We start from the raw sequence: 288,358 nt of genomic DNA on the forward strand, positions 1-288,358 counted from the left end.
AGATAAACCAAAATGACGACTATTTACTTAGAGTTAGCAAGAACAAATAGAGTAAGGACTCAAATAAATAAAATTATAGGGGCACCTGGGTGGCTCAGTCAGTTAAGCATCTCCGTTTGGCTCAGGCCATGATTCTGGGATCTTGGGATTGAGCCCTACATTGGGCTCCCTGTTAGTGGGGAGTCTGCTTCTCCCTCTGCCCCTCTCCTTGATCATGCTTGTGTTCTCTCTCCATTCTGAAATAAACAAATTTTAAAAATCTTAAAAAAATAAAATTATAAACGAAAGGGATATTGCAACTATAATACTACAAAACTACAAATGATTTGAAGAGATTACTATGAACAGTTTTATACCAGTAAATTGGACAACCTAGAAGAAATGGAAGAGAATTCCTAGAAACATAGAACCCCCCCCCCCCCCCGCCCCCATGGCTGACCTCAAGATGGAGCCAGAGAGAGGCCAAAGGGCCAGTCAGCCTCCAAAGCAGCAGCCAGAGTGGAGACACCTCTTGCCCTACCTAGGGGCAGTGTTGTTCCCAGCACTTTTCTTGAAGAACTGGCTGGCAGAATGGGAAAGGATATGGCCAGGCCGTTGGAACCCATAGGACAGTGCTTCTCCAGGTGAGGTCACTGGATCCACAGCATCACCTGGAGACTTACTAGGACTGTACATTCTGACACCACCCAGACCAATTGATTTAGACACTGTAAACAGACTCTCCAGATGGCTGTGGTGGCAAATGTCTGAGAGCCAATGAACCAATCCCCCACTTTGTCACAGGAATCCTGAAGATGGCATCTCTGCAGATGGCCCCATCCACACCTGACTGCTGGCCCCATTGGGCCCTCACAGCATGGAGAGCCAGACCTCCCTTCCCAATGCTCAGTGGCCCAACAAGAAGTGGAAGCTGGCAATTCATTATGGATTGTTCTTTCTGTAGTTGGATTGCCTGCAATTGGCTGCAGGAAGTTCCTTTGGAAAATCTTCTTAGGTAGGATTTTCCCCCAGAATCAGAAGTCAAGCTAAGTGTGTTGATACCAGGTAAAAGAGATGAACTTCCCACTCAGGTAGGTGCATTCGATTTACCTTTACCTTTTCTGTTCTTTCTCCTCTGCCTTACCTCTGCAAAAGGAAGGTCAAGAATCAGACTCTGTCCCCAGCTCTTAGGATATTCTTCGCTTCTGAGATGGGAATTTTGCTTGTGCATAATATTGGCGAGGTCAGTCATGGAGATTCAGACACCCTTTAAAAATAAATTAGTTTCATTCATTTGGGGAATATAAAAAATAGTGAAAGGGATTAAAGGGGAAAGGAGAGAAAATGAGTGGGAAATATCAGAGAGGGTGACACAACATGAGAGACTCCTAACTCTGGGAAACGAACAAGGAATGGTGGAAGGGGAGGTGGGTGGGGGGTTGGGGTGACTGGGTGATGGGCACTGAGGGGGGCACTTGATGGGATGAGCACTGGGTGATCTGCTATATGTTGGCAAATTGAACTCCAATAAAAAATATACCAAAAAAAAAGAAAAAATAAATTAGTTTTTAATCCTTTGGGTAAATATCTAGTAGTGCCAATTGCTGCATCTTAGGGTAGCTCTATTTTTAACTTTGAGAAACCTCCATACAGTTATAGCTTACATTCCCACTGGGTGAGCATAAGGAGGGCACGTGATGTAATGAACACTGCGTGTTATATGCAACTGATGAATCACTGAACTCTACCTCTGAAACTAATGATACATGATATGTTAACTAATTGAATTGAAATAAAATAAGATTAAAAAATTAGTTTTTAAGTCTCCCTAATAAAACAACTAGTGAGTCTTTAAATATCATAAACATGATTCACTTTTTTTTTTTTTTTAATCTACGATAGTCACACACAGAGAAAGAGAGGCAGAGACACAGGCAGAGGGAGAAGCAGGCTCCATGCACCGGGAGCCCGACGTGGGATTCGATCCCGGGTCTCCAGGATCGCACCCTGGGCCAATGGCAGGCGCCAAACCATTGCGCCACCCAGGGATCCCACATGATTCACTTTTAACACAAGATAACAATTTTTTATTATGTACCCAAAGTCATAAATCAGAAATGATATAATTCAAATACATTAGTTGTTTGTGTTAAGAAAAACCCTTAACAACAAAAACTAGTATAGATCAAAATAACCTTTACACTTTGTATTTTCTTAATTATGAATTAAGTATCTACATTCATTCAATATGTAGAAGAAGGGGACCATTTATTCAGTCTGGACAATGAGTCTGGAAGTCCCTGCCATAAACTGTGCTTTGTTGGAAGCCAAGGTCCACAGGTCAGATTGCTGCTCTATCCAGTCTTTTCCAGTTATCCATTAAATCATCTCCTGGGTGGCATCTCACTCTCCCAAGGAAAAGCACTATTTATTGGAAAAAGGGGCTTCTCATGGTTTCCATCTGCTAGGGGCTGAATCATGCCCACCTGACCCAATTTGCACATTGAAGCCCTAACCCCAGTACCTCAGAATGTGAGTGTATTTGGAGAGAGGGTCTTTGAAAGGGTGATTAAGTTAAAATGAGGTCATGGAAGGGGCCCTAATCCAATTGGACTGTGTCCTTCTAAGAAGAGGTCAGGACACAGACACATAGAGGGAAGGCCATGTGCAGACACAGGAAGGAGAAGGTGGCCATCTAGAAGCCAGGGAGAGAGGCCTCAGAAGAAACTAAGCCTGTTGACACCTTAATCTTGGACTTTCCAGACTCTGGAATCACGAGAACATAAATATCTGCTGTTTAAGCACCCATCCTGGGGTACTTTGTCATGACAGCCCAAACAGACTTACATCCAATCTGATCCGCCTCCCCAGCCGTCTGTCTCCTCGAGAACCGGGGCTGTTGGCTTCTTGGTTTCCCTTCGTGCTTGCTTATCCCCAGCTCTGATTTATGAGCCCTGTCTTCTTTGGTATTTATAGCAGTTACTCTTTGGCATCCTTTGCTGTTTGAATAAGCATGACCTGCCCCTTCCCCTACATGTGGAATAAAGATGCAGCAGGTTTGACCGGTAGCTCCTGGCATCCCCTTCCTCTCAATCCTTGCTAGAGCCTTCCTTCGGCACCATATGTTGTTAGTTATGACTTATTTTGTGTGTGGTCCTTCAGTCTCCTGTCTTTGAATGTTTCTTATCTGAGCCCACAGGGTGGTATCTCCGTCTCTAGTGGTCTCCCAGCTGTCTTTAATCTTGCGGTATGAAATAAGAACGTCCAGTACCATGAAAATGGAGTGCTGAGAGTCTCTAATTGTGGTTTGTTGTATCCATACGCACACCAGCAGACACGTGCAAAGCCTTTTGGTTGAATTATAATTTGTGGATGTACCTGCCTCCATTCCATGACATGCTAAGTCTTTCTTGGATGGAGATCGAACTGAATTTCTCCCTGTAGCTCCAGGCCTACCAGGAAGCCTGGTATTTTTAGGTGCATAACCATTTCTTTTTTTGAAAGGGTGGATGGGTGTATGCTCATGAGGGAATGCAAGCTTACAGAAGGGAAACTATAATTTCTGAGAATTGAAACATTACCAAACTTTTCTACCCACAGGGCAGGACTTATCTCTTTACACAAAACTTCATAAGTAAACTAGATCATTTAAAGTCATTATTTTAAAAAAGATTATATTTATTTACTTGAGAGAGAGAAAGAGTGTGTGTGAGTAGGGAGTGGAGTGGAGAGGGAGGAAGAGGGAGGGAGAAAGAATATCAAGCGGACTCCAGACTGTGGAGATGGATGAGGGGCTTAATCTGATGACCCTGAGATCATGACCTGAGCGGAAGCCAAAAGTCAAACCCATAACCAGTTGGGTGCCCAGGCGCCCCATAAAGTCATTCTTGGAGCAGGTTGACTCTATACACTTTGATTTTGAATGCAACACTGGTTTTGATTCTTTACCCCGTCCCCTTTCACGGAGCCCAAACACCTGTAAAAATCAGGATCAAACCCTTGGGTCACACAGAAGAACAAGATAATGTGTGACTTCTTTCCTGCTACATGGAGCTGAGGTTTATTCTGTGGCTAGAAGAGAGGAGAAGTCTGGGCATAGCAGCCTGGGTGGAGGGGATGCAAGCAGCAGGAGGAGGGCTCTGCAGGCTGTTCTAGAGAGAGATGTTGCAACTACAGCTGGGGGTTCATGAGGAGCTGCTGGGGTCCTGGTGATGCTGTGTTGGGGGCACAGATGAAAAAATACCCCAGAGACCTAGGGAGGCCACTCTGTTCCCTTCCAGGGAACCCAGAGCACATGATATGGAAGCATGAGGTGGCAGGTGGCCACGGTGAAGATGCCATCCTGTGCTTTACTAGGCAGGACGAACAGGAGGAAGTTCATCCACAGTCCACACAGCTCGAGACATGTAGGGCAAGCCTGCAAGGCAGGGCAGAGGCATGATGGCTTCTGAAGTGCAGGTCCTGATGCTCAGCAGCCTTGGTTCTTCACCCCAGCCCAGGAGCCTCAGGGACCCTTCCCTTCCACTGAGGATTCGGTTTTGCTTTTCAAGAAAGTCAAGTAGTCATAGAGATTTGTCTGATGAGACTGCATTACATCATTACGAGGTGCGTGCATCTCCGATATCATCTCCCCCATTCCCTTTCCCTCCCGTGCCATCCCTAGGTGTCCCCTCACTCAAGATTCACAAGGGGGTCTTCCCTTCATCTCAACCCCTATTTCATTTATTTTCCCCACCACTCAGTTTAGTACTCATTTCTCCCATCCTCACGTATTAGTTTTGCTTACTCGCCTAGGTCAGGGTGAGTTCTTTGAGGATGGGGACCTGGTCTTACTTTTTTTTTTTTTTTTTCAAATTCCAGACACGTCTACCACATGCTGAGTACACAGCTGGTATTCTGGAAGTGTTTGTTAGCTGAATGAATGATTTTCGACAGAGAGGGCCTGTGAAGACGGTACATTTCCTAACAGCCCTGCACAGCTGCCCATGGTGCAGATACCTCTCTCCAAGGGTCCTTTGTCCTCTGACTGCAGAGTCCACATGCTCTGTGAAGATCCCAACAGGTTAATTTTGGAGACAGAACCTCTGAGAACCATCAACTCGGCTCCGGTTAGAAGTCCTTTTAGAATTCTGTGCCCAACCAGCATCCTGGGAGCATATCTTTTTCTTGTACGTGGTGAGAGGACACTCAAAGTTTGTTCAACACATACATATAAATATGTATAAATATGTATAAATAATGTAAAAACTCTCTAATCTGAGTAAAAGAATGGATTTGTATTATTTGCACACTTGCCACGTGCACCGCTGGGTTGCACTGTTTTATGGGTGGGACCCACGGGGAGGGAACAAGCTCTGTTGCCACCAAGCCCAGGGCTCTGGCTGGAGAGGGAGGGGGTCTCCGTGCGCCATGGATCTCCATTTCCCTCTGGTGGCAGGTCTGTGCACTGCACCCGGTATTCCCGAGGCTCACATGCGGTTAGGTTTGAACAGAACGGGCTGCAAAACCTTAAAGGACCGACCCTAGGGGCTTTTGATCCCCTGCATTTCTCCAGTGGAAGTGTCGTGACCTGATTCTGAAAAGCCTCGGAATTCCCTCCAAGACTAGAACTTTGTTGGAGTTTCGGAGATGCTCTAAAACATCAGCATATTCTGGGCCCCAGCGATGACTACTTTCATCCAGTGTCCTGCGGTTTTGTTTTCTCACTTGCATTTGTGTTTATGGTCAGGCTGGTGCCAGGTGCTACCACTTGACCTGGCAGGGGAAGCACAGAGAGGCTCGGGCTCCCTGCTCCCTAGGGCCACACAGGTGCTGCAGCTGAAGGACTGCCCGCAGCACTCCACAGGGTAAGCCAGCCTGGCGCTGAGCCTGCGCTGCAGGCAGCACGCTGGGAGGTGAGGGCCAGTGGGCTTTCAGAAACGTGACTTTTTTCTCTTTGGTTTTGCCAGCCGAGCTCTATGACTTGTGGTGTTGTTATGACTTACTAAAAAAAAAAAAAAAAAAATTTTTTGGAATGTGCTTTGGTGATACTTAAGAGCTGGCTACAAGCCTGAGTGGTTGACAGCTTATTTTATACTTGTGCATATTCATGTTATTACAGCAAAAAGGAAGTAATCCAACCATGGAGGTCAAACTGCCCCTTTAAACGTGATCCAAGTGCTGCACATTTTGAGCCGATGGAATCGAGGCCAAGGTGAGTCTTCCGCAGAGTCCCAGGGGGGAAGGTGGTGGCTGAATCAGAAACGTCCTGCACGCAAGAGATCAGGCTTTCAGATGCTCGGTCCTTGTTGTCTCCCCTGTGCCTCCTGAATCATCTGGATTTAAAAACATTTGTTTTGGGCAGCCCGGGTTGCCCAGTGGTTTAGCGCCCCTTCAGCCCGGGGCGTGATCCTGGAGACTCAGGATCGAGTCCCACATCGGGCTCCCTGCATGGGGCCTGCTTCTCCCTCTGCTGTGTTTCTGCCTCTCTCTCTCTCTCTCTCTCTGTATCTTTCATAAATAAATAAATAAATAAATAAATAAAGTCTTTTAAAAACATCTATTGTGATATGGATACACTCTGTGGTTTGTTTCTGTCAGTGGCGAGCTGATCTATAATCATTGGGGTATGGTATTCCTTTCCCTGGCGATTCAAGTCAAAATGTCTTTAGCACTGTTCATAGCATTTTGCCTGGCACCACAGAACACACAACATGCGATTCTTGCCCAAGAACAGTTTATAATTAAATTTGGAGGAAAGACACAATGCATTCTTTTTTGTTGTTGTTAAAGATTTTATTTATTCATGAGACACAGAGAGAGAGAGGTTGAGAGAGGCAGAGACACAGGCAGAGGGAGAAGCAGGCTTCCTGCAGGGAGCCCGATGTGGGACTTGATCCCGGGACTCCAGGGTCATGCCCTGAACCAAAGGCAGACACCCAACCACTGAGTCACCCAGGCATTCCTCATTCTTTAAATAATTGAAATACTACACATCACCTTTTGTCCTAATTGCCGTGTGTCTCTTAAGACTCTTTGTGTCTTTGCACCCAGCAGTAACCCTTCTGTAAAATCTCCCAGGAAGTGGAGAATGAAACCCAGTCCCCTTGGTGCTTCAAGGGCATCTGTCCACGCCCTGAGGCCTCCACTCCTATCTTCCAGAAGGGGCCCAGAGCATTCCTCAGGTCCACCCTCGGGCTGGCCTCCAGGAGGAGCTCTGCCTCTGATAAACATACTGCTTATGCATTCTTAGCACGTGCAAGGCTCCTCAGGGAGAGCCCAGGTCCCTACGGTGGAGGCCCCCTTCCACGAGCAGCTGCTCTGCCATCGCAAGGTCCACTTTGCCCTCCTAGGAAGGCAGTGGCCTCTTTCTGGGGTTGGCCAGTGACCCTGGTCACCAACAGGGCTGCACATGCCAAGAGCGCTATTGCCACAGACGTGTGTGTTGCGTGTGACTGCAGGTGTGCATGCACATGTGGATATATTCGTTCATGGGAGGTATGGCCAGCTTCCAGAAGATTTGGGGTTTTTCACGCATTGAGTGGTGCATCATCTGGGGACCCCCAGAGTCATGAAGGAGCTGTTCCTGACTCAGTGTAGACTCTCAAAGGTTATGTGACTCCAGTCAAAATCCCCAAACACCAGCATGTGGTATTTCCTAATTTTGGGCTCATCAGCTACAAATCCAGTGAGTGTCTTTTAAAAGTGTGGCCTTATATCTCTAGGGCCTACAGATATAGGGCCTGTGTCTATAACATAAGGAAGCGTGTAAGCAAGGAGACAGAGTTTGTGAAAACTTAGACAATCCTCATCCCTTTCACGTGTAAATTATCCATTTTATCCTAAACAAGTTTATTTTTTCATTTCTCACCACTCTCTGGGTGGGTTAGGCCAGCTGGGCCTGGGTTGACAGTTGGATGACATCATCCTTTGTTCTCCAGCTGCCCTGGGCTCTTTCAAGAAGCCCTGTCACCTTTGCTGGTGTCCCATTGGTCAAGACATGTCACATGACCCCTCTGCTCTGGCAGGATTCAGAGTCTGGATGGGCTGCAGAGGGAAGGATTATGTGGTCCCCATGACCCAATGGCAGAGTTGCACAAGCCCAACAGAGGCCCACAGTGGCCCCGCGTGGTGTGGGTGGGCAGGTGAAGCTGCAAGTCCAACGATCAGAGAGGCAAGGGACGGTCTGGAGCCCAGAGCAAGTGGCACAGAGCACAGGTGGTCTGGGATGGGACAGTGAGCTGGAGTGGGGCTTGGAGGGCCAGACAAGGCCACCAGCTACAGGAATTTGACATTTTTGCAGAAAGGGTGGTTCCACATGATTATTACTTTTAGCCAGGCTCACATTCTTGCTCAGGTGACTAGCCATTTTACTTCTAAAATTTCAAGTTGACTGGAAAGTCATACAATTCTGTTTTTGGCATTTATTGGTGTGAGTGACAGGGCGGAATGGAAAATATGTGGGTGAGTTTATATGACTAGTCTAAGGATGATTTGTTTCATCTTTTTTCAGTTGCAGATGCGTGTTGACATTTCTGTGGGCGTTATCTTTCTCATCCCAATTATATGGTCAAAGGAAAAACACATTTAAACACTTGTAGCTCAGGCGGTTGTAACTTCTTTTTGGATGAATTTGGCACCAGGATTCTGGCAACATCGTGAGCCGAAGTTGCTGGAGATATATTTATTATGGCCTGCAGCCACTGCAGCAGAAGTGGAATTTTGTTTGAGGTTGTAAAGAAAAATGGCTTGAGGATTTATGGAAGGACAAATTGCTCGGGTATTAAGTGTAATCAGTGCTCCAGGTGATGAGGGGTGCGAGGTGGCAGCTTTATTTTGCTCCCTGCTCCTCTGTGAAAGGTTTCTGCCCTCCTTCCCACCCCTTCTTTCTCTGCTCCTTCCACCGTCTTCAGCTCCTCTCTCTGTTCCTCTTTCTTTCTTCTGCCTGGCTTTACCCTTGAAGACAAAGTGGCCATTCTTGTGTCCTTGTAAGTCCCTAACTGCATGAGATACTGACAGGAGCCACCTTGAGGTTCAGTTGGGATGGGAAACCATGTGGGCCAGTTTTCCAGAAGGGCAGGCAGGAGTTTTCTTGGGAGATGAAGAGAAAATACAAGGAATGTTTAACCAGAGTTCCTAATACAATCTTTTTCTTGGGTGCATTCCCCTCCCACTGGAGTCTAGCATCTATTCTAGGGTTGGCACAGAGGTAGGCAGAGCCCAGATAGTTTCCTCCTGCTTGAGGAGAGGCTGAGAGAGGAGAGGAGGGGAGAGAGAGCTCGAGGGAGAGTTCAGAGGGAGAGATTGCGGGGAGGGAAGGAGGGAAACGTCTGTTAGAAGATGCAAGAGAGGGGTAAGGAGGTGATGGCATTGTGTGCTCCAGCATGGTGGCTTACACATGGAAGTAGGGTTATATAATTTGAGAGGGACAGCTGCAAGACATCTCCTCAGCCAAACACACAAAGGCGTTACTACAGGGATGCTCATCACAATATTGTTTATAATAGTAAAATGTTAGAAATAATTTGCATGTTCAATGATAAGGCAGTAGTTAAAAATTGTGGTTTTCCTTCCAATGAAATACTGTGCAGACATTAACATAGCATAGTAGACCTCTACTTATTGACATTAAAGAGATCTATGATTTATGATATATTTTTATTTTATTTTGTTTTTTTAAAAGAGAGAGAGAGCAAGCATGAGTGCAGGAGGGGAGGGGCAGAGAGAGAGAGAGGAGAGAGAGAATCTTAAGCAGGCTCTACACTCAGCATGGAGCTGGATGAGGGGCTTGATCTCAGGACCCTGAGATCATGACCTAAGCCAAAATCAAGAATCGGATGCCTAATGGACTGAGCCACCCAGATGTCCCTCTACGATATAAATTTGAAAGTACTTTGCAAAAATTTTTACTACTGCCTTAAAATTTACAGAACATGTCTAGTTGATCCATTTTTTTTGATCATATATATATATGATCATATATATAGAGAGAGTTTATATATAAACTATCTATAGTTTTATCTATCTATATATAGTTTTATCTATCTATATCTTTATCTATATCTTATCTATATATAGAGTCTCTATATATATAGAGTTTATATATAAAACTCTATGTATCTATGCATGGAAAAAATATGGAATAACAGACACCAAAATGTTTAACTGATTTTTTTCCCTAAGTAGTAGGATTTAAGGGCACACTCCATTCTTCAGATATATGTATGTATATATATATATGAAGAAATACATAATTTCTTTCTGTATTGTCTGACATTTAAAATAATGAACATGAAAATTTTTGGAATCAGAAAATCATTAAAGGGATTGTCATTTTAAAAATAAAATCTATCCTGGGGCACCTGGATGAGTCAGTGGGTTAAGTATCTGCCTTTGATCAGTTCTGGTTCCCAGAATGGAGCCCCACATCGGGCTCCCTACTCAGCAGGGAGTCTGCTTCTCCCTCTTGCTCTGCCCCTGCCCCTGCTCATGCTCTCTCTTTCTCTCAAATAAATTCAAAAAAATTTTAAAAATTAAAATCTATCTTGTGTATTGCTTCAATGAGGTAAAGCTTTCTGAGAAACTTAATGCTAAGTAGACAATTAGAACTCTTTCCTATGTACTTTCCCCCCTTTCTCTGTCATAAGCTTAAATTCATGTAGGTGGTTTTCCTTTTTTTTAAAAAAAGATTTTATTTTTATTTGCTCATGAGAGGCACTGAGAGAGGCAGAAACACAGGCAGAGGGAGAAGCAGGCTCCCTGTTGGAAGCTCGATGCAGGACTCAATCCCAGGACCCTAGGATCACGACCTGAGCCGAAGGCAGATGCTCAAACACTGAGCCACCCAGGTGTCCCCCAAACTTTTTAAAGGACTGACCTTGGGAGTCCTGGGGCCAGGATTTAGACTCAGTACCCAGGGCTCCCTTGGGGACAACCCTGAAGTAGTTTATTAGGATCAGGCTGCAATTGCCCTCCTTGGGGCTTTGGCCTGAGACTGAGCCTGTGCTGCCCATCCCTCGCCCCCTCATCTTGCTTTCCTTGCTTCCCAGTTGGCCCTAGGAGCACTGCTGCCAGAATCAATACATCACTTGCACAGTAATCATCGTAGGGTCCACTTTGGGGGATTTTGACTTGAGACATGAGTCCTATGTATGGTGAAAGCCACCTGACATAGCTAATTGTATGTTGTGCACACAGGGTTATTGTCAACAGTGCACGTGTATCTTTGGGCCCGCTGCTGACCTGTGAGCACATGTAGAGATGTAAGGCCCAGCTGATGTCCTGGTAGGATACACTTCTTGCTCGAGAGATGGAAACGAGTAGAACAAAGGTTAATAATATGCAGGTGCAGGATGTTATCTGAGACCTATTGGCCCACGTTTTCATCTTCAGGGCGTTCTTTGCCAGCCTCTCCCTCCTACCGTGGCGTGCTGGAGCAGCCAGATGGTCCTTTTGTCCTAAATGTGACACAGGCCACAGGGAGACCCACCATTCCGAAGGTTGGTGTGGTCAAGGACAGGAGCTGTCTCAGTGGGGACTTGTGTGAACAAATGAACCAAGGATCTGATGACACCTCCCCAAAGGCTCTTCACCCTCTAAACTTCCTGCACTTACATGCAACTCCAGGGAAAAGGGAGGGAGACCCTGAATGACATTGCATGAGGTTGCATGAGTTTCTCCTCACCGTGGTAGGATGAGGCATGAAATGAGAAATCCAGCTGTGATACAGAAAAAAAGAGCTAAGATCCTCCAAGCACAGATGGGTGGTGCAGATGGCAGCTCCGTGACAGGGAGCATGTGCAGCTTTCCTGGGTCCAGGGAGGCTCTGCAACACAGGTGTTTTCTTGCATAAAGTCTTTTAGTGTCTCAGACCTTCAGGGAAGTGAAAGAGTTGCTTAAATCAATAAATGAGAAAAACCGTAGGCAAAATCACACCCTCATATGCTTTGCTTTGACTTGCTCTACTTTTAAGCTTGCCTGAGGCAAAATGATCCCCAATTCAAGGCTGGTTAGAACTAATCAGAAGAACTTTGTTTAACAAAGCAGAGGGAGGTCAGCCCTTTAAAAACAAAACATTCAAAAGATTGCATTTTTTATGCAGACAAATGCATCAGATTTACTGAATCCCTCATATGTTCCCCCCCACCCCTCCACCTAAGGTGGTCCCTTGACTTCTTCCAGATAAACAAAGGTGGGAGACCTGTTTGCCTGGCTAGTTACTCCTCCCTCTTTCCTTCATGGTAACTTTTGGAATGAAAAATGGGTACGTCAGACACTTGTTCCTTAAGGGACTTCTGTTAATCAATTTATTTTCCTATTTGTAATATAGGGAGAATGAGATTTGCCTTTCTAGTTATTAAGGCAATAGAAAGTAAATGAATCCTTTTAAAGACTTTGGCTCACATAGAATATTACCTGAGAAAACCAATGCTTTTATGATTGATAATACTGAGGATGACATTGACGATGACAATGTTGATAAGCCCGTTGTAAAAATCAGGGTTTGCTCAGAGAAGCAGGACCTCTAGGGAAGAGAACAGAATTCCCTGTCTAGCTATCCAGTTATTCATAGCAACACTCCAATGCTCCTGGGCAATTTGTATTTGGTGAATAAAGTATTTCAACATTTAGTCAAGCCTTCTTTTAAAGTTCTAATTAAAGGTTTACAATTTTCCATATGTAGGCCTCATTAAAGTTATTCTAAGATAATTTATGACTTGATTGCTCTATAAATGGAATCCTTTATATTTTGATCGTTAATAGATTATTGCTGGTATGCATGGGAAAACCATAAATTTTTATTTATCATATATTCTTCTATTCATCACTTCACTTACTTTTTTTGGATTGTTAGGTTGCTGTTCATTTGTTTTTTTCCCTTTGATTTTTCATTTTCAACATGAAAGGAGAGAAGACTTTGGCTTGATCAGTACAGATTTGATGGAGCTTCATAAATTTTGAGATTTTGGTTATATCAAAAAAATTCTATCAAATACCCACAAATTGTGGGAGAACTACGTTACAGACTATAGATTCAAAGATGAAAATGCTCTTCTCATCTTCAGGAATTCATACCAGTAGTCTTTCAGAGGCCCAAAGATACACATGCACTGTTGACAGTAACCCTGTGTGCACCACATACACTTAGGTATGTCAGGTGGCTTTCACCATACATAGGATTATTTGCCTTTAACTGAAATGACGTGTGTCCTGTGTGTATTTGGGACAACATGTCTCTGGGAACCTTTGAAACTGGACTCAGCAGCCCTGGCTGCTTTAATGGTGACACTGGAAGTAGGTAAAAGCAGCTTTTAGAGCACCTGACCATTCTGCTCATTATCGCACTTCCACTTTGCATTTGGAATATTTTCTTTCCTTCCTCCTTTTTTCTTTCTTTTTTTTTTTTTTTTTAAGATTTTATTTATTTATTCATGAGAGACACACAGAGAGAGGCAGAGACACAGGCAGAGGGAGAAGCAGGCTCCCCATGGGGAGCCTGATGCAGGACTCGATCCCAGGACCCTAGGATCACGCCCTGAGCCAAAGGCAGATGCTCAACCACTGAGCCATCTAGGCATCCCCTCTTCCACCCTTTAAAGACCTTGGGATTTCACTGAGCCCAACCAGAAGATCCAGAATAATTTCCCCATCTCAGATTCTTTATTCATATCTGTGAGGCCTCTTTCATGCTAAGGTAACATATTCATGGGTCACAGAGATTAGGAGGCGGACAAGACATTCTTGGAGGCAGTTACTCTGCTCCTGCAAAGGGTGATTTCTAACTATTTCTGTCACACTCCTGTGTGAGAAGTCCCCAATTCCCTGTGCTTGACTCTGGGGATCCCTGGAGTGCACTCAGCTCAAAGCGCTAGTAAGCCTCAACTAAGGGACACAAGCTAGAGGGCATGAGTCATGAGCTAGATCTGAGCTCATTAGCTGGAAACTAATAAACTCACAGAGTAGAATCACTGATACTACACACAGCACCATCTATGATCTAAAATCATAGAGTTGTGACTATAACTACTCCATGTATTTTTTACTTTTTAAAAAAATTACAAAAAGAATACATCAAGATATGGTTGTTACAAAAAATTCAAATGCAGAATACGGAACTAGAAAGACTACAAGGTGAAAGTCAATTTTCACTTCTCTCTCCAGTGAGATAAATACTATTAGCATTCTGGAATGTGTTTCTACGCAGCTTCCATTTGCCCTTCTGCTCTGCTCCCTACCCTTCTCTACCTGGCTTCTGGGTGGCTGACCTCTGCAGACTGCATGAATGATCCTTCGCTCTCTGGCCTCTCGCTGGACTTGGCCAAAGGGAGGCACTTGTAGGAGATGGGAATGTGGGAGGTGAATGACATCGGGGTGTTTATTCCCTCTTGTTCCCTTCCTGTTGGTTTACCATGAGTTGGTTAAGCCAAAGTGATTTTGTCCATAAAGCCACCTTCTCCAGGTTATGTCAGGCTTGGGAATTATAACAGTTCCCTGCTCTTAGTAGTCTTGGGCATTGCGCTAAATCTTATTCTTTCCCAAAATTCCACCTGTACTTTTATCAAATTTTTTTCAAAGTATCCAGTTTTGATGCCGAGATCCTGATAGAGACAGAGTATGTCCTTCCACATTTTGCTATGATTTTATACACACACACCTGCTCACATGCATGAGTAGTAAGATGGTAAACTGGATCAAGGGGTGTGTGGTGAGAAAGAAAGACAAAGAGAGACAGAGACAGAGAAAGACAAGGCAAAGGAGTGGTATTTGATATAAATTACTATGCAGGTATTTTAAAATCGGTGGTCAAGAACTGGTTGAACTGCTCACATGAAGAGCTAGGTCACTGTGGGTGGTAGAGCTAGGTCATTGCAGATTAGAGAGTACTTGTCAGGAGGATTACTTTGAAAAGATGTAACTCAAGTTGCTCTGAGTATCTATCCTATCTCCTAAGGGTGGGAGCTTGGAGATGATTCTCCTTTATCTCAAGCCAATGGGGGAGCTTTAATGGGGCCCTTCTGAGTGAAAGGACCAGCCTCTGACACACAGCTAAAAATGAAGAGGTTCTTTCAGCCAGAGGCAGCGGAGTAGGGTGAACCTGGGTGCACTGTACGCATCTAGAGATGGCAGGTGGGGAGGGTGGGAGGCGGGTATATGAGTGCTCTCAAGGACCAGATGTGGACCATATGGGAGAGAGAACAGGTCATTTTCAATAGTGTCCACGAGGGCCACCTAGAGGGGCAATAGATATCAACCACATGAATCCCTGTGGCTCCAACTCCCAAAGAAACAAGCATGAGGGAATAGCCATCTGGAGAAAAAAAAAATGCAGCCAACATTTGTTGCATGTGCTTTACAGGAGGCCTGTGAGGTACTCCCAAAAGCACCCAGGAGAGAATGATGCCAGCCTACAAGATCTCCAGTTAGGCAAGAATTCTCTACTTCCGAACCTGGAGGGGTCAGAATCCTTTAGCAAGCTGAGGGATGGAAAACCATACGGAAGGAGAACAGAAAAAGGAGCTTCAAGGTCTGCGGGCTTCCAAGTTCACCAGGCTTCAGCATGAACAGGTTGTGAGAAAATCTAATTTAAGTCAAGTTTGGGATTTTTTTAAATATATAGGACCAGACATCTCCAGTTGCTGAGTTGATGCCGTGTTTATGACTTAAAGCAATCACAGGATTTGTTTATTACCTACGAGTTTACAGAGGCCATGACACCACCTGAATTTCTCCCCTACGTAGAGAATGAACTTTTCCCATTGTATCTTTTATTTTTATTTTTATTTATTTTTATTTTTTTTCCATTGTATCTATTTTAAAGGACTGGTGGAAGACAAAAATAGGGATGTTTTCTCATTAGATCTTATGAGTCTTTCCTGTTCCATATACATCTTTTAAAATTTTTACATGATCATTATTATGCTTTACATCCTCTTCTGGAACTCCCTTGATTCACTGAGGGATGTATGTTAGAGATCTTCCTGTGTCCTATAATTTCACTGACCAGTGACAACCCAGAATTCCCATCTGGACGTATGATACTTAATTTAACTACTCCCTTATTGATGAGCATTCCTATTATTTTAATTTTCTTTTTTACCATTAGTCAACATTTTTCACCACCTATGTGATGTAGGCGAATAGATTTTCTGATGTGCAGGGGCTCTTGCAAAGACATTGACCTCATGTTGCCTTTATCTGCCTATCTGTTATTCTGTTTTTTGACAACAGCACTTCATTTTCCTTTGTGGAAAGGGAGATATAATAAGAAAGCATCTCAAATCGTTGTTTTCCACTGTGCTTTTTTTTTTTAAGGATTTTATTTATTTATTTATGAGAGACAGGGAGAGGCACAGAGACATAAGCAGAGGGAAGAAAGCAGGCTCCCTGTGGGGAGCCCAATGAGGGACTCAATCCCAGCACCCTGGGATCACGACTTGAGCTGAAAGCAGATGCTCAACCACTGAGCCACCCAGGTACCCCCTACTGTGCTTTTTTAAAAAGCAAATACAAAGAGGGGCCAATGCTTGCCCTTCCTGGAGAGGAAACTGCATCCTGCCTATTTGTCATGCGATCTAAACCAATCAGATACTCCCTCCTGGGAACTTGATTCTTGAACAGAGTGACACAAATTGGAAAAGGGTTAGGGATGATTTGTCCTAAAAGGGATGTCCTATAGAAGTTGGTCAAATGTTTCTGCCCTTAGATCTCCTGAGTCCTATTTTTCTCGAGACCTTGTTATTCAACCTTTTGTTCAATCCAGTGAACTTTGAACACTGGTTTAAATTATTACCTAATTTAGCCCAAGTGTGTCTCTAATATTTGTAGATGATATAAAGAATATAAGCCATAATATTTTGGCAAATGTCTCTAGTTGCCCTCCAATCCGAGGTAGCTGCTTAAATCTCCACAAATAGTTGGAAACTCCTGAACTTCATTTTATTTCGATTTGCTTTTAGCAGTTCTGTGGTGGTATAGAAGAGGGTTTCCTTTTATTCCATTTTCCTGATAGAATACGACTTAGGTTTCCTGGTGGAGTGATTTTTATCTGTTTCTAAATGAGATAAATGATGTTTGCTACAAAGGCTTGGCCAACAAATAACTCATTTATTATTGCTAGAATGCAACTGGCTTGTATTTAACTTGCCAGAGGTAAAGTTGATGAAATGGCCCAGTGTCAAATTAATTTTATTTATAAGTGGAGTGATTCACAAGGCTATGAGCCACAAACTTGGACTCCAAGTGTTCTAAAACTGAGTATTCTCACATGATCACCTTAGCAACTGTAAATAATGACATAATCGTCAAATACCAGCAAAAAGAACAGTCAAGCATGCTACAAAAAGTTCCTTTAATTAATATCATGTTTGCCAATTACTTTATTCTTACTGAAATATATATTAGAAAAACCAGCTGTAGAAGTAGAATAATTTGTGATTTGAATTGAAGGTATATGAAAAAAAAAATCAGATTCTCCAACTGGGCAATGCCTCTATTAAAAGCAATACAGGTAGAGTTCATTGCTCTGTGTGAAGATAAATGTCCAGGTTATTGAAAGACAGTGGGATCCATACATAAGAATGAATGATAGTGAACAATCACCAAGAACTGTATGTACCAGAAAGAGTATGGAGAAAAGGAATCATGCCAACCACCAACTTCTTGAAATATTTCCTGCATCATGAATAAATGGGCAAAATGTACACATTTGACTTTTGTCCCCTCTTCTCACTGTAACTACCTTTGTTGAAATTTAAAGAATAGAAAATGTCCAGAGGAGAGAGAATTATAATGTGGGAACAGGGGCTTTGCAAGATTATGTATAGGAGCTGGAGATAATTAAATCAATTACCACCATGTGTCTTATAGGATCTTAGAAAGGAAGATTGCTTAAGCAAATAAAGTTGTGTTGTTTTGTTACTAAGATACATGGAAAAGATTGCCTTTCATGTGCCAAGCAGTGCAACTGACAGGCAGAGAAATTGCCAAGTGCTTGAAATAAAGGCTAGTTGCCAAGGCCTCCAGTGTAGTGGGCTGATGAGAGTGGACATTCCATGCTTCTCGTATTTCACAATTAAGAAAGGTGTTGCTGTATGCAGGTTCATGGAATCTCCCTTGTGTTTTGAATTTCTTAAGATTTTTTTTAAACCTAAAGCCATGTATCTAATACTTTTTCTGAGTCAAATGAGAAAGCCATATGGTTTTTCTCCTCTAATTTATTAATGTGGTTAGTTACATATATTCTAATGTTAAACCTCGCCTCAATTCCTGGGATCGAGCAAATCTGGAAAAGAGATATTTTCATTCTTATGCTTGGCTGGATTTGATTTGTTCTGCTATTTAGAGTTTTGTATTGGTGTTTACAAGTTAGATCATCTGCAATTTTCTTTCATCATACCATTGTTGTCTAGTTTTGGCATTGAGGCTCTGTTAACCTCACAGAATGTTACTGAGGCAGTACTCCCTCATTTCCATCTTCTAGAAGACTGGAATGATCTTTCTTCGGATTGACTCTTAAAATTGGATAAAACTGCAATTTTGTTTTTGGGGGAGATATTTAACTACATATTAAACTTCTTTAAAAATTGTAGGACCATTTAGGCCTTCTCTTTCTTCTTGAGTCAAGTTTAGTAAGTTATAATTTTCCAGGAATTTATTTCATGGAAGTTTTCAAATATATTAACATTGTATTTATTGAGCAGATCAAATAATGATGAGCAAACAATTATGATAATCCATAATATTCTCTTTTCCCTTTAATATCTGCTCTTTGTATAGTGTAGTTTCTTTTTTATTCCCATTATTCTTTATTGTGACTTCTTTCCCTTTATCTTGATAAATCTCACTAAAGATTTGGTTATAATAATATAATATAACTCCAAATGTTTTTTGATTATACTCTCTGTTGTACCTTTGTTCTTTTTCCTTAATGTCTGCCCATTTCTTTACTTTCTCCTTTACATAATTTATTCTTGGGGATCCCTGGGTGGCTCAGCAGTTTAGCACCTCCCTTTGGCCCAGGGTGTGATGCCGGAGTCTTGGGATTGAGCCCCACATCAGGCTCCCTGCATGGTGCCTGCTTCTCCCTCTGTGTCTCTGCCTCTCTCTCTCTCTGTCTCTCATTAATAAATAAATTAAATCTTAAAAAAATAATTTATCCTTTTTTTCTCCTAACTTCTTAATTGGACATTCAACTTAAGTTCAATCTTATAATTTTCTTTTCTTTTCTTTCTTTCTTTCTTTCTTTCTTTCTTTCTTTCTTTCTTTCCTTTCTTTCAAGAGCAGGGGGAGGGGCAGAGGAAGAGCAAGAGTGAGGATCTCAAGCAGAGATGAATGCTTGGGCATTCAGTGAAGCATTCACTCAGTGAAGAGCCCAACATAGGACTCAATCCCAGGAACCTGAGATCATGACCTGAACCAAAACCAAGAGTCAGATGCTTAACTGACTGAGTCACCCGGGTGTCCCTTGTTATAATTTTAAATATAGGTGTTTAAAGCTATATATTTTTCAGTTTTGCAACATCCTACAAATTACAGTATGTGTAACATTATTGTGCAAATTCTGAACACTTAAAAATTTCTATTATTCAAATTTTCTACAGATTTACTGCTTTATCAGATTTATACACCCATAGTTGAAAAATCAATGTTGCAATCATTCCTATTGGTTTAGAAGTTACAAACAGAAGAAAAAGGTTACACACTATAATTTTTGCTTGTTACTCTTAAGATTTTGCCATACTTCATTGAAAATCTCAAAATTAATTTCCCAAATCTTTCCCTGAACAATACAAGTTTATTTTAACACTCTGAACAACAATTACCCCAACTTCATTTCATTTTTTTGTGATCCAGTATTTTAGTTGTCTTTTTTAACTCCATGATTAGACATTATTTTGATTATATTATACAGTGGGTGTCTGTTTAGGTTCCCTACATATTTCCAAATGTTTCCTTTGCTCATTATTCCTTCTTGATTCCCAGACCTTCATTCTTTCTTGCTTCCCAGACCTTCATTCTGAGGTCATGCCTTTCTTCCTGATATACTTTTGGAAGTTTCTATAGTGAGGCACCTGGTTTGATTTCGGCTGAGGTCATGATCTTGGGGTTGTGAGATCTGGCCCTGCTTTGGGCTCCATGCTTAGAGAAAAGTGTGCTTGGAACACACTGTCCCTCTCCCTCTGCACCCCACCCCCACTCTTGCTCTTTCTCTTTCTAAAATAATTAAATAAATATTTTTTTTTAAAAAAAGAAGTTTCTGTAGTAAAAGTCTGTAGGTAGTACGTGTTCTCAAGTTCTATTTATCTGAAAATGGCTTTATTTTACCAAATTCTTGAAAGATAATTTCTCTGGGTATGCAATTCTAAATTTATAGTTATTTTTTCTCAAAGTCTGAAGATATTATTCTACCATTTTCAACCTCCTGTTGTTGAGAAATCTGTTGTTAACTTAGCCTTTCATAGGGTCTGTGATCTCCTATCTGATTAACCTTAGACTGTGGAAATTGTGAGAGCCTAAAATGGGGATGCTTTCATTTGAAGAGTGTTTGTGTTTGGTTCTGCAAGGGACAGAAGATGTCTCTGACCTAGGACACTCAGGACTCCAGGCTGATATTGGGCTTGGGAGTGCTCAGATTCAGTCTCTGGCTTGTGGTAAGCCCAAAGATTAATCATGGCGCCCCTTAAAAGCCTCTTTCCATCACACATATACCATGTTCTGTTAATTCTACCTCCCAAGATCCTGTCTGTGAATGTATTTCACACATCCTTTGGTCCAGCCAACCTGAACTTCTCAAAGCTCTCTTTCTCCTTCCTCACATCAGTCTCTCTGGTTAGGTCCTGTGATCACCATTTCCACTTGCAATACCTCTATTTCAAGGTCTGGCTCAAATGCTCACTCTTTTAAGACACCTTTTATTATCTCTTCAGCTTAGCAAGCTTGTGTCTCCTGTGCATTAAGCATCACACACACACACACACACATGCACACATGCATAGATGCACACACAGAGATGTATACATACAAACACACAGATGCACACATACAAACACACAGAGATGCGCACATACAGATGCACACACACACAGGCAGGCACACACACAGTCATATCCTTTCCTCTGGAACTAATTGCTTTGGAGCTGTGTCTCAGAGTTTCTTTCCCTCTCTTTCGTACTACTCTGAAGCTGGCTTTTTTAGGTCAGGTAATATTTCTTTCTTATCATTTTTGTAAAGATTTTATTTATTTATTCATAAGAGACACACAGAGAGAGGCAGAGGGAGAAGCAGGCTCCCTGTGGGGAGCCTGATGCGGAACTCAATCCCAAGACCTCGGGATCACGCCTAGAGCTGAAGGCAGACACTCAACCACTGAGCAACCTAGGCGCCCCTATATTTCATTTGTATACAATCTGCTGTCTTTTCCACTCCAATCCCATCTGTAATAATTCTTCCACATAAAGGTGAAATGTGTTTATAGGCTCCCATGTGTTTTAAAGGGAGCATGGTGGAAACATCCCTGAGAAGACAGTGGTGGCTGTAACTGTATAATCATGCCCAATGGCTCCCTGAAGGCTCTCTAGGTGGAGGGTTGGACTGGAAGTGGGCTGTATTCAGTGGATGCTTTCAGGGAACTTAATTCTGAAGAGCTAAAAGGCTAAGGACTCTCTGCTGATGTGTATTTTATATGGAAAATGGGGAGGGGGGACCTCAGAGATACAATCTTGAATGAATGATTCAATCTTGAATAAGTGAGTGGAACTCAGGGCTGGTAGCAGAAGGACATCAGAGCAAAGCAGGAGAGTGAGGGCAGTGGGCAGAGGATCATGCTTGCCAGAGAGATTCTCCATCCTCCCTTGAGGAACTCTGGCAGTCTCTCTTCTCAAAGAAGCTCTAATTTGGTGGCTCAGCAGTTTCAAGTTTTCCTTGTGATATTTGAAACTTTACATATTTTCTTTCTTGCCGACAGTTATAATAAGACATCTTGCTTTTAAAAAATACATTCCAGTGACATTTTCATGTTAGGCTCTGCAAACCAAGCAAACAAGTGCCTGAAGAGACTATCCAGCTTGATTAATTAGCCTTATTTAGGAGTTTACTAACTATTGCAATATGCAAAGTGACCACATTTGAACTGCTACATTTGAACTTCTATTTGATATAAAGTTTACTAAAGCATTCAGATGAGTCACACGTTACAGTGGATGATACATGATTAAGCCTTGTGCAATTTGCCACCAAAATATCATTCTTCTGAAAGATCATTCCAGACACTGAGTCTTACTCACGCTTGTGCCTCCTATATTTGTTTGTTGAAGGTCAATTAAGATATTTAAAAATGATTTCTGAGGCCCGGTGTGTTCTCTACATCCTTCATGGTTCCATGGGATACCAAAGAGGAATAGGAGTTTGCCATCAAGCCAGGAGCAATAACACATGATTATGAATGATGTGATGCAGGTATGGATGTTAAAGGAATTTTCAGGAAAAAATTCTTTGAGGATCTAGTCAGAGAAGACTTCCAGGAGGAGGTGGCATAAGATTGGAATACACGCTGCAAGAAAACATTTGTTGAAGCAAACTAATTAGGTGAAAAATAAAACAAAAACAAGTGGGAGCCTTCTAGGTTAAGGGAGGTATACAGAGGAGGAGTGGCCAACAGGAGCAGTGAGGAGGGAAATTGCATCATTTCCATTCACAGGGTGCTGTCAGGGGAGCCCTGCTAAATGCAATGAGGCTGCAAGTGGAATCTGTCCTTGATGGGCCTCTGCACAGCATTTATGAGCTACAATATATGTCATATTTTATGAGCACACAAGAAGGATCCTTGCCAGAAAAGCAAACGAGAAAGTCATAACCTAGCAAAAAAACAGCACACAGGTTAGTGGGACACACAGACAGCAGACAGCAGAGACAACGGTATAAATAAGAGAAGGCAATGGAGGGTAGGCCGTCATGTTCTGTGACCCTGTGAAGGAGGCATTCTGGGGCCTGGGCAGGTGGTGTGCCTTTTCCAGCAGCATGGCCTCAGCTGGAAGAAAGGGCAGTGAGCTTAGAGTTAAGATTCAAAGAGAAATAAACCATTGGTCAGTGAACCTGGGATTTGGCAGGAAAATGGGGACATGGCAACCATATCAACCTGTGGTGGCTGGCCCCCAGGTCAGCCCTCTATGGTCTGTGCCTCCTGGTTTTCACACCTTATGTAGTCGCCTCCTGTGCAGAATCACGGTTGGTCTGGGTTACCCATAACATGTAATGTAAGAGGAGGTAGGTGACTTCCAGGGCTTGTCATAAAAGGCTGTGCTGCTTCTTCTTGGGTCTTCTGCTCTGTTTTGTGCAGGGAATGCCAACCGCCATGCTCTGAGGACACTCAGCCCAGCTGGAGAGGAACCGAGGCCATCAGCCAACAGGCAACACCAACTTCCAGCCGTGCAAGTGAATCCTCTTGAAAGTGGGTGCTCCCGCCCCAGCCAACCATCAGATGACAGCGCCCCCGAGCTGACCTTCTGACTGCATCTCAGGAGAGATCTCCAACTAGAAGTGCCTAACCTAACTGCTTGTGAATTCCTGACCCACAGGAGCTGTGAGGGACAACACATGAGTGCTGCTTTGAGTCGCCAGTATTTGGAATAACTGGAATACAAACCTTCTGGAAAAAGAACAAACAAATGAAAAACCCCACACCTGACATATACTTGGTTAATTGTTGAGTCATGGACTAGAAGAGAAGGAGATCATGTGGAGAGTGTCCCTAAATCTGCCTTTCTGACAGGACAGGTTGGTCAAGATGATGATTAAATTATGTGGGCTCATGGACTCCTCTCTGGTAGCAGTGGCTAATATTGTTTATACCAAATCAGCTACATGATCTGATTGGAGAAATTATGGTGTATGCAAACCCCAAAGCCCTCAACACCCACCGGCTGAATGAATTAAAGAAACAACGAACAGGATGTGTGTCATCAATGAAGAAAACTGAATTGGTCACACAATTAATTGTTACCCATTCCTTCATCACCTTGGAAATAATAAATGAGTATCCTCTTGCAATTACTAAACTCATGGCACTGATTGTCCAATGGGAAATCTAGATTTTTTTTTTGAGAGAGAGAGAGAGATAAGGTAGAGAAGAGCAGAGAGAGAGGAGAGAGAAAAATCTTTTTTTTTTTTCTAAAAGATTTTATTTATTCATGAGACACACACACACAGAGGCAGAGACAGAAGCAGGCTCCCTCCAAGGAGCCTGATGTGAGACTTGATCCCCATCCCGGGATCAGGACCCGAGCCCAAGGCAGACGCTCAACCCGCTGAGCCATCCAGGCATCCCAGGAGACAGAAAATCTTGAGCAGGTTCTACACGCAGTGCAGAGCTGGATGCAGGGCTGGGTCTCATGACCCTGAGATCATGACATGAGCTGAGATCGAGTCGGATGCTTCTCACTCACCGCTCGCTCTCTGCAGGCCACAACCCCACCTCTGCCCATCGCCATGGAAGAGGAGATCGCCGCTCTTGACAGTGGCTCCGCATGTGCAGGGCAGGCTTCTCTGGGGATGGCGCCCCCGAGCTGTGTTCCCATCCATCATCGGGCAACCCCAGCCCTAGGGCATGATGGTGGGCATGGGCCAGAAGGACTCTTACATGGGTGATGAGGCCCTGACCAAGCGGGGCATCCTGACCCTCAAGTACCCCATCAAGCACGGCATCGTCACCAACTGGGACGACATGGAAAAGACCTGGCACCACACCTTCTACAATGAGCTGCACGTGGCCCCCGAGGAGCACCCCGTGCTGCTGACCGAACCCCCCCTGAACCCCAAGGCCAACCATGAGAAGATGACTCAGATCATGTTCGAGACGTTCAACACCCCAGCCAGGTACGTGGCCATCTAGGCTGTGCTCTCCCTGTACGCCTCTGGCCGCACCACTGGTATCATCATTGACTCTGGGGATGGCATCACCCACACTGCCCATCGATGAGGGGTACACCTCACCCCATGCTGTCCTGCGTCTGGACCTGGCTGGCCGCAGCCTGGCCCACCACCTCATGACGATCCTCACCGAGCGTGGCTACAGCTTCACCACTGCTGCCGAGCAGGAGATCATGCGTGACATCAAGGAGAAGCTCTGCTACATCGCCCTGGACTGCAAGCAGGAGGTGGCCACGGCTGCGTCCTCGTCCTCCCTGGAGAAGAGCTAGGAGCTGCCCGAGGGGCAGGTGATCACTGTCCAGTGGTTCCGCTGCCCAGAGGTGATCTTCCAGCTTCCTTCCCGGGTGTGGAGTCCTGCGGCATCCACGAGACCACCTTCAACTCCATCGTGAAGTGTGACGTGGCCATCCGGGAGGACCTTTACGCCAACACGGTGCTGTCTGGCGGAACCACGATGTACCCCGGTATCACCGACGGGATGTAGAAGGGGATCACAGCCCTGGCCCCCAGCACTATGAAGATCAAGATTATTGCTCCTCCCGAACGCAAGTACTCCGCGTGGATCGGAGGCTCCAGGCTGGCCTCGCTGTCCACCTTCCAGCAGGTGTGGCTCAGAAGCAGGAGTATGATGAGTCGGGCCCCTCCATCGTCCACTGCAAGTGCTTCTAAATGGACTGGGCACAGATGCGTAGCATTTGCTGCGTAGCATTTGCTGCTGTGTTGTGCCTGGATCAGCAATTCCAACGTATAAGTTTGCCCTGGCAAGTGTATACTCCTCATGCTAGCCTCGTGAAACTGGAAGAAGCCTTTGAAAAGAAATTTGTCCTTGAAGCTTGTATCTGATATCAGCACTGGATTGTAGAACTTGTTGCTGATCCTGACCTTGTATCCAACTTAACTGTTCCCTTGGTATATGTTTAATATCCTGTACATATCTTTGATTTAAACCCTTTAGCCCCTTAGCACATGCGGCTCGGTCACTTCATGGCTGAGGTTGAGAACATGTTTATGGGAGAGAAATCCACTGATTTGGAGAATGTGCAAGACCATCGGGTTCTTGATCTGTGCAGGGTATTCACGTGTAAGAGCCCCCTATTCCAGGATTTCTCCAGAGGCTGGCAAGAGTCTGAGCCAGTTGTCATTTCTGTCTTGCCAGTCTAACAGGGTTGGGAAGGTCCGAGCCTTAGGACCCACTTTCCTGTCTTATCTGATGTTTTCCTGCCAGAACACCGTGGGTGGTTAATTGCCTTGAGTTGGAAAACGGTTTGCATTTACAACTGTAAATTTATCCATCCTTTTAATTTATGTAAGGTTTTTGTATACAATTCTCAATTCTTTAAGAGATGACAACAAATTTTGGTTTCTACTGTCATGTGAGAACATTAGGCTCCAGCAACGCGTCATTGTGTGAGGAAAATAAAGTGCTGCAGGAAAAAAAAAAAAGAGTCGATGCTTAACTGACTGAGCCACCCAGGCACCCCAGGAAACCTAGTTTTTCTAAGTTGTGCTTGCAGGAGTGTCTCTCAGACAGTGAGGACATCTGTCTGCTGATACAATGACTCTCTAGTTAGGCATGGAAGGTGTCCAGTACAGTCAGGATTTGAGCAGGAGTGGAGTGGCAGGGACAGAGGTCCAAGCTTCCACTTCCTTCCTGCAGATGCCCATTCTACCAAGCTGGTGCTACTGAATTCAGAACGTCCCCCAGCTAATGTGCACTCAACTGGTGTTTACTGTGCCCTGTGTGAGTCAGGTCACATGCCAGTGCTGGGCTACAGGGGAGCGAAACCAGGCATGGTCTCTGGCCTACTGGGGCTTCCAGTCAAGCACTATGGATAAACACCCAGAGAAGTGCAAACATGCAGCTGTGAGAAGGGTTCGTAAAGGAAAGTCATATAGTGGTTCGAGTGGGTAGGCAGGAGGCACTTTGCCAGCCTGCAGGGGGGATCTTGATAGGAGCTGAAGGATAAGAAGGAAGGCAGAAAGGAGTGGGGGAAAAGGATCAGCTGGTGCAAAAGCCCTGTGGCGGGCAGCAGCACAGTGACTCGGTAACTAGGGGACCAAGGAGGGTTGGTGGCCTGGGGGCATGGTTATTGCAGCAGAGCCCCTGGGGACGGGGTGGGTGGGTGGGTTCTTCCACTGAGAGAAGAGATGGAGAGCCGGAAAGGCCCTAAAAGCAAAGAAGATGGAGACTTTGTATAGGAGAAGCAGAGAAGCCAGGACAATCCTGAGTGTCGGGGGCCAGGGAAAGGATGCTTCTAGAAGGAGGAAGAGGTTGTGGGGATGCTGCTGCTTGAAGCCAGAGCAGAGGATGGAGGTTCCTTCCTGGGATGGATATAACCCATGAAATAGCTCAACTGCACCTTTTCTTTTCAAGAACATCGTATACATAATTACTGAGTATAGCTCATGAATTATATTAGAGAAGCCTGCTGATTTGAATGGTACAAAATCATGGAAAGTTTCTTTTTGGGTGCCACTTCTGTGCAGATCCTCAAGGATGTAGGAAGAAATGGGCTTCCTTTGCTTCTCAAATGTGGCCTGAAAGAGTTGGTGATAAAGCTGATGCAAATGGCTAATATTCCATTGTATACATAGACCACATCTTCTTTATCCATTCATCTTTCGATGGACACCGAGGCTCCTTCCACAGTTTGGCTATTGTGGTCATTGCTGCTAGAAACATCGGGGTGCAGGTGTCCCGACGTTTCACTGCATCAGTATCTTTGGGGTAAATCCCCAACAGTGCAATTGCTGGGTCGCAGGGCAGATCTATTTTTAACTCTTTGAGGAACCTCCACACAGTTTTCCAGAGTGGCTGCACCAGTTCACATTCCCACCAACAGTGCACGAGGGTTCCCCTTTCTCCGCATCCTCTCCAACATTTGTGGTTTCCTGCCTTGTTAATTTCCCCCCATTCTCACTGGTGTGAGGTGGTATCTCATTGTGGTTTTTATTTGTATTTCTCTGATGGCCAGTGATGCGGAGCATTGTCTCATGTGCTTGTTGGCCATGTCTGTGTCTTCCTCTGTGAAATTTCTCTTCATGTCTTTTGCCCATTTCATGATTGGATTGTTTGTTTCTTTGGTGTTGAGTTTAATAAGTTCTTTATAGATCTTGGATACTAGCCCTTTATCTGATACGTCATTTGCAAATATCTTCTCCCATTCTGTAGGTTGCCTTTTAGTTTTGTTGACTGTTTCTTTTGCTGTGCAGAAGCTTCTTATTTTGACGAAGTCCCAATAATTCATGTTTGCTTTTGTTTCTCTTGCCTTCATGGATGTATCTTGCAAGAAGTTGCTGTGGCCAAGTTCAAAAAGGGTGTTGCCTGTGTTCTCCTCTAGGATTTTGATGGAATCTTGTCTCACATTTAGATCTTTCATCCATTTTGAGTTTATCTTTGTGTCTGGTATAAGAGAAGGGTCTAGTTTCATTCTTCTGCATGTGGATGTCCAATTTTCCCAGCACCATTTATTGACTGTCTTTTTTCTAGTGGATAGTCTTTCCTGCTTTGTCGAATATTAGTTGATCATAAAGTTAAGGGTCCACTTCTGGATTCTCCATTCTGTTCCATCGGAAAAGGACAAACATTATATGGTCTCATTAATTTGGGGAATATAAAAATTAGTGAAAGGGAAAAAGGGAAAGGAGTGAAAATATCAGTGAGGGTGACAAAACATGAGAGACACCTAACTCTGGGCAATGAATAAGGGGTAGTGGAAGGGGAGGTGGGCGGGGGGTTGGGGTGACTGGGTGATGGGCACTGAAGGGGGCACTTGGCGGGATGAGCACTGGGTGTTATGCTATATGTTGGCAATTGAACTCCAATAAAAAAATAATAAGCTCCAAAAAAATAAATAAATAAAAATAAAACCACACACACACACACAAAAAGGCTGATGCAAAAAAATGGTGCCTTTTCTAAAGTGTAAATAAAAGAGGCTCTGGTCTGAAATGCCCCCCTTGATGTTTTATTGCTGGTAACTCACAGAAGTGTTCTTTGGACTGGCCTAAAACACAGAGAGCGCTGAGTTTACAAAGGGAGTATCACGATTTGCCCTTTGGCTCTGCCACTTACTAACAGTATATACATGGGCTGGGGGGATGGCCTCAGTTTATACCTCTGTAAAATGGGCATAATAGTGTGTCTTCTTCCTTCATCGTTTGTGAAGGTGAACGAGATCATGCCTTGTGAGTTGAAAAGCACCACATACTTATAGTTAAGAGTATCTGAAGCCATCTCAGTCACTTACACTTCAGCTAGAAGGAGGTACAAGAACGTCCTTGAAGACAGGTTTGGTGGTGCAGGCATGGGGGGAGTTGGCACAGTGCCCATGGGTACTGTGTGCCGGAGTCAGCGGTATGACAGAGGGTGCCACCCAGGAGGAAAGAGGGTGGGGGTCTGTTCATCACCTTCTCCAGGCCTGTCACGTGGGGTAGTGTAATACTATAAGCCAGAGGTGTGTGTTCCTGGGGACAGACGGGTCTTGCTGAGCATCTGGATTACCCTGGGCCTTTCTGTGCCTCACCCAGGGGTAGCCCGCTGGGCTGCTGATGGCAAAACCCCTGTCAGCTGTCAGCTGGTCCGTGACATTTCAGAGGTGACCTCAGGTCTGTGCCCCTGAATATAGGCCAGGTATGCAGTAGGAGCTCAGTAAAGGCTTACTGCAGAAATAGTTTTAAGCACGAGTACCTACCTACACACATGGGATCTGAGGCATGTGTGGCTGGTGTGACATGCTCCATGCATGGTAGCTCTGCGGCCTGTGCCTCTGTAGTACCCACGGAACTGCAGCCCTGTTCTGCTCTCGACAGGAGGTCGGGCCAGGCCGGGAGTGTTTTGCTGGCCTAGTGCCTGAGCCAGCTTCTCAAACTGCCACCTGTGACTTGAAGACTGGTGCTTGAAGCTCAAGATTTTGAGCTTTTGTTTTACTCTGGTTTACTAAAGCCTTCTCCCCAAACTAGACTTCTTAGTTCTGCTGGATTAGAGTGAGTGTACCCTGAGTGATGTCTGCCTACAGAAGACACAAGGAAGGTTAAAGACCTGCTTGGGGAAAGAAGGAGAATAAAGTCAGAGAAGAGATAGGCGGCATTTAGGACGATGCCTGTAGCCTTACGGCCTAAATAGCACGATGCTCCGGATTGTAATTTTTGTGTGTGTTTCGATCTCACTTTGACTGTAAGCTCTTTGAGGCCAGGGGCGGCCTGAGCCTCGGACACCTTTTATCCCTAGATTCTAACACACTGCTTGATGCAAAAACAGCTGTTCAACGAAAGTCATATAAAAGAATAGATTAATGGATGATTTCTCTTGATCTAGCCCGAGTCCTGTGCCCATTGACAAGTGGTAGGTGATCAACTGGAATGTCTAGCTGCTTCCATTTATAGTATCTTTGTCTAATGGCCTGGACCCTAGACAGAAACTCACCTGTGAGGTCTGTGGGCTTTCCTATCCCAGCAATCAAAACATTCTCAGAATCTTCCACAATTCATAGGCTAGGTCGTGTATCAGACATCTTAATCCTTTTTGTTCTACTAATTCTCAGTATATTTGCACAAAAGAGAACTTGCTTTGGCACCGCTTCGCAGTGGAAACTAATCAGAACTTCTGCAGAGAGGAAGCATGTTTCAGGCAATGATGGATTTATGGACATGTAACCACCCCTTCTCTCTTGCATCTTCCAAACCTCAAGAAGGTGAATGTGACATCATTGTGCAATTGTTTGCTAACAAGAATTACTCACGATTTGGATGATAAAGAGGTTGTCTCTGATAAATCTGTACTGGACCTGGGGCATGTAAAACATACTTTTACTTGTACTGTCTCCTTCGATCCTGATGCTTTTGCTGAAAGTCTCATGGGAGACATCTGGAGGTGCCATGGTGTCATGGAAAAGATGTGCATCTAGAGTCAGATGGAGGGTGGGGCTGTTGCCCTTACCTGGCACTAGCATGGGTTGGACAAGCCACACAAGCTCTCAGAGGCTTGATTTTCTCTTTGTCAGAGCAGAGTACTGCCTCTAAGATTGTTGTGGGAATCAGAACAAAATAGATACTCCTCCAGAAAAGTTTGGTAGAGCATTATTTTATTTTATTGCTGGTTAGAAGCAATCTCCATCTTCCCTCCTCATGTCAAACTGAAGTCTAGTCGCCAACTCCCCCCCTTTTTTTTCTTTGTCCCTTCTCCTCTGTTTATGGCATCCATTCTCCAGCTGTGTTGTGCCTGGATCAGCAATCTCCTCCCAGTCATTGCAAGGGCTGTGGGTACTCCCTCCCTTTCATTCTGTGCTATGGAGAGTCTTTTAAAAGCTGTGTGCCTGGGGCACATGGGTGGCTCAGGTGTTGAGCATCTGCCTTTGGCTCAGGTCGTGATCCGGGGGTCCTGGGATTGAGTCTCACATCAGGGCCCCCGCAGGGAGCCTGCTTCTTCCTCTGCCTATGCCTTTGCCTCTCTCTGTGTCTCTCATGAATAAACAAATAAAATATTAAAAAAAAAGAAGCTGTGTGCCCATCACCATTGTGGAATGGGGATTGTATCATGTTCTACTCCTGTCACACCACATAGGTATATTCAAGTGTGCTGCTTAAAAAAGGAAATTAAAGAGCCATATGAGTCAAACTGAAGCTGGAACCAGATTTGATGTCAAATGGTGGTATGAGACATGCACTTTCAAAACTACACTGGGGTGTAGACTGGATGGGGATTGGAACTTGGTTTCCCCTTACCCACATGAGAAGAGCGTTGTAATCTACCCGCCAGCCACATTGGAATGCCATGACAATGTGTATGGAGAGTGCTGAACTCTTTGAATGTATGGTTATTTTTAAAATAACTAGGACCAGACATAGTGATGTGGAAATGGACAGATTCATACAGCTAGAAATAAGCCAGAGAAATAACTAGGAGGCTGGCTGGGAAAGGGTCACAACCAAATAGTTGATGATCTGTTTGGCCTGAGAGTGATATCCATTCTGTTTTGTTTTGATAAACAACATAGAAGCAACAACCAGGAGTTTAAGAAATTGTGTGGAGAAAGTAGGAAAGTCTACCAGGACAATAGAAAAATAGAGGAGAAGAACACTTCAGAGAGCTTGTATTTTTGAGGTGGTCACACTGAGGATAGAGATTTATGACTCTTAGGTCAGATTTTTTTGAGGTCTTTTTTCCCCCCGTTATTTTTCTTTTTCTTCTTTCTTTTCTTTTCTTTTCTTTTCTTTCTTTCTTTCTTTCTTTTCTTTCTTTCTTTCTTTCTTTCTTTCTTTCTTTCTTTCTTTCTTTCTTTCTTTCTTTCTTTTCTTTCTTTCTTTCTTTAGATTTTTTAAACCTCAAGTATGTAGTTTCCTCTTAGGACTTTAAAATGAAACGCACTCTCAAATTTGCAATCAAATCAGCATCTGGGCTTATAAACGTCAGGGAGTTCATTTAATATCTCAGCCCCTGGCCGAGCGGAGAGGCGGGGGGCATGCACGTGCATTTCACGAGGAGGGATGTACTTGCTGGTCAGGACTCAGTGGTTATATGGGATGGAAATCCTACTCCCATTGAGCACAAGGGAATTCATCTGGTCAAGTTTTGGGGTGTCCCGATGGAGACCTGAGCCAGGGGTAGGCGCTGAGCCTGAGCGGATCGGGTTTGCGCGGGACGCGCGGGCAGCGGGACCCCTGGCGCCCAGCGTGGGCCCCGCGGCGCAGGTGTCCTGGCGGCCTCTGGGGGCGCTCCCGGCAGCCTGGAGCGCGGGGAGGCTTCCGAGGGCGAGGGCGGACCACCTGCAGGGGAGCGGCGTTAGCCCCGCGGATACTGGAGGAAGCAAGGCCAGAGCAGGCCCGGGCTGGAGGCTTCCCGTTCTCCAACACGGATTCCTCTGAGACGAGCTGCTGCGCTCCCTCCGCAGCCAGGGCCCGCGGTGTCCACGGCCGGCAGCGCCCCTCTCCCGGGCGCGCGGGGGTGGGGGCCGGGGCGAGCCGCGGGAGAGGCCGCAGCGCGCAGGGGGACGGGCCTGGCTCGGGTCCCCAGCGTTGGCACCAGGGGTATCTGTTGAAGGGATCCCCGGGCGCCCGGGCTCGCAGGCGGTCCGAGGCGAGGAGCCAATTCCCGGAGGCAGCAAGTGGGACGGGTCAGACGATGCGAGGAACTTCCCAAGCCGCTTCGCCCCCGCTCCGCAAACACCGAATGTTCGGATCCCCCAGGCGGGGTTCCCCAGGGCTCGGGCCCCGCGGAGCCGGGACGCGCCCCCGGTGCCCCGCCCGCCGGGGCCCGCCGCCTCCCGGCGCCGCCGCCGGCAGGGGGCGCCCGCTCGCGGCTAAAAGGCGCGGCGGGCGGCCCGGGGTCTCAGTCCGCAGCGCGGCGGCCGGAGCGCGGGCGGAGAGCTCAGCGCGGGGCCAGGCGCCGCGGGCAGGGCGCAGAGCGCGCACCCGCACTCGGACGGCGGGGCCCGACGGCGGCGCCTCGCGCTCCCCACGCCCGCCCCGCGCGCACCCGCCAGCCCGCCCGCCGCGCACCCCGGGCTCCCGATGGCGCCCGAGGCCGGGGCGGCTCCGCGCGCGCGGTGCCCGCTGCCCTGGGCGGCGCTGCTGCTCCTGGCGGCGCTGCTGCCCGTCGCGTCCCCGGCGGGGGCTCCAGGTAGGCGCAGCCCCGGGCGCCGCTGCCCGGCTCTCCGCGCCTCCCCGCCGCTTCCCTGCGCGCCCTCCGTGCACCGCCGTCCCGCGCTGTGCTGTGCGTGTCGTGTCGTGTCGTGTCGTGTCGTGTCGTGTCGCTAACCTGCGCGTCCTCCTCTCTGGCGGGTCGGGGCGGCGGGGGCCGCGGGTCTGCGCACGGGGGCGGGCGCGGGGCAGCGCTGGTGCCCGGGAGCTCAGCGCCCTGGTTTCGACCTTTTGCCGTCCAACGCCCCGGAATCCGGAATCCGGACACTCGAGTCCAGCTTCCCGGAGAGATTCGGACAAAGGAACAAACATAAAAGAAAAGAAATAGAAATAGAAATAGAAAAGACGGACAGACAGACAAGCCGCCCTTGGGCGTTGCGGCGGAGGTGGGGGTGATGTGTTCCTTTGCCGTCTGCATCCTTCTCCAGCTCACCTGCCCCAGGCAGGGATGCCTGATGGAAAGTGGCAGTCGGGGGACCCGAAGGGAGGCGGGGAGGCGGGGAGGCAGGACTCCTCTAGAAGCCCTCGGGGATGGAAGGCTGCGAGCTGCCCCGGGGAGGGGGGCGGGTGCCCCGGCGCCCAAGCATCCGCGGCGCCCCGACCCAGGCCACTACCTCCCGGTGGCAACTTGGCGGCTTGGAGAGGACGTGGGTCTTGGGGGATGGGGTGCGTTGTGGGAGAACCCATCTGGGGTTCTCTCCCTTTCCCGAGAGACTGACTGGAGGTGGCAGGGACGCTTGCTTTCGGGGCTGAAATGTGAGCAGCGCTTTTCAGAAAATGCCAGCGAGCTGGTGTCCGATTTGGGGAGCGTTTCCCGCAGAGAGTTAAGTTTGCGGTGGGGTTTTTCATCCCTAAGCCTCTGGTGGCGCGGCCCCCTTGCTCCCACCTCCTGTGCGGGCAGTTTTCACACTTGAAACGGTGTGGCTTTTATTTATGCCATCAGTTTGTAGGAATCCAAGAAGTCCACATTTTTGTTGATAGTATTCACTCCCAGCTGGGTTATAAAAATTCAGATGTGATTCCAAGGGAGGCTACTTGCTCTGTGATGCTATTTCGTGTCCTGATTGCCCTGGTATAGGAGGGAAATGAGGGCAAGTTGGAGGGAGGCCACGTTGTCTTGCAGTTCTTTTTGGTGGGTGCATCCTGCATTAACACTCGGGGCAGCTATGTGCCCATGCTGGGGTGCCAAAAGTCACCTCTTCCTAAAAGGTGGTGCCACTGGTAGGTTTTGTGTTCCTCTGTTAGCAGTCTCTAGGAAAGCATTCGCTGAATACTTGGGTGCAGCAGTTAACAAGAATAAAGCTTTTTAAAAGCCTTTCAACTTCCCCATCTACAATCCATGCCTTCCTTCCTCCTCCTCCGCCCCCCCCCCCGAAATTAAAATTTCTGAATGTTGAAAGAGTTTTTGTTTCAGAAAGTGGGCTGGAACTGGAAGTAATGCTAAACTGGCTTCAGGATGATTCCAGCTTCATTCCTGCTAGATTCCACTGCCACCTGCCCAATGGGTTACATCTGAGTGTGCCTGGAGTCAGGGTTCTTTGAGGTAGCTCCCGAAATGTTGCCATGTTCCCTGCTATTCCTTCTCTTGCCTTCTGCTCTGTAAATCCACTGAGCTGTGGAATGTGGGAGCTGGAATGCTTGCTGGCACTTCTCTCTACTGTGTTGACGTGGGATTTGCAGTAAAATGATGATCAGACTAGAAATGGACAAGCACATTTCGAAATGAATATCTACTGCCTTTAAATGAAATAATAGAAGGAAAGAAACAGAATCTGCAGATAGCTCCCCGGTGCTGTGAAAGAAATCATGGGGCACATAATTTATTTCATCTGCTCCCCTGGAAGGCGTCCTGCCTGTCCTGCCGTATATAGCTACAGTCACTGCTCCAGACTTGTACTCTGGGTCTGACAGCAAGGCCATGGGCACAGCGCTCCTTCTCTGGCTGAATGAATGCATGGGCCCAGAAAATTGCTTAAGTCAAGCCCTCCCCTAAACCGCCCCCCCCCAGACCTTTAGGGGGCAGAATCCCTATAATGAAAGCACCCAGAGCCACTTTAAATGGCAGGCCACCACAGCTCAGAGGGACTTGCCTTAAAACAGAGGAGATTTGCAGGGCATATTAAAGATCTAAGTAAACCCTTTACCTTGGTGGTCAATTAAAACAAAACAAAATAACCAAGTGATGCCTCTGCCATCCATCCCTACAATAAACTACTAGGCGACCATTGAAATTATGGTGGCACTTGCCAGTCCGATAGGATGCATGTCTCTAAAAATGGAAGGACACGCACACTCACATACATTTCTAGCAGTTATCTTTGGGTGGTTATGGTGGCCTTAATTTTTTTCTTTGAAACTTAAATATCCTTTCAGGGAATTTGCAAGGCCAAAACTATTTTAAAAGTAATACTAAGATACCATTTGCCTTTTTTTTTTTTTTTGCAGTATTGATGTTTGCAGCAAGGGAGAAAAGTTTGGTGGGTGAAACTACTGGTGCTTAGGGTGAATTGAGGCATTGGCACCATAATGATCTAGTAGTCACTGAAGTGAAGAAAAGATATGGCAGTTTCAATTAAGAATGTCCTGATGCAACAGTAAAAGTTATTAATTGTACCAAATCTCTACCCTTGAATACACGTTGTTTTAATATTCTGTGTGAAGGAATAGGAAAGAGACATAAAATACTTCTATGGGCTGCCCAAGTTCTGTGGCAATCCTAAAGAAAAATCCTGAGGGAAATCCTGATAATCCTGAGGAAAAGCTCTTGTGTGATAGTTTCAGTTGTGAACCGAAGTAGCTTCTTTTCTCATGATGTATTTATCAGAAAGAATGACCATAGACAAACTTGGGTATTTGACAGACTTCTTTTCAAAAATGAACAAGGGGCCTGCCACTTTTAGTAAAACAACTGATAGTATGTCTTGCCAGTGATACAATTTGAGCTTTCAGATGAAAATTAGAATTTTGCCAAATCATCTCCAACATCATTTGAAAGCTGCCCAATGCTTAAAAACTTTTCTAACAAATATCGGTGGTGAGACAAATGAATGCGATGTTTTAAATATTGTCTTGTAAAAGTGTGTCAGCATTTAGATGACCTGCATAACCAAATGAGCCAGTCAGTTCCTTCCAAGTGACCAAGGCATAATGTTATCAAGTCTTGCCTGGCTAAAAGATCCAGCCAAAGTGCAAGATCGCCCAGTGGGTTTTTCATGTAACAAATGTGAAAAATTCTTTATGTAGTTGCAGATTCTACATCACAGCTAACCTTCCAGAAGCTGCTACTTGATGAGTTTTGGTGTAGTAGCAAAGCTTTTCCAAAATTATTCCTAAGGCTGTCAAAACGCTTTTCCAACTACAGACCTGTGTGAGGCTGCATTTTCTTCAGTTATTTCAATCACAGCAACATATTGCAATAGACTGAAGGCATAAGCGAAAGGAGATCCTGCTGTCTCCTATTGAAGAGATGTGCCAAACACTGCCACTTTTCAATATCTTCTTGTTTTAGGAAATGGTGATTTTTCATAAGATACAGTTTTTTTCATGTCAATGTGAAGTGACTTACTGCTGCTATTTTAAAATGGCATAACATACACATAGGAACTTGTGCCTAGTTTACATTTCTGGTCAGTAGATAACAGCAGATAAAACCCACCTAAATGTAACCTCTGTGAGCTCCTCATTCATTTAAGAGTAGGAAGGAATCCAGAGAGTAGGAAGGTATCCAGAGAGCAGGAAGGTTGATAACCACTGGCATAGAGGGGAAGTAGGGCCACCCTCAGGATGCCTGGCTCTGAGTCTCAGGACTGTCATTCACAAGCTGTGGGGCCAGCCTTGGGCCAGCTGGTCAGTCTCCACTAGTCCAAGTGAATGGAAAGATTCCTTCCATCTCTAGAAGTCCTCAGGAGCTTTCCTGTGGCCCAGCCTGCCCCCGAGCTCTGTAGGGTTTCCCTCCTACTTCTGTCCTCTTTGAGAAGAAAGGGTGACTATACCCTTACCTTTTATCTTGTGCACTGGAGCCCACCTAGATGGGAGAACTGTTTAATTCACCAACTGAGCGTATAATTTGTAACCGTGGAATCAGAGGTTGTAATAGAATTACAGAGTGACAATTCCTGTCCTTGGCAAGTTATCACTGGACGGTTCCAGAGCATTATCAATATATCTTACCAGGGCCATTCATATCTCTAGTTAAGTCATAGAGGCCCATTCCCTGGAAAATAGGCAGGGGAGGAGGCGAGGAGTGTGGTGTGGGGCATATTAGTTTCCTATTTACTGTTGTGACAGATTACCACAAAGTTAGTGGCTTAAGACAACACAGATGTATTATCTTGTAGTTCTGAAGTCAGAAGTCTGAAATGGGTCTCACTGGGCTAATATGAAGGACTGTGTTCCTTCTGCAGGGTCTTGGGGAGAATCTGATCCTTACCTTTACCAGCTTCTAGAGGTGCCCACATTCTTCTAGCAGCCCCTGCCAGCAGTCCTTCACTCTGCTCCTACCCACACATTGCCTTCTCTGACTCTGACCTTCCTGTCTCCCTCGTTCACTGACGAGGACCCTTGTGATTATGTTGGACCCATTGGGATAACACAGGATAATCTCCGCATCTCCAGATCCTTCACTCAATCACATCTGCAAACTCCATTTTGCATGTGAGGTCACACATTCACAGGTCCGGGGGTTGGAGTGTGCACCTCATTGAGGGCTGTTATTCTATTACTCCGATGGGTGAGGGTGGTAGTCGGGGAGAGTCTAGAAGCAAACATTTCAGGAAGGACCCCAGCACCCTTTGCTGATTAAGGAGCAATGCTCTCTTCATTGTTCCCTAGGGGACTTGGGGGAATTTCTTAAATTATCATTAAATCTCTTATCAGGAGATCTTCTTTCAGTTTGAAAATAGAGAGGAGAGGGCAGCCTGGGTGGCTCAGCGGTTTAGCGCTGCCTTTGGACCAGACCGTGATCCTGGAGACCCCGGATCGAGTCCCACGTCGGGCTCCCTGCATGGAGCCTGCTTATCCCTCTGCCTGTATCTCTGCCTCTCTCTCTCTCTCTCTCTCATGAATAAAAAAAAAAAAAAAAAAAGAAAATAGAGAGGAGAGTATTTAAAGGTATAAAAATAAAAGAGAGGAGGGATCCTCCATCCTCCACCTGGGTGGTTCAGTGGTTTAGCGCCTGCCTTTGGCCCAGGGTGCGATCCTGGAGTCCCGGGTTCGAGTCCCACGTCGGGCTCCCGGCATGGAGCCTGCTTCTCCCTCCTCCTATGTCTCTGTCTCTCTCTCTCTCTGTCTATCATAAATAAATAAATAAATAAATCTTTTTAAAAAATACATATATTTACTTGTTAATCCATAGAATATTTGTCTTAAAATACATCCAAAACTGAAACTTCAGGTGCCTTTGACGAGAGCTGGGTAGCTGGGGGCAGGGACAAGTATTGCTTATTTCTTGTGCCAGTTTTAGGGAGCACATATGGGGCATTTGGATGAGGGTACTGGTTAAACATAGAAGCCCACGTCTTTTCCTACCTTCTAGAATTTAGCCTTGTCTTGTTGCAAAGAATAGGAATTTAATCCTATCTTTGGGAATTGTGTTATTATTGGTTATTCATTAAGGAAATTTCTCCAGTTGGGCCAGATGGTTAGAATTTAGGAATTTTGAATAGGTGTCTTCCTTCGTGCCACTGAGCTAAGTTAGGTGACCTCATGAGGAAGACATCCGTCCCCCCCTTCCTTCGCCTCCGGGCCCCGCGGGCGGCCGCGCTTGCGCTCCGCGGCCCTTAGAGGGCGCTGCTGGCCTGCTGGCGACGGTTCCAGCGCCTGCTGACCTCCTTGCAAGGCCTCCCGAGCAGCTGCGGCTTCCCGGGAGATAAGAAAATTAGGACAAATGTGCAGTTAGTTAGTTATCTGCTTTGGGTTCCCTTAGTGCCTGCCTCTTGTCAGCTTTGCTCCTCATTGAAGCTGCCTACGGACAGTAAGTCGGGGACAGATCATGCATTCAGGGTGGAACTGAGGCTTGTTAGTAATTTTCAGCTGATCCTTGGTGAGGAGGAGCTTGGAGCCTAAAGCTGAAGCGGGGGCGCTGGGGGACCCCCTGGCATCTCTGCTGGGCCCCCAGAGCTGCAGCAGCTGGAAGACGGGGAAGGACAAGGGAACCTGTGCGTGGGGAAAATGATTAAATTCTAACAGCGTCACAATCTCTATGGTCTAACCTACACAATTCTTTTTTCATTTTTCCATGGAGTTCTCCTGGCGTGCGCTTTAATTTCTTTTTAATACTAACCAGCAGTTAAAAGTGCCACGGAGTTTACCATGTCTCTGTATGTCGTGTCATCCGATTTCCGTCGCCACCTGTGCAGTTGGTAGCATCCTCCCCTCACCAGGAGGGAAGCAGGTTCACAGGACTTGGCTGGTCTTCCCCAAGTCAACCGTGTAGGCCGCAGTATCTCAGGATTTGCCCCCCAGTCTTCTGAATCCGCATCCTCTGTGCTTCCTGCAGCCTCTCCCAGCTCCTGTGTGGGTGCTCGCTTCATTCCCCTTGTTTTCTTCTTTGGGCTGGCGGTGGGAGCTGGCACCAACCTTTCTGATTTGCTCAGAAGGCCCTTCCAGGGTCTATGCTCCGGTAACACTGCCGTTGGCTGTTGAGAAATGATCCCGTCACGCATGGAAGCGTGTTGAACTCCAGTAGGGGCTTAACTTCAGATGAAGTTGCAGTGAACCCATTCCCTGTTACAAAATATATTTGGCAGTTGGGTATAAGCACGATCCTCCCTGGAGGCAACGTCCGTTCCTTAGTGGCTCCTGTTAGAACTTGCCCTTGAGACCGGTGCTCTGTGCTCCTGTTAATTACAGGAGCCCCTCAGTGTCCGGGGCAGTGGTTCTCTGAGGACGTCCGATCCTTGTGATGGAGCCTGTCAGCCTTGTGTTGGAACCAGAGGTTCCCAGAATTCAAGTTTGTTTCGAGGAGACCAAGGAACAGTGGTGACAGCCATCAGTTGTTGATCTATGCAGTTGGCAGATCCTCACCTCTCCTATAGGTGGCAAGACTGTAATAGCATTAGTTAAGGTGTTTGGAACGTCTCAGAAAAAAGTGTTCTCTAAAGGCTGGGATTTGGGACGCCTGGGTGGCTCAGCGGTTGAGCGTCTGCCTTCAGCTGAGGTCGTGATCCCGCGATCCTGGGATCGAGTCCCACATCAGGCTCTCTGCATGGAGCCTGCTTCTCCCTCTGCCTCTGTCTCTGCCTCTCTCTCTTTCATGAACACATAAATAAAGTCTTTTTAAAAAGTAAAGGCTGGGATTGGCTTTTGAGAGATTATTTTATAGTGTCACGTCTCTCCGCCCATGTTCACTTTGCCTGAGCCAGCTGCTAATTTGCACTGTGTGAACTTGGGCGGGTCATAATTCGGCTGGCCTGTTTCTCATCTGCAAAGTGAGAGGATGGGACGGGACTGTGGACACGGCTAAGGGCCCCTCTGGCTCAAACTCTGTGTGAGTCTCCATTTAAAGGCCATCCATCCGTTCATTCATTCAGTTGGCAACATCAGTGTATGTCCGGTGCAGCGATACCAAGTCCAATACACAGTCCCTCTGTCCAGATGCATAGGTGGAGGCAGGTGGAGGGGAGGTGCACACAGGATGGTGCACGTTAGGACAGTCCCTGGGGGGAATGGGACTGGAAATCCAGGACAGCCATGTTGGAGCTGGGCTATGAGGAGGGGACTGGGCATTAGTTAGAGAAGGAGAGCAAGGAAGGACATTTCAGGGGGAGGAACACCGTGTCGTGTGTGAGGGCACAGAGGAGCGAGGAGCCTGGTGACACATTTGAAGAAACATGAGTTCTCTGGTGGCTCTTGTAAAGTGACATCCTGGGAGAATGGTGACATTCAGGACTGGAAGGGTCAGCAGTAGGCAGCTCAGCACGGTCCTGGAGTTGGACCATAGTCCAAAGTAGCCATGGCCATTGAAGGTGTGTCCATGGTGGGAGGTCACACAGCCACTGAGTAGAGGCAGGAGTGGGGAGAGGGTTCTTTGACATCTGCTTACTTATTTGAGGCTTTGGGGGTTTCTTCATTACATTATAGGCCAAGCTGATAGCTCCTAACTACTGTCTTTACCTTCAGTCCTGTCTGAAATGTTCTAGAACAGTGCCATTTTGGAATGGGTTCCAAGTTACTGGGAGACTCATGCCTTCACATGTGGGCAGAGTGGTAGACTTTCTAGTTAAGATGGGAGTACTGAACAGCTGAATACAATGGCTTGGGGGTCGAGGGTGGTTCTGTGGACAGAATTCAGTGCGGTTTCCAAGGGAAAAAAACCATGTGAGTAATTTTAGGAGTTCATGCAGGCGGTGGGTGACTTGGAAATGAGGAAATCAATGTGTATAATTTATGCAGGCTTTTAGTGAAATAGTGTCTAAATAGTGACATTCCACTCTGAGGGCCACCTAAGCATCCACTGGTTCCAGGGTCTGACAGCTGTTATGTCATGGATAGGTAGTTGGTTTAAGCCAGCGGACATGGAGGAGGATGAGCCTGTAGGGTCCTTGGCAGAAGGCTGTGGCTAGACTAGGTTTCATTGCAGTGAGCCAGCCAGGTGGGGAGCCCAGTGATGGCTAATATGGGGTGATGCCACGTTTGTCTGCGAGTGAAATCCCACTGCCAGTCACCGCAGCCAGAACCCACAGTGCGGGGCAGGTGGAGAGGCCAGGGACCCCTAGTGTCAGGGGGAGCAGCAAGCTCAGCCAGGACAGGTGAGGGTGGCCTTCCGAAGACCCCAGCCAGGGGCTGCTGCTGGGGGGCACACTGCCTTCTTAGTGGCACCATCTCAGTGGGGCAGCATTTTATAGAATAAAATCCCCTACACAGGAGGCTCAGTCTCTCCCGACCGTGATGGTGCCACGCAGGTGCTTCCACCTAGAAAGCAGAACACTTTGAGCAGGACACAGAGACCCAGGTGGTCTGTTGTGTTTGTCGTGGCTCAGTTTCCGAGCATACTTTCCGTGATCATTTATCAGGAGTCTACCTTGGCGTGCTCGTTTCCCCAAGCATACGGTCAGGGTTTTGGACTCCACTGTAGGCATAAAAGACTATTTCCTAAAAACAGCATTTTAAAATGTGCTTCTGAGGAAGCTTCCTTGCTGGTTCTCTAATGTGCTAGGGACCTTCCAGCTCCAGTGTCTTTGCACTTACTGGGGTGTTGTTTTTTTTTTTTTTTTTTGCCTGAACAACATTGCATAAGCATCTATAGGTACCTTCCTCACTGTCTTCAGATTCTTTATGCAACATCTCAGAAGGCCTTACATGACCACTTCCTCCCCAATTTAACAGTATAATCCTACCCCTACTCCCCAGCACTTCTTATCCTGGTTTTATTTTCTCCACAACCGTTAGCCCCATCTGATAGTTCATTTATTTTGTTTTCGTATTTGAGAATTGCCTGTTGTCCTCCATTGGACCATAAATCAGCTCCATAAGAGCAGGACATTTTGTTGGTTTTATTCACTGAAGTCTCTTCATTGCCTAGAATGCTGCCTTTGGAACTTAGTAGATGCTTAGTAAATATTTGCTGAATGATTAAATGTGCTTTCTTTGGTGTTGATCACATGTGATATACACTAAATATATTTATGTACATGACCTGACAGCAGCCTGCTGTTGTGCCCTGCCTCTTACCATAACACTGTGAGGCCAGCTAGTGAGTTTTGAAGAGTGTTGGCTTGTATTGAAAGTCCATAAGCAGCTGGAGTGAAGAATTATATTTACATGGGATACTAGTTTCCTAGTACTGCCATATAAAGGGCTGCAAACTGGGTGGGTTTAAACAATATAAATTTATTCTCTCATAGTTTTTGAGGCTGGAAATCTGAAATCTGCAGGGCAGGGTCATACTCTGTCTGAAGGCTCTAGAGAAGAATCCATCCTTGCCTCCTCTTAGCGACTGGTGGTTTCCAGCAATCCTTGATGTTCCCTGGCTTATAGATGTGTCACTCGATTCTCTTGTCTCCCTTGTCATATAGTTTTATCCCTGTGTGTCTTCTTATAAGGATATTGGTCAGACTGGATCATAGCCAACCCTAATCAAGCATAATGTCATCTTAACTTGATTACAACTGCAAAAACCCTACTTCCAAATCACATTCACAGGTATTGGGCATTAGCACTCAACATAGCTTTTGGGGAGACACAGTTCAACCCACAACATATGGTATGCCTACCAACACAATTCCTTTTCAGTAGGTGAAAGAATTCTAGCAGCTTCCAACAGTGGGCCATAGTTGAGCCGTAGGAAGACATGAGTCACTGCATTGTACTCTGTGCTGAACTGTCAACCTGCCAACCCAGATTTCCAAAGACCTATGCACAATCAGTAGGCCTAATTCATAGATCAAGCCTGGCTCTATCCTTCATTCATAAAGTAGATAATTAAGTAATTAACTCAGATCTTCTATGGCCAGTGACTATGCTAGGCTCTGAGGCATAGAATACAAAGACTTAATAATAAAGTGGGGATTGATGTAGCAATAAATAATGGCATTGAATGTGATGTGTAGCAATACAGGATCATCTAGTACTTTCTAATCAACATCTATTTGTCAGGTATAGAGTTAAGTTCTGAATGTTTTTACACTGACATACATAAAATTGTAAGATTAGCAAGAGAAATCAGCAAATTAGTGTGAGGACTTTGCCTGGTGGCTGCACCTTAATATTCACTCAATCTACATTTTCCCTCACACTTTAATGTTCACTCCATCTATATTTGAGACACACCACTGTCTTTCTCTTATCTAAATGTAGTCTCTAGTCGAGACCTCTAGGTGGTGAGGTAAGGCAGCCTTCCCCTTCATAGAATATCTAATTTTTTGACATTCTTTATATTATAAAAAATGTCATGTCCTTTTCTGTTGTAACATGCACTGGCCTTGCTCTATTTCTTTCTCTCTCTTTCTTTCTTTCTTTCTTTCTTTCTTTCTTTCTTTCTTTCTTTCTTTCTTTCTTCTTTCTTTCACATTTTTCACCTTACCTAGTGATTTCCTTCTATTATTTTCTGATAGATGGGGAGAATTGAAACCTTCTTATGATTAATAACTCTCAGAATCCACATAGGTATCTACAGATAGCTGAGCAAACCACAGTCAAGGGAAAGAGAAAAGAAGGGTAGAAAACACTATGCTCCCCAACTTCCCTGAGACCCAGGCTGATTTTATTTTATAGTCATGTAATCACCACATTTTGACCCTAATACCTAGGAAGGAAGAAATCTTGGAGGTGAGACATGGGCTATTGTCTGAGCAGATTAATCACATGTCTCTCTTGGAGAACATGAGGATTTTGACTTAGGGGTCTTTGGGATGAATTCTGTGGGATCCGCTGATGCTCTGAAGTTGTAATGAGTTATCATTATAGGAAGCAATTCAGAGCATTCTCAGGTGTAAAGGGTAAGCTGGGTTAAAGTTACAGAAAGCACTCAATTAAATGTCCTCTTAGAATTCAAGCTGTGAAAAGCACTGGCCTGGTCTCCCATACATGGGGGAAGGTCTCCCACAAATGAGGGAGGTCTCCCACACATGGGGGAAGTCTCCGGCAAAGGCCCTCCCTGAATCCCACCAATGTCATACTTTGTTCTCTGCTCATCCTAACTCGAGAAAGACTTCCTTTCCTTACCCCTCTGAGCCCTGATCACGTTCATTGTTAGAGCACTAAGTTGGTATTAAATGTCGGATATGCTTCCCCTTCTTTTCATGTGCCCATACAGTGCTTCCCTCAAAAGACTGAAGACCACTGCCTTTCTTATTTATACACCCATGAATTTATTCACTTGTATTTCCAGGGCAGCATCTGGCATGCTAACTTTGTGTCACCCAGCTGAGGAACACAGTCACAGAAATTTACCTTTGAAGATGGAGGAATGTGTGGGAAGTGAACTAGGTAGACCTGTCTGATCACCGAAACTACTGCAGACCATTGTGGGCACAGAATCAATAAGTAGATTGAAAAAAAAAAAAAAAGGACGTTGATTAGATTATCTAGATTTCCTTTCAACTCTTTAAGATTTTAAAATTCAACTCAGAGACTATTTCCTAAGGTTGAGGAAAATGAAGACCCCAAGCCCAGTCCTGCCACATGAGGATAGAGAATTGACCAAGAGCTCCCATGCTAGGAGTCATGCTGGGTCATTTTCTATTGGGTTTGAATTGGTGACATCAGCCCCTCTATGGCTCTTCCTTCTCCCACATTAGGTGAGTGCCTTACAATTTTCTTTCACATTTTATTCTCCTATCAGTCCTTTGAGATTAGTTGTAGAAAAGGAAGTAATTAAGTTTGATATTTTCTGAGAGAAACTTTGTTGGCATATTTGCTTTGAGGACTTGAGTAGGGGTGGACCCATCCTAATTACACGTGGTGAAAAACGGACTCTTCTCAGACTTTTTTGGACTAGGCACTAACAGACATTCCCTTATTCCTGTAAATCTCTCCACTTCTGTTCTCCATGATGGAACTTTTTTCCTGGTTCTCTTCTTTATAACTAGTAGTTCAAATTAGATATCATCCTTCCAACATCTATGTTCTTTGGGTCCCACTGGAGATGTCACATACACTGTTGGACACACTGGAGCTTGAAGGAAAAGCCAGGGGCACCTGGGTGGCTCAGTTGGATAAGCATCTGCCTTAGGTTCAAGTTCATGATCTTGGGGTCCTGGAATCGAGGACCCCGCGATGGGCTCCCTGCTTAGTGGGGAGTCTGCTTCTCTCCCTCCCTCTGTCCTTCCCCTTGCTTATGCTGTCTTTGTCTCATTATCTCAAATAAATAAAATCTTAAAAAAAAAGGAAAGGCCAGGGCTAGAGTTATGAATTTGGGGGCCATCACTGCATGGATGGAATTTTCAATCAAAGAACTAGATGTGGTAAGGAGGGAGAGAAGACAGAGGGAGGGTGGTGCATGCAGAGAAGAGGGAGGGCCAGAAGCTGGACTCGGAAGCACTCTAACATTTGAATTCTGGTGGAGGAGATGTGGAAGAGAAACCAGGGAGGATGATATCCTGGAAGGCAGGTAACTGTGGGGACAGGAAAGATAGGAGAAGAGGTACTTCTAGGAGAAAGGCTCAGCTGCTGTTGGATGTAGAATAAGTCAAGGACCAAGAGATGAAGGTTTGGCAACCTGGACTCTTCGTAATATTTATAGGTGTTCACTCAGCACATGACCTCATGTATCTCCATGAATTTTGATGCCACTGATAACTTTCAGTTGTTTTTTTTTAAACTAGGCTCCACGCCCAGCACAGAGTCCAATGCAGGCTCCAACTCACAACTGTGAGATCAAGATCTGAGCTGAGATCAAGAGTCGGACACTCAACCGACTGAGCCACCCAGGCACCTCAATAACTTTCAGTTTTATACCTTTGGTTCTGATTTTTCTCCAGGCCCACATTTATCCCTTTAAGTTATAACTGCAACTGAGAGGCAACAAAGATTAGTACAAAGAGCATGGTCTTTGGTTTTGGATTGGTCTGGGTTTGACCACTGTAACTTAGTAGCTGTGTGCCCCTGGGGAGTCACGTAACTCCATGAGGCTCAGTTTCGTCATTTATAAAAATTTATAAAAATGAGGATACCAAAGTAGAGTTGATACAATTTTTATGGAGATTCAAGATTACCTTATGATAATATAGAATTCTTTTTAATCACCTCTAAATCCCCAATGCCTAGCTCAGAATCTGACACATAGTAGATATTCTATATATGCCTGTTGCAGAAATAAATGAGATGTCTGACTCTTACTAAATGGGTATATAACAAATGTTCATTTCCTTTCTTCTTTGCTTCCCTCTCTGTTTTTTCTTTTTTCTTTTTTTTCCTCTCTGTTTTTTCTTGATCACAAATGGCCACATTCTAAAACCTAAACTCCTTGCTCATGAGGTGTGTTGAGCACTTTTTTTTCTCTTCATTGATAGATTATTTGCCTATGCCCATTCATAACCATTAACGGATTATCTGAAATATTTATTTTTAAAATATTAAAGCATGTCTTAAAAGATGACTATTAGTAGTCTTAGCTGTCATTGGGTCCATGTGGTCATTGGCTTCTGGTCTTGTCTGTTTCATTTTCTCTGTTTCATACCTGCCTCTCCGCAACATTTGCTTGGCTTGTCTTCTAAGGGTATTTTTCAGGGAGCTTTCTGAGTAAGATGAGTGGTGATTTCAGTGACAGTAATGCCCGAGTGTTTAACATAGTTAGACAATGACTTTCACATTTTGGGAAAAGGAATGAATTTTCAGGGAGTTTTTTTTGGCTGGCATGTCAAGCAGTTTATAGTAGGCTGAGTTTAAGCTGGACCAGCAAACAATGGTAATTCTTTGAGAAACTATTTCTCAGTTGCGAACTGAATTTGAAGAATGTGCAAAAGATCCCACAAAAACCTGGAAAGTACTGGTGTCTAGTGGGATCTCCGATACCAGTCAACAGCAGGCATGAGTCCTGTATTCCTTTCCAATCCATAGGCATTTGCCCTTTAGGGTCTCTTGCTTTCTTATTGTTATTATAAATAAATATATCTATGGAATCCCTCCAATTCCATTTTCCTAAGTCATTTTGGAAAGCTGATGGCTTAGATGGGGAAGAATTCTTGTTTTTTCTCTGAAACAGTAGCTTTTGCTTATATTAGTCCCTGAATAAAATGGCCAAGAGCCTTCAAACCCTAAATCCTAATGATCAAATTCTGCCCGCACTGTGGGTTAAGTTTACTCTAATTTTTGGCTGCATCATTTTCTGGACAGATGTACTGACTCAAGTCTGTGGCAGACTGACAAATAAAGCATTGACATTGTCAAAATTAAATTCCCAGAGTGGATCCCTTAACGACAACAACAGAAATAAAGTTAAAGCAAAGCAGCTCTCATTTAGAAAATCAAGGGGAAAAGTGACTTGATTGTATGGGTCCAGAAATGATGATACCAGGTAGCAGTGCACTGGGTTACTGGAAGCACAGTATCTGATGAACAGTGGCTAAACAGGTAGAAGAATTGTTTATCTCACTGCTCAATAAACTCAGGAGCAGAGAGGCTAACCAGGAACTTTCCATTTGTCCAGTCTGCCATCCCAGGCCAGGTCATCATACTCAGGCTTGTCACTTCAGGTTCCCAGATGGCTGCACATCAATCAGTAGGTGTCATGTTGACATCCCAGAGGGGGGAAAGGCAGGAAGGTGCAAAAGGTCAAAAGCGCACCACAGCAGATCCTGACCCCTTTCTAATGCTTTCCCAAAAGTGGTAGTAGTAACTTTCTCATCTGTGTTATTGGCTAGAATTGGTCACATGACCACCCTTAGCTACCTGGAAGGCTGAAGGGTCATGAATATTTAGCATCCCAGTTTCTACTGTGGAAGAAAACAAGGGAGGAAGAAGAAGTCAGGAATGGATCTTGTGTACCCAACCCACAGAGTCTACCATGAACACTTTCTGAATTCAGGGCAAGTTCTAAACTGTTACAAATTAGTTAGGAAACTGGACATTCTTGAATGAGACAATAAAAATTCAACCTATAGCATCTCAGAAGACATCTTGAGAGAGAAGGTGGATTCACTTTAAGAGTATTCTTTGGGCTGGAGAATTTGACTTTAGTTTTGCCACTTCCTGCTTGTCTTGAAAATATGACTTGCTCCTTCATTTTGTTGTCTCCATTTTTGTGATTTTTCACTTTATAGATCTTTCCCAAGGTGACTGACAGAGAGGAAGGAAGATAATGAAAGGGAATACTGTGAGGTAAACTATATTAATAGACATTCTGCTGGTCTCTTTTCACTTTCTTCCCAATAAAAACAAGCTACCTAGAATCTAGAATCTTCTAGGCAGAAATTTCCAATAGGAAGCCATTAACCCTTGAGGGTAACGAGATAGCATTTGAATGGCAGCCTTTGTTGGGTGTAAGTGGCCTTGGGTGGGGGCTTGGAGGCCAACTCCTAAGGAGAAGGGGACACAGTAAAGAATTATAGTATAGCCCATGCAGCATTGCGGCTCTTTCCTTGGGAAGTTCCCATACCCTGACAGGAGTGCTGGGCAGCCTAGGGCATGGCCAGCTTATGTGCAGCTCGGACACTGCCCCCTCCCACCCCCCAGTGACCCAGCAGAGCAATTTTGTGAGACTGCCTCTTTCTTGACCTGTGACCACCTGAAACTCACTCCAGGTGGAGAATGCTTGCACAGAGGCAGAGGCGGGTGATGGCGGGGCTAACTGTCTGGAGAGGATAGAAACAGACCCAGACAACTCTACTTAAGTTTAGCCAGTGGCTTGAATTTTGAGATTTGGATGGCTTCACCATTTGGCTTCTTTGAGCTGATGGAGAAAAAATGTGATTCACAATTGTATTCAGTGACCATCTAGTGCCCTTATAAGCTCATTGGCATGTACGCATGTGAATTTGACCATTTAGTCTGAATGAAATGATGCTTTGTTGTGATCAAAATACTGGAATATGCCTGAGGGTCTGGGGACAGCTGTAGGGAACTCAGGTTTAGCTGAGGCTGGGGAGAGGTGAGCAGAGCACACACTGAGTCGAGTGGCCTCGCTTGTCCCTCTGATCCTTAGGTGACTGCGGGCAGTGAGGGGCAGGATGCTCCAGTCATGCACCAGAGCTGCCCCAGGCAATCTGAGTCTCTACTTGTGTACATCCTCAGTGGGAGTACGTGACAGGACACGTTGGGCATGGGGGTAGAGCCCTGTAATGTGGGGAGCGCGTCATGACAAGGGAAGATGGATTGGGTTTTGAGGAATGTGAGCCAGGGATAGAGTCTGGAGAGCCCTGGCTGCTCTCAATCCCCCAAAGGACCCAGGACATCTGCTTGCCTTGGTGTTTCTCTCTGACGTGAGGACAGTGCTGTGTGGCTTCCCCGTGGTGGGGTCAGAGGTTCTGTTTGCTCCATCAGAGTTCTTTCAGCTCTGTGGAGTGTTTTTTAAGTTTAAAGACTCCAAAGAGGGGCACCTGGGAGGCTCAGTGGTTGATCATCTGCCTTTGGCTCAGGTCATGATCCCGGGGTCCCGGGACTGAGGCCCACATCGGGCTCCCCATGGGGGGCCTGCTTCTCCCTCTGCCTATGTCTCTACCTCTCTCTCTAGGTCTCTCATGAATAAATAAATAAAATCTTAAAAAAAAAAAAAAAAAGACTCCAAAGACCTAGACTCCCAGACCTAGGTTTTATTTTTTTAAGCAGTTATCCACAGAGAGCCATGCCAACTGTGGAAAACACTTTTATTGAACCCCATTCATATTGTGAGATGTCAGAAGAGGAGCCAGGCCATTATTTTAAGACTCAGACTGTGTCAACCCAGCCCCAATCTTCCAGGTGGAAAATGCAGTCAACCAGCCATATGTAGGTTTTACTTGTATCAGTTTTACCTTACACCGTTGCAAAACAACCTGTACTTGCCCTATTTTTGTTGTTGTTGTTGTTATTGTTTGTTTTTGAAGGGAGCGTCATGATTATTTGGCAAATATAATTCCATCCATTTGACAAATTATTAAAAGTTGGCTGGGCGTTCCAGTGTTTTGCCCATGTGTTGCCAACCATCTGGATATTTCTACATTTGTGATTATTCCTCTGCTGTCTGGTATCTTATGGACAATAGCTGGATTTTTCCACCTTTCCTTGGAATTATAGTCTCCACGATGTAGATCACATTGATTCCTACCCTCTCATTTACATCCTTACCTTTTCTGGTTTATCGATTGGATTTTTGGTCAAACACTCATGGTTGCAATGAGATCTGTGTTTTCTTCATTTCAGAGTCTGGGAAGTATTTGGCGGTTTCCAGTGGAAAGTAAAACTTGAATTTCAAACAAAGACAAGTAGGGAGACTTACATAAACATGAAGGTTTTGTTGCATTAAAGAGCAATCCTGAGTATACTTAAGAAATAATTTTAGAATTTTGGGGATTTTAAGGGACTAGTTTATTTCAAAAGCTCTTAACATTCCTTTGGGGGGTTTCCTTCTTAACCAAGGTTGTCCGCTCTTGCTCCTCAGCATTGACTGCCAGACTGGGTGGGCTGCATGGAGCACTCAGCTAGGAATGGCAGTCATCCCTGGCTGGTATTTGCCTTAGTTTCTTTGGGTGTGTCTGCACACTGGCAGCCTGTTGTAACTTAAATGTACTGGTTACTGGGGTAGCTTCAGAAAGTTATTTTTGACTTTCAGAGAAGATCTTAATTAATCAATCAGGGTTTGATGGCAAGGGGCAGAAACCCAACTTTAGCTCATTTAAATCCCAGAATTCATTGCTTTGTGGAGTTGTACATTGGGCAGTGCAGGGGTTAAGCTGGCCTTAAGGGTTAAGCCCTAGAACCAGGGCTCTAACTGCCTGTGGACTTTCTCTCTGTCTCTGGTTTCTTCTCCATATGACATGAGAGCTGTCACCAGCAATTCTAGGATGCTCCCTTCACAGCCTCATGACTGGAAAGCAGAGGCGGTGCCCAAGGTCTAGCTCCAGTTAGAATGATTCCAGTGAAGTCTCCAAGCCATCCAAGCTCACATGAACAGAAGTCTGTTGCCAAAATTGGAGGAGGCTTCATTGGATAGACAAAAATAATGTGTCCTTTATACTGCACATTTTGGATTTGCTGCCTCACAGAGACTTTAAGGTCTTGGGGCTCTTTGAGAATATAGGCAAGTGGAAGACTTTGGATTTTATTATTTTGACTTCAGGGAATTCTGAAGAATTCACACCAACTCCAGTGAAGGATGGTGGGGGCTGCAGTTGCCGAGGGAGTCCTGACTCCATCTGGGTACTTGATGAATCTCCTCTGGCCGGGGCTAGACAAAACAGGAAGCTAGAGTGGAAAGAAACTTAGACTTTAATTTCTTTAGATTGTAAGCTGTAAGACCAGGAAAGTTTCACTCTTGGACTCTGAATTTTCCTTGGGAATTTCGAAATGAGAAGGACTTCAAATTGGAACATTTTTATATTGCTGGTGTTGTATTGTCAGAATATGTGTATGAAATCATTTCATCTCATTGCTTAAACTCTGGTGGGCTATTTTGGACAGCATGGACCAGACAAAATATGGGATTGGGAAAGGACATGTAGGGGTGAATTTTCAGCCTAAAGGGCAGTGTGGCTTTGGAGTTGGCTAAAGAATGAGCCTTCCTCATTTCAGAGCCTTTTGGGGGCTAGAGTGGTCCCCATCTGTAACCCCAGGAGGATAATAGTGGGACAGTGATTAGTACTGGGGAGACCCATGAAGGTGGGCAAGTGGTCATGATCCTCACTCTGAAGAGGCAGCCACAACTTGACCTTAGGTTAATGGTCATGCCCACTGGGGCCAGGGAATAGCCTTCCAGAGATGTTAAGGGGATTTCCATTTTCTTCTTCTCATGTTTGGCTTCTGGTATCTGTCCTTATCCTGTCCTCCTTGAGGCTTGCTATATCTGAGGGGTGAGTGGTTAGAGCCCAGTCCCCATTGGTCTACTTTCCCTACTCCATGGCATTAATGGGTTAGGAGACATAGACATGTGAATCTCCTCTTGGGGTCTGCCTTCCTGCAGAAAGCTGCACTAGGCTCCATTCCTGCTTCCACGTGGGAAGGCACTGGGTTGTGGCTCAGGCCTGTTGCTCTCTCCCCACCTGTGAGGCAGCGACCCTGAGGGGGTCTGCTCCATAGGCTCAGCTCTCCCCTCTGTGTTCACCTGAGGGCCTGGAAGTGAGGAGGACAGGGAGATAGGAAGCATGGGGATGGTCACACATTAGATCCATCCTCTCTAATGTAACCTTATCAGGCAGCCCTGGTGGTGCAGTGGTTTGGCGCCGCCTGCAGCCTGGGGTGCGATCCTGGAGACCCCGGGATCGAGTCCCACATCGGGCTCCCTGCGTGGAGCCTGCTTCTCCCTCTGCCTGTGTCTCTGCCTCTCTCTCTGTGTGTCTATGAATGAATAAATAAAATCTTAAAAAAAAAAAAGGTAACCTTATCAATAATAAACCCAATACTTTGATTTTTCACCTATAAGGGGAGTAAACGGAAGTCACTATCTTATTTTTTTTTAAAGTAAAATGAAACAAAGAAACAAACAAAAATAACGCTTTGGATCCAGATAGATCCAGTTAGTGTTTTGAGTTGTCTTCAAAGCATGATTTCTCTATGTGTCCATTTTGGATTACTTTTACCATTGATTTATTTTATCAGCTGCTTCTGAATCTTCCTTCCCTTTATTCTGAGAAATAGCCCTTCATGGAATTCCCTTTCTAGGAAAATATGTATTTTTAATTGTCATGGATATGCCTATACACTTAAGGATGGGCAGTGATGTCTGAACCAAGGTAGTGAGAAGTGAGACTCTGAGTTTCACTTTAAACATGTTCCATTTGGAACTCACATGAGACTATCAAATAGGCAGTAGGGACAGTTGGTCTGGGATGGTGAAGCCAGTGCTGGACATATGGCAGTCATTGGTTTTCCTAGTAGCCAAGGGCTATGTAGCATCCCACATTCCCCTCCCCAAGGCCGTCCTGGGATGGAGCTTCTTTTTTTCCTTGGAACCAGGCCAGTTTTTTTTTTTTCAGAGCCTTTACACCTCTCAGGGGACTGAGGGAGGTTTGGCAGTGAGATATGAGTCCTTGAACTGACCTGTACCTAAAGTGAGACTAAATTGTACCTTTAGACACAGTGGACACTACTCCTTTTGCTTGATCTTCCTAGTCTTTAGAGGCATTTGGATTGGAAATCCTGGTTGACCTTATGAGTCTGAAATCTAACATCTTTTTCTTCAGTCCATCAGCCATTAAGTGAGGACCAGGTGTGTGGTCAATATCTGGTGTCAAGAAAGATAGATGCCAGAGTGGGAAGGTGAGCAAGGGGCAGATGAGATATTATGCCACTGTCCACTGTGAGAAATGGGCCCTGCAGATGGTGGGCAGGCCAGCCTGGTCCTGGGAACCTAGTTGTGGCATCCTGAGGGCATTTGTCAGTTCTGGAGAATCCCTTGAGGTCACTCTGCAGAAGCTGAAGACCTTCCAAGGGCAGACATCCTAGAGCCATTGGAATTTTGGTATCCATCTTTGAGCAGAAATGGATCCATACTTTGACCTTTGAACCAAACTGGCCTCCAAGAGCCCATTTGGATAAAACCTAAAGTTTGGAGCTGGACCAGAATAACAGCTCTAGGTGCGGACTCTGTCCTTGATGTCTGTTCCTGCACAAGCCAGTAGAGGTCTCATGGGAACTGTGGCTCAGAAATGTCTGGCTGGGCAATTGCCCGGTATCTGAAAGATCACCAAAATACTACTGTCACTTGATACCTGTCAAAATATTCTTGAATCTAGATAATCTTTACTGTCATGAACTATGGAAGTGACTTTGTCATGGTATGAAATTGCTGGAGTCATAGCATACTCTACTAGCTTCCATCTGCTCCTTTCAAAGACACCTTGAATGGCGAGAAATGGGAAAAGACATGGACAGGAAATTCTTTTTACCTAACCTAAAATTACTTGGGCTGCAGCTTAAGCTCATTTCCTCATTTTACATCCTGGGGAGAAGGAAAAAAACAGTTTATCAAGTCCCTAACATGTTGTGCAGGCTCCGTGAGGCTACCTCCCAGCATTCCCCCTCTTGGGCCATAGAATTCCTATTGTATAGGAACTTATGGGTTTGTCCTTTTTCTTTTTTAGAGAAGCAGTTCATGGGATATACAGCTTTAAAGGATGTACCTGGTATCATCTTTATCAGACAAGAATATGAAAAACTATTACACAAGGTTGTGTGCTGCATTTCTCTAGCAGAGAGGGCGGTCTGTTCTAAGTTTCTAAGACCAGTTAGACTAAATCAGGAATCAGTTTGTCATATTTCACCCTTATGCTCCCAGAATACTGATCCCACAACACAGAACCAGAAGGCCATCTGCAGACCCAGAGACCAATTTCACAGCTTTTCTGCCTTTACTTTACATTTAAGGAATGAAATCAGGAGAACTAGAAAACAATCATCAGGAGTAGAACGTGCTGTCACATTTCTAGTCCCAAGAAGAAGCTTTCTGTCAAGTAATCCAAGTGCATGCACATTGATTTGTGCTTGCCCAGATAGATGCTGGTTTGATGAGTTTGCTCAGAGCTCAGGCATGAGGGGCTCTGGGTGGGGCCGGCAAGGCAGCAAAGACTGCTTTCTATCCAGGCCCCCTCTTCTTCTCTGCCTCTAGTTCTTTCTGAGCGGGACGCAGATGATATTCACTAGAAAGCATCAAAAATGACATCACTGTGAAATAGCAAAGCTGATGACAATCCAGGGAGTGGAAATATCTGCTAATCAAGCCACCATATGGCCCAGTTTGCCTGTGCTGGGGAAAGGGTAGGAGGAAGCGTCCTGGTAGATTGGCCTAAGGCCTTAGGAAAACCTTAAATTCAGGACAGATCTTAAGGAGGGTGACCCTAAGGCTGCTTTGTAAGTGATTTCCGGGTCTCCCAAAGGCCTTTGTGCTAAAAAATCCCCTTGTTAGGAGACTCTCTAAGGCTTCAAATGTCACTACTAGAAAAGTCATTTGGTCATAGGTTTTGTCATAGCAATGCAAATGCCCCTGAAAGAGCACATTGTCCACTTCTTCCATTCTTTCTGGAGAGAGGGGAGGATGAGAAAACCTAACACAAGCTGCCCTGAGTGTGTGTGGGGTGGGGGGCAGGAGTGCTCCCCAGGGAGGAAAGTGGTGTGGTGGAGAAGATGGTAAACACAACTATGGAGGCTTCACAGTTTGTTTTAGAAGGGTGGTGGCTTTCTAATTAATTTTCTTTCTTTTCCTTTTTTTCTTTTTTTTCCCTAATTAATTTTCAATGGCAACGATCACAGGTCATGTCTGAGCAGGGGTGGGTTCTGAGGGTCCGTAAGCTGGGTTGGGGGGAGCGGCAGGGAAAGCCGGGCTTTGGAACTGGACAAAGCAGGGTTTGCATTTGGCTCCTGCCCGGGTGCAGCTGTGTGACTCTGGGTGAACCCTAACCTCCTTGCTCCCAGCCTTCTTTTCTCTTCTGTAGTACGGAGTTTGAAAATGACCCTCCCAGGTTGTGTGTATTCTGAGCACCTCCTGTCATGTAGGGTTTGGTGCTTGGATCAGTGGGCAGTGGATGGTGGGCACTCCAAAGCCCCCTCTGTCTGTCCACTGTCCTCTCCCATTTAAAGTAGTTGCACACCATATGGCCTTTCTCTCAGCAGACAAATGTTGGCTCAGGCAATTATCAAGTGAAGACACAGTGATGGTGCTTGATCATTGGCAGTGGGAGAACAAACAAATTTGTGCATGGACCCAGTTGGAAGCTCTGATCGTGTCAGCACAGTGAAATGAGAATCATTGGGTTTTGGCAACCTGGAGGTCCTTCCCTCTTGCACTTTATTTTGTGCATCTTAACTGGAGCTCCTCGGAGGTTTTGAGTGTCTCCCCATATGCTGGGCTTGTATTCAGATACAACCGTCTGAATGTGGATTCTCATGCGAGTTGGAAGTTCTTCTATGCTGCGTCCAAGGATAGATGCAAGGCAGAGCTGGGAAGAGCAATGAAGATATTTATCAACTGTTCTTCTTCTCAGATGATCAGTAATGAAAGTCAGTTGTTTTCAGGCCCAGGCAGTTGTGTACTGATGGAATCTCGAGCACCCAAGAAAAAAACGTAACGGTGCGGGGGTGTCACAGGCCTCTTGTTTTAGCTGTCCATCTGGGAACTAACTTTTCTTAAGGAAGATTTGGAATTGAACTGTAAAGAAAAACGTTGTTCACGTAGTCATTCATTTATTTTCTTCCTTGGGAGCATCCCCCAACCAGGAGCATCCCTTTGTTGTTTGGGGGGACCCTACTTTGCTCTTGCACACCTTGTCAGTGTGAAATATTGGGTTCCTGGGATTGAGTGCTGCTACTGGGGGAAGAGGGATCACAGCTAGAAAAAGCTAGTCAGATGGCGGGGAAGGAGGAGAGGTTTTTGTAGTGAAGCCTTGAGAGAAATAAAGGGAACCAAGAGAAGCCACCGACCCCCAGTCCTCTGGCTAAGTAAGTCCTAGCAGGTTTCTTGTGGGTGAGGAGGGGGTACATGAGAATTATTGTAGAGAGTAGCCACGATTGCTAGTAAGTGCCCAGAAAATCACCAACGTGCTGCACGTACGGTCTCCTCAGCTCCACATTTCACATAAAGCGCTAGGTTTCTTGTCTATGATTTCTCCCATCGTGGGTTTATGGGACCCTCATTCCTGGAATTGGGGAGGGGAAGCTTTGGAGGTTTTGGTTCGTGCCCATAGTCTGACAACATGCTTTTATCTCCAAAACAGGCACCCCTTTCTTTACTGCTTTGAAATGATCAGGTTCATTCTCTTCTTTTTCATTTCTTAGATTTCTTTGAGTGGAGTTGCACGTGTTCTCTCCTCTTCTCATCTGTTTACTCCTGAGGTAGTGGGACAGTCTGGGGAGGAATGAGTGATGCATGCTAGCATCATCTGTGGTCAGAATTTTCACCTGGTATTAAAGTCACATACTAACCAATCCACGTGTTGTCACAAAACCCTCCTTCCTCTTCTTCCATGAGGTTCCAAATTCATTTTTCTTCATGCTACTCAGTTTAAAGGTTTCTGGGTTTTTAAGATTACTTTTCTCTTTCCTGAGAGTGTCTTGCATCATTGAATAAACAGTTTCAGATCCAGATTTGCCTAAAATTTGACTGTTATGTGAACGTTTAGCGTATATTTATACTGTAATGTTGTGGGATCCATTACAATGTGAGCTGAGAGATGTTGTTTGACAAATGTTATGTTTTTTTGGGTTATTTTTGAAAATCATGAATACTTTTATGGAACCTCATAACTGAAGATTAAAATATAATTGTGTTTCTTAATAACTTGTTTTTCTTCTTCTGGGACCAAATATGGAAACATTTAAATTAGCTATGTGCAGATAAACCAGAGGCTTATCTTCCTTTTAAGGTGTTGGTGATCTTGGCTTGTTTTCTTTGTGGAAATGAATGCTTCTGTTATCTCACCTTGGATGCAGTGGATAGTTGTTCTCATCATGACAATTTTACATTGTTCTTCTTGGAGCTATTTTAAATATTGTCTAACTGTACCATATAAAACACTAAGAGCTTATTTGATATATGAACGCCTCTGGAGAATATGTCACATTCTGAATTCGTTATTCCTGCACTAGCAAGGCAGCATAATCAAGCCAGAGAATGCCTAGGGTTTGTTTTGATTTGTTTCACTTTTGTTTTAAATTTACCACCCACAGTTATCCAAAATACATAAAAGCTTGTGGGTTTGGTATGTTTGTTTTACTCTTATACTGTAACGATGTTCAAACATGACTGTACTTAAAGTCTTTTGGACCAGACAAAAGTCATTTGCTCTTTTGATAATAATATCAGAACATTGGAAAAAAAATTCCTTTTCTCAGTCTGCCATTCCCATAAGTTGATAGTTGCGCTGTTTGCATAGCTGACCACCCACTGAAGCCAAGGCACGTGAAACTGCTGTCCACTAAAATGGGCCTGAAAGTCACGTGGGACCCACCCAAAGATGCTACCAGTAGACCTGTGGAGCATTACAACATTGCCTATGGGAAGTCACTGAAAAGTCTTAAATACATCAAGGTGAATGCCGAGACGCACTCCTTCCTTATTGAGGATGTGGGTAAGTCACACTCTGGTCTTGTTCCCAGTCAGAACTAACTGTACACCGACATTCTCAGTCCCTTTCGTAGGTAGGATGGCTGTTTGTGAAACACAGTGTGGCCAGGCTCCAGGGACCTCATGTTTTTTTTTTTTTGGGGGGGGGGGGAACAGGTAACCAAGGTCATGAGGCTGTTGCTTAACCTTTATCTTGCCTCTGGGCTTCCTCATTCTGCACTTGAACTCAGGTATTTCTGGATAGCTCTTCAAATGGATGGAGGAGGCCATTTTTTGGTTTCTGAATGTGCTTTTGGAAGACATGTTGGTCCTTTGTTGTATAGAAACTTGACTACTTTGCAGCCTAATCTTGAGAGTTCTAATTTATAAACCAATCAGAGATCACTCAAATAATATGTCCCCTTGAGGGTGTGTGTGATATGTCATGCTTAGCCACATCTGGTTCAAAGATGTGACGTTCTCCCCATTAAATTTGATCCCGGGAGTCTGTAATACTTAAAATTTTACCTAAATATATTATAAGTGCATGTGTAGGTGGTTTTGAATTTAGGCTTTGAGCTTCCCCTATCTTTTGCTTTTTTGATCCTATGAGCCTGAAATTCCATTTATTCTACAGTCCAACCTCATAATGGATCATAAGGAAGTAACAGGTCAGCATTATGTCAATGAGGTCTCCATGTGCCAGGTTAGCATTTTCCTGCCTCCCTTTAGTGGATCAAAATCAACTCATGGCTCCTCAGATTCTTGGCCATGGTCTACACACATTTCTTCTCCACCTCTTGCATTGTAACGTTAGGCTTTCTGAGGAACGGAGCAGAAAGTATATGGAAGGGACATAAAGGAAGTCAGATTTCCTTTTTCTTAGTTCCAGCTAAACATACATTCCTCTGAATCTTTTCTACATTAGTATGACCCTACAAAGTCTGACAGTTTGGTTAAATGGAGATTCTGTTGGATCAAAGGCATGAGCAGGGTCATCTTTGATAGTTCAAACCTGAGGTTGTTCCCATTGCTGCAGAGAAGAAAAACAGGCAAAAAGAGAGCCCTAGAACTCACTGAAAATCAAATAGTGTATTCCAAGTAACTCACTGATGAGTTAACGGGAATCAGAGACATATGGATTAAATTTCTTTGAAATACGAATAGCTTCAGAATGAAGAGAGAAAGCGCCTGGCGTAGCATGATTTTGCATTCTGTCTGACTCTAGAGAGGGTTTCCCAGTTAGTCTGGCAGGCTGTGCCAAACCCTAAATGCCACCAGGCCCTGCCGCAGTAGACAGAAGTCCTACTGGCCTCGAGCACAGCAGGGTTGGTAGCTGGCATTACTATGTCCCTGTTGCTGGGCCTCTGGCCGGAGAACCGAAGTTCCATTACAGGAACACTCCTCACCTTGAGAAATGTACATGACCCTTCTTGCCTCTTATCTCCCCAACATCCATCCCATCTAATTCCTGCAAATACTCACCTCTCCAAGCAATTGGCACCTTCATTCACCTTTCACAGTGATTCATTTTGAGGAAAATCAGCACTATTGGACTTTCACTTTCTGTAGCTACAAACTCAGGATGCATTCACCTGATAATGTGGCCTCTTGGCTTCCCTTCCTGTCCCACTGACTTCAGGAGCTCAGCCAAAGAGACCATGGCTGTTTGACCTTGACCCCTAGATGCAAATAAAAAAGTGAAGCCCAGTTATTTCAGAATTAGCATGTTCAAGGTTCCAACAGTTGTTCCTCTAGATTTTTGTTGAAATGGTCAAAGACAACATGGAGACCTAGTAAAGGGAGTAGTTTACTGCCAGAAGGAGAAAATTTCATGAAGCTTTATGTGTTGTGATGAGATGTCCCATGTGCTAAATTTTATAAGCTACACTGACATTTTCATACTGGTTTTTTTTTTGATGTTTCTGTTTGGAACTTCCAGGGGAAGATATTATTTGCAGTTACCAATGCTATCGGCTAAAACACCTAGTTAGTGGACAGTGTGTTCCTATTTCCTACATTAATTTCACATTAAGAAGCTCAAAAGCCTTTTCTGTTGTCTATGAATTCAGGTTTATTAGATATGCCATGTACTTTGTGCTAAATAAATTCCGTGTTCTCTGGTCAGGTATATTTTCGTTGCATGAGAGGCATGTTAGTGATATTGATTAAACAAAGCAAGAGAGCTGTAGTTAGACCTGTCACTTAATTCAGATTTTTATTTTTGGTTATACATAGGGAAGACAGTTAGTGAGTCAAACTGTCATTCTTGGAGATTTGAAATGGTGGCTTGATATAAACCATATGTTTCAGAGCCGGGGGTAGTGTACTTTGTGCTGGTTACTGCAGAAAACCACAATGGAGTGAGCCGTCCAGTTTACAGAGCTGAAAGCCCTCCCGGTAAGTCTTACCTAGAATCCGAGGCTGTATTTTTGTTACTTGGATGGGGAGAAACATCCCTCCTTGCTTTCTCAGATCCGTATAAATTTAAAGAGTTCCTGAGCAAGCATTTCTTTTAGACTTGTATAGCAAGCTGAAAGATTGAAAAGTAGGAGAGACTTAGCCCTTCTTTTAAAGTAATTTTAATGTAGGTTGTTGTTAGTGTTTTGTTCTAAATTTTTGAGTACTCATTCGAGTAAACCATGTGCAAAAGACCAAAAAGACGTGTTGTCCAGAAAGCTTAGGTGCCTCATTACTGATGTGGCCCAAGAGGAGCCTTTTGAGGACTGTTGAAAAGACCATTAAACGTACGTCAGAGCTGCACTGAAATGTGGAAAATCCAGTCGTCTTCGTTTCTAACTATGAAGTTGCATTTTCCTCATTTAGGAGGTGAATGGATCCAGATTGATGGTTTTCCCATTAAGGGTCCAGGACCATTTAATGAAACCGTCACAGGTACTATTTGCTCATTCGGTTCATGTCTTCACTGAAGCACCATCTTGCAAGAGGGTTGTGCTTCTGTCACACACATGTGCTCACCCACCTTCATTTAGTTCCCATCGCTAAACTAACACACATGCCACATGGTTTTTGGTCAATCTGCTCTGCACCTGATGGCCCAGACTGTAGCCGGTGTTGCTCATTTCACACTGTTCTTTCATGTTTTGGTGTGGGGTCATGTCTGCGTCTACATCTGGGGATACTGTTGCACTGTTAACAGGCAAATATGGTGGTTGAGATGGCAGTCCTGGCCTGATGAGGATATTTACAGCTCTTATCTGTGGATGCATAAATGAATGGAATCCACCAAGAAGGGGCTTTTATTGGCTAATATGTTACATCGAGTTCTTCTCTCTGTTCTTATAAGCATGGGATATTTTGTGATATGTTAGAGCACTTGCCTTCCATCTCTGCTCCATATTTGTATACGTGTCTGTTTTACCACTGGGATGTTAATGTTGTCTAGTCATATTGTTTCACTTGTTGAGAGAAGTGTTTATATTTCTTGTATGTTTTTTTGAATATATTTAATTAATGGTGAAAAAAGAATGCAAAATGAATGCAGTTGTTTTGGAGTATGGTTGGATAATATCTCTAAGGCAATATGGTGAGGACCTATATACTGTTTTCATGAATGGTGTTTTTAAGTACTTCAATCTGGTGTTGTTGTTGAGAGGAAGGTGAGTACTTTGACATCAATGACCGTCATCTGCATCTCCGGTCAGATTTGATGGGTGTAGGCAGTTTCAAAGTCCCTTTTCTGAAAAAAAGGGGTGGAAAAAATGAAACAATCAGAAAAAGAGGCTGGCTTTCAAGGAAAGGTGATATGCTTCCCTTCCAATATATTGCACTTGCGGCAACCACGGGGTGTTGGAAGGGAGACATCTTGGAGGCTATTAGAGGTGAGGAGATGAAAGTTGGAAGAGAGAAATAAGGGGCAGGCATGGATTCTGGGGTCAAGCTCCAGAGTGAGAGTGGAAGCAGAGAGTGTATGAGGGTGACAGGAGGGTCAAGAGCAAAAGGCCAAGGTCAAATCTGAGAGGATGATGACAATTGAGCAACCAAGATGGTAGCACAGCTAGGAAATGTGCAAAATAGGCATGTGTGTTTATTTCAAGATTGTCCACCTCTGAAGAGGCACAGGTAAATTTTTTACTGACAGATGTTCAATGCCTTATCTTGTATTTTAAATTACCATTTTATTTTTTATAATTTTTCTGATAAAGTTTTCTGAATGACAGTAGTTTTAGAACAAGTGATTTTCTTTTGCTCTTTCTTAAGTAATTTCTTATGCCTTCTTTAATAAAAACACGTGTGTGTGTATCTGTATTTGTATGTATGTCTGTGACTTTTCTGAGTGAGCACAAATTATAGAAATGCTGGAAATTGGGACTCACAGACAATCCTGCTCCAACTCATTATTGGTTTTATGTACTGTGAAATCATTTGACCTCTCTTTGTAGGAGACTTTGTATGTCCTAGGTGCTAAAGAGCACTCTTCTATAATATGGAATACTGTATTTATTATACATTATGATAAAAAAGACACTGGAAAAAATTGCTAGCTGTAACCATTTGCAACATATGATATAAAGCAGAATTTAAAAAAAAATGAATATCTGGGGATGCCTAGGTAGCTCAGCGGTTGAGCATCTGCCTTCAGCCCAGGGTGTGATCCTGGAGTTCTGGGATCGAGTCCCATATTGGGCTCTCTGCATGGAGTCTGCTTCTCCCTCTGCCTATGTCTCTCTCTCTCTCTCTCTCTCTCTCTCTCTGTGTCTCTCATGAATAAATAAATAAATCTTTAAAAAAAAGAATATCCAGAATGCACAGACTTGGTTACAGTGCTCCAGAAAAAAATTCTATTTCATTGTTAATAAAAATAATAAGAGTAATTTATGAGAAGTTATCAATAAGTGATCAGCATGCACATCTATGCCTTTTCTTTTTTTTTTCTTTTTCTTTTCTTTTTTTTTTTTTTTTTTTTACATCTATGCCTCTTCTATAAGGCTTGGAAAATATGCTCTGCTGCTGTTCTGAGAAATGGTTTAATAATTGACAATCCTGTTAAACAAAATAAGTATTCTGAATCCCAGGTATCTTCATTCAAAGGGAGGGTTTGGCATTGGCTCCTGGTGGAAGGCCCCAAGGGTTTCCTTTAGTGCTTTGACTGGTAACATCTCACTTTCTTTGAGTATTTTATTTGAAACCAGAGGAAAATCCATACTTTTGCTTTGCTGGAAATAGTTTCAGTTCAAATTCTGGAAGACCTCCTTTTGTGGCTAGGACCTAGCTTGACCTCATTGTCTTTCCTTAATCATTAGATTCATTCATTCAGTGCCATTGGCTTTCCAGGCGCAGGTCTGTATGCTACAGATCCAATAGTGGGTAAGACAGACAAGAGCTTGCCTTAACGAAGACTGGATTCTAGTGGGAAAGAAAGACAATAAACATGTAAGCAAAAAATAATGCATATAATCTGTATCAGTTTATGAGGGCCACCATAAAAAATACCACAGAGGGTAATTGTATATAATACATAATATATATATATTATATTTATATAACAAAATACCACAGTTCTAGAGCCCAGAAATCCAAGATCAAGGTATCAGCTGGCTTGATTTACCCTGGGGCCTCTCTTTGGCTTGTCTCTCTCCTGTGAGCACACATTTTTGGTGTCTCTAGGTGTCTGAATGTCCTCTCCTTAAAAGGACACCAGCCAGATGGGAGTAGGGCCCATTCCAATGGCCTCATTGTAACTTAATCACCTCTTAAAAGGCTCAGTCTCCAAAGACAGTCACATCCTGGGGTAATTGGGGGTCAGGACTTCAACATATGAGTTTGAGGGGGAACAAAATTCAGCCTGTTGCAGAATCATAGATTCTTTGAAAAATGAACAACACTGTGGTATAGACAAAGCCAAGTGGGGGAGCCCAGGAGGCGCTAAGATGGTGGTACCAGGCAGAGATGGAATGAGGACTGCTGGCTGGGGGGAGCGTGAGGAGGAGGAAAAACATGCCAGGCAGGCTTGAGTGATCCTCAGACGGCCACTCTGAAAGCCCTTAGGGCTCAGAAAGTAGGAGGACTAAGCAGAACTGCCAAGTTCTTGGCAGAAGTTTTGGCTTTGGCTTTGGGCAGCTCGTCTTAAATCTTTTAGTTAGAAAGGTTTCTTTGTATTTCGATGTGAAATCCCTCCCGTTGAGATGCAAACCCATATCTCTTTGTTTTGTCCCCAGGGAAGAGAGGTCCCAAGTCCATTCAGATATTGGAATCTTATTATCTACCTTCCCGGCAGACTTCTTTTCTGAAGTGGTTTTAGCTCTTTTTCCTCTGTGACCGGATGTGGGGTCATCTGGTCTGTGTTGAGCCAGACACTAGGGTCAGGACAAGACCATGGGACTCGGTGTGCAGGGCATTCTGCTTTCACCAGGCTCTTCATCTGGAAAGTTTTAGTTCTCAATAGGATCATGTGTATTTTTAATAAGGTGATGGTTTTCTTTCCTTTTTTTAAAAAAAATATTTTATTTATTCATGAGAGACAAACAGAGAGAGGCAGACACCCAGGCAGAGGGAGAAGCAGGCTCCATGCAGGGAGCCCAATGTGGGACTCAATCCCGGGACCCCAGGATCACTCCCTGGGCCAAAGGCGGATGCTCAATCGCTGAGCCACCCAGGAGTCCGAAGTGATGGTTTTCTAAAAATCTAATCATCCATGCTGTCCTGAAGCAATGGTGCTCAAACTAGACAGAGTACTGAGATAAAAGTCCAATTTATACCTTGTATTTTCTTACATTATATTTTAGTCCAGGAAATTTGCTCATTTTTTAGACAAATTGTAGCTTAGACTTGAGTTCACAGTTCTCCTTGGCCATTCTCAACCAACACTGGTGTATCAGGGGCCCAACCATTCCCTGATCCCTGGTTGCTCTCAAAATACAAATAGCATGTTGGTGCTTGGCTCATGATGGCCTGTCCACACGGATGTCCTCCATGATGGTGGCCCATGCAACATCCTCACCTCATGGTTTCCAGCTGCCTCCACCTGCTGCCTGTGGTAGAATGGCTCCTGTCCATAGTTATCCCACTTTCTCAACTCCCTAACTGTCCTGAGCTCCCTTTTGGACTTACTCAGGCTTTGAGTCCATAGACTCTTCCCATTTCCACTGTCCAGAATCATCTCCTGGCTCATTTCTTGTCTTATCCTGGTCCCACTCATGTCTGCTCAGCCAGCTCCCCTGACCATGGGACAGCCTCAGCAGCCTGCTAGTCCCCATACCATGGCCCCTACCTCCCTGATTTTCCTCCTGCATGTGAATTGCTGAGCTTTGTGGGAAAAGCAAAGAGCTAAGCTGATCTGTACCATTGTGACTCCTTACAGCTGGTCTGCGAACTCCAACTGGGTCCTCAGTGCTGCTTGGCAATTGTTCTATGTGGCCTGACTCAGGTTATTCCCTTCTTCCATAGGTTGGCTGGTCCAGAATGTTGCCACTTGGCTCAAGCTCCTTCCTCCCGTCCTCTTCTTGCTTCTAGCCTTGCTTTCTGCCTCCCTGGGAAATAAAGTCATTAGCATGACACTGCTTCTCTTACTTCCCATGATTTCCAAACCCTCCTCTCCCTTCCTTCCTCTTGGCTCTGAGGGGAACTGCTGTCTCCATGACTTTTCAAGGCTGACTTCATCCATGTGAAGCTACATTGCATGCATGGCCAGACCTGAAGGCAGGGCTGGGTTTGGGTCCATCATGGGAGTCTCACTATTCGCCTTGGTGCCTGCCTCAAAAGCTGATACCTGCTGTTGAAAAGTGTCCAATTATTTGACATAGAAATGATGAAACTAAGAAACCATGCAAACCAGTCTGGCATCTTTAATTCCTTCCAGGGCATTCCTTTCATAGGAAATAGCTATGGGCATATGAGAAATGGATATTTCATAATCTAGAATTACAAATTCTGGTCTTTTCTATCAATAGTTCATCAAAATGAGCACTGACCTTTAGGTATATCTTCTTGCCAACTTATTTAAATGTGACTGATGTGTAAGGTGGAGATTCTAACCCTAGGTGTCCTGCGATGGACCCTTTCCTGACTTTCCATAGTCACCATCTGTACTCCCCACCCAATCCACTCCTGCATGGCTGGCCCTGGGTGCAGATCCAGCACATTCTTGGATCTGTAACTATAAAATTCAGCAGCTTTAAAATGCTGGGACTTAATGAGAAGTTTCTAGGCTCCTTTCTAAGAACTGTCTCAGGTTCTAAGTTTTATGCCATGGCTCTAGGTTCCTTTCAGCTTGGGAGATTTGGTGAATTTAAGACACTAAACAGATTGATTCTGCCACTTTTATTGGGTGATTTTAAGCTTTGTAAGCAATTGGGAACCATTTGTAGTCCTGAGAAATGGCTCCGTGCCTTTTTTTTCCCCAACCTACTCTGACTGTTTTAGATCAGCAAGCTAAAATATCATATTAGTAAAGGGAGAAACACTGAATTGCAGTTTCTGGGGGTTGGATTTGTGCCTGAGCACACAGAGGTACACAGAAGGAAGAATTGTCTCTTGTGATCCACTGGATTTACCTCTCCCAACGGCCCCCTTCTCTGTGCCACCCTCCCCTTCTCTGTGTATGACGGCAGGAGTACCACCACGTGAGCCAGGAAGAAGGCCCCATTAACTTATTTAAACTGACATATGTCTTTGTCATTCTGGGTAAAAGCTGCTAGTGTAGCCCACCAGTGGGCAAATCACACACGGAGCTGCTGCCTCTGGGGCTCTGTCAGATAATGCTGGAGCCAGGCCATGGGGCTGCTGTGTGCCAGACTTGTGCTTAAAGTGTACCCCAATTCAGAGTTTTTAAATTAATTATAATCAGATGGTCCTCTTTTCACACGCTAGTTTCAATTAACATCCTGGCCAACAGGGAATTAATAATGTCTGTGGTATGATTTTCTCAGTAGCTCTCTCATGCAATCATGAGTTTTATTAAGTGCAGTTTACAGGGCAAAAATCAGTTTCGGGTTTACAGCCCGGATGGTGAGTGCCTCAAGGGCAGGGTGCTTTGATTTTCTCATCTGTGTCTCCATGGCCTGGGGCAAGCACACAGTAGGTGCTCCATAAATGTTTGTTACACAGAAATGCATTGGGGATGCCTGGGTGGCTCAGTGGTTGAGCATCTGCCTTTGGCTCAGGGTGTGATCCCAGGGTCCTGGGATCAAGTCCCACGCTGGGCTCCCTGTAGGGAGCCTGCTTCTCCCTCTGCCTGTGTCTCTGCCTCTCTCTGTGTCTCTCATGAATAAATGAAAGAAAGAAAGAAAGAAAGAAAGAAAGAAAGAAAGAAAGAAAGAAAGAGAAAGAAAGAAAGAAAGAGAAAGAAAGAAAGAAAGAAAGAAAGAAAGAAAAAAGAAAGAAAGAAAGAAAAAAGAAAAGAAAGGAAAGAAAAGAAAAGAAAAAAGAAAAGAAAAGAAAAGAAAAGAAAAGGAAGAAAAGCATTGAAGACTGCTTCCACTCTGTGTCTGTGCCCTGGCAGAGGAGGTGAGCAGTGACCAGAGCGAGGATGCTGTGAGGTACAGAGCCGCGTGACAAAAGGTCACAGTCACCCTTGTCTAGCCGAGCTGTTGCTGCTGGGGGTGGTCCTGGGCCGGCCAACGTGTTGGCCACAAAATAGGGCTGCCATTAATCAAGATCCTAACTCTTGCCTTCTGATTCTTAGAATAGCACCAGGTACATTTGTGGACTGGAATGCCTCCAGGCAGCTGTCTGTGGGGGCGAGATGTGTACACAGCATGATCTGTCCGCTGTGGGGTTGCACCTTCTTCCTCAGGGGCTCCCATATCCTTATCAGGGTGCCTGCTTCAAAGTCACCTCTCACATTAGAGTGTAGACTTCCCCAACCTTCGAGCCCATTCTTTTTTTAAAAAAAAAAATTTTATTTATTTATTCATGAGAGACACAGACACAAATATTTCATTCATTCATTCATTCATTCATTCATTCATTCATTCATTCATGAGAGACACAGAGAGAGAGAGAGAGAGGCAGAGACACAGGCAGAGGGAGAGCTCCCCTGTGGGGAGCCTGATCGCAGGGACTCAATCCCAGGACCCCGGGGATCATGCTCTGCCTCAACCACTGAGCCACCCAGGAGCCCTGAGCCCATTCTTCAATAAGGAGAAAGTAGGCTGTGGAGGCTGTTGGAGCTGTGTGACTTCTCCTGTAGCTGAATGTTCTTGGGTGGGAGCAAAGCCCTCAGTGGCTCCAGTCCCCACAGAAATGCCCTGGCAGGAAACCAGGAGCTGTTGCTGACTGGAGGGGCTCCCAGCGGCGTTCTGGGGTGCTTCCCCCCAGATGAATGTGAGTACATGCTCACAGATTTTCCCTGTCACCAGTGAGCTGCTCGGAAGCTGATGACAGGAGTGAGGCCTTTTCCTCAGGTGTGGGGCAGGTGCCCACTTCAGAGCCCCAAGTGGCTGCTCCACACCAGGGAGGGTGGTGAACGCTGGAGAGATGAGTCGCCCCCACATGTGTGGCCCTGAGTGAAGGCGATTTGCCTTCATGTCCAGCGCTTGTTGATAAACCTAATGCTTCTGACGAGGTCAGCATCTTGGGACCAGTGGCCACTGCCTGACTGCATCCCCATCATGGGCTTTTCTTTTCATGTCTGAGTGAAAAAGAGGGCAGGCATGGGCCTTGTGAGCTTGTGGAAGAGGGATACGGTCCTTAGTGGGATCACGAATGCAGATGTTGGTCCTGAAAGCAAGCTTTCTCCCTTTTAACCCATCAGCCATTCATGTATAATAATTGGGTCTTCCATTTGCAAAGGGCATGTTGGATCATAGTAAGAAGCTGAATTACTCAGTAGCCACTCACCAGAAACAAGTCCTTCATTTCCAGAAAACCTAGTGTGTTACTTACTGTCCTGCTCTGGAATGAAAACAATGCAGAAGAGCTTTAGACTAGAACAAACAAACCAAACCAAATGAACCTTGGAACTGAGACATAATTTTCCTCAGAATATTTCCCACTCCTTCGTGTTGGCTTCCATAGTCTGCGAGGCTGTCCCTATGTTATGCTGTGAGATGAAGAAGTGCCGGATGGCTGCGTTTCAGCCGCTAAGGACATCAGGAAAGGGCTGTTGCTCCCTTTGCTTTCTGTGACTCTCATGGGTCCTCAGGAAGTGCTTCTGGAGATGACGACACCACCCCCAGAGGGATCTAGAGCAGATGCTTCCAGTGATTGCACCTGCCCACCTCCAATGGAGGAGACCACAGCTGGAGAAGCTCCCTGATTCCCTCATGCTATGTCAGTGGGGCTGGGCCAGGGCTGGGCTCCCCCCAGGCTCCTGTCGCAGGTGGCTGAGGACATCGGTTGCTGGTACTATTCTTCTAGCTTCTAGACGAGCCACCGTCACGAAAAGGTAGCAGACCCTCCCTGTCTACACAGTAAGATTACCGGCTTAGTGTAGGGAGAAACCCCTCAAGAGGCTTAGGATCTGTAAGAACTGAGGAACGTGTCCCTCTGCAAGTGGTTGCTGTACCTCTTCATTCTCGTGCCTGTGGCAGGGCTTCATGGCCAACTTGTGCAGAGTCCTGTCCTGGGCGACCTGGCATTTTGCAGCCCTGGTCCTGTGTGGGTGGAATCCATGGCATGAAGTAGTTTTCACTGATGTTCACAGCACTGCTGGGGTCAGAGTCACCCCTGATTGACACTTTGGATGCCAGACTGAAGATGGTGATGTGCCAGGGTTCTTAGGGCTTTAAGATCTGGGCTTCTCAGAACCTGGGAGGACGCCGTCCCTTTGATGAAGAGTTTGAGGAGCTCTGCTAAGTGATAAGGGGATTCCACAATTTTGTGAAACAGCCAGCCAAACAAAATCAAATGGCCTCCACGGAGTGGTCCCAGGATGGCTTAAAGTATTTGCTTTGTTTCTGAGACAGTCCTCCTGGATTTTGAGTGTCACACGTGAGGGCGAAAGTGCTGGCAGCCTTGCACCAGCCTGTGGGGTTGGCCTGTGATTACACCATCCTTTCTTGACTCCATGCAGAGTAGGATGCCCTGTGGTTCCTCATCTGGTGACACCTGGACATCACTGCGTGATCCCAGAGAGCAGGAGGGAAGAGCTGTGAAGAACTGGACATGTCTGGGGGCCGGGGGCAGGAAGAAGCTTGACCAAAGGCACTTAGGTTGGCTTCTTTGTTTTAAGAGTTAGTGTTAGATATTTTAGAAAAGGGGTTCTTTGGGCTTCCACAATCCGTAACATTAGTTGTAATTGCATTGGTGAGCTTGGGGGAGATCAAGATTATTTTTATTTCTTTTCTTTTTTTTCCTTTAAGAATTTCTGTCTTCTCCCAAGCCTGAAAAGGAGAGAAGTGGGGAGAATCAGGGCTACAGATCCACCAGACTGCAGTTCCAGGCTGGCTTGTCACTCCTGCCATCTGGCTTCAGAATTCCCCCTTAGCCATCCTGGGCCTCACTTTCTTTGTCTATAAATGGGGGGTTACTGGGTGATGCTGAAGATGTTTGTCAAATGCCTTCTGCCTGGTAGGGACCCCATAACTTAAGAAGATTGGTGATGTGGCAACAGACACTGTTCTAAAATCAAGAAATGAGATAGCCTTTCTCCTTATTGTTAAATAGCGGGGCCTCTCCAAATATCACACAAAAGCCAAGTGGTCAGAGTATTAAGGATGTTCCCTGGAAAAGAAAAAACCTTCAGAGCAGGTGTTACAAATGTTAGTGTGTGGAAGGAGGGTTTTGTGAAGCGTTCAGAGGTGTCTCAGGAGATTATGTGTCAGAACCCACTCAGGAAGGAGCCCGTGGCAGATGTCACTCAATGCCAGGTTTGGGCCTATGTCACTGGCCAGGAATCCATGCTTCGAGTAGGGATGGCAAAGCCCATGTCCTGTTCTGGCTGCCCACAGTTCATCTTCACCCCTCTAATGCTCACTCCCTCTCCTCTTCCTGCCCTCTGTCCTCTTCCTTATCATGCTTCTTCATCAAAAGTGCACATCAGCTGTGGACTCCCACCTGCCCTGATGGAGGTGGGCACTGGGACATGTTTTCACAAGCCTTCCAGGTGACCCTGTTGGATACTGCAGTGTGAGGGCCACCTGTCTAGCCTCGAGGGCTGGACTGTTCCCTGCTGTACAAACCAGTGTCCCTGCCTGCTTTGGGGTCGATGTGTGGAAATCGTTGGGAAGCTGCCAGAGGCAGAGGATGGGTGAATGGAAGGCCAGCAAGCACACAGGCCTGCCCTTTCAGGCCGGGGGATGGGGATAAGGGGTTGTCTGTCTGTGTGAAGGTGGGAGGGTGGTAAAGTTGGGTGTCAGATTGGTCAGTGGAGCCGTGCATCAAGCGATAGCTGCTGGAAAATGAGAATGTCCTATTAGGTGAAACCAGGGGGAGGAAAATAGTCACAGGACAGCAGTGGCTATGGACTCTCTTATGCCAACAAAGAGTAGGGACTTGCTCAGAGCAATTGATGATTGTTAGATGCTGATGAAGAACAGTGCTTTCAGTTTATGGTGTAGAAAAAGAGGTCTGGATGAGACCGCCTCATATTTGAGACAGTTATCAACATAAAGAGTTTTTGACAATAGTGCATCTCTTCTGCTTATGTCTGGTTCTTTGAGACACCTTTTTTTTTTTTTTTTTTTTTTTTTTTTTAGCATCCCTTGTGTGAAAGGCATCGAGGTAAGCTCTGTGGTGTGACCATGGCATGGCTCACGTTCTGGAGAGGGCGGCCCACCCATCCAGTGAGTCTAATACATAAGGGGTTTCATTATTATCACAACCACAAACACATCTAGCAATTAATTTATGCTTAATGGATGCCGGTACAGTTTTGAATGCTTTATGTGGATTATATTATAAAACTCAATATGCTAGAGATATTTCATAGAGGAGGAAATGGAGCTTCAGTGAAGGTGTTCCAAGTCACACAGCCAGGGAGTCCTAGACTCAGATTTGGACTTCAGTGCCTGTGGAAGCTCAATGCAGAAGCAACCACGTTCAGTTAGCATTGGATTGCAGATGGGCACAGCATCATGTTGATTTTTTTTAATTTCTTTTTTTGTGTGTGAAAAGAACCAATTTTGATTCCATATAATTTCAGAATATTTGCCAATTTGCATAGCTGGCAGTACAGACCGGGAGAGATGTTCTAATCCTAGCTTTCTGAGGGCTGCTGTAATCCAGGTGGTGATTGTTGCACCCACCTGACCCGCCAAGTAGGCAACGTATAATTAACCGCTGTAGGTCTTCTGTGATCGGCCAGTTCTGAGTAAGAGCTACCTGATTATGTTGTAAAACACAGCAACGGAGGGAGTGTGTCCTGCCAAGTCTAAAATACACCCTGCACTGGTCGGTGTGAATGTGATTACGCGTGGCAATTGTGACTTCCTGTTTTCAAGATGAAAGACTTACAGAGCTTCATTAGAAAGATTTCACAGGGCTTCCGTGAAGCTATCGCATACGACTCAGAGAAAACACTGAAATCATTTCATGGCAAGTGAATCTGCGCCATATGGATAGTTTTTCTAAAATGTGTACATCAGCTTAAAAGAAGAATACCAGATGATCCATAAAAGATCCATGAAAAGTATTTGATGGTACGTAGTTCAGAATATTAAAGAAAGGAAATTTTCAAAATACTTGGAAAAGGTTTACGGTTGGCTTTTCTAAAAACCAAGATTTGAAAGACGAGGGCTTTGTCGAGGGGGGCATTTTCACCTTACTCTGGTTTTCAGAGTCGGTGACCTCTGTGTAGTGTGGGAACAGTCTTTGGCGAGAAGCCTTCTTTTACTCATTTGCTACCTGCTATGTGTACTGTCTGGTCCATTTAAACACACACACAGACACACACTTAATGCCTACTGTGCCAGGCATTATGCTCACACCCTGTAAGGGGCTCATCCAGTTCAGCACCTGCTTCACCTTCATTGGCAGAGGTGGTTGGTGGGATGACACATGGGGTGGGGCAAGAGCAGAACTGGAAGGCATCTAGTCAGACGAAGATGGAACTCAGTCCTCAGAGCTTGAAGTCAGGTCCCCACTTGGCACCTAGTAGCTTTGTGGCCTTGGGTCAGTGACTTCGTCTCTTTGAACCTCAATTTTCTGTTGGGGATTATGACATGTATCCTACTTAACCTGGAAGTTCTTGGAAGGACGATTTAACTATGTGAGGACTTGTGGCAAACTGTGAAGCTCTGTGTAAGGCAGGCAGTGTGGTTGGTGGCCGGGGCTAGCCTCGGCTCTGTTCCCCCTTAGTTTCTTGCTCAGTAGGCTTAGCTTCATTCTCCAGCCCTGGCATGGGAGTGGCTACACAGCAGCCTGGAGCCTGGGGTGAAAGCCTGTAGAGTTTGAGGGGGCAGCTACTGTCCCTGCCACTGGGCAGTATGGGTGATGCCTAGTGGGCCCGGCATGGGTCAAGACAGAGCCATGGGCTGGGGACCTCAGGCAATAAACTTGCGCCATCTGAGACTGAACTCCTTGTCCTTGGAATCTTACTCCTTCCTGCTTCCTCAGGGACCCTGTCACTTTTCCAGTGGTCTTTTCCCTTATTATGGTTTTGTCAGGACTTTACTGTTGAGTGTCAGGGGTTATTTGTGTGGAGCAGAGACCTGCTGCGTTCCCAAGGCCCAGCAGTGATGGTGCGCCCTCCAGGAACACTTTGCACTGTGGCGTGTGTGGCCTGGAAGTGTCCCAGGACTGAAGCAGAGCCACAGGGCAGAGAATACCCTCTCTGTTCAAAAATTTATTTTTGATCTGACCCCCTTAAGACCTGCGTGTGTGTGTATGTTCGGTACATTTGCCCATCTTGCTGAAGATCGTCTCAGAACTTCCATGTTGGTGTGTTGCTTTCTGCAGTGGTGAGAGTGTTGCCGTAGGCCACTCTCATCTTTAGGATAAGAGATGGGGTGAGGGGTAACACTGAGGGCAGTCAAGTTGGTAACAGCACCATAGACATGTGTCCTGTTTGTTGCTGCCCCCCAGGAAACAGACTGTGGCAGCCATGGTTGGGTGGTAACCCTGCCATTTCTGCCCAAAAAACAAGCAGTGCAAATGGCCTGTGGCAGCTTGAGCAGGCATCATTTATCAGTGAGAGGTTCCCTCAAGGAGGTATGAGCTTTTTATAGAAGAAAAAGAACATCCTATGTTGTTGGCAGAGATCATTTTCACTTTGTAAACTTTTTAAAAACATAATACTGACCTTTGCCCAAAGCTGGGCACCCCGTAAAATCAAACCCCAACCTCAGGTGGTTCACCCTTAGAGACTCTGTGTAATGACTCATGAGAGTGTCTTCTTTTAAAACTACATTTTGTGTGTGTGGTGACAGTTTGTATTGGAGGCACACAGAGGGAAACATGACTTGGAAGCTGTGAAGACAGAATGAAGAGAGGTTTTTGCTTCCTATGAAATTTTCTCTTGACTTCTATGCCCTCACTCATGGCTCATGTCAAGTCTGTTTCATGACTTTCGTACAAATCTGAAAATGACACAAACGCTATTCCTGAGAAAGTAAACTTGGTTATGTGTTTTGCTTTGATGAATGTCCTCTGGAAATCTGCTAACTTTAAAAACAAACTAAAACGTCATTGTTGATAAATGAGACTAAGCATGCTGCTCATTATTCAGATTTTGCTTTTCATACGTGGCTTTTATAAGACATTTTCCCCAGTATTTAAAAAAATTCTTCTCCCTCAGGCCCCACACAAGGTCTGTTCATCAGTGACCGATGCTGATGAAGGAAATTTCGTGTCCACCTGTGTGGCACAGTCACCTGTGGATAGTCCAAACACTTAATAAGTTTTGGCAGCCTGGATCTTTCTAGAACCATGGGGCATCACATTGTTAAGGGTATGAAGTAAGAGAGTCCCATTGGGAACTCATACGGATAACCAGGTTGTAGGATTAATATAGGACCTCATACAGTTCATCGATGCTGTGCCATTAATGAGTTGGGCTAACAATACTGAACACGTTTGGCAAATTATTTTCTTTTGGGCTATATAAATGAGCATATTTATCATTTCTATAATCACTTGGTGGTCCCTAATTTTTATAGAGGCTAGTCCTTGAAATTGAGAGCCTACCTCTTAACCTGGAACAAAACCAAGATCAGTTTAGTAAAACCCCAGGGCAAGTGGTTACACTCACACCACCAGGCTGCAAGGGCAAATTTCATGTACTTCATCCTTTGACTGCACTATTGGACCAAAAAACCAAAAAATCTTAATAATAACTACTTTTTGTATTGGAGAAGATTCTATTGAATACCATAACATGGTATTCTTTTAGGAATAGGAGTGCCCTATAATTGAGTAGGTAACTTCAGCTAATGTACAAAAGGATATTCTTTTTGATGAGACTCAAGACAAGGGAGTCATGTGTCTGACTTTTCAGAATAACCATCTCTAATGGCGATTGATTTATTGTGTTATTGAAGCTTGTACTAACTCATGACAATAGATTTTGTTTTTATGTCTTTGCTTAGCAGGGAAGTTTCCAGTCTAAAACATTAGGTTGGAATTGATGATGGGGCCAATGTAGATGGTTGAAGAACAACACCTGGGAAGAACTTGGCTTCTGGAACTGGAGAGATGCTTATTAGCCTCCCTGTATCCCTCATGTAGGGCTGGAGTGTGGTCCGGGCAGTGTGGTCATCACGGGGCCCTCCTGCCCTTGTTCCCAAACTTATCAGCTCTTTAACTGATATAAAAGCAAGACTTTAACCACTAAGTGTTGGCCACCAGAATGCATTGCTTTGAAAAAGTTAGCGATCAGGGCGTTTCTTGAGATTATCATTTAGCAAGAAAATTTCTAGACGTTGATTTCACGAGAAGGAAAGAGCAGAGACTGGGGATGACAGCATCATCTGTCTGGAGGGGCAAAAACAGCCATGTAAGAGAAATTGAGATAAAAAGCAAAAACCAGTTAGTATTTAGCTCTTAGCGATTTACTGTAAAGACAAGGAAAGCCTGTCTTTTTTGAACCTTAGAGTGGAAAGCTTCCTGGAGGACCGTTATAAAGAGCCCAGAAGTGTATTTGCTCTATTTTTACACTGACCTTTCGCTCTCACCAGAGAATATATAATTTTGGCCTTAAGAAGGCAAAATGGATGAGAAAGAATGTTATAAAACATCCAAGATTTCTGGCTGGCAGCCTCACAATGGCATGTTTTTGCTTTAAGTTCTTGAGACCCCTTGGTCTGAAATGTGGGGAGGGACATGTGTGTGGAGTGTCGATACCCTTGGGGGGGAAGAGTTCCTATTAGAATTGATTATCAAAACCCGGCTGTCTTGGGCCCAACTGCTAATTGCTGTAGCTCAGTCTTCGGACAGACTGTATATACTCAGGGGCTCACTCTGAGGGGTACACTGTTTAATAATGTCTGTGTCATGTCCTCTTTAAGAAAAGGAAGTGCCCAACAAGCCCTTGCGTGTCCGTGTCCGATCCTCAGACGACCGGCTGTCCGTTGCGTGGAAGGCACCGCGCCTGTCGGGAGCCAAGAGTCCACGCAGATCGCGGGGTTTCCTTCTGGGCTACGGGGAAAGTGGCCGCAAGATGAATTATGTCCCACTGACAAGGGATGAGCGGACACACGAAATTAAAAAGCTGGGTGAGTTTCACGTTAATTGGTATCCGATGTTTTGCTGACCTTTGCCATCATGCCAGTACTTAGAAGCCCGTTTGTGACAGACAGTTGTATTTGAGGTGCTGTGTTCGTTTTCCAGGTCTGACGATTACTCACCACTGTACTCTTTGCTGTGTCCTCCTTCTGTGCCTCCATCCTTTCAACCTTTGGTGGCAGGACCAGGCCTCCCTCCCAGTGCCCAGCAACTGCTGCCTGACCCGTTAGAACAGTTCCTTGAGTTGGGCCGTTTCTCTGGATGTGGGAGGGAAGCTAATGCTTTTCTCATCTTGCCTCTGCTTTCACCATCTTGTTCTTTCAAGCTTTGTCTTAGATCCCAGGACACTGGACCTTGGGTCCCTTCAAGATGAGATGTGATGGCAGCTGCTGGAGCCTGCACATCAGGCCTGCCTTCCTCCTTTTTTGCAAACCCTTTGTGGTGAAGGAAGCATTGGCCATGTTTGCTGGGACGTGAAGAGATGATGCATATGGTTCTAGCTCAGGGCAAGGCCTGACCTTTGCTGCTCGTACTCACTGATAAGCCCGGAGAGGAGTGGCGCAAGCCATGGTCTGAGTGAGGTGATGCTGCAAACTCCTGGTTTTCTCCCCCTCTCCTCATGTCCCCTTACTTACCTGATTAGTTTGGCGGGAGGTGCTAGGTTGTCCCTCTATGGGTCCTCTTCCTGGGGGAAGCCAGGCTGCAGAGAGCACACGATCTGCTCAGCTCCTCTGGGCCTAAGTCATGTAGGGCCCAGGGCTGCTGGGCAGCAGAGTCTGAGTAGTTCTGGGGCTCATACTAGAAAGCACACTTGCTGCATGTTCTCCAACATAGATCATACCAGCAATAAATATGTTGGCCACACTGCTTAGTCTTCAGTCACTTACTAAGTGGATCAGTATGTGGCAAGGAAGGAGGGGTGATTTATTGGGTCCTCCCAGAAGACTCCAGTGGGATCTGGTGGTCTCTTCACTTGTGTTAGCCAGGCCTCGCTCAGCTTCCAGCATCAGTGAAGTGGGCTGGAGGTGGGAAGGAGGACCGGCTCTGGGCAAAGGAGCCCAGAAGGGCACAGAGCTGAAGGTTTGTGCTGTGAACAGAGTCACCCATGACAAGACACGTGTCTTGCCCGTGGCACCTACCTAAGTCTTCTGTCAGACATGACGAGGGACAGGCAAGTGGTGGGAAATGAGACTGGGGAGACAAGATAGAGAAATGCGAGAAGCGAGGGAGAGGAGAACCCAGAGTGAGGGTTCCTGGCTCGCAGCACCAATGAATGGCAGTTTGGGGCTCAGGAGACAGCCTGGTGAGAAAGGTGGTGGTGGAAACGGGGCTGCCTGTGGGAAGAAGGCCTGCTGCCCTAGGTGCCCCAGGTGTTCCAAGAACACAATCCATTCTCTCAAGGCATGACTACAGATTCTGGAATTTGGACAAGCAGCTCTCAGTTTCTCAGGACTCCCAAGGCTGGCCCCTTGGGCTGCATGGCAAGTGCTGATCAGGGCCGATTTGATCTGGTTGGAGACACTAGTGGAAGGCCAGGCTGGATTCTCTTTCTGGCCCAGAAGTCATCATCCTATTCTGCTGTCTGTTCAGCCAGCTGCTGAAGACCCTTGGACAAGTCTGCTGGGTGTTCTGCTGGGTGTAGCATCCAAGCCATCTCAAAATTCACACTCCAGACTTCCCAAAGAAGACTAGCCACCTCTCTGCTCCAGTGCACTGGAAGCCACATGGGATTGAAGAAGAAAGTGGAGACATCAGAGCTGCACATGCTTTGTGAGGCTTCAGTATTAGCAGCAAGACCTAGAGCCAGAGGCCCAGTCATCTGGAGACTCCTGGGTGATTCACTCCCAAGCTTACCCCTTGCCCTGAATGTGTGTTGGAGGCTCTGTTTTGGTGACTTGGGCCAAATTCTACCCAGAATATAAGCAGAAGAGGAGAGTCACTCTTTCTGCATTCCTGATACTGTAGGGGAGCATGTTTTCAGGGGGAGGTTTTCATTGTTCTGAGCATTTCATTAGACGCCATGTGGCAAAACCTTGTTCAGAGCAGACAAGTTCCTCATCTCACTGGTTCTGCTGTCTTCATTGGCTCAGTAGTGACCCCTGGCTCACCTGAAGGAAGCAGGAGGATTTGTTTGCTCCTTGAACTTGAGCCCATGTGGAAACTGAGGTCAGGGCTGGGCTCCAGTCCCAGCCTGATGGACACAGCTTCTTGTGTCTCCATGACAACATGTTGGCTTTTGAATTTTCACCAAACAAGAAAATGTTGGACTTGCCATAGTGAATGATCTCCGAGCCATGAGGAGGAAGAAATATCCCTGGTTTCTGGGCTCCATCATAGTGGGGAGGATGCAGGGAATTCTGGGGATGACGTCACAGTGGACCTGCTGTGTCATAGGAGGCCAGGGTCTTCATTTTATCCTACGTAGGCCAGGGAAGCTTGGAGAAAGGTGGACCCAAGGTCCTGTCAGCAAAAATCCTACTCTCTCGGTCATTCATGAAGCACATGTGATTGAACATCTTCTGTGTCAGGCCCCTCGGGGGGAACTGGGGTCCCAGCAGTTCCCCACAGAGACAAACCACAGAGTGTGTCGTGAGAGCAGAGGCAATAGAACAGGCCTGGGAGGCAGGAAGTGCTGTGGTGGGTACCCAGGGCCAAGTCCCATCCAGGCGAGCACGGGTGGCCATAGAACCCAGAGGCCAGAGGACATGGGAAGCACCGGAGCTCGTATGGGAGCTGAAGAGTAATAAAGAATGCATGAGTTGGGGGACCTTCCCGAAGTTACAACAGTCTGAAGTCCAGAGTTTCTGCTGAGTCATACACTTGAACTTGGGGAAGTGAGCCAATACACTGGCAGCAAAGAGTAGCCGTGGTACCAGGGGTCTCAGGGAGCGCTGGGCTGGTGATGCCGGGCTCATTTTGGAAATATTATTTCCAGACTACCAACAATAATCAGGGGCCCAGAATGCAGTGTGTTGTTATTCCAGTGAGTCTTCATTATTTCTGTGAAAAAGAGATGGTTGCTCCATAGCCAGCACTTGGCTCTGGGCCCTCCTCCCCTTTCACCCACTGTAGCAAAACCTGGGGGTCAGACTGGCCCTGCCACCTAGTCCATGACCATAGGTAGGTCATCTCATCGCCCTGAGCCTGGTTTTTCTTCTCTGAAAAGGAGACCATAAGAGTAGCTTCCTCATGGGGCTTTTGTAGGAACTAAATGAGGAGCTGATGGGACACACTCAACATAGCCAAGAGACCAGACCCAGATATGTGAACTGTTGTGGTTTACTCTTTCTTCATGATAATCTTGGGCCAAGTTTACAGTGGAGAGCTCACAAATCAAGAATTTGGGTGTTAAAACAATCTAGGAACTTTAAGAAATACATCAGAAATATGTAAAAACCTCAACTGTGGGAAATTAGTCCTTTTTTGGTGGCTCTTGATAAATGATGGGCCATTGCTTTTTAAGTTTCTTTATACATGTTCCTGGATCACAAGTTTAGAGGCAGAGTTCTTTGCTGAACGTTGGCTGCTTCCTTTGTTAATGGCACCAAGAAATTGACCTGAAGGGACTCCCCTTTTTGGAAGTTTAGTTCAATGCTCTCTGAATCCAAGTGTTACAAACTTGATTTTTCCCTTTTATAAAACATACATTTTAAAATTTGATAGTAGAATAAGAAATCAGAGCCTTAGCCTAAATATTAAGTTACTCATCACAGCATGAGTTTCACCTGGTGTGTGTGTGTGTGTGTGTGTGTGTGTGTGTGTGTGTGTGTAGAGATAGAGGATGTTCAAAGGTTGTCAGATATTATCCCCTTCCCCTGAAATGTGACTGGTCACAGCAGTTTACATAAATAAGCTTCTCCATGTGAGGTTTTCAACACTGGTCTCCTTTTATGTTTAGTTGACATGTTGTTTGTAAAAACAAAAGGTTTATTTTCCCATTACTGTGAAGGTTTGCAATGCCTAAAGGAAGACCTCCAGTGTTGCAAGCTCTCATTACCATCTCAGTGTTACCTCTGCTCATTTGCTTAGGTATTACCTGATGGTGTTGTCATCTGCATTAGAAGTATATCATATTGGGGCACCTGGGTGGCTCAGTCAGACCCTGACTCTTGACTGAGCCCACTCAGGTCATGATCTCAGGGTTGTGAGATCGAGCCCCCTGTTGGGTTCCCTGCTGAGTGTGGACCCTGCTTAAGATTCTTTCTCTCTCCCCCTAACCCTCCCTCCCTGTGCTCACTCTATCTCAAAAAAATTAATTAATTAAATAAAAATAAAGAAATATGTCATATTGCCTCATTTTTATTCTTGAACTGATTAAGGCTGCTGCAGAAAGCTCAGTCAATAGAGCCTGGAGTTAAGCATTAGCTACTCTGGATTCAGAGAAGATTATGGGTCCTTCTTAGGGCATGCCCGTGTGCAAATCAATCAAGTTTCTCATGTCTTAATGTCCTTATCTACAAAATAAGAAGGTCAAATTGGAATTTAATCAAAGTCTTATCTGGATCCCAGATTTTAAGATTCTGTGGTCACTTGAAAGTTTCAAGTTCTATTTCATCATTGTAATTTTTTTTTGAAATATAGTTTTCAAGTTTAGATTCATTTGGATACTCGTGGGCCCAGTGTATGATTTGGGGAGCAGAGTGGAGGGAATTAACTGAAAGAACAATCTAGAAATAAAGGACATGCTTAAACTCTTACATTTGCTCTTAGCAAATCTTTGGAGGCTCAGTTCTGAGGATTTCAGTTTCTAAGGGCCTAGGATCCTCTCTGGACTGCTAACCTATATACTCACTGTTCTTGTCTCGCTCTCTTCTTTTTGATGACAGATAAAAAACTGAGTGACCTCTCTTCTCTATTTTGGAGATAAAAAGAAATTGGGAGAATTCTGTGGGCAAATACATTATTATTTTATTTTTTAAACATGGTTCATCTTTCTTTGATGTTGAGATAGGACTTCTTTCCTAAGAATTACAGGTAATAAGGGTGCCTGGGTGGTACAGTTAGTTGAGCTGCTGACTCTTGGTTTCAGCTCACATCGTGATCTCAGGGTCCTGGTATTGAGCCCTGTGTCGGGCTTCACACTCAGCACAGAGTCTGCTTGAGACTCTTTCCCTCTTGCTTTGCCCCTCCCCTCCCGCTCTCTCTCTCTCTCTCAAATAAATAATATCTTTAAAAAATTATAAGTAATAATTACTTCTGCATTTTCTTACATAACAGTGAGCCTACTTTCTAATTTTCTTGGTCTCATCTTTAATTGTCCTGAAGAAGTTGGAATACCCCAGAAGGACAAGATGGGAAGGGAGGGGGTATGCAGAGAGTGAGGGTGTGTGTTCTGGAAAGCCAAGTGCAGAGCCTCATCCCTTGCCGGTTGGTCCACAGCCTCGGAGTCGGTGTATGTGGTCTCCTTGCAGTCCATGAACTCACAGGGCCAGAGTCAGCCTGTCTACAGGGCTGCCCTAACGAAACGGAAGATTTCAGGTATGTTTTCAAGGATGCGTCTGCTCATGTCATGGTCTGTGTGGATGCATTGTTGTTTCCAAATGATGCTGCCTGAGTGAGAATTACATTGATTTCATTGAGTATGAAGGAAATCCCAGGGCTTGGTCACATCTTGGATACGAGTGTGTTTCTTTTTTACTCAGAGATGAGAGTGTGCTCCCGAAGAAGTATATTTCTCTTTATAATCTTGAATGGCTTTCCTTTGCAGCAGATTTGCTGCAATAGGTGTAGCCAAGCCTTTGCTCCATTTAAAATCACAGCGTAACCCACACATCAGTTGCCCTGGTGGCAGACCCTGAGCAGAGAGAAATAAGAGAAGTGTGGAGGAAGCAGTGTGCAAGTTCTACACTCATACTTCATTTTAGCTAAAATCTCCCAAACATAACCTTGAGAAGAGTGAGAAAAATGTAGTGAGGTTTGCTCATAGCCTGATCATTGGTCATTTACTAAGGGATGTTTTTTTCCTCCATCCATTCACAGATTTTTTTTTTTTTACATCACTCACGTCTTAATAAATTACACATACCTATTCTGGATCTTATGCCTCAATTTAAAGAGACAACCTGCAGTGTAGTTATTTTCATGAATTCACAATGTATTTGTGATTACAGTTTTATAGGACAGAGCAGGCATTAAATTATTATGTATATTTCTATATTATCATTTTACATTTATAATGATTATAGTTGCTTACGTTGTGTGACAAAAGTCTCAAATGCATGATGCTGCATTTTCATTTTTCATTGTTCACTGCTGTAGTAGAAGTGACTGTATTGCTTTTCTAACAGGCTATTTCTACACACCCCCCCCCCTCCACTTGTAGCAAAAGTCATATCCTTTTGAAACATGGTCCCTGAGGCAGGAAAAGAAAAAACACAACAAACAATATCCCCAAGAGACTAAAACTCAAAATCAAAGCCTGTAAGTCTTCATTTATGGTAGAGATTGGACAGAAACTGTAGGCTTTGTGAGTACGAGGTATTCTCTTGGAAATTGGCAAACTGAGTTCTATTTTATGCCTCAATGTAACTTGCAATCTGTCTTGGAACCACATTTTCTAAAATGTAAGGATATTGAACCCAATGTGATTTGTGCATTTGTTTGAACCAGAACCTCATTTCATGCCATGATCGCTAAGGAAATGCCATGACTTGACCTTTTCTCCCCTCAAAACTTTTGCTTCCTGTAAAGATTGTATTATTTCCCAGAAACTTACAGTATGTGTTAAGAAAACACTGAGTCACTTGGAGTATCTTGGACCAAGGCAAAGCATCCCTTCTGCACTGTTCTTTATGTCAGCTGAATTGGTCAGCTTTTCAAGTAAACTGCCCATTTCTTAGACTATGGGTAAGAAAAACAAGAATGGAGATTTTGGTTTTTCTGCATTGACCAATCAAACAATTGCTTAGCTTTCTATGCATTTCATTTTATCTACCTTAAGTATAAGCAATTTAAAAATTATACAGCATGAATAATGAGCTCTTGAGGCCAGAGGAACTCAGGGCAGAGTAGTCTTTAATATGTCCCATTGTTATTTCAGAAGAGGATGAGCTAGACGTGCCTGAAGACATCAATGTCCGGGTCATGTCATCCCAATCTGTGCTTGTAGCCTGGGTGGATCCTGTTTTGGAAAAACAGAAGAAAGTTGTCGCATCAAGGTACTTTCCCTTATTTCTTTGTCTTTAAGTATGAGAGATGTGGTTTTTCTGACCCTGAAGAGACATGTGTTTATTTGAATGACTGTATCTCTTGACATATCTGAATGTTGGCCTCTTCTGTAGCTGAAGGGCAGACTATTCTATGACAAGCTGGCTAATCTCAGGTGTGGTCACACATTTTCTGCAGATCAGATACTACCAGGGCCTCGTGTGTAACACACACAGCAGAACCTTGCCTCTCACTTGCTCAGAGTTTTATCTTGTGTCTGGAAATTCCCTAGATTCTGTTTCTTCCATTTGTGTTTTGTTTTGCCTCAAAACAATCTATTTGTGTGCACAAGATATGGCCTCATCTTAGAAGGAATCTTATCTTTCCTCCTATTATCCAGGAAGGATGGCAGTAAGAAGGATTTTTATGTAGAGAGGTGGACATTTGTCAAATGCCTTCCACACCATAGTTCTTCAGACATCCTTCAAAGCCTGAATTGCTTTATGTCCAGCTCAGTTGTGCACAGCAAAAGACACTATTTTGTCCTCAAGCCATGAGTTTATGCCATTCAGATTTTTATACTGATTTGCAATAACAGTAGAAGGAAAACTAATCATAAAGTTAAGATAATTTTTGCGTTTAAAAAAGCCACTGGAAAACACCATTCCTTGTTAGCAGTAGATTATTATAGCCATCAAAATTTTATGTGTTAAATGATTGAATAGTTTATATTACCAAGAGAAAGCCAAAGATTTGGTGGCCACCAGGGCACTATGTATTAACTTTTGAACCTATCTACAACCAGGAAAAGTGAATGTCCCTTAAAAAGATGAATGGAATGGAATGTTGATATTATATATGTATTTTACATATATACCATTATTTGTATTAGATATAGTTTCTGTCACTGTCTGTTAGTAACGAAAAAAAAAAAAAAAGGCATCTCCTTCTTTTGAAAGACCTCAGGAAGCTCATAGTGATTCTCTTCCTAGCTGTTTTTTTCCTGATTACCACTGGACTTTGATTCCCAACATCTTGATGAAAACAAAAGAGGGCTTGAGTTTTCTGAGCAGGACTCTTGTATTAACTGGTGGGCTGGGCTGTGTCTGCAACTAAAGTCTTACCTTGACTTATTAAATATCACCTTGTTAATGCTTCAAATACTTTCTACTGCCAAGTGGCTGCAAAGAAAATTTCTAGGGAAAGGAATACAACAAATGTCATTTGCAACTTTTAGAGTGTGGTAGATGTCTTATGTCTGCGATTGTTATTACCAAGTTTGTTCCCACTGTTTCTCTCCCTGACAATCACACAGTATAGTTTCTTTGGTAAACTCCTCTATCCTGCTCTGTTTGTTACACATTTTTGCTTCTTCCAACACTAATAAGTTTACTCAAAACCATATGTTTTCCTTCTGAACCTATAGCAAACATGCCTGCTTTGGCATGAAATTTATCTTCTTTTTTTTTTTTCCTGAGAGCCAAGATACCTTGGGCCAGCTTCAGTTCTTGCTATTGCTTTTTCACACCACATACATGCACACACATACACACACATCCCTCAGAAGTCACTTGCCTGGTCAAAGCTGTCCCCCTTCTGTCCCTTCCCTTCTCAATCTCCACTTGATCTCATGTGCAGTAAGACACAGTAAGTTCCATGTCTCCTAGCCTACTTTAAACATCTTTCCTGGAACTTGAGAGTAAATTCTTTAACTTAATAACATAGTCAAAAACTTAGATTTTTCTTCTCTTTAATTTCTCTACTTACCTCCCGAAGTCATTATTTATGGGAAAGGAAAAAATAGCAAGGGGCCTAGTGTTCAGTTCCAGAAAAGTGATCAACTGGGTACATTGTTGCCTTGCATTTTCTTGTAGACAGTACACTGTGCGCTATCGAGAAAAGGGGGAATTGGCAAGGTGGGATCACAAGCAGACCTCCAACAGACGTGTGCTGGTGGAGGACCTGATTCCAGACACTATGTACGAATTCGCAGTCCGTATTTCACAGGGTGAAAGAGATGGCAAATGGAGTACGTCTGTCTTCCAGAGAACACCAGAATCTGGTCTGTATTTAAAATGGCCTTTGGATTTTCAAACTGAGAATTACTCTGAAAATAAGATTTAAAGATAGTTTAAGAAGCCAATGGTGATAAAAGCCAGCAGAGAGATTTTTTAAAGTAATGTTGACCCTAATTCTGGGACTTATTTCTACGTACTAATGCAAAGAAGTTCAGTAACTATTACCTTGGGTCCATGTTTTATCTTTTACTGGCCATATTCATTAGCATGTTATTCTGATATGTGGAGCACATTACATCCCAGGATAGCATAATCATAAATCACTGCTATATGCATGCGTGTCCCTGGGTAATGCATGGTTCTGGAGGGTAGGGGGTACTCTTCTTTCCTAAGGCTGAGCTTCTGTTTGATTCTGGGGGAGAATTTTGCTCTGTATCAATTATTTTCTCTTAAACAATGTCTTTAAAAGCTTTATTAAAAAGAAGTTTGAACTAGATTTTAATCTTCTTTATGTATTTCATTATTCAGCAATGAAAGAAATTTTGAATTTCTAAAAGCATTGCCCTAGATGTGTCTAAACTTGCTACATGAGTCAGTAGCACTGACATAAATCACTATCTTGCATAAGGAGTAATGAGAGTGTAGAGCTTTCTGTCATGTGTAATAAAAATGAACACAGTAGTGCTTCAGTGAAAAATATATATGTAGGAACCATCTGTCACTTACTTTCAGAATATCCGTAAAGGCATGTTTAAACCTTGGGTCCTTGTCCTTTTGCAGCTCCGACAACAGCTCCTGAAAACTTAAATGTCTGGCCAGTCAATGGCAAACCTACAGCTGTCACTGTAGCTTGGGATGCACTGCCCGAGACCGAGGGAAAAGTGAAAGGTAGGAACTTCATTATTTAAGGCGTCAGGTGCACACAAGAGTGACATACCCCAAATAGAGATGTGTATGTTGACTGATAAACAACGTTCTAATAGCAGGCTTGGTGACTGGAAGATCAATAGGGAAGCGACATATGTATATGGGACGCTAACCCAATGGACAAGGGTACTTCATGCTGGGTTCTCATTGTCAGTAAGATCCAGGTGGTAATGAAGATGAAAAGCCATCTTTCGATGAAAGATGAAAAGCCTATCCCAGTGATTTCAGTACTGCTCTCAGGAGGGGTGTTTTTAATTGTATGGGTGTGACATCATAACCTTTACACATACAAGGAACAACGTTGTGTTGCATGCTATGGGTCTTTTCATTGTACCAATATGATCATGGAACATGGGAATAAGCAGGAACCCTGTGGAATGACAAATGTCTTGAATGAGACCATAGATATAATAAAAATGAGTTTGAAAAACCAAGTAATGAAATAAAAAATTTGATTTTTTTCTTATTTGTCAGCCTTTTTAATTAATATTTTTTGGTTAGGAAAAATAATGACTTTAAAATTAAAAAAAGATCAAAGATGAAAAGGAATTAGAATAAAATACAGCTATTCTTAAATTTAAAAATTGTTGAGAATATGAAATAAAAACACAGATTACTTCTTTTTAGTGTAAAAACATTCAAGAACCTTCCAGAAGTCTATTCAGAGACATTTTAGAAGGCTATCTGGAGGATTTCACCTGACATTGACTATACAGATGTACTCTAAGGATATGTTAAAGATTTTTTTTTGATATGTTAAAGATTTTATTTATTTATTTGAGAGAGAGAGAGAGAGAGAGAGCACCAGTAGGGGGAGAGGGAGAAACAGACTTCCTGCTGAGCAGGGAGCCTGATGTGGGGCTCGATCCCAGGACCCTGAGATCATGACCTGAGCCGAAGGCAGATGCTTAAAGGGGCTGAACCACTCAGGTGCCCTGAGAATTTCTTAACTGAAAAAACTAACAGGTTCTCTTGTATTTGACTGTAAATTATCTTTGAGGACCTGTAAGGATGTCTTTCCATAGGACAATGGAAGTTAAAGAAGGCAGTTGTAGAGTAGTAGTTTCTAAACTTAATGCTTTCTCACTTTGCAGTTTTTAAAGAATATATTGTACTGTTCTTACTCATTTTTTTCCAGTGGAATAAATCAGAAGCAAATGAAGACAAGACATATTTAGTTGGCCCCTTTAATCATCCATTTTTATGACAGTTTGTCGTGATGCTGGCAAGGATTCTGAAAATTGCATAAAGACATTTTTGGCTGACAACTTTTGTTAGTTATAAAAAAGTCAATTGTTCCTCCTTTTATGACTTTATTATCATGCTACTTATTTGCTTTCTTTCCCTCTCCCACATCTTAGTTTATATTTATAACTCCTTGGCGAATGAACCTCCCTGGTAGTCAATGAAATATTTTCAGAAATAATAATAGCTACTGAGTTTTTGTGTCCAAAAGAACTCATGTATCATAACCCTGCTCAGGCAGTTTTCATAAAGGGATGGTAGTGGGATTGCAAATTCATAATTGAATTCCCCACTGGGGAATTTATATATATGACAAATATAAAACATAATAGAAGAATATAGTTTGACATGGTTACATTTTTTCCAGATGAATTGAATTCATAAAAAAGTTTGTATTGCAAAATTTTATAGACAGTGGGTTCTTTTAATTCTTAGTTTTGACCATCATAAATGACTAGTTTGTTCATTTTCAAAGAGAAAAGAATGTGTGTGTGTGTGTGTGTGTGTGTGTTTTTAAAGACAAATGCTGCAAAAGCATCTTTGGTTGAAGTTTTTTAATTAATGTGCTTATTAAAGATTAGATCTCAGGGAAGAGAAAAGGTCTTCTGTGCTCCTCTCCATACAAAATAGACAATATGACAGTTGCTTGGCTTTTCTGTGATTCAAATTCTTTTTCATGGTTAGTCCCTACCCACATTAATTTGATAATTTTTGTAAGTCTTGAGTTCATTGAGAGGAAAACAGACATGATGGTTTTTAGTTGAGGGTGGAAATGCTGTTTTAAAATATGGCTTCCTTAAGTTCCTTAAGTTTTTAAAATATGGCTTCCTTAAGTCCCTATATATTTCCATAGAAACCTGGAGCTATATTAGTTCCTTGGGCTGAATTTGCTCTGATTTTCAAAGTTCAAGGGCATTACATGTTTGTAAACATCACTGATTCAAGATGGAAATGTTAGACATCCCATCAATCTATGAACCAGCAACTTTTCCTCACAGTTTTAAATACTGTGAAATATCCTGACCTACATATACTAAGCCAGGACTGTAATTCCTGCAGAAGTGAAATTACCCCCCAAATATGAGATCTGGCTTAACATGCAAAGAAAAATAGCCCAGATCGATACACTGAGAGTCCTAAAGGCGTTGGCAGCTCTCCAGATTCAGTCCCAACCATCATCAGTTAAATCTGCTGCGGCTTCTTCTACTTGGGCTATAGTAATGCTGACATAGTAAATTAGTAAATAAGCACAATGAAGAAAAACTCCCGATGCAGTGTAAATAGTCTTGGTATGTTGTATGAAGACTGGCCTCCTGGGCTCCATATGTTTAATTTGCTGAAAATGGAAAGTTGCCAGCGGGTTCCCTCCATGGCCCTGTCTGGTAGCCTGAACGAATGTTAGTTCACCTTCCACCGTGTCTCTATGCTCCAGCTGCTGACTTGGCGTGCATTGCTAGAGTATTAATTTTAGTAATGCACGTTCTAATTCATCCTGCCCATACAGTCTGTCTGCTGGACACAGGACTGTGTTCACTTTCCTCCTTCCAACCGTCTGCCAAATCATTTCAGAATACATTCTTTCATACGCCCCGGCTCTCAAACCATTTGGAGCAAAGTCCCTCACCTATCCTGGAGAGACTACTTCTGCCCTAGTGGATGGTCTGCAGCCTGGGGAACGCTATCTTTTCAAAATCCGGGCGGCAAACAGGAGAGGACTGGGGCCTCACTCCAAAGCCTTCATTGTCGCTATACCAACAAGTAAGCATCATGTGTTTGTGGCTCTTTCTCTGTCTCTCTTCATTACCGCTAATTGTGGTGTGTTACTTTGAATCATACTCTGTTGATGATTTTTTGGGCTAAAGTTGCCTGTTGAGTTCTAAAATATTTTTGTTGTCCCATTAGAAATTAGTCTTCCTGGAGACTAAAATATTATTGATTGCTTATCACATGAATTACTATTACAGTATTACAGTAACATGAATGTATCAATTATGTGATTAATCTTATATCACTGAGTAATTTGGGGCTTATGCTGACAGGGAAAGGACATTTTTACAGGTGTAATAATACACATGACATTTTTAATTGTTAGCTCTTTTCAATTTCTAGAAAGCACTTAAGATTTTTCATTTATATTCCATTATTTTGGAGTGCAGCTTTAGTCAGAACTCCAGTTACCTCATTTATAACTGGAGTTATATATATATATATATATATATATATATATATATATATATATATATATATATTATCAAGATAACTATCAAGATTGAGCAGGTTAATAAGTTCCCAAATTGGAGCACGGTATTTTTGAACTGTATTTTCTTTTCTGCTTCCCCATATTTACATCAGATATTGGTAGCTGTCTCCCTAACCGTGTGCTGTGAGGATCCACAGTATACCACAACATTATACAGTTCTGTGCTGGAAAAACTGGAATAGATGAGGTTTGCTCCCTCTGGGTCCTCCACTGCCATATAAATTCCCCTCTTCTTACAGCATCCCTGGTTCAATCTTGCTCTCAGGAAAGGATAAATTATAGAGCACATGTAATATAATGCTCTGCCTACCCCAGGATTCTTTTTAATCTTAAGCTTTATTTTGGGATTACAAATGTATACTTTATTAAAGGAATTTTAAGTAAGAAGGAGGAAACAAGTACAGACATGTTAAGGGCAAGAGAGAACTCTTTGTAATGACCCCAAAATTATGTATTTGTTGCTCCCCTGTCACTTGCAAATCACACACAACACATCCCCATTTATTTTTAAGTATAGGTCATTCAACATTCATCATTTTATAGCAAACTTATGTGTATTTCTTCCCTACATGGCTAAGAGTGGCTTAAGACATCTGTAGTATCCTGACAGTTACATTAAGAAAATCCTACATAAGATTTTTGCATTTAAAAAATCAATGGGTCACTTTAAAGTACTCCTTTGAAAAATTCCTGCAAATAATAAGCTGTGACATAACTTGATTACATTAATAGAAATCTAATACGCATCTCCTGGGACTGTATCATTACTTAAAGCAAAAAAGATCTTTAAAACATTGCCATAATTTGGAAAATGTGTTCAATGTCTAAAGAATGAGAAGTTATTAATTATAATGACTAATTACAAATGCCTCCACACTGACCTCTTAAATACTCACCTGATGTTGCACAGCTTTCTTTTTCTTTTTCTTTTCTTTTTTTTTTTTGACGGCTAAAATCTTTAAAATTTATTATAGCCAGTTCTGGTGAGTCCGATGTACAGCAGAAGACCCATCCAGAGGATAACTGGAAATCTGAAAAGCCGGAGACTTCTCCCAAAGCTCCCACTTCCTCGAAACACACTCATTTGCCTGTTTCTCCCCGAGGCAGAAATGTCAAGAACCCTCTTCTTGACTTGAAGAACAAAATACTGGCCAACGGTGGGGTGCCCAGAAAACCCCAGCTTCACCCTAAGAAGACTGAAAGTTTGGATCTGCAGTCAACAGAAATCACCGATGAGGAGGAGCCGGATTCCCTGGGCGACCCACCAACATTGCCCTCAGAGACCCAAGACCAGAAGCCACAGCAGAGGCTGCCAAGTAGATCTGTACCCTTGGTCCTTGCTCCTGGGAGGACCCCAGTGAGGGTGCAGACACCCGGGCTGCCCCGAAAGGAGGGCATGGACAGGGGCAGCTCGTCTCTGGCTTCTTACCCTCGGCCAGGAGTGTCCCCTTCAGCCCCAGCCTCGTCTGCACCCCACATACGCATGGAAGGCAGCCCTCGCCGCCCTTCAGCGGGGCCCTCCACCAACCTGCCCCCCAGCTCCACTGACAATGACTCGGTGGGCCAAGAGGAGGAGGAGCCAGCCGCGGGCTCCCGGGACCCCAAGGACGCCGCCTCCCCGAGGCTGCCTCCCAAGAGCACCTCCCACGCCCGGCCGGCCCTGTGGCCCAGCCGCCAGGCCACCTCCAGCGCCCTGCGGGACAGAAGCCCCCTGCACCACGGCACAAAACCAGCCTTGCCTGCGCGGAGAGCACCCCATTTGGGGGACAGGGAGGACAATTCGGGTGCTTCAGTCCCACCCTCGAGACTTTCTCCGCCCCAGGGAGGGTCATCTCGGCTGCCACCCACCGAACCACACCGCGGGGCTCCACTGTCCAGGGGCTGGAAGGATGGTTACGGCGCCGCAGCCGCCAAGTCCAACGTGCCATCACAGTCCAGGTCTTCCTCGTCTTCTGGCCTCTCCTCTAGGACACAGGGCTCTGAGGGAGAGGATGCCTCTGATGGCGATGGTGACAATGATACGGAAGAGAGAGGCAGGCAGGCTGAGGCCACCGCCCCCACCTCTCGGGCGTGGCTGCCCGCAGGGTCGCCAGTCTCTGGACATTTCAATTTGTTCAGAAACAAGCCCTTTGCTGCCCACACGAGATATCCAAGCCGGTTTGGCAGCGGCCGAGGACCCCGGCTGCATCCCTCCAGCTCCCCGCCATCCACTGTGTCCCCCCGAGTTCACTCGAGGGTGAATTCTCACGAGGTCGCTGCAGAGAGCGAAGCAGAAGACGAGAAGCCACTTCCTGCCACCGTGGTAAACGACCACGTGTCTTCCTCCTCCAGGCAGCCTGCCTCCCTGGCCGTGGACCACCTAAGGAAAGGCCCACAGAGAGGGGCGAGCCTTCCGCAGAAGGAGCCCTTGGCGGAGAACCCCAAATCCGCGGGGCCTGTGGCAGGTGCGCATCCTCAGGGCAAGCCCCTGCCCTCCAAGGCGCTGGACGTCCAGCAGAGCACAGAAGTGGGTGCGGAGGGCGGCTACCCTAAGGCGCACCTGGCCCCCGCTAGGCGGCCGGCGACGCGGTCCCAGCACCACCCCAGGCCCGGGCTGCCCAAGAGGATGGCCCCCGGCCAGGGCCTGGGTGCCGGGGCCGCCGCTCCCGAAGGGCAGCCTTCCCCCGCGGTCTCCGCGTCGCAGCCGCAGCCCCGCGGCCCCCCGAGCAAGGACGTGGGGCGCCCGCTGTCCAAACCCAAGCCCGAGCTGCCCCAGGCTGCGCGTCCCCACCTCCGGGCGCAGGACAGCGCCTCCTTCTCGGACCCCTACGCAGCCAGGGGCAGTGAGTCCTCCCACGCGGCGAGCTCCCGAGGGGTGCTCCCCACGTCTCCCCACAGTCGGGACGAGGACCCAGAGGCCAGATCTGTCGGGAAGCACCACGACAGCGTCGAAGCAGAGGCCCGAGGCGCCCGGGAGCCCGCACACCCGGCCCGGGCCAAGGATCCCACCCTGTCCCTTCCCAAGCACCGGCAGCCGGAGGCTCCCGCGGGGGGCGCGGGCGACAGTCACCTCCGCAGACCCCCGGGCTCCCTGCTGAGGCCCGGCGGCCCCCGCCCGCACCCCCTTGCCCGCCCCCGGGTCCCGGGCCGAGCCGGGCCCCAGGCTGCGGGCAAGAGCGAGCGCACCTCCCAGGGCGCGCCGTCCAAAAAGGAGCCCCTGACCGCCAAATCTCAGCAGTCGGTCTCGGCAGAGGAGGAGGGTGAAGGCACGATGTTTCTTAAAGGAGGAAAGGACGGGGACCCCCTGTCTTCCTCTGTTCCAAAGTGGCCCTCCTCCAGCCCCAGGGGCAGCAAATACGTGGATGGGAACATCGCTAAGGACAAGACCGACCCTGCCCTTGTGCTCGCGCCTCCCAGGGTGAGCCCCCCCCAGGAGGAGAAGCGCGCCCCTCCGCCTCCTCCTGGCAGCTCCCCGAGAGCCCCACTCGCCCCGCCCAGACACCCCCACCGCAGCCCTGCCACGCCAAGCCCCACCGTGGGCACCCCGGCCCGGGTGCGGTACACCACCCGCGCCCCTCCGGTCCATGCCTCCACCACCCCTATGCTGTCCTTGCGCCAGCGCATGATGAACTCGAGATTCCGGAACCCTCTCTCGCGCCAGCCTGCCAGATCCCCCCCCAGACAAGGTAATTTCGTTTTGAACTCTCTCTGTGGTTCTCAGTAGTAGTGTTCATGGCAATTCTAGGGAGGCTTTTATTTTGTGTTATTGAGTGTCTGCTGTGTCCAAGCACTGCGTGAAGAGCTTTACAGATGTAAGGGGATTTCGGCCTCTTAACCACCTCTTGCATTGTTTGTCCTGGTTTTCAGTGGAGGAGACTAGGACTCAGGAATCTGAGCGGTTCCAGAAGTCAGACAAGCTGTGTGGCGGGCCTGCAGCCCTCCTCCCATCCTCTGCCATTCCTCCATCGCATACTGCCTCTTTAAATTCACGAAGTATGCTCTTAATCTGTGAAAAGGAGTCACAGTCAGATGCCATACTAGGTTCCTGTGTTTTAGGTTATTTTTAGTTGCTTACCTGCCAGGCTATATTCAAAGAATCCACAGTAAGGAAGTGGGTACCTGTGTAGGCTGGATTTTGTTCTTGTTGATTCTGCATGTAAAAACTCTCAACATAAAAAAAAAAAAAAACAAAAACAAAAACAAAAAAAAAAAACAAAAACTCTCAACACACCCTGCGATTAAACTCACATCTTGGGTGTGAATTGCTTAGACATTGCAATCAGCGAATGTTATTTAAAGCCTCCAGAAAATGCATGTTAAAGATGATTGTCACACGGAGGCAGATGTAAGAGGCAGATGTGTGACTTACATTGAGGACACAATGTAGATAGCTATGAATTAGAGCCCCCATGGACCCCAGGGATCTACAGTATCTACTCCAAGTCAGCGTTTGGTTTAGTGACACCTTGCACTCTCTTTGCATGCTATTGGTACTTAATGGAAGATTGTTGAATGAATGCATTAGTGTTTATTACTCTGTACTTTGTTATTAGTTCAGCCCCATGTAAAGACATAGAACAATGCCCTATATAGAGGTCAGTTCTCTATTAAAATGGACTATTTTAAGCAAACCTAAGACCCTGATAACAGATATAAAATCCACATTCCCTTGTAGATAGCAGGAATTCAATAAATATTTAATTTTTGTTAACGATTTGAGCAAGAAAAATAAGTCCCTGACCTACAAATAGTTGTCAGAAAGCCCAAATACTTTGTGCCATAGGTGGGGCTGGATCACAGTGCTTCCAGAACAGACCTCTACTAACTGTAACAGATCAGAAATGCAGAGATAAAGAGGAAGGGCAGGTGCTAGGAACAGAAAGAGCAGCAAATGAAGGCACAGCTAACTGGACCTTCTACTTCGCTCTGAGCAAACGTTTCTCAAGCAGCCCCACAGAAGTCAGACTGAGCATTTACACTTGGTGATTGATGATTGGACCTGAGTCAGCTAGGAATAGATGTTGGGTTTAGTATAAGCTGCTGGGAAGACCAGGACAGCATCTAGTCTATTTTAGAGATAGTTTTCTCGATCCTTCTAACCTTCCTTCCCTCTATCTTCCAACTGGCTAAAATAACGCTATAGCCACTACTGTCTTAAGCTTTATTGAGAAAATTTACTTATGCTGGACTCCTCTCCTCAATATTGTCAGAAAACTGTGACTTTATTGTACTTTTAATAGATGTCCGTATTTGGTATTTAGAAGTCCCGATTTAAGACTGTCATCTAATATATACCAGTTATTGGTTTAAAATTCTGTTTAGTATTTCTGTTCAAAATGACATGTTACTACTTAGAGTTTGGTATGAAGCCAACTTTACAGGAGTGTTGAACTTACCAGATTCTGTTTTTTTGTTGTTGTTGTTGTTGTCGCTATTGTTTTGTTTTGTGTGCCATGTAGGTTATAATGGCAGTCCAAATGTAGAAGGGAAAGTGCTTCCTGGTAGTAACGGAAAACCAAGTGGACAAAGAATTATCAATGGCCACAAGGAACAAAGTGGGTAGGGTAAACTTCTTTACACATACCAGTTGTTTTCATGCTGCTGGGAAGAGAAAAATGGTGGGCATTGTGTAGAAATAAATGAAATGGTCTTTCGTTTTTCTTCTCCAGTTTTAACCACTCGTACATTAATATACTTGTATATTGTTTCTTCCAGTACTCAGAAAGATCTTTTATTTTATTCTCCTGAGTAATTGGTTTGCTTTCTTCTCATAGCTAATAAGATAAGTGGGCCTTTATTTCTTGTTTGCTTTGACTGGTTAGGAAGATCACACAAATGTATGTTCCAACCCCACAGCAATTATGTGGGCCCCAATGCTTAGCCTCTCAAATGGACTTCTTTTCCTCCACCTTTGATAGCTTTCATTTTATCTTATTTTTTTTTATTATTTGATTAACTAGTATACACATTTTTAAAAATATTTTTTTAAAGATTTTATTTATTTATTCATAGAGACACACCTAGAGAGAGAGAGGCAGAGACACAGGCAGAGGGAGAAGCAGGCACCATGTAGGGAGCCCGATGTGGGACTCGATCCCGGGCCCCCCAAAATCACGCCCTGGCTGTAGGCGGTGCCAAATGTGTATACACATTTTTCTTTAAATTGTCCCAAATCCTTTGTAAAAGAAAGCAGGGTAAAAACAAATGAACAAACCAGAAAACCCTGGATCAAATGGGCAGTTTTTATCAGATCACCTTTTGAATATTTCCAACAATTGTTGTTTGGCTGAAAAAAAGCTACTAGTGTTCTATATAGGTTTAAGCTAAATGACTTTCACTTCCTGGGGCTGTTTAGGGTTTTGTTTGTTTGTTTGTTTGTTTGTTTTAGCAGGTTAGAGGGTAATGGGCAGAACATTTAAAATGTTCACCAGATTTAAAATATTTCTTCAGAGAATCATGACTAGGAATTCCCAGTCAAAACTTCCCGTTTATGGCAGTAAGTTTTAGGAAGACATACTGAGAGACTTCAGGAAATTTTTAGTCACTGATAAAAAGATACATTTTTGTCATTTCTCAAAGGAACAGGAATTTACAAAGGAAGAATGTATATTAAAGCAAAATGTCATTGTAAGCAATTTTCATTGCACCACCAGTGTGCATGAGCTTATCCCTAACAGGGATAGTAATAGCTTCTCTCCCCCACCCCAAAAGTTTTATAATTCCTTAGGATATGGAATTTTTGCCTGCATTATGTATTAGGCAATTTAATGACAAATTAAATTGTCTTTGTTATAGCAACTTCAGTTTTCAACATGAACAGCCAGATGGAAACATTTCATGTTTTTAATACACTAGCAATACATGTTCATGGCAAGAAGTTGAAACAATTCAGAAATATAGGGAAAAGATAATTTCTAAGCTAATAAACACCCCAAACCACTCCCCAGAGAGAACCACTGCTAACATTTTGGGATATGTCCATCTAGATTATTTTTCTTTGCAGTTTTAAGCTTATGTACACAAATGAATATATATTATATACACAAATGAAAACATATTTTTAAAAGATTTTATTTATTTATTTGAGAGAGAGAGTTCAGAGAGAGAGAGAACCCTAAGTAGACTCCGTGCTGAGTGCAGAGCCCAAATGGGGCTCGATCTCATGATGCTGAGATCATGACCTGAGCTAAAACCAAGAGTCAGAGGCTTAATCGATTGAGCCACCCAAGCAACCCTGATTATATTTTTATTCTGCAAAATGGTCAGTCCGTAATCTGAGTCCATAGCAGTGGATGTCAATATATGCAGAATTTCCAAATCCTTCTCATTGGCCCCTAGTATTCCACTGTGTGGATGAGCCATATTTTATTTAATCCGTTCCCTCCACTGATGACCACTTAGTTATTTGCTGCTTTTCAGCATTACACACAGCATACTAAATGAGAGCAGTATTTTCAACATCTTTTGCATTATTTGAGAAACTTAAGACAATTTATGTATTCTCTGGATAAGCGATTATCATATGAAAGGGGACCCTTTTGCACTTTGTTCTTATTAAACCTTGTGAATGATGTGGGCAAAAATAATGTTTCTTACTCCTGTTGTGGTTTCCTTCTGTGGAAGCTTCGTGCCTATGTTTGTGTAGGTGGATTCACACTCAGAATATTCTGTAATCTGTGTCATGGGTTTAGGTCGTGGATCTCGATCGTGGGTTAGTATTGAATGCAGAAGGAAGGTACCTCCAGGATTCACAAGGAAATCCTCTTCGGATTAAACTAGGAGGAGACGGTCGCACTATTGTGGGTAAGTGAGGATGGTTTTAGGGCAACAAAAGTGTTCTGAATTAGCTGTGGAATAACAACCCCCTGCTCATTTTTAATGGGGGCCCTTGGTCCAGTTACTTTTAGCCAGATGGAAAGGAGTACCCCAAAGGGGCAGAGCTTAGCATTTTCCCTGATACAGCTATAGTTCTACTCTTTCTACAGACCTCACCCTACAGACTCCACCCTCCAGAAAAGGTGATGCTTGACTTCCTTCTTGAGATAGGACAGGATAGAGCAGTAGGAGTCAGCAAATGACAGCATGAAGGCCAAACCCTGTCTGCTGCCTGTTTTTGTACTGTCTGCGAGCTCAAAATAGTGTTTGCACTTTCAAATGATTGCAAAAGAAAAAAAATCAAAGAATAATAATATTTGTAACATGTGAAAATTCTATGAAATTCACATTTCTGTATCCATATTCCAAGTTGTATTGGAACACAGAAATACTCATTTGTTTGTATATTCTCTATGCTTTTTTTGCCCTATAATGGCAGAATTGAGAGGCTGAGACATGAAATTTAAAATATCTGGCCCTCTATCTTCTCTGGCCCTTGACAGATTAAGTTTGCCACCCTGAGTACAATGTAACACTCTTCCTCCTTAGTTGTAGGAGTCAAGAAGAGGAAAGAATTACTTTTCGGACTAGAGACTAAGAGCTGTTTCAGGGTAATGGGCATATTGATGAAATATTCACACAGTATCTAAGGTAATACAGAGTAAGGGACAATATAATAAGGCCAGAAATTTCTGGATCGTAGCAGATACTGCTACCCTTGCTGAATATGCTTTTAGTATTTCCTTTGCTTTTTACTGATTCAAATCCAAGAAGCCATAAGCTTTGAGAAGACGCTTTGCAGTTGGTTTTTACTTTCTCTTGATGATTTCCAAAGACAGCTTTTGTCTGATTTTGTTTCAGATCTGGGAGGGACCCCTGTGGTGAGCCCTGATGGCCTGCCCCTCTTTGGGCAGGGGCGGCACGGCAAACCCCTGGCCAGTGCCCAGGATAAGCCTATTCTGAGTCTTGGAGGGAAGCCTCTAGTGGGCTTGGAGGTTGTCAAAACAACCACCCGTGCCCCCATCACAACCACACGACCTACCACGACGACCCCGAGGCCAACGACTGCTACCACCCGCCGCACGACCACCACTACGCGCCCAACAACCACCATTCGAACCACTACACAGACAACCACCACCACCACCACCACCACCACCACCACCACCACCCCTGAACCCACCACCCCCACTCCCACTTGTCCCCCTGGGACCCTAGAACGGCATGATGAAGATGGCAACCTCATAACAGGCTCCAGTGGGCGCCCAGAGTGCTACCCTGAAGAAGGTAACCGCCTTCATTGTCATGGTGGCCTGAGAAACTAGCATATAGCATTTCAGAGTAAGGTCCCAAAGGCTCCAGGAGGGGTAAGGAGGGGGCACAGTAGGATGGCAACTAGAGGCGTTTCTAGTCAGCCAAGCTTTGTTCAGGGGTCCTGTGTCACAACCAGGGTGGTCAGATTTAGTAAATAAAAGTATGACAGGGGACATACTTAATATGAAAAATTATCTGCTGTTCATTTAAAATTCAGATGTAAGTGGTCATCCTGTGTTTTATCTGGCAACCCTTATCATAACCTACGTCAAAAATTTAGCTAAAACGTGAAACATTACAAGTATACACTAGCGTTTCCCCAACTGTGCATTACTAGACATTTGTAGATTTCTACATGTCATTTTATTTTAAAAGAAGATTCTGTGATTAGATTTAAACAAGGTTAATGATTTCTTATTGTTGGATTGTTCAGATCATTTTTTAAAATTTGTTTATTCATGAGAGACACAGAGAGAGGCAGAGGCATAGGCAGAGGGAAAAGCAGGCTCCCTGCGGGGAGCCCAAAGTGGGACTTGATCCCGGGACCCTGGGATCATGACCTGAGCCAAAGGCAGATGGTCAGCCACTGAGCCAACCACCCAGGTGTCCCTGTTCAGATCATTGAATAAGCTCCTTGTGAGTTTCCAAGAAAAGTAGAATGTTCTAAGTGCATTTGCCAGCTGAACACTTTCTCCATCAGTTCTCCCTTTGCAAAATGCTAATCCTTGCATAGCTGGCCTCTGGGGGCAGCAGGGTAGGACTGTGCTATTTCCTCTGCTGTGGGGCCCCCAGTCAGGACTGTCCTCTGCCCCCGACCGGTCTTCCTGCTGAAAATGGCCAGTACCCCCTGAAGAATGGAAGCAAGGACACCTTGGCCGGGTCATCGTGGAGCTGCAAAGTCATCATCTTTTAGGCTTAGTCTCTGTTCAGGCTGCTTTGGAAGAGGTCATCTTGCATCTATGTCAGGCTCGGAGGAGACAAATTCACCTTCTTTCCCTTAGGTTGAAATGAATCACAATGTAGGCTGTGAAACTTATGTCTTTTTAAGCTGATACAGAGTGAAGGTGCTTCGTTTCAGGAATTATTTTGCACGCCCAGAATTCTTTACGCAGCCCTGTTGACTGTAATAAGCTTGAACTTGAATGCTGTATTCAAAATGGGAATTCTGTTTGAAGTCAGTCTTCTCACAGAAAAGCCCCAAATAAACAGGAACATTGGACACATCTAAAAATTGACACCAAAGGACAAGGAAACATGCTGATAGGAGGGCCATCGTGAAGAAGATTCGCACACTATCATTTTCTCCAGTGAGCACGAATTGGAATTTACCTTGGATATCTGGTATGAAAATATTATGTGCTTCCCTTGACGTTTTACTTCTACATACATTGATGTGTTTTTTTTTAATCTAAGTTTAATTGGAACAATTATTTATTTAATAATTGCAAACAGAAGAGTAACTATATTGGATTTGGATTGAATTATAACCATTATGAATATTTTGCATTATCTTTGGTCTACATTTATGGAGGGCTTATGTCATCTTCTTTTCATTTACTTCGGATTTTTGGACTTTTATTTGGCATGAAAGTCCATGTTTTTATCGGTATTTTTGTTTCTTCTTTTTTTTTTTGAGGGGGAAATCATGATATATGGTTATGTTTTTCACTTCACTTAATGTCATCCTTCCACTTCCTGAGCCCAGGCCCAATTAGTAGCCAAATGTTAATTATTAATTTGCCTCTAGGCAGCATTTTCAAAATGAGTACAAATCAATACAAAGTCTTGGGAAAAAAGTAAATTCACGGAGAGGAACATATAATCTTTATATAATGTTATGATGTACGATAATTATTATTTTAAAAATATTCCATATGGCTGATCTCCCTTTTTTATTTACACTGCTCCATTAACAAATTTATTTTCTTTCTTGTATTAATTCTAATCATAGTTATTTAAAAAATTTTAAATTATAGTTTTGAGATTTAGTTCACATACCATAAAGTTCGCCCTTCTGAAGTGTACAGTTTAGTGGTTTTTAATATTTTCACGGAGTTGTGCAGCCATCACCACCATCAAATTCTTGAACAATTTCATTACCCTAAAAGAAGCCCCATACCCATCAGCTGCCGCTCCTCATTCCCTCCTCCTCCTAATGCCTGGGAAACCACGAATCCACTTTCTGTCTCTATGGGTTTGTCTATTCTGGATGTTTCATATAAATGGAATCCTACAAGATGTCTGGCTTCTTTCACTCAGCTTGATTTGTATTCAAGTTTCATCCATGTTGTAAAACAGATCTGTACATTATTCTTTTTACTGCTGATTAATATTCTGTTGTGTGGGTAAAGTACATTTTATCCATTTATTGGTTGATGGACATTTGGGTTGTTTTCCCCTTTTGGCTGTAATAATAATGCTGCTATGAGAAGTGTGTACAATTTTTTAAAACACCATTTTCAATTATCTGGGGGCATATACTTGGTAAGAGAGTTGCTGTGTCCAATGGTAACTCCGTGTTTAACTTTGGGAGGATCGGCTAACCTGTTTTCCTTAGTGGCTGCACCATTATACATTCCCACCAGCAGGGTACCAGGCTATTGTAAATAATGCTGCTGTAAACATAATGGTGCATGCATCCCTTTGAATTAGTTTTGTATTCTTTGGGTAGATATCCAGTATTGCAATTGCAGGATTATACCCAGCATTGCAATTGCAGGATTGTAGAGCCCTTCTATTTTTTAACCAGCTTGCATTCCCACCAACAGTATACAAGGGTTCTTTTTTGTCCACATCCTGGCCACATCCTGTGTTTCTTGTGTTTTTTATTTTAGCCATTCTGACAGGTGTGGGGTGATATCTCATTGTGGTTTTGATTTGCGTTTCCTTGATGATAAGTGATGATGAGCATCTTTTCATGGGTCTGCTAGCCATCTGGATGTCTTCTTTGGAGAAATGTCTGTTCATGTCTTCTGCCCATTTCTTGATTGGATTTCTTTTGGTGTTGAGTTGTAGAAGTTCTTTATATATCTTAGGTACTAACCCTTTATCAGATATGTCATTTGCTAATATCTTCTCCCATTCCATAGGTTGCCTTTTAGTTTTGTTGATTGTTTCCTTTGCTGCGCAGAAGCTTTTTATTTTGATGTAGTCCCAGTAGTTTATGTTTGCTTTGGTTTCCCTTACCTCAGGGGACGTTTCTAGAAAAAAAGTTACTATGACCAATGTCAGAGAAATTATTGTCTATGTTCTTTCCTAGGATATTTATGCTTTCAGATCTCAAATTTAGGTCATTCATCCATTTGAGTTTACTTTTTGTGTGTGGTGTAAGAAAGTGGTCTAGTTTTATTCTTTTGCATGTTGCTGTCCAGTTTTCTCAACACCATTTGTTGAAGAGACTGTCTTTTTCCCATTGGATAGTTTTTCCTGCTTTGTCAAAGATTAATTGACCATATGATTGTGGGCTTATTTCTGGATTTCCTATTCTGTTCTATTGATCTATGTGTCTATTTTTGTGCCAGTACCATACTGTTTTGATTAAGACAACTCTGAAGTCCAGAATACTGTTGTCTCCAGCCTTGCTTTTCTTTTTCAAGATTGCTTTAGCTATTCAGGGTATTTTGTGGTTCCATACACATTTTATTTTATTTATTTTTATTTTTTAAAAGATTTTATTTATTTATTCATGAGAGACACAGAAAGGCAGAGACACAGGCAGAGGGAGAAGCAGGCTTCCGGCAAGGAACCTGATGCAGGACTTGATCCCAGATCCCAAGATCACGCCCTGAGCCGAATGCAGACACTGAGCCACCCTAGTGTCCCAGTTCCATAAACATTTTAGAATTATTTTTTCTAGTTCTGTGAAAAAAGCTATTGGTATTTTGATAGAGATCGCATTAAAAAATGTTTTTTTTTTTATTTTTTTTTTTTATTATTTATTTATGATAGTCACAGAGAGAGAGAGAGGCAGAGACACAGGCAGAGGGAGAAGCAGGCCCCATGCACCGGGAGCCCGATGTGGGACTCGATCCCGGGTCTCCAGGATCGCGCCCTGGGCCAAAGGCAGGCGCCGAACCGCTGCGCCACCCAGGGATCCCTAGAGATCGCATTAAATGTGTAGTTTGCTCTGGGTAGTATAGACATTTTAATGATATTTGTTCTTCCAGTCCGTGAGCATGTAGGTTCTTTCCATTTGTTTGTATCATCTTCAATTTCTTTCATCAGTGTTTTGCAATTTTCAGAGTATAGATCTTTCATTTCCTTGGTTAGATTTATTCTTCAATATTTTATATTTTTGTTGCAATTATAAATAGGATTGATTTCTTAATTTCTCTTTCTCCTGTTTCATCACTGGTATATAGAAATGCAACAATTTCTGTATCTTGATTTTTGTATCCTGTAACTTTACTGAATTTTATCAGTTCTAGCAGTTTTTTGGTGGAATCTGTTGAGTTTTCTATATTGATTATCATGTATTCTGAAAATAATGGAAGTTTTACTTCTTCATTACCATTTTGGATGCCTTTTGTTTCTTTTTCTTGTCTGATTGCTGTGGCTCGGACTTCCAGTCCTATGTCAAATGAAAGTGGTGAAAGTGGATATCCTTGTCTGGTTCCTGACATTGGGAGTAAAGCTCTCAATTTTTCCCCATTGTGGATGATAACAGCTCTGGGTTTTTCATATATAGCCTTTCTTATATTGAGATATGTTCCTTCTAAACCTACATTGTTGAGGGGTTTTATCACGAATGGAAGTTGTACTTTGTCAAATGCTTTTTCTGCATCAGTTGAAATGATCATATGGTTTTTATACTTTCTTTTGTTTTTTTTTTAAAGAGTTTATCTATTCATGAGACACACACACACACACAGAGAGAGAGAGAGAGAGAGAGAGAGAGAGAGGCAGAGACACAGGCAGAGGGAGAAACAGGCTCCATACAGGGAGCCTGAAGTGGGACTTGATCCCGGGTCTCCAGGATCACACCCCGGGCTGAAGGCGGCGCTAAACTGCTGAGCCACCGGGGCTGCCCATATCCTTTCTTTTGTTGATGTGATATATCATGTTGATGGCTTTACAAATATTGAACCACCCTTGCAGCCCAGGCATAAATTCCACTTGATCATGGTGAGTGATTTTTTTAAAAATGTATCATTGGATTCAGTTTACTAATATCTTGTTGAGGATTTTTGCATCTATGTTCATCAGAGATATTGGCCTATAGTTCTTTTTTGTGTGTGTGTGTGCTGTCTTTATCTGGTTTTGATATCAGAATAATGCTGGCCTCATAGATTGCATTTAGAAGTTTTCCTTCCTCTTTCATTTTTTGGAATAGTTTGAGAGAATAGGTGTTAACTATTTTGTAAATGTTTGGTAGAATTTGCCTGTGAAGCCATCTGGTTCTGGACTTTTGTTTGTGGGAATTTTCTGATTACTTATTTAATGTCCTTGCTGGTAATTGTTCAAATTTTCTATTTCTTTCTGATTCAGTTTTGGGAAGTTATATGTTTCCAGGAATTTACTCATTTCTTCTAGGTTGTCCAATTTGTTAGCATAAAGTTTTTTATAATATTCCCTTATAATCCTTTGTATTTTTGTGCCATTGGTTATTATTCCTCCTCTTTTGTGTCTGATTTTGTTTATTTGAGTCCTCTTTCTCCCTTTTTTTTATGCATCTGGGTAAAAGTTTATCGATTTTGTTGATCTTTTGAAAGAACCAGTTCCTGGTTTCATTGATCTGTTTTATTATTTTTGTTTCTGTTTAATCTTTATTATTACCATTATCCTAATAGTTTTATGTCTTGTTTATTCTTCTTTTTTCTAGCTCACTTAGGTATAAGTTTATTTGAAACTTTTTTTTTATGCTTCTTAAGGTAGGCCTGTATTGCTATAAACTTCCCTCTCTGAACAGCTTTGGGTGCATCCCAAAGATTTTGAACTGTTGTGTTTTCTTTTTGTGGGTATATATGCTTCATTTTCATTTGTTTCTATGTACTTTCTAAATTTCTTCTTTTATGTCCTGGTTGGTCCATTCATTGTTTAGTAGCATGTTATTTAACCTCCATGTATTTGTGCTCTTTCTAGTGGACTTCTAGTTTCATATATTGTGGTCAGAAAAAAATGTATGATTTCGATTTTTTTTTAATTTGTTGAGGCTTATTTTATGGCCTTATATATGATCTGTTTTGGAGAATATTCCATGTGCACTTGAAAATAATATGTATTCTGTTGTCTTAAGATGGAATGTTCTAAATATGTATTTGTTAAACGCATCTGGTCTAGTGTCATTCCAAGCCATTGTTTCCTTATTGATTTTCTGTTTAGAGGATCTGGCCATTGATGTAAGTGGGATGTTAAAGTCCTTTACTTAAAAAAAAAAAAAGTCCTTTACTATTATTTTATTATTATTGAGTAGTTCCTTTGTGTTTGTTACTGTTTTATGCATTTAGGTGCTCCTATGTTGAGTGCATAAATATTTACAATTATTGTATCCTCTTATTGGATTGTGCCTTTTATTATTTGTAGTACCCTTCTTTGTCTCTTATCATAGTCTTTGTTTTAAAGTCTATATTATCTGATTTAAATTTTGCTATTCTGGCTTTCTTTTGATATCCATTTGCATGATAAATGTTTCTCCATCCCTTCACTTTCAATCTGCGGGTGTCTTTAGGTCTAAAATAAGCCTCTTGTAGGCAGCATTTAGATGGATCTTGTTTTTATCCATTCTGTCATCATTTGTCTTTTGATTGAAGCATTTGGTCCCTTTCCATTCAAAGTAATTATTGATAGCTATATGTTTATTGCCATTTTATTACTTGTTTTGTGATTGTTTCTGAAGATTTCGTCTGATCCTTTCTTGTCTTTCTTCGATGTTTACTGGGTTTCTTTAGTAATATATTTGGATTTCTTTCTCTTTATTCTTTGCATATTTATTAGGGGTTTTTGATTTGTGGTTACCATTAGGTTTATATATAACATCATCTGCATGTAGCAGTCTATGTTAAGTTGCTGGTCATTTAAGTTTGAACCCATTCGGTACTCCTCTCCCCTCCATGTTTTACATATATGGCATCATATTTTACATATTTTATTTTGTGAGTTCCCTGGCTTATTTTTTACAGAAATATTCCTTTTTACTGCTTTTGTGTTTCCTACCTTCATACTGTCATTCCTTTCCACTCAAAGAGGTCCCTTTAATATTTCTTGCAGTGCTGGTTTAGTGGTTATGAACTCTTTTCGTTTTTGTTTGTCTAGGAAACTCTTTATCTCTTCTATTCTGAATGATAGCCTCACTGGATACAGTATTCTTGGCTGCAGGTTTTTCCCACTCAACACTTTGAGTATATCATGCCACTCTCTTCTGGCTTGGAAAGTTTCTGCTGAAAAATCTGCTGATAGCCTTATCAGATTTCCTTTCCATGTAACTGTCTTCTTTTCCCTTGCTGCTTTTAATAGTTTTTCTTTATCACTAAATTTTGCCACTTTAATTACAATATGTTTAAGTGTAGATCTGCTTTTGTTGGTTTTTTGGCAGAGGAAGGGTCTCTGTGCCTTTTGGATCTGGATTTCTGTTTCCTTCCTCAAATTAGGGAAGTTTTTAGCTATTATTTCTTCAAATAAATTCTCTGCCCCCTTTTACCTCTTTTCTTCTGGGACCCCTGTAATACAAATGTTATTACATTTGATGGAGCCACTGAGTTCCCTGTTTATTCTCACTTTGCATAATTCTTTTGTTCAGCTTGATTACTTTCCATTATTCTGTCTTCTAGGTTATAAACTCATCCCAATGCTTCCTCCAGCCTGCCACTCCTTCCATCAAGCATGTTTCTCATTTCATTTATTGAGCCTTTTATCTCTGCTATGTTATTTCTTATCTCCCTGTTAATGGTATCACTGATGTCTTCCACTCTTTTCTCAAGTCTGATGAGTATCCTTATGATCACTGCCTTAAATACTCCATCAGGCATGTTACTTATATCTGTTTTGTTTAGATCTCTGGCTGTGGCCTTGTTCTATTCTTTCATTTGGGACACATTCCTCTGTCTTCTCATTTTGTCTAAGTCTCTCTGCCTATTTCTGTGTATTAGGAAAGTCAGCTATGTCTCCTGCTCTCGAAGATAATGGCTTTATGAAGAAGAGGTCCTGTAGTGCCCTGCAGAGCAGTATCCCCTATTCATCAGGGCCTGGTACTTCTAAGAATATCTCCAATATGGGCTGCTCTACTGCTATTGTGTCCTGGCCACTTTGTCCTTCAGGCCAGCCATCTACATAAGCTCTCTTTATCTGTTGTAGGTAGTGTTTGGTCCCTAGCCTGAATTTGGCAAGTTTCGACCAGGTATGTTCTGGTCTGCTTGTGAAATGAGACCTGTCACCACCACTGCCAGAACTGAGGCGCTGCAAAACTCCTGGGTCAGAAGATGAGGTGCTGGCAGCAGTTTGGCTGGTCTTCTAGTGGAGGGGGCCTGTCATGCTGGGAATGAGGCATCTGTGACTCAGAAGGGCAGTTCTTCCAGAGTTTGGGGGGTGGGGCTTGGTGTAAGCAAGTTTGGTAGCTAGTGTCTGTGAGCTGCTTCCTGTAGGTGGCCTTGTGCTTATGTGGATAGGCAGGGGAGGGAAATGATGCCTGGCAGTTCCTTTGTTCCTGGAGTGGTCTCTCTGTGAGTGCTGACTCTCTGGGACTCACTCCAAGATGAGTAAATAACCTCCTCGTTATGTGCTCCAGGTGTTCTCCAGATCATTATTTCCATGCTGTATATCCATGGCTGTTTGCTCATTCTTTTCTTCAAGGGCAGCTTCAATGTCCTCTGGGCTCTCCCAGAGCCAAACCCACTGACCTTTAAAACTCTAGGCTTTAAGCTCCATGGTTGCTAGAAGTCACGAAATTTGGCCCCTCTCAGTTTCTAAGCCAGTTGCTTGCTATGGGGGTTCATTTTTCCCATGCATGCTAGTATGTCTCTTGCCCTTCTCTGTGATGGTGGCTCCCTCCCCACCACAGTAGCCATGATCTGTTTCTCTTCCAAGCTGAATCTATACACTTCTTACCTTCTTCAGTGTGGCCTCTTCTCTCCCTTTAGTTGTGAAGTTTTTCTTCTGTCAGTCTTCAGGTTGATTTCTGGGTTATTTAGAATGATTTGATAGTTATCTAGTTGTATTCATGGGACAAGGGGAGCTTAGGGGTCTCCTACTCTGCCATCATCTGCTCCCCTTCATCATACTTCTTACATTTGCATTATTCTCTCCATCTATAGGCTGGCCCTTTTGGCCCAATACTCAAATTGTTATTCTTTCTTGGGCTTCCTTCCACCAGCCTCCACTTGCCTGGGGCTACCACACAGAGTCCCTGCTTCATTCATCATTGGGATGAAACTTATCAGGGCCAATGTTGGATAGAAGCAAAGGAGCAGGCATCTTCAGTGGGAATTAGCTTCTAAAGATGGCTTATAATATGAAAAGCAGTCACAATTACTCTGGAAAATGCTGGGCATTATCTATGAAATACAGTGGAGTTTGTCATTTCTTGGTCAAACACCTCGTAGTGGCCTTGATATTTATTTTGTAATTCCTGTAATGATACTGAAAGCAAAGAGATTAAGAGGCTCTGATGTCAGCTGAGGGACAGTCCCAAGACTCCCCCTCACACATGAACTGCAGAACTACCTGTATCCTGTCTCCATGCCTCTTAACTGTGCTTTCAAGTTTGTGTTTTCCTTATGCACTTTCTCTTTTGTTGTATTAGTGCAGTCCATTAGTGCTGGAGCTCCATGCATACATAGCCAGCATTTAGTGAGCAACATTTTAGCCATGGCACTTTGCAGGCTAGTAGCCTGAAATGTTCATTGTGGTAGTGCTTATGATCTAGCACCTGCATTAGTGATCACTGAATGAATACCTGCCGTTTAAGACCCCCTACTCCACACCCCCCACCTAGTCACCCATTTGTTATTACATTCCCCTGGCAAAGTCCAAAATTTTTGTTTCTAGCCCTCCAATTTTAAAATAATCTTTTCAAATATCAAAGTCTTGACTCCTCCGGTTAAATCATGCACCCCTTTTCCTTTAAAACACTACTTTAAAATAACATTCTAGGAATAACCTGGTGTCATTCAGTCATTCCAGGAATTCAAGCAGTATTTATGTACTTCCTCATTTGTTATGGATGCCATATATTTATGTATATTCCTGGAAGCACAGATGTAAATTATATGCTTGTTTTCAGTTGTTGATTTTACACTTCCCTCTCTTCATACATACACACACACACCTCCTTTTTGCTTGATCTGACTTCCCCATTAGATAATAAACTTCTTGCAGTAGAGACAGTGTTTTCTACTTCATCTCACATTCTTCATGATACCTAATTACTTATCTTCAGGTATCTAAGCAATATCTGAAGCTATAGGCATTCTCCATTTTTCTAATTGAGAAGTAAAAGTCAGTGATTTTTTTTTCAGGTTCCATTTCTACAGTGGATTATCATGCATGCTTGAGCCAGCTGAACATCTTCAATAATTGGTAACATGATCTTGGGACATGTGTCAGAAAAATATCAGTCATTATGGAAAACCATTTCACCCATCTACAGCTCACTCTCAAGACAGAAAATACAAGGAGAATAATTGAAAATTCAGTGGAACTCAACCAACTGTACAGTTTACAGACATCCTTGGTTTTCAAATGGCTTTTACCTTTTCTCTAAACTTCTACTCAGAATTTTTTAAATAGTTTTGTTAAATATCTCGAGCTAAGCCCTAATTATTTGGTGACATCTTACACTCATTCTTTTTCATGACCATTTGGATACACTACTCAAGAGAATGAACCATACTACCATGTTGGTGGCTGCCATCTGTGGCTCTTTTATGTGAAGAAGTGGAAGCTTTTGACATTGACGCTGAGTTGATATAGAAAGCATCTAGTTTTATGTAGTTCCAAATGCTTCAAAATGGCAATCAGGTGGGACAAATTCTTATGGCCAATTTTTAAAAAAATACACTTTCTTACATCTGGAAGTTACTTTTACTTGGAGTTAAGATGGTGCTATTTTAGGAAAATTATGCCTGACTTTGAGCTTAAGGGAAAAAAAGAGCACTAAATCACTCAGTAGGATGTTTACTTTTGCCAGAAGACCTAACCGACACTCTCTGAAGAGGCGATCCCAGTTTGCAGGTAAAAGGCATCATTTCTGTGGCCTGCTGCGCATACTTCAGTATTCCAGCACCTCAGGAATTACACTCAACAGAGAGAATCCAGCAAGGAAATGTTATCATTTTCCCTTTTCTTTTTCACTCTGAGATGTAAAAAGTATTCATTTATTCAATTATTCCTTTTTGATTTGGCTAAAAATAATAATGAAAAGAAACAAATGTGAACCAAGAATGAGGAAAAACAAGATTATGTTCTTAAAAGTTAAATTGACAAGGAAAAGAAAATAGCATCCAAGGAAACAAAGGCAAGATAGCCCCAAACTGGGTGGTGTGAACTTGAAAACTGTCTGATTTGAAACAACCCAGAAGTAATTCCTCTTGGATCCAAGAATATTGACATTGGAATGACCTAAGGAAAGATTATGTCTTAATAGTTCTTGAAATGACAGGCCTGAGCCCTGAAGGGTGGATGGTAATTTACAATCTCTGTCCTGCTGACATCGTTTGGCCCCATCAGAACACACCGAGGGTCACCATCTCAATGGTGAAGCAGGTGTCTGGGCATCTCACAGGCCCTGGGCTGTGGGCTTCCTACCATAAAGGGTGGGGGGTTAGAAGGCAAGCAGTGAATCGTAGGGAACTCACATTGGTGTGATTTGCCCGAAGGTAGAATGTAGGAGAGGCAGAAAATCATCTTGCTTCCAGAACATGTGATTGTGGCAAGATTGAGTGCATAGAGAGGATGAAGGGGGTGATGAACGAGGGGGCTCACAGGTTGAAGGATTTTTATCCCCACCCTGGGCAGCAGTTCCCACTCTCCTGCTTTCTGAGAATGCCTATTCTCAGGCCTGTGACCTGCTGAGCCAGCCTCCTGAGAGCTGCCTGGGCAGGTGGGTAGATGGACACGGTGTGTGGAGGGGAGGTCAGAAGGCACTTTATACTGGGGAGTGGGCTGCTGAGAGAGGTGGCTTTCCTCTGATGCCCAGGGGGTGTTCTGAGCACCTTCTCTGAGAGTACAGGAGAGGAAGTCTTCCTTCTGAGAAAGCTGGGTGGCCCTGACCTGGCAGCTGACCCCTGTGGAAGGATGGTAGGGGTTGAACACTGTGCCCCAGGCACAATTACCAGCCACTGAGAAGAAGCCTTTCACCCCTCTTTGTTCACTAGATGATTTCTCTGGATTGGAGACTGACACTGCAATGCCCACAGAAGAGGCATACGTTATCTATGACGAAGGTATGAACTGATTTTACACAGTTTGGATTTGGACAGTTTCTCTCATTTTGATTACTAGGTGGATGATCTCAATTTTTGGAGTTTCCTTCAGAACTTGGGCTGCATGGCAATGCTCAGGGAAGGTAGCTATAACCCAGCTTCCAAGTTAGCGCCCCCGTTCATATTTGATCCAAAGAAAAACAGTGGGCTTCATATGTGAATGTGGCCCCCATACTGCAGCCCTCATTCTCTCCCTACCCTGGAATTCCCAGGTTGCTTGTCTGGACCTCCACTTCCACCGCCATTTGTGAACTTCTACTGTCACTGGTTTAACCCATCACTCTGCTTTCTCTCTTGGCTCCTTTCGTTGTTCTCTTTTCTCTCCTTTTCTAATTAGATTTTTTCTTTTTAAAAATGCACTGCTCTGAGGGTGCTGGGGTGCCTTAGTTGATTATGCATTTGACTCTTGATTTGGGTTCAGGTCATGATCTCAGGGTCATGAGATGGAGCCCTCTGCTGGGCTCTGTGCTGTGTGTGGAGCCTGCTTGAAATTCTCTTTCCCTTTGCCTCTTCCTCTCCCCCCCTCCCCTGGCTTGTGAGCATGCCCATGCTCTGTCATTTTCTCTCTCTCTCTCTCAAAAAAAAAAAAAAAGTAATGCTATGGAAATGTTGATTTTTTTTTTTTATCACAGAATTTTTTTCAAGTAGGGGTAAGCTTATAAGATTAAGAATGCAAATTGCCTTGGGTAGAATCTGGAGCAGCCATTCAGTAAATGTAACCAGTGCAGATTTTCTATTCATGACCCTGTGGCGGTTCTGTGTGTTTTATAAGTTGTGTCTGCAGTTTTTGCTTGGGCATCTTGTCCTCACTGTAAGGCTGGCCTTTGACACTCGGATATTCTCACTTTGGTTCTTCCTTGTCTGCTGATATATGTGGCTCCAGTGCCATCAAACCACCAATGTGAGAATAATGTCACCTTTGATGCAGTCATAGTGAAGTTTGAGTTAGTGGTTTCATCTCACAGTTTTGTTTTGTTTTTTAAATATTTTATTTATTCATTCATGAAAGACACACAGAGAGAAGCAGAGACTTAGGTGGAGGGAGAAGCAGGCTCCCTGCAGGGAGCCTGATGCGGGACTCAATCCCAGGACTCCAGGATCAAGATCTGAGCCAAAGACAGATGCTCAACCACTGAGCCACCCAGGTGCCCCTCATCTCACAGTTTAAGAAAAAAACTAACTTAAAAACAACAGATGTCAGAAGAAAAAAAGTTTCTTAGCACCTTTGAAAATACTGTGCTTGTTTCTTACTTTCTTATTAATCTTGAGCAGTTGAAAGGGAGCAGAGTTTTCTTTTTTAAACATTAAAGGATTAGTTTTTAAAATAGAATTCATCTCACCACCTCCCCAGCAAAGAGGCCCATAGGCAGAAGGTAAATTTTTTAAAAATCAAGTTTATTTTCTGATGTGAATCTTTTATGGCGCTGAAAGAGAAAATTATGTAGGCGGAGAATGGCCAGGGGCCAGGAACAGGAGCATGCTACACCGTTTGAATGCTAAGGTTCCCACTCTAATTGTAAAACCTCATTTTTCTGCTCATACGTGTTTCCTTTTCCTCTTCCTTTCTTTTATCTACAGCTGCTTTTCTGAGGGGACTGAAGTGGGAAGAATATTGTTTCATTAGGAACAAATTATGTTCAGGCACAGCATTTATTTTGGGGTGTATGTGTGTGCGCTTTAGTTTTGAGTTGAATGTTGAGATGGTATCTCTTTTTTTTTTTAATATTTTATTTATTTAAGAGAGAGAGTGAGAGAGAGCATGAGCAGGAGGGAGAGGGAGAAGCAGGCTCTCCACTGAACAGAGAGCCCAATGTGGAGCTCAATCCCAGGACCCTGGGATCATGACCTGAGCAGAAGGCAGACGCTTAACAGATTGCGCCACCCAGGTGCCCCTTGAGATGGTATCTCTTGGCTGTTCATGGTGCTCCTTTTCTGGAAGGGCCCAAATGCAAAGCCTTCATATCATTTCAGATTATGAGTTTGAGACCTCCAGGCCACCGACCACCACCAGACCCTCCACCACGGCTGCGGTGCCTGAGGTCATCCCGGTGGAAGGCTCCATCAGCTCCTTTCCTGGAGAAGAGTTCGATCTGGCTGGAAAGAAACGATTTGTTGGTAAATAGAACTTCCTTAATCAGAGAAACATGGGTTTTTAACTTTTTTTCTTTGAGGAAGAGCATAACTAATTTCTTGGCCTGGCTGAGGCAGCTCATTTGGAGCAAAAGCTTTCCCAGAGTGAAGTTTCCATTTGGGGTGACTCAGTGAGTCAGTCCTGCTTGAAGGCACATAAGCTTGCTTTCTGCAGGAGTCAGGGGAGAGGATTATGCAGGAAAATGTTTGGTATCCAACAGAGTTGAGCTTTGAGAGGCTGCCTCGAATAGACCAAGGGGAAGGAACACTCATAAACATCCTCAGGACCAGAACACATGACTATTTTTGTTCCAGTAACTTTTCCAAGCCGGAGTGTCCACTGGGCCTTGCCTATACATTGTTAAGTTCTTCCTAAAAGATGAGCAGCTTACTGAATTGAGCTACTGGTTACTTCTTACGGTGCCACAGAGCCAAAGCTGGTTTTCTTCTGTTTCTGTAATTTTCATTAGCCTCGGGGACTTGGGATCTAGAAGTTTACTCTTCTTTCTCAGTTATTAAACAGTTTCGAGAGGAAACTCTATTTCACTAAACTGTGCTTCACTCCCTTCGGGAGTCTTCTTTTCCCATGCCCTTAATGAACTTCGCTAACGAGACAGTTAGATTAATACATTACTAAGTGGAAAAAAATATTACCAAGTGGAGACAGGCAACAGCTTAAACCAATATCACACTTTTCTGTTTCCAAAACAAATGTTCTGCCATAAGCAGAGAACAGCTCTTGCCAGCCAAGATGTAGTATTGAGTGTCTACATTTCATGTGCTTGAAGAACAAGAATATTAATGTGAGGTAGCATTCCTGAGGCAAGCACTAATGCTGGCCCATGGCATTAAGCAGCCTGGCTGAATTCACTGGATGTTCTGGTCTTCCTCTCTGTGGCTCCAGTACAGAAATGAAAATGCTTTCAATGCTATCACTTGCTGTTCCACAGAACTCTACCGAAGACCAGAAGGCTTACTTTTGTCTGGCTGGTCCTATGTCACAGAAGATTTTAGTGGTTTCATCTAAACCCCAGAACCTCCTGATTAGATCCATTGACAGGCTCTCAAGACCTGATTGCATACAAATTATTGGAAAATAGAGGATCTAAAAATTGCTTGTAGCCCCAGTGGCCACCAAGAATGAGAATCTGTACCAAAAGATGCAATGGAACATTTAGAAAGTACTAGAAATTGTTACTTAAAAGCACTTGAGAGTCTTGCGTGTATGAAGCCCCAGCTCCCATTCCTTGACATTTCTTATATGTAAGAGGGTATATAATAAGGAGATGTGGGCTGGATGTAGTCTCCTTTTTGACCCTAACTTCGTGGGCCCTCTCAGCATCAGTAGGCTCAGCTGAAACATGGGATATCAGTCCATGTCCTGCTTTATTTCCAGGGATAAAGAGTGTAGAAATTGTATCCACTGAGATAATGTGTGTAGAAAACCTTGAACCTGTCCATAAATATGAATAACTTTATTGTATTTAGCAGTAATGTTATAAAGGCTGATCAGACCTGGCCTTGTGCAAATATTCCAGATGGTTATGGGTATCCCTGAAGCTCTAGGGAAGGCCACCCAGGATGGAAGGCTAGAAGCTATATATCCTGATCAAGGTTTGTTATTTTTTTTTATTTTTTTTTTTTTTGGTTCCAAGACAGTCTAGGGAGTGAATGGTGCCAAGAGAGCTCTAGGTAAGTCTTAGTTGGACCCAATGCATACCTTCCCAAATGTCTGGGCATACAAAGGGCAGAATGCTGCAGACTTATACTACATTGAATTATAGTTTGGGGGTCTTTCAGAGTTACTTTGAACACATAGTCATTGATGCTGATGAGGTGACAGGATCTTTAGAAACTACTATATTGGAAGATGTAAACATGCGGATCAAATAAGGAGAGCTAAGGATGTGTTTCTGAGTTTAGCATCAGGGCTGATGGCACTTGGAGCCTCTGTCTAGCATGGAAAGACTGAAGGGTGGATCTGCTCCATGGACCAGACATTATGATTCTGCCTCTGGAGAAAACTTCCAACAATACAGTTGGGTATCTCTCTTCTTTTCCAGCTCCTTATGTGACATACCTAAGTAAAGACCCATCAGCCCCATGTTCTCTGACTGATGCTCTGGATCACTTTCAAGTGGATAGCCTGGATGAAATCATTCCAAATGACATGAGGAAGAGTGACCTTGCTCCTCAGCATCCCCCTCGCAACATCACTGTGGTTGCTGTGGAAGGCTGCCACTCCTTTGTCATTGTGGACTGGGACAAAGCCACCCCAGGAGATGTGGTAACAGGTCTGTCCAAGGCAGATGCTCAGAGTTCCCATTGATCTATAGGTGGAAAATAAAGAATATAAGGAATGAATAGATGATGGATAAGTAGATGGCTGGCTGGCTGGCTGGATGAATGCAAATGCCTCCTTCTAAAAGGATGAAATATAGGCCACAAGGGAAGCCTTGTTGAAGTATTATAAAGAGTACTGGGTGGAAGTCAGAAGTTCTGAATCTCAGTCCCAGATTGGTTTGTATGACCTTGAACTAGCTACTTCATCTCTCCGGACTTTGGTTTCTTCCTTACAAAATATTATTATATCTCTAACGTTCTATAATCCCACACATGGTCAGGGAGTCCACATAGCCACTTGTAAGGTCAGATCCTGTAGCACAGGTGATGAAAGACCTCATAATGTGCACCAGCCTCATATAAGAGTCAACCCTGGGACCAAGACTGTCTCTGGACTTAATTCAGATGGGATTCCTGTATTACCCTATAGAGGGTATGTTTTGGAACCACGTGTTCTTATTAATATGAATCCCAAGCTGTCCAAAGCTCCCTGGAAAATTTGGTATCATATATCCTACACCTAATCTGAAACTAAACCTCAGGGCCCTAATCACAGGTACTCATGCCCCTAGCATAGATAATGTGGATGAGGTATTTACAGGGACTTGGGCATTCCCAATTTAAAGCCATGCCAGCTGCTGCTAAATTGATTACCATAGAACATTTCAGCACATGACAGCCCTGCAATGTGCAGGAAAAGCAACATACCCCAAAAGGCTAAAGGAGGAAATAATGGGAATTCTTTATCAGTAAATGAAATGAGCACCAGCTGTTGTCACGTACCACACCACTATAAGCACACATGGCTTGACATCACTGTCATCATCAGAGGAGGAAATCCTGTGCAGAGAGCCGTAGCTCTTCACAAGTTCTCACACAGTATTTGTTTCAGAAAGAGAAGAATGAATTCCTCTGGGGAACAGTGTGGAAAGGGCTTTAGGGCGCAGGACACCTGCTTCTAGTTCCGGTGTACCATTGGCTAGCTGCGTGACTACGATCCATTCTCTTTATGTCACCAAAATTGCTCTTGCGAAAGTAATCAGCAGTCACAGGTTGCACAGTAAAGTAGCTTGCATCTTAGATGCATTCGATGCTGTTGACCTCCTCCTCCTCCTTGACCTGTGACCTGATTCTCTCAACCTCTGAGTCTCTCTCCCAGGCTTGTCTGCTTTGCCCCAGCATTAAATGTTGGAACTTCTCAAGGCTTGGTCTCAACTCCTCTTTCTTTTTTTGCTCCATCCTCTCTCTGTCCAGGATCTCACCCAAGGAACATGGTTTTAATTCATCCTGGAGATGAGTCATTGATTTATAGCTCAAGGCTAGGCCTGCTTTTCCTCTGAGCTTCAAATACTAAAATGGGATCGGCACTTGGTGTCATCACCAGGATGTCTCCAGAGCATCTCAGACTCAGCATATCCAAAATCAAACTCATGATCCTTCTTATTCCCAAACCTGCTGATCTGGGTTTCCTGTCTCAGAGAATGACTCCACTCCCCACCCCATTTCTGTAAGCATGGGATTGTCTTTAGATCTTCTTTAATTTTCCCCACCATATTCAATTCATCACTGAATCCTATCAATTTTACCTTCCAAGTTTCTCATGAACCCATCCGTTTCTCTCCATTAACTGCCAGGTTAACCTGGGCTGTTGCCACTTGTCACTTGGATATCCTAAAAGTGGCTGGGTGGCTAGACCACCCAATCCATACTCCATAGCTGATCTGTTTCACTCAGCACCAGAGGGAGGCATCCAGGACAATGTGGTTGTGCCACCCTGTAATGTCTTCCCCTTTCTTTTAGAATGAAAAGCAAAAACCTGTATGACCCAAGGGGACTGAACATTTTCTTTATTCTGCGTTTCCTTAGCTTCATCTCATGCTTGTTCCCCCACCATATCTCCCTGAGGCCATTTCCTACTGGTTCCTCCCTCGTTATCCTCCTTCCTGGTATTCCCTCTACCTGGAGTCCTCCCTACCTCCTACTGTGCTCCTTAAGTGCTTCCATCCTTCAGCGTTTGGCCCTATTTTCAGAACCCCTTCAGAACACCCCTCCAGGCACATGGATTACTCTTTTGTGGTTCTCATCACAGCTGTATAATTCTGCTTGTCTGTCTGCCCTGCTGCTCCTTCAGTTTCTGATAAAATGAGTTGCCATTTTATCAATTTACTCCAGCATTGAGTATAGTGCTTGACAAATAGTAAGCACATGGTAAATATCTGTTAAATGAATTCATGGATGTAAACTAAAATATTTAACATCTCTAAGACTCAGTTGTCTCTTGTGTCAAAGTGGGGATATCAATGCTTACATATTAGGAGCCAGAGAACTAATCAAAATAAAACTTGGTTGAATGTGTTTAGAATAATATTTGGCACAAAGTAAATGCCTCACAAATGTTTTCTTCCTTTGTGTATAACATGGGAGACTAATGTAGAGGAGGTGCTGAGCTGCGACATAATTTCATTCGGCCCTTCTGAGGCCTCCTTGAAGGCTGGGCAGGTGTCAGGGGCCCGCTGGGGTCCATACATAGCAAAGAGGGCAGAAGGAGCTGCCTGACTGCTGTCACCAGACATTGAGGTCAGGGACAGGCACAGATATTCAACAACTAGCAACCAAAGGAGAGCCTTCACCAGATGGGTGAGGAGGCCACCGAGAGTCTGGGGGTCTTTCAGTTGTACACATGTGCACACACACACACACACAAACACACACACAGCACTCACCATCAACAATCCCTTTGTTTCATGTGAAGGACAATTGTGTATATCTCTGCCAGGAAATTCTTAAATACCTGTGTGGAAGTCACCACTTTTTATTCTGCTGCCCTTTCCTCTGTGCTGTCAAGGTCAGTCAAGGTGATTAGTTCTGAGGAAATGAAGAAGGCCAGGAAATGTAGGAGATAAAGAGAAGGAAGAGAAGTAGGGAACCAGCAGTTGTCAAGAAGTGTGTGCAATTTTGTTATTCACATCTGAATTCACCAGAAGGTACCAACTTTATACCCCATCCAGACGCAACATGCACTTGCTCCTGTTCTTGAACTGTTCTCTCAGAAGAGAATGCTTCTGTGCCATTGCCTCCTCCCCATCCTCCTCCATCACGTGTGCCTCCTGGGTGATGTGGTTCCTTGATGCTCAGCAGGCTCTTCTTTGTCTCCACTTGCAGGTTACCTGGTTTACAGTGCATCCTATGAAGACTTCATTAGGAACAAGTGGTCCACCCAAGCTTCCTCAGTAACTCATTTGCCCATTGAGAACCTGAAGCCAAACACAAGGTATGATGTGTCAGTCACTAGAAAGAGACAGAGAAGGATCCAGGTGTGTGGTCACAGGTATCCTCAGGTTGAAAATGAAAAGGTCGATGAAAAGGTTTGATGACTTCTTTTGTAGTCTGTTTACTTCTCATGGAATGTCAATGAATATGTACCATATGTCACTATATCTCTCTTAGAAGAAAATACTTTATCATTATAGTTGTTAATCTATTGTGTTTATATCCTGTTACTGATTTTACAGAGACTAAATGCTCCCTACCATTGGGGAAAGAAAGGTTGTTCTGTGTGTTGAAAGAGAACCGATCCATGTGCAGATGGTGGCATTAGGCAGCATAGCTTTCATTGTGAAATTATGTGTATCATATGTGACATTAATGGGGCAGCGATTGCTAAACATATGAGTTAACTGGTACTCAGACTCTATGATGTGGAAGTTAAGACCATTTAGAAAGGTGAATTTTACACACTAATAAGGGCACAAACATGGCTTACTGAACTGGGTGGCGCTGGCTGGCCAGAGGTCTGTGTAGGAGCCAGAGTTCATGGCGCTCAGTATGAAAGCTACAAGGCTTGTTTCCACCATTACAAAGAGAGTGGGTATATTCCCTCTTTTACACTATCTGGTTTTGATAGTAATGATCATCAGGAAAGCTCTCCTGGTGGGTGAAAATGAGCAAAGCACAAAGCACGTGAGGGTCATGCATGGTGTGTGTGCAAACCAGCTCTCTGGGGAAAAAAATTCCCTGGTTTATGGTGCTTACCATTTTCTGGTAGTATAAATACTTCCACCATGGTCAATTCCAGGCTCCAAGGGGGCCTGCAGGTTCTTGAATATTTAATGATTGTCTCTCTCAAGCCATGCAAATGAGTCCAGCATCCCATAGTCACATCCATCCCTAAATTTATGGAGCAAAGAGCTCTAAGTGATGGGTCTGTGAGCCTGAGGCCCATCATTTCCTATATAGTTGTAGGAACATGGAGAAGATAGAAACAAAACACTCTCCTTCAACAGAAATGTGCCAAAGGAGATAAAAACTGGTTAATAGCCATGGGTACTGAGATACTTCCGAACTAGCTGAGAACTTTTCTCCGGGCTTTGGAGGTGCCACGTGAGCTTACCTGAGCTGAACATTCAAAAACTATTATGAATTTGAGGATCTGACATATAAAAAGCAAGGACCAATACAGGAACCTGAGAAAGTACTTTTCTTTATTTTTCCCTAATAGTGAGGAAAAATGGACTAATTAAAGCAAACAAAAACAACACATTTAAGACAGTGGGGTCAACACTCGATTTTCTGCATCGTGTGCAGAGTGACAGTGCTTTCCCATCACAGCCTTGGGGTAGAACTTGAATCCCCCTCTCCTGACCCCGCTACCCACCCCACCCTACCCCTCCTGCCAATGTTCTTTCTACAACTTTTGCTGCCAGGCTGATCTTGAGTTTTGAATATCAGGAGATGGTTGTGTATTCACTATTTGAACAGGTATAGAGGAGTGTCCACCGTTCCTTCAATCCGCACTTAGAGTTTGCTCTGCACCAGGCACCAGGTTTTGCATTGAGGACAGACCCAGGGTGGGAGCAGCAGGGGGAGGGGATGGGGAAGTGCAGTAGGGTGGGAGACGTGGGCTGTAAGATACACCATGGCCCAGGCCTCATGGAGCTCACAGTTTGGTAGACAGATAATTTAGCAACAGCATAAATACAAACTTTGACCAATCAGTATCCTGAGAGAGATTTTTTTCCTGAGCTTGTGGGGATTGGAGGGCAGTCAGGTGAGCGTCCCTGGGGAAATAAATAAGCAGCATTTAACTTAGGGAATGTGGGTGGGGTGATGCCAAGCTTTTGGCAGAAAAGGGATGCCGAAAGCATGGTGTGTTCTAGGAAGAAAAGGAAGCCAGTATAGTGGGAGCAGGAGGAGAAGAGACTGGACAGGCTGGTCCCAGTGGCTTGGGAGTCTCTTGTAGTTTCTGTCCTACCCTCAACCCATGTTCAGTGTCCTGATAGACAGGTTAGGAACAGCAGCTGCTACTGTAGCTTCTCCCTGGTATGCCTGCTCAATTATTCCTTCTTCTGATGGAAGGTGCTGGCCGGGGCACAGACCACACATGGCTCTTCTACACAGATTTCCTCAAAACCCCTGTGAACAGCCTGATGTAAGGATGCTCATTGTTTCCCTGCATTACACTCATGCAGAACAGCTCTGGTGGGCCCATGTTAATGATCCATGACCTTCTTCCATGCCTCCATCCAGCCTCCATGGAGGCTGCATATGCCTGTTAGTACTATCCTCAGGGTTTCTCAGGAACGTGCTGCAGAGTCCCTATAGGAGACACAAGAAGTCAGTCCCCTCAAGATGATCTGGAATAAAAAACACCAGCTTTGGTTCTTTATAACTGAATGTTGTTTTTGACTTTACGGGGGCATTGCACACCTTGTTCACCTAATTCTGTCCCAGATCACTTTCTGAACCTGCATATTTCATCAATACTTAAAACACAAAGATTTCAACTGTGGGAGGTTATTCAAAAGAAGGTGTCAAGAGCTCATCTAAGAAGACAAGGCATGGATTGCTCTTGTAACTTGGGTGAGGCAGAGATTATTTGGAGTGTGAGATCTATATTTTGGTTTCTGGAAGAAACTAAATGTAATGTGGTTTTGAACATAGGAACCTTATTTTTCCCTCATAATTTCATGTTTTTCAGCATTGTGTATTTAAATTTGCTTTGACACATTAGGTGAGGTTCAAATGGAAATACATCTTTGAAATTGGGCCGCTGTGGACTTTGTTGGAGGACAGAGTAACTGTGTGGGTGGAGAAAGTAGAGGAGAAGAACGCTTGGGTTTCAGTAGGGAGACAGAATTGATACAGTCAAGGGGTCAGCCCTAGTCTGGCATCCTGTGCCATCTCCAGAGTCGTCAAGCCCTGATTCCTTCTGGTGTCAGGACCACTCAAGCAACAGCTGAGGAAATGTTCAGCAGCAATATCCCATGTAGCCTCTGAGGATATGTCATCCCTTAGGTTTTAATTTCCCTTTTTAAGGAAAAAGAAAAAGTATCTGTAAAGTTTGACCAGTATCATTGACGTATGCCAAACCCACTGCCTGCAGGATTTTGCCTTAAATAACTCCATAACCGCTGAATAAAGTATGCATAATTGGGAAAACACGGACTGCTGAGCAAACTGAGACTTGGAAACTCTTATGTACTTAATTGTGCATATCTTTTTTTTTAAATGAAATTTAAAAAGGATTCTCTTCTAAATGAGATGTGAATGACTTTCTTAAAGGGCTTAAAAGAAGACTAAATTTACCAAATGAGCCTTTCTTGGCTCTCTTTAATCAAACCCCAAGTCAAATATCTCAGTGTAACTGTGAAGCCTGGCTCCCTTAATGATCTTAGGAGCTTTGGAGGCTTGGTGCCAGGACAGTGGGGTAACAGACAGACACCTTTGCTCTCTGATTAAATAACTCACCTTGAAAAAAAAAAATAAATAACTCATCTTGTGAACATTTAGTGTACTTTAATTAGTGCACAGAACCTGTGTGCCAAGACTCATGGCAGAGAAGGCTTGTTAGGAGCTCTCTGAAGTGGCAGAGTGCCACCACTTGCAGGGGTTTATTACCCTCTTACCCTCTTCTTCACCTGTGAGTAGCTCGGGACTGCGAGAGTACAGATAATATCTGGAGTCCCAGAGGTACATGAAACACAAAGATAACAGTTGGCTTAGTCAGTGGGTCACAACTGCGGTGTTGGTCTCCAGTAGTATTTCGCCACCACTTTTTGTCCTGTAGCTCCTAAGAGCACTGAGCAAGATATTTGGGGACTCCCAACCTGCCTGGCCTATCAGTCTCCTTCTAGATGATGGAGGACATTCTCTGTTCCAAGACAAGGATTAATCCGGCAGCAAAAGCTCTCTGGGCTTTTTCCACTTCCACTTCTTGGACTTGCTTCTCTTTACTTGAGGCACAGAAGCTCGAAACTCAGTGACTTTTAAAGCTCCAGAGCCAACCATAGCACATGGCATGCACCCAAAACATCACTGTCATGTTAGTTCCACTGAGAAGGCCAACGTCGGGACTGGCTTGCCTGACTCCCACCAACAACGAGTTGCATCATTACTGGGTCAAACATCCTGCTTTTTCACATGGAGTGCAGTGATAAGAATTAGGTTAAATGTGAATTTTGCTCTGTAAGTGTCTTGCTGCTCCAGCTTCTAGACTCTCAAGCTGCGGAACTCAAGTGGGTTGAGAACAGGATGAGAGGGGCCTTCATCCAGGGACAAGCCTGCATGGGGCCATGCAGCTTTGATGCACTAAGGAACATATGCTCTCCAAGTGGCTTATTTGCCTGATATGCTCCTCCTGCTGCTGTGAGCCACATTAGTCAATACTATTAATTGTATTATTTCAAAAAGTTATTGGGAAATGAGAAAGCTCAGCCAAAAATATGAATTGCCACGATGTATACATTTGTTAAAAAAATAACACTCAAACCCTGCCACAGAGTAAGTGCTCAATAGTTTGGGAATTTGTCTTATTACACAGAAATTAAACAAGCTTCTCTTTCAAAAAAATGTTTTCTTCTAATTTCAGGTATTATTTTAAGGTTCAAGCCAAAAATCCACATGGCTACGGACCCATCAGCCCTTCGGTCTCATTTGTTACAGAATCAGGTATCTGCGCCTTCACATTCTCATTTTTTTCTTTTTTCTCAAAGACAAATACTTTGGAATCATGACTATAATAGCACAAAAACTGAAGAAGTAAAATTCTTACTTTTCTATTTAATAAGTTCATATTGGATATCACTTTATAATAGAAACATCGTTTTCTTTGTGCTGTGTTAAAATCTGGATAATAAAATTAAAAGTAATCTTCACTGGAGCTGCCTGGAAAGTGGAAAGGTCACACTCCAATAAAAGGGAAAAAAATCTAGTTTTCAACCATGTGGGAAAGATAAGTTTGAATCTCTCTGTGAAAGATTTAGTTGCAGAGCTAATTTTTTTTATTACAAACAGCTGAAGAATATAAATGTCATGGGGACTGAGAGGCATTTGCTTCTTCCAATTAGTCAGGTCTCCATGATGGTTCTGTTACTAGGAGATAAAGATGTCTTTACTTAAAAAGGAAAGTTTAATTAGAATACTATCCAGTCTTACAAGCAGTGTCACTTGGAGGATGGCTCTGCCCTGGGGGATGCTGGTATACAGAAAAGCTCTCTGGCCCTTCTGTAAGATGTTCCTGAGGTCGTGGTCTGAAGCAATATGCACAGAGCTGGCTAGTCCTGGCTTAGCAGCCTTTCCACATAGGGAGTCACACTGGGAGCTGGTACCTATGCCTCTATGCCAGGCCCCCTTCAGAAATTCGACTGAACCAGCTGTACCCTAAAGTTGCTCTAGCTTCTATTTGGTTAGATTGTTTCCCACATGTAGCTTGACCCCAGAACATTTATAATTGGAAGATATTTTTAAGTGTGATGATTTGAAATCTACCAAATCACAGTAGGTGGGAAAAAAATAAAATCTTTCCTGAGAATATGCTTCATATTGGAAATGTTGACAAAGGACCTCAAAAGTGTTCTCATTTTTTTCATTTAAGGAGTGTGTTCCTCATTAGCAATTAAGAAAGAGTCAAAACCATTTTCAAGAGTTAATTTGCTAAAGTAAGAAACGTGTCTGTGTTCATGGCTACATTTCCTTAAAAAAGAATGGATCTTTGGCAACAATCAGAATTAACATGATACAAATCTATAAGAAAAAAATAATTCAAATCTAGAAAGCTACCAAGAAATTCTGTCCCAAAATCTGAGAACAGAAATATAAATGTAATTTCTGAGACTGCAGTATAATTTGGAAAAGACCCCTCTTTTCTACTCCCCCTCTCAGAAAAGCCCCACCATACACCTACCCTATTCTTTGTGGCTTCTAAAGGGTGGGTGATGAAACCCCAGGGCCCCCCCACCCAGACCTCTGAATAAGACTCTTTTGTAGTCAGCTCCCAGGAGATCCTCATGCACACCATTTGACAATTTGACAGTTACTTGGAATTTGACAATTATTTGCTCTGGCCATCTTCACTTTATTCAGTCAGTTTGTTCAAATTCCTCCTTCACTTTGCACAACCCTGCTGAAAGCAGTTAGGTCAACAACAGGAAAATTGCCAGGTAATTGAATTTATGGCACTTGCCAAAGATAGAAATACATGAAGCGGATGTATATGTGTAGCATAGGCTGCACCACGGGATAAACTTTCCATGTTTGTGTTGTGCTGTTATTCTGTAAGTTCCCCTCCCCTCCACCCTGGAGCACTTGAGAATTTTTCAGCAGACTTATGAAATGTAAGAGCAGGAGAGCAAAATGAGCATTTACACTTACAGCTAATGGAAGGCCACTCTTCTGTGGGAGTGAATGAATGGTCTTTACAGAGGGACAGCCTGAAGTTTGGGGGTGCTAGAAATATTCTGGATCCTGATTATAGTAGGGTTCCATGAATCAATGCATGTGTTGAAACTCATAGGATATTTACCTGAAAAGAGTAATTTTACTCCATGATAATTTTTTAAAAATAAAAAAGGATAATGGCCCATGTTATTTTATAAAAATGAACTTTTTCTAAAGCAGAATTCCTTATAAACTAGTTCTATATTTTCTTTCTTTTTAAAGATTTATTTATTTATTTTTAGAGAGAGAAAGAGAGTGGAGGGCAGGGGCACAGGGAGAAAGAATCTCAAGCGGACTCCCCACTGAGCATGGAACCCAAAGCAGGGCTTGATCTCACAGCCCTGAGACTGTGACCTGAGTCGAAACCAAGAGTCAGACGCTTAACCGACTGTGCCACCCAGGTGCCACTGTATTTTCTCAAGTGGCATTGCTTGGGCTAAGATACAGAGATGTTTCACATACAGCTGTATTGAAATGCAAGTGACCTACAATCAGCTGTGCACATGTACAGAGTACAACTCAGTGGGGTTTTTTTTTTAAGATTTTATTCATTTATTCATGAGAGACACAGAAAGAGACAGAGACATAGGCAGAGAGAGAGGCAGGCTCCATGTAGGGAGCCCGATGTGGGACTCGATCCTGGGACTCCAGGATCACACCCTGGGCCAAAGGCAGACGCTCAACCACTGAGCCACCCAGGCGTCCCCAATTCAGTGGGTTTTAAAGTATGTTTTCCCCCTTGAAGCTGTCATCACAAATTAGTGAACATTGCTGTCACCACAATATACTCACTGCTGCTATTCAGCCCGGCTCCCCTGCCCCACTCCATGCACCCATCTTCTCCTCTGTTAACAGGCAACCACTCATCTGCTTTCTCTCACTTTAGTTTGCACTTTCTACAGTTTTATGTAAATGAAATCATGCAGTATGAACTTTTTTGTCTAGCTTCTTTCACTCAGCAAAATCATTTTGAGATCCATCCATATTGTTTTATTACCAATAGTTCATTCTCTTTACTTAGCAGTATTTTGTCATATGGCTGTACCATAACTTACCCATGCATTTGTTCATAGGCATTTGAGCTACATCTAATTCTTGGCTATTACAAATAAAACTGCCATGAACATGCTTGTACAAGTGTTTGCATGGACATGCGTTTTAATGCCTCTTGGACAAATACTTAGGAGTGGAATAGATAGATCCTATAGTAGGTATATGTTTACCTTTTTAAGAAACCACCAAACTGTTTTCTCAAGACAGACACATCTTCTAAAAATGCTGAATATTGAATTATTCTGTAGTACCCTAAATCAAAATCCTACTGTATTGACTTACAACTTCTATAAAATAACAAGGCAGTTTAAGTAGCAAAGGATATTTCCTAGGAAACAAAGGAAAGCATTGGCATAGTTCAAATTAACTGCATTTGTATGTATTCCAGGGAGCTCTTTGGTTAGCTCTCTCCATCACAATAAACATTTCAACAGTTGCATGGTTGTGAAATATGATAGTGAAGTCAATTATTTCTTTTTCATTCTGCAGACAATCCTCTGCTTGTTGTGAGGCCACCAGGTAAGTTTCTAGTAATTGACATTCTAATAATCAAGAATATTAGATATTCTATGGATATCTATGGATTCTATGGAATATTAGATATTCTTGGATATTGAATATGAGATTGCTGTGACTACTCACAAGTAGAAATGCTAGACCACTTTTGCATTTTTATGATTTCATGACAACTTCTTTGGATTCCTTGTACCCTTTATCCTGATCTAGGGAAAAGAGTGACCTGAGAATTTTTTTTATAGGACCATAGCAACCAATATCTATAAAAGAAACCACTGTGTGGTGGCCAATGGCTATAAAATCGATAACTTTATTCACATAATTTCATTGAATATTGGAATTCATATGAAATTCAATTGAAAATTCAATGAAATTGAAATTGCTGAAAAGATAGCCAAATGCATTAAATATGCAATAGAATTTTACTCTGTATTTCAAACAAACTGTGAAAGCCCTGTTGTTTAAGTTCAAGACAGATCTTAGGAGTGATGAGAACAGTAAGAGTCTATACTGAGGGACTTCTGGAGGGAGCAGGTAGGATGGCATGTCCCAAAAGATCAAATATGTCATTATATCTTATTTTCCTTGACTTAAGGGGTTTTTATTACTTTTAAGAATCCTGTAATAGAAATTCAAATACACTAAATATGTTCAGGTAAAAGGATCTCCTTAATTGTACTTCAGTACCAAGAAAGAAGGAGAATGAGGGAAAGAGTGCCCGTTGGGAAGGTGGGAAAGCCCAGAGAGGAGGGAAGGGCCAATGAATAAGTCAAGTTTTCTGATATTTTGTGTGAGACTAAACACCATGGAATGCCGTGACCCAGTGCGTGTGTCTTGTGTTGTCAAGGTGGTGAGCCCATCTGGATCCCGTTTGCTTTCAAACATGACCCTAGCTACACCGACTGCCACGGCCGGCAGTATGTGAAGCGGACATGGTATAGAAAATTTGTGGGAGTTGTTCTTTGTAATTCACTGCGGTATAAGATCTACCTCAGTGACAACCTGAAAGGTAGGTCTTTGAGAATGGTATGGTATGGGAAGGTATGGAAATTTTTTATTTTATTAGGTACTAACTTGACATAACAGGTGCATCAGAACGTTTGTATTTGAGCTGTGGACCCATTATATCTCACAGTGGCTCACACATAAATCAGTTTTTCAGGCTCTACTTTGGAGTACTGGTTTTTACTTTGACACTTAGAAATATATAAATAAATAAATAAATATAAATATATATATTTATATACATATAATTTTTTAAAAATCCACTACATTTTAGAAATGAGATCCAAAATTCTGTTAGAAATATAAAGGCTGGGCACCCGGGGGGCTCAGCAGTTTAGCACTGCCTTCAGCTCAGGGCCTGATCCTGGAGACCTGGGATCGAATCCCACATCGATCCACTCTCCTGAGTGGAGCCTTTTTCTCCCTCTGCCTGTGTCTCTGCCTCTCTCTGTCTCTCTGTCTCTCTGTCTCTCATGAATAAATAAATAAAATCTTTAAAAAAAGAAATTTAAAGGCCAATTTTCTTTGACATTAATTCAATAATAATAAATATGAGTGTAAGCTAGAAGTATAAAGGAAAAATCCACCCGTCTCCCTTCCTTGTCTTCACCTTTATGAAGAAAAAATGTAAATGGTGAAACATACATCAGTGTTACTTGTTCTGTGTCTAAATAAAAATTACATTGTTTTCATTATGGGAGGGGATTAAAACAATACCATACACACCTTGAACTACTAACATTTCAAAATGCCCTTTCTACCCAGCTGGCTTTGATTCACTCACCTACACAAATTTGTTTTTTATTCTTAAGTGTGCACCCTTTTACATTTTTAGTACATATATTTTTAAAACTTTTTCTCAGGTGCTATAGGTTCTTTTTCTCTTGCTAGTGGTGATCTTTTAAAGACAATGTCAAAACAGAGTCTTTCCTACCACTCTCCACTTTCTCGATGTACATGCCTCTATGCTTCACTCTGCTCTTTCTTTTCTCTCCAACTACTGTACTTTCCGTCCCCTGCATCAGAATTCCTGGCAGCAGTTACACAGCAGCTCCAGTATCCCAGTGTCAACAGAAACACCTGCCCTACTGTGCAGCAGGACATTATGCCACAAGGACCATGGACAGCACCATGGACAGCACCTTATGCCACAGATACACCCCCCCACTTCTAGTGACGTATGAAAATAGGTTCTTCTATTTTTTTTACAGATCTTCATGCCCTTTGTAATTTATTTCATCTATCACAGTTTCATCTATTCCTTTTTTAAAACCAAGGAGTATAAAAGGCCTGCCATGTATAGGCTGAAATTGCCTATAATATTAATAGCTTCCATTTATTGAGGACTTGTTAAGCATTTAACATACGTGATCTTGCTGAATCTTTACAACACTTTGACATTGGTGCCATTATCACTGTTTTTCCAACATGGAAAATATGACACACCAAGTTTAAGTACACAGTTCAAATGGTCTCCAAAGCTCGGGAAAACTCTTAAAGTATATTTCTCAACTACTCACTAACCTATGATATTCCCTTATGCAGATACATTCTACAGCATTGGGGACAGCTGGGGAAGAGGGGAAGACCACTGCCAGTTTGTGGATTCACACCTTGATGGAAGAACAGGGCCTCAGTCCTACGTAGAAGCTCTCCCTACCATTCAAGGTAATTCAGACAAAGGCCTGATTATACTATCCCGCGGGTTGGGAGAGGTCAGCGAATATACAGGGAAAACCACCATTTTGTTTATCATTTAAAGATGGATGTGAACAGCAGTTTGAATCATACAAATAAGGAACCAACAGAATACTCCAACCATGTGCTGGAACTGAGGTGAACTTAAGAGAGGCAGGGATAAAAGGAATATAAGACATTGTCCCTACTCTCAGAAAAATCTCTTTCCTGCTCCATAACTGGGAGAAGAAAATAAATATGTGAAAGGTAACTAAGAGTGAACAACTTAAAGTACAGATAATGACAGGAGTTATGTCACATAGTTGTCCTATTGTTAGGTAGTTTTGCAGATTGTAGTCACCGTCTGAATTCAAGGGAGGCAGGCTGCTTGAGGCTATCAGAAAAGAAGTAGAGTCTGGGCTGAGTCATAGAGAAAACTAGGCATGCAAAGATTAGAGTCTTTGGGGCAGAGAATGACTTGAACATGGGTACAGAGAAGGAAAGGTAAACAAACATGCAAACCAACTGTAGCTTACCATATACTTCAGTAGGTAATGTAGCAACTATTTCATTATGGTATCACAGGGTGAGAACAAATATATTAATCTCAAAAGTTAACAACTCGCAGTATTTTATGAACTCCCTCAACTGCCAAAACAAAAAAATAAAATAAACAGAACAATTGAATGAAGTCCAGCACTGTTTCCATTATGCACTCAACTCAGTGATCTGGCGATTTCCAGACATGAGATGTTCTATCAACTTTTTTAATTTGGAAAAAAAATACTATAGTTTGGTAAACACAAATTACTTGTTTTCAAAGAATTAAGATAGGGTAAAATAGAACAGTAAAGTAAGTATATTAGTCAGAGTTCCCCAGAGAAACAGAACCAGAGAGAGAGAGAGAGAGAGAGAGAGAGAGAGAGAGAGAGAGACTGAGAGAGCAATGTCTTAAGGAGTTAGCTCATATGATTATGGTGGTTGGCAAGTCCAACATCTGCAGAGCAAGCCAGTAGTAGGCTGGAGACCCAAGGAAGAGTCAGTGTTGCAGTGTGAACCTGAAGGCAGTCTGCTAGCAGAATACCCACTTTGTCATGGGAGGTTAATCTTTTCCCATTAGGGCCTTCAACTGATTGGATGAGGCCCACCCACATTATAGAGTAACCTACTTCACTCAAAGTCTGACGATTCAAAGGTTAATCTCATATAAAAATACTTTTAAAGAAACATCTAGAATAATACTTGACCAAATATCTGGGTACCATGGCCTAGCCCCATTGTCACATAAAATCTATCACGTTTCTTCATTTTTTTCAAGATCTTGCATTGACCTGGTTACTGAGCATTACTTGTATTTTACTGTGTTTCCATGACTGTGGCCACAGTTTTGGCCCTGAGCAGAGATGCTACTTAATCAGCATGCTGCCTGGTAGGATGGTGGGTATTTGTTCATCTGGCAAGAGTAAACAGGGCCAAAGAGATGTTGCTCAAAAATACTAAAAAATTCTTTCCTTTGAGAGATTTACCTGAAAGATCTAAAAGCCTACCACAGACTTCAAGAACTAAACCTGGAGGCTTGAGTTCTAGGCACATCGGGGGCCCTCCGTGCTGTGAGGACCAGGCAGGGAATTTTGCCCAAAGTTGTCCGTACTGCAGCGAGTGCTCCACAGCAAGCGGCTACAATGATCTTCCTTTATGGAGAGAGAGAAATAGGGCACTAATGAACTCTTTCCTACCTGTGTCACACACATGTGGGGACTGAATTATCCCCCCAAATCATGCCTGGTATAAGCCTCAGGGATTATTGACCCTTCCCGTAAAATGGTAGTGTTTATTTGGAAGTAGTATTTTTCATAAAAACAATTTTTCAGAGGTCTTCTGTTTGAATGGAGTTTGTAAGGATGAGAATTTTTTCTGTTGGCTTGGGCACTTCTGATGCTACAATTGTGACACCAGTTCCAAGCATGGGTCTTTTTTTCCCCCCACAGCAACAGCGATTCTTGGACACCAGCTGGGAGTCCTACAATTCACACAAGTTCTGATACTGTGCCCAGAGGTGGCGTCAGATCACACAGGCTAGGGGCTCAGTCCCACAAGACTGACGCCCTCCCCTGACCAACTTCAGGTGCCAGTCACAAGTCCAGAATGCCACCTGAGCTTCTGACCTACTGGCTACATATTGGAGATTCCTACTGCCCCCTTCTCGGGTTCGATTAATTTGGAAGAGCAGCTCACAGGACTCAGAAAAATGTTTTACTTACTAGGCTTCCTACCAGTTTATTATAAAAGTGTACAATTTGGGAGCAGCTGGATGGAAGAGCTGCAAAGGGCACAATGTGGGGAAAGGACTCAGAGCATCCATGTTCTCTCTGGGAGCACGTGTTCACCAACCTAGAGCTTTTAGAACCTTGTGCTTTGGGGTTTCTTGTTATTACTGTTTATATAATATAATTATCTTATGTATTATATTTATATAATACAATTTACATAAGATAATTTATTTACTATAATTTATATAAGATAACTGTCTTATATAGGCATGATTGAAGAAATCATTGGCCCTTCATGATTGAAGGGCCTCCACAGAGGCCAGGAGGGGCCTCTCTAATCCCATGGTTGGCCTCTCTGGCGACTAGCACCATCCGAAGATGCTTTCTGAAAGTAATCCCATTAACATAAACTCAGGTGTAGTCTAAAGGGATTTGTTAGGAATATGAGGATACCTTTATCATTCTTATCACTTAGGAAATCCAAGGGCTTTAGGAGCTGTGTGCCAGGAACAGGGATGAAGACCAAATATATAGTTCTTATTATAAATCACAATATCACAGGCTCCATTTTTGTTCCCTCTCTTTCTTTTACCCTCTAGGCTACTTCCGCCAGTATCGCCAGGAGCCGGTCAGCTTCGGCAACATCGGTTTTGGGACTCCCTACTACTATGTGGGCTGGTATGAGTGTGGGGTCTCCATTCCAGGGAAGTGGTAACCACGGGACAATCATGCCAAGGGCTCGCCCGTCCAGCCCGCTTGACTAACTTGCACTAGAGACTGTGAGCAGGAAAAGACAGTGTCCCCCGCCCCACCGACCCTGGGTCCAGCAAGGCCATGTGATGGACACTGCACATTTCAAGCATCTTCAGCCGGGAACTCAGTCCTACTTCTTGGCCTGGACGACACACAGAATTCAGTGTTGCTGTTAACTTGGCTTCTCCATAGGTTTGGATTGTAATAGCATGTTCCAGAGACAGCAGAAACACACAGCTACAGGGGATGCCCACTGACTCAGTGCAGGCTTCCCACTTTTTAGGCACAAAATTCAGACACGTCGGTGTCTCCAGGGAACAGCATAAACATGCTGTGCTTGCTACGTGGAATGCTACACGCTTTCTTCTTTCTCACTGGACTCTTCCAAAATTAGCCGAATTTAAGCTTCAGATGTCTCACTATGCTGTAGAACTGAGTTACTAAAAACACCACCAAAGGAAATATATCCTAAGATTTATTCCGCGGACTTACCCACTGCTAGACCAAATGTATCAAATCATATTTGTAAATTCTCAATTTTGATATTATATATATGTATATAGGCATATACATATCCTCACTTGTCTGCAAGAACATTGATTAAAGTTGCTAAATTTGTACTTGTTCACTAGATAAATGTGTGTGGGACTTTCTGGAGCAAAGGTGCTGTTTATTAACATCTTTTAGGAGCGTCCAAAGAATCTGCACTCCGTGTGATGAGAACAATGGAGCGAATGCTGCTGGACTCTGGGAGTGATGGGGAGCTGGCGGTGACAGCAGTTAACACCAGTGACCTAAATGCAAACCAAGTGCTTTCTACCTGAGGAGATGATCTTTCCAGACCCGGGTGAAAATGGCTAGTTGCCTCTATGGGGACATATCCAGTATGTTTCCAGAATAATCAAGATTTGAGGTCCCAAATGATTTAAAAATCCAGTTGAAGAAAAATCCTTTCCCCTTTCCTGCCCGAGTATCTCCCTTGAAATACGAGCATCTTGTCCCTTTTGACTGCAACACGAGAACATTTATTTAAAGACACATTTTATTCTAATTCTTTTTAAAACATGGTGTCCTTTCCATGTGCGTGGCTCTCTTGTGTCCTCAGGCAGCTCTGTGGCATGAAGGTTTTATTTTCTTTCATAAAGCTTTCAGCATCGGAGACGCAGTGGGGGGAATGAGCTAGAAGCATATCCTTTTCTGGGGCCCCCAGACTATACCAGTAAGGCATGATTTAATAGCAGAATGCAGTCCAGCCTCCTGGGGTCACTTTCACTGCCAGTACTGTGTTGAGGTGCAACCTGGTGTATCTGATGGGTTTGAAGGGAAAACTTACAAGGAAACAAATGACTTAGCAGGGTCCTTTCCATGGGGCTGTGAAAACCAATGTTCTCCTCAGATTCCACGATCCCCTTTCCACAATAAGCCACAGTAAAGAAAATGCAAGCATTCTGACAGCTTGGGAAGATACTAGAATTCCTTAAGGGGACAGATTAGATACCCAGTTCTAATGTGTTACAGTTTCGCAAACCAGGATGGGAACCTCTAAATAGCTTTTAGGGCTCTTGTCCATGAAAGGGGGATTATTAAAAAAAAAAAAAAGGCCTAAAAACCTTGTTTTTCACACAAATTAACATTCAAACAGATGTCACAATGCTTTAAATAGAAGTGTTTTCCTGATAAACACACAGCTTGCTTCCTTCATTTCTCCCACCCACCCCTCTGAATTTCTGTCTGCTTTCAGCCTCCACTTGCCTGCTATCGGAGACCAGAGAAAAGATGCCAAAATGAGGCCCTCGTCGGGGAAAGCACCAGCAGATTGCACATTTCCTGAAAGTGCCTCCCCCGGTATAAATAATTCATTAGCATGTGCAAGAGAAGAGCCATTTGGTCTGTTCCACAAGCCTGTCTTGGTGATGGGGCCCCCTTTGGAAGACACAGAGATCCAGATCAGCACTGAAAGGCAGGCACCCCCTCCTTTGTGACTCACACACTGAAGGGCGTGTTCCCTGCCTCACCCCCAAAGGGCTGTATGGTCATGTACATCCTAAAGGACATGTGTCCCCCAGAAAGGAGTTTATGCTCACCTCACAGAAATACAAAGAAATTCCCCGGCATTCACTCGTGCAATGATTTTCGAGCCCTGCCTAGATCTTTAGACTGTTTTTCGTTACAGAAATCAGAACTTCTACTAAAAATAAATGTTTGCAGCTTTTTTTTTTTTTGATGGAAATGACTACAAACCCCAAATAAAAAAGCAGCCAAAAAAACAAAAAAACCCAAGCACTGAATATAAGCATAGGTAGATGGTATAATTACTGATATTCGGTCCAAAGTAGGTTACATAAGCGTCCAAATGAGTGCACAGTGGCCACATCAAGTTTCCGGTTCTGTGTCCGATCCGGAGGGCACAGGTCTCAGAACCATTTCGTATCAAATTAGGAGGAAATTATTGTACTGATTCCCTAAAGAAGGCTTCCTCTATTTCAAAGGCTCTGAGAAAGAAGAGCTTGCCAACTCTAGAGGTCAAAAGTAGGTACAAGTGGAAATTAAAAGAATATTTGGTTCAATGTGATGAAGTTTTAGAAAAGTCCATTAGCAGATGGGCCTCATCAAAAAATAGCGCAATGTCCATCACCAAAAAGCCTCAGGTATACCTGGAAACATCTAAACTCGCCACGAGAGGCCCCCACCTGTTTTTCTCTCTGGTCTGTGAGCTCAGAACGGTGTCTACACATTGAAAGAGTTGTAAACAGAGCAGACAGACGAGCAAAAAACCAGTAATATGTGACAGAGACCCTATTACGCAGTTTGCAAGGCCTGAAATGCTATCCTATCCTGTAAGGAAAAGTTTGTGTACCCGTTTTCTTGAGGTTGAAAGATTAAAGCATAGTCCTAATTTAAATACTAGCACATACTACTTAATAGATGCCCGTTCCATTTTCTCTTACTGGAGTTAGATTTGTTTCTGACTATCTCTAGCACCTAACGCCTGAACTCTCCAAGTGGTTGGATCCTGGGTTCCCAATTTTTCCGTTTGGCAAGCCCTTTTGTGCTAAGGTCTCAGGAGGTGACAAGCTCTTTGGGAGACTTCATGCATATTTATCACCATCTGGTTAAAACATAATTTCCAGTTTCTACCAAATGAGTTTTGACTTATTTTCTCCCCTTTGACCTACTCAAGCCACGTGTCCTGCTCAGTTCAGGGGGCTGGGGAATTTGGGAATGTGCTGATGAATGCAGTTACAATGGTGTTCCTCTCAGCACAGAAATCAGCTCTTAGTCCCTAGTACGAGGATTCTGCTGATAGAATGAACTAGCCCGTACTTGTGTAGCATCTTGGATGTTGTGGATGCCTTCAACTCATCTCCTTGAGGTGTAACTGTTTTGCAGTTGGAGATAAGTGAATTTAGAAAGCAAGGTATCTTCCCAACCATCCATTTCCAATCATTCTTAGATCAGACTGAGCTCAGTAAAATTGTATGAAACCATAGAGCATACTTGTATGAATGAAGGTATGATTTTAAATCTTAGTTGTAAGATTATTAATGTACAAAATTTAAAAAATCATAATGAGAGCTAAGCACACAGGGTTTATGATAAAGGGGAAATAGATTTGACATAAAATTGGAAGCCAATAAATTTAACACACACATACACACACAAATCTTGGTCTAGATTGGAAAAGCAACATTCTCTCAGGCACAGACAATTTGATGGCCAAAAATAGAAATACCTCCAGAGTTAAGTCAAGGGTTTGCGTAAGGTTGGACCACACAGTCTCAGAACAGGCAGTAATGTTGCAGAAGATACTGTGGGGTTGCAGGGATTGACAGGTTGACGAGTAGTTGCTCTTGCCTCCTTTTCTCTCTAGTCCGTTCTCTCTCGAGCTCTATATGCCTGGCCCCATTCTCTTCCCTACTGATGGCTTTCTCTGGACTCATGAGGCTCAAATGCCACCAGACCTTAGCTTCACACAGGGCTGCCATGTACAAGTGCAGTGTCCAGCTGCTGCACTGTATGCAAAGACCTTGGAACTCTGCTTCTGTCAGCTAACTAAGTCCCTCGGCATCCAGTTCTAAATATCCAGACCAGGCTCTGATTGGAGATTTGGGGCAAGGGCCCAAGAGCTGTTCTAATTAGCTGTTCCTATGTGGGACTGTCACCTGGTGGAAACAAGGCTGCCTATGCCTACCCTTGCACAGGGGCTATTTGCATGTGGAAAAAGATAATGACTGATATCTTAGGACAAACATACATAGGTGAATGAGAAATCAAATAAGAAAAGTGAGTCATCTTATAAGGCAACTGAGCATTTAAAATTTCACATAGGAAATCACAAAATTTCATGATTGTTCACTAAGACTTTACATTTCCTAATCTCTAGTCCTTTTAGCTGCCTTTGGGGTAGCCTTCCTTCTTAACTGAAAGAAGTTTGAGAACAATTTCAAATATTTATAATTAAATTATAGACTAGATGCACTCTACCACCCCTATGTTTTTAAAGAAAAAAATGAGTACATTCCTTCTGCTGTCTGAGATGCTCCAGGAAATTTTAAAATTTTGAAGAGAAATAAGAAAGCAATACACAGTGTTTCTGAAGCTTTCTGTTACCAGGCCAATGATAAAATGAATGAACTGATGTTAACGTAGTCTTCCTGAACAAGATGCAATGAATTTACCAGTGATAGAAAGTTCTTGAGGGGCTCCTGGGTGACGTCCAACTCTCGATTGAGCATCCAACTCTCGATTTCAGCTCAGGTCATGATCTCAGGGTCATGGGAATGAACCCTGTGTTGGGCTCTGTACTCAGCAGGGAGTCTACTTGAGAGTCTCTCCCTCTTCCTCTGCCCCTCCCCCATGTACTCTGTCTCTCAAACAAGTAGTAAATCTAAAAAAAAAAAAGAAAAAATCTTTTTAAAAAGATTTTATTTATTTATTCATGAGAGACACACACACAGAGAGAGGCAGAAACATAGGCAGAGGGAGAAGCAGGCTCCATGCAGGGAGCCTGATGTGGGACTCGATCCTGGAACTCCGGAATCATGCCCTGAGCCAAAAGCAGACACTCAACCACTGAGCCACCCAGGCGTCCCAAGAAAATAAAATTCTGAAAGCCCTGGAAGTAACTGACCCAGAACACCCATGGGGGTGGGAGGTGGTTACTCCAGGCTCTGGAGAAATGAGAGGATGCACTTTGCTTAGTGATCTGAGATACCCAGCTACTTCAGGGTAAATTTCTAGGTCCTTCATATGGCCTCCAAGATGCTCCATGATCTGGGCACCCCACACCTGCCCCCAACATACCCACTGACACCAACAATCCTGCCACTACTCTGACTGCTTGCCTCCCCATCTGCTGCACCGAGTGGACTCACAGTAAATATCCATCAAATGAGTAAACATATGGCTAAGATATAGATGGGAATTAAAGAGACAAAACTTTTCAGTCCAAGATTATCAATGAGCAAAACATACCCTCCAATCCACCAGTCTCAGATTACTTCAGCTCCCTGCAATTTTCCACAAACATTTATCAGGGTCCTGACATCTACTCCCCATCAGCACTCACCTGCATCCTCTGCTGCTTCTCGTTCAGGAGACTCCTCATCTCTCCTCACTTCTGGGAGCCATTGGTCTCCCATGAGTCTACAGCATGCCCATCCTATTGTTGAGATGCCCCCCAGGCCCAGGCTCAGTGCCCTGATCTCTATGCTGTGGTGCCTCCCTCTTGTCTTGAAAGACTCTTCCCCAACATTCAGATATGCTCTAGTCTTTCTCACCTTAGAAAAAAGTTTTAAATTTAAATTGAAAAATGTTTTCTACCACCCCAGGTGACCCCTCGGCCACTCTCACGCTGTGCTTTCCTTTGAGCTGAGTCCCTAAATTAATCACCTGCACTCCATTCCCTGGCCCTCCATCTCATTCCTAAATGTTTGTCTCAACACCACCAAACCCTGGCTTCTGTGACCCACCTCACACTCAGCTCTCCCAGGTCCTGGTCTCTCTGGTAGCTCAACCCAGTGGACACTGCTCAGTCTTTTCCAGTTTTGAGGCTTGGAACACTTGACTGCTGACCAGGGTGTCCTTCTTGAACCATTCTCTACATGGTTCTTCTTTTTGTGGATCCAATAGAGCAGCCAAGTGTTCTCAGTTTTTGTTTAAGGGACTTTCGACAATACCTGAAGACAACTTTCTCCTCTGACTTTCTTTTAAAAAATACAAGCATATTAAAGAGATATGCAAGGGCAGGGATGAATGCCTTGCAAGTTACTGTAGAGAAGGAGATATGTCCCCCAAGATGGTAGGTAGATGTATCTGGGCCCTGCAGGCCATTCCTACCTACCTGCCTGGAGCTGTGGTAGAGTGAGGATGACTACAGTGAGCCACTAAGACTGGAGCTGGGCTCCTGGAGGTTTCTAGCTGACCCCATCCTAAGCCTTCTTCCTCTGACACACAGCAGGGAGCAAGAGGGTGTTTGTCTTCAGCTGTGCTGGCCTGGGAGTGAACACAGAGTTAGGAACAAGTCATTCCTTCTCTCGTTCACCTAGCTAATGTCAGTTAAATTCAAAATAAGTGCCAAACTTTCTTCTAGATACTGTGGCTATACACCCAATCCCTGTCCTCACAGAGATTATATATTATGCAGCAGATGAAAAATATGCAAACAAGTATACCAGATGTCAGCTGATAAAAGTGAATGAACATAAATAGAGAAGATGATTGTGTCACAGGCAACTGAGGGCTAGGGGCAGGAAATGCCCATCAAATGCTCTGTTCTGGGACAGACTTAGGATACCATTTGCTGGGAGAGAAGGAAAGTGGGATGTAGGAGGAAGCACCAGTAATTATTGGACCTAAAGAGCTTCTACCTGGGCATATGGGATCTCAGACTTGACACATAAAATAAATAAAATAGTACTCATTTCCTGGTCTTTGAACTCAGTAGGATTATCCTCATTGATTATGTTGCTATAATCTTAACACCATAAGAAGGGAGTCTAGATCCTGTCCCACCCAAGAGACTGTTGACCTCAGCCCAGATCCACTCACTGAACTAGTCACCCATATTCAAGCCCAGACATCGCCAGGGAAGAGGGGAGGGACAGTGAGGCTTTTTCTTTTCCTTTCTTTCTTTTTTTTTTAAGATTTTATTTATTTATTCATGAGAGAGAGAGAGAGAAAGAGAGGCAGAGACACAGGCAGAGGGAGAAGCAGGCTCCATGCAGGGAGCCCGACTTGGGACTCGATCCCGGTCTCCAGGACCACATCCTGGGTGAAGGCAGCGCTAAACCGCTAAGCCACCCAGGATGCCCGGCTTTTTCATCCAGATATCAGAGAGCTAGACCTCATTCTCCTTTCAGACAGAGACTGGGTACTTACTTTATGTCTGGATGACTGAAGGCCTCTTCTGTAATTTTCTCAAAACAGAGGGTATCTCCCCTTCAACAGAAAGATCAATTGATGTCCATCTTTTGGGGGAACTTGCCATATCAGTCTCCACTGCCCACTGAATTATGAGCATCATAAAGGTAGAGGCTACATCTGCTCTTTCATTTACTGTCATGTCTTGGCATCACACACAGAGCCTGGCCCATAGCAGGTGTTCAATAAATAAGTCTTTGGTGAAAGAATGAATGAGCAAATGAATAGCTGAATGCATTCTCTGTTGCTCTCCTCTGATTGCATTTCTTCTAGGTGTGCTGCTTTTTTCAATCTACTGGCTCTGTTCAGCTTTTTTCAAAGGGCAAAGAATATGAGGCCAGATCATTCTCTCAAGGAAGTCTCACTAACATGGAGAAATTCTTCCAGTGTCTCCAGTTAGTATCTTCTCTAGGTCTTCAGTTAGCTTATTCCCAGTTCCGTGATAATGTTTCTCATTATGCCACTTTTTCCATTTGGAAATTGGAGACCTGATATAATAGTAATAGCATTATATACCATTATAACATAAAACCTGGAATATAAACACTTGGTGACTCAAGACTATTATGTTTCCTTTCTTTTTTCTACACAAGCAGGAGAACTTGCGGTTAAGGGCAAGAAAAATTGAGCAGGAGAGGAAACCCCACGCAAATAGCAGCCCCCTAAAATCTTCTCCTAGCCTAGTCTTCCAGAAGGCCAGTTGACATTAGGTAGCAGGAGGGTCTGGGTTGAAGCTGGGTCTCAGACTGGGGCATGGCTAGAAAGGATTCTAAAGATGGGTCTTTGTACTGACTGCTTGCTTTCCTACTCCTCCCTTGGCCTGTTTTCATTCTTTTGCAGTCCACTTGTACTGGATAGGCCAGGACTCCTCAAAGCACCTGCAAGTTACACTTCCACCTGTTGTCCCTCTCTGAGAAAAGAAGCTTTGTGAAGGAGGTGTCCTACCCAAGTCTCATTGGACAAGAATGATGCTGGAACTAGAGGGTGACTGTAGGGACCCTCAAATGCATCCATCAGATTATCCCTTTAGGGAGATGATGATAGATGATAGATAGATAGATAGATAGATAGATTAGATAGATTAGATAGATAGATAGATAGATGATAGATAGATGATAGAGAGATAATAGATATACAGAGGGTGAAACCCACCATGATTTCAACAGTAACACCAAGAGTGAGGCTTAGATATTAAGAGACACATGGGAAGAGCTAAGCTTTTTGGTTCAGGATGTTTGCTCACAATTCTCTATCCTTATTCTCCACAACTTTAGTCAGACCTTTTCAAAGATGATACAACCATCCAAGCAGACACAGATCTTATACATATTTCATCAATTAAGCAAACATTTATGACTTACTAACTTGTATAAGGCACGGTGATGGTGGATCAGCATTCCAATGGTAAACAGATGTCACATACAAATTAGAATCATTCAAGGAGGTTGAAGGAAGGGAGTAGTTATGCAGGTGTGGGTGAGACCCCCAAGGAATACTGTGGCAGTGGGTTGTGACTGCCCCTGAGTCTGAAGGGCCAGAGGAAGAAATGACTAGCAGAATCCAGAGGGAGGGTCTATAGAAAAGGCCAGTTTTAGAGAAGCATGACCTCAGTCAAGGGGCCGCTCCTGGCTTCCTCTGTTTCCCTTCCCACTTCTTCCTATTTCCTGCCAGCCCCCCATTGCCCAAACCCATCTGGAAGCCAGGTGACAAGGAGACTGGTGGATGAGGTTGAAGCAGGTCGGCCCTGCAGCAGAGAACAGGGTGGAGGAAGCAACCGAGCGTAACTGAAGACAGAAAATTAGAAGCATGCACCACATCTGGGAATTGATAACTCATTTTTCACAATCATTAGTTACTTTTAGCATGTTATGATATCATTAGCAAAAATGAGTTAAGGACAATTTTTAGAGCACTTGTTTAAATAGAAAGAGACTTCAAACTCCCTTCTCTTCCTGGAGCTGGTAGAGACTTCACAAGGCATCTCACCTAAATCATTATAGAGTTGAAACTGAGATCCTGAGAGCTGAAATAATGTGCCAAAGCCACCCACTGAGTCATGGGTCCCATTCTACTCACTGGCAGGAGTAACAAATATGAGCACAGAGGCTACCACTCGGCTTCCCCTGACCCATGAAGGACAGCTAATCAATCAAGGTGGTTTTACCCCAACAACCTGCATTTAACCAGGGCATCACTCTGGCCAGTTCTCTCACTGAACAGTGCCAGCAGTCAAGTTCAAACCTGTTTGCCATCTTGCGCTGTAAATGTCTCTTTGTTTGGATTTTTGGCAAGAACTAATCTACTCTCAGGGCTCCTTGATGTGTGGTCAGAATGGCAGGGGAGGGGGATGATAGTTTGAATCAAATTAGTGTTTTCTCCCCAACAGTGTTCAGTTTGGGGGTTTAGTTGACAACTCTGGCTTTCTTCAGCACTAGGTCCTCGATTAATTCAATTTATCAAGGATTTGTTCACAAGCCACTACTATGTACTTGGTATTGTGCTACTGCCGCTAAGGCCAAAGGGAGAGAGGTGTGTTTGTTGCCCTCACAGGTTTAGTCAAATTTAAGGAGAAAAGCATACATTCCACTCTCCCTGTGGCTGGGCTGACCCTGGCATTACTTTTGGCCATTTTTCCAGCCACCTTCTGTGATGTCAGATTCAGAGGAGCTTTGTGTTCCTTCTGTCCCTACCTCAGTGGGGAGCCATCACACTGTTTTCACTGCTCTCCCACTTGGCTCCACACAGGCTCCATACAGACCATCTGCCCTAACAAGCCCCATCACACTACCATCTCCTTTGAAGGTTTGGAAATTTATGGACTTGGTTCAGTTGAAAAAACATGAATTTGATGATGAATTCCAAGATGGATCTTGAAAGTTCTATATGGGAAGTAGTCCTACTCTAGTAGAGGTCTGAGGTTCATTCAGGAATAAGCATGAGTATGCAGAGTCCCTGGCATTACACTTCACTTTGACATAGGATTTCAAGGGCTTCAACTTAAGACTTAGGTTAATGTCAGGAGAGTGGGTGCAATCTGACTTGGGCCCTCAGCACATGGTGATGTTTAGAAGCAATGTGTTGACCTGTCCCTTCTTCGATTCAACAAATTTTCAACAGCAATATGTGCCAGGGGGGTTGAATGAATAACAAATACACATAGCTCATGCCTATCTCAGGGTTCATGGTCTACCCTAAAACAATACCTGAAAAACTGGACTTCTTTAAAAGATTGGGGAAAATTGCACCTATATGATAGATATTTTGTATTTATTTGTATCTCTGTGTTGTCATCTTGATTGTTCTGTTTCATGTGAAGCACAGCTGCTTTCAGACTCTAAATTCCATTTACAGCATTTTTGGGCCGCCTTGTTTTATAGGAAATATTTATTTGATGACCAGAATTCTGTTCTGTTTTTGATAATGAATTAGAAAATGCTGTTTCCCCACTGGGAATGCTCTAGTTAATGAGAAACAAATGGTGGCCTGGGAGGTACAACACTTGTTGACCAGGCCAGAAGATTTTTTTGATGTTAATTTAGGGTTTTATCTGTAGTCAGGATATTTCTGAGTTAATTGGTAATTATTGAGTTGTAAAATAGATTGTATTTTGTATATAGATTATGTATAGATTGGTTCACAGTTCAAATACAATGTGAATACTATTAATGCATCCATACACACATTCATATTCACCCAATTTCAGTAAGTCCTTACCAAGTGCCAAAGACTTCCAAATACAGATTTATTCATTGTTTGTTTATTATTATTATTATTATTTGGCTTTTAAATCATTTAAAAGTAAGATGGAAAAACAAAAAATTGTATATAATTAGTGTATAGAACTTGATGAGTTTGGAGATAGAATATACTCGAGAAACCATCACTATAATCCATGCCATAAACATATTGATCACCTTCAGAAGTTCCCTCTACCCTCTTTATTTATTATTATTTTGTAAGTGTGTGATAAGAACATTTAACAGACCTACCCTCTCAGTGACATCTTAAGTATACAACACAGTAGCAATACTTACAGGCACTGTTCTGGACAGCATATCTCTAGGATTTATTCATCTTGCATAATTGAAACTTTATACACTTTGACTCCATTTCCTCCTCACCCAGCCTCTGGCACCCACCATTCTACTCTCTGCTTCCATGGTTTTGACTCTTAGATTCCTCAAATAAGTGGTGTCATGTAGTATTTGTCCTTCTGTATCTGACTTATTTCAGTTAGCCTAATGGCCCCTGGATTCATCCATATTGTTGCTAATGGCGGAATTTCCTTCTTTCATCAGGCTGAATAACATTCTATTGTGTGTAAGCACCATATGATTTTATTTATTTTCTTTTTTTTAAACTATAGTTACCATGATTTACATCTCTAGGACTTATTTATTCACACCTGAAAATTTATACCTTTTGACTCTTGACCCATTTCATCTACTCTCAACTACCGCCAATCTGTTCTGTATATCTCTGAGTTCAGCTTTTTGGTTTCTGTTTTGTTTTATTTTATTTAGATTCCATGTATAAATGAAATTATATGGTGTTTGTCTTTTGCTGTCTGACTTATTTCATTCTGTATAATGCTCTCAAGGTCCATTTTGTTGTCACAAATGACAGGATCTTCTTTTTATGGTTGAGTAATAGTCCACTGTGTATGTTTATCCATTCATCTATGGATGGACACTTAGATTGCTTTCAAATCTTGGCTATTGTAAATAATGCTACAATAAACATAGGGGTGCATATATCTTTTCAATTCAGTGTTTTCACTTTCTTTGGCTAACTACCCAGAAGTGGAAGTACTGGGATATATGGTATTTCTATTTTTAAAAATTTTTTGAGGAACTTCCATACAGTTTTCCACAGGGTTGCACTAATTTCCATTCCTAACAACAGTGCACAAGGGTCCCCTTTTCTTCACATCATCACCAATATTTGTTATATCTTGCCTTTTGGATACTAGCCATTCTAATAGCTTTGAGACAGTACCTCATTTACTTTTAATTCTCATTCCTTAACGATGAATAATGTTGAGCACCTTTTCATGTACCTGTTGGCCATTTGTATGTCTTATTTAGAAGAAATGTCAGAACGCCTGGGTGGCTCAGCAGTTGAGCATCTGTCTTCAGCTCAGGATGTGATCCTGGGATCCGAGTCCCTCATCGGGCTCCCTGCAGCGAGCCTGCTTCTCCCTCTGCTGATGTTTCTGCCTCTCTCTCTCTCTCTCTCTCTCTCACTGTGTGCCTATCATAAATAAATAAAATTAAATGAAAAAAAAAAGATACAGGTGTATATCTGTGCTTTAAAAAAAAAAAGTGTCTCATATAGTCTGAAAACAGGTCTTTTGCCAGACATATGATTAGTGTACATTTTCTTCCAGGGTACAGTTTGACTTTTTAATTCTCTTAACAATGTCTTCTGTATAGCAAAAGTTTTTAATCTTGCTGAAGTCTAATGCATCATGTTTTTTCTTTTATGGATTATGACTGCAGGGAAATATATAAGAAATTACAAATAGTTTCTTCTAGAAGTTTTATAATTTCTTCTGGTGGTTTCATAACTATAGATCTAGCTTTTAGGTCTATAATCCATTTTGAGTTAATTTTTATGTAAGATACAGATATGGGTTTCTTTTTTTCTGTATATTCAGTGATGTTCCCAGCACTATTTGTTGAAAAACGAGAATTCCTTCATTCAGTTGCCTTTGTGCTATTATTGATGTCTATCGAAAGGTGAATGGATAAAGAAGCTATGGTATATGTATACAATGGAATATTACTCAGCCATTAGAAACGACAAATACCCACCTTTTGCTTCGATGTGGATGGAACTGGAGGGTATTATGCTGGGTGAAATAAGTCAATTGGAGAAGGACAAACATTATATGGTCTCATTCATTTGATAAAAGATAGTGGGGGGGGAATAAAGGGGAAAAGAGAAAATGAGTGGGAAATATCAGAGAGGGAGACAGAACATGAGAGGCACCTAACTCTGGGAAATGAACAAGAGATAGTAGAAGAGGAGGTGGCCGGGGGGTTGGGGTGAGTGGGTGACGGGCACTGAGGGGGGCACTTGGGATGAGCACTGGGTGATATGCTATATGTTGGTAAATTGAACTCCAATAAAAAAATAATTAAAAAATAAAAACAAGAAAATCAGTTGACCACATATGTGTAGGTCTATTTATGGACTCTATGTTCTATTTTGCTGGTCTTTTGACCTGTCATTATGCCAAAACCACAGTCTTTGAAAACAAATTTTGTAGCTTTAGAATAAATCTTGAAATCAGGTAATATGAGTTATACAACTTTGTCCTTTTGCAAAATTATTTTGGCTACTCAGAATCCTTTGCCTTTCCATATAAATTTTAGATTCAGTTTGTCAGTTTCTATAAAAAAAAATTCCTTGTAGGATTTTGAATGATACTGCATTGAGTCCAAGATAGGTTGGAAAAGAATTTATATCCTAACAATATTGAGTCTCACAATCCATGAATTTGGTATAGCTTTTGATTTATTTAGAACTTGTTTGCTTTTTTCATCAGTGTTTTTAGTTTCCAGGATACAAATCCTCCATATATTTTATTGGACTTTATGTATTTCACATTCTGTTTGGATTTTCTACTATAAATGGTACTTTAAAACTTTTAAAACTTCCAATTGTTTATTGCTAATATGTAGGATACAGTGTATTTTGTATGTTGGCCTTGTGTTTCAACCTTGCTAAACTCACTTATTAGTTAAGGAGATATTTTGGTTGACATCTTGGGACTTTCTACATAAGCAGTCATACTATCTGTGAATGGAGACAGCTTTCTTTCTTTCTTTTCAGTTTATATACATTTTATTTCCTTTTCTTATCTATCACTCTGGCTGACCTCCAGTATGATGTTGAACAAGAATCGTGAAAAAAGGCATCTTTGCCTTGTTCCTGATTTTAGGAGGAAAGCATTTAGTATTTCACCACTAAGTATGATGCTAGCTGTAAGTTAACATTATAGATTCCCTTTCTCTTGTAGATACTCCCTTGTATTTCTAGTTTCCTTTGAGTTATTATCACATTGAATATTAAATTTTTCAAAAACTTTCCTGCGTCTCAGATAGTTCAATAGCTTTTCTTTATTGGTTTGTTGGTATAGTAAATGTTATCATCAGCTTTTTAAATATATAATCACTATTGCATTCCTGGGGCAAACCCATCTCACCGTGATGAATAATAATAATAATAAATATTATTATACATTATATAATAATATATAATATATTATTATTATTTTGATAATTTCAATTTGCCAGTATTTTTGTTAAGCATTCTTGTATCTATGTTCATGAGAGATAATGAACTCTAGTTTTCTTTTGATATCAGGGTTAATTCTGGCCTCATAAAATAAGTTCTAAAAGTTGCATCCCCTTCTATTTTCTTGAAGACTTTACATAAAATTGTTATTATTTCTTCCTTAAGTGCTAAATAAAACTCTCCCATGAGGCCATTTGGATCTGGAGTTTTCTTTGTTGGAAGGTTTTTAACTACATATTCAATTTCTTTAGTAGATAGAGGACACTTCAGTTTAATCTGTTTTTTTAACATAAAATCTGATGGTTTGTGCCTTCAAAAACTTGATTAATTTTACCTAAGTTGTGAAAGTCATGGCATAAAATTTTCATAGCATTCTCTTATTGCCTTAATATCTGCATGGTCTATAGTGGTATCCTCTCATTCATTTATAACATGACTAATTTTTGTCTTCTCTTTCTCTTGGTTAGTCTGTTTATATCTTTATCAATTTGATTGATCATTTTAAAGGAATAGCTTTTGGAGACTTCCAGGGAAGATGGTGGAATAGGAGGATCCTAGGCTCACCTCAGCCCAAGGATATGCCTATAAAGCACCCACATCAATGTAAATTACCAAGAAAATAACCAGAAGATGACAGGACAGACTACCCCCAGTTAAATGTAAGGGAGTGACCCTGAAGAGGGTAGGAAGGGGGGAGACACAGTCAACACAACTAAAAGAACCCACAGGACTATCTGTGGGAAGGAGGGAAGGATGGAAAGGGGAGAGGATCAGACCTCATATCAGGCAACCCAAGCATGAGGGACTGGCATTGGAAAGATGAACCCCTGTAACATTTAGCTTTGAAAACCAGAGGGGCCTAACTTCATGAGATCTTTCAATCACTGGGGTTTAACACCTGGAACTTAAAAGTCAGTAGGCTCAGCTCTAGGAGAGCCAGAGGAAGATAGGAAACTGAATTTCCTCCCTTAAGGAAATAGCACAACATATAGCCTATGGAGATACAGCATACAAGCAGCAGTTTGAAAAATGCCGGGGCTATATAGAAGGGAGATTTTGTTTACTAATCTTAGAGTATGTTCTAGAGGGGAATGGATCTTTGGGAAACTTCTCCAAGAATAAAAGAGGGGAAGGTGCTATTCTCCTCACCCTACCACCCAGACTAATTACTTAGACACCTGCAGGAAACATTGCAGTGCCAACACTTCACCTAGCTTGTCTACAATGTGCCTTGTCCCCATACTCCTCTATAGTCCTGGCCCCTCCAATACACCCTTGGCAGGTGTCCATCCAAAAAGGTCCCACAAGAATGGCAGTGTGCCAGCAGCTCCAACAGGAGTCAGCACCACTCCAAAGTGACTCCTGCCAAGGGAAGAAGGAAAGAAAATCATACATAACAACTCAACTGTGGCTAGGTGGTGACATCTGGTCTGAGTGCAGGCTCCACCCACCAATAAAAGCTTCTCAAGGGACAACACAGGAAGAGCACCCTACAGTTTTGTGCTACCACAGCTCTAACACATGTGTGGTCTGACTCAACTCAAGCATAAAGTGGCCCTAGACTGGCCAGCTAATGACACAGGGACTAAACCCTGGCCACAACAGGCAAAGAGAGCCATTGCAGATGACTGGGCAAAAGACAAAAGAGGTTCAACCACAATAGTAGGCCACATGAAACACACATAGGAGACATGCCTGAAGCACCAGGTTCTGGTGAACAGGGGATGTTGCACCACATAAGAGACATGGCTGAGTTTCTTAAGACATGGAAACAGACACAGAGAGTTAGACAAAATGGAGAGACAAAGTAATATGTTGCAAATGAAAGAAAAGGATAAAATCACAGCAAGAGACCTAAATGAAATGTAGATAAGAACTATGCCTGATAAAGATTTTAAGTAATGGTCATAAAGATACTCACTGGATTGGAGAAAAGAATGGAGGACTTCAGTGAGACCCTCAACAAAGAGATAGAAAATATAAAAAGGAACCAATCAGAGATGAAGAACTCAATAACTGAAGTTAAAAATATACTAACTGGAAGAAATAGTAGAGTAGAGGAAGCAGAAGAACCCATCAGTGACCTGGAGGACAGAGTAATGGAAAAAAGTCAAGCTGAACAGGGGAGAGCAAAAAGAAAAATAAAAAATGAAAATAGGTAAGGGAACTCAGCAACATCATCAAGCACAATAACATCAAGCATTCACATTATTGGGATACCAGAAGGAGAAGAGAGAGAGAAAAGGGGATAGAAAATTTATTTGAAGAAGAAATAACTAAAAATTTCCCAGATCTGGGGAAGGAAAACAGAAATCCAAACCTACGAGGCACAAGGAGCCACCATCAAAATCAATCCAAGAGGTCCACACCAAGACACATAGTAAGTAATTAAAATGACAAAATGTAGTGATAAAGAATTTTAAAAGCAGCAATAGAAAACAGTTACATCAAAGGAAAACCCCCTAAGGCTATCACAATCTTTGTGGCCAGAAGATAGTGGCATGAATTATTCAAAGTGCTGAAAGAAAAAAACCCTGCAACCAAGAATACTCTATCCAGCAAAGCTATTATTCAGAATAAAATGAGAGATAAAAAGTTTCTTAAACAAACAAAAGCTAAAGGAATTCTTCATCACTAAAACAGCCTTTAGTTAAATGGGACTTTTTGAGTGGAAAAGAAGGATTATGAATAAGAAGAGTAGGAAGCACAAAAGTAGTAAAATTAAGTATATCTATAAAAATCAGTCAAAGGAGGGGCACCTGGGTGGCTCAGTTGGTTAAGTGTCTGCCTTTGGCGCAGGTCATGATCCCAGGGTCCTGGGATCAAGCTCTGCTCAGTGGGGAGCCTGCTTCTCTCTCTCCCTTTGCCTCTCCCCCAGCTTGTGCTCTCTCTCTCTCTCTCTCTTTTGCTCACTCTTTCAGATAAATAAATAAAATCTTAAGAAAAAAGTGTAAAAAATTAATATTTGATTATAATCAAAGTATATAAAAATTTAAGGCATTTTCATCAAATATAAATTAAGTGTAAATAATTGAAAACTGAAAACTTTTTCATGTTTTCAGCCGTCATTTTTCTCTTAAATTATTCAGAATTATCTATTGAAGTTTAAGGCAAAATGTAAAACATAATTATTAATATCACAGTTTTAAAAAAATATCAATTAAGTAGAGTCAAAATATTTTGGGATTTTAATGAAGGCATCTTGAATATTTTAATAGAAAATTTACCATTTTGTAACTTAAGATTCAACATTTCGTTGTCAATGGAAAGAATTGATGCAGTGCTTCATGCTTGTTAATGCATACATATACAAACTGAGGAGTCAGATGAATTACCATTGTAAAATATTCTTCAACCTCCATGTGAAACTGTTGCAAACACCACAGTCATGTATGAGAACTCCAGATCAGGAATTAGAATATTAAGAGAAGAAAGAAAAATAGATATTTGACACCACTGGGAAAAGAAAAAAAAATTGTTTTGCAGAAATCCAGTGCTAAAAAAAAACAAAAAAACAAAAAACCAAAAAAACAAAACAAAACAAAACAAAAAAACCCCTCCAGAATCTAGTGCATTCATGTTGAGGATTTGATCATTTTAATCACCTTGTCTTTTCTTTTCCCTACATGCTTCTGCTGCTCAGCCTCTCTGCACTCTGATGGTGGCCAAAGTTCAGCCCAACACTGGGGCTTTGGCACACAGTTGCCTCTTGTTTCAAAGACATACAGCAAGACCTATGGAGAGGCATTGCCCTAGAGCCTGAACAGTGCTCGCTGTAACGGCAGATGTTTGGGGTTATGGGTGGCACTGTGCCAGCTCTGCATACCAGATGCCCAATGACCCAGGCACCTGGGCATTGTTTCAATAGGTTTATTTTGTGAGAGTGTTTGTGATGTGTAGGGCTTTCTAAAGTATGAGCCATGGCATGTCAGTCCTGCCTTGTACTGACTGGTCCCTTTTCTGGAATAGTCTTATAGATATCTGTGAAGCTAACTCCCTCTCCTCCTTTAGGTCCTTGCTCAGATGGGTCTTCTCAGTGTGGTCTATCCCTACTAACCATTTAAAATTCCCATGTCCACCTCTGTATTCATCTAGGTACTCCATATATTCCTTACCTTGCTCTTTTTTCTTTTTTCCACAACACCTACCATCTTGTAACACACTTATGTCTATTTACTGTCAGGCTTCTCCAGGGAAACAGAAGCAATAGGATATGGATGGATGATGGATGCATGGATGGAGAGATGGATAGATGGATGGATTTATTATAAAAATTGACTAACAGTATTATGGAGGCCAAGAAGTTCCATGGTCTGTCATCTGCAGGCTGGAAAACCAAGAAAGCTAGTGGTGCAATTCAGAGTCTGAATGCCCAAGAAGTGGGAAATTCAATGCCTGAGGACAGGAGAAGATAGATGTCCTGGCTCACACAGAGAGCAGTTTTGCTCTTCTTTACCCTTTTGTTCTATTTAGACCCATGAAGGATGAGGATGATACCTACTTATATTCTGAGGATCATCTGCCTTATGCAGGGAACCTATTAAAATGTTAATCTCTTCCAGAAACACCCTCACAAACATCCAGAAATAATGTTTTACCAGATATCTGCCCCCCCTCTGCCCCCCCACAAGCTCAGTCAACCCGGCGTTTGTAAAAGTAGCCATCACAAATGGAAACACCAAGAGGGCAGGGAGGATCTGGGGTATCCTGAGTGCCTGGAACAATGTCTGACACATAGTTGAATGAATCATGCCAGATTCTGTTCCAGGCCATTTGTATGTGCAAAATCCAAGGCAGAAGTGGTGAGGTAGCATTCCCAAAGTGACACACTCAGTAGGAAGGAGTGAAACTGGGATAATTCCTCAGGAGACCAGGGTGAGGGCTCCAGATATAACCTGTTTACTGTACTTAGTGCTTTTCATATAGTAACTATTCGGTAAATTGCAACTACTTTTATCTGATGAACAGTCTCTACTCAGGTCTATGGTCTGTCACAGCCTGCCACATGTTCATAAATGCCACTGTTTCCTGTCTCTTGCCATGTTATGGCAGATGAAACCCTGACGTAGTTATGGACTCATCAATCACTGAGAAATTATCATCTGCTGTGGGTTTGATTAAAACTCCAAATGCATTTGTGCACCTCTTTCTATGCTTCTGCATGCCATCCACCTGTTAACAGAAACTTGATCCCTACATTGATAATCTGTTTCTATCTCATTGACTAAAATTCTATTTTCTTGGAACCAAAAGATGGTCTTTTCCTTGTGAAAAAAAATGCAAAAGTTACATTTTTGCACCTGGAGAATAACAAAAATCTTAATTCCATCTAAAATAATGACCTCACTAATTTTACTGGTTTCTGATCTGGGCCAATATGGGCAGCCCTCAGTTTATGAAAGATTCATACTTAGTATCCTTGTTTTCTGTTGTGGTAACGAGTGCAAAGCAGATATCTCTAGCTTCGTTCTCTTCCAAAAAGCCACCAAGATCCTGGAAGATTTTTCCATGTGTTATCAAATATTGCTGATAGAACCTACTTAATTAAAGAAAATCACCTGAATTTTGCCACCATCACAAAAGAGTTTCTTAAATTTTGTAAATATGGAAATAAAATATCATATGTAAGCTAGGAATTATGAAGCTACACAGGTCTGTTTCTACAGAAAAATCAAGTTACTTGTACAAGGTCTCATGGAGGAAAACCCATCCTGGGTGAATCCTACATGTATGACTTTCCTTAGCATTGTAAACCCAGAATGCAGCCAGTCCTGAACATTGGGAGAATTTTCTAGACACTTATACTTAATGATGCCTGCTTAAGGGGGTCTATAAAAATGGTTGCAAAATAGGTAGACTGAGCTGCTATAGTTATGCATGTAGCAGTGTATAGGCTGCACACCAAGCAAAAATGTGGGAAGACAGATTTATAAAGAAGATTTTTAAGAACTCAGTCTCCACTTTATATTAGTTTCTCATATTTCAAATAATCAAAACCTGTTGCCAAATTTGAAGTAAAATTGAACTGTTAACTTTCACTTAGACTAGAATATACAAAGTACTTTTCTCATTAAATGTACTAAGTTACTCAAATGCCCCAGAACCACTGGCTGCTCTCATCTTGGCTGCTGACCAGATGTGAGAGCTAACAGAGCTAAATGGAACCTACGGCCCTTCCAAATGAAGGCATTGCAAGGAAAATCTTAAATCTCATTTCCTCCAAAGTTTCTTTGCTCTTTTGGAGTGAGGAGAAAATTCAGATATGACAAAGCATTGAGAATCCTTGTAGGGACATGAGAGCCCGCATATTTAAGGGGGAAAGTAGGAGAGTTCTAGCTGGTGAGTTGTTTTCATTCTCTCTGAGTTGCATCTTTGGCTGTAGAAGTCAATTCGGGTCTGTCAGTAGGATGTAAGGCTTGTGTGAACATTGCAAAAAGGTGTCCATAGTGTCCAGAGTCCTTCCCTGTTATAGACATTATGGTTTTATTAATAAGTGGACAGTGGCTATCATTGCAGCTCTTCCTAAATATTCTGGTTCTCCTCTTTCCCAGCATTTGGTAGGATTACAATTCCTAGTCCTTTCAGCAAAAGTGATGTGTATCACCTCCAGGCAGAAGTGTTTCATTGCCCATGTGAGGCATCCCAACACTTCCTCTTCCTCTTTGGGGATTGTGAAGACAAGTGCTGTCATGGATCCTTGACCACCCAGGTTCTAGGTGACCACAGTGAGCAGAGCTTCCCACCAACTTATACTGTATGTGCAGCAGGAGGAAGGATCGGCTTCTGTTGGGTTTTTCTTGTGATTTGGAGGTTATTTGTTACCCCTAGATCAGCCAGTTCTATCCTAACTTCCATCTGCTGTTTTGGCATCCACGGTATTTGTTTTTGTTTTTCAAATAAATGCTCATCCATTTTCTCCAAGAGACCACCAAGATTCCATCCACTGCCCATCTGATCTGGAGATGTACTATCTTCTGGCTCCAGGAATGGGTGGATAAGAAGACCCATGTAAAAAAGAGTATATCATCCTTTACAAGTCAGGGTGTCCCTAATTCAAGTAGGCTAATGAGCCCCAAGCCCAGCACTCTTTCTGTAGCATTTTTTAAAGAGATGCTCTCTCTCCACCAGGGTCATCAGGCCGATAGGACATGAGTCTAATGCTACTAGTGGCCATCTTGCCACCAACTGGAAAAAGCCTGTTATATATCAAAGCTAACACACACACACACACACACACACACACACACACACAGAAAATCAGGAGATGAAGAGAAATGGATTCCTGAAGACATGGCTTGAACACCTGGATCTAATTACGTCTGTAGGAACACACTCTGTAATGTCACAGTTAGACAAGCCAATAGCTTAGCTTTCTGTGTATATATCAGTTGGACTTTTGAGACTTGAGATTCAAACAATCCTGACTAATAGACCCAGGAAAAACATGACTGGTGAGACATTCACAGACTCCCCTGAGTCTTAAACTTCCCTAAGACATAATTAAGTAAGAATTAAGAGAGGTTACATGGCTTGGCATGGTGGGTGCTGAGTGACGTGGAGCTCGGGTGGATGAGTCTTACAGGATGAGTTCATGAGTGAAGCAGAGGTGGTGGGGCAGCTGAGGGGAGGAGGGGATGGGAAGATTCTAGTAAATTTACTAGTAAATCTAGTAAAGATTCTAGAGTCTAAAATCATGTATTTCGAACTTCTTTAATATTCTTCAGAGATACTGGAAGGGTGGAAGTCTTTTTAAATTGCATTTGGCCTCTAAACTAAGCTCCTTGAACCTGACATTGCTGTGTTTATGGATCACATAGGACTTTAGGTTTATACATTTTGTGTAGCACAGTTTGTAGGGCTGCTTAAATTTGTAGAGCACAGCTTGTAAAGCAAAGAATTCTTTCTACTCAATTTCAATTCCTCTATTTACAACTTTTGTTTTGACTTGAGAAATCTTCAAAACTGTCTACAAACTTCAGGGCACCTGGGTGGCTCATTCAGTTAAGCATCTGATTCTTGATCTCTGCTCAGGTCATGATCTCAGGGTCCTGGGATTGAGCCCCATGTTAGGCTCCCTGCTCAGCAGGGAGTCTGCTTGTCTCCCTCTCTGCCCCGCCCTCTGCTTACACACTCTCTTTTTTGCTCTCTCTCTCTCAAATAAATAAATATTTTTTAAAAAAATGTCTACAAATTTCATTGTTGCCCAGTATTAATATCCTTAGAAGGATGATAAAACAGAATTAGGAAAGGAATAATATGAAACTACAGAAACATCCAAGTTTCGAGTATAGTTTTATTTAAAAACAGACTAACAAAAATTTTGATTTTATCCAGAGACTTTTTGAGAAAATATAAGTGTCGCATTTCATAATGAAATCTATGCCAAACTAAGGTCTCTTGTTTTTATTGTCTTAACTGATTTGGATATATTTCTGAAGGCCAAATTTTGGGTTGCAATACAAACAGATGATGACTTACTTATGTGCTCATTGCCTCAGAAATGTAACATAGACCTGTCCAGAGCACCTTCTGCTTACCAAGCCAATACCATTATGGTGATGGGATTATGGTTGTATTTTTGGCTTTTCATGTTGTTTTGAAGTCCTAAACTTCGAATGCCAGTATTTAGGAGGTTATATATTAGCAAATGAATAATAATCCAACTAGTATAAATGTTATTTGAGATCTAGCAGATCAAGAAATGTTTGTTGCCCAAAGTTTAAAAAGGAGCAGAGAAGACAGTTAAGACCTAATGCTCTTTATTTTTGGTAAAAGTCTGTCCAAGATATTGGACCTAGTTTTGCTCTTGTCCCTGTGGAGATTTGGAAAGAATGGGAAGGGAGAGCAGTGTCTAAAGGAAGGGACAAGGAAACCTGCAAAGTTAGCTTTACAGAAATGGTAGCATGTCTGCAGAGAAGGCAGAGGGGGGTGACCTCGAGAGTGGCCTTGTGGATGGTGATAATGGGCCACAGCCAGGTGTTCTCCATCTCCAAAGGGACAAGCAGCAACAGATGGGTTTATGATGTAACTAGAAAGATTTAGATTACAGCCAAGGAAGAATTTAATGGTGAAAGTTCTTCTAAGAAATGTCACATTCTCATCCAAGAAAATATTTTAAATACAGCTGACTTTCATCTTCCTTGTAAGGCTTTGAGGAAAATGTATCAGATGACTTCATGAGACGTGCCTTTGGTGGCATTCCAGCAGGACACTGGACTCCAGTATCTCTTCACGCCTCTGATGGTACCCACAATACCTTAAAAGAGCCCCCTTGTGAGAATGTGGAGACCTCAGAATGGAAACAACAGAAATCACTACAGAATCAGACTTTTGGAGCTGGGAGGGGCCTTGGGTCTCCTCACAATCCTCTGGACTTCTTCATCACATCTGACATATATTGTAACTATGTGTTTGTTTAACTGCTGATGTCCTCTCTAAGTTGGGAGCCCTATCCTTGTATCCAGCCCAGTGCCTGGAGCTCTAAGTAGGCAACCAACATTTGTAGAATGAATAAAAGAAAAGTCCAACTGTCTTACTTACAAGTGAGGAATCTGAGCCCCGGGAATTCACACAGCTGGTTAGCAGGAAAGGCCTTTTCATCCAATCTTTGCTACATTCACCACATTTAATACATTTATTGCAGACACAGGAGCTCAGCTGTCACTTCTATCCATTGCTTTGATGCACAGGGATTATTCTGCTCCTGGCTTGGAAACCTTAATGAAACTTGCCCTTTCTGCCTGGATTTGCTGATCCTTTCTCAAGGCCCAGCCATTTGGGCAGGACTCTCGCAGGCCCAGCACATAGATTCCCTTCTCAGATTCTTCTGATCTACCCCAGGTTTTGTTGCCTTACCAGGAAGCAGAGTGCAGGACCACTATCCAGGGGAAGGAGAAGGAAGACCAGCCATTTTCTTCAAAGCTCCTGTTCCCAATGTCTCAGTCATGCTTGAACTCTGATTCCCAGTAAAGATGCTGGAAGCACAGAGCTAGAAAATAGCATGGGCTCCATTATTCAAAGCTTAATCATTAGAACTAAAATCTGTGTCAGGCACATAGCTCAATAAGTATCTATGGAATGAGTTCATACCTGAGTAAATGAGTCAATATCTGCTTTCCACACCACTACACCCTCTTGAAACAATGAACACAAAAGCACCAGCCCTGCCATTTGAGGGGAAAATAGAAGAAAGAAATCTTGGGGAGGAGGGGAGAGGATAATATTTATCTTCTTATAATAGGATTAGCTCCTAATTCACCTAAATATAAATCCTAGTCAACAGGAAACTATTTTCTAGGCGATGTCTAACTTATTTTAAAAGTGGAATCTTAAAATACAGAGATTTGTCTTTGAATTCCTTACAAACCCAGGTCAAAGTACATGTGATTGTATAATATTTTAGAAATATTATCCTCTCCCCTCCTCCCCAAGATTTCTTTCTTCTATTTTCCCCTCAAATGGCAGGGCTGGTGCTTTTGTGTTCATTGTTTCAAGAGGGTCTAGTGGTGTGGAGAGCAGATATTGACTCATTTACTCAGGTATGAACTCATTCCATAGATACTTATTGAGCTACGTGCCTGACACAGATTTTAGTTCTAATGATTAAGCTTTGAATAATGGAGCCCATGCTATTTTCTAGCTCTGTGCTTCCAGCATCTTTACTGGGAATCAGAGTTCAAGCATGACAGACATTGGGAACAGGAGCTTTGAAGAAAATGGCTGGTCTTCCTTCTCCTTCCCCTGGATAGTGGTCCTGCACTCTGCTTCCTGGTAAGGCAACAAAACCTGGGGTAGATCAGAAGAATCTGAGAAGGGAATCTATGTGCTGGGCCTGCGAGAGTCCTGCCCAAATGGCTGGGCCTTGAGAAAGGATCAGCAAATCCAGGCAGAAAGGGCAAGTTTCATTAAGGTTTCCAAGCCAGGAGCAGAATAATCCCTGTGCATCAAAGCAATGGATAGAAGTGACAGCTGAGCTCCTGTGTCTGCAATGGGTCAGATGAGTGGAACCTACATGAGTTGATTACCTCAGACTTGATGGGAAGATGGTTATCTCAGCAGACACTCTTGGACAGATAACATCGAGACCAGTATGTCCTCTGCCACACTCCCACATGCATAGTGGCTTGCTTCAATGTACATTCCACAGAACTTAGCTACAACCCCTGGAGTAAGAGGAGGGGGGATCCAATGAATTAAGATTCAGTTTTTGCCACCCACTGGAATTGGGGCTGCTAGGCTCAAAACAAAAGTGATGCTTTTATTCATATACTAGACTAAGAATTATATCTATTAGCTACAAATAAGATTTCCTCCTAGAGATATTCTGTACTTGAAACCCATGTTGAAGAGCAGCAAAGCACATTTAACACATCTGTAAGCAAAAAATAAGCTTTACTGAATTTTTTCCAGTAGACTCATAGCATAGACTCATATACTACTCAGCACAGAAAGATGCTTTAGGGTGCCGGCACCACTGCAAGGAGAAGGGGAAGGATAGGTGGTTCTCCATGGCCTCTGTGACATGGCACCCTCCCAGCTTCCCTCCCACCTCTGTGACCTCACCTCTTCTGCCCCTTTGCTGATGCGCCCTCATCAGATGAGTTGGGAAGAGCTAGACTGCCCTAAAGGTTGGCCCTAGACACCTCACCCCCATTTTTTCCATGCTGTGCAACGGATTGAATGTTTGTGTCCCTCCAGAATTCTCTAATCCAATGTGACGGTATTAAGATGTAGGGCCTTTGGGAGGTGATTGGGTCATGAGGGTGGAGCACTTGTAAGAAAAGATGCCAGGGAGCTTGTTCTCCCGTGTCATGTGAGGACACATCCAGAAAATGGCTGGCTTTAAGCCAGAAAGTGAAAATCTCACCAGAACCTGACCATGCATCTCAGACTTCCAACATCCAGAACTGTGAGAGGGAAATGTTTGTTGTTTAAGCCACCAGTCCATGGTATTTTGTTATAACAGCCCGAACTGACTCAGAGACACTCTACTCTCCACTTTGCATAGACGAAAGGAAGCTTTTGAGGAGAGATGAGAGTAAAGGTATGAGAAGGGATAATTTTCTCAAAAATAACATTACAGGGAAGAACATCCTATCCTCGTGATGCTTGCAAATCTCTGTAGAGTTGGCTTCTTTTTGTGATCTAACTCATTCCTGTTTCTAATCATTTTTTAAAAAGTGTCAGAGAATCCATTTTCCATTAATTACATCTCAATTTTTCATGACTACTGGTAATTCAGCAGCCAAGGAAAGCACAATTATAAATACATTTAATTTTGTTTGGATTTAATTTTGTTCCAAGACCCTGTGCTTTGATACCCTACAGACAAAAAAAATTTTGGAAATCATGGGCCAATTTAAATGTACTTGTTGGGAGATATTCTTAAATGAAATATAGAATGTTTTGACTTCTAAGGCTTGCTGAAAATATCTTTTTGGTCACTGAGTAGATAAATGTGCCTCCCTCACTGAGTTTTATTTTGATGTCCCTTGGAGATAAACCGTTTAATTCAATTTGATTTGATTCAGTTCAATGTGGTTCAGTTCCATCTCACTGATTTATATTTATTAGCACCTACATTTATATATAACAATTTGTTAAGAATTTCTATCATGGTCCCTAAATTTGAAAAGTTGTAGTCTAATAGGGAAAGGAAAAAATTTCAAGATAATTTATGAATCAAAGCGTGGTTCTTAGGAGAGAAGGGGTGACACAGATAAGACAATCATACCACACTCCACTCCCATGTCCATGGCAGAAATTGCTAATCATTGCTGCATTTTCTCTGTAATCAACAGTATCCCCAGGATCTTTCTCAGCTAGTCACTACCAATCGATCAGTGTTGGCTGTTAACTAAACCTTTATCCATCCCTGGAATAAATTATATAAATGTTCAGATGGATTCCAAATTGGAGAATTTCATCTGGGTCTGGGCCTGCAGGCTTTGTGCTTAAGAATATAAAGTGGCTTGGTAATTACAAGATTTTGTCAGTTGAGTATGAATTAAAACAACATGAATCTTTACTGAATTTTTTCCGGACAACTCATAGCATAGATTCATACACTATTGCAAATAAGCATTTGAGAGCTTAATCAGAGTTTTGAAATTGGAAATCGAGATCAAAATTTCAAAATCTACAAAGTGTATTGAGACTCAGAAGAGCAGGATTCCATTCTGCTTTGCCACTAATCAATTGTATAATCATGGGCAATTCTCAACCCTTCTATATATTTGAGTTTCATGATGGGAGTTAGCGAAGACAATATTTTTAAAGTATTTTTTTCAAAAATGATCCAAATTCAGCACCTTAATAAAAATGACAAACAAAAACACAATGTTTCTTGTTGGAACTGAAGCTTGGAGTCTGAGTCCTGACTCCCATCTCGCTTCCCCTCAGCCTCCACCTCAGTCTTCTGAAGGCCCCTGGAGCATCTGCAGGGCACGTTACCAATTTGAAGAACACATTTTGAAAACTCCTAGATGAGAGGATCTTTGGCTATCCTTCCAGCTCTACACATGTTAAGGAACGTAAATCAGCTAGATATGATTCATACAGTTGTGGTGGGAATTGATAAAAATAACAAACTGTGGAAATGATTTATCCTGAGGGAAAATTTGAGCAGATTGAGCACATAGTCAGCCCTTAGCACCACTCAGGGCCATTTGCTTCGTCATGTACTCACGAGGTCCTGGTTTTGGACCTTTCTGCAGCCCATCTGATTGTTTTCATATTACTTTGCTCCCATTACCATGTGACTGTGAGATCACCTCTGTATATATAAAATAAGAAGAACGAATAAACTTCTAGTGGACTTGGAGTCCAGATTGTTAACTTCAGTCCATTTTTAGTATTTTGACATTTTCTTCTTGACACCAGTTCAGTAACACATTAAAAGACTTTCCAGGGGCCATATTTATCATAATGCCATTAAACAGACTTACTGGATTCTGCACTTCATTGAACCATTAAGGTCAGAGTTAGGCCTCTGGAACTTACTGTTTGACTACATTCCTTAAATCTGGTACATGTAAGAGTAAAAAAAATAAGAATAAAGAGAAACAGAATCTTTGTGCTATAATGGTAACAGAACAGGTGTCTGGTAATTGGATTCTTGCCTCATAGGGTCTAGAGCTGTTTAGAACTTGACCTGGCTGTGAGAGTGCTGGAGAGCCTTTACAGGTTACTTACATCATACTATTTGTGGATTCAGTCTTGCTGGATTTGAACTTGGAATCACACAAGGAAAAAATGACAAATTAAATCATTTAACCAAATCTGCTTTTTGATTGCTCACTCATAAATATCTAAAAAGGACTCTGGACACCCTTTCTGGGATAAGTTTTCATAACACATTTTTCAAGCACTAGGGTTCTAAAGAAACTGGCTCTCTTACATGGGATCCAGAGCCTCACACAGATACTCAACGGTAGCAACAAGAACAAAAGGATAAATAAGTTTGGCCAATATCCAACAGAACGGGAAACCAACACCAACAATGCTCACTTGAGCTAGAGGCCAAGAGCATTAGAATTGTTTTTTTTGTAATGGGAATTGTCTTTAAAAGGGGAAGAGTCAAAGAGAATCAGAATATTTTGGGCTCTTCACTTAGGAAGAGGGGTCTTGTAGCTGGAGGATGTATCAGGCTTATTCTAATCTGCATTTCCTTTACCTGGTCTCCACATGGATGTGCTTCCAATTCTTAGGCACCATGTGTCACCTTCTAGATGGGATGAGCCTTCATTGGTCATGGACCCTGCCCCTGGTAAAGGCTGCACAGACTGAGGCAGTCCTCCAGCATGTCTTTAGGAATACCCACTCTGGGACCACCTCAAACCTTCTGAATTAGAATTGCTGAAGGCAGCTCCTAGAAATTAGTATGTTTTCTAAGCTGCCTCTGTTGTTCTGACACTTTGCCTAGTGAACTCCTACCTGTCCTTCAGGGTGTAGCTTCAGCATTGCTTCCTCAGCGAATCCTTCCCTGACTTTGAGGTAGAATTGACTGCAGGGCTGATTGTACCTCTGTTTTCATGGTTATTTGTTATTATTTGTCTTTGCCACTCATCCAAAAGTCTAGGAGAGTAGGAACAAGATCATCTTCACTCGCCACGGTATGCTAGTGTTGGCACAGCAGCAGGCACACCTCAGTGATTGAATAAATGTCTGCTGAATGAACACATAAGTGAATGTATAGACAGGGGATGAATAAATAAATGGCCAAAGAAATGAAAAAATGAACAGCCAAGTGTGGGGAATGCTCTTAGGGGTGAAAGTCCCATTTATAGATAGATTTTCCAATCTCTACTGATGTCAATACTCCTTATTGTGGGATGCATGCTGCTATGATGACTAGGGGAAAGGGGTAAGTATTAGGAATGGAGGTTGCAAAGTGGATAAAGGTACAAATTACATTAACTTTTGTCAAGGTGACACCTCTGAGTAGGCACTGCTTGTTGTTTTATGGCTTAATAGGGGCCTCAGATGTCTGCTGGAGACCAATATTGCCCAGGCTGAGAGTCTAGCTCATCATCTGTCTTACATTAGCCTGGATCTCAAAGGAGAATAGTTAACGTGGAGTTTCTGTGGTGGTAATTTTATAATGTGGCAATAGTCGTTAGATCACCAGTTCTCATTAGGTATTTTACTAAATCCTGTCATGGATGATGTTTGCATAGCGCCAAGGCAGTCAGATACCAAAATATCAGTTGGTCTGGTTATTTTACATGGTACTGAGCCCCCAGCTCAATTGTTGAACAGAACCAGATACTTTTCAATTGGCTCTATTTAGGAGATATACACAGGGCCAAGGCAAATATATGAGATCTTGCAGGTTTTGTACAGCTTGCAAAGAACTTAATTCTGGGGCCCACAAGGTGGCAAGACAAATCAGTGTAGGACATGGGCTCGCTCCACTGGGACAGGAAAGCATGGGCGGTGGTTCAGATCAAGAGCAGTCAGGGTAGGTGAGAGGTTTGGAGGCTGCAGAGCTAGGTCAGGCCTGCCATCAGAAGTCAGAAGCAAGCTCTAGCAACTAAAGCCAGTAACCATGATGAAGACTAGAAGCCAGGATCACCAGAGGTCTGGGTTCAATGATCATGACCCATTGCAGAGGCCAGCCCAAATTCAGAGTCAATCAATACTGCACACCACAGGTGCTAAGCACTTGCACCATATAGCAAATCTTCACCCCTATTACTGAGTAGGTGTCATCATCACTACGTGTAGCTTAGATTGGCTGATAGTTCCAGATAATTGTAGCAGCAAAAAGTAATAGAAATATGTTGATAAAAGGGAACCCTCTTACACTGTTGGTGGGAATGTGAACTGGTGCAGCCACTCTGGAAAACTGTGTGGAGGTTCCTCAAAGAGTTAAAAATAGACCTGCCCTATGACCCAGCAATTGCACTGTTGGGGATTTACCCCAAAGATTCAGATGCAATGAAACGTCGGGACACCTGCACCCCGATGTTTCTAGCAGCAATGGCCACAATAGCCAAACTGTGGAAGGAGCCTCGGTGTCCATCGAAAGATGAATGGATAAAGAAGATGTGGTTTATGTATACAATGGAATATTACTCAGCAATTAGAAATGACAAATACCCACCATTTGCTTCAATGTGGATGGAACTGGAGGGTATTATGCTGAGTGAAATAAGTCAATCGGAGAAGGACAAACAGTGTATGTTCTCATTCATTTGGGGAATATGAATAATAGTGAAAGGGAATATAAAGGAAGGGAAAAGAAAAAAAAAAAAAAAAAAGGAAGGGAAAAGAAATGTTGGGAAATATCAGGAAGGGAGACAGAACATAAAGACTCCTAACTCGGGGAAATACTGTCTGAGCATATATTGTTTACTTGATTCTCAAAATTAAACAAATACTCACCAAATGCCATCATAGAGCATGGCTTATGCTAGGTGCGAGGGATTTAAAAATAAATAAAATGTTGTTATCACCCCATGACCTTAGTGTCTAGAATGGTGATTTTCAAATGGGGTGAGTTTCCCTCTTGCGGGACATCTGTCTGACAATAGTTTTGGTTGTCACTACTAACGGAGGGGGTTCTAGTAGCATCTAGGGGGTAGAGGCTAGCAATGATGTTAAATATTCCACAATAGGGGCACCTGGGTAGCTCTGCCAGTTAGGTGTCTGACTCTTAATTTTGACTCAGGTCATGGTCCAAGGGTCATGAGATCGAGCCCCATGTCAAGCTCTGCATTCAGCGTGGAGCCTGCTTAAGATTTTTTCTGTCTTTCTCCTCTCTTTCTGCCCCTACACCCCCACTTGTGATCTATCTCTCTGTCTCTTAAAAAAAATCCCACAACACACAGGACAGCCACCACAGCAAAGAAATGTGGCCCAGTATGTCAATAGTAGAGAGACTGAGAACCCCTGTTTGGGAAAGAGGAATGCACAGGTAGAGTTACAAGTGCAATACAGTGTTAAGTATGTGATGGTACCAGGACTGCTCAGGATGCAATGGGGATTCAACAAGCAGGGTGATCACATCTCCTCTATGAAAGAGGATGGGAGGGGCTCCAGGAAGATGTCTGGAAAATGGAGGTCTTGAAAGACAGCAGGTACTGCCTTGTCAGGTGACACACATGGGGAGGCAAGTCAAGGCCAGGGGCTGAGGAATGCTGTGACTTCTTGGGATCTGGGAGATTGTCCAGCCTTCGGTGTTAGGTTCCAATCAGTTACAAAAACTGCTTTTTGAGATGTCCACACAACAAGGTAATGACCCATCAGTTTTGCCCTTGAGGAGCTCATTTGTATAAGACCAGTAAGATGTCGAAGTCAAAATAGTTTTTTTGCCAAGTTTTTGTTTCGGCACATTAAATGAGAAAATGTTACAACTTAAAGAAATCTCCATGATCAGTTGTGAAGTGTGTTCTAGCCACTCACTATTGTTTGATTCACTTTGAAGGGTTAAGGTCAAGACAATGAAGTCGACTTTCCCCCTTGAAAACTCTGAGTTTTCCTCTGTGAAGTGCAGAAATGTGAAGTAAGTACACAGTAACTTCCTTTGCCACAGAGGGCATAATGCAATCAAGAATCTCTAAAGCATTTTTGGAACTTGCTAGAACTTCTTGTGTTTTTATCTAGCACTGTCTCTTTGCTAACCCTTTCTAACTTCAGTCCTATCCCATGGAATGGGTCAGCCGAAGCAAGCCAGCCCTCCCTGCTGGAGATTCATTTATGAACAAAGACTAGAAAGAAGGTTTATGGAAATGCTGCCTTGTATAGCCAGGCCTTAAATGTACTCCCATATACTAAAGAAATGGTAATGAGATGTCAGGATAAAAGGAGGTCAGTATCTGAGAATGCAAGAGGAAATGTAATTAATGAGTCCCTGAGCTTGAGAGGTGGGTTACATAAAACTCGGGTTGATGTGGCCAACAGACTTTTCTGGAACTCTGGAATTTAAACCCTCTTCTTATGGCATAGGATAGGGTTACAGGAACATAATGTGCTGGGTAATTGATCAAACCATTAAAAATAACAGCATAAAAGTTTAGAGCTTTGACAGGCTTGATTCTTTTCAGAAGGAAACCCAGGCTTGCAAAAGTGCTGATGTGCATCTTTGCAAAGTTCTATAAAATTGTGGCGAGAAAAGGGAAATTTATATTGGCACTCCTCCACTCGTCAGCTGAATTTCCATCGCCCTGTTTGCTAGCCGGCCTCGCTGGCAGCTGGCTGACTGTGACACGGGGAAGGAAAGCCTAGAGCTCATGTTCAAAGGCAGGAGGCTGCCCCTCCACCGATAGCTGTGAAATTAACCAGAGGAGGACCAGGACGGACAGAGACACGTGTGTGGTTCAGGGGATGGGAAGAGTGGGGATGGGCCACTAAAGAAAGAAGGCCCTTAATCACTGAATGGACTTCCCCGCAGCAGAGATTATAGAGAGTTTTGTGAGCAGAAGCCCACAAAGACAATATACCCTGTGTTTCCTTGCCCACTGATGTACTGCGCCTGAGCTGTGCTGCTTCCTGGTGCCTTATCATAACCACTGGATCAGGAGGTGCTCGTGTACAAGAGGGGGACACTATCCCGTGATCTGGATGAGAGGTGGGGGTGGCTTTGGTCTGCATACAGCCCCACTTCTCATTGATTTCAGGCTACATCCACATCTTCTCCCTTCCTTCTTCCTGCCCCACTCCCCCTCATGCTGCACCCCCATTGCCAGATGGACAATGCAGAGAGGGGTGGAGACAGCCCTCCTCTGATGCTCTAGTGAAGTGTTCCCATTGGAATGGCTGAGTAGGTCCAAGGTTCAGTGATGGAGGCTGTGGTGGCAGCTGTGGGTACGGTTGCCTGTGTGCATGTGAGTCTACGTGTGATATTGTGGGGCTGGCAGCCCTTGCATTGTGAACACCACCAGTCAAGGATTATGTAAATTATTCCAGAATTGGGAGGAGTGAAAAGGGAGCAATCAGAGATGGACCAGGAAGCTGTGTGCTTGAAAGCAGGCAAAGATGTGAAATTCTGTAAACAGAATAGAAGTACAGTAGACACTAGAGTCCTGTGCATTCTCGTTCTGCCCCATGAGCCACACTGAGGCTGCGAGAGGGGTGGGGGTGGGAAGCTCTCCTGTCGAGACTCACCACATTTGGAAAAAGTGGCTTAGTTGGAAAGAGCCCTGCAACTAGACGAGAGATGCAGTTTCCAACCCCAGCTCTGCCACTGAACACACTCTGTGATCCCCTGGAAGTCAGCTACCCTCTCTGAGCCTTAATGTTCTGAAATGCTGCAGTTTAGAAGGAGACTGGGTGGAATTGGATGGCTATAAAAAAGACCTTGACTCTACAGAAATTTCCTCCACCTTGGGAACCACCACCAAAGCCCAGGGCTTTCTTCCCAGCCTGTTCTTGTGTCCACAGTCTCCAGCGGATCTCACCTGTCCTGCAAGCCTCCGACACCTGGTGTTACAGGGCTGTAGAAGAGGATGGAGTTAAGTGTCGGGGTGCCCCTGCCCTTTCCAGTATCACAGGGCCCATGGGGCCAAGGTAGCAAGAAAGGGGAGAAATGATGACATATTTCAGCACAGAAATAACAAAAGTGGGTTTCCGCTTTCCTTTCAGCTGTGTTGCTTTCTCCCTGATGCTCCCCAAAGAAATAGGACAGAGCAGGTGACAGTACTAGCAGGGCCACAGGTGAGTGTTTGCCATGCCAAAGAGAGCATCCTAGGCTTTTGTGATCTGTGGCAAAAGAGAGTCCTATTCAATTCCTAATCCAGTGACAGTGGCTTTTTACTCCCCCTCCCCAGCCCTCGAGGACCCCCATGTGGGAGTGGGCAGCTGAGAGACAGCTGGCTGCTTTGTAGGGACAATGCAGTTGCCTTCAGCTTTCCAGCCTTTGCTGATGTGGCTTTTGCAAGCACATCTCTGGCGGACTCAGCAGCTCTCCCATGGCAGTCCAGGGAATCCCAACTGTGGCATGTGTCGCTCCCATGCAGCTCTGTGGCATATGAGCATGGGCATCCCACTCTTTCTGCTCTGGCCATGCTGAGGGGTGGGGTCCCAGTGGTGCCTGTCATGCCCATGACCCTGTGTCCCCTGCTCCAGCAGAACTCAGGTGGCTTGGGAGGTCCTCTTCCCATGGAAGGTGGTGCCACATTAGGCATCCCCTCTACTTGCTTCCTCCTATTCTCTCTACCTAGCTTCCTTTCATTCTGCTCTCAGCCCCTCATTCTAGATTCTCTTTGTTCCTGTCCTCAGTCATCTACAGCTTCTTCCTCGTTCCTTGCAAACAATGCCCAGAGAGAGAGAAAACATATTTACATATTTTTCTCCCCAACAGACCTTCTTCAGTGTGCTCCCAAAGAGATCATGTCTACGAGGGGACATTTAACTCCTAGGGAGAGTCCCTGATGCCTGAGAACTCACCTTGAGACTCGGTCAGGGTGCTGTATAGGCAAAATGGTCCAATGCCATCTTGGTAGTTGAAAATGGTCTCAGTGGAAGTGATACAAATGGTCTGGCCATGTGCGTAGCTTTAACTTCAGACGTACACAGGTAGCCCTGGCTCCTGTCTGGAGCTCTGCAGTAAGGTTTCTTACCTTGTCCACAGTGTCTAGGGCAGTTTAATAAAAACCAGCTATTTTATTAAGACCCATAAAACAAATCAACAAAAAAGCACGCTATGACTTTTTCATAACTATATATGTTCAGGCTTTTGAAAAATGGTGCTTTATGTGAAATATGTTTTCTCATTGAAATATGAGTTATTGAAGTTTAAAAAGCAAAACAAATGTCTTAACTTTTAGAAAAACATTTATATAATTGGCAAAACCCATTTCATAAGAGCAATTTATGCATAAAACTTTACAGCACTACCTGTAAAAGGGCCTAGCATTGTCTAGACAAACACAAATTTGGATCAGCTCAGGTTTGGAATAAATGGATTCCTTCTAGAAACATAATCTCCATTCTTATCTTGTCTGGAAACCAAATTGCCTAAAGGACTGGGATTCCCTTGCAATCTTTGATTTAAGAGAATGTTTTTAGGATTTTTAGGTCAAAGTCAACCAAGATAATCTGGTTAGCAAAGAGGAAAGTGTGCATCTCTAGAGATCATTTTCTTTTGAGAGTTAACCTAGGTAAGTGGACCACTGATTACAGAAACCACAGCTAAGTGAATCCCAGAGGCTTCACTTCCTCCTATAGTTAACCTTTTAGTATCATTGATGTTGCATCAAATGGACTAGTTATCCCCAAACTCTGGGCAAAGGGCATGGAGTTCATAAAGCCATATGGACAATAAATGCATCATATACTATTTTTCAAATGTATGTAGATGTTGTCAGAATTAGCAAAATATAAATTAGGTTAAATGTATTGCTTTTTAACATTGTCCCATTTCTGACTCAGTGGACATTAACAATACATCTGGGGGTAGAAGCAGTGATTCCCTGAAATGTATTTTATGTTGCAAAGTTCAGAATAACATGAGTAAAGCTTTTACTTTAGGTCTTTGCATCAAGTTATCCATTTTAGGTGATTATTACTAATTTTAGAACTTTTATTGTCTTTCCTTTGGCATTATTCACTACTGAGAGAACTTATCCCAAATTGTGTCCTACTTGTCAGAGTATTTTTGAAAAGCATGCAAAACATCGACATGTCTGTTTCACCCCAAGGATGACTGCTTAGTGAGCTTTCCACTAGGTCTGATTTCACTTGATGCTGATTTATGCTTTTCCCTGACAATCACTTCAGGCCATCTCTGGAATAGTCAAAGAAACGAGTACTGAGCTGGTAGCAATGAGAACTACTAAACACTGCTAAGACACTATCACTTAGGGAGAACTGTCATGAGTAATCTTAGGGTATACTTTTAGCTAATGAAATCCACTCAGCTTCTTCACTCCAGTAAATGAGCTAAACTATTAGGCATGACTCTGGCCCAAAGTTCAGTGTGAGTTCCTGAAGAGCTGCTTCTCCTGAGAGCCTTTGGGGGTGCCATTACAGTGGTCTTGATAGGGTGGTCACTCGTGGATGTAACCACTTCTACAAACCCAGTCAAAGCAGGTTGGAGGAGACAAAGTGTGACCTTAGCCATGACAAAGTGTGTTTGGCATTGTTTCAGAAGAGCCCAGCATAGCGCAGCCCAAGGGAATCAGCTTCACTCGCAGCGGGGATGGAGACACACGCTGCTTTTGCCAGTGGATCTTTCAAGGGATATGAAAATCAATACACTTATCTAGGAGTCTAATGCAATAGAAAATTTACCCTAAACAGTGTCTTTTTTTATACCTTGTGATTGTTTTAATATTCTAGTCACCCATGCTTTCTTTTTAGAGTCGAGAATAAAGCTTTCTTCCAAAACTCTGTTCCATACACATCTAGATCTGGCCTCTACAGCTGTCTAGTCTTAGATGCATTTTGTGGCACGGGGAAGGAAGGTTGTCTTGGATATTGATAAACAGCAAGACAACAGGAAGTGTTTTCCCTCTCAGATGAAGACCTCCCTAAGGTCCCGCCCACTGTTTGATCTTTTCCCTTCTGCCTGGAGTTGGAATGAATGATTCAAAATCGGGTAGTATGAGAATCATGCCCTACAGAAGGCTAAGCTGGAGGATGGCTGGGACCTGGTGCCTCGTTAAATTAAACAAATGTTCTGAGCAGTTAAAACACCCTTAGAGACACTATGTTTACATGTCTCACTTCTAACAACAAAGGAAATTGGAGTGAGTTCGATTGATGGTTTGGGCCTCACCGCCAGCAGCATGCTCAGGCCTTCTCTGACAGCTCAGAGTCATTGCTTTCCTGTTTCCTGTCGCTACTCCCAGTACAGACCCTCCTTGTTTCCAATTTCCTGGGCTCCTCCTTCTTCCTAATGCCAGACAATTTGCTCCCACTCAAGTATCCTTCCGGCCTCTGTAAGGTTTGCTGAGTGCTTATAACCTGACACCTCTCTGATTTGTCTCTGAGAGGGATCCTGCTCCCTCTTGCAGCAAGTAGCAAGGCCCGATCCCTGGGGTCCTTACAAAACATTTCGATTCCTTTTTAACAGAGATAAGAGAGAACCTGCAGCAAATCTAATTTTTCCTATCCCTGCAGAAAGATTTAATTGTCCATTTTTTTTCTACATGGAGATAATCCTTAAATATAAAGAAAGTTGCCAGTAGAGTCATGTCCTCTCACTTTAGGATTATAGCATGGATATTTTGTTCTGTTATGAGGTACGACAGTAGTTCTACATGAAGCAGATTTTCTCCCGATTATAAGGGGAAACAGATACATCCAGGATTGATCCACATGCTTGGCAAATACCCTTGAGGTTTTATTCATCAATTTGTCTGTTGGGGTCTGTAAAAAATATTTTTTTCCCATGATTTTAGATTTTCTTTATGTTTCACAGAAAAGGGAAATCACCGAGACTGTAAAGTCTGAGATGGAAATAGCTAATAAGTAAGTGAACAAATTCAGTTTATAAATACTTCGGGCTTGCTTCAAAAATAATAGCACACTGTTCTTCAAAATTGAATAGTGGGGGCGCTCATCAGACTCCTTTCCGGTTCAACCTCTGCCCTCTGCGCTCAGCCTCTGCTCATCTAGAGCGGTGGGTTCTGCCCAGGTTGGTGACTTCTACCTCTAACAAGACAGGGAAACAGGGATAGACTTGCCCTCCCTCCTCAAACAATGAAAGAACTGAAAAATATATGAAACAATTGCTTTCAAGGCACTAAGCGTCAGGCAGTAAAAGACAATGATCCCTGAAAAACAGGGAACCAGCAAACTGAGGCCCATGATCGCCCTGGTGTGAGGCCCTGAGAGTCTTCGGGATGCAGGGCAGGGAGGGGAGGACTTCACAGGGAGAGAGGGTGAGCCACCCACAGAGTCCGCTCGGGTGTTCTGCAGAGAACCCATCAGCTGGTGCACACACAACCCAGAAGCTTCAGGAGAAGAAGACCCACACAAGGTAGAGGAAACAGCAGCTGGGGCTGATGCGGAACGGTCGTGGTGCTGTTTCTCCTGCCAGATTAGATACACCCCCACTGCAGCAGCGAGAAGAGCCTCAGAAGGGTTTTGCCTCAACATAAAGGCAGAGGCTGTCAGATGGGGTTGAACAGCAAGGCCCAACTCTCTGCTGCTTGCAAGAAACACGGTTTAAATATAAAGACACAAATATGCTGTAAATGAAAGCCTAGAAGAAGACTTGCCAAGCTAACACTAATCAAAGAAAACTGGGAAGTGGGTGGGCTATATTAATATCAAGTAAAGCCCATTTTAAATGAAAAATTATCAGAGATAAGAAGGTAATTTCATAATAGTAAAGTCTCCAATGACCAAGATGATAGAGAATCCTAAATGTTTATGCTCTTAATCACAGAGCTTCAAAGTACACGAGATTAGAGCCGGAAACAGCAGAGACTGACCTTCCCCAGGAAGAGCAGTGGGAAATAACAAGGAGAGAACATCCGATTTGGGGTCCCTGGATGGCTCAGTCGGTTGAGGCTTTGACTCTTGGTTTTGGCTCAGGTTGTGATCTCAGGGTCATGAGATTCAGCTCTGAATCTGGCTCCGCACAGGACATGGAGTCTGCTTGACATTCTCTCTCCCTCCCACTGCCCTCCTGGTCATGCTATCTCTCTCTCTCTCAAATAAATAAATAAATCTAAAAGAAAGAAAAAAAGAAAGAAAGAAGAAAGAAAGAAAGAAAGAAAGAAAGAAGAAAGAAAGAAAGAAAGAAAGAAAGAAAGAAAGAAAGAAAGAAAGAAAGAAAGAAAAAAGCAAAGAAAGAAAGAAAAAGCAAGCATCCAGCTTGACAATGGAAACAGATGTGGAAACCCTTCTAGCTGAGGATTCAGGGTATATTAGAGCCAAACCTTCACAGGCCCTACTTTGCTGATTCTTCTTCCTCATACTCCCCAAAAGAAGCAAAGAGGTTGCTCTCCCATCACCAGCACTGCTGCTCACCTGACACTTCTTGTTGGCGGCTGGCCCCTGTGGTGGTGATGGGAAGGTCACAGTCACTAATACACAATAAAAAACCTGACAAGGGTTATCCCAGCTTGGCATTGATTCTCTGGGGAGGCCTACCCATAGCTGGGCTATGACAAAGTGGAGTCCCGGTTGGGGCATCTTCCCACAGACATCCTGAGGCCTGGGCAAGAGGGGCTGGTGGGGCCCCTCAGGAGCTCTGCTCTTGGACACTGTTTGCAGTCTCTGTGGAGTGGAGACAAAACCAGTACTTGCCATGTGGATTGTCTCGAGAATTGGGTTAGCACTTAGAAAGTGTTGAGCGAGTGTTGGCACACAGTACGCCCCACACCGGTGTTTGTTGAGCATAGCACATAATTTTTAGCAGCTGCCTTTCAAGTAAACATTCAGACAAAGCTTTCGTGTCATCCCGAATTGCTCCAGGATCCTCCTTCAGGTGTGACTTCTCTCCTCCAGCTCCAGGAGGTGAGTGTGTCTTGTGGAAGCTGCCCCCCGCCCCCCACCTGTGGCAACAGAGCTGAGAGCCTGCCAGCTTCAGGCCCACATGGCATTGAGGTGCCCCAACGGCCTCCCTTCCACCTTCAGAGAGAAGAGTCTCTAATCAATGGCCCATCTTCATCCCCATGACAAAACTTTCAACTGGGGCTGTGGCAATGTTTGTAAAGTTTCCAGATTTGAAAATGGGTTGAGGCAACCGGTGAAACACAGGACATGAGGGACTGTTCTTTGCTGTCACTTGCTGCCCCACCCCGCCTCCCACTGTCCTGACACACACTGGGGACATTTCCTCCAGGGTCGTCAGCTCCCTTGATGTAGTAGCAGGGTAAGTATGGGGTGCGGAGAGGCAGCAAAGAGATCGGGGCAGGGGCATTTTGAACCTACTGTCCAGATATCACCTTAAAAAAGGTAAAGTATTTCAGAATGCCAACTAGGAAAAAAAAGAAAAAAAGCTTTTTTGGCACGGTAAAAGAAGACTAAAACTGTCCTGAAGTTCCCAGTAGCACACACCACAATAGGATCCACAGGCGAGAAGAACAGACGGTCTGCTTTGACGAAGGCCACAGGGCTTCAGGGCTCCACCCCTGGGGCATCCACCTCTCCTGCAACTGGCTCTGGGCCCAGGGGAAAAGGTCTGTCCTCATCGGCCACCGGTCCCTTAAGACGGTTGTGATGGGAGCAGATAAACACCCGTCTCGCCAACTCCAAGACACAAGAAGTTTCTGGGCAAATAATAGGAAATCATGTTTCGGTGGGAGGTGAGCCTCAGAGCAACAGGCTTTGGCTCTAACTTCTGCTGCTCCGGCAGGGGTTTGGTCAGTGCAACCGCCCTTCTGCGGGTGCTGCTCTAAGCCAAGGAACACGTGTCCCGATTCCAGCTTCCAACACAAACTTCCTTAGCTTTGTCGTCTCCCAGACGAGCATTCTCGCCTCCGCAGAGGCAAGCCTTGCAGGCCTGGGGCTTCTCCTCCAGCAAAATGACTCCGAGAACATGAAGGACCAATGCTGTCCGACTTGCTGGTGAAATCAGCAAGTCCCTACCACAGGGCTGGGGGCCACCTTGTAATCTTCTTACCCATAAAAGTCCCCTTCTGTGGCAGCCGGCCTTGGCCACTGTTGCTGCCTTGGGGGCTTTTTCTAGGATCCCCGCAGATGCTTTGAACCCCTTCTCACCACCTGCGGCTCCTGAAGTGGTAGGTTGCACCTGAGAACCAGCATAGCTCAGTTTACCGAAAAGAAAAGGAGGGTAGGAGGACACCTGACCTTTTGTTTTAAGATCATGATGCTAATACATTGCTTCTCTCTGCAGCCAAACAACTTTGAACTGGCTTTTATGAGTAGTGTACGAGAAAAAAAAAATAGGTTGAAATGAGATGAATATTTTTAAACTTAGCAGAAATATAATATAATAACAGGAACCAAAGAAGCCTGCCACTTCATGGGAGAAGAGAATTTTCCCTAAGTACCTCGTGACTACCACTTAAGCGGTAATAATGACATCGTACACAGTATGGACAATATTTACTTTTGCCTTTTCTCGTTTACTCCTTATAATTATTTCATAAAGTTGAAAGAGCAGATATGATTATCTTTACCTTGTAAGGTGACTTGTTGGAAGCCACACGATGATGTAGTGTCAGAGCCACAAACAAAGAATGTGGTTCTCTGCAGTCCGGGTCCCAGTATTGGATCCCTGTGGGGCCAGACAGGGTCCTCCCAGCCCTGGATCCGGCCCACCCATGCTCAACATGATATTGGAGGCTTCTTCATTCTCACCTCACACTCCCAGGGAAGGCAGCCTTTTAGCAAAATACTGAATAATAGGACTGCACTCTAGCCAAGGTTGGGTACGATAAGGTAAAGATCAAATTCTAGGAAGGGACCCTCATCTCCCCGTAATGCCTGCCCTATGCAAGGATCCCATGCAGAGCTGGTGCTCTGACTGTGTCTCTGGGCCAGTCAAGCTGAGGTGGGATGGGGAAACTGGGGTCCAGCAGTCAGCCAGGTGGGAGGAGGGGTGCTGCTGGGTCTGAAGGGGCAGCCAATCAAATTGCATCACTCGGAATCTGGCAGTTCTTACATGTGTCTTCAGCAGCAGAATGCTCCCCTTGATGGAATGGTAGTGCGGAACCATCCATATAAGTCAGCCCCCAGGAGACCTGCCTCTGGAAGCTGAAAACCCCGAGCTCCTACTTCTCCAGGTCCCAAAAGCCAAGCCCGCGCCAATGGTCACAATTTGAAAACCACTGATTTAATCTGACTCCCTGCTTTTATAGACTTGAAAGCTACGCCTGGAGCAGCTAAGTGACCTTCCAAAGTCTACAATGTGACAAGGCCAGAGCTGCCATCCTGAACCCTGGCTTCAGGCAGTGAGACTATTAAAGTTTAGACTCTGGTCCTGCAGGGTCTGGAGCTGACTCCTTGCTACGCTACTTACTAGCTGGTTTGACTTTGGACAAGATCCTTACCCCTTCTTACCTCAGTTTATCCACTGGTAAGATGTAGGTGATGACAGCTGCACACCTGCCGCAGAGAGTGGTGGGAGGCCTGGACGAGTTAGTGCGTAAGGCACTGGGAACAGAACCACACCTGGCAGGACCACGCATCACCTCAGGGTCCACTGTCACTACACAGGAGTCCACTCCCTGAGTCGGAAGATTGGTAACGGCAACATTTCCTGAGGTGTTTCTCTGTCACTGTGCACACTGTGGCCCTGGTCGCCTTCCCAGATGATGCAGGTAGAATTAATACAGTTAAGTATTTTCTCCTCCCTCCGTATCTTATAGGTGGCCATCAATATTGCTCTTGTTGTCTAGGATAAGCCACCCCGAAACGTAGGGGCCTCCAAGAGATGCCTGCCACCTTGTGCTTCAAGAACTTTGAATAGGACTTTAAAGCAATGCTTCATTCCCCCCGCTCCCCCATTGGGGTCAGTAGGTGGCTCAACTTCCATTTTTCCCTATATCTCTAACCTTCCAGCGATCTCACCGAGTATCCAACCTGGCAGCTGGCTTCCAAGGGGCTGGCCTGAGGTCTGGGCTCTTGGGTAGCAACCTGTTGGTGAAATGAGACTCCAGGCAGCCTAAATTCAGGGGAGGAAAACTGGCTTTGCCTCTGGTTGGGAGGGGCTGCACGTGGACACCCGGATGGGGCGCTCCTGGCACACCATTGCCCATCCTGCAGACAACTTACCAAAGTACTCTTTTTTGCAATTTTACAACCTTTATTACAGCTGCTTATTTATTTATTACACACTGCTAGGTGCATCCTGGTGCATTTATCCGGATGCATCGTGGTGCGTTTTTCCAGGTTGCCTTGGGCACAGCACACAGATTGACCTGGAGAATGTATGTTAATTGAATTCGTGAATAAGAAAGTGAATGGCCGGTTTAGCCTTGTCAACAATAACAGACACAAACTACTTGAAACCATATTTAAGACTTTGAAAACAGACTTTTCTTTCCTTTTTTAAAGTTTTAATCCACACTTCTCTCTCCTTTAGCCTTTGGGCCCTTCACATAGGGAAATAGCAGTTCTGAAAGGATTCCATAAAAAAAAAAAAAAAAAAAAAGTGTGCTTCACCAAAACTGCAGACAAAGGGGTTTCTACTGGAGAATGTGTGGGAATTGGGACTTTGGGGAAGGGATAGTCAAGCCTTGAAAAAGGATGACATGGGCTTCCTATGTGTGTACACGTTAAAAGCTGAAATTTCAAAGAAGTACATGATTTTTAAAGCAAAACAAAGTTTAGCAATAAAAGAAATCCTTATAACATCTCTAAGGGGATCTGCTCTTCAGCCTCAAGGCACATTCTTGCCTCAAACCCTGGTAAATAGATTTTTTCTCTTTACAGAAAGCTATAAAACAGATCCTGGGTTGGCATAACGAAGCCTTGTTTTTATCTTTGCATCCAAGCTGAACAACGTGCAGTCCTGTGTAAACGGAACTCCCCAGGAAAGAGAATGCCGGGGTCTGAAACCCTGTCAAGAAAGGCAGCCAAGTCCCCACCTCTGTGAAGTGTGTTCAGGGGTCTCCACCTTGGCTCTCACGCAGTCCTGGGCCTGTCCCCACAGCCAAATGCAAACAAGATGCCCTGTTCTGCTTGGTGGCAGGGGACTCCTGCAGCTTGTATCCTCAGCCAGGGGTTGGGAACCAAGGGAGGGGGTGGGCCTGGGGGTGGGGGTGGGGGCTTGGAACCAAATAAAATCCCTAAATTGTTGCTGCAGTTTAAATAACCCCAGCCATGTGGAAAGTCAGGGGGGCCTGAAGCCAGGACCATTTGTCAAGCATATTGGATTCCAGAAAGGAATCTTAATAGTTACTATGAAAACCTCGCACTCTTTGGGAGAGAAACTCGGCTCCCTTAATAGTTAGGCAGATGTGCCTCCCTGGAGCACTCCTGCTCCTTGGTCGGAGGTGCTTACTTATCCTTGTGAGTTGTGCTGTGGGGGCTGGCAAACTCTAGATTAGCCATGATAGTCCCCATTCTAATGGCACAGAGACAGGAGGCTGTGAGGTTAGCAGGGTAGGGGTGTGGGTGGGGTGCTGCTGGGTTCTAGCTGGGAGTAATGGCTCAAACCCAGAAGGACAGGGGTGAGGACACAAGCGTGGGTCCTGGCACTAGCTGGGGACCAAGCCCAGTGGCTGCCACTTCTCAGCTATCCCATCTTCGAGGCTTTACTCATTTCCTAGGAGCCTCTCAAATTCCTGGCGTGCAGAACAGAGGTAATAACCCCCCCCCCCTGCCTTCTCACAGGGTTGTGGGGAACACCATGGTCTTCAGCGCCATGCCAGGACTTCAGAAATAAGAGCTCTTATGAATTACTTAAGAACATGTGAATCAAAGCCATACTACATTCCTACATTCATGAAACTTGCCCAGGATTAAGAAGCTCATTAACACAAATGTCCGTTTTATGGCGATACAGAACAAAGACACCATGTGAAGTCAGAAGAAGGGCATTTGGGCTCATGTGTGTAGATCTCATGGGACTCAGACTAGCAGTTATCAAATGCCAAATTATTTGTTTCACTCGCTAAATGGAAACTTCTTAGAAGCAAGTTCTTTATTCCATGCCTGATTATATTGATGCAGAAAAACAATCTCAAGGTAAATGTAGTTTTAAAAGGCATTAACATCAGCTGCACGAGCATGTTCTTTGGATGAGCACCCCCAGAACTCGGGCAGAATGAGTCCAAAGGTGCCCAGGAGAGTAATTGAAGAGGACCTTACTGAAAGCCTCGCCATTTCACACAGCTTCACCTAGTAATTTTCAAGAGTATGAACCATCTATAATTTCTCCTTCATAGGATGAAAACAATTATTGCTTTGTAATAAGAAAAATATATATATTTTAACTGAGAGAGACCAGAGTTCACAATTTTGAGCGTGAAAAAGGAGAAGCATTTTATGTCTTCATTCAGATTATATCTATGCCACTGTATCAGTGGAAGGGGGGCTCAGAGCTACTTAGAAGCTCTTAGGTTGAAAGAATCTGGAAGAGCTCATCATACCTGCCAGGGCCATCCCTGGGTGAGCTAGTCCACAGAGGGCAGAGGCAGGGCCATCCTGGGTGAGCTAGCCCAGAGTCTTGGAGAGGCTGATAGACCAGGAATATAAAGGCCAGCCTGGCTGACCAGCAGAGGCAGAATCAGCAAGAAGAGTCAATCTTCCAAAAATAAGTGGGCAAGAGCAAAGAGCCACCTTAAGAAAGATCTCTAACTGGGGTCAACTTTATTCTAGAGGCTTTCATCCAAGGTTCAAATCAGGGCTGTTAATCACCCGTGTCCACATGACTCTTTTAAAGGGCTGAGTTTAAGCAACACAATTTTGGATCTCCTGTGAGAAATGAGTGCTCTTTATCAGATCTTCAACTTCTGTGCTTAAAGACAGAACCATAACCTAAAGCCAGCATTGGACCTGAGCTTCTTTGTCCCTGGAGAGTTTGGGTTCCAGGCTTGGAGAAAGCCAGGTGGATTACAAGCTATCCATCATGTCTCATTCAGGAAACCTCATCCTTCTTGACTCAGTTTACCCTGAGATGATAGTAGGAGTCCATGGCCTCCCAGACCTACTTCATTGGGGGAGCAATGTCTGATTTGGCTTGATGCTTCTAGCAGAAGAATCAGGCAGTTAAAACAAACCTTCTCTGTAGGCTCTGGCCCTTTTCTCTTTACTGGTGCAAGCAGAGCCTCATCTCCAGAGTGAAACTGACCTCAAGTTCTTTATTTTGGCTTACTCAATTTGGGAATGAATCCGCTGATGAAGGATAAAAATCAGGGACAATTCTTTAAGGTATTAGAGGAGAAAATTAAATATTGGACAGATCCACAAAAAGTAAAACCTAGACACAGACTAATTCTCTGAAGGAACACAGGAATCCCAAGGAACTCTTCTACCCTTATTGGAAAGTAGGGTCAAACCAGGCCTGTTAAATCTTCTTTTGATGTTTCTTGGTGGCCTGATGGGAATCACATCACAAAGTAAGGGCAGACACAAGGATCTTAAAAACACAATCTAATAAGCAGTGTTTCTAGGGGACACTGATTGATTCCCAGGAAGTATTTAAGGAGAGCAGCTGCTCAGCAAAGAATCTCTTATTTTAGTCAAAGTCAGCCACACATTCAAAGGGGCAAAGTCAGCCATAGAAGCTCAAGTTCCATAAAAAGGACTAATCCTCTCTCCAGAGTGAGTATCATTAGGAGAACCCTTTGTCTGAAATAGAAGCTTCCCAGGGTAAATTTGGTTCCAAGAGGAAAAAGAGAGGCCAAAGTTCTTTTTTCCCCTGATTTAGAGTGAATATCCTAATTTTCCATAACCCACTACCAGCAAGGTGACAAGAGAAGAGTTGATGTTCCCCAGGTCCAGCCAAAGGGGCAATTTTTTCTCTTGCAAGAATGTGAGAGGTTCATTCAAGTCCTTGCTTCCAACTGTAGCAGCTCCTGTTCCCGTTCAATTTTTGGCAAAATATACTCAAGAGGTTTTAGCTTTATCCAAGAAGTTTTTGGGACTTGGGAAAATATGTTGAGAAATAAAAGATGTCATGCAAAACTACAGATTAGCTCAATTTCCAACATAATTATTTCCATTCTCCTTTGGTACTTGTTATTATGGGAGCTGAGTACTTCACATGGAAAACAATGGTCAATTTCTAATAGCACAAGGATATATTTAGAAGTTAGATGTGTCTTTAAAAATAGTCTTGTTGAATTCTATGCTGATGTGTATTTCTAAATATAAAAGTAAATTAACATCAATTAAAAGTAAAGTTAGCAAACAGTATTGCTTTCCAAAAATCATCAATCAATTATTGTTTATATGCATATTTATGCATGCATGTAATTTTACAGAATTATCCCATATCAGAAAATTAATTCTAGAGTATACAGTCTTATTCTTTCTTGTTATCTTGTTATTCTTTCGGTCATAGGTTTAAAAATTCCTCCCACATCATTATATAATTAATAGTAACTTTGCATTATGTCTCCAAAAACACAATTTTAATGAAAACATTTCAAGTTTTAAGAATCTTCTTGGAGTTCTACTTTCACCTAGAAGGTAAGAAGCTAGAAGAGTATTGACTCACTGTAATAAGACAAATCCAGGGGGAAAAAAAGTAATATCACAGTATTTCTTGAACGTATCAGAGAGCTGACCTCACAGGGCAATCAAGTAACCCTAAATCCAAGGAAGGATAGGCTTGCCTGGAGAGTCAGGATGCACAGAGTAGCTCACATGTGAAAGCACTGGAGGAAGGGGTAGTTGCCACATAATTAGGTGAAAATAAACCATCCATAGTTTTACAGAACTTCTAAAGGCCAACAGTAGGCTAACATGACACTACAGAATCTGTGGAGATCCCAGATATGAGTAGAGTTTGTACTAATGCACAGACCTCTATAGACCTCTGTTGGGTGCCCACAAGAAAGCTTAGGTGCAGACTAGGAGACAAAGAGAGCGCCCCCTAGTGGCACAGGTGTTGGGAACTAGAGCTGTTGTCCTGAGGACAAAGGCTTGAAGTTTTGTCCCTTGACTGGGAATTTTTCTCCTGGAATAAATATCTTGAGCTTCTCAGGAAAGGGAAGCAAAGCGTATCATCCACAGGGCACAGATAAAGATTTGTTGTTGCTGTGGAAAAGATAGAATAACAACACACAAAAAAAATCTCTTGATTCCTAGAGAGGGGAAGGAAATAATCCAGGGCCCAGGATTCTATACAAATATAGGTAGAGACCTATTCCTGGTTGAGGGTAGAAGACTCTCTTCTGATCAATGTCTGCCACAGATACGAGGCAAAGCTTGGCTGTTGGGTTCGTATCATACACAAAGGTAAAATAAATGACAACCACTGTGCCAAGCATAAAGAGAGGGATTCGAAGTATATTGTTGTGAGGTTCTTACAATGTATGTAGAGTGGTGTGTAATATTATTTGAAGGTACATAACAATAAATTAAAGATGTATAAAATCCTAGGACAATCACTAAAAAATTTTAAAAAAGAAAGCATTGCTAATAAGCATTGACTATAAAAGGGCATGAACAATTTCGGGGGGTGATATTTACTTGTTTACTTGTTGCACCAATTGTAAAAATTCCTGGAGGTGTATTCCTGAAAAGGTGAATTTTAGTGTATGCAAATTACACTTCAGTAACTCTGACCCTTCCCCTCAAAAAGAACAAAAAATAATCTCCCAAGACTGTTCTACCCTCCGTCTTTTCTATTCCCTTCTTTGTTGAAAAATTAAGTTGTAGAGTCACTCTAGTAGGCTCAGCAAGGTAGACATGCATGTTGTGTGGAGGAGCCACAGTTGGTCCAAGTGGAGTCCTAGAGTCTGTGAAGCATATAGAAGGCATCCCCTGAGTTGTGGCCTTTTGTGAGATGTCACAGCTCAAGAGGATGAGGAAGGTGTTATTATGTGGGAGTAGCCTGGTATGGAGAGTCAGAGCCCAAAGAGAGTGAGGATGGCATCCACGTAAGTGAGGAGTCAGATCCTATGGGTGGGAGTAAAGCTTCATAGATGATGGATGTCATCTATGTCACAGGATGAGTGAGGTGAAGAGTATTTCCATAGGAGAGGAAAGCCCAGAATGAGGATACTGGAACCTAAGCAGGTGAAGGGGATATATATGCAGGGTGGGAGTGATCCAGCACGGGGACTAGGATCCAGAACAGCACGAGTTGGCTAACCACAGAGGATATGAGATAGCCTAGCATGGTGGTAGGCAGGAGTGAGGGTCAGAGCCTGAAGAGAGTGAGAAGGACGTCCACACAGAATATGGTAGAGCATGGGGGATTGGAGCTCCAGCAGAGTGAGGGGGGCTTCCTCTTCTGTCAAGCTGGAACACATGGTTTCAACTGCAACTGTGCTCACGGAAAACAACCTCCTGAAAATTTGAGTGGAGTTGGAATTTCTGCTAATATATAGCCAGATGGGTTGAATTGAAACAGAATGCTTGTTCCACTTCCATTCAGCAGCACCAGGAAGATGCGGCTTCTGCAAAATCTGGGGGAACTTCTGTAGAACCACAAAAATAGATCTGTCACCACTTGGATTCCCCTGGTCGATTTATGGCTACTGGTATCAGTGGGGCTAAGCGGACCAAGCCAGATACAGCGAAGTATGCAGGACTACCACAGAACCCAATGACATGGCCTGGTTCATGAGATTAGGAGACAGGAGTGACATTCCCGGGGAAATGGTAGAAACAAACTTGTATCCATCTCCACCCATTGAGATCCTTCCGGTCTTTCAAATCTTTCCCATAATTATCACCTCTCCTTTGAAACCATTTTCCCAGCCTTCCATACAGATGCAAACTCTTTCTTCCATGTACCCCAGAGTATTTTGTAAAACTTTTCACTATGGAAATTATTAAGCAAAGTAAAGAGAATTGCATGATGAATGTCTTCCCCACATGCCCTTCACCCAACTTTGACAGTTATGAACACAAGGCCAAAGCTTTCCACATAAGTCCCTTTTTGACAATTATAATCTGAACTTTGAGTTATTTCTGTAGAAGCCTCACATATCCACTCCCCTCTCCCCTTTCCCCCCAAAACATAAGATTCTATGTGGTAGGGCCTGTATCGTGTCGCTAGTGTGGTCCCTACTGTACTCAGGAAATGCTTGGCACATATCCGCATAACTAGATTGAATTAATAAGCACCCAGTACTTTTGTTTTGGTATTCTTTCTCTAAATACGAGAGGCAGATTTCTTCCCAAGAACTGCTTGATTTTTAACTTGGGAATGGGAAAGCTCTGCAGAGATGACTGAAGCATCAGGGGGTTGAACTAGCTTGGTCTGCATCACACTTCCAAGGGGTATAGGTTTCTTGTAGCGGGTTCCTTGTCCTCTGTGAATCTCGGTTTTATCACTTGTAAAATGGCAAAGATAATATCTGATGTACATTTTGCTGTAAAAGTTTTGAGATTTTACAGGTGTGTATTTACCAAATACCATGGCTGTATAACAATGTCTAGTTGTAAAATAGACTCAAGGAAGAGAGCATAACTCTTTCAAACTTTTAGTCAAGAGCTGGCCATTCCTGAAAATACTTCTGGAAGCTTTGGGCTTCAACAAAACTACTTCCCCAGTGGGAAGTGAGCTAGATTTGGGAATCCATTTGAGTGTGAGAAATGACTACCAGTTATGTTTCTTAACTTCAGGACTCAGTAGACCATACATTTAATAGCATCTGGCCAAAAATATCTTTGAGATAAAAGACAATTGCAATTCTGTTAATAATCCAGTTTCAAAATGGTATTTCCTATGGATAATATGGGAACCTTATCCTCCTCTTCTTGCTAAACCACTCAAAATGCATATTAACTTTAAGTGGTCCATATATATGGCAAGCCATATTTATGTTTTCATAGTTACTAGTATATTTTGTCTAGGATATAGGCTTTGCAACTGGCAGATAAAGCCTAAAAAAATTCTCCTTACCCAAAAATCTTCTCTAACTCTGCAGAGATTGGAGCATACAGTGTATCTATAGAAGCAGACTAGTAGGGTCATCAATAGTCATTTGCTGCAAATTTTATTTGGTTTCCAATCCAATTTATGTGAACTAGATCTTCAAAGTTTGTTTAACTATGTAAGACCTGTATCTCAGGTTAAAAGTGCACACATCTCACAATGATTTGTTGTAATCAGGGGAGAAAGAGAAGCTTGGACTAAGGATAGGTATGCAAGCTGCAGATCAGAAGAATTTTTTAAAATATCATTTCATGGATCCCTCACCATTTCTTAGGTTTACAGCATAAAAGGGCTCATAGGCAATAATCCTTCACAGTTTGGAAAGCAGAAAGAGATATACTTTCTTCTTAAGACCTACTTGGGAAAACACAGGCCCCAGTTAGCCATACAGGATGGTCTGTGGAACTCTTCCTCATGTCTGCTAAAGTATGGTGGGAATAAGAGAAATGGAGAAGCGTTCATGCAAGTGCCCATTATGGTCCACAGCATAGCTTCTGGTGGAGGCTATGGCCTGGTTCTTTATAAACAGCTCAGCACAACCATCTCAGATAAGATGATGCCCCAGCCCTGCCCACCTCACTACTCTACACAGGTCCTGTGTGCATGCATTTGTAGAGGGCATGTGCTTGTGCTTGTAGAGGGCAAAGACATGGAAAGGGAGTAAGAATGGATTCAATCATTACAAGGTGACCACAGGCCACTGCTCCACTCTGACCTTCAACTAGGAGACTGTCCTGGACCTGCCTCCTGATTAAAGCATTGCATATTACTTCCTGCCCCCACGCCCCAGGGGATGCATGTGACTCTAGATCTACCCTTGCAGTGGTGCTGCTGCCTATCTCCCTGGCATCTTTGCACTCCTCTCAGGGGAACAGAACACTTCTGTGTCCTTTCCAAGGTGGGGTGGATGGGAGTTGTGCGTGGGGCCCATCTTGGGTTCCTTCTGCCTCAGCAGCCCACACAGCCATTTCTTCTCTATCAAAGCTGCTCCTTGTCATGCGGGGGCCTTTCCAGAAGTCCTGTTGCCCCTCAGCATTCAGAGACAAAGTAGTGCCCCAACTCTAGGTCCACCATGCCCAACTTTTCTGAGATTGTTTTCATTCTCCCATCATCAAGGGCTGGGCCCAAAGCAGAATGGAATGTCTTCCTCAGGAACTCACTAGCATCTGAGCCCAAACTGATGGCTGGCAGAGATTCTTCTCTTCTCTTCTGTGGAAAACTGTCCTTACATCATCCCATGCTCTTCTCCATGCCACGTATGTAAATTCTACGTCCTCGATTCCATTTGATCTTTTTCCTCCTTATAGTCAAGGTCAAGCTTATTAATTTCTAGAGAAAACTCTCCTGCAAACTTCCAGCTCTTGTCAGAAACTGAGAGCCAAGAGTTTGAGTCTACACTTGGCTAATCCACCCTTCCCCTGAGGTTTCTGCACCAAGCACACCATTGATGTCACCAGTGGGAGGGCAAGTCATGGGTACAGCGAGTCACAGGGGAAGGAAAGTCAAGAATTACCTCAAATACGCTGCACTGCCAAGTTACTTCTGCTCCTTTCCAGCAGTAACCCCAAACTCTAACCTCCAACTTGAGAGAGATGGTAGCAGGAAAGGAACTTGGCACCTCACAGTAGCATAGCCAACCACGTGGCTGCTTCCCTACCCTTTCAAATTGGTCCTGTATCCATTCACTAGAGCTGCTGTAACAAAATGCCACAGACTGGGTGGCTTACACAACAGAAATGTATGGTCTTAGAGTTCTGGGGGCCGGAAGTCTGAGATCAAAGCACGAGCAGAGTTGGTTCCTTCTGAGGGCTGTGAGGAAACTTCTGTTCTATCTTCTCTTCTAGATTCTGGTGGTTTGCTGACCATCTCTGAGGTTCCTTGCTTTGTAGCCAATGGTCTCCTTGTGCCTTCACGTTGTCTTCCCTCTGTATGTGCCATTCTGTACATGGCATTCTTTATAAAGACAAGATTCATATTAGATTAAGGAACCCATTCTGCTCCAGTATGGCTTTGTCTTAACTTAATTACATCTGCAATGACCCTATTTCCAAATAAATAACACTCTGAGGTCCCAGGGCTTAGGATTCTAATATATGACTGAGGGGGATATGCAACTCAGCCCATAATTGATACTTTTCTCTTCCTTTAGCTGCTCTGAACAGTTTGAGAGTCAGAAGACTGGACTCAAAGTTGTCTTATGTGACTTCTCTCATTAAAAAGATGTATTCTCTCTGTCTCAGCCTTTTAATGCAAGGGAGCCATGCTTTTTACATAGTGAGCCCTGGGATCTGAAACTCTTGACTTGAGCAGTCAACATGATTTATGATGGATGATTATAAGATAGAGACAATAGAGTGGAGCAGGTCTGAGCTTGTGTTTAACTCAGATTTGATTTGATTTCATTCCAGTGCCCACAGAGGCTCTTAAACTCTTAGTCTTTTTTTTTTTTATCAGTAATTTTCAGCTTTTATTAGTAACCTCAATTTCATGTACTCATTTAGTTTAGCTCAAAATTCAATTACTATTTATATTTAACTGCAATTCCTTTTCTTAAAATTTTTATTTTTTTTTAAAACTGCAATTCCAATGCTAATTAAGCCAAGCCTGTAGCATAACATCTGGCCACAGCCCATAACCTAGCATGAGGGAGCACGTGCCTAAGAAGGCCTAGAGCTATTAGCAGACACTTTTCTTTCTCCTCTTAAAATTTCAGACAAGCCATACTTGTTGTGAGGTCTGAATCTAAGAGCATAGGCACTAATAAATGAATGAACCCATGTTCCTAAGACATCTGTGTTTTCATTGTTCACTCTCCTTCCAGCACCAAGGTTGTGTTGGCACAGACACAGATATCCAGGGTTGTCTTGTCGTTTGATGGAACGGCAGCTTCTCCTAATGACAGAAATGGAGCATGAGTGTCTCTTCCCTCCCCTGAAGGGGACCTAAGGACAATAAATGCTCCATCATTTCTCCAGAATCATGATGAAGCAGGGAATCAGGTTTGATCCAGGGCATCAAATCCTAGAAGATGAAGAGCCAGAGTCATTATATTAAATCCTGCACAGTTTCTAAGCCCTTTCCATCTCACCCCCTGAAACTGTGCCAGGTCTCACAGCCACAGTGTCAAGTGCATTCAGGGCCTTCCTAACACATCTGGTCTCTGAGGAGATGCAGGGACCAAGAGCCAAGGGCTCTGGTCCTTGTGCCTGTGGGCTCCACTCACCCCCTGCCTTCCCTCCACTTACTTCCCTGCTGAACAGGCACCTCATTGTTAAGGGAGCTTATGTTTGCCATAGGCTAAAATTACCTCCTCCACCCCAGATTCACTTTTTTTGCCAGCTGACAGTGTAAAGATACTACCAGTATTTTCTTGCCAGGTTTGAGTTAACATTAATGTCAAACATATAGACAGTAAGGTAAATAGTCTGCCCATTTCCAAATACATCATATTATCTTTGGTATCAATTTTACTTATTTGAAAATGAAATTCTTAATGGACACGGAGCATTCAGTTTGCAAGTGATACTATATGGTCATTCCCATACAGCCCCAAAAATGTATTGTCTGACAGAAGAGTTTATACTTGTTCAGAACACTTTATTTATTTTAAAGATTTATTTATTTATTTATTTATTTATTTATTTATTTATTAAGGAAAGAGAGAGCACACAAGCAGGAGGGGCAGAGGCAGAAGGAGAGACAGAATCTCAAACAGACTCTACACTGAGTCTGGAACCCAACATGGGGCTCAATCTCATGACTTCATATGAAATCATGACTGAGTGGACACCAAGAGTCGGTCCCTTAACTCAGTGTGCCATCCAGGTATGCCCTTGCTGGGAACACTTTAAAAAACTGAAGTCAAGTGGAGCACAGATGACCCTTATCAGATCATACTAGTCAGTGCATACAACTAGATTATGCAACAGCATAAAAGCCCAATCAGAAAAGCAACAGTGAGAAGTCAAAGAGAGAATTTTCTATAATAGCAGAGTCAAGGGGGACAAGCAAGAATTGCTGATTGACAGGCTGTTAAAAGCAAATAGCTAAGAAAATATTAGGGATCCAGTTTGGAAATCTGCTTAGCTAAAAATTGAGAGGATCAAAGAAGTAACAGGAAATCCATGCAGCCCAACTGAAATCCAGCAGAGAGGGATTCCTGGGTACAGCACTCTTCTTGATGTTTTCAAATTCTCCCATAGATCTAGCTACTCCTTGGTGTTTGCATATCTGAAGTATTGGATCTTTGGCAACTATGGCTACATAACATTTGCCTGTTTGCTTGTTCATTTCGTTGTTCTATTATCTTTTAAAACTATGCAAAATATTATCAACAGAGAGAAATTAATCATGTTGCTCGAACTGGAATGCTTTATTTTTCCATAGTTACAGTATTTACCATGGATATGGATGGGCAGATAATCCTGGGGTAACCTGCTGACACCAGCACTGGCTTGAAGATGTTTCTAGCATGGGAAAGAATATTTGGCTGACAATGGGAAAAGATGACCTTCCACTCCTAATGCCAACTTCCAACTAGCTTTCTAACAGCTTCCTCTCCCAACCTGTACACCGTCTAGGAGTCTTCTCTGTTTTATCCTCATTGTTTATTGTCTGCCACCTACTTGGTGGTTAAGTCCTTTGGACACTGCAAGACACTAGACTTGACTAAAAACAAACAAACTGGTTTTATTGATTGGTTTCTCTCATTGCTGTGTGGTAGAGAAGTAAAATGCCCTCAAGTCTGATGGGCCGTGATGAGAGATGGCCTTCCATGGCCAAAGCCTTGGGATGCTGCTCACGTATTGGTAGACTTGGAGTCAATGAGACGTATAAACAGCACATCACTAACAGAGTAATTGTTTAAGATGAAGACTTTTATTGTAAAACCAATTTATGTGAGAGAGTTGGTGGAGTTCAGTTCATTAATTTATTCAATAAATATGTCATGAAAGTTGATATTCAGCTTGATACTGTTCTGGGTGCTAGAGATTCAGCAGAGAAGGTAAGAAGTCCCACCTGTCGAGATGATATTTCAGTATCTGTGGAGAAGAGGGTAACTAGAGACAGAGGAGGAGCAAGCAAATAACTGTGCATGCTAGTAGACATATCCTTGAGAAGAAAACAAAACAAAATGGGATCACGGAGAGAGTGATGGGTGGCAGGGACAGGGCTTTGTTTCATGTGGGTGCACTCAGGATGAACCTCTGGTAAGTGGTTATTTAAGCAGGGACTTGAAGAAAGGGTGGAATTCAGTCATGGTCAGCCAACTGGTCCCTCCCTGCCCCACTGTAGGATTGCTGTATACCTCCCATTCCCCAAACCCCCCAGGCCTCAGCCCACACAGCTCAGCCTAGGACACTCCACTGCTTTGGGGCCAGAAAACAAAAATAGTCATTCATTATTAACTTCCAAAGCCACTGAGCCAGGTGTAAAACAGAAAGGATTTGAAGGGAGATATGATCTGGGGTAATTGCGTCTACTGCCTTCATTCCTGGCACCCAGATTTGATCACGATTCCTTGAGCTGGGATGGGGGTGGAGAGTTGAGGATGAGGCCAGGACAAAAGCAGGGAATACATGTCACGGAGTTTCCCAGACAGGACGAGACAAGAATCATGTCTGGATGTGTTTAGCTTTTAACTGAATGGGGCTCAGAACCAGAAATACATCTTATCATTCTAATTATGAAAAATAAAGTTCATTTTTGCCCACACCAGCTTGGGACTCTGAGAAGTAGTTCCTGCCACACAAAACTCAACCAGTCAATCCTGTGGGGATTTACAAGACCATGTATGAATAACTAGGATGGCATCAGGCAGCCTGTAGAGTTTTCTGGAAGCTCTGCCTGTGCACGAGGTATGAGCTTTGGAGCAATCTTGAGCCTGGTTCAAATCCCAGATGTCCCATGCCTGACCAAATATCCCTAGGGCTGCTGCTACCTCCTATGCAGAACTGCCAGAATGATATTTGGCTTTATGTTTTCTGTGAGAGTTAAGGTATTGGAAAATTTGTAAAGTGCTAGAATCGAAGGTTCCATTAGATGTTGGTACCTGCCAGGCCACATTTCCCTCCTGGGGAGAGCCCCTCCAAGCAGAGATTTTTGCTGCTGGTGGTCCTTGCAAAATGGTGCCATGTGGACATAGAGGTACACAAGCCAAAGACAATGAGGATCCGAGCAGGACATGAGATGCCTTTGGATAAAGCTGAGCAGTGCAGCCCACTCAGACTCCCTTCCTTGGTATGACTGAGGGAGGTGCACACACTAGATGCTTGGCCTGCTTCTCAATATGTTTGAGCAACCATCCTGACCCTCCATGAAACCTCCTTCTCCTGTAAATCCCTGTCTTGGAAGCCCTGGGACTTGGAGTGACTCATGGGGTTCTTTGTCCCCTTTGGGTCCTTGCAGTAAACCCTCATGTAGGCCTATATGTTTTATATAACCTCAAATAGCAGATGTATATCTATTTGCATCCATCAAGCAAATATAAGGTATAAGCCAAGCAATAAAATACAAGACCACCAACAAATAAAATGCAAAGCTGCCCTTGGGCAGGTTGCCATCAAAGCAATAGGTTGTTTGGGATGGTGAAGGGGTGCTTTGTAGCTACGTGGGCTGCATTGTTTGTTAGACACTATATTTTACAACATAGCGGGTAGAAATGAACCAATCATTGACCCTGTAGACCTCTCAGCAGCCTCTTCCCAGAAACCCTCTCTCCTTAGAACCGCAAGTGGAGGTCTTAGCTGGGGAGGCCTGGAAGGCCCCTGGGCCAATGGCAAGGTTGAGCTCCCTCTTGTGTCCAGGGCCTTCGCCTTCCTTTCATCATGGTCACAGATGTCCTAGCCTCCCTAGGGGCCTTGGATTGATCACGGTTGCTATCTCTGAGCCCATGGCTGAGGACAGAAGTAGCTGCCTTGGAGACACAGGGAAGGGATGGGAGCAGCAGGGCCCCCCAGCAGTGGTCTTTCTTCCCAGAACCAGTGCCCCAGCATGGAGAAAAGGCCCACACTGCTCTCTGTGTTGTACCTCCAGCTGCTGCCAAGAAGTGACAGCACCCAACACGTATGTACAACGTTTGGAGTACATTTAGTCACCTGCAAATAATTACAAATTGTCCTGAGCTGAGAGAAGGTAGATGTTTTGGGGACCACTCTTCTAGACAGGAGAGCACTTCAGGAAGAGCCTAGAAGGAGAGTTTTAGGGGTGGAGGGAGCACTGCCAGCTCAGGTTGGAGAGGATCATGCATCCTGACCAGAGAGGGACAGAGCTCCGCCAGGCACCACCCAGTGAGCGTGGCTCATTTAATGGAGGTCAGCGTCTTCCAGAAACTCTCACTCTTGTTCCTGACCTAAAGCACATTTTTCTATTTTTCTTTTGTCCATGGGTCTCAGGAACTATTCACTTTTAATCAGAGCCAATCTTCTTATCAGTAAAGTAGTTGAAAAACTCCCCCACATGGAGGCGGACCAGACATTTGTGAAGAGCTGCTGCTTTGTGATGCTTAATGTTTACAAAGAGCTGTAGAGACAAGATAAGATCTTTTTTATGATCTCTTTCCTTTTCTAATGAGAAAATGTTTCTTGCAATTGATGCGCTCATCACTCAGCAATCCCACAAGCCTGGGGTTGCAATCCGTAGCTAGATAGTTCTTCAGTTTGGGTGTTTTTTGTTTTTTGGGCTTTTTTTTTTTTTTTGGTTATTCATATACAAATTCTTTCACATTTGATGGAAGAAGAGAGAGAAAGGATAGTAAAGAGGGTCAAGACTACATACATGTACATCTTTTGTGGGTTTTTTCCTTCTAAAAACAGTGGTAGGTAGACAAAAGGAGCATTTGAATGGTTGTAAAAGATTCAGGCATTCAGTAGCAGTTTGCTAATTTTCTCCTCTGAGCAGGCACTGAGTCAGGCCCTGGGAACAGAACTGGCCATCGAGCTACAGCGTAGCAGCAGTGCAACATGGGAGATAGATACTTATCAAATACCACGCAAGCAAATGTGCGATTATGAGTTGTGCCAAATGTTAGAGAGTTCAGGAGCTGCTGTGAGCCTGTCAGGTGCAGATTGACTAACTCTGTGAGAGGGACAGGGAGTAAAGCTAGCATGAGAGAGGAGGCAGGAATGCTCCAGACCTAGGGAAAGGCATGTGTGAATGTCTTGGGAGAGGATACAACTCTGAGAAATCCAGGAGCAGAAAGAAGGCTGGAACATATTGAGAACAGGGAGTGAGGGACAGAGAGAGATGAGGGAAGAGGCCGGAAGGAACCAGACCACACAAGGCACCAGCATTCACAGTACAAGTTTTTGTTTTTATTCTATCAGAAGTGAAAAGTGCAAAATGGTTAAAACCATATAAATGTGAGTGGGCAGGTTGGGAGGGCAGTGGGTGGGAGAATAATTGGATTTACATTTTAAGGTCAGCCTGGCTGCAGGAGAAAGGGCTGGAACCTGAGGAAGCTCTGGGACAGGAAGCTTGAGAGAGGCCACTGCAGCTGAGTTGGTGTCTGAGCTCCAGTCTGGAGAGGGGATGACAGGGAGAAGGAGAAATAAAGCAGTCAGAAGATGTAGGGGTGAAGCTGGAACCACCCATTGACATTTTAACAGTATTTATTCTTCCAATCCACGAGCATGGAATGTTTTCCCATCTCTTTGAGTCTTCCTCAATTTCTTTCATAAGTTTTCTGTAGTTATTAGAGTACAGATCTGTAGTTATTAGAGTACAGACCTGTTTAGTTAGGTTTATTCCTGGGTATCTTATGGTTTGAGGTGCAATTTAAGTGGGATCGATTCCTTAATTTCTCTTCTGTCTCTTTGTTAGTGTATAGAAATGCCACTGATTTCTGTGCATTGATTTTATATCCTAGCATGTTGCTTAATTGCTGTCTGTATTTTAGCAATTTTGGGGTGGAGTCTTTGGGGTTTTCCACATAAAGTATCATATCTGTGAAGAGTGAGAGTTTGACTTCTCTGCCAATGTGAATGTCTTTTGTTTCTTCTTGTTGTCTGATTGGTGAAGCTAGGACTTCTAGTGCTATGTTGAACAAAAGTGGTGAGAGTGGGCATCCCTATCATGTACCTGACCTTTGGGGAAAAGCTCTCAGTTTTTCCCCACTGAGAATGATATTCACTGTGGGCTTTCTGTAGATGGCTTTTATAATAGTGAAGTATGTTTCCTCTAACCTTACACTGTGGAGAGTTTTAATCAAGAAAAGATGTTGTAGTGCTCGCTTCAGCAGCACATACACTAAAATTGGAATGATACAGAGAAGATTAGCATGGCCCCCGTGCAAGGATGACACGCAAATTTGTGAAGCGTTCCATATTTTTCACTTGAGGGGATGAGCACTGGGTGTTATACTATCTGTTGGCAAATCAAACTCCAATAAAAACATACACACACACACACACACAAAAAAAAAAAAGAAAGAAAGAAAAGATGCTGTATTTTGTCATATGCTTTCTCTGTATCAATTGAGAGTATCACATTTCTTTTATTAATGTGATATATCACACTGATTTGCAAATGGTGAACCAATGTAGACATTCAATGCAATCCTTATCAAAATATCATCACATTTTTCATAGAACTAGAGCAAATAATCCTAAAATTTGTATGGAACCAGGAAAGACCCTGAATAGCCAAAGGAATGTTGAAAAAGAAAACCAAAGTGGGGGCATCACAATGCCAAACTTCAAGCTATATTACAAAGCTGTAATCATCAAGACTGTATAATACTGGCTCACACCTAGAGCAATGGAACAGATTGGAGAACCCAGAAATGGACCCTCAATTCTGTAGTCAACTAATATTTGACAAAGCAGGAAAGAATATCCACTGGAAAAAGGACAGTCTCTTTAATACATGGTGTTGGGAAAATTGGACAGCCACATGCAGAAGAATGAAACTGGACTGTTTTCCAATACCATATACAAAGATAAACTCAAAATGGATGAAAGGGCTAAATGTGAAACAGGAATCCATCAAAATCCTAGAGGAGATCACAGAGAAACCTTTTCTACCTCGGCCACAGCTACTTCTTGCATGACACAGCTATAAAGACAAGGGAAACAAAAGCAAAAATGAACTATTGGGACTTTATCAAGATAAAAAGCTTCTGCACAGCAAAGGAAACAGTCAACAAAACTAAAAGGCAACCTACAGAATGGGAGAAGATATTTGCAAATGACATATCAGATAAAGGGCTAGTATCCACGATTTATCCCAGATAAGAACTTATCAAACCCAACACCCAAAAAACAAACAATCTAGTCAAGAAATGGGCAGAAGACATGAACAGATAGTTCTTCAAAGAAGACCTACACATGGGCAACAAGCGCATGAAAAAACCGTCCATGTCACTTGCTATCAGGGGAATACAAATCAAAACCACAATGAGATACCACCAGAATGGCTAAAATTAACAAGACAGAAAACAACAAATTGTTGGCAAGGTTGCAGAGAAAGGGTAACCCTCTTAAATTGTTTGGTAGGAATGCAAGCTGGTGCAACCACTCTGGAAAACAAAGTGGAGTTTCCTCAAGAAGTTAAAAATAGAGCTACCCTACAACCCAGCAATTGCACTACTTGGTATTTACCCCAAATATACAAATATAGTGATCCAAAGGGGCACCTGCACCCAATGTGCATAGTAGCAATATCCACAGACTTTGGAAGGAGCACAGATGTCCACTGGCAGAATACGAAGATGTGGTTATATATATATACACACAGTGGAATATTACTGAGCCATCAGGATGAATATTTACCATTTATGTTGACATGGATGGAACTAGAGGGTATTATGCTGAGTGAAATAAGCCAATCAGAAAAAAGCCAATGATCATACGGTTTCACACATATGTGGATAATCAGAAACATTGCAGAGGATCATAGGGGAAGGGAGGGAAAACTGAATGGGAAGTCATCAGAGAGAGAGAAAAACCATGAGAGTCTCTTAACTCCAGGAAACAAACTGACATTTGCTGGAGGGGATGGGGATGGCCGGATGGAGCATTTGGGTGATGGGCATTAAAGAGGGCATGTGATGTGATGACCAGTGGATGTTATACACAACTGATAAATTATTGAACACTACATCTGAAACTAAGTATGTACTCTATGTTGGCTAATTGAATTTAAAAAAGAAAGAAGAAGGAAAGAAAGAAAGAAAGAAAGAAAGAAAGAAAGAAAGAAAGAAAGAAAGAAAGAAGGAAGGAAGGAAGGAAGGAAGGAAGGAAGGAAGAAGAAAGAAGAAGAAGAAGAAGAAAGAAGAAAGAAAGAAAGAAAGAAAGAAAGAAAGAAAGAAAGAAAGAAAAAGAAAGAAAGAAAAAGAAAGAAAGAAAGAAAGAAAAAGAAAGAAAAACTGGACCTACCCAGCCATGGATTGGACATAGGGAAGTGCTAGAGAAAGACGTGCCCAGGATGACTTCTAGGTTTTTACTGTGCACAGAGTGGGAAATACCAGTTTTTTCCATTACTTTTGTTTACATTTGTATCAATTTCCTAGAGCTGCCATAATAAAATTACCACAAACTAGGTGGCTTGAAGGAAAAGACATTTATTCTCTGATGGTTCTGGAGACCAAAAGTATGAAATAAAGGTGTCAGCAGAGCCAGGCTGCCTCTGAAGCCTCTAGGGGACAGTCCTTCCCTGTCTCTTCTTGTTTCTGGAGTTGCCAGCAATCCTCTGGCTCCTTGGCTTATACCTGCTTCACTCCAACCTCTGCATCTGTGTTCATGGTGGCCTTCCTACAAAGTGTGTTCTGTCTCCATGTCTAAATCTCTCTGTCCTTTTCTTATTAGGATATCAGTTATTAGATTTAGGATCCACCCTAATCCATTATGCTCTCATCTTTATTTGACTATATTTGCAGATACTCTTTCCAAATAAGATGGACATTCACAGGTACCCCAATATATCTTTTGTGGGGACACAATTCAACCCACTACATCTTAGAATAATATTGTTATGACTGTTGATGTCGTATGTAAATATAAAATATGCTGACATTTGCCCTGATTCCCTCAGTTGTCCTCATTATTGTATTTTAACATAGATTTTATATAGCATGGTCAATTTCAACAATCCTACCAAGGAGTTTAGCATTGGTGGAATCCATTTTATGAATCCATTTTATACCTTACTGGTTTCTCTATAATTTTCCTGAAAGGTTTTTTGGTTGAAGTGTTCTATGGTTAATTTTATTGATGACTTTTATGTCTTTCCTAGGGAAATATGGTAAAAGTTTGTAACTGTCCTAAATGTGGTCTCCAAAGATGATAGCCCTACAATTTTATTAAGAATATTGTGTGTGTGAAAGTCTCATTGCCTGGAAAGAGAGCTTCATGGGTCCAAGACCCCAGCTTCTGGAAGAACTGACTCACTTAAGCCATGCCAAATTTGTGGTGGTTCTTTTATTGAAGAATATATGCCCCCAATGCATTTCTATAAAGACACCAGCCCATGGTAAAAATGATGTCCTCAAGGCAGAACCACTGTAAGTTTTACAAAGTATTGTGGCAAACCTCAAATTGTTGCAAATAGTCATATATTTATCTGTGCTCATGCATGTTACTTTTCCCAAAATTTAGCTTGAAAAATGACCTAATGTATTTTCCTAAATCCTTAGGTAAAAATGAATGAATTATTGTAATTTCCCATTCCTATAAACATGCATATTGTATATGTTTATATACCCAGAATATGCTTTTCAAGTTCAGGTATAGAATTCCTTAGCTTTGTTACTTGGCTTATTCCATTTATTTTAGTCCACACTGCTGTCAGGGCTATATCAACAGGCCTTCAGTTTGTTCTACCAAGGTGCATAGATTATAGTTCAACCTACAGAGAGACCTGTCCACACTCCTGCTGGCTGTGATAAGTAAACCTTCCACGCCCCATTGAGATCCCTACCTGCTAGCATTTGGGTTTCTTGACCTTCTCAACATATCTTCTGATCCCATAATCTCAGGATCTTGAATATTGCCTCCTATTTCAGCTATAGCAATAAGCATCTTAATCCCAAATTTCATAAATGCCTCTAACCTTGACTATTGGGTGAGCTCCACACCGTTCTTTTCTTTACAGCTTTATTAAGATATAATTAATGTATAAGATTATGTAAGTTGAACATGATGATTTGATACATGTATATGTTACAAAATAATTACCACGATAAGTTAATACATTATCACTTCACATAATTACCTTTTTTTGTGTGATGATGGCGGTGAGAACATTCAAGACTCACACTCTTAGCAACTTGCAAGTATACAGTACAGTGTTGTTAAGTATAATCACCATGATCCCAGGACTTAACCAACTTATAACTGGAGGTTTGTACCAGTTTGTACCCTTTGACCACCATCCATTTCCCTCACTACCACCCCCCGCCCCACCCGCAGTACCTGACAACCACCATTCTACTGTTCCTATGAGTTTGGCTCTTTACTACTCCACATGTAAGTGATATCATACGTTACTTTTCTTTCTCTGTCTGACTTACTTTGCTTAGCACAATGCCTTCAAGTTTATTCATGTTACTGCAAATGGCAGGATTTCCTTCTTTCTCATGGCCAAATAATACTTATTTATATTCTTATATTGTATTTATCTTCCCACTTTCATTCTTCTGCTCTGAATATCCAATTTTCCTAAACCATTTATTTAAGAGACTACCCTTTCCCCACCAAGTATTCTTGGCTTCCTTGTCAAATATTAGTTGACAGTATATGCCTGGATTTATTTCTGGTTCCATGGGTCTATGAGTCTGTTTTTATGCCAGCACCATTATATTTTTATTACCATACCATACCATTTGTAAAATAGTTTGAAATCATGAAATGTAACGCCTCTAGGTTTGTTTTTCCTCAGGCTTGTTTTGGCTGTTCAGGGTCTTCTGTGGTTCTATGTGAATTTTAGGATTTTAAAAAATTCTGTGAAAAGTTCCACCATAATTTTAAAAGGGATTGCTTCGAATCTACAAATGGATTTGGAAATATGGATCTTTTAACATTAACTTCTCTGATCCATGAGCATGGGTTATCTTTCCATTTATTTGCATATTTTTGCATTTTTTTCATCAATGTCTTAGAATTTTATACGGATCTTTCACTTGTTGGTTAAATATATGCCTAAGAGTTGCTGTTTTTGATGCCACTGTAAATGTGGTTGTTTTCTTTCTTTTTCAGATAGTTCATTGTTCTTGTGTAGAAATGATTTTTATATGTTGATTTTGAATCCTGAAACTTTACTAAATTTGTTTTTTAGTTCCAAAAGTTTTTTGGGGGATCCCTGGGTGGCGCAGCGGTTTGGCGCCTGCCTTTGGCCCAGGGCGCGATCCTGGAGATCCGGGATCGAATCCCACGTCGGGCTCCCGGTGCATGGAGCCTGCTTCTCCCTCTGCCTGTGTCTCTGCCTCTCTCTCACACTGTGTTCCTATCATAAATAAATAAAAATTAAAAAAAAAAAAAGTTTTTTGGTGGAATCTTTAGGATTTTCTCTATATAAGATTATATCATCTATAAGGCAATTACTTCCTCCTTTCCAATTTGGATGTCTTTCCTTCTTTCTATGTCTAATTACTCTAGTTAAGATTTCAAAAATTATGTTGAATAGAGATGATTAAAGTGGGCACCCTAGTGATCTTACAGGAAGAATTTACAGTTTTTCACCATTGAATGTGATGTTAACTGTGGGCTTGTCATATATGGTCTTGATTATGTTGAGATATATTCTTTCTATATCCACTCTGTTGAGGGTTTTTTTTTTTAAATATTTTATTTATTTATTCATTAGAGACACAGAAAGAGGCAGAGACATAGGTAGAGGGAGAAGCAGGCTCACTGCGGGGAGCCCGATTTGGGACTCAATCCCAGAATCCTGGAGTCACAACCTGAGCCGAAGGAAAATGCTCAACCACTGAGCCATTCAGACAATTCAGATAAGCGTTTTTATCATGAAAAGATGTTGAATTACCCAATGCTTTCTCTGCATCTGTTGAGATCATCATGTGATTTTTAAAAAAGATTTTATTTATTTATTTATTTATTTATTTATTTATTTATGAGAGAGGGATGGCAGGAGCAGGGGGGAGGGAGAGGGAGAAGCAGACTCCCCACTGAGCAGGGAGCCTGATATGGTGCTCTATGCAAGGACCCCAGGATCATGATCTGAGCTGAAGGCAGACATTTAACTGATTGAGCCGCCCAGGCTCCCCGAGCATGATTTTCATCCTTCTTTCTACTAATGTAGAATATCTCATTTATTGATTTGCATATGTGAACCATCCTTGCTTCCCAAGGATAGATCTCACTTGATCATGGCATGTTATATTTTTAATGTACAGTTACATTCAGTTTGCTAGTATTTTGTTGAGGGTTTTTGCATCTATCCATATTCATCAGGGATATTGGCCTGCAGTTTTCTTTTCTTGCAGTATCATTATCTGGTTTTAATATAAGGGTAATGCTAGCTTTATAAAATGAGTTTGAAAGTGGTCCCTTCTCTTCAGTTTTTTGGAAGAGTTTGAAAAGCACCAGTATTGATTCTTCCTTAAACGTTTGGTGGAATTCACCTGTGAAGCCATCTGATCCTGGAGCTCTTCTTGCTGGAAGTTTTTGTTGTTGTTGTTGCTGTTGTTGTTTTTTAAGATTTTATTCATTTATTCATGAGACACACACACACACACACACAGAGAGAGAGAGAGAGAGAGAGGCAGAGACATAGGCAGAAGGAGAAGCAGGCTCCATGCAGGAAGTTGGATGTGGGACCTCATCCCAAAACTCCGGGATCATGCCCTGAGCCAAAGGCAGACATTCAACTGCTGAGCCATCCAGGGTCCCTGCTGGAAGTTTTTTTTTTTTTTTTTTTAAGATTTTACTTATTTATTCATGATAGACATAGAAAGAGAGAGGCAGAGACACAGGCAGAGGGAAAAGCAGGCCCCATGCCAGGAGCTTGATGCAGGACTCAATCCCGGGACCCCAGGATCATGCCCTGGGCCAAAGGCAGGTGCCGAACCGCTGAGCCACCCAGAGATCCCCTGGAAGTTTTTGATTACTAATTCAATCTCCTTTTTGTTATTGTCTGCTCAGATTTTCTCATTTTTAATGATTCATTCTTGATAGGTTGTATGCTTCTACAAATGTGTCCATTTCTTTAGGATTTCCAATTTGTTGTTGTGTAATTGGCCCATATTGGTTCCTTATTGTCCTTTGTATTTCTGTGGTATCAATTGTAATGTCTCCTCTTTACACATATAATTTTTTTTTTTTACACATATAATTTTACTTAATTGAGTCCTTTCTTTTTTTCTTGATAGGTCTAGCTAAAAGTTAGTCAATTTGGTTTCTCTTTTCAAAAAAACTCCTTGTTTTAGGCCAGGATTCTGGCCAAAATAGAGAGTTAAAAGAGTTTCAATTTAGTAGTGGCCTGGGACATTCACTTATTCAATCCACCACCATATGTTGAGCATTTGTTATATGTCAAACGCTCGGTAGTAAACTATGTACAGATGAAAAGGCAGGTGTTTCCCTCAAGGATCTCATAGTCTGGCATTCAGAAAAGAACACATAGTGGGCCATTTATCAGAGTAGCATTTGCTTTACAGTGATGCATGGGAGAGAATGTTCTGTTACTTCAGATTCTGATCATTCAAAGTGAGCCAGATTTCCCTATTTCCCTGGTCCTCTGACTGATGAACAGCCCCATCCTGTAGAAACTGATGCTTATACTAGACATTTTCCTTTGACTCTCTGACTGTCCAGCAGGATTCTCTGGGCAGCTTGAACATCATCCCTCACCCTCAGCTTACAGTGGCATTTATAAGCAACAATTTGGAAGATAAGAGGAGCTGAGTCACAGAGTATTGGTGGCTTCCCCAAAGATAGTAGCTCCCTCCTTCAGGAATCCAGTGGGCACTTTATACTCTCCCCCCTGTCACAGGGTGCTCCAGGGAGCACTTCTGTCAGGCTCAGGGGCATAACGTCTCCTTGCTGTAGCTGGCTCAATTGTGCTTCATCATTCTGTGTTCATTTCTTTTAAGTTTATTCATATTTTTGCAAATAATCACAGCATTAAACTTCCCTTCATTATCACCATTTAATATGCTATCTTGCCTGCTCAGATTCCTGAAGTCTACTTTGCCTTTGAACTTGGTGCTGAAAAACATGGGCTGTCAGGGTCATTTCCAGGGAATATAATAGGTTGATATTCAAATATCAAAGTTTGGAAATGACCTACTTTTTAATGTAGTTTAGAATGGATTAAAATATATGCCTATGGTAGCATCACTCTCCCTGACATTATTCTACACTTTCTCATGCAAGAACAAAGGTGAAATGACAGCAGAAACTTTGTTATAAGTGGGATATCATGGAAGCACTGTCTTGTGTCCTCTCAAAGGTCTCCCCCAAATGGATTCCCCAGCCTGGATCCCCTTTCTGGCAGATACCCTGTGCCTTCATTCCTGGATCAATGAGCTCCTTTCTCAGTTCGTTTCTTGGAATGAATGACTAAATGTCTGAACACAAGTGTTGGGGCACAGCCTCTGTCTCACTCAGAGCCCCCAAGAATGCCTTCCTCACCCCTGTCCTCATTACATTAGCATTGTTACTTCACCGACACATCTGACTTCCTTTTTTGCCTTTTCAGAAGACAGTGAGGGACACCAAGGACATTTACAGAAGCTCTGTAACTGAACACACCCTGGGGAATTCTTTGCAACTATTACTGGGTTGGGGTGGGTTTCCATCACAGGCTTTGCCTGGACACATCAGATTCACATTGAAGGAATTCAATAAAAGAAGCCACGTGGTGCTATGCAGTTGGGTTTGGAACCACCAGGAAATGTTTCTATTGATTGGCAGGTAAAGAATGATGAATTATGAACTCAAATAAAGAGAAACACATAAGCAGAAGAGGAAGGAGTAGGAGAGCAGACAACTCAGCCATATAGGCAGATAAATGGTCCTGAGAAGCCCGTCTGTAGCCACCCGGGGAACGTTCCTCTGTGAATTCCACTCTCACCACAGATCACAGTAAAGTCAGAGATGGTCACAGTCTAGAGACGGAGACATAGCTTTTTATTCCATGTAAGTCATAAAAACAGAAAGCTAAGAGATCAACTTACAAACAGCTTTAGGGGAAAGGGGGTGGGTAAGCGTGGTCAGTTTGATTGGAAGGTTCAGAAGCCAATTCTTCCTTCATAGTCCATTTCCTTTTTGTGGGAAATCTGTTTCTATAAAAGACTGCTGTCCAGATTTATGTAACAGAAAATGGAGTTTATTTTGAAAGCTTATAATTGACAGTCAGATCCATAATCAATTATTAACAAGAGATTTGTGAGGATACATAGCAACTAAATAACCCCTTGAAGTTTTTAAAGCATGACTTATAACTATATTTTTAGGGGTGCCTGGGTGGCTCAGTTAGTTAAGTGTTGGACTCTTGATTTCGGCTCAGGTTATGATCTTAGGTTCATGAGATCAAGCTGGGGGTGGGATTCAGTGCTCAGTAGGGAGTCTGATTGAGATTCTCTCTTTTCCTCTCCCTCTCTCCCTTTCCCTGCTTGTGCTAGTCTCTCTCTAAATAAATATATAAAATCTTAAAAAAAAAAAAAAAAGCCTCCTTCAGCATATGATGACCATGTCTGGTACCCAACTTACACTGGACCACCCAGGATAAAGGGATCCATAAAAGACATATGAAGGGAATGGGAAACACACCAAACCCTTAAACACCTAATGCAGAAGAGACTATTTTATGCATTCTGGAAGATTACATCATAAAGGAGTGCTTTTCAGTAGAACTCTTTCCATAAATAAAATCTTGCACACGCCACATACAAAACTGATGAAGCTCCTCCTGTTGATGCTCAGATGGGTCCCCAGTCTGGCGCTGCCACACACCATTCCTCTGAGGTCCTTCCTTAGAACCGCGACACTCTAAAGAAAACAGTTCGGAAACTTCTAGAAGCATCTGCTCAGCTGTTTTCCATATACATTGAAGATGGTCCCAGAGTAAATGGATTTGAAATGTGGGAGTCAGAATGTCAGATAAAATAAAGGAATTCTGAAACATTGCACAGAAGCCTCCAAACAGAATTCCAGTGGCTTCTAACTGTGGATTAAAGGAAATACAAAAGCTCCTCCTGTAAGGCCACCCAGAGCTGAGCATTCTGCCTAACCCAGAACTCTGAGGTCAAGATCTGGCCTCAATCCCTCTCTCCAACCTAACCTCCCGTGGCTGGCCTGCCTCCTCCATGTAGCATGCTACAATCTAGCACTATTCAGTCTCCACCCACCTGCAGCATCTGCAATGGAGTGAGTGTGAATCAAGATGTGCTGTGAGGGTCAAGGTGGATTTTGAAGCCATAATGTGATTAAAGAATATAAATATCATATTGATAATTTTTATATTAATTGCATCCCATTATTGACATGTTGAGTTAAATAAAATACATTATTAAAATTAATTTTACCTGTTTCTCCTTTTTAAAAATGTGGCTACTAGAAAATGTACATTACCTGTGTTGCCTGCACCTGTGACTGGCATTATATTTCTATCCACACGGCTCTAGCTGTGGTCACCGAGTAAAATGACCACAGAGGCTGGCTGGTAGGATGTGTGGCCCCTCTGGGATGTTTACAGGTGGTCATTGGGGGGACCGTGGAGTATGTGCCTTCAGCTAGGCAGGAACATGGGCTCAATTGTCCCTAGCTCTCCTAAGTTTATTTTTTTTAATTGAAGTATAGTTGAATATCACCTAAGTTTTTAAAGAATTATTGGAAATAGAATTGCAAATGTGTGTGTGGAGTGAGTAAACGTGAAGGTGCATGAATTTTCTGAATTTTTAAATGTTGGCAACTATCTCATAATTTTAGAAGCTAATGTAGCACAACTGTTAGGTCAAACCAAGCATGTCAGGAGGAGACCTGGCCTGTGGACAGCCAGCGGCTCCCTTCCCTCTCCCCTGCTCTCCTGGAGGCTCTCCTTCCGCCACTCCAGCTGAGGACCTCCCAGACAGGCTGCCTCAGACAACCCCATGCTCAACACCTCACCAGAGACACCTGCAGATGCTCCATAGATGACTGAAATGACCGTCTCAAGTTGGTCTGGAATTTTCTTGTTTGGAGGTTCTTAAATGACAACAGTCTCCTTTCTTCCAAGATCTGTGTTGTTATCCTGCCCTGAAGGGAGAATGAATATCCAACTACTTTACCTCAAAAGACCCCCTCATTCGAACAAACAAAACATCTGTTTCTTGCTGCCAAAAGGAGTTACTGAAGGTTTTTCTTCTGTGCTGGTGCTGAAAGCTGAAGGAGGAGGGGAAGGAAGAGGAGGAGGAGGAGGAAGGGGAGGAGAAGACAAAGAAGAAGGAGAAAGAGGGGAAGGAGAAGGAGGAGGAGGAGATGAGGAGACAAGGAGGAGGAAAAGAAGAAGGAAAAGGGGAAGAAGAAGAAGAGGGGAAGGGGAGGGAGGAAGGGGGAAAAAGGAATGGAGGGGAGGAGGAAGAGGAAGGGGGAGGAGGGAAAGAAGCTGAAACTGAAATACTGGAATGTGATTTTTAAATGAGGCTTGAATTCTAACCAGGAGCCACAGAGCCAGGCGGGCTTTGGATCTTCTCCCTTCCCTGCTCCTGGTCGCCCAGGAGCCATGTAGCCTGCACAATGGGGGAGGTGACTTTGTGTCCCACTCTAAGCTGCCAGGCTGGGACCAGACTGTTGCCTTGCTGGCCCTGAGTCCAGGCCCCTCAGGATACCATGCAGAGCCAAGTATGCTGCTCGCCCTACATCCTGAGTCATCAGCTACGAGTGAGAACAGGAGGGGTTAGCAAACCATACACTGGCCAACACCCTATTTTTTAACCTGTCCAACATTTTAGAAATACTAGAAGTTTAAATTCTTCACACGGTTTTTTAATCTGGTGATTTAAAATGAACGGACTTGAGCTTTAACCCTGGGAGTAAACGTCTTTCTCTGTGCGCTCCATCACCGTGGCTTTGCAGACTGTCCTGACTCCATGCCAGGAGCTGCTCATACAGAAATAAGGTGCCTGCCACCTGGCTGGCAGGTGAGCTGCTGGCTCCCCGCATTTCGGTCCTCGGTGAACCTAAACAATTACTAACTATACTTGAAAACTTTTCCCTTTTCAAATATCAATAATAAGCATTAATGACAAGCCCAAAGCACTTTATGTCACCATGTTGGAAGCCAGCTAAAGTGCCCGCTGTGAAAACAAGGAGGAAAATAAGAAAATCTGCCCCAAAGAGAAGGAATTAAAAATCAACGCTTCTTTAGGAGAAAAATGACATCTGGGAGCTCAAAACCATGACTTCTAAAAAAATTAGTATATTTGGGAAGATTTGATTCTCCAGACATTGTTACATCAACCCTGGGCTCTGCATTTGCTCAGCTTCTCCTAAAACCCTGGGTGGACCCTAACGACATGGTTGTTAGATCACATGTTTCTGGTAAAATGAGCATGTGTGGGATACTTTGGCTGTTCATGGTCAAGACCATTGTCTCTCTGCACTTCTACTTGTCCTTTTCACATTTCCCCAATGTCAAGTCGCACTGGAGGGTGACAAAAGAGAGACTCCTAACTCTGGGAAATGAATAAGGGATAGTGGAAGGGGAGGTGGGTGGGGGGATGGGGTGACTGGGTGACAGACACTGAGGGGGGCCCTTGATGGGATGAGCACTGGATGTTACACTATATGTTGGCCAATCAAACTCCAAAAAATATATATACAAAAAAAAAAAAAAAAAAAGAAGTAGCACTGGATAGTCCAGGGCATTTTTGAGATTTGTCCAAAGAGCAGCTGAGTTGGAGATATGCGTATATAAGATCCTCAAAGTCTTTCCCATGTGTGGCTAATGCAGTGTGAATGTCATCCAGTGCCTAACCTGGGATACAGGTGGGCAGTGAAAGAGAAACAAAGCTTGACATGTACAGAATCAGAAGTTATCCCACAGTACATTTTGCAACATCGGGTTTGGAAATTGTGAGCCAAGGAGTTAGTTCTCACCAATGCCTATTCGAGATTACATTTTTCCCCTACTGGGAATATACTCCATAATGCAGTGTATGGAATTAGAAATGTGTTATGGAGCTTTTTTCTTCTTTGATGGGAATCATGCAAAATAGAATTTATCAGAACTCCTGTATTTGAAAGGCACAAACTATAGTAGTACTCCAGAAAGTCGAGTGTGTCCATAGCAGCACCTATTGGAAGGAAAATTGATAGAGATTTTCTCACATTTGGTAATGAATCTAAAACTTTACATGGCTCCATCAAAAAAGAGTTGAAAAGCTAAAGGAAATTTTTCTAACCTATCAGGGGTAAAACAATCATGCTCAAGACAAGACAGAAGTAGCTTTTCGTTTTCTCTATAGAAAATATCATAAAAATTGTAGCTAAAAGATGATTGGACTATCCAGCCAAAAATGTAGGTCAAAGAGTATTACAGTAAGGCAACTAGTTAATAAAAACAATGTGATAGTTTCTAGATCTGATGTTTTATATTTGACAGCTTTTTAAAATTGATAATATATTATGACTTCTTTCTTTTTCTCATTCCAAATTAATAATTTCACTTTTATGCATCTAATTTTGTGTTAAAATTTCATAGTCTTTTTCTTAAAGAGGACCACTCCCAAACTGTACAATCTCCAAGCTCCACAAAACCAGATCCACCCCTGCCCTTGGGTGAAAGAAGAGAATGACATTCAAAAGAAATGTGAAACACATATTTTCCTACTGGCAAGGGAGAAAAAAATGTAAAAAAAAAATCTTACAACAATATAACTAGAAGAAGGAAAATTTGAAAATGGCTAAAATTTGGCAAAGAAAAATGAATTCTCTTGCCTATAGGTTTGCACCCTCACTGCTCAGAAGTTTCCCTTCTAGCACTGATAGCATCCCGGGGACACAGCCTGGATGACAGGCACTAAACAGGCTTCCAGTAAATGTCAACTGCATATCTGAATTCAACACCTGCCTGCCCCCTCTGCAAGAGCTGCAAGTCAGAGTATGAAATCCAACCTCTGCCTTGTGATCCCCAGAGAAGGCTCACTCCCCACAGGCCGATGCTATCCCCCCAGGAATGGGAGCATGAAATGGGGAGCAACAGACCCAGGGTCTGAGGGCCTTATGGTTTGTGTTTCATTTTCCCACCAAGGGGATGAAATTGTCCTGAGCCATTGCCATTCCTTTCCCTTGTTGGTTGTATAGGGACTGTCCAGGTTAAACGTATCCCTTCCAGCCCTGGTCCTATCAGTAATATACCTGATCTACCCATAAACCATGAGCTGGCTGGTGTATTAATGCAAGCAGAGACTAAAACTGCTTCTTGGACCAGGCCACCTTATTCACTACAGTCCTGACTTGAACTTGGTCTGTTTTGCCAACTCTAGACTGTGGCTGTGACACCAACTTCTGGCTTCCTTTCTGTCTTGTCAACTGTCTCATTTCCATTCTTGGCTTGGGAACCCTGGTTTTGCTGCTCTGAGTTTGCCCTCACATCCCCTCTCCCCCCAGAGACAAGATCACAGGGCCCTAACGAGGCCCTGTCCCTTACAGAATCTCCTGGGGCACTGATTTCTCTTCTCTGTGTGACTTTGTCCTCACTTATGCTGGGGTCCCGGGTGACAATCTCCCAGTTGCAACCTTTCTGCTCAGTCCCTTCCTATTATTCCTACTCTGTCTGCTTGATTCTTTAAAAAAAAAAAATTTATTTATTTGAAAGAGAGGAGTGGGCAGAGGAAGAAGGAGAGAAAGAATCCCAAGCAGACTCCCCACTGAGCACAGAGCCCGATATGGGGCCTGATCTTATGACCCCAAGATCATGACCTGAGTCAAAATCAAGAATTGGGTGCTTGACCAGCTGAACCACATGAACACGTCTCTGCCTGCTTGATTATGAATGTAGATTTTTGGCTCCAGATCTATAGCCCCAACCCTCCTCCATGCTAGGTCAGCTCCCAGAGCCCAGGCCAAGGCCAGATCCCTGGAGACCCACTGCCAAGGAAAGAAATTTGGGCTCACACAGTTCAGTTTTTCTTTCCCCTTTGGCCTGAAATTTCCTATTGCCCCAGATGAACACATCCAGTCTCTGCAGAATTTCCCTGGGCTCATCTTCCAACGGTGGTATGAAGATAGGGTTTGCTAAGTTTATCAGAAAAGAAGAGTTCAGAGTTGCCTGACCCAATACTCAGGCTAAGGCTGCAGCATCTTCAGCATCCTGCAGAACCCAACATTTGTAACCCCTGGATCCACCCAGCTAGCCTGGTCTAGAAACCAACCAGCTTTCCAGGGCCAAAAATGCCATGTGAAAAAAAACTTGGAAGAGATTATTTATTCTGCGGGCCTCACTGTCTGATTTAATCTTTGTTCCAGAACATCTGTGTGAAGGTCAAGCATGAGAAAGTGATCTTGCACGTGGATATGGGTTTTTTTTTTTTTTTGTCTTTTAGAAGGAGGAGATACAAATGGCTAGTGCATTAAAGAAAACCTTCTAAACAGTTAATGTTTACAACCAACTTTACCCAAGCACTTTGATATAAAACAAATCGTACAGAAAAAAAATATTTTTGACAACAAAATAAGGGTGATTTCCTAGACACAGCATTTTGTTCATTATAGAAATGTTCTCCAATGTTTCATCAAACCTTAAAGGTGTCTCAGCAGAGCTTGCAACATCACAAAAGCAACTTAAAAGACAGTGCCCATCAGGCACCATAACTCAGAAATTAAGTTCAAAAGCCAGTAGAAGCATTTCAACTTCAAGAGGTAAAACATCCAAACTCTCCACTTCTACTGGATTCCAATAAAGTAAAAACACATTGAGAAATTAGCCCCTGGTCTTAATCAGACTGAGGAAAGCTGAAAAGCATGGTGCAGTAGAAGGTAGAGCTTCATGGATGGCAAAGCTCCCCTGGGCTTTCTCCAGATTCTTGTGGTGAGCCCTGCCTGGAATTGCCACCATTCATGGATGGACCCCAAAGATCCCATCTGGTAAAAGGACCACAGGCCGAGGTGACATTGCCAACATGGGTTGGCCTGTACTCCAGCCCATATCCTATCCTGAATTCCTTTTGAACCAGCAATGGCAACAAGCAGGCTGTGTGGTGCATGTCTGTCCTCCAAAGGCTTCAAATTTAAGTCATATGATACTGATCATGATATGCAATGATTTGAATATCGTCCTTTGCTCCTGTTACTAACTCATTTTAAACTGATTATACTTTAATTACTCCAAGTCCTTCTTGAACAGATGCAAACCATGTCTAATGCCCTCCCGGACATGTGAGGGCTCTGAGGTGCTATTTGGGATATGATGTCCCCAAACCCAGCCCCGAGGACAGAGTGGTTGTGGGGGATGGGAAGCAGCACTAGATCTCTAAGTGCAGTGAGAGGAGCCAATGAGAGTCAATTCTTTCTGGAGAAACTAAAGTCAAAGGCGGGAAGATGGTTCAACTGAGTCACTGATCCAACAAGGAAGGCAGGAAATCAGCTTCCAGGTAGGAGGCAATGGGAAAATAAGTGAGGAAGAGGGTCTCTAAGCAAGGGGTAAGAGACATAGTTTTGAGAAATAAGTAATTCACAAGTACCTCCCAAATAACCAGTCTTTTCTAGCCTCATCCACCTGTGACTATGAAATAAATTATATTCCCTTCTAATATCATATTTTTATAGGAGTTCCCTAGTGCCTAATTGGCAGTAAAAACACTCCTGATTACATCACCCCAGTTATTTTTAGTGTGTTTTTAAGTACTACTTGTATTGATTATCTGCCGCCATTGGCTCCTCTCACTACACATAGGGATCGAGTGCTGCTTCCCATTCCCCACAACCACTCTGTCCTCGGGGCTGGGTTTGGGGACATCATATCCCAAATAGCACCTCAGAGCCCTCACATGTCCGGGAGGGCATTAGACATGGTTTGCATCTGTTCAAGAAGGACTTGGAGTAATTAAAGTATAATCAGTTTAAAATGAGTTAGTAACAGGAGCAAAGGACGATATTCAAATCATTGCATATCATGATCAGTATCATATGACTTAAATTTGAAGCCTTTGGAGGACAGACATGCACCACACAGCCTGCTTGTTGCCATTGCTGGTTCAAAAGGAATTCAGGATAGGATATGGGCTGGAGTACAGGCCAACCCATGTTGGCAATGTCACCTCGGCCTGTGGTCCTTTTACCAGATGGGATCTTTGGGGTCCATCCATGAATGGTGGCAATTCCAGGCAAGGCTATCTGTTGCTACATAACAAATAATCACAAAATAATAATAATAACTTTAAACAACACACATATTTAAATCACACATTTCCCCAGCGGAGCCCAACCCCATGCTTGAGCCACCCGGGAAAGAGAGAGCGGATACTTTCGAGATGGGATACCTAGGTTAGAGGCCACCTAACCAATCGTGGTCTCATTTCCCATCACCCGATACTTCAGAGAGCATTTAACTGATTGCCTGGTGTTGGGTTCCATGGTATATAGGTGGGGACAGGATGGTTAGGAAGATGAGAAGGAGGCACTTAGGGGGATTCCTCTCTGTGGTCAGACTTGATGGAAGAGGGCTTACAACTCTTTTTCAGGAAGACTCTTGCCCTGGTTTGTGAAAGTTTACAGGGCAGAAAATCTTCATGCTGAAGGGTTGAGGAATAGTGTTCCTGCTTTGGCTTGGTCTGTGAAAAATGAAACAACGCCAGATGGAAGCACTGCCAAGCACAAATTTATGCACTTCAAAGAATTTTTATTTTTTCAATCAGAGAAAGACATGAGATTCCAGACTCTAGACTCTCTATTTCAGTTCCAAATTGCCAAATTGCTGATGTTGCAGTCTTTCTTAGAATTTGTTTGGTGAAAGCAGAAAACGGACGAAAAGGAAAAACTGTGTTTTACCCAAACGAGCTCCCTGAATTTGTAGAGTGTGTTATTAAGCAAAGTTGTGTTGGGACCAGAATCATTTCACATTCCTAAAGGGTGATGCTCTGAGACTCTTCAGTCTCGGGCCTGGCAAAGCTCTGGAGAGAGGACAGAGAAGGAGAATTCAAAAATAACGGAGAATCGGCAGCTTCATGTGGGAAGTAGGAAAAGCAAGCATTTTTCAAACTGTTAGAGGGCAGGACCCTGACTGAGTCCCCAGCACGGGGCTCCAGCCTCTCGGCCCTGCCCCATCAGGTGACCCCAGGGCCCACTGGATGGCTCTGAGGCCCTGCCCCATCAGGTGTCCCCTGTCCTGTGCAGGAACCCAGCCTCAAACCGCCCCCAGGGGATCCCGCTGCACCCCTGCTTAATGCCCTCATTCATTTGGACTGAACTCTTCCTGCCTCACAGGCTACCTAAGTGTTTGAAATTCATTCCTTCTACGAGCATTGAATGAGCACCTACAGTATACCCGTCAGAGAGTCCCCAAGATGCTGGTGGAGGACACAGATGCACGCACAACACTGTCATCTGTGTCACCTGCTCTCTGGGCTGCAGCCTGCAGGGGCTCCAGGTGAAAACCAGATGCAGCACAAGTAGAGGCAGAAACTCTGCTTCAGGTAACGTCTGTCCCAAAAAAGTCATTTGTGTTTAGGTTGGTCCTTTGCATGCAACACTCTTCGTAGTTTTATTCCTAAGTGGCCTTTACTGGGGGAGCAATAAGGAATGACTTCTAGTGATTTATAATTGCTGAGTATACATCCTGAAACCCAAACATTCAGTAATTTCATGGGTCACTTGCTGTGTGTTTGATACTGCTGAACACTGAGAAGTCCAAGAAAACAAAAAAGAAAACAAAAACTAGAGAAAGACACTGAGCCTGGCATCAGGACATTTCCTGGCTGGCAAAGAAATAGCCCTGAAATGCACTGTGCCCTGCAGTTTGGGGTTGCTTCTGTGACAGCCTGGGTGCCGGAGGGTGCTGGAGAGTGCTGGCAGACATGGTGGCTGTGGAAGTGCTGTAAAAGCCTCCAGAAGAAGGCGTGGAACATGTAGCACACTGTGGCCTGCCCCGGCAAGAAGGAGAAGGAAGTGTGGACACAGGTGGAGCCGCTGGTGGCAGGGTGGTGGCAGGGCAATGGCAGGGCTGGGAGCAGAGGCCAGGTGCCTGTGGGTGCTGGGCGTGGGTGCAAGCAGCCGGCAGCCTGACGGCCGGAGGGCAGGGGCCGGGGGACCAGGAGGTAAGGTCCTTATAGGACCCCAGTCCTAGAGGCCAAGGGGCCAGGCTGGTGCATCTGCATTTTCTGCACTAGGCATTGGACAGTCAATGAAGGACCAGTGATGGATTTTAAACTGGGGAGTAACCACAGATTTTTTAAAAATCGTGTATATTGGGGTTTATTTCCTGAGTACAAGGGTATGCGTGATCATTGAAGAAACATTGGAGCGTCCAGAAACACCAAAAAGTCAAAATAAATAAAATTTATGAAGAATTAGAAGTCACGATGCGACCACCCAGAAGGAATTCTAAGCATATTCAACTGTGAGCCATGAGCATTTCCTTGCTGTCTTTTATAGATACGCTGGTTGGTTTCTTGTCAGGAGTTGAGGAGGACAGTGACCCCAGAGAAGTCCCGTCATCAGTCAAGGGGAAAGGAAAAGAAAAGGCAGCTCTGGGGTGGGAGCCCAAGCACAGACTTTCCACAAGGGCACCAAGTAGTGGCAGCCTGCCACAAGCTCTGTTTCCCTTCCTCCAGATGAAAAGAATGACGTTCATAGGCTGTGTTATCTGAGAAATTGAAAGATATTGTGGAAATATTTTCAATAGCCAGAAGCTGTTACTCATCTTTTCATCAGTTTCCTTTTCAGACTGTCTAAGACATTAGCTTGAGGAGGGATGAGGAGACAAGGGAGAGAGAGAAGCCTCTGATGATAAGAACATCCTGAATGGCCGTTGAGGTATTACATTGACTCTCATCCAAGGACATGGAAATTCTAAGCCATCTTCCCTGTCCTCTGTTGTAAGTGGTGTTGTTATTTTCAGTCCAGATATGCTTTGTCCCCTAGATTCCTCTTCCCGTTGTTGGGAGGAAGGAATCCTGAAGTGATCCAGAGTGAACTCTTTCTTTCCTTGAGAACACTGAGGCCAGAGATGGGTGGAGACCTGCCCCAAGTTACAGACCTGCTGGAGGAGAAGAGGGACCAGACCCTACTCCCAAAACTCCCAGTTCATCTTACATCTCCAGAGTAACCACACCAACCACACTGCTGCCTCCTTCTGATATTTCGTAAATATGTTCTCAATAGGTAGAAACATGCCCATTCGTGTTGTTTAACTATCACAGAAATTAAGGTGGAGTTAATACGGCAAATTATTTCAATATGCTATTGCTTGGCTTTAGAAAAGCCAAATATGTTTGAAAGGTTATACTTATTTTTTTTTGCAAAATTCACTTTTTCAAAGAAGATTAGTTAGAATTAATTGTTCTCATTTTAAGAGAAGGAGAGAGGGAGAAAGAGAGATCCACTGCCAGAAAGACAGCTATTTATTTGCTCATTTACTTTTTTTTGAGAAATTTTTAAGCACACACCAAAATAAAATAGTATAGTGAGCCCCTGTTTATTGTATGTTCAACTTCAACCATTATCAATAGTTTGCTAATCCTGATGTCAGAGAGCTTTTAAAACACAATTTAATCCACAAAGATTGCATTTACATCTAGCTTTTCATTACCAAATCTACTATGTAAAGAAAGATCATTTTAATTCATTTCCTGATCTAAACAGCTAAGGAAGTTCATGTTTTCCTGTTGGTTACCCACTGATTTCTCTATTCTGAAAGGACTCCTGGGACACCTTCCAGGTCCCAAGTGGAGACAGTACCTAGCCCAGCCTAGAAACCTCTACTGATTGACCAGGCCTTGACCAGACACAACAGGAGGTCCCCAGTGACTTGAATTCCTCCATCCACAGACTTTAGTTGTGTCTGATGCATATCCCAGGAGTCTGGGAGAGGTTTTCATTGAATACTGAAAATGCTCTGCTGTGCTCGGTATGACCGTGGGCACATTTCCACCACTAGCTATGCTTGCGTTCCCACAGTTCCCATCACGAGCCTCTATATTCCTGTTCATTCCTGTCACTTTTTCATTCTGCTTTGTCTGTTGTCCATCTCCTCCTACTCAAGAGCAAATCCTTGGACATAGAAGGGTCTTCCCTGTTTACTGTTGACTCTCTGGGAAAGGTCATCTGCACTTCACTCAGCTTGCTCTCTGGTGAGTCAGATGGGACAGTGCTTAGAGAAACATCAAGTGCAGTAACGTTCGGGCTGTTGTTTTTATGGTATAGTTTCACTGGCTCTTGACTTGCTGGAGAGCCCTATGCTCTCCAGATATTTATTGAAAAACATAGCTGGGAGAAGAATCCAGCAATCAGCTCTCCTCTCTTTCCTCTCCTCTCCAGCAAGTTCTTCTTGCTGTCCCCAGCGCGGGGCTCCAGCCTCAGAATGGTTGGGCTTTCTGATGGCTCTTGCATCCCACTGAGGATGGAGTCACTGTACCTCTCACAGGGTTCCATTAATATTGATCAGGAGCTGCTTTTGCTAATGTTGATAGAAAATCCACCACTTCTGCAGAAAAGCCACTGTACACAGAGAAGCTACCTTGATAGTTTATATTTTTCAAAGGTGGCTGAATCAATATACTTTTCAACCCATAGGTTCTTACAGTGTGATTTCACACTTCTGCAAGGAGAGGTGGAGTCTGTGAACCAGAGCAGGCCTTTGTAACTGCCTTGGCCAATAAAACACAGTAGAAGTTATGTTGCATTCCTGCCAAGGTTAGGTCATGAAAGACAATGACACAGGTCTGCCTGGGTCTCTCTTTGTCTCAAGATGGTCACATTGAGAAGCCAGTCACCATGTTTTGAGGAAGCCCAGGGCATATGGGGAGTTCCCACGGGGACATTCTGGCCCACAGCCCCAGCTCAGCCCCCTTCTAACAGCCAGCATCAACTATGAGTGATGAGGCTTCAGATGATTTTCAGTCCCTCGCCTCTGAGCCTGCCATCTGATGCCCCAGAAATTATGGAACAGAGACAGGCCAGCCCTGCTGTGCCCTAACTGAATTCCTGATGCAAGAATCTGTGAGAAATAATAAAGGATGATTGTAGCTTAAGCTACTAAGTTTTGGGGTCATTTGTTGTGCAGCAACAGATAACTATTGCACAGACTTCTCGAGATCACTCTGTTTTCACTGCCAGCATATGTGAATCTCTATACAATAAATAATGGGGCTGGTGGTTGGCTGTCTGTAGAAGAAGGGTCTAAGGGACTTGTATAGAAGCTATGCTTGCATACCAAGCCCACTGTTTTTGCTTGGGGCAACTGGAGGTCAGACAATGGTAATGCTTCTACTTGGCAACTCTATACCTATGCAAGTATCTCTGCAACTGACCGATCCTATAAGTGTATTTTATAGCCCTTCTTCCAGAACTTTGTGAAGGCAATCCAAAGCCATTTTGATTTACCCATAGTAATAGTTAAATAAGCTACTTCCTTGAGAACTAGACACATTCTTAGGTCTATAATATTATTGGGGTCCCCACTGAAGTGGACTCCATCCCCACGCCCACCCCAAACACCCCAGACCTCCAATTGTATAAATGCTAGAATGGATGCCAGCTCCTTCTTTAGCAAGTCATTCCAGGGACTGGCGCTGAAAAGACAAGCAATAATGTTTTTGGAGCCCAGCGCTGTCATGACCTCCAACATTCTGTGTTAATGTTATACATCTGGAACAAAACAAGAGGAACATACATGACATCATAATAACAGTCAAGAATCCCAGAGAAGAAATGGCTTCAATACAGTATGTTCCCTAGACGCCCGCAAGTCTCCATGCTGGTTGTTAAGTGGCTGTGGGGGTATAGGGCCTGGTGAGGAGCAATCTATGCCTTTACCCCATTTTGGTAAACAAATGGCCCTTCCACATGTTAGCCTGGCACATGTTTAGCAGCGGGCTTTGAAAGCTTGCTCCCCTGGAGACTTTTCCTAGGAAAGTAGCAAGACTTTTCCAAAAAAGTCAAAACTTGTAAGAAAATGAATTGGAAATAAAACAGCTTTGTAGAAGGCATAGAAATCATAGAGCAGGGACTTCTCAAGCTTTATCAAGCTTTCTTCCTTGAGGGCACTTGCTTGCTCTTTGATTCTCAAGCCTTCCCCTTGATAGCCCAGTGGGCCTGTCATCTCTGGTTCACCCCGGAATGAACTGCAGTAAAAAATGCCTGGGGTTGCAAACATTGAGCTGATGCACTGATGTAAGGAGAGCAGATAAATGAGAAATGCAGGGCTCCACCCTTTCGAGGGAATGTTTGAAAATTTGCCATTGTTCCTGAAAATCTGAGAACTGCTTTCAAAGTCTGAGAATAGAGAAGAAAGTTTAGAGCTCAATAAGGGCAAATGGGAGTACTTTTAGGGATGGGAGAGTCTTTGTCTTTATATATTGAAATGACTGTCCAGATCATGTACACTAGACTTCTTTCTCTATGAGAAAGTTGTGGGTTTTGTATAGAAAGAGAAAGAAAGAAAGAAGAAGAAAGAAAGAAAGAAGAAAGAAAGAAAGAAAGAAAGAAAGGGGAAGATCACTCTATCTCTACTTTTGTTAGAGGCATAGCCTTTATTATAAGAATCTTTGTGATTTACCTAAAATGAATATTATGGACTGCAAAGTAGAAAGTAGGTCATTACAATGCACTGGTGTTGTATCTCAGCCAAATTTAACCTGACTTGGGTGAGATGCAAGTCTTTAGGACTGAAAGACTATCCCCCCATCAGAATCATATGCATAAGAACCATAGCTGAGGCAGGAGAAGGATACCTGTTCCCTGGGGTCCCAGAAGAGAAAGTCTCAATGGGAAGCCAGGCAACAGATGACCACATTCTTTTCTAAACTTTTCAAGCAGTGTAAGTGTAAGTGTAGATGTGTATTTCTTATTAATTATAGATTCGAATCCAGCAAACATTTTTTGAGACTTCTTCTTTGTCAGAACCATATGTATAAGTGATATATGTATATATAGAGAGAGAGTTTGTATATATATGATATGTATATACATGATGTGTATATGTATGTATATATCAGATACACACACAGATACAACACAGACAAGAAAATATAATTGAGGTCATAGAAGCTTGATAACAAGATAGAAGAGATTCAGTTCCACAGACAAGGAAAATCCTCATTCTCCCATTCACCTCTGGAGATCTGATCATTATTTGGGATAATATCACCATACCCCGAAAAACACCAGTCCCAATAATGGATTTAACCTAATCCTGGCAAAGTAAAGCTGTGATATATTTTACGTCACAATGGTCATTTATTGAGAACACAAATTTGTAAATAAGCATAAGTTATAGGAGCCCAAAAACAAAGTAATAGCGAGAAGCAGCTGGACCAGACTCTTCATGGCTTCCCAGAATGGTAACTCAGAAACACTGCACATCGGCAGTGGCCGGAAGGTTCGAGTCTCCTGCAACCACGACTTTACTCATCTGTGGCTTGTGACTGATGCTTGGTTGGTCCAGCTTACTGGACCCGAAGGCCAGAGTTAGGAAAACTTGATTCCTCCTGCAGGCTTCATCCCTGACTTGCTTTTCCTCCTGTTCCCTACAACCTAGAGAAAAGAGGTAGAAATATGCTTGCCATCAGCCAAACCACAATGAAATTTGATGATTGGAAAGTTATTGGCTGTGAAGAGCTACCTAAGTCCCACAGGTTATAAAACTTCCGATTTAATGCACAGAGGAGTGGCAAGAACAAGCTCAGAGCCCCACCGTCTTTAGTTAAGTCCTCAGCTGCAATGAGGAGAAGAAAGGATGAGCTCTGGGAAGCACAAAGGGGAAGTGATCAAATCTGAGAAATACAGCATGAGGTTTAGGAAAAATGGGTGTTAGCCAGAAAGAGACATAATCCCTTGCAGCCTCAGTTTCCCCATTAAAAAAAAAAGTCTTCTAACTTCCTAGCCATTTGAGGTTACAGATATGAAAATATTTAAATAATTTAGGAGACATGTTATAAGTTCTCTATGGAAACACAATTATTATTTTGATTTTTTTTGTATGATAACACACATGTGTGGGACAGCTAACATAATTTGCGAGACCCAGGGCAAAATGAACACGAGAGGCCCATGTACAAAAATTACTATGTATTTCAGGCTTGGGACAACAGAGCAGTCATCTAAGCAAGAGACTCTCCCAAGTTGGGGCTGTGTGGTTGCACAGGCCACACACCCATGAAGCCCATCCTGCACAAACCAAAATCTTGAAAAAAAAAAAAAAAAAGATAAATGTATTATATAGATTTACATATGGACCCTGTATCAATATATGGAGAGTGAATCACTCTATCAGAGCACTCTGGTTCACCATTTGACTTCAGTGGTGCTTTTCCTTGTGTTTCCACACAAACAATTCTTGGATTAGGTTGATTTTGTTTTTTCAAAGTTCTTCGAAGTTCAGTCTAAAAAGTTGAGAAGCCTGATTGTTAAAGAGAAGTTTATCCAACTTAAGGAGAAATTAGGTACTGGGCATCTTTTTATTTTTATTTTTTTAAGGTTTTATTTATTTACTTATGAGAGACACAGAGAAAGAGGCAGAGACACAGGCAGAGGGAGAAGCAGGCTCCGTGCCTGGAGCCTGATGCAGGACTCGATCCCAGGACCCTGGGATCATGACCTGAGCCAAAGGCAGATGCTCAACCACTGACCACCCAGATGCCCTGGTACTGGGCATCCTTTCTCAACTTCTATTTGTGTCTCTGTCTCAGATCTCTTTTTCCCTCTGTCCTCCCTGCTTCCCTCCACCCCCTGCTCCCCACAGGCATCTTTCACTGACTGTATAATATAACTAAATTTTGAATTCTAACTGTGGCCCTTGTGGGACATCTAAAGATGACAACCTTTATGATCAAATTCAATTATGCAGGACACTGCTCCCCTTTCTCCAGAGACATCTCAGAGGCGGGTAGTGAGATTACTTGGGTAACATACACGAGCCTTAGCCAGAGTAAGCTTAAAAGATAATATATAAAAGCATGTACATGAGTACATAACTGTGCTTTGATGAGTATCACTTCATTGTAGCTCAATCCTGGTGACTTCAAGTCAAAGAAATCCCCATCCTTTGGGGTTCCCAGGCTGAGTATGCATGCTATATTTTCAGAGTGGCTAGAGTGTTGACAATGTGGAGGATTCCGGATGAATTATGTACCTTTGAAATATGAGACAGTTCTTCCGGAGAGGTAAATAAATGGTAGTACTAAACTGCCACATAGAGGGGATTTGGGTCCAACTTTGAGGTCGCACAGGGCGCACGCTGCCTTGCACAAGAAACCTGTATAACCTCTCTCCTTTTACTCCTGAGCTGCTGAGTCTACAACCCTGCCTCTGATCCCTTTTGTCTTTGGGAGACAGAACATGGTCCCATGATAAAAAAAAAAAATCATTTATAGAGAGAGGCAGTCCCCCCACCAAATCCTAACTAGCCTTATAGGGCTTCTCCTGGATTTCTTCCTTCCTAGGACATGTACAGTTGCCAAATAAATTACAGGATGTTCAATTAAATATGAATTTTGGATAAACACCAAGTAATTTTTTAGTATAAGTATCTTCCAAATATTTTTTATTTAAATTATACTTGCCAGCATATAGTATAACACCCAGTGCTCATTTTGTCATGTGCCATCCTTAATTCCTGTCACCTAGTTATCATATCCTCCCATCCACCTCCCCTTCTACAACCCTAGTATCTCCCAAATATTGCATGGGATATACTTATACTAAAAAATTTACTTACCGTTGATCTGAAACTCAAATTCAAATGAGTATCCTTTTGGGGTTTTGTTTGTCTTTGTTTTCGCTAAATCTGGCATTCTGAGGAGCATGACATTTAGCATAATATGCTTTGGGTATTATTGAGGCCTTACTGCTCTCTCATTTATGTTCCTGCAGCAAACTTACCCAGAGCATAGAGGGTATGAAAAGTTGATCGCATCCTACCACGGTACCTGAAGCAGTAATACCGATCAGAAGAAATGGAAACGGTGCAGCGCTGACAGGAAGTTGTGGGTCTGGAGGCCCTAGGCCGATGAGTCCTAGATATGCAGACACTGCAGAAAGTTCCATGGAAACAGTGACCATACTGGGGAGGGGGCTCAAGTAGGACACCATGTTTCCTGCTTGGGGTCTCTTCCTTTTAGAAGGGGCAACAGGATATTGGCACAAGTATCTGTGTTGTCAGGTTTCATTAGGCTGTTTCTGCTTTGGCAAAATGCTTAAGTATCTGAGCCAGCAAAAAAGTTTGCATCGCTGCTGGGGCAATGCAGCTTTGGGGGGGTACCCTCAAGCTAGTGTTTGGGGGGAATAAATCCTAGCTGAGGATACACAAAGTCTTCAGCTGAAGGAGGGGTATCAGAAACTGAGATCTGTTCTCCTTTCCCCTCTGGCTGAAGCTCATGGTTCTTGGCAGAAAAATTGTGAAGTTTGGAGCAAATTAATTTTTTTTCATACAGTAAAAGGGAGATTTAACTCACTGACTAGTTCTATTTATTTAAGAAACACCTAGTGTTGGGGCGCCTGGGTGGCTCAGTTAGCTAAGCATCCAACTCTCAGTTTTGGTTCAGCTTGTGATCCTCAGGGTGTGGAATTGAGCCCCATGCTGGGCTCCATGCTCAGTGCAGAGTCTCTCTCCTTCTGCCCCTTCCCTCACTCTGTGCATGTTCTCTTTCTCTCTCTAAAATAAATCTTTAAAAAAAAGAAAAGAAAAGAAACATGTTACTGTCTGCCATACATTACTCTGAGTGCTTTGTAAGTTTCAATTCATTAAATTCTTTTTTTTTTTTTTTTTTTTTAAAATTTATTTATGATAGTCACAGAGAGAGAGAGAGAGGCAGAGACACAGGCAGAGGGAGAAGCAGGCTCCATGCACCGGGAGCCCGACGTGGGATTCGATCCCGGGTCTCCAGGATCGCGCCCTGGGCCAAAGGCAGGCGCCAAACCGCTGCGCCACCCAGGGATCCCCCCATTAAATTCTTTTTAAAAAAGATTTTATTTATTTATTTGACAGAGAGAGAGAGAGAGAGAGAGAGAGAGAACACAAGTAGGGCAAGCAGTGGGGGAGAGGGAGGAGTAGGTTTGCCGCTGAGCAGGGAGCCCAAGGGGGTTCCATCCCAGGACCCTGAAATCATGACTGGAGTGGAAGGCGGATGCTTAAATGACTGAGCACCCCTCATTAAATTCTTAAGTAAACCCAGAGGTAGATATTAGCATTCACTCCATTTTCCAGGAGAACCTGAAGCACAGAGAAGTTAAATACTTTGCCCAAGGCCACACAGCAAGGAGATGGCTGAGCCAGGAATCATTCCAGGTACCTTTTTAACATCAAGGAGGGCATGTGCCAGGATTCCATCAGGCATCCAGCCTGTGGTATATGATGATGATGATGTTAAGAGGATGATGATAATGAAGACTCACTCACCAGCACAAAGCGAGTAACTCAGAAGGAGTCATAGATACATGACAGGTGGCTGGCACATTGTAAGTACTCAAAATATCATGGCTATTGTTCTTACACCAAAAAACCTTTGTTGTGTGTGCCAGGTTTGGTACAAGCTACTGGGGACACATACAAGAAGCAGGCTGATCTCTGCCACAGAAGGTGACAGCTACTAACGCTGCTTTCCTCTCAAACAGGACAAGAGGGTAAGAGTGACATTGTTAGCTGTGGCAAGCAATGATTTAATAGTCCTTGAAATATTCAGGGAAGACCAGACCACCAGGGAGTCAAGCTACCTGCCAGTCTCCTCTCCATACTGCTCACTTAGCTGTGTATCTGTGTTTCCTGAAGACATGCCTGTTGGCTACACTGCATACCCAAACATTCACATACGGCATCCATCCAACAATGTTGGCCAAATTAACTGAATAAATCACAGCATTGTATATCCCTGGAATTTTTTTTAAGCATTATTGTTAAATGGTGCTATATTTCCCAACATCTTACTAGGAGAGATTTATGGGATCAGATATATTAATATCTGGGGTATGTGAATTTGGACATTTTGCTGAAACTTATAAAATCAGAGACTCTCGGAGTTGGCCAGGACCTTCACATTGTTCTTATTCAACAGTTCACCAGGGGTCCCCTATCTTGTTCCTGCTAAGTTCTACAGAGCCCACTAAAGCAGTGGCTGTGCCCCTTACTACTGTTGCTGTGACCTTCAGCTGTTCATCCTATACACTACCTTGTCTAGAAAACTGAGAGTGTGCAGGGAGGGGACTCCAGGTTACAAAGTGAAAGTTGATCACATTTTCTTAAAACGCATATACTTTTCTAGCTAAAGTTTGTCCATTTTGTTTTCAAAGAAACAACTGTTGGTTTTGTTGACTTTCTTCCTTGTTTTTATATCCTGTAGTTTATGAATTTCCACTCTAATCTTTATTACTTACTTCCTTCCTTCTGCCTGCTTTAGGTTTAGATTTCTGCTCTTTTTCAGTACCTCAAGCTGGAGGGTTAGGTTATCAATCTGAGATCTTTTATATTATGATTGGTATTTATAGCTATACATTTCCCTCTAAGCATGGCTTTAGCTGCATCCCATACATTTTGGTATGTGATGTCTTCATTTTCATTCATCTGAAAGCATTTTTCTAATTTCCCTAATGAGTTCCTCGTGATTCACTGCTTATTAAGGAGTATGTTGTTTAATTTCCACATTTTTTTTTTTTTTAGTTTCCCAAATTTCTTTCTGTTATTGATTCCTAATTGCATTCCATTGTGGTCAGAAAACAGACTTTGCACTACTTCAGTCATTTTAAGTGAATGAAGCCTTGTGTTGTGGTCTAGCATATAGCCAATATTTGGGAAGGTCTTTTTTATATTCTGAAAAAAAAAGTATATCTGCTGCTATTGGGCAGAATGTTATAATTTATAGGTGTCTGTTAGGTCTAGTTGGTTCATAAGGTTACTCAGATCTTCTATTTCACTGCTCATCTTCTGCTTAGTTCTTCTATATCCATTATTGAAGGTTGGTTATAAATGTCTCTAGTTGTTATTGTTGACTTGTCTATTTACTCCTTTAAGCCTGTCAGTTTTTACTTCATGTGTTTTGGGGCTCTTTTGCTAAGTGCATGTATGTTCAGAATTGTTGTATCTTCCCAATGGATTGATCTTTTTATCATTATAAAATGTTCCTTTCTATCTTTAGTAACATGTTTTTCACTTTAAAGTCAACTTTGTCTGACCAGAGTAAAGCCTCTAAGTTCTCTTATGGTTGCTGTTTGCATAGCATATCTCTTTCCATCCTTCTACTTGTAACCTATTTGTATCATTGAATCTATGGTTTTTCTCCTGTAGACAACATACACTTGGATCTTGGATCTTCATCCAATCTGATGATCTATCTCTTGATTGAATTGTCCAATGAAAATCCATTTATATTTAATGTTATTATAGAGATAGTTGTATTTATACCTGGCATTTCCTTGTTTTCTCTATGTCTCATGTTTTTTTGTTCCTCCTTTCCTCCTTCCTGCTTCCCTTTGCACTAAGTAAATATTGACTAGTATAACATTTACACTCCTTCAAAGATTTTTCACTATATTTTTTGAGTTGTTTTCTTAGTGGCTATTTTAGAGTTTACGTGTCTTATCAGAATCTACCTCAGATTTATACCAACTTAGTTCCAATGAAATACAGAAACGTCTCAGGAGTAATCTTATTTCTTTCCCTTCTTTGTGTTCTACAATTATCACACATACCAAATATAGACCTAGGTTGGAAATTCAATATTACATGGCAAAATTTCCTGCTTTATAGAATTTATGTTTCTTGAAGAAGCTGAGAGATGTTGTGGCTCAAATGCCACAGACTCTCATGTTCTTACACACTCTTGATAGATTTTCTCCAGGAAATTTTCTTCATTTGCTGCATACCCTTAGAAAAACTTCCAGAGGGGCACCTGGGTGGCTCAGTCGGTTGAGCGTCTGCTTTTGGCTGAGGTCATGATCTCAAGGTCCTGGGATTGAGTCCCATGTTGGGCTCCCTGCTCAGTGGTGAGCCTGCTTCTCCCTCTCCTCCCCACTCATGCTCTCTCCCACTACCTCTCTCTCTCTCGAATAAATAAATAACATCTTGTAAAAAAAAGAAAAGAAAAACTTCCAGAGATTTTAAATGGCTTTTGCTGCTCATTATCATTTTCATCAATTATCCTTGTTTTGCAGAGGAATGAGATCACACAGCCCTCACTTAACCATTCTTGATGTAGAATGCTAAAGTACATATACAGTTCTCATTTCTTTTTAAGGTACGCTTTATATAAACAAAGAACAATTTTTACAATTGTTTAAATGGCCTATAGCAGGGGATAAAGACTTTCCTTTATATTCAGAATGTCACTGAGCATATGTGTAATATATTTTTTGAGTCTGTTTGGTTAATCAGTTTACATTCTACCCCCTGCATCAGACATGATTAGAGATGATTTAACTGCTGTATACACTATGGCAAGAAAAGTAAAGATTAACCAAGGAAAGTAAGGCAAAGGGAAATAAGAATTTCCAATAACGGTGATGAATTTTGCTCAGTGTCTCTACTTTCTTGTTGGCTCACTAGTGTAACCAAAAGCAGATGCAGTTTTTCAAGTGCCTGGTATCCATAAGGGGACTAAATCTTATCCCATGCCTGAGACTCACAACCTGAGTAACACTTGGGGTCTTTGGGCTGCATTTCCCTGTAGCACTTAATCTCTGGGATCAGCTATCCAGCAGGAGAGTTTTAGAAGTCACTTGTTTTTATGCAAATGTTCCTCCTGTCTTGTGCCAATATTTATGCCTCCACACTTGTGAATTCACAAGCTATCTTGTTCTCAGGAATATTCCACTAACATTTATCATTGCATTATCTTGAAGAATAATAACCAAAATTGAAATGTATGAGTAATTCTTTGGGATTAATTTAGAAGAGCTTGTTCATGGCTATGAATATACCGAGATATTTATAATAGACTACAGATTCCCCCTCAGTCTCATTATTGTTGGTCTATAACACCAACTCTTTGTCTTTTACTGTTATTTTAAATTCTGTAGTTAAGAAAACAATATTAAATTCCATCACAATTACCACTGGCTAAAAGATTAGTTCTTTGGGACCTACAGTTTACTTGTAGCCAAGTAAAGGTGATTGTATCTCCATTGGAATTCAAAACCTTAGAGCTGCGTTATTCAGCTGTGGTAAAATCTTCTGTCTACCAATATTTATTTCCAGCCTTCCTCCTTGCTAACAAAACCATGATTTTATTCAGGGTGGCAATTTGACCAGCTCCAGACAATGATTCATGATTGGTGTAGGCCAATTACGACAGTCATTCATCTCTGCCACGTACCCTTTTTCCCCAGACTCGTTTGCAACTACAGGTGGCTATTTGACCCAGGTCTGGTCATGAGATGGTAGCAGGGAGCTGCTGGAGGACCCTCTAGGAAATATCTTCCTCTACTGTAAATGGAAATCCTTTTTTTTCATCAGTTTTTCTCTCCTATATAAAAATGTACCTGCGCAAGGGGAGTAGTGTTCAAACTGTGACTGCTATTTTGCAACATGGAGGTACGAGCCTAAGGATAAAAAACTGATAGCCCGAGGATCGGCAAGACCAGAGTCTGCATCTTTGATGACATTTTTTGAGCTTCTGTGCTAAGCTTGGACCTTTATTTTCCAATTTATTGGGTAAGATAATTAAGCCATTTTAGGTTTAAATCCCTCTTAGGTGTTCTGTTGCTTAGAGCTCACAGCATTCCAAATAAATATAGCAATCCTACCAAGTTGTTACTAAAGTTTCATGGTATATAGACAGTTTTGCAAAGCATTAGAACTTAATTAGAACTTTTGCAGAATTAGAACTTAACCCCAATGTAGGATAGAACTTAAAAGAATGCTTGAGTGATTTAATCAGATAGTTATGTCCACAATACTTTTCAGAATACAAGACCCTGCTTTGATAGTTAATTGAAAATCCAAATGGAACTATGCCATTGGGTTTTCTCCCCACTGTTTGCACCTGAATAGATGTGTTTGGGACTCAGCAGGAGACCCCTGTCAGATTTGTAAAATACCTGCAAGAACCCCCATCCTGAATGGATCTCACCAAGTATTTATTGCTTTTAAATGTCCTGGCAAGCAAATTCCTACTTAGAGCTCATCATGAAGCATTTGCAAGCTCTTTCCTATCTCTCCTTTGGAAGCAGAGGGCTGCCTTGTAACCCACTGCATCCTTTCACCCTCCATTCTCAACCTTTACCATGCTATGGGCTAGGTCCACACTAAAGTAAGCAAGAACCTGTGTGTGGACTTTGCTTTTAGGGGTCTTTGTACCACCATAGTTGAGCTGTTACATGGTTTGCTTCTGTTTTTAACTTAACAACCCATCAAGGGAGGCTAACTGAATGCAACTTTGTTACTATTTATAAACCCACAGGTCTGTTCCCCATTTCCTTTTCCTAAATGCATCCACTAATTGTACTACTCTTATTTCAAAATATAAGAGCAGAGCCTTCCAGAAGTTACTGGGTTCCTGCCTCCTATCAGATTGACACCAAACTCTTATTAAGACAAATGGTTGTCTATATTTATCCTATATGGTAACTAAATTTAATGAGCATAGTCATGTATTATATTAGTATGCGACTTAGAGTTTACCAGGTCCTTTCACAATAAACTTTGCCATTTAATGTCTTTGCAATTTTATGTGTTGGGTATTTTATTTCTCTGTTTAAAAACAGGGAAGTTGAGACACAGAGGTTAAGTTGAAGAACCCCCCACCCCCCTCCCGTGAGTAGGACCAGCCCTAATCCAGAGGCAACCCATCCCTGCGCCTTCCTGGAATTTAAGCAACAAAAAATATTCTGGTTGTCTGAGACAAGAAAACCATTCTCCCCCCCGCCCTGACTGAAATGTCCCTGAACAGGTTCATGTTGAGAAATCAATAACCTGGATGCTATGCTACTCCCCCGGTTTCTTTGTCTTTAAGCGGTCTTTTTGCCTTTAAAAGATGCCTGTAATTGCTAATCGGGGCTCTCTTCCTCCTCGGAGGTGGAGAGCCCGTTTGCACAAACGTCCAATAAACCCTCTTGCTAATTGCATCTGCCTGTCTGGGGTCTGAGTCTCTGGGGCATCCGCCGGGACACGTTGGCACCCGTGAGCCAGGGTCCAACATTTGGGGGCTCGTCCGGGATCCGAGATGCCCCAGGCTCAATCCTAAAACCGGTAGGAGGTAAGACCGAGCTCACTAAATGTCATATCTGTCTCCTCCGTTTGTCTGACTGGCCGGGTCTGTATTGTGCCGGGTCTGTATTGTGCCTGCAGGACGCTGTACTCTGTAATCTGTATTTGGACCAGCGGGGGAGGCAGACGTGCCCGAGACCCCTGGTCCCCCTCCGGAGTCGGACTCCGGAGTGGTCTGGAAGAGGAACGGAGCCCGGCACTCCCTCCTCTTCAGGGACCGTCGTTCGTGACCGCTCCCATCCGATCTGCCGTGCCAGTCCTGTCATTCGTGTGCATCTGTCTGTTCTGTGTCTTTCTTCCTGTCCTCCTCCTCCCCGCTCACCTCTTTTCTACACCCATGGGGCAAACTGTAACCACCCCTTTAAGCCTCGCTCTAGATCACTGGAAAGAAGTCGCCGGCCGGGCACACAACCTTTCGGTCGAAGTCAGAAGACGAAAATGGGTCACCTTCTGCTCCTCAGAGTGGCCGACTCTCAACGTTGGGTGGCCCAGGAACGGAACTTTTAATATTGACATTATCTTGCAGGTGAAGGCCCCGGTCTCTCAGCCAGGACCCCATGGGCACCCTGATCAGCTCCTGCAGACTCTCCTCACCACGGAGGAGGGACAGCGCGTCTACAGAAAAACGTCCCCGGGGCGGATGGGAGGCCGCCCCAGCTGCCTAATGAAATCGAGGATGTTTTCCCCTTGGTTCGACCGACCTGGGACTACGACACTGCTGCTGGTAGGGACTGGCTCCGTCTCTATCGCCAGGTACTCCTAGCGGGTCTCAGAGGGGCAGGGCGACGCCCCACCAATTTGGCAAAGGTACGTGCTATAGTGCAGGGAAAAGATGAGACGACGGCAGGTTTTCTGGAAAGATTAATGGAGGGCTACCGTATGTATACTTAAAAAGAGAGAGAGAGAGAGAGGAAAGAGAAAGAGAGAGAGAGAGAGGAAAGAGAAAGAGAAAGAGAGAGAGAGAGAAAGAGAAAAGAGAGAGAGAAAGAGAGAGAGAGAAAGAGAAAAAGATAGAGAGAAAGAGAGAGAGAGAAAGAGAAAAAGATAGAGAGAAAGAGAAAGAGAGAAAGAGAAAAAGAGAGAGAAAGAGAGAGAGAGACACCCCAGAGGAAAGGGAGGAAAGGATCCGTAAAGAGCAAGAGGAACGAGGGAATAAAAGAGATAAAGGAAACGCAGTAAAGAACTGACTGGGATACTGGCCACCGTAGTACAGAGCTCAGGGCAGAGTAAGTCAGGACAGAGTAAGGACCTGGGAGACAAAAGAAAACCACGGGTTGAATGAGACCAGTGTGCCTACTGCAAGGAAAAAGGACATTGGGTTAAAGATTGTCCAAAGAAGGGCCTAATGCAGGGACCTAAGAAGAAGCCCATTCCCGTTCTGTCCCTAGAGGATGAAGATTAGGGGTGTCAGGGCCAGGAGCACCCCCCCCCCCCGAGCCTCAGATAATCCTTAAAGTGAGGGGCCAACCAGTGACCTTCCTGGTTGCTACGGGAGCTCAACATTCAGTTTTAACTGAGGCAGAAGGACCCTTGAGATGCATTCTTTTGCCTAAAGTTAAGCTCTCAAAGCCAGCCTATTTTTGCCTTTAAATGGAAAGATCCTGAGACGGGATTCTCAGGACAACTCACTTGGACAAGGCTACCACAGGGACTCAAAAAAAAAAAAAAAAAATCCCCCACCTTGTTCAACGAAGCCTTGCATCAGGACTTGGCAGACTTCCGAGTTGGCCATCCGGACCTCGTTCTCCTGCAGTACGTGGATGATTTGCTCATAGCGGCTAAGACAGAACAGGATTGTGTAAAAGGTACGGGGGCCCTGCTCGAGAGACTGGGAGGACTGGGGTATAGGGCCTCCGCCAAAAAGGCCCAAATAGGCCAGACAAAATAAAAAGGGCCTTATTGACCGCCCCTGCCCTGAGCCTCCCAGATGTGACCAAGCCATTTACGCAATATGCTGATGAACTCCGAGGAATAGCCAAAGGGGTCCTAACTCAGAAACTGGGACCCTGGAAAAGGCCCGTGGCATACTTTTCAAAAAATTAGACAGCGTGGCTGCAGGATGGCCCCCATGTCTCCGAATAATAGCGGCTGTGGCAGTCCTGGTAAAAGACTCAGATAAGTTGGCCTTCAGCCAACCCCTCACTGTGGTGGCTCCCCATGCCATAGAGACAGTCATCCGCCAGCCCCCTGATCGATGGCTCTCAAACGCTCGGGTCACCCATTATCAGGCCATGTTACTGAATTCCAAGCAGATACGGTTCGGAATGGCTACATCCCTAAACCCGGCCACCTTGCTTCCAGAAACCAAGTCCCCCTCCCTGGTAATGCATGATTGCCACCAGATCCTAGCCGAGGTCCATGGCACCAGAGGGGACTTGACGGACCAGCCCTTGCCAGATGCTGAAGCAACCTGGTACACCGATGGGAGTAGCTTTCTACGAAATGGTGAACATAAAGCTGGGGCGGCCGTGGTAGATTAAAAAAAAAAAAAAAAAAAAGTGTCATCTGGGCCAGTGCCCTAAAGCCTGGGACTGCAGCTCAAAGGGCGGAGCTTATAGCCCTAACTCAGGCCCTAAAAAAAAAAAGGCTAAGGACAAAAAGGTTAACATTTATACTGACAGCAGAAAATTGAGTATAATTCACTGTCCAGGTATCAGCGAGGCAACGACCCAGTAGCAGAGGGGAACAGGATGGCCGATGAAACAGCACGAGCCGCTGCACTAGGCCCACAGGAGGATGGACAGAAGCCTTCCCCACCAAACGAGAAACTGCCCAGGTGGTTGTCAAGAAAATCCTAGAAGAAATTTTCCCCTGGTTTGGACTGCCCAAGGTAATAGGGTCAGACAACGGTCCTGTCTTCGTCTCCCAGGTAAGTCAGTTGGTGCCCAGATTACTGGGGATAAATTAAAAATTACATTGTGCATGCAGACCCCAGAGCTCAGGGCAGGTAGAAAGAATGAATAGAACAATTAAAGAGACCCTAACCAAATTGGCATTGGAGACTGGCACTAGAGACTGGGTCCAACTCCTCCCTATGGTTCTGTTCCGAGTCCGGAACACTCCCGCGCGCCATGGGCTAACTCCTTACGAGATTCTCTATGGAGGTCCCCCATCAGTAATGGACTTACTAGATTCTGCTATTGACCCTCTTACTAACACTCCCGGTTTACAGGACAGGCTAAAGGCGCTCCAGATTATCCAGCGCCAGATCTGGAAACCCCTTGCAGCTGTTTACCGCCCCGGAGACACAACCGACCCACACCCGTTCCAGATCGGTGACTCCGTCTACGACAGGAGACATCAGTCCAGGACCCTTGAGCCCCGCTGGAAGGGCCCATACACTGTACTACTAACCACCCCAACCGCCCTAAAAGTAGACGGTATTGCTGCTTGGGTCCACGCCTCACACGCGCGCCCCATCAACGAGCACCGCTGACGCCAGCCAGGACAGACCGGGCGAGCCACTCCAATGGAAGCTCCACCGCACCCAAAACCCGCTCAAGATAAGACTTTCAAAAATTGTTCAATGACAGTTGTTATATTCCTACCTCTCCTAGCGCTCTTCACCCCCGCCAAAGGTAACCCTCATGCCCCCAAAAGGTTAACCTGGCAGGTACTAACATCTGGGGGTGATGAGGTCTGGTCCACAACTAAAGACTGCTCCCGTGGGAACCTGGTGGCCTAACCTATATCCTGACTTATGTAAGCTAACCATAGGGGCCCCAGCCCATGGGACCTAGAGGGATACTTCAACACCTCTAGGGCCCCCAACCGAGAAAGCCCCCCAGGGCGACTGGGATTAGACCCATGGGGAGAATGTGGCACGCCTGACAGAAGGGCCATGCTAAGCACTCTTTCCTTTTATGTCTGTCCCGAGTACCACAGAGATCGCAGGCTAAATCCCACCTGTGGAGGAGGGGAACACTTCTATTGTAAAAATTGGGGGTGCAAGACTACGGGAGACACAGGATGGGAGGCCCTCCTCCTTCTGGGATTACATCACTGTCAAGGCTAACTATACTCACCCGGGGTTACCAGGAACTCTGCAATACTACTGCCCCGATTTTAGGGACCGACTCTTACCTGGTGCCCCAGCCGGGAACCTAGTGGGCATGCAACAAAGGCCTCACCCCCTGTGTATCTGCTCAGGTCCTAAATGACTCTGAGGACTTCTGTGTTATGGTGCAGATGCCCAGGGTATTCTATCACCCTGCTGAAACTCTAGAAAATCAGTATGACAGAACATCCCACCCGTTTTCAGGCGCGAACCTGTCTCCCTAACCCTAGCCGTTATGTTGGGACTAGGGGTCGCAACTGGGGTGGGTACTGGCACAGCTGCTCTGATCCAGGGCTCACGAGGTTATTTAGAACTCCAGGCAGCTGTAGATGAAGATCTACGGGCACTAGAGCAGTCCGTTTCTAAGTTAGAACAGTCCCTCACCTCACTTTCAGAAGTAGTACTTCAAAACAGGAGAGGCTTGGATTTACTATTCCTGAAAGAAGGAGGACTGTCTGCGGCCCTAGGAGAAGAATGCTGTTTCTATGAAGACCATTCTGGAGTTATCAGGGACTCCATGGCCAAACTCAGGGATAGGTTAAATAAAAGACAAAGGGACCAGGAGGCCCAGCAGGGCTGGTTTGAAAGCTGGTTTAAACCAGTCTCCCCCGATGACCACCCTAATCTCTACCATTATGGGCCCTCTAGTTATCCTGCTCCTACTGCTAACTTTCGGCCCCTGCATCCTCAATCGGCTGCTCCAGTTCATCCGAGAAAGATTGTCCATTACCCAAGCTCTGGTATTAATTCAACAATATCGGGCCCTCAAAACTAAAGAAATAAATGTTCCCTAAGATTTTAAGATTAAAATCAGCCCAAACAAAGAGGAGGGAATGAAGACCCAGCCCCCCCCCCCCCCCATGAGTAGGACCAGCCCTAATCCAGAGGCAGCCCATCCCTGCGCCTTCCTGGAATTTAAGCAACAAAAAATATTCTGGTTGTCTGAGATAAGAAAACCATTCCCCGCCCCCCCCCCCACCCTGACTGAAATGTCCCTGAACAGGTTCATGTTGAGAAATCAATAACCTGGATGCTATGCTACTCCCCCGGTTTCTTTGCCTTTAAGCGGTCTTTTTGCCTTTAAAAGATGCCTGTAATTGCTAATCAGGGCTCTCTTCCTCCTCAGAGGTGGAGAGCCCGTTTGCACAAACGTCCAATAAATCCTCTTGCTAATTGCATCTGCCTGTCTGGGGTCTGAGTCTCTGGGGCGTCCGCCAGGGACACGTTGGCACCCGTGAGCCAGGGTCCAACAAAGTGACTTGGGTCTTGTGGTGATTCATAGAGACATTCTTTAGGGAGATCAAGTGGGATAGGGATGGGGAGGTATTCTAAAGACCAGAACCAAAAATACCAATCAGGAAAGGACAACATTGAATCCTGAGTCCCCAGAGCCAGCACACGATGGTGAAGGAAGCAGGGCAAGAGGCTGGTGCCAAGAGGAGCAGGCTTGAAAGCAAGACAACATGTGAGCAAAATCATGTGATATAGTTCTTGATACGAACCATAGCTACAGAAATGCATCTTGAGCAGTCCTGGATTCATCTACCTTGAGTTTTCAGCTTCTGGAAGGCAGGATGCTTGTTTGTTTGATGCAAAGATTTCCAGAGACAAGTATCACATCTTACATAGGTTTTAGTATCTTGGGTAGATTGCAAAATCAAGAATGCCCCGTGAAGGTGATCGAAGATGCTTCTAAATAATTCCTCAAGCTATGGTCAGTCTTTCTGCAGAATTGATGCTATGTGTAGCATAGGAAAATTATTTTGACTCCCATGTTACAGACTAAGAAATCTAGACTCAGATGACTAAGATTTCATGTGAGCTTGTACAACTTCCAATAGATACCTGGGCCAAATCCCAGACCCATGCTTTTCCTACTGTTCCACATGGAAGTGTATCTCAATGATGGAAAATTTCTTGTGGTTTCCTTCCCTGGCCTACACTGTGCTTTGTACATTGATGGTTTGGTAAATGCAAATATGTGTAAACCCTCTTCCCACCATTTATCAGTTGCATGACTTTGAGCACATTATTTAACCACTCTGAGTCACAGCTGGCCATTTTAAAAATGTGCATATGACCTGCACCCCGATGTTTCTATCAGCAATGGCCACAATAGCCAAACTGTGGAAGGAGCCTCGGTGTCCATCGAAAGATGAATGGATAAAGAAGATGTGGTTTATGTATACAATGGAATATTACTCAGCAATTAGAAATGACAAATACCCACCATTTGCTTCAACGTGGATGGAACTGGAGGGTATTATGCTGAGTGAAATAAGTCAATCGGATAAGGACAAACAGTGTATGTTCTCATTCATTTGGGGAATATGAATAATAGTGAAAGGGAATATAAAGGAAGGGAAAAGAAATGTTGGGAAATATCAGGAAGGGAGACAGAACATAAAGACTCCTAACTCGGGGAAACGAACTAGGGGTGGTGGAAGGGGAGGGGGGGGGGTGTTGGAGGGGAATGGGTGACGGGCACTGAGGTGGACACCTGACGGGATGAGCACTGGGTGTTTTTCTGTATGTTGGTAAATTGAACACCAATAAAAATTAATTAAAAAAATAAAAAATAAAAAAAATAAAAAATAAAAAAAAATAAAAATAAAAATAAAAATGTGCATATGAAGCCTTATCTTTCAGGGCTGTTGTGAGATTTAATACGACAACATACAAAAAAGAGCCTTGGGTAGTCTTTGGCACATAGGAATTGCTCACAGAATTCAATTTTAAGGTAGTAAAACCACATAAGATAACCCTCTAAAGGTAAACTTCTTTCCTATAAAAATTGTCATTCTCATATGCTGAATTATCATGTGCTAGGTAGTGAAGTGAGCCATCAACACCACTTATAAGTGTCAATTAAACCTCTACTCTGTCTGGGGCTGTGTGTGTGTGCGTTTGTGTGTGTGTGTGTGTGTGTGAGTGTGTGTATGCGTGCACGCACACATGCCTGGGTGGGTATGGATGTATGCATACATGAGGGGGTTGCAGAAAGAGGGAGCAGTATGCAGCAGGTTTTAAATAAATGGGACAGTTGAGCTCAGCTTTTAAGGAGTTTCCAACTTCGCTGAAGAGGTAAAATTTGGACCTAAAAATTAGCTGACCTAAAAAAACCATGATGATAGAAAGAATAAAAGTTGTGAGGGAAGGGACTCAGCCCCAACTAAAGTGGTCCAGGAAAGCTTAACAGAAGATGTGGATTTGCACTCACTCTGCAGATTATCATCTTTCTTCATCAATTTGGCATGCAATAATCCAGAAGTCAAGAAGTAATGAGTGTCCCTCTCAGAGCTCTGGGACCTGTGTTAACTCCACATTCTGCTGCCAGCTCTGCTCCACAGGCAAGAAATGGATCGAGTCACAGAGAGCAAGGACTAGGGTGGGGTCCTGCAGGCAGAGGCACCAGGTTGGCTGGTGGCCAGTGACCCAATCTCTTGATGACTGGCAGGCACTTTACATAATAGTGTCCTTGGAAGCCTTAACCAGCTCCTCTTCCATCAATAGATAGCCACTCTACAGCTCTACAGGCAGTGCCCTGGCTTCAACATACAAAGGGCTTTAGCAGAAAAAGAGTTCCCTCTCCAGTGGCTCTCCTCATGTCCCATTGTGTGAACAGTATGTGTGAGGGAGCAAATGAGAGGCAGATTTTCACACTTCCACAATCTGGTTTCACAGCAGTAGCAACCCGTTGATAAATTTTAGGTGACATACTCCTTCTATCCCTCAATAATGCTTGTTGTATCCTTTCAGTGTTCTAGAATTTGGAAATTTTGCTAGAAGTTGAACACAGGAACATGACATTTATTCCACCTTTGGGAAATAGTATTAAAAATATTATTCCGCACACCCACCTTTTTCCATGGACCCCACTGGCTCTATGCAAAGCTCAGCCAAGTATGACTATGGGGACCAGATTCTCTTGGGAATTCAAGAGTTCTGAAATGCTTTTGAAACAGATACAAAGTGTGATGGTTAATTTTATGGGTCAGCTTGACTGGTCTATGACGCCCAGTTGTTTGGTCAAATACTAGTCTAGATGTCACTGTGAAGGTATTTTGTAGATGTGGTCCACATCCATGATCAGTTGACTTTAAGTAAAGATTACTCAACATGATGTGGGTAGGCCTCACCCAATCAGTTGAAGACCTTAGGAGCCAAAACTGAAGTTTCTCTAAAATGAAGGAATTCTGCCTCAAGGCTGCAGCATAAAAACTCTGCCTGAATTTCCAGGCTTCTAGTCTACCCTACAGATTTTAGACCAACAGTTCCATAATCATAAGGCCATTCCTTAAAATATCATTTGCTTGTGTGTGTGTGTGTGTGTGTGTGTGTGTATACTATTAGTTCTGTTTCTCCAGAGAATCCTGACTGTGACCTCCTAAATAATATTCCTGGACCCAGGAAAAGAGTAACTTGGAAAGATGAAAGGAGTCTGTGGTGGGAGAGGGGTGCCTGAGTCAGGTAGGAGAACTTCTATTTGGTCCAGACCACACGGGCCTGGTGATCTCTGAGTGTATACAGCAAGAGACGCAGAGACACGTCTACAAATGTTACAAGTTGATGCTCTTTACAAAAGATAATTGATTTCCCATTTAATTAAGTATCCCACTCTAAGATATGACCACTATGTCTATTTATTACAACAAAGAGTATTACATAATGGTAATGTTTATTACTTTCCATAATGACGTAGAAAATGTTGAGGTTCAAAGCCAACAGCCAAGAAAGAATTCTTGAGACATCTTCAGTGCAAAAAGATGGTTTTATTAAAGCCCTGGGACAGGGCCTGTGGGCAGAAAGAGCTGCACTGGGGTCATGAGGAGAGGCCCATTAAATACTTCCAAATTGGGAGGGGGTTAGGGACAGATTAAGTCTTTAAGGAATTTGGAAGCAAGTTTTCTGGGACCTTGAGGGGGCTAGCTACTATTGGGAAATGGTCATTTATTACTGTCTAATAAAACCTAAGTCAGGAGACCCTTCAGATGTATATCGGTGGGTCATATGCTTGGGGGATGATACCAACTTATCTCTACCAGGGTAGAGATCAAGAAAGTTTCTAAAGAATTTTTAAAGTAGGCTTACAGGATCCTAGGGGCTCGGGATAATGTTAAGCTAGGATTGCCTTTTGCTCTTTGCAAAATATTAACATCAAGGTAGCTGAGCTCCCAGAGGAATGTCACTCTGCCTGTTTTAGGGATTTGTCAGTGGTCTATGTGTAGTAAGGAAATATAATTTTTCTCTTTTGCCTTTCTTTCCCACATCACATAACACTAAACTGGATACTCAAAAACAGCAGGAAAATAGGTCCCTTCCAAAATTCTTGCAGCTGATTCTTCCTCTTTGACAGAACTAAGTACTACTAATTGGTACCATGACTTTCAGGTTGCCTCTTGATTTGGTTATAATCTCCTAGATCCAACTCAGGACCAACCATTTCTTTTCCTCCCTCAGATCAGCTACATGATTAATGAAAAGACTTTATCTTCCTAATTCCAACTAATAGCTCATCACTTATTTCTGTAGCCTTAAGCCAAAAGAAACTACTATTCGTTAAGGCTGCTCTGATATGCATCATCAGCCATTTCTCTTACATTTGAAATGTCTTCATTCTTGTAATAGTTTTGTGGCTGCAGCAGCTGTTGGACATTTTCTAGTTTTTGCAGAGCTTCGCAGCTGTGGAAAACTCTCCACTAAAGGTTCTACAGTTTAGTTTAATGCAGATGTCTGGACCTGGTGTGGTTAGTATAAAAATTCAATAGCAGGAGTAATTATTTTTTATTATTGTAATATACGGGAAGAAGATCCTGGCTTCCAAATTGGAAAGTCCCACAGTGAGCCAATAAAGTTTCCACCTCTGACCTTCTCAAAGGCTGGGACAGGGAGCTTTGTGGTTTGGGGCCAGGGTTTAGGGGGCTCAGAGTGCATGGCCTTGTCAAGGCCGAGGCCCTGAGCCCCCGTGACCTGGGCTGGGAGAAGGAAGGGGAGCAGAGCTGAGGTCACTCTTGGCCTCCTCATTCATGGCCCCTGCGTGTCATCTGGGGCTGGCAACAGAGCCTCACACACAACCCCATGTGTGATGATGGTTATGGTTTTTCCTTTGTTTTTCCAGCCCCAACAAAAACATCTTCTGATGGAGACACTTGAGAGAGCTCCTTCACTCTGGAAATTTGTGACATCACACAGAAATTTATGATTTGACCTCTTAAAAGGAATTTAAAATGTCCCAGGGCATTTGTACTACATGGGCCTGGTTCAGGGACTTCCCATGTGTGGGCCCTCAGGGTGAACATCGAGGGGAAGCCAGATTCAGTGCTGCCTTTCCTCCTGCCTCTTATCAGAGCTTTTCCTCCACAAATTGACAGGCTCTCACTGTCCTGACTTGATCCTCGAGGACCTTTCCCTCGATGAGTGTCACAACGTGTGAAACCTGATACCAGCTGAGTTTTGACTGACCAGGTGTTGTCTTTGACTCCAAGCTCACTTCTCACCAGATCTTCAGGTGAATAAGAAGTCATCTGGAAATTTTCTTTTTTCTAGTTTCTAAAACACTCTGTGAAGAGCACATTTTGGTATATATGACACCATGTGATGTTCTAAAATTTTCTCATCTTTCAGGCAAGATTCGGGATGTGACATTGTGATGGGTAAAGGGCCCCAAGCAGACTGAGGAACATGGTGGGCACTCAGTGGGTCCCAGTAGATACTTGGTGACTGAAGAGTGGTTTTATATATAAAGTCAAGGGCAGCATGGCTCATATCATAACAAAATGTGTCCTGAGACCCAAGGGAAGAATGAAGCAGGGTCAAGAGAACCCATGACCGGATAATCTGAGGACCCAACCTGAGGGAATAACAGGACAATTAAAGGAGGAGATGACTGAGGGTATCTAGAACTTACACAACCTTTTTTTTTCCCCATTTATTTATTCTTTTTTTTTTCCATTTATTTATTCTTTTATTTAAATTCAGTTTGCCAACATATAACACCCAGTGCTCATCTCATCAAGTGCCTTCCTCAGTGCCCATTACCCAATTACCCCAAGCCCCACCCACCTTCCCTTCTGCAACTCTTTGTTTGTTTCCCAGAATTAGGAGTCTCTCATTATTTGTCTTCCTCTCTGATTTTTCCCCACCCAGTTTTCCCCCTTTCCCCCTTCCCTTACACTATTATATTCCACATATGAGTGAAACCATATGATGATTGTCTTTCTCTGATTGACTTATTTCATTCAGCATAATACACTCTAGTTGCATCCTTGTCTGTGTAAATGATAAGTATTCATCATTTCTGATGGCTGAGTAATATTCTATTGTATATATAGACCACATCTTCTTTATCCATTCATCTTTCGATGGACACTGAGGCTCCTTCCACAGTTTGGCTATTGTGGACATTGCTGCTATGAACATTGGGGTACAGGTGTCCCACTGTTTCACTACATCTTTGGGGTACATACCCAGTAGTGCAATTTCTGGGTCATGGGGTAGCTCTATTTTTAACTTTGTGAGGAAGCTCCACGCTGTTTTTCAGAATGGCTATACCAGTTTGCATTCCTACCAAGAGTGCAATAGGGTTACCCTTTCTCTACATCCTCTCCAACATTTATTGTTTCCTGTCTTGTTAATTTTAGCCATTCTCACCAGTGTAAAGTGCAATCTCATTGTGGTTTTGATTTGTATTTCCCTGATGGTAAGTGATGTGGAGAATTTTTTCATGTGCTTGTTGCCCACGATTGTTTATTTTTGGGGTGTTGAGTTTGATAAGTTCTTTATAGATCATGGATACTAGCCCTTTATCTGATATGTCATTTGCAAATATCTTCTCCCATGCTGTAAGTTGCCTTTTAGTTTTGTTCATTGTTCCCTTGGCTGTGCAGATGCTTTTTATCTTGATGAAGTCCTAATAGTTCGTTACTGCTTTTGTTTCCCTTGTCTTTGGAGACATGTCTTGCAAGATGTAGCTGTGGCTGAGGTTAAAAAAAAAGAAAAAAAAAAGGTTGCTGTCTGTATTCTCCTCTAGAGTTTTGGTGGATTCTTATCTCACGTTTAGAACTTTCATCTATTTTGAGTGTATCTTTGTGTATGGTATGAGAGAATGGTCCAGTTTCATTCTTCTGCATGTGGCTGTCCAATTTTCCCAACACCATGTATTGAAGAGACTGTCCTTTTTCCAGTGGATATTATTTCCTGCTTTATCGAAGATTAGTTGGCCATAGAGTTGAGGACCCATTTCTGGGTTCTCTATTCCATTCCATTGATCTAAGTGTCTGTTTTTGTGCCAGTACCATACTGTCTTGATGATCACAGCTTTGTAATACAGCTTGAAATCAAGCATTATGATGCCCCCAGCATTGGTTTTCTTTTTCAACATTCTTCTGGTTATTCAGGGTTTTTTCTGGTTCCACACAAATCTTGGGATTATTTGTTCCAACTCTGTAAAGGAAAGTTCATGGTATTTTGATAGAGATTGCATTGAATGTGTAAATTGTTCTGGGTATCATAGACATTTCCACAATATTAATTCTTTCAATCCATGAGCATGGAATGCTTTCCCATCTCTCTGTGTCTTCCTCAATTTCTTTCATAAGTGTTCTCTAGTAATTAGAGTACAGATGCTTTATCTCTTTGGTTAGGTTTATTCCTAGGTATCTTATGGATTTTGGTGCAATTACAAATGGGATCAATTCCTTAATTTCTCTTTCTTCAGTCTTATCAGTTGCACAAACGCAACTGACTTCTGTGCATTGATTTTATATCCTGCCACCTTGCTGAATTACTGTATTAGTTCTAGCACTTTGGGATGGAGTCTTTTGTGTTCTCCATATACAGTATCACGTCATCTGCAAAGAATGAGAGTTTTACTTCTTTGCCAATTTGAATGCCCTTTATTTCTTTTCGTTGTCTGATTGCTGAGGCTAGGACTTCTAGTACTATGTTAAACAACAGTGGTGAGAGTGGACATCTGTGTCATGTTCCTGACCTTAGGGGAAAAGCTCTGAGTTTTTCCCCGTTGAGAATGATATTTGCTATGGGCTTTTGTAGATGGATATTGAGGTATGTTCCCTCTATCCCTATATGCTGAAGAGTTTTAACCAGGAAAGTATGCTGTATTTTGTCAAATGCTTTCTCTGCATCAATTAAGAGGATCATATGGTTCTTATCTTTTATTTAATTAATGTGACCTATCACATTGATTGATTTACAAATGTTGAACCACCCCACATTCAACGGATAGATAAATCCCACTTGGTTGTGGTGAATAATCCTTTTAATGTACTATTGGATCCTATTGGCTAGTATTTTGGTGAGTATTTTGGCATCCATGTTCATCAGGGATATTGGTCTGTAATTCTCCTTTTTGATGGGGTCTTTGTCTGATTTTGGTATCAAGGTAATGCTGGCCTCCTAGAATGAGTTTGGAAGTTTTCTTCCCATTTCTATCTTTTGAAACTGCTTCAGTAGGATAGGTATTATTTCTTCTTTAGATGTTTGGTAGAATTCCCCTGAGAAGCCATCTGGCCCTGGACTTTTGTTTCTTGGGAGGCTTTTGATGACTGCTTCAATTTCCTTACTGGTTATTGGTCTTAGAACTTATACAACTTTAATGACAATTCCACCAAAGAGTAACCACAGTGTTATTTCTTTCATAGAAACACCAAGTTTGGAGGAAAAAAACTAACACAGCTGGGTTTTATGTAGTACCTCAGTATTCTATATTTTTTTTCCAGAGACCAGTAAGAAGAAGGGACCTAGATTTTCTAGGCTGGAACAGCCAGTGTATGGCAGCACTCAACCCCTCCCAACATTTCTCCCCCTGAAGGGTTCCCTGGGTGCTGGAGACCATGGGGCAGACCCTTTGAGAAGCATGACACTGCACTCACATACCCACTAGGATTCAGAGGGTGGGCGTTGGGGAAAAGACTGCACTCGGCCTCCACCTCCAGTTCCTGGTGAATGGCAGCTCCCTTACACAGAGGAGCCCAGGCAGCTGCAGTGGGATTGTTCAATGGCTTCCTATTCCCAACCCCACCAGTAGCATGGTGATGTCACACTTAAGGACATCAATATGGCTAGGAGTCGTGACCAGTGTGGGGTTGAGCCCAGGAAGAGATTGGGGGGGGGGGCGGAATGGCATCTCCACTGGAGTCCTTTGCCCCCCTCTATCTCTCCTTGACCCTGAATGGCCTCTTCCTGGCTCAGGGCCTCAGCCTATGGATGCAGCACTCACAGGGGTCACCCTGCACTGAAGCACATGGTATAGAGGGCCAGTTCTAGTTCCAGGGCCTAGAACTATGAAGCTCATTTGTGTGAACTCAAAGCCTGTGTTTCTCTGTGAGGCTGAATATAGAATGCAATTTGAAGGAACCCAAAAAGTTACCACCACCACCCATGCTCCCTCTAAAAATCTACACCTGCCTGAGGAAGCATAGTCATTACTTTGGAGTATATCCTTCCCTTAAATTGTGAATACATTTTGTGTGGCAGGGCAGGTAATTCATTGTACTACTTATACTTCATTTATCACAGATGAGCTGCTTAAACACACAGAAAAATGCCAGAAAAGGCTGAAGGACAATTTTTTGGAAAGGGGAATAAAGAGGAACAGTCCACTATATGGAGGATGGGTGCAGGGAGATCTCAAAACCAGAGTGATCCCAGGCCAGGGAAGTGAGATTATTGATCACCTTGATAGAGGGAGAATGATGGAGAAGCTGGCAATGTCCTATAAGGAGGGAGCACAAAAGAAGCCAGGACAGACACCCCATTACATTGCTTAGAACAGATCCATTGGGAAAACTGACAACAAATAAAAACAATTCTGACGAATCTATCTCCTTTGGTCATTGTTAAGGACCTTTGAGACAACTTCCCTGAGGTCACTCTCTTCCCATTCTTCACAGTCCTGCAAAGTTGGCCAGGAGATACAACTTCTTTTGTTGATTTTTATATTAGTTAAATTAATTAATTAAACATTTGATGAATGGATAATAAAGGCAATATCCCTGGGGTTTGTGTTTAATCATGCAAATAAATGTCAAGCATTAAAATCAGCTTTTCCCAGCCTCCCACTTTCCAGAAAGCATCCTTTGAGCAGTAGTTCACTAAAACAATTGACCAAGGTGATCCCCTTTTTTAGATTAACAAAGCTTTCTATTGCCCACTCAATACAAATTCCAGGATGAATCAACTGTTCTTTGCCCTTATCCTAAATAGTGTATGCAAATGTCTGGCTAATATCACAACCAACACAAGCCTTTTAAAATAACATTGACAGATCCTAACTAATCACTGTATGAATGTGAAGCTGCATAGTTACGGCAGAGATCAGTAACTGTGAGGGAAAAAGGAGGGGGCAAAGGAAAAGGAACATTTGTTCATGTCTAACCTATGATCCACTAGCACCTCAACAAAATGCAGAAACCATAGTGCTTGGCTTTATTTTGTTAATGATGTGCTGTCTTACTAGTTATGTGCAGACTTATAGACTGCGCAGAGAAGGCATGGGACATGCATGTTCATAATGACTTCCACCATATATTGAGCATTATTATCTTCCAGATCTGTGCTCAGGGGCTTACAAACATGATCATCTCATTGAAGCATCACATGGCTTCTGAGCATCCAATGCAATTATGATCACATTCTACAGATGAGGAAACTGCTTTCAGAGAGGCCAAGTTAATTTGCCCAAAGTCAGAGTCAGGATTGTAATTTGGGTGAGTCTGATTCCAAAAGGTCAGCCTTAGCCACCACCTTTAATGATCTTTGTAAGCCACACATTCTCTCACATCCATGTTAGCCTCAGATTAAGCCCTAATAAGTCTTCACAGCCCAGGTTAGGGTCTCCTTTTGCCTACTCCCTAAATGGCTCTCAGGATTTGTTGCTATAACACATGCTGCCTGGGCTAAAAGTCTTAGCTGACTTTAATAGAAAATAATAATTTGAATTAGGCACTGAAAAAATTGAATTAACCACTGAGAGTGACACTTCCTTTCATCTATGTCAAGGATCAGACTTTCTTAAGTGTACTTGGCAACACAAGCACATCTTTTTTATTAGTCCTTTAAATATGAACTCATTTAAATTTTCATTGCATTTATTGGGTTTTAGCTTGAAATGTTGCTGGCCCATTAGGCTGTCTCTGGAGAGTCCAGATTTGACCACTGAAGCAAAGAGAACATTTAATAAAGAGCTTCCTGGAGGGGTCATGTATGACTCACAATGGTTGGATGATAGTTGTATAGTATTCTGGGATGTCAGTCACACTTTTGCCCTCATACAGTTAGAGTTGCTAAAATAAATAATTATCTCCTCTTTGAATCACACTTCCTTTAGTATCTAAAATTTAACAGCAGTTTCATTCCCTATATGCACCTTAAACTCTCATTCTATTTAAATAATTTCTCTTAAAGTCGTTAATTTTATGACAGCCCAGCTTCACAGGTCTGGCCAACCCATGATCTAGTGTTAGGGCTAAAGGAAACATTCACCTCATCCTTGGAAACTATATCAATGGGAAAATGAAGTCCTTCCACTCATGCTAAAATCTCCAGGAGCTGTTAGCAACATAAGGATTTTCCTGCCTGCCACACCCAAGTACAACAGTCTTGGTAGAATATATCTTATATTTAGATAGTTTCTCAAATCGTAACATTCACATATCATCTGCATGTACTTGCAGAGTGTTTTAAACTCAGATTGGCTGAGTTGAAAAGTTAATAGGGCTACCTTAAAATGGTTTACTTTTTGATGTTTCTCTGTATTATACACATTTCAAATACACACATAGAAGAACTTCTATTTCTAGCTGGATTGGAGTAACTGGCCAAACTCACTGTTTCACCATAAACAGTCATAATATATGGACAAACATATGAGGAACTGAACAACAGACATTGCATAACTAGGATACCTGAAAGAAGGGAAATATGTGAAGTGAGCCCCACATTCACCATAGCTCTCTGACTGAGGACAGTTTCTTAAGTATCAGAAGGTAGAACTTAAACAGAGAAGGGCAGTCCTGCCTCACTGAGAAAACACAGTTTTGAGTTCAGGTCTCAGGATATCAGAGAGAAAGGAGTTGCACTGGGGGAGAGGGCAGATAGAAGCAGAAGGGACAGAAGTTGTGCAATGCTTCTCTGTGAGGCCTTCATCAAAAGCATCCTGCACTTTTCTCCAAGGACCCTAGTGGAGAGATCTGCTACAGGGTTAAGAGAGGAAGGAGATACTAAAGTTCTGGAAGACAGTGAAATTCCAGCCCCATCAGCATAGAGACCTCAATAATATCCCAGGTATTCAGCTAGGGTACCAGAAAGTCCATTTCTTAAGTGTAAGTACAACTCTAGAAATTAAAGGCCTCCTATGCTGTATCACCCACACATTAACAAAAATTTTTAAACATGTGGGAAGCAGAAAATTTTGACCCACAATCAAGGACAAAAACAGTAAACAAAAATAGACCCTGAAATGACCCAGATGTTAGAATTAGTACATAAGAACTTTATTAGTATTTTTTTAATTTTATTTATTCACGAGAGATAGAGAGAGAGAGAGGGAGAGATACAGGCAGAGGGAGAAGCAGGCTCCATTCAAGGAGCCCAATGTGGGACTCGATCCCAGAATCCTGGGATCACGGCCCAAGCCAAAGGCAGATACTCAACCACCGAGCCACCCAGGCGTCCCAGTACATAAGAACTTTAAAACAGGTGTTGTAAATATGTTCAAAGTCTCAAAGGAAAATATAGTCTTAATGAACAAGAAAATAGGGAATCTGAGCAGAGAAATTAGAGCTATAAGATGGAAACAAATGGAAATTCCAGAAATAAAAAAACACAAAATCTAAAATGAAAAAAATTTAATTGGATGATCAGACTATGTGTTGGAAGAAATAATGAGTGAACTCAAAAACATTTCCATAATTACCTGATCTGAAGAACAGAGAAATAAGATCAAATCAAAAATAGCCTCAGAGTCTTTCTCTGGGTCTCAGATGTTCATCTGCCATGTCTTGTTAAGGCTCTAGCCACAAGGGAGGGTGAGGGTAGAAGAAAGTTGATTCCTGAAGAAAAAAAGAAAATGAAAAGTCATTGTAATGAGCTGTTTTTATATTTTTAAAAGTTGCTATTTAAAAAAAAAAATCTCAAGTGGACTGACATGCACATAATCAAGTCTCAGAAAAGAAGAGTAAAATGGGAGAGGAAAAGCATATAAAAGAAAGTGTGGAAAATTTCCCCAGATTTGGTGAAAATACACCAACCTACAGAACCAACAAGTCCCAACAACCAAGCCATGGCAGATCATAGTCAAAATCCTGAAAATCAGAGGTAAACAGAAAAATTTTAAAAGGGGAGGAAATAAAAATGGAGCAAGAAAAAAAATGACATATATTCAGAGGAACAACAATTCAAATAATGGCTGACTCTTCATCAGAAATAATGGAGACCAGAAGACAATGCGGTAGAATTTTTAAAGCTCCAAAATTTAGAAGAAGGAGGAGAAAAAGGAGGAGATATTTTCAAATAAATTAGAGCCAAGAAAATATATTTTCCAGAGATCTTTGTTACAATAAATATTAAAAGAAATTATTTAGTGTGATGGGAATAGCACCAGATGGAAACTCAGATCTACAAAAATGACTGAAGAACACAAGAAAGCTAAATACATGGATAAATACAAAAGACAGGTTTTTTTCTCTTCTTAAGTTTTGTAATTAGACTAAAAGTACTAGAATATGCAAAGTAAAATACAGGACTTAAACCCAATCATACCAAAAATTGTGTTGAGTAAAAAGGACTAGGCGCTCCAATTAAAAAGCATAAATTATAAAGCAAAACCCAGCTATCTTTTGTTTGTAAGAGACATATTTTAAAAATAAAGACACAGGGCAGCCCAGGTGGCTCAGCGGTGTAGTGCCGCCTTCAACCCAGGGCCTGATCCTGGAGACCCAGGATCGAGTCCCATGTCGGGCTCCCTGCGCGGAGCCTGCTTCTCCCTCTGCCTGTGTCTCTGCCTCTCTTTCTCTCTTTGTCTCTCATGAATAAATAAATTTTAAAATATCTTAAAAAAAATAAAGTTTTAAAAAAATAAAGGCACAAAGATATACCAAGCAAAATGGTAGGCACACAAAAACTAGTGTGATTGCATTAATATTAGACAAAGTAGACTTTAAAACAAGGAATATTACCAAAGATAAAGAGGGACATCTCATGAAAATAAGAGTCTATTGAAAATGAGGACATACAAGTATCCACAGAAGCCATCTGTATGTACATATGCATGTTTTTCTCTTTTAACTCCTGATTCCTTCTCCTTTTCACCCTGCTTCAGAACACTGATCTGTGCTCTGGAGTTTGGAGATCTATAGTTCACGTTTTGCAGACTCTTGCATCCTGGGTCTTCTGTGTGACCAAGGACAATCTGATGTTCTCAAGTGAGATCTGGAAGGCGAGAGTGAGATAGAAGCTATCTGCTGCTTCTGCTGGTGAGCACAAAGAGGCACTTGCGTTTTTTAACACCAGTGTTAGCCACACAGTTAGCAGTGTTAGCACTAGTAATTACCTTGAGTGTCCACTGAAAAGGAACAGGGCATCATTTTTGCTACTGTGGATCATAACAAGTACTGGAGCCAGTAGACACACATATTTTCTGATTGTGGTTGCCTCTTCCTCGTGGCGGCCCTTTATCGTGGGGGCATAGTTCTGGAGCCAGTGGCTTCCAAATCACTGAAAAGTCAGTGCTAAAAAAAAAAAAAAATCAGTGCTGCAATATGCCTTTGGGACCCGTTCCTAAAAACTGAACATAACATCTGTTTCTTCGGCACTCTCAGTGACTCTCTAAGCCACTTGAAGACGGGTAATAAGTTCTGTCCTGTATAAACCAACTAGAGAGGGCTCTATTTTCAGCAACCTTACCCTGACAGAGGTCTGATCTTCTAGCCATAGTTATTGTGTTCATTCACTAGAATGTTCGGGTCTGTGTGCTACTATAACATACCCTATCTTAACCTGATAAATGCTGTGACTAAGCTGGTCTTGTCACCCCTATCTGTCTAAGTCCAAAGCCCAGCTTTTAACCACCCTCTACTGTTCACAGTTCTCTTGGAAGGGCAAGATGGATATACCATCACGAGAGGTTGTATCATCATACAAGAAGACAAAATGAATATGCAGGCATAAGAGATCAGATATCAATGCATGAGGACCAGATGGATATACAGCCATGAGAGACTGAAGAGCAATATAAGAAGGCAAAATGAATCATAGTCCTAAGAGATCACATGGCCACACAAGATGGGAAGGAAGGGCTCAGATGAGTAGTATGGACACTGAGGCTGTAGAAACACACATTAGCACTCATGAGGAGTGGGATTGGTGTGGAGGGATAAAGCACAGGACTGGGACTGGGACTTCACATATTGGACAGAAAGGAGAGAAGCTAGAGCTTGAGGTCTGATTTCCTGATTCCCTCCTTTTCCTTGCATGACAGTGAAAAAAACCAGCTGGATTCTCCTTACAGCCACTTATTTGCAGCAGGAACCCAGAGACTGCCTGGCCTCTCTAGATCAAGAGGTTTGTTGAGAGATTGAGTCAGTTAGTTCTGTGCACTCCTGTGGACATGGTACATGGTTGCTGGAGCAGTTTTGTCCATGGCTGCTTCTGGCAAATGAGCATTAGCACTGTTACCCACCTGTCCCCACCTGTTCCTTGTAGCTGCTTAGTCAGACCCGTTAACATGCTAAATGATGTGAGCCTATGAGAAGAAAGTCCAACTTAGAATTACCGGTGCTTACAAGGAAGGAGAAAATACATTCAGAATCACGCCTCTAGAGTTCTGTAGAATTGCTACTCTTGAATTTCACTGTAATTAATTCATGTTATTAGCACATGTCATAGGCTTAGAATAACATCATCTTTAACTTAAAAAAAAAAAACCCACAACATATCAACGTTTGAAATAAGACATCAGCTTTCTGGTTCTCAGCTTCTGATGTTGGACAAGTCATTTTAACCTGTCAAAGATTCTGTTTCCTCAACAAGAACATGGGGATAATATCTGATTATCAAGCCAGCTTATATGTTTATACTATCTGCATTCATTGAGTGTTTGCCCAATATTGTGAGACCCAATTGTGAGACCCAATAAATTTAAAAACCGGCCCAAAGCACATATTCATTTATCTCAAACATTTAGCATTTTGCTTAATGGTCATAAATCTGCTCTGTCACCAGGTAACCATGTCTATGATGGCCATTCCCCATGGCAAGATGGGTGAAACCCTGCTAAGTTAAACAAAACCCATTGCTGTGAAGCTAGTGGCAGCTGCAGACGTGGTACACAGTTGGTACATGGTACGTAGTACACGTTGTATGTGGTGGCTCCTAAGGGCTTTGCATCTGCTGCAGTTCTGGTACCTGAGCTGCTCCAGGAGCCAGGAGCCTGAGTGGTGGAAATAACCCCTCCAGAGCATGCATTTAGGACCTCATCTCTTTCAGGGGAAAAAGAGGGATTCAGAGGGGAAAAGTCCTATTTTTCAAGCCCTGTACCCTACTCTTGCTCTATTTAAAAGATTCAAATGTGGGGCACCCGGGTGGCACAGTTGGTTAAGAGATCAACTCCTGGTTTCAACTCATATGGCGATCTCAGGGTCCTGAGATCAAACCCCGAGACTGGCTCTGCCCTCAGTGCAGAGTCTGCTTGAGTTTCTCTCTCCCTCTCCTTCTGCCCCTCCTCTCTTTGCTCTGTCTCTCTCTCTCAAATAAATAAATCTTAAAAAAAAAAAAATCTAAATGGAAATCATTGGTAGTCTCAAACAATTGAGCTTTAAGTCCTGACAAAAACAAAACGTATTTACCCAGGAGAGGCAATAGGCGACCAGTACAGGGAGCAACAAGATCAAATTAAATCCCGCCTCTGCCTCTCAGCCGTTTTGTGATCTTAAACCATCTCACTTAGCCTCAGCTTCCCCACCCATCAAATGAGCGTGATAAGAATTCTCCCCTTTTGGGCATTTTTATGAGGCTCTGGGATAAAACATGTCAAGGGCTTAGGGAGTTGCTAGTAAGCAGCGAGTGCTCAGTAAATCATTATTATTTTCATCATAAACTTTCATATAATTACCCACGTTTCACAGGACTCTCCCCTCTCAGCAAATTGCTGCATTTCTGTGCATGCTTCCTCACGCATGTGCTATTTCACTTTCTTATAACCCCGTAGATGAACTATTTTCAGACAGGTCACATGCTGTGGAGGAACCTGGCCTGTGCTTTTCTGGAAGCTGTGCTGATTCCTCCTGCCCTCCTCACTCAGACGCTTCTTCAGCAATCCCACAGCTGCACGTTGGCCCTCCTCAGGTGACTTGATTTCCCTGGCATCTCCAGCAAACCCCACTTCTACCCCCCACTGACCATTTCAACACCAAGGGGTCCGGGAACACTTGGAGATCTCCATAGGCTTCCCACAGAGCCAGGGCTCCAAAACTGGAAACTGAGCAGGGATGGCCATGGGTCTCTCTAGCCCATCTGATCTTATTGCTGTGTTCATCTTCAGGGAACTGAGTTCAAAGGTGGGGATTGTGACTGTGGTATCTCTTGGCTGCTGATGGAGAAGCTTCTGTTTGGAAATCCTCGCCTATCACAACAGAACTTCTAGTTCAAAATCATAGTGTGAGAAAACACTGAAGGCAGGAGTGATTTCCTGTGAAGTCCTAGGTTTCCAACCCTCCTTGTCCAGGTATCCAGGGCTGAGTGAGGGCTGAGGGGATAACCAGGGAGGACCTGCAGCCATGGCCCACACCTGGCACCTGGCACATACACTCCCCATGTTGCTTTCATCCAGGGAAAAGAGGGTACAAGACACCAAAGAGTAACTTTGAGAGGGTCCAGGTAAGAATGTATGAGAGAAAGGTAACACCGTTGCCTAATGGGGTGGAGCTGCATAGGCGGGAATGTGCACAGGGTGAAGGTGGTCCTGTGACCTGGGCTATTTCAGAATCACACAGAACCACCTTCCCCTCCAGGTGCCTCCAGAGGCAGGGCTCATAGCTGGCTGCAGAACACACCTGCTAAATATGTGATGTTCCCTTTTATGGGATGAGACTGCAGGCAGGATGACCCTGGCCCTGCCCCAGGAACCCTCACAGCCTTGCTGAGACATGAATTTCCTCCTTGATGCAGCCGACTGAACACGGGGAGAGGCTAGGCTGCAGGCCGGGGTCCCACTCACCACCCCGAGGTACACCCATGCACGTGGCTTCCTGGGGTTGTGCTTTTCCTGGTCAAAGAATTCTTGCCCCTGAATCAGTGGTCTTAGAAGATGCTCACAGCTTACCACAAAGGGCAGTGCTTCACTAACTTCTGCACAGATCAAGAGAAACTTAGAAAGAACACAGCTTTTGAACTAACCGGGCTGAGATATCACAAAAACGGGCACTGAATGTACATCAGCCCAAGCCTGGCCAAAAAACCACCTTGAGTCCTGCACGCTCTCGTGCTGTATGAGATTCAAATGGAAACTATTGAGAGTTGTGCATTCAACAGATCTTTTAATTTCTGACTAAGACAAAGCAGGCAGGGGATCCCTGAGTAGCTTAGTAGTTCAGCGCCTGCCTGCCTTCGGCTCAGTGCGTGATCCTGGAGTCTGGGGATGGAGTCCTGCATCGGGTTCCCCACAGGGAGCCTGCTTCTCCCTCTGCATGTGTCTCTGCACCCCCCCCCCCTTTCTGTGTCTCTCGCGAATAAATAAATAAATAAAATCTTTTTTTTTTTTTTAAGACATTTCCAGTAAGTATCTAGGAGAAGAAATAAAGGGAAAATCAAGAGCTTGGAATCTGGAAGCAGTAAGGTACACAGCCCCTCCTTGCTCCCTGCTTGCCTCTCCCCATGGACTGGGGCGTGCAGCCTGGGGTAGGGCCTGTGTTTGGAACCCTGGCTCTACATCTTTGCTATGTAGATGTTGGAATGCTTGCTACCTGACCTCACAGAGGCTGTGTGTGGATACGGTTCTCTAAAGATGGGGCCAGTCATAGTGAAAGAAAGCATTTTGAAAAATTGATATTTCACCATATAATGTTGGAGTATTTTGTCCTTACAATAACTAATTCCTTGAAGATCGTTTTTTTTATCAGTTTCAGAGATGAACCTATGTAATGTTTTTAAGTTCTAACAACAAACTTCCAAAACGACCACGGTAAAATAATAAAATCTCATAAGTGGCTATTTGCCATCATCCAACTGCTAAAATAATGGGACTTGCAGCTGGCCTGAGTCTAAGTATCAACCCTTCCAGGTTGTGTGAGTGTTCCTGCTTTGGGAGAGGAGTGTGGTACCCAGAAACACAGAAGCAGCCAGGACGGAATCAGTGGGCTCCCGACAGCACCAGGAGGGGTGGCATAGGGGCACCTGCATGGAATTGCACCCTGACCCCATGATACATATATCAACTTGCCAATATTAAACACTCAACATGCACCAGGCCTTGTACTGAATCTTTTATAGTGAAGCCTCATAACCCCCTTGGAAGCCAGCACTGTTGTGTTCACTTCACAGATGACAAAACTGAAGCCCAGAAAGAATAAGCAACTCTCCCAACATCAGCTTCTGCTGAGAACCCAGAGAAACGTGCCTGGCTGACTGCAGCCCATGTGCCCAGCCCCTTCACCTGAGACCCACCTGCCGGGGGTAGAAGTGAGATGCACCCAGACCTTGGTATGAGAAGCTGAGGATGGACACTCTGCCAGTGGCTTGCCCGCTCCAGCCCCTGCCTCTGGTCCCTGGCCTGACCAGAGTTCCTTGTCAGGGCCCCTTGCTTCATCCATAGCACTGACCCCAAGCCATCCTCTCAGTGCATTGAACTCAACTCTCCCTGTTCAGGTTTCCTCCACGGACAGAGAAAGTTCTTTTAGTTAAATCACGGTCATAAGTCATTTGTCTCAGAACCCAGTCAGGAACTTCAACCTTTGCCGGCTACTGAGTTATTCACAGTTGCAGGTTGCACGTACCTGCATGAGTTGCCTTTGAAGGAAATCTGAGTCCCACTTGCTTTGTTTGAAAAGTGCTCACAGGGATCCCTGGGTGGCTCAGCGGTTTAGCGCCTGCCTTTGGCCCAGGGCGCGATCCTGGAGACCCAGGATCGAATCCCACATCAGGCTCCTGGTGCATGGAGCCTGCTTCTCCCTCTGCCTATGTCTCTGCCTCTCTCTCTCTCTCTCTGTGACTATCATAAAAAAAAAAAAAAAACGAAAAGTGCTCACATGAGAAGTATTAACTTCTGCCCTAGGCAGCAGTTGGAAAGATCTTGATCCTAGTTTTGCAAGTGATGGTGATGAATTGTGGCCCTGGGTCTCTCGAGGCAGGTGTCAAGCTGACCTAATCCCAGGGTGGAAGTGCGGCAACCAGGGGAGCTGGCTGTGGAATTTTCTGCTGTCCTTTCCCATGTGCTTCTGTGGATACTTCTGGTTTACATTTCCAGTGGGTTTCATTCATCATGAATCTCAGTGGCCCCAGAGAATCAGCTAATGTGATCACAGCTCATTTAAGGAAAGAAAAACGAAGACAGAGAGAAAGAGAATCCACAGAGATGACCAGGGGCAGATGTTAGGGGGCAGATGGGTCCCCACATACAGGCCCAGCCAGGGCTTTCGGTTCAGATAAGCTGTAAAGCCCCCACTCCTACAAAAGGGCTCAGGGATCACTCCAACTGTGGAGCTGTGTGACAGCCACCCTTCTGCCAAGGGCGGGTAATGCATGATGGGAGAGTCTCTGAACAAGAGATCTGCTCAGAGAATGTTTTTCCCAACAGTCAGCAGGGTCTTCAGTTTGTAGGGAGCTAGGCAGAGAAGAGGGGTGCTGGCTCGGTGGCAGGGAATACTTTCCAACCAAAAGAGTTCACAGAGTCATGATGGCCTGACTCACAATCCGCCTGGTGATCATCCGGATGCTGAGAAGTCCCACGGGAAATGAGACTGGAAAAAGGAAGATAAATAAGAGCAGAAAATGAGGTCTAAAACTTGTAGCATGACCAACAAGTCACTGGGTGATTTGGTTCATATTGAAGCCTCTAAATGTGTTTGGGATTGATTTTGTGTATGGTTTGGGGTTGGGGTTGGGGTTCATTTTTTTCCATGTTGCTAATAGTCCCAAGAGCATCTATGTATAGTTCCCTTTTTTTTTATTTAAAGTAATCTGCACTGTCACTTCTATCATATTTCAAATTCAGAAAAGGTGTGGAACTGGATTTTTTTGGTTCTCTATTCTGTTCCATGGATCGGTATGTCTCTCATTGACAATGAGCCAATACCCGTTTGGATAAGTTCCTCTATCTTATTTTTCTTTTTTGCTGGCATCCTGACTATTCTGGCACCCTTATCTTCCACCCAAATTGTAGAAAAACACTGTTATCTTCCTTGAAAAACTGTTGGGTATTTGAGACAATGGACTTCTTCATTTGGGTACTCTTTTAAACTAAAAACACTTTATCTCTCCATTTATTTAGATCTTTGATCTCTGTTAATAGCATTTATATTTCCATACAGGTCTTGTACATCTTTTGTTAGAAATAATTCTAGTGCTTCATTTCTAGTAGTTAGCTTATTTTTATGATATTTTATAAATTGTTGCTGACATCTCTAAATGCAATTGATATTTTATATTGATTTTAAATCCAGTCATCTTACAAAAACATTCTTAATTTAAATAAATTGATTTTTTTCGTTACTTAACTTTAATTGAATGCATTTTGGTTGTTTATTAATAAAAAAAAGATGCTGGTGAGGGAGAAGTTCAGTATGTGGCCAAATCTGAATTTGATGGAATCTAAAATTCATGTTGGTTAACTATTTCAGAAACTTTTTAATTAGTCCTAACTTTAATTTCCTTGAAATTAATTAGCATTTTTATTAACTTGCACTTGGTACAACTTGTATTTTGTTGCAGCTTCTTGGTGTGTGTGATTATATACCTTGTTTTCTGCTGTTTACACTAACAAAATTTAAATGTTTTCTCATGGAACATTTTAAAGTTTTGTTTTTAACTTAATGATGTCTCATGAAATATGAATAGGCAGCAAACAACTTCAAAATAGTAACGTTTTGCTTTCCAGGTATATCCTGTATTCTAATGTTTTGTGAAAACTTATCAAAAAGCTTTATTAGACAAAGGAAACACGTAAAGTTGACCTGTGTAAACCTTAGGAAAAGATAAAACATGAGATGAGCACTGGATGTTATACTATATACTGGCAAATTGAACTTAAAATTTAAAAAAAATAATAAACCATTGGAAAGAAAAAAAAATAAATAAATAAATTGATTTTTTGAGGTTTTTAATGTAGACAGAAGCCTGCCACTTGATAGTAATGATAGTTTGGGAGTTTTTTTCTTTTTCTGTTCTTGTGATTTGGAATTTTAATCTCTTACTGTGCTAGTTAGGATTTCTACTATCAGAGGCATGATGGCCATGTTATACCTGTCTTGTTTCTGAATTTAAAATTAACACCTCCAACATTTCACCATTGGGAATGATACTGGCTATCATTTTAGTAGAGACCATTTACCAATCATTAAAGAAGTTTCCTTCCACTCCTAGTTAACCATTTTTAAAATTTTTATCAATTGCTTTGACTTCATCTAAGATTGAAAGAACAATTACCTAAGAGTATATTTTAGAACTCACCTATAAAACCATGTAGGTCTTTGAGGAAAGCTTATAATCTTTAATTCAGTCATGATTTGTATTGTATGTAATACACAATATGTTGTTATATTGTTATTTAATGATGATAGAATTGCCAAAGCTTTCTGTTTCTCCTTGTGTACATTTTGATAAACTATCAAACTTTCTTAAAATTCATTCATTTTGGGATCCCTGGGTGGCGCAGTGGTTTGGCACTTGCCTTTGGCCCAGGGCGCGATCCTGGAGTCCCGGGATCGAATCCCACATCAGGCTCCCGGTGCATGGAGCCTGCTTCTCCTTCTGCCTATGTCTCTGCCCCTCTCTCTCTCTCTGTGTGACTATCATAAATAAATTAAAAAAATTAAAAAATAAATAAAAAAATAAAATTCATTCATTTTATCTATACTTTCATGTTTATGGTATAATATTGTTCACTGTACTTTCTCAATATCTCTGTTCTAATTGGGGACTGTGGGTGGCACAGTCGGTTAAATGTCTGACTCTTAGTTTCACCTCAGATTGTGATCTCAGGGTCCTGGGATTAAGCCCTGCGTTGGGCTCCACACTGATTGTGGGCCCTGCTTAAGATCCTTTCTCTCCCTCTCCCTCTGCCCCTCCCCACTAAAATAAATAAAAACATCTTTAAAAAATATGTCTCTATTCTATCTGTATTTATGTTACTCTTTTACTATTAAATTTTTTTATTTGTGGCTTCTCCATATTTTTCTTGATCAATTTCAGCAAAGGTTTGTCTACTTTATTAATCTCTTTTAAGAATCTCTTCTGAGGGCAGACCGGGTGGCTCAGTGATTTAGCCCTGCCTTCAGCCAAGGGCATGATCCTGGAGACCCAGGATCGAGTCCCGCATCGGGCTCCCTGCATGGAGCCTGCTTCTCCCTCTGCCTGTGTCTCTGCCTCTCTCTCTCTCTCTCTCTCTGTCTCTCATGAATAAATAAATAAAATCTTAAAAAAAGAAAGAAGAAAAGTCGAAACCTGAGGAGCTGAGTATCCAACTTAAAAAGTTAGAAAAGTAATTCCAGAAAAAAAAAATCGGAAAGAAGGAACAAACAAAAATAAATGAAGTAGGAAGTAAAGATGTATCAGAATCAACAATATCAGAAGTGATTCCTTTTTTTAAAAAAATTTTTTTTTAATTTATTTATTCGACAGAGAGAGAGAGAAAGGCAGAGACACAGGCAGAGGGAGAAGCAGGCTCCATGCAGGGAGCCCGACGTGGGACTCAATTCCAGATTTCCAGGATCAGCCCCGGGCCCAAGGTGGGGCTAAACCTCTGAGCCACCCAGGGATCCCCTTTTCTTCTTTTCTAATACAAATTTTTAAGGCATATTTAGATAAGTATATCTCAAAATATTTCTTTGACAATATCCTATGTTTGATATAAAATTCTATTTTATTTTTTCTAAGTTTTTATTTATTTATTCATGAGAGACACAGAGAGAGGCAGAGACACAGGCAGAGGGAGAAGCAGGCTCCACGCAGGGAGCCCGATGTAGGACTCGATTCCAGAACCCCGGGATCACGCCTGGGGCTGAAGACAAATGCTCAATCACTGAGCCACTGAGGTGTCCCTACTTTTTAAATTTTTAAGTGTTGTTTAATTTGTATTTTTGATATTAATTTCAATTTAATTGCACAGTAGTCAAAAATATGTTGTATATGATTCCAGTTCTTTTTTTTTTTTTTTAAGATTTTATTTATTCATGAGAGACACAGAGAGAGACAGAGACACAGGCAGAGGGAGGAGCAGGCTCCCTGCGAGAACCCCAATGCAGGACTCAATCCCAGGACTCCAGGATCACAACCTGAGCCAAAGGCAGACACTCAACCACCTAGGTATGCCTAATTACAATTCTTCAAAAAAGGGATCCCTGGGTGGCTCAGTGGTTGGGTGCCTGCCTTTGGCCCAGGATGCCATCCTGGAGGCCCGGGATCCAGTCCCACGTCAGGCTTCCTGCATAGATCCTGCTTCTCCCTCTGCCTGTGTCTCTGCCTCTCTATATCTATCATAAATAAATAAAATCTTTAAAAAACAATTCTTCGAAAAATATGCTGTATACGACTCCAGTTCTTTGAATTTATTGAGATTTGCTTTATGGCTTAGCATGAGGTCTAATTTTTAAATAAATATCTCATGTGTAAAATGTAGAAATAAACGTGTATTCCTAATTTCTGATTCTGCAAGTTTCCATTAAATCTAGCAAGCTGATCGTTTCCCTCAATTTTTTCTATATTTTTATATATGTTGAGATTGAGAGTATATTAAATTCTCACACCATGATGGTGAATTTTCTATTTCTTTCTGTGAATCTATCACATTTTGAAGCTATGCTATCAAAGGCAAACAATTTAGAATTGTATATTTCTAATGAATTTTACTCTTTATGTATTGGATATTAATTTAGCTGCATGTTTTTGTTGTTGTTGTTGTTGTTGTTGTTGTTTACATTTGCCTGGTATATATTTTTCCATCTTATTTGGTTAGCTTTCCATGTCTTTAAGTTTTAATTGTGTCATTTATGAATAACAAATACTCACCTTGGTTTAAGGACTATTGTTGCTATCCTATCTGCTTATCTCTCATTTTTTAATTGGAGAGTTTAGTCCATCTATATCAGTAATCACAAATATATATATATATATATATATATATATATATATATATATATATATATAATTTTTCACTACTTCCCTACTTTGTGATTTCTGGTTATTTCACTTTTGCTATGCTTTTTTTTAACATTTTTACCATTTTGGAATTGAGATATTTTTTCTTCCTGTGTTTCCTAATTCCTTTTCCACCCTTTATAAGACTGAAAGTCATATACTTTATTTTCTTTGTTTTAATAGTTGCAAAATGGAAATAATATTAATAATAGTAGTAAAATATATGTAAATAATATATGAATATACACATGGTAAACAAATGTCCTATAACAGACTGTGTTTTAAGTGTTAAAAATATATTAACTTATTTAAACCCCACAGCAACCTTGTGAGATAGGAAGTATTAACAAAGTCTAAAGTAAATAGCTTAACCCCTCTAAACAATACTCAGGACTTAAGAACACATTAACTCCAAACATTCTTCTCCCAAATCATAGATTATTCTTCTCGTATTTCAGATATCATTTTTGATTCTGTGATCACTTTCTTTCTTCTAGAATTGTCTCTTCCAGTCTTTCTTTTAGAAAAAGTGACTACAAAACTCTGATTCATGTGAAATTGTCCAATTTTGTTCTCATTAAAAAAAATTTTTACTATAAAAATTCAAACATATAGTAAAATTGAAAGTATGATGAACACCTATAAATTCACCATCTAGATTCCAGCATTAAAATTGTACTATACTTGTTTTATCTATATATCGATCTGTCCCTTTATCCATCTCTCCACCCATCTTCTTTTTTGATTCATTTCAAAATAAATTGCACACATCTGTACTCTGCCCTCAAAGACCTCAACACCTATCATTTATGCCATAGATTCTGGAGTTTATAAAGAAGACCACCTCTAGCTGTCAAGCCCTCTTATTTGCATTAGTTCCAGCATGACCCTACAAAGGACACATTCCCAAAGAGGAGACCCCAACTTAGTAAGTTGCCCTCAGTCAACAGCTTAGGTATCTGTAGAGGAGAGATATGAGTCTCCACTCTGTTACTGCCTCATTCCTTGAATTTTCACTAAGAGAATTTAATATTTTAATTAAAAGCATGTCCTGTAGCATAAAATGTCCTTGGGTTGACATCGCTAAGTCCAGCGTCTTGTTATTCACACCTTTGGTTTTTTATTAGCTTTGTCCTCCCTGCCGAAAAGCTGAGTGCATAGTGAAGGAATGAGACATTGATGGGCTCAGGCGAGATAGAAAGAGAAGCACCAAGTGTGACTTAGGCCTGGGGAAAAAAAGCTTGAGGGGGGCCTGGGCAACCCCCTAACATGAGGGATAACTCATGAGGACTTACGTATGGCAGTTGCTGTTCTTAGTGCTCTGCTTGCATGTAGCAGATTATCCTCACAACTCTGCAGTAAATTCTAGTACTATCCTTGTATTACAGAGGAAGAAAATGCATCCTAAATAAATAACTCACTCAAGATCACTTACTCTACAATGGCAAAGACAGAATTTAAACTCTGGCCTTGATTACTCCAGAGCCAAGACCTATGAGGCTACACTAAACTGCCAAGTCAGGGGTCTCATGGGAGAAAGCAGACAGGAGGCCACACAAACCATCAGTTTCACATTCTAGCTTCAGCCACATCTGGGGCACATGGAGGTGATGTCTGTAGACCCTTAGTGCTCCCCCAAGTCATAAATCGGTCCCTTTATATAAAACCTCTATCACCCCATTAAGTTTGACTTAAATCCATGACAATTTAAGACTGAACTGAGTGTGGTTGGAGGAGTCAAGAAGGCATTCCCAGTCTTGCTTCAGCTCAGGTAAAAGGGGCTTAGGACTCCACTCTGAACCAAACCCTTGAGGGACCCCAGCCCAGCACTGCATGTGAAGGGAGCCTGATCACTCTTTCTAAAAAAGATTTGTTCGAGGCATCTGGTAGCTCTGAAGAAACACTTGGGAAATTATAAACTATGATATTAAACAAAGGGACAAGCAGTATTCTGAGTTCTAGAACAAATGGTATCTAGTGAAAGAAAGCAAGAAGCCGACAGAGACTAGGGGACAGATTTTTAATGTTCTATTTAAACCAAAGCAGACATAGCCTGATATGCTAGCACTGAGGTTTTGGAAGCTGGGGTGGAAGGAATGGTCAAGCCACAAGCCACTGTTGTAAGTTGCTCATTGAGGGCTGTCAGAAGTTCTAAAGGAACTTAAAGAAGAAAAGATGACCCTGGAAATTTCATTTGAGGACCTACTGTATTGTTTTGGGGTGGGCAAGTGCCACAGGTCCCTCACCTATTGTCCCTGTGTTCCTTGAGAATAGAAACTGGGGCTTACTCCCACCTTCCCTTCACTTTCCAACAGCGTACCTTATACAAGGTGGTATTACAATAATGTATCTGACCTCAGAGCCTCAAGGAACATAAACCAAATCTATCAGGGTAGGGAGTGCAGATCAAAACCAGAGGCCAACTTCTGGATATGCAGCCCCAGAAGTAGGTAGAAATGTGTGCTGACTGGTATGCCTTACACTGACCTTGTGTGGCCATCACCCTGACCAGCACCCCCATTAGCAAGTCATGCCTCTGAGTCTTGCTGCCTGAGAAATTTCTGTAGATCCCTGCAATAAAGCAGATGACTTCCACTCCCTGCCTCACTTTATTTACTGCTCAATTTATTTATTTATTTTTCGTATACTCTTATATTGGAGTTCAACTTGCCACCATATAGTATAACACCCAGTGCTTATCCCATCAAATGCCCCCCTCAGTGCCCGTCACTCGTCACCCTATCCCCCCACCCACCTCCCCTTCCACTACCCCTTGTTCATTTCCCAGAGTTAGGAGTCTCTCATGTTTTGTCACCCTCTCTGATTTTTCCCACTCATTTTCTCTCCTTTCCCCTATGATCCCTTTTGCTATTTTTTATATTCCCGTATGAGTGAAACCATATAATGTTTGTTCTTCTCCAATTGACTTACTTCGCTCAGCATAATACCCTCCAGTTCCATCCATGTCGAAGCAAATGGTGGGTATTCATCGTTTCTAATGGCTGAGTAATATTCCACTGTATACAGAGACCACATCTTCTTTATCCATTCATCTTTCAGAGGACACCAAGACTCCTTCCATAGTTTGGCTATTGTGGACATTGCTGCTATAAGCATTGGGGTGCAGGTGTCTCAGCTTTTCACTGAATCTGTATCTTTGGGGTAAATCCCCAGGAGTGCGATTTCTGGGTCGTAGGTTAGCTCTATTTTTAACTTTTTGAGGAACCTCTACACAGTTTTCCAGAGTGGCTGTACAATTTATTGTGGAGGGGGACAAAAACCACAGGGAATTGGGGCTTGAAATGGCACACTTTCTCTGCATTCTGTTAAAAAAAAGAAAAGTGCAATGTGCTTGGAATGAGAACATTGAACTCCCATGATGATATTCATCTTAGTGACTGAAAAAAAAAAAAAAGGCAGAAAGGAGAAAGAGACTTAAATTAATATCCTCTGGATCTTTGGGGGAAGTGTTTTAAACATCGAGAAAATAACAATACCGTTTCAGTATGGGAACCTATACATAATAAGCATATTTTCTTTTTTGTTTTTTTTAAGATTTTGTTTATTAATTTGAGAGAGAGTGAGATAGAGCACAAGCAGGGGGAGCAGTAGAGGGAGAGGGAGAAGCTGGCTCCCCACTGAGCAGGGGGCCCAACACAGGGCTCAAACCCAGGACCCCCCAGGATCATGACCTGAGCTGAAAGTAGGTGCTTAACCAACTGAGCCACGCAGGTGCCCTTATAAGAACATTTTCTATAATGGCTTTTTCTAAACATAAACTCCTTAGTAACTGAGATTAAGTGTAAAAGTTGTTACAAAGGAAATTTCATACATCTCTTAAGATTAGCGAGGCATTTATAATTCATTGTATTTATTTTTTGTAAGGTAAAAAAAAAAACTTGCAATCATTAAACAAAGTTGGATTAAAATAACCACATAAATGGCCACTTAATCCTGAGGACGAAGAAGAATGTTCTTGTTTGTCTCATGGCTTTGGATGATTTCCCTGGTGCTGAGTCCATGGAAGCATCCCTGTACAGAGCTTGGTGAGTCAGTATGGCTGGTGTGTTCACATGAAAGAACAGAAGATATGTGGGAAGGTGAGCAAGTTTCCCATCTTGTAGCTTTGTACATCACATTGGAATTACGTCCTAAAGTCAGTGGGTGCTCAGTGAAGCATATTAAGCAAAGGTGTGGGGAGGTAGGCCGTCTCTAAGATGGCTCAGTGATCCCCCACCTCCCATTATATTCACACCCTTGTTCCATCTCTTCCCTTTGAGAATGGGTTGAATTTCGCGAGTTACTTCTAATGAAATGAACACAACAAAAGTAAAAGAAGGTCATTTCTGAGATTAGGGTATAAAAAGACTGTGGCTTCCATCTCAGTTTCTGTGTCTCTGTCTCTGTCTCTGTTTCTGTCTTTGTCTCTATCTCATTGAGAGAAAAGAAATAAGTCACCATGCTGTGAACTGCTCTATGGAGAGACCCACATGGCAAAGGACTGATGTCTTCCACCCTGGGATGATAGTAGCCTCATGAGAGACTCAGAGCCAGAACCCCCAGCTAAACTCTTTCAGGATTTCTGATCCTCAAGAGCTATGAAATGATGTTTGTTGTTTACAACTGCTAGATTTGGGGGTGACTTGTTATGCATCAATAGACAAATATGTATCTATGATTTGTTTGTTTTAAAAAAATGGCCCTGTTGAGCCTCTGACCCTTGATTTCAGCTCAGGTCATGATCTCAGGGTTGTGAGATTGAGCCTGCCATCAGGCTGCCCACTGGGTGTGGGGCCTGTTTAAGATTATTTCTCTCCGGGGGGATCCCTGGGTGGCTCAGCAGTTTAGCGCCTGCCTTTGGCCCAGGGCATGCTCCTGGAGTCCCAGGATCGAGTCCCACATCGGGCTCCCTGCATGGAGCCTGCTTCTCCCTCTGCCTGTGTCTCTGCCTCTCTCTGTGTGTCTCTCATGAATAAATAAATAAAATCTTAAAAAAAAAAAAAAAGATTCTCTCTCTCTCCCCCTCTGTCCCTACCCCATGCATGCATGCACTCTCTTGTGTACACTTTCTCCCTCTCTCAAAAAAGTAAATAAATAAATAAAAAAGAAAATGCCCCAGCACACTACTAGAAAGAGTGTAAACTACCAAGATGGTGGCCTGGATTGGGCAAGAGATGGTTAGCATAGTAAGAAGGAGGCATTCTGGGGAAGGGCAAAGCAAGTGATGAATTGGTTGCTTGTGAGGGAAGAGGTGGGGAGAGGAAGCAGAGCTGGTGCCCTGGTTTCTGGGATGAGCACCCAGTAGGCAGAGCAACCACTCACAGGGGCAGGGAAAGCAGCAGGAGTGCAGGGAGAGATAATGTGCTCAGGCCAGGGAAGACCAATTTGAGAGTACCTTAGGACATCCAGGTGGAGGCACCTCATAGGCAGCTGGAAATGTAGGCCAAAAATCCCAAAGGGAGAACTGAAAGCTGGAGCCTTTGCAATCAATCAGTGGCATTTCGGCAGGAGGGGAGAGAGGGTGAGAGTACAGGCTCCAGCTCCACAAAATTTACTTCTCTGTGCTCCACAAATTTGTTGAGCATGTAAATTGGCTCTCCTGTAAGGCACCTAGAACAGGACCTGACATTTCATAAATATTCAAGAACAGCTGTTGTTAATGAACATCTTTGGATAAGAGCGAATGATTGGATGGCCCAGGAATTGAACACAAGTCAGTTTTTAGGAACAGTCATTTTGTGCTTTGGTTTTCTCTTCTATGGCACAGTTATGCAGCTGTCAAGAGAAACCTGCATCAAAAAAATCTCAGATGTTTATGAAAGGACCATGTGAATAAAGGATACTAGAGCTCTGGCTTCAGGACCCAAGACAAATGCAATTCGCTAGGGGGAAAAAATCTCACAATGCTTTCTCTGTTGGAATGAAAGGTGCATTTTTTTTTAAGGAGTTGTGGGTGAAGACCAGGTGGAGAGGTAACTTCCCTTGAGGCTTTCAGAACAGTGCGTTTGGGAACCTGAGAGAAGATATTCTAACACAGTCAAGTTGAGACTAGAAAATTGCCTCATACACACCAAGTCCCAGACTGAGCCTGCCTTCCTTGTGTTCTTCCTCATTAAGATGTGTCTCACCAGAGGAGGAGGGGCATGATTCACGTCTCCAGCCATTCATAAATAGCTGAAGCTGAAGCGAAAAAATCTCAATTGTGTTACTCAATTGTGATACCCTTCCTGCTTGCCCATTGTTCAGACCACCCATCCTCGTGGGAGCCTCCTGGCTAAGCTGGTGGATAACACAACAGATTAATTGCTGAACGTGTGGTTTCATCAAGAAACATGTGCTTTGCTAACCACGAATGATGTCTTCAAACTGAGACTGGCATGTGTGAATGGATAAAGAAATAAAAGAAGTACTAGTGACCACGAAGAAAGCTGCCACAAGCCATCCAGACCATCCGCAGGGATCCTAAATTGGACACAAGGCAGAAGGCTCTTTGACATCATCCGCTTCCTTGTCCAGGATTCTTCTTCCTCCATACAACAAATAATGCCATGGTCCCTCATCTGTTCGTGGAGATGTTGATAGAGTGCCTTCTTTAGGTTAGGCCCTGTGTTGGGCCACAGAGGCAAAGCTGAGCATGACAATCTCTATTTTCAAGGGGCTCAGCACACTTGTCAATGGATTAGTAAAAGAACAGGAAAGACGGAAACCAAAATTAAATATTAAAAAAAATTAAATATTAGTGCAAAGTAAAAAGAGCACATTAAGTGAATCACAAATAGAGGGGCGTGTGAGTGCTGTGGTAGCATAGAGAAAGTAGAAGTTCACTGTTTGGGACAGATTGTTTTGTTTTTAAAGATTTATTTATTTACTTTAGAGAGAGAGAGCACAAGCAGGGGAAGGGACAGAGGAAGGGGGAGAAGGAGAATAGCAGACTCCCCACTGAAGGTGGAGTCCGACGCAGGGCCTGATCCCACAGCTCTGACATCATGACCTGAGCCTAAATCAAGAGTTAGACACTAACCTTACTGAGCCCTGTTTGGGATAGTTTGAAACAAAACCGGTCTTGAAAAAAAAAAACAAAACCAACCAGTCTTGAGGCAGGATTGCTTCTTCTAGGACCCAAGTCTTTGCTCTTAAGGCCTTCAGCTTTTTGGACAAGGCCTATCATATTACAGCGGGTAATTGGATTTACTAGAAGCCTTTTTTTTTTTTAAGATTTTATTTATTTGTTCATGAGAGACACAGAGAGAGAGGCAGAGACACAGGCAGAAGAGAAGCAAGCTCCTCCTGGGGAGCTCGATCCGGGACTTGATCCCAGGACCCTGAGATCACAACCTGAGCTGAAGGCAGATGCTCAACCACTAAGCCACCCAGGCACCCCTAGAAAGTTTACTAATTACAAAACACTAATCACATCTAAGAAACACCTTTACAGCAATAGCTACACTGGTGTTTCCAACATCTGGGCACTGAGGCCCAGCCACGTACTATTCACCTCCATAGTCAGGGAAGGCTTCCCAAGAAGGCACTTGTTTATCTTTGTGTGGGTGGCTTTGAGGGAGGATCCCAGGAAGCACCGACAAGGGAGGCTGAAGGTTATTCAGGAAAGGGACTAGAGGTAATCAGGTATGGTTCATGTGCAAGTTGTCACTGTGGGCAACTGGTTTCAGTCCTGGTCAGGGTCCCTTGAATTATAGCATGCTGTCCAGAGAGCTTGTGCAGCAAGACATGGTGGCCTCACCCTAAGCTGGAGCACTGAGATAGGACTCCCGGCCATGTTAAAGACAGTGTGAACCTGGGCTGATGTTCCTGCCCCAGCATGTAAGTCCAGCATGGTGACATCCCCAGGCCACAGCTCCACAATGGTCCCAGTGTGACTGGCCTGTACCATATGTGGGCAGAGCAAAGTCCCCAGTGGAACTGGAGGAAGCATCGGGCAAGGAACCAGCCTCTGGAGGGAGGCGGGAAGAGCCTGCATTCACAGGGTATGCTCAGCACCCCTCACACATGGGCCAAGGAGAGTGGTCTTAAAAATTGAGGAGCTTAGGACGCCTGGGTAGCTCAGTGGTTGAGCATCTGCCTTTGGCTCAGGAAGTGATCCCAGGGTCCTGGGATCGAGTCCTGCATCGGGCCCTCTGCAGGGAGCCTGCTTCTCCCTCTGCCTATGTCTCTGCCTCTCTCTCTGTGTCCGTCATGAATAAATAAATAAAATCTTTAAAAAAATAAATTAAATTAAAAAATTAAAAATAAAAATTGAGGAGCTCATGCATTTCCAATGCTTAGAACAAGGCTGAACTTGCAGCAGACCTTTCCCCCGTCACCGGCCCTGAGCCAAGTTCAGCAGTCTGCATTTACTCCGTTTCCAAGACAGAGAAGCTTTGCTTTCTTTGAGTGTCTGCAGGCTTTGAAGCCTTCCAGCAGAGGAAGGAGGCCTGCGCCGAGGGGTCGCAATGACACAGCTGTGGGTCACCAGAGCCGCCTCACACTCATGACTCACTTTCTCAAACAAGACACACCAACGATGCCAACACTAAGGAGGAGGGTTTCTTTAATTCTCTAGAGTCAAGTGTTTTTGATGTAAATGTCTCTTAACCCATTTCCCACATGATCAACCCACACAGTCTTATCTTTGGATGACTCAGGCCGAGGGTCAAAGAGACGGCAGACGTTTTTACAGTATCCTTCTCAGAGCCTCCATATGGACTCTGTCGTCCAGGGACGACACAGCTGGAAGGAGACTCCGCCCATCCACTGTGGCTGTTGGGTCCTGCACTCCATCTCCCCCTTTGGTCATGGTTTGCACACCGATCGTGGGCAGTGTCCCCTCCACAACATGGCTCACACTGTTGCCACGCCTGGCCCTGACCAGCTGCCCCCTCTGGAGCCATTAGCACACCTCTCTAGGAACTGCCCTTTCCTTGGTCCAGATGGTGACAGTGGTCTCTTATGAGCTTTAACAATTCCAGCTAATATTTACTGAGTACCTACAGTGTGCCAGGCACAGTATATTCAGTGGCCCATTTAATCACAGAAACTCCATGAGGTAGATGCTCCTTTGGGCCCCACCTGACAGAGGAGGAAACAGGTAGGAAGGGTTTCGTGATGTGGTAATGTATTAACGAGATGGGGTGGGGTGAAGGTCAGAATCCAGGAGGTGGGACTCTTTTCTGCCACGCTGTCTTTCCTCCCCCATATGTGCACATCTCGACCTTTGGTTGAAGTTCATCGAAGGTCAGAGGTGGGTCTGCCCCAGCAGGGAAAGGGTCCTCTGTCCTTCTGCATGCTTAGAATTAAAACACTGTGCATATGTGGGAGAGAGATACCACATGAAGAACCACACTGTGCAATGCAAACAGGGCCAAGCATGAGGAAACCCATCCAAGGGGACAGTTGTGCAGACAGGCGACCCCCACAGGGCAGAGCACACACGGGAAGAAGGCCTGGGGTACTGGCTGCTGCCCCCCACCCACCCACCTGCACCGCCAGCCGCCCATCCATGGGACACCCCTGAACCTGGGCCACGTTAACATCTGAGAGGCCCATACCAGCGAAGACTGAGTGGGGACTCCTTGACTCAGCATAAATCATTAAAGACAAGAATCGTCCTCAACAATAAGCCCAGCACAAAAAGGCCCCACAGGGCCGTTATCCGTGCCGCTGACTGCTTTACTTTTGAAAAATCATGTATCAGATTTTTTAAAAATTCTATTTCTGATTTGTTGATGCTCTAAGCACCATCTTGGAGCATCTTGGTCTGTTCTTGGAGCAACTAGCTCCGCTCATATACTTATAACAAATTCTTCTGCCTCCCTGGAGGTGGTCTGTATTGGCTACGGGCCCTGGTTCTGAATGGACTTCACCAGAGCTGCTGAGCCATGTGGGGAGGTGCAGGCCTGGCTGCCCCCCATGCGCCCCGGAGGGCTGGGTGCTGAGCCAGCAGACACAGCAGCTGTTTGCCACGGATTATAAAGGCGTTTCAGGCTATGTTTTGGCCCCTTACTGTGAGTTATTCTTTTCGGTTGAACGTAGGTCTTTTATTATTTTTTAAGCTTTTATTTATTTATTAGAGAGAAAGAGAAAGAGAGAGCACAAGTAGGGCGAGCAGCAGAGGGAGAGAAAGAAGCAGACTCCCTGCTGAGTGGGGAGCCCTATGCCGGGCTCCATCCCAGGACCCTGGGATCATGACCCAAGCCAAAAGCAGATGCTTAACGGACTGAGCCACCCAGTTTTCCAAACACAGGTCTTTTACAAATGTGTTTTCCTTAAGATAAAGTCAATAGAGTTTTAATTATATCTTCGGAGAGCCTGAGAAAGAGAATATAAACAGGAAAGCACTGTAAAACAGAGGCACCGCGGACAGAGTCCCCGTGCCACTGGAGGAAGGGTGGCCAACAGCTTCCACCAACTGTGCATGGATGTGTGATTTCTCACAGATATTCAGGGAAAGGAGTGGTAAATGTCACGACCATAACTGTCTCTTGAGCAAGTTTGCTGATGCTACAAAATGTACCCAGGAGGATTTTCTCCAACGCATATGATGACACCTGCTCCTGCAGCTGCAGCAGTGTCCCCATGTCACTCAACATGCATACAGCATGAGGATAGCCCCATTTCAAAGGGATGAGCTCCACCAACATCTCCATGTTCCCCTCCCAGGAATACTGTAACGAAGCACCACAGACTGGGTGGCAGAAACAATAAGAATGTATTCTCCCAGTTCTGGAGGGCTGAGAGCCAGAATCAAGGTGTTCTCAGGGCCATGCTCTCTTGAAGGCTCCAGGGGACAATCTGTCCTATGCCTCTCTCTTGGCCTCTAGTGTCGGCAGCAATCCTTGTAGACACATCACTCCAACCTGCCATCACATGGTATTGTCCCCCCGTGTCCTCACATGATCTTCCCTCTGTCCATGTCTGTCTTTGTGTCAATTCTCTTCTTAGATGGACATCAGTCACACTGGATAAAAGCCCTCACTAAGGACCTCATCTTAACTTAATTGCTTTACAAGTACAGGGGGTTAGGAACTCAGTATATCTTTTGGGGCTACAAAATTCAACTCCTAATAATGTCCAAGCAACCCTCACCTTGTGAGGCTGCCTTGCCCCCCAACTCCTAGTGGTAGCCCAAAGCCCCTCCTGCTCTGTTCCTGCTAACCCTCAGGAAGGCACGGCTTTTCCAGCTGCCCGTGATCACCCATCTTAGCCAGTCAATGGCCATGGTCTCAGGCTCTTTCCTTCAGGCTTCCTCCCATCCCAGGCTCTACCTATCAGTCTTCAAGATGCCAAAAGGGATTCTGGAAATCTCTTAGGGCTCCATCTCATTTCTGAGTCATGCACTACCACTTTCCATACTCAAATTGTGTTGAAAGGCAGTCAGTAAGGGAGCCCTCACAGCCTGTGGGAGGCTGATCTCTTTATTTGGGAGTATCTTCCCCCGGTTCAGACCCACTCTGTATTCCTTTGTCCTGCATAGATGTGTGCCCTAGTGGCCTTCAGACATGCCCCGATTTTCTGTATTTTAGACAGATCCACTAGAGAGGTGTTGGGTCTCCACCTGCAGCATAAGCAGGTGTCCACAGACCATGGCCCCACATCAGCTGTGGCTGGTCTTGCTGTGTCTCCTCCACATGACTAAAGCATTATCCATCCAGGGCCGATGTGAGTCATGCCTTTCTTGACGACCCTGAACCACGGAGGGGGTTGACATCTGTGACTACTGTTCCTGGTGGGGTGGACTCTTCCCCTGGAGGTGTGAACAGTTGTCCCTTGCTTGATAATTTTGTCTCTTTTCTTGCCTCTGAGACTTGAAGTGCATAAAGATACAAGATTCCTAATGTGACCATGCAAAAGGTGTGCAGGGACATATGAAGTTTCTGAAGTATTCATTGAATCAATAAGCAAGTGAATTGTTTTTTCCGTGTGACATATCAATTTGATTTCATGCTTTCACTCAGTTAACTATTGGGGCATCTTAGAGCCAATGGTTCTAAGATTTTTTTGCAAAAGGATTCCCTCAGGATGTTGATTAAATTTCAGATTTCTGGGCTCACTTCAGAGATTCTGGAGCAACACAGAGGGGAGAGCCCAGGAAAATGCCATCAAGGAGTTCCCAGGTGACAGTGATAGATGCAGGTTCTTCTAAACACTGTGAGAGGCAGCTATGCAAGCACAGCCTTGGGGAGGGTGAGTGCATTTTGAATGTATGACTTTAAACACATGCATACACACACAAACACATGCACACACATAAACACACGCCACTCATACATGCACATATATATGCACATACACACACACAACATACATATCCACACAATTATACATACACACACACATCTCTTCCATCAGTTTTGACCAAGTTGATTGGTCACTTCTTGTTTTAAAATGTTCTGGCATATGTTACGATCATGGTTACTTTTGTCCCAGTGTTCCAATATGTTGGGGTGTTTCATTTCCAGTACAGTATTGTGATGTGCCCATCGTGCCCACCATCATTATTCTAATTCTGGAAGCATGGCCTTAGGAGCACAGGGAATTCAGCTTAGGGGGCTTAGGAGCACCAAAAATGAGCCAGAACCCTGAGAGGATGGAGCGGGGAGGATAAGACTTGAAGATCTGCCCTGGAGGAGGTGTCCAGACTCCCACAGGGTGTCTGGAGGAAGATGGGTAGTGCCAGGCGCAGGGCCAGTCACAGGAGTCAGCACAAGCCACAGCTCCACGGGCACCAGGAGGCACGACTCCCACCACAGTCCATTGAAAGCCCCCTGAAGCCAGACAGTTACTGGCCACACACATATGCTCGTTCAGGCCCCGGAATGGGGCTCTGCTCACTGAGTTCTTCCTGGCATGAGTCACTTAGGGATAAAAACATTTCCGCGAGCCCCCTGTCTACCGTGCACTGGATCCTCGGGTACTGGGTAGGGGGACAGGGCATGGAAAAAAACAAAGCTGGCTCAGGTGTAAGCTGTGCCTCCATACAAGCATGCACGTCTCCAGATAGCACACCTGTGGGATTAAATTTTCCTGGGGGGACCAGTTAGGGAGCAAAGTATCCGATAATGAAAATAAGGCCGGAAAGACTGATTTTATTCACCAGCTGACTCTCACAACACCTCTATAAAGAGGGTCCTGTTGGAACCTTCATCTAATACATAAGAAAGCATCAGCACAGAGAAGTTAAGAAACTCACCCAGGGCCCAGCGAAACATCTCAGATGCAAACATAGCCTGCAGGCCGCAAGGAGATGCAAATACCCAGAGCCACCGTGTCTACACAGAGAGAAAAGCCCAATGACTGAGCACAAAGCCTTCTGCTCAGCACATGCATGGCCTCCATCTGTGCTTCAGTGAACTTTTCTGTTTTTCAACTGCTGTCTTTATTTCTGTCCCTAGTATAGGGAGAGGGTATTATAATTTGAATTGCTTCTTAGCTCCGTTTCTTTTTTTTCCCCTTCTGGGAAGATTTCCTGCATAAATGATGTCTCAAAAAGTTCGTTTCCAGGGGCTTGTTTTTCTTTAAAAAAAAAAAAAAAAAAAAAAAAAAAGCCTAGAGATTTTTCTGTGCAGACTTAACGTCTGAAACACACCCAGTTCCCTCTCCCGAATAGTTTCCTCTGTACGTTTCTCCATGTGGGTTTTATTTCCAATGGAGCCAGTGTTGCCACAGGCCAGACAGGGCCCTTTCTGAGCCTGTTCTAGAGGCCAGGGGTGTTTCTACAGGTTGCAGACGGAGGGAAAGTACGTCCCCACCCAAACCCCTGATAGAGCTCTCTCCTTTTTCAGACAAATGAGATTTTTATAGGATCCTCTTTATGCAAAAGACTGTCTTGGATTCACTGCTGCAGATATGGAAAGTTCTGTACCCACCATGCATTATCATCAGATAGAGCTCTGGGTCCCCCAGAGCCCAGCCACCACAAGCCCACTGCTGCGCACTGACTTCTCTTACCTTAAGTGCTTAACTGGCAGGAAAACTGGGCACGCTCATGTCGGCAAGAAAGTGAACCTAGAGTATGGGATGTATTAAACTGAATATGGGGGCCTGGAAGGAATGAGCGCTTTATTTGCTTAAGGCAGCTTAGGGACACCTGACAGTTCTAAACGAAATCAGGGCTGAACAGTATTTTTTTTTTTTCTGAATAGTATTTAAAACAACCACACAAATTGGAACATGCTCATCTAGTCAACAGAACATGAAGAAAATCCAGAAGTCGACAATAAATAAACTGGGTAAACTCAGTCATTTCAATTCTCTTTTTGTAAGATACTCATGAGAATTGGATTTTTGGAGGATCTCCAGGAGGTTTCACTTTTTTAAAATTCAAATTCAAGTTAGTTAATGTATAGTACATTATTAGTGTCAGGAGCAGAATTTAGTGATTCATCAGTTGCAGAGATCACCCAGTGCTCATTACAGCAAGTACCCTTCTTAATGCCCATCACTCAGTTACCCCATCCCCCAAATCCCCCACCCCTCCAGCAGCCCTCAGTTAAATATCCCTAGTGAAAATGGATGCAAAAATTCTCAGTAAGATACTAGCTAATCGAGGGGCACCTGGGTGGCTCAGTCGGTTAAGCATCTGCCTTTCAGCTTAGGTCATGATCCCAGGGTCCTGGGATTGAGCCCCCATTGGGCTTCCTGCTCAGCAGGAAGTCTGCTTCTCCCTCTTCTTGCTCCCCAACAGGCTTGTGCTCTCTCTGGCATGTTCTCTCTCTCAAATAAATAAATAAAATCTTTTAAAAAAGAAAGAAAACCAAAATATTCCATCAAAAATCGCTAGAACTGATAGAGGAATTCTAAGTCGCATGGTATAAAATCAATGCGCAGAAGTCAGTTGTGTTTCTATACACTAACAGTGAAGCAGCAGAAAGAAAAATCAAGGAATTGATCCTGTTTGTAATTGCACCAAAAACCATAGGATACTGGCCGCCTATGTCAACGCCACTGAGAAGGTCTTCAAGGTCTACAGTGAAGCTGGGGTGACCTTCACATAGACTCCGTGGCTGACCCCTTCACCGCCCTCTTCCCCCCTTCGTCTGCAGACCCTTCACAGGTTTACATGTAGCCACAGAAATCTCTCTCGCTCTCTCTCGACTTACTAGATAATGGACATCATGCTCAACAAGTCAGTCCAAATCCGCCCCTTTGAGAAAAAGAGAAATTAAGGTTAGGGGATCATGTACAAACCGATGAATATGGAACTAGAAATGACCTGTGCCACAGAGCTATTTGGGTATTTTTGCCTTTAAATGAAAGGTCTCTTCATCTGGCTGTGCTGCCGTGCTCCGCCGCTGCTCCCTTAGGTCAGATCCCCAGGGCGGTTCCTGGAGCCGGGAATGCACCTGTTGCCCAGGAGCAGCCAGTGGCTTCCTGCCTTGGCTCTGGAAGAGTCTGACACCTGTGGTAGCTCTGACACCTCTGAGCAGCAGGTGTGGGGCATTTTCAGAGGGTGGCATGGTCTGCAAGTGACTTACTGGTATTTTACATCAGCAAAATAACTCAGTTTTACAGATTGCAACAAAGATAAAAGCTGTTTCTCTTTATGCATTTTATTCTCTTAGAATAAAATAAGTACATGCTGCTGTAATAAAATTGTCTTTAATCACTTACCAAGCCTAACCTTGACTCGAGCAGTGAATGCCTATAAACATAATAAATGAAAAGAAGCTAGTATTTTATAATATAAAACAGTATCATTTATAGCTTGTCAATCATGTATTGTTGTCCAGCAAAGAATAAGAAGTCCGATGGAGAATTAAGTTATCTCATACCTGCCAATGGTGGAGGCTATTTTTGTTAAGACTGTCAGAATTTACTAACTGCAATTACATCATAGAGTCCAAAGAGTGCAGTAACCTCCTTATCATGTTAATTAATTGTTCTCTTCTGAAGATCTACTGTGTTGTCTAATTGAACAATAATTCAAGTAGAGTGTCCCAGAAAAAAACCTCTTGGACTCCTGCTTTGGAGTCTAGCTGGCGGCTCCGAGTCCTGCCAACGGCCCTGACTCGGCCTGACTCAGTGTCCTCTTTGAGAGGCCTGAATTCTGCACGCAGCTTCATTACCACTGGGCTGGAAACAACCTTGGGTTGAGTGTTTTGTTTGGGAGTTATTTCACGAGGGCCTTTTGAACAGTAGTGTCCCAATGAAGTACTAGATATTATTTATTTAAGAATGAGCTTTTTTTTTTTTTTAAACAATATCCTTTCAAATTTTCTAAAAGTCTACCTTTAAAAAAACAAAACAAAACAAAACAAACAAACAAACAAAAAGCATAGGATACCTAGGAACAAAACTAACCAAAGAGGTAAAAGATCTGTACTCTGAAAACTACAGAACACTTATGAAAGAAATTGAGGAAAACAAAGAAATGGAAAAAGATTCCTTGCTCATAGATTGGAAGAACAAATATCGTTAAAATGCCTTGCTACCCAAAGCAGTCTACACATTCGATGCAATCCCTATTAGAATACCACCAGCATTTTTCACAGAACTGGGACAAGCAATTTTAAAATTTGTATGGAGCCAGAAAAAAAATGGAATAGCCAAAGTAATGTTAAAAAGGAAAATCAAAGCTGGTGGCATCACAATGCCAGACTTCAAGCTATATTACAAAGTTGTAATCATCAAGACAGTGTGGTACTGGCACAAAAACAGACACATAGGGATGTCTGGGTGATTCCGTGGTTGAGCGTCTGCCTTTGGCTCAGTGAACCCACATACCGGGATCGAGTCTCACATCGCGCACCCCACAGGGAGCCTGCTTCTCCCTCTGCCTCTGTCTCTGCCTCTCTCTGTGTGTCTCTCATGAATACATAAATAAAATCTTAAAAAAAAGAAAAACAACACAGAGATTCGTGGAACAGAATAGAGAACCCAGAAATGGACCTTCAATTCTATGGTCGGCTAATCTTCAACAAAGTGGTTTCACTTCTTCCCTTGGATTTGTATTCCTTCTGCATTGTACCAGAAAGTTACAGAAGGACTGGCATCTCAAACACAACTGAGTCAAACACAAATTTTGCTTCCTGCTAAAAATTCTTGAGGCTCCCAAGAAGGTATGTAGAGACCACATTCACTAAAATAATGATAACTAACATTTTCTGAGTATGGGCCAGGCCCTGGGCTAAGTGCTTTCCATAAGTTATCTCACCTAACCCTTACTAAACCTCATTATATAATATGATTTCCATTTTATGTGTGAGAAACCTAGACCTGAAGAGGCCCCAGAACTCTCCCAGAGTTACACACCAGGTAGCTGGTGACACAGAAGCTCAGCTCCTGGCAGTTGACCTCACAGCATGGGTTCCTGGTCCCTAAGATCATTAGGTAATCCTCAATTATCCAGAGGCAGATCACCTGGTGTCATCTTTTTTTGTTCCAGCTTTCTTGAGATATAATCGACATGTAACTTTATGTCGGTTTAAGGTGTACAGCATGCTGATTTAATACACTTATATGTTGTAAAATGATCACCACCATAGCATTAGCCAGCAAGGCCACCATATCATATAATTACCATGTCCTTAGTGTACTGAGAACATTAAAGATCTACTCTCTTAACATTAGCTTTCAGCTGTTATTAGCTATATTACTGAGTTTTTTTTTTTGAGAGAGAGAGAGTACAGGTGGGAGGGAGGGGCAGAGAGAGAGAATCTTAAGCAGAATCTACTCTCAATGTGGTGCGCTACCTGGGACTTGATTTCATGACCCCGAGATCATGCCCTGAGCAGAAATCAAGAGTCAGACATTTAATGGATTGAGCCCCCCAGGCGCCCCTAACAGCATTATTAACTGTAATTAGGGCCCCAGAACGTATTCTTCTTGTAAATGGAAGTTTGTACTCTTTAACCAACATCTTATTTTCCCTTCTCCCAGCTCCTGGAAACTACTACTTTACTGTTTCTACGAGTTCAGCTTATTCAGACTCTGTATAAAATCAGCATCGTACAGTATTTGTCTTCCTCTGTCTGACCTAACATAATGCCCTCAGGGTCCATGCACATTGTCATACATGTCTTCTTTTTTGTGGCTTAGCAATATACCATTACACACACACACACACACACACACACACACACACACACACTGCAGATCTTTATTCATTCATCTGCTGACGGACACTCAGATCACTTTCAAGTCTTGGTTATTATGAATAATGCCCCACTGAAAAAGAGGGTGCAACTATTTCTTTGCCATCCTGGTTTCATTTCCTTTGGATATATACCTGGTATTATCATTTATTATGTGAGTAGCACATGCCAATAGTTTACACAAGCAGAGACAGGGAAATCAGCCACATTACAATTTCCTGGGAAAGCACAAAGGTAATGTAGCACAAGGCCTCGGCTGATCATAAATCTATAATCCATTTGTGTACAGACAAGGCATACAACTAATTAAACAAAGTTACAATTCAAGGCAGTGAATAATCTTCATTAAAATCGCAGCATATTTTATCAAAGCTCAGAATTTTGTCCTAAAAAGACCAGCATGAGGAATACCATCTTGAAATCCCAAAATCTCTCCCATGATGAAGTAGTGTGGCTACTGCATGGAAGCTTCTGTTTGAGTGTCTCAGAAACTCCAGAATTCTGGGGTGAAGATGGGGACCAGCAGAGGGCACACAGACAGGAGCAGGAGGGCTCAGAGGGCAGAAGGGAAGATGAAGAGCCCCCAGCTGGCCCCAGCTTCCTCTGATCTTACCCCTTACCCTGGAACGCCCTTACCACCACATCCCTGCTTCTTCTGCTTCTTGAGGAAGAAGTGAGAGAGAAGAAAAATAGAAGGAAATGAAAAAAGTATTAAGGAGTAAATGAAAGGAAATTGGTGGGAAAGAAAAGTCTTTAAGTGGCCTTTTGCTCTGAAGGTGAGAAAGTGAAATCAAACCATCAAGAGAAGCCCCTTCACTCTTTGCGATTTCAAGCAACAGCTTTATGACATTTGCTTCTATGGAGTAGAGAAAACAGGCAGAAGGAAATGAATGGATAGTCCAAGGAATACAATACAATGACCTCATGTAACTAGGACTGCATGCTTTCCGATGATATGACCCATGTAAGATTATTCCATTTGGCCTCCTATTATTCCCATCAGCCATTCTCAGCATGGGATATGTGCACCTCAGATGGATCCAGAAACCTGAAAATTTTGCAAATTATTAAACTGCTGTGATTTTTTTCTGGGGAATGGTTCTGGCATTCCCTTCAGTGTCACAAGAGATTTCCCAGCCCTGCTGATGAAGGCAGATTAACAACTGCAGATCCGGCTAATATATTTTAAAAGCCTGAGCTTTAAAGTTCTCGCTTGGCAGGCGATTTTGAAAATTTTCCCCAGGGCATTTTGCTTATTAGGATAAAATGGTGACTTTTCCAGAAGCCCAGATATTGTATAGAGTCTTTTCCAGGCAAACATCCATTGGCTTTAACCATCTCTCTTAGGACAAGATTTCAAGTTTTCTCACCAATACCCCAGTTGCTTCTATGTATGTGCTGGTCTGTCATACATATGGCATCCACAAAGTGAGCCTTGTATTCCAGGACAAGTGTGACCAGCATAGACAAAAGAGGATGACCAGCCGTATTTTGGGTGCTGTGCTTCTGCTGATACAACCTCAGATCATGGGAACTTTTCTGGTAGATAAATAACCCTCTGTCTTGCATCAAGTCTTTCTGACAAGTAAAATTTCTGCATCTTCCCATGTGCTACCTCCAGACTCAGTCACTTTCTTGTCTCTCACACTTACACAGCTGATTTTGAGAAAACTAAAGGGCAGGATGTTATGTTTATCACTTTTAAAATTTATTGTCTTGGATTCAGTGATTGTTTAGCATATTTTAGGATCCTGATTTCTCATCTAATGTATGGAATTGTCCCTCCCAACTTCATGCCCCCTTGTGGGCTTGATCACCATAGCCTCTCCAAGTCCATGGTTTCACACTCAGCAGGAGGAGACCAAAGATTAGCAGCTCCTCCTACTTGACGCTAATTTAGTTTGACCAATGAACCAGTGCTTTAAAGGTAGAAAGTGTTCAGCCAGTTAGCGATCCAGTTGACTGTCATAGCAACTAGCCAACATATCTCCATCTTGGCAGTTGGAATATCACAAAATTCTTTCCTAAGGATGTTGGCTAGGTACGGGGAGGGGGATTTGGGGGAAGGTGGTCAAAAGGCACAAACTTCTAGTCATTAAACAAACAAGCACTAAGGACGTAAATTACGATGATGACTATTGCTAATATTATTTAATGATAATATATAAAGGCTTTTTAAGAGAATGAATCCTGGGGCCCTTGAGTGGCTCAGTTGGTTAAGCATCCAACCCCTAGTTTCAGCTCAGGTCATAATCTCAGGGTTTTGAGATCCAGCCCCACATCAGCTCCACGCCAAGCATGACACCTGCTTAAGATTTTCTCTCTTCCTCTATACCACCCTCACTCCCTGTTCATGCATGTGTGCTCTTTCTCTCTCTGAAAAAAAGAGAGAGAGTAAATCTTAAGAGTCCTCATCAAAGGGGGAAAAAAATTTCTTTTTTCTTTTTCTTTCTTTTCTTTTCTTTTTTTTTTATTTTTTTTTTGCTTTTTCTTCTTATTGTAACTATATGAGATGATGGATGTTCCTTGAACTCAGTGTCATAATCATTTCACAATATATGTAAGTCAAACCATTATGCCATCTATCTTAAGCTTATACAGTGATGTATGTCAATTACATCCTAATAAAACTGGAAAAATAAAAATTGAAAAAGGAACTTGCTGAGGTTTATTAGTCTTCTTACATACAGCATTCTTAGACTTCCCAGCTGGCCTCATGAAAACTGTTACAGAGAGACAGACTTGACTCCAAAGGTAGAGCTTCTTGGATGTAGAATGGCTGCTCCAAGTAGCAGTGAGCTCTCTGCCTTTGAAGGTTTTCTAAATGTCCGACTGGTCATGGATCAAGAATAAAATAGGAAAGATTCAGGTATCATGCAGAGACCTAATTTTGTAATCTGTTTGGTGACTTGCAAATATGAATTTTTTTTTTACTACAGATGATTCCCAGTGATGATTTCTAGTTGAGGAGCAGCTTGATTCAGGACTCAATGATGTCACTCTGATCTCTCTGCTCTGCTTCCTTTGTGTGTTGGTTTCCCCCTCAGCCTGTGTCTCTTTGCTACCACCAGATAGCTGACAGCATCTGACTAAGCCTGTGTGCTCACATCCCCAAGCCCAGAGGAGAAGAGAAAGTTTGGGTTCCATCATTCCTGGCAAATAGCTAAATGCTTACACTGATTAGACTGGACTGGGTTACATGTCCACCCCAAAACAATCATTATGGCCAGCCAAAGAGATGAGATATACTGTTCAGGTTATCTGTTCTTGTGGAACAAATCCTTCCAAAATCTAAGGACTAAAAGAATAATTATCTAAGTATTCCCACGGTTTCTGTGATTTAGGAATTTGGGTAAACTCAGCTGGGTAACTCCAGCTTGGGGCCCCCTATGGGCTTGTAGTTGGATATACTAGAAGCTAGAACACCAAGGGGCAGGGAAGTTGGAAGCTGGCAGGGCATGCCTCTCTCTTCACATGGTCTTGGGGCCTCTCCTCTGAGACAGTTTGGGGTTGCCCACATCATGGAGGTCTCGGGAAGGTCAGACTGCAGATGCATCAGTGTCCCAAGAAAATAAGATGCATTTGGCATTTCTATGGTCTGGCCTCAGAAATCACATAGTGTCAATTCCCCCTATACCGGTTGAAACACAAAAACCCACTCAGGCTTCAGAAAAGGGCACATAGACCCAACCTCTCAATGGAAGGGCACAAGGTTCTAGAAAAACATGTAGAAGAACAGCCATCTTTGGAAAATAAAATTTACTACATACACTGTTGAGCTTAATCTAATCAAAACCCAGTCCCAAGCTGAGAACCCCATGGTTGGCAGTCCCCAGAGTAAATCTGGTGTTATTGATAGAAAAGAAGTACATGGATAGTGGTGAGGGACAGAACAGTCCCTTTCTTCTCAGTGTTGGGGGTATTAAATGAGGGACAGGTAAGGAAGAGAAGGTGCTCGTTACAAATATCTCTGAGAATCTGCTCAGCTGGCACTTTTGAGATTATAAAAATTCTTTTCTATCCTCTTGTAATATTGTAATATTATTGTAATATTACATCCTATTGTACTATTATTAAATTCATCCTATGTAATCCTATTAAATTCTATTGTATTTAACATATTACAATAATATTTTAATAATATTATTAATATAATATTGTATTGTAATGTATTATAATAACAGATAATGTAATGTGTAATGTATAATGTAATATTGTATTACATTATAATAATGTATTACTAATTAATTAATGTAATTAATACTACTAATAATAGTACAGTAATATCGTGCTATTATTATAGTATTATTAAATTGTAATATTATTAAATTCAGGTAAGAATTTAGTACATGCAGGCAAAATGTCTACAAAATAAAGCTTTATATCTCTCTTAAAATAGTCAATAACTCAGTATTTTTATGCTTTTGCCAAAGTGACATTGACTCTCTCTGTTAGAGTCAGGCTGTATATTGTTTTCTAATTGGGGAAGCGTCTGCCAAAGAATTAGAAATTTAGTATTATCAATTCACAGCTGAAAGGTAAAAAAAAAACTACTGGGTGTATGTATAGTTGTTGTTTTAAAGATTTCCTTTCATCCCACCCAGATTGGCTGATGCCTTCATTAGAGCATTTCTGCTGTCAACCTTTCTTCTCTTTCTAAATAAATACTTTGAAAGCTTATTAAAATGAATTCCCTCCACCCTCTGACTCCAAAGTGTTGGCCAACTTCAGATAATCACCCGCTGATGGCTACAGATTGTAAGTCAGTGCCTCTCCTATAAATCTGTAGCCTGCCAGTCCAGCGATGGGGCAACGTGCCCAGGGAAGATGCTCCTGCCTCCGTGTCTGTACTCCCTGACACCCACAGCTCGCTTTCAACAGCATGATGCTCAACCACCTGAAGAGTCTGCTCTGCTGCTCTGCTGTTGACGGCTCTGGGAGATTTCTGAGCAGCTTTCCTCACTCAGGCACATGCTATGCCACAACCCAACAACAGAACCAGGTAAAAAGTGCAATGTTCAGACAACGGCCCATTGTTTGGTCTATATGACTTCAAACTGCAGGCTTGCCTAGTTCCTTTTTTTCCCCTCCAACCCTATTGACTAAATTGGTCTATTATTTTAACATGATATAGAATGTTTTGAGTCACAAAAGCCTACTCCCATTTTTAAGTTTTGATTTTTTGCTGGATACACGTATGCCAGAACATGGGACTTCTTTGTCTCTGAGCAGTATTTTATGGCTTTTACTAACACAGCCTACACACTATCTGCACAGGATGAGGGCAATGCACAAACCTTGAGGACTGGCCTGGGCTCTTCCTCTCCTTTTCCAACATCATGAAGGAGGCCAGCTTTGTCCACCACACCTGCGTGCTCCATTGTCAGTGGGCTGTCGCCCCACCCAGACAAGTTTTCCTTCCCTCTCACCACTTCTAACCTCCCCAGCTACCTGGGAGTTCCCAATTCCTCCATCTCCCCACGTGATGCACATCCATCATGCTGACCACCTGGACACAACTCTCACCTGCACAGCAGAGAGGCTTTCAAGGTGGGCTGGGGGCAGAGCATGACTTCCATGTTGAAGGTGCCTTGCCCTGAGCTCCCGGCCCTGCATCCTGGGGGGCCACTTGAGGCTCTAACCCTCTGTGCAGTCCAGGCATGGCTGCTTACAAAAGGCTGTCATATTCATGGCCATGCTTGCACTTCACAGCAACCCTGTGAGATCACCAAGGTCAGAACCACTCTCTCGTTTTACAGGAAAAAAAAAAAAATGAGGCCCATCAAGATTAAGTGGTTTGCTCTAAGGCAACTAGCTAGGAAATGTCAGACAGGTCTCACAGCCAGGTCTCTCTATTAGGCCAAAGCTATTCTGAGGGTCTCAGTAGCTCATGGTGTTTCAGAAACCCTATTCTGAAGACTACCTCTGCTCTTCTGGAAGGTGGTTAGAAATAGAGTCTCATAAAGCTTAACCCCAGGGTAATTTCAAAGTTGGATCAAACGAACTATTACTGAGGCCACATGCTTAATGGATGGAACGTTGTGTTTGGAAGGAAATGATTTGGCCTCTGCTTTGAGCTCTGCCACAGATTAGTTGTGTGAGCTTGGCCATAACTCATTCATTCATTTGACAAACACTTTTTTTTTTTTTTTAAATTTTATTTATTTATGATAGGCACACAGTGAGAGAGAGAGAAGCAGAGACACAGGCAGAGGGAGAAGCAGGCTCCATGCACCGGGAGCCCGACGTGGGATTCGATCCCGGGTCTCCAGGATCGCGCCCCGGGCCAAAGGCAGGCGCCAAACCGCTGCGCCACCCAGGGATCCCGTCAAACACTTTTTTAAAAATACTTTCCATGTGCCAGGCACAGTGCCAGCTCTGAGGAAACACATATCACACTTGATCGAGTGGATCACAATCTAGTGCAAGGAATAGATTGATGCTATTCCAGGGGGCAAGAGCTGTGGAAGAGGATCCCTAATCTGTTTCAAATGAAGGAATAGGATTTGATGGGTTCCAGGGCCTCTTTCTGTCCTCACCGTTCTTTGGTTCTGTAACCACCCAGACCAGCAAAATTGTCACAATTCGGAGTGAGTGAAGAACACAGAAAATCCGACTTTATAAATAATCCCGATATTTCTCCCAAATCTCTCGATTACAACACCACAATTGAGCAATTTACATTTCCTCTTATATTCCGTACTATGGGGAAGGCTGATGGGAAACGGCTCAGAATCAGATGACAGAAAGGAAGCTGGGGCTTGAGTGGCAAGCATGATCCTCACTGCCCCTGGGCTCGGGGCCACCGGCCAGCCAGGCTCTCCACTCATGTTGCTGGCCACACACTCAGCTCTGTGGTGACTCCCTGGAATGAAAGAGGCATAATCTCTGGACAGGCTCTAGATGCCCCCTCATGTCCACATGTGTGCACAGACCACTGAGTTGAAAGGAATCACTGATGAGGGACCTGACACCATCTGTCCCTAAACCTTGACGCTCAGAGCAGGGAGGTGTGAGAAGCAGGGGAGCCGAAGGTGGTTTGCTTCTGGGAGGCAGGACCACCAGGCAAGGCCCTAAGCTGGAGGACCCTGCGTGCTGCCCCCATTCTATATCACCCCCACCCGAGGACCAGCATACCATGAGCGGGGCAGGAGTTGGAGCAGGGGCAGCTATGAGGGCACTGTAGTGGCGAGTCTCACAGTCTCACTTGAGCCCCATGAGCATTTGGGTTTTGTTCAAGGCCTCCAAGTCTGGATTCCCCAAATAGACAGGGATATGCTGATTGACAGTTCACAGGGACCACTTGAGTCCCCCAGGGGAGGGTGTGCTGGAGGCTTATATCGCAGGGATAAGACACTCACATTCACCCTATAGGTCCCACCACCCCACCCCTCTGTGTTAACCACGCATTTCTGATGTTTTGTCATCTGAGTCCTTGCCAACCCTGTAGTCTGCTCCTCTCAGCCCATTTCTCGAGATAGTACCTTGCTAGCCATAGCCTGTGAGTGCACTTTTCATATGCAAACTAACGTATCCTGAACCCACACCCACCCCCACCTCCTCTGGTGGCTCTCCTGCTCAGGACCCCTGTGTCCTTATTCTAATCACCCCCAAGACCAGGTACTAGACAGCTAGGGATAGCCCTGACACTCCAGGGCCCACTGGATTTATTTAAACCAGCCAATCCTCAGCCTCACCCATGCCTTCCCACAGAAACTGCAGTCAAGGCTCTCATCTGTGATTCCTTCACCCCTCTGCCTCTTGGCGGCTCCTGGGTGTTTCCCTGAATGGCCTTGGGTGCCACAGCAAGCCTCTTGGGATCTGTGAGTATAACGAACTCTTATCAGTGACAATCGTCTCCTTATCTGTTGGCCTTACCATAGCTGAATGGCAATAAAACATACACTTTTAAATATGCTCTCTCATGGATAATACCTGCCAGAAAAATCTTTCCTGACCTTTCCCCTGGCCAGTTTATATACATCTATATCATAACTGTCAAGGTCACAGTCATCACCTCTACTTGTCCTCACAAAGGAGACTGTAACAGAATGTGGGTAGAACAGGATGGAGGTAGCACAGGTTCACACCGCAAGCTCTCCGCCCAGGGTTTGGCGCATGGTGAGTGCTTAATCCCATTGTGATTGTGACCAATGCTGCTTCTGACTGTATCCAGGCCACTCCTCCAACCCCTACTACATTATCTACCACTTCCTTGAGCAATAATACTCGCCTCTAGGAAACCTCAGACCTCAAGACTGGTAGAGAAGGGACTGCATGGTCTAAGGTCCTGGGAGGTCAGAGAGCCTCAGGAGAAAGGACTCATCCTATCTGGAGGAGACAGAAGACAAGCCTGTCAGGTAGCAGAGTCCTGGCTGCTGAAGAGAAAGAGCAATTCTTTCACTTTGTTTTCTTTCTGGTCCAGCATCCTGTGGACTTGTATCTGAATCCTGAGGAGAGAGGCTGTGGAAAAACCCAAATGAGCTGCTTTCTCTTAAAACTTCATACAAATATCAGATAAACTAAAATTTACCCCGAAAACTGTAGTGAGAGATGAAGAGGGACACTATATCATACTTAAAGGATCTATCCAACAAGAGGACTTAACAATCCTCAATATATATGCCCCGAATGTGGGAGCTGCCAAATATATAAATCAATTAATAACCAAAGTGAAGAAATACTTAGATAATAATACACTTATACTTGGTGACTTCAGTCTAGCTCTTTCTATACTAGATAGGTCTTCTAAGCACAACATCTCCAAAAAAAAAGAGAGCTTTAAATGATACACTGGACCAGAAGGATTTCACAGATATCTAGAGAACTTTACATCCAAACTCAACTGAATACACATTCTTCTCAAGTGCACATGGAATTTTCTCCAGAATAGACCACATACTGGGTCACAAATCGAGTCTGAACCTGATACCAAAGGATTGGGATCGTCCCCTGCATATTCTCAGACCATAATGCCTTGAAATTAGAACTAAATCACAACAAGAAGTTTGGAAGGACCTCAAACACGTAGAGGTTAAGGACCATCCTGCTTAAGATGAAAGGGTCAACCAGGAAATTAAGGAGGAGTTAAAAAGATTCATGGAAACTAATGAGAATGAAGATACAACCGTTCAAAATCCTTGGGATGCAGCAAAAGCAGTCCTAAGGGGGAAATACATTGCAATACAAGCATCCATTCAAAAACTGGAAAGAACTCAAATACAAAAGCTAACCTTACACATAAAGGAACTAGAGAAAAAACAGCAAATAGATCCTACACCCAGCAGAAGAAGAGAGTTAATTAAGATTTGAGCAGAACTCAATGAAATCGAGACCAGAAGAACTGTGGAACAGATCAACAGAACCAGGAGTTGGTTCTTTGAAAGAATTAATAAGATAGATAAATCATTAGCCAGCCTTATTAAAAAGAAGAGAGAGAAGATTCAAATTAATAAAATCATGAATGAGAAAGGAGAGATCACTACCAACACCAAGGAAATACAAACGATTTTAAAAACATATTATGAACAGCTATACGCCAATAAATTAGGCAATCTAGAAGAAATGGACGCATTCCTGGAAAGCCACAAACTACCAAAACTGGAACAGGAAGAAATAGAAAACCGGAACAGGCCAATAACCAGGGAGGAAATTGAAGCACTCATCAAAAACCTCCCAAGACAGAAAAGTCCAGGGACAGATGGCTTCCCAGGGGAATTCTATCAAACGTTTAAAGAAGAAACCATACCTATTCTCCTAAAGCTGTTTGGAAAGATAGAAAGAGATGGAGTACTTCCAAATTCGTTCTATGAGGCCAGCATCACCTTAATTCCAAAACCAGACAAAGACCCCACCAAAAAGGAGAATACATACCAATATCCCTGAAGAACATGGATGCAAAAATTCTCAACAAGATACTAGCCAATAGGATCCAACAATACATTAAGAAAATTATTCACCATGACCAAGTAGGATTTATCCCCGGGACACAAGGCTGGTTCAACACTCGTAAAACAATCAATGTGATTCATCATATCAGCAAGAACCATATGATCCTCTCATTAGATGCAGAGAAAGCATTTGACAAAATACAGCATCCATTCCTGATCAAAACTCTTCAGAGTGTAGGGATAGAGGGAACTTTCCTTGACATCTTAAAAGCCATCTACGAAAAGCCCACAGCAAATGTCATTCTCAATGGGGAAGCACTGGGAGCCTTTCCCCTAAGATCAGGAACAAGACAGGGATGTCCACTCTCACCACTGCTATTCAACATAGTACTAGAAGTCCTCGCCTCAACAATCAGACAACAAAAAAGACATTAAAGGCATTCAAATTGGCAAAGAAGAAGTCAAACTCTCCCTCTTCGCCGATGACATGATACTCTACATAGAAAACCCAAAAGACTCCACCCCAAGATTGCTAGAACTCATACAGCAATTTGGTAGCGTGGCAGGATACAAAATCAATGCCCAGAAATCAATGGCATTTCTATACACTAACAATGAGACTGAAGAAAGAGAAATTAAGGAGTCAATCCCATTTACAATTTCACCCAAAAGCATAAAATACCTAGGAATAAACCTAACCAAAG

The 288,358-nt window shown here is 43.2% G+C and overlaps 1 protein-coding gene, 1 non-coding gene and 1 pseudogene across 2 annotated transcripts; all 3 read left to right on the plus strand.

Moving 5' to 3' along the window:
* The first annotated feature begins 24,438 nt into the window (after positions 1 to 24,438).
* Positions 24,439 to 26,291, plus strand: LOC121485722 (annotated as a pseudogene).
* Positions 26,292 to 33,238: 6,947 nt separating this feature from the next.
* Positions 33,239 to 134,938, plus strand: FNDC1 (fibronectin type III domain containing 1). The gene is given in 24 exon segments (XM_041744613.1): positions 33,239 to 33,496; positions 58,950 to 59,144; positions 61,433 to 61,519; positions 61,946 to 62,014; positions 77,464 to 77,670; positions 83,060 to 83,158; positions 84,720 to 84,837; positions 86,701 to 86,888; positions 87,625 to 87,732; positions 90,586 to 90,774; positions 92,251 to 94,941; positions 96,715 to 96,792; positions 96,795 to 96,814; positions 98,947 to 99,058; positions 99,992 to 100,417; positions 112,750 to 112,818; positions 114,829 to 114,972; positions 117,051 to 117,281; positions 120,493 to 120,601; positions 125,198 to 125,277; positions 128,587 to 128,616; positions 129,461 to 129,622; positions 131,164 to 131,286; positions 134,165 to 134,938. Coding segments are annotated over 24 exon segments (5,760 nt in total). The 5' UTR covers positions 33,239 to 33,387; the 3' UTR covers positions 134,281 to 134,938.
* A 60,257-nt stretch (positions 134,939 to 195,195) lies between these two features.
* LOC121485896 lies at positions 195,196 to 195,302 on the plus strand. Its single transcript, XR_005986402.1, has one exon. It is a non-coding gene; the product is annotated as a U6 spliceosomal RNA (small nuclear RNA).
* Positions 195,303 to 288,358: the final 93,056 nt, after the last annotated feature.

The sequence above is a fragment of the Vulpes lagopus genome, chromosome 2, assembly GCF_018345385.1.
Source record: "Vulpes lagopus strain Blue_001 chromosome 2, ASM1834538v1, whole genome shotgun sequence".
NCBI lineage: Eukaryota > Metazoa > Chordata > Mammalia > Carnivora > Canidae > Vulpes > Vulpes lagopus.